Source organism: Vidua macroura, chromosome 7 (assembly GCF_024509145.1).
Source record: "Vidua macroura isolate BioBank_ID:100142 chromosome 7, ASM2450914v1, whole genome shotgun sequence".
NCBI classification, from domain to species: domain Eukaryota; kingdom Metazoa; phylum Chordata; class Aves; order Passeriformes; family Viduidae; genus Vidua; species Vidua macroura.
In genome coordinates this window covers 16,458,433-16,703,680 of record NC_071577.1, presented here as the reverse complement: position 1 = coordinate 16,703,680, position 245,248 = coordinate 16,458,433, and the positions used below count along the sequence as shown (strand labels likewise).

The following is a 245,248-nucleotide window of genomic DNA, read 5'->3' as shown; positions in this document are numbered from 1 at the left end:
AATGATGTTTCTAAAAACTGTACTAAAACTAATGGATATAAAAGCACCTGTTTTTCCAAAATCTGCATAACAGATTTTTGCCATTTTTAAAGGCAAAATCGTACAGCTAATATTTTCTGAGTGACATTTATATATAGGAATGCCTATAAACTGTTTAAAAAATGTTTTAGTGGATCTGCCATATAGTTTAAGTTGAGCTGATATCAAGTTCTATTGACAACTGTTTGTGCCTTAGGAAAAGCCATCATTATTGAACACACGCCTATCCTGGGTGACTTAGCATAATGGTTTTCTGTAATGGACAGTTTTTATTTTGTTTAATGATTCAAACTGCTAGTTTCCTTGCAAATTAGTGTTGTCTTGTTTTTTTTTTTTTTTTTTTTTTTTTTTTTTTTTTTTGCCAGCTTGGAATTTGATATGGATTATATGCAGATTCAGACAGTTTATTAGTGGCTGTTAAATATTGGTCAACCAAATTTGCAGTGAATAAAGGCAGACAGTATTGCCAGAGATATTTTGCATGCTTTTCTGAAGTTTGCTATGACAGTGACCTTTGTCATTGCCTGTTGGCTGTAGGAGTAACGGGAGAACCCACCTGATCGTGTGGCTTAAAGACTTGTACCAGTGGTGGCATTTTGGCTTTTTCAGTCATGGGTTGGTCTATGTGGCACCAGGCTTGTTGGAGACAGATTGGGTTCACTGGCTAAAAGGGGTAAATGATTCTAGCCCATGGGTTGGTAGTGGTGATTTGAGAGGGCTTTAAGCTGGCTTGGAAGGGGGAGGGAGATAAGACCAGTAGAGATGGGCCTAGGGGCAGCATGCCAGTGCTGGGGCAGAATCAATAGCTCAGCTGATGTGCTTCTACACCAATGCACACAGTGTCAGTAACAAACAGGAGGAACTGGAAGCCATTGTGCAGCAGGACAGCCATGACAGTGTCCCCCATAGAAATGTGCTGGGATGACTTGTGTGACTGGAGTGCTGCAATGATGGTTGTAAGCTCTTCGGAAGGGACGAGCGAGGAAGCAGAGGCAGCAGGGTGGCTCTGTACATTAGGGAGTGTTTATTCTGTGCAGAGCCAAGGATAGTGATGATAAGGTTGAGTGCCTGTGGGTGAGAATCGGGGGAGGGAAAGCCAGCAAGGCAAAAAATCTTGGTGGGAGTCTGTTACAGACCACCCAACCAGGACGAGGCAGCAGATGAACTGTTCGATAAGTGCCTGGCTGATGTTTCACGATTGTTGGCCCGTGTTCTTGTGGGAGGCTTTGTCTTGCCAGATATCTCCTGGAAATTCCAGCAGAGGAGAGGGGGCTGTCCTGGGGTGTGCAGAAGAGAACTTCCTGACATAACTGGGAAGTAAGGCTACAAGGGGTGGTGGCTCACTAGATCTGTTTACAAACAAAGGGCTGGTGAGAGATGCTGTGCTCAAGACAGCCTTCAACCAGAGAACCCCAAAATGGTAGTTTCAGATTCTTGGTGAAGTGAGGAGAGGGATCAACAAAACCTCTACCTTGAACTTGTAAATGGCAGACTTTGGCCTGTTCAGGACATTGGTTCAGAGAGTATCAGTGGGAGTCAGTCTTTAATAACTAAGGGGTCAAGCAAGGCTGGATATACTTTAAGAAGGAAATCTTAAAGATGCAGGAGCACGCCATCCCCCTCTTCTGAAAGAAGAGCTGGTGCGGAAGAAGACTGGCCTGGCTGAACAGGGAGCTTTCACTGGAACTCAGGACAAAAGAGAGACTGAAAGAAGGAGCAGTCTCCTCAAGAAGAGCACAAGGATGTCATTAGGTCATGTAGAAAAATATTGTAAGTCAAAAGCCCAGCTAAGACTCAACCTGACCACTGCTGTGAAAGATATTAAAGAGTGTTTTTATAAGTACACTAAAAACAAGAGGCAGAATGAGGAAAAGCTCTATCATTTATTAGACATGGTGGATAAAATTGTCACCAAGGATGAAGAAAAGGCTGAGGTACTTAGTACTTAGACCTTCCCTCAGTCTTTAACAGACAGTTATCCTCTAGGCAATCAGCTCTGGTCTGTGGGGCCAGGTGGGATTCACTTGAAGGTACTGAGGGAGCTGGCGGAAGAGCTTGCCAAGCCACTCTCCATCATTTGTCATCAGTTCTGGTTAACCAGAAAAGTCCCAGCTGGAGACTGCTCAATGTGACACCCACCTACAAGAAGTGTTGGGAGGAGAATCCTGGGAAATAGAGGCCTGTCAGCCTGACCTCAGTGCCAGAGAAGGTTATGGATCAGATTAATTTGAGTTACTCTCGTGACACATAGAGGACAACCAAAGGATCAAGCCCAGCCAGCATGGATTTAGGAGAGGAAGGTCCTGCTTAGGCATTGTGATATTTTCATACCAGGTAGCCCACTTAGCTTTGGCTCCTGGCTTGTCCCTACTCATAGAGAAGCCCCATTCCTGCTACTCCCAACACCTATATAGGAAATAGCAAACAATTGTGCCTCAGCCACCTTGCCCAGGTCACCAAAACCCAGATCCTGTCCTCCAGGCATGCCTCCAGGTGTGTCTCAGTCCCTCCCTTGCAGATGCTGCAGGTGGGACCTTGAGGACTGGTGTGATATCTTTTGGTCTAGCATGTTCTCAGAGGGGGAAAACGAGGAGGCAAGACAGAAGGGACATCTGAAGAGTCTCAAATTCAAAAATGAGAATTTTAAGAACATGTTCTGAAATAGGCATGCTGAGGTTTTGTAGGTAATTGGTGACTTTTCATTTTCTGCCTGGGAAAGTGTGTTGGCATAGGAGTTTTCTAATTCAGACTCTGAAACGGTGGAAGTTAATTAATTGGTTTATCTTCTATGAGTTCTATATTTTAACTTTTGTTTAAAAAATTACAGTAACAACTGAATTTTATATTTCAGTTGGTTAATTCAGTGATATATTCAGTCAATTTTTGCATTAAATATGGAAATAATGTAATATAATTTTATTCTAAAACTTATGTACACTACACAGTTCTGTTTTTTGAAAGATGTATTAGATTTACCCTATTCTTGGTAAGGAGGCAAATTGTAGCCTCTCTTCCTGCTGAAATACCCTTCTAAAACCAGTACTAGGGTTTTGCTTTCTGCAATATTGAACTATAGTCCATATTAGGCAAGAATCTTTTGACTGTCTACTCAGGTCATGTCCCATTAATCCAGCTCATTTCCTATGTTTTGGATGTGTGTATTCTATTGATGGTAGTGGATAGGATCTAGCAGTAAATGTTTGTACATTACTTCAAAGTGTGGAGAGCTGTGAATTTCACAGGATGACTGGAATAGTCAGTGTAAGTTCTTCTGTGCTCAGATAAAGTAACTTTAAACTGATTCTGATTAAAACCATATTGCTGAGGAATTATTATCTTAACTAAAGATCTTGGATAAATAGAAATAGCTGTATCCACATATATAGTTAGAACATTAACAAGTCCGAACTTGGTATTCTATGGATAAAAACTGGCAATGGAAATTTGGGTTAGACTGTTACCAGGGCAACAGCTCTCACTGAATGTCCCACTGACTCTGTGACTGCTCAGAAAGACTTTCTGATCTTCTTCTTGACCTGCTTGTAGCAGCACTTGGTAATCATGAGGCAGATGAGATCTGCTCTGCATTCTACCACCCTGGCAAATTTTAGATTCTTTGCATTTTCTATATATAAATAGCAGACTGTTTCCAGCAGCTCAGTGGGAGTCACCCTGTTTGCAATGCTGTTTTGAAAGGAAAATTTCAGTGTCATTTTGAATATGTAATTTTTTTATTCTTGGAAGGCTTCTATCTGATTTTAGCACCCATTAGTGAGGCACAGTGCAGAGCCCCAGAGGGCCAACCTGTCCATGAACAGCTATGGTGTGCACAGCAAAGGCACAGTGTTCATGCTTTCTCCCTCTCTTTCTGCTCATGGCCAGCACCAAGAGCTGTGAAACTGATGCTCCTGTCTGGACAAAGGCAGGGAAGAAGCTGTTCATCAGTTTTTTAGAAAAAGGCAGAAAGAAGGGGCACATTGAGGCCCTCTGATGTGGCTGGGGCTGGCCAGCAATATGCTGGGGACATGTTGCTGTGGGGAGAGGGGTCAGCTGGAGAGCCCAGGGAAAGCACAGATCAACATATCTTTGTTAAATCACTCACATATCAGTGTCTACAATGGGGATTAAAGTTGTGTCTGAGAGACACATTGGAAGAATTGCCACATCCACGCTGAGCCCTTGCTCTGCAAAGACAGCCTGTTGGACCAGGGTACTGCTAATTAGTGCTTCTCTGCGTCTGCACTGGTGAATTTAGGAGCCAAATCCTTAAGCAGGTTTGTTTTACAAGGAACTCCAGCTCTCCTCTCCAGAGTGATGCTGCAGTAGTCTCTGACCACACCAGAGGAGCTGAGGCAGATCAGAGCCACAACAAAAATTGTGCAAAGGGTGCAGAACTGACACCTTTGAATTGCTCTGCCAGAAGCCTTGTCTTTGGCTGGAAACAAGATATAAACCTTTCCTAAGACACCAGGGAAATATCTCAAGCAGGAGCTATGCCACAAGTGCTTCCACAGCTCATCCCTACAGCAGGATATTTCAAAAGGCAGTGCTTCATACCAGAACATAGTGAATGACATAGGAAGGAAAGATCTTGAACAATTATTATTATTTTGAATTCCATTATAGTTTTAGCTGAATCATGAACACACTTGAAACTGAAATTGTGGGGAGTGCACTAAAAACAGAAGATGAACTACAAGGATGTGTCAGTACTTAAATGTTTCAGCTCTCCCCAGACTGTGATGCAGTCTATAGAAAATGCCAGTGCACTTTGCCTGCAGACTTCTAATGCTGCAGATTGGTGTAAGAGGGAGCCAAGGCAGGCATCCTGAAATGCTATATCTGAGTGCTCTCTCACTATGCCTCTTATACTATTTTAAAAATACTGTTATTGATAAGTGCATGTGAAGATTGTTGGGCTGCCAGCTCCAAACAGGCACAGGGAGAAAAGCTGCAGGAAGCAAATACTTCCACATCACTTTGTTGGGGGCCTCTTTCCCAGTCCTAGCCAGTCCCATTAAGTCCTTGTGTTTTGGTCTGTCCTGTTGTCTGTCTCCCTTCAGAAGCTGCCAAAAAATGGTTTTGTTGGTTTGGGTTTTTTGTAAGGTTGTTGAGCTTTTTTCTTATATACCATTGATAAAAATGCATTTGAGACACAATTCCTTTGGATAGAAATGTCCAGCAATTTAAAGCTGAAACACATTGTTATAATCCTTTGAACACTTAATATTTTAATAAATTTTTACTATCTGAATATGTTTTTTAAATTACTTTATCATTAACATAAGAAATGTTAAACCTTTGCAATGATAATTACAGCTTCTGTAATCAGTAACGTGTATTTGAATTGCAGTTGTACAATTTAATACAGGAACTTTCATAGACATCTAGAATAGATATTTTATGGAAAACAGGTATTTTCTAGAGAAATTTGATATTTAATATATACCATTTATTAATATTTATGGTAGCAACGCATCTGGAAAACATTTTTCTCACAGTATCTGGGACTGCAAAAACATGCATTATTTTCTTCCAAGTATCAAAGTTCAAGAGGAAAGCCACAACTTCAGATCCCTGTTTATGTCCTCCCCTAGGTGGAGGTGGGTGTGTATATATGTCCCTGGTATGTCTGAAGCTGTTGTTGAAGATAATGGCACATCTGTGCATGAAGGACTGGTGAAATTGGATAATTAGACTGTCCTGAAAACAACTCTTGTCCTGTTGAAAGCAGAGTGTGCCTCTCTTACTTTAGTGCCTTAGACTTCATTGTGCCATCACAACTTTTACAATTGTACTCTTGCTCTAATTTTAGGAGTCTATAAAACAAATTATGTTTTGTCTTCATAGGAATAGTGAAGCCTTAAAAATGGTCATATGAAACACTGAATATCAGTGTTGTGTGCATCTCTTTCATTTGTTGTGGTAAATGAAACTAAGCATTTCACTTAAGCACCAAAAACATTCAGGACACAGGCTGAGAAGTCCCAGAATAATCTGGTCTCAGGCAGGGGTGGTGGGACCAAGTATCTCCAGAAGGTCCCGACCAACAGACTCTTCTGTGATTCAGAAGTCTAAATTAATGCCACCTAAACTATTGTAAGAAATCAAACAGGAAAGTTGCCAGCAACTAGCTGTCAGCTGGAAATCACTATGGTTCACAGTAGCTTTGATTTGGATGAGGAGGGGAATTTTGGCCCTCATTGAGAGTTATTTTTGATTGTTGAGCCAACTGGATCCTTTGATTAAAGTGTATCCCCATCTCCCAAGCTTTATCAGGTCCTTCATAAACCAGCTAGCTTGTGTGCTTGCCTCTGTTCAGAAACAGCCTGGTGTTCTGATAATGTGTCATGATTTTAATTTGCAAAAATCAAAGCCAAACAAGTATTTCATGTCTGACTTTCTGGCTTGTTCTGTGTGTATGGCCAGTGCGTTGTTCTCACCCACAGACCTCTCCTTCCCCACCTCCTCCACTGGCACAGGTGGGAAAGTATTCAGTGACTCAATAAGCTTGTGGTGAACTGTGAAAATCCTTTTTTGCTCTCAGTGGCCTGAACAAAGAATATTTTCAAATTTCTCTGAGTTTTGCAAAGAGGTAGGTTAGATCAGTGATTGCTGGATGTTGTTTCACACATTTCTTTTGAATTCACATGAAATGACAAATGAAAATCAATTATATTCAGAAAGGAGTGTGAATAATGATATGATTGACCAAATTATTTTCCTGGTCTTGGAATCAGGCACAGATTTTGTACCCTTGAGTAGGATTTAGCCTCTGAATTTTAGTCATCCAAAAGTGATTTAACTAGTCTGAATCATCTTTCCTTTTTCTAGAGTTAATGGAGAGAAAATGTAATCTTGAGTAAACACTATATCCCACTTTACTTGGATAGAATGAGATGCCCGTTGATGTGCTTAGCACGAGGGAGCCCAGAGAGCTGGCTCAAATGTGAGTGTTCTCAGTATCTGGAGTCATGTGAAATGGAGCCCACCAAAAGAAATCACAGTCTAAATATGAAAGCCAGGCCTAAGGTGCAAACCCACCAGAAAAGTGTCATGAAATTGTGGGCAACTCTGTAGCATCATCACCAAAAATCTTCCTATAAGATTTAGTAGAGTCTAAAACTGTAGGATTAAAAAAATATTTGAAAAAGCAAAGGGAATTGTTTGATATGTGAAAAGAGGAGAGCGGTTCTGGCACACTGTAACAGAGATCGAATTTTTGAATCCACCCCTTCTGCTACCTCCACCCCCAAAATCTGAAAACTTCCTGATTTGTGTTCATCAATAATTAAGAGCCCATCAGCAATACTCAGAGGGAGCTTGCATTGCACTTCTGAGCAGCCAGTTAGTAATATACGGTGGAGAGATCCTCTTTTTCAAATCCCAAGGCTCCAGGCCATGCAATGCTAGTATTGCATTTTCAATTAGCTCCTGAGTGAATGCTTGGCATATGTGGAAGTGAGCTGGTACACAATTAGCTTATTGTTCCTTTCAGCTTTCTGCTGAGAGGATCTGAAGGGCTGCTGAAGAGAGGGGAGAGGGGAAAAAAAAAAAGAAAATAGCCAAGGCAGTGGCATCTCTGTGGATGTGGAATAAGGGAGTCGCTCGGCTGGCGCAGATTCCCGGGCTAAGTCGGGAGTTACAGCTGTTACTGCGGAGCTCTCAGCCTGGCCGTGGGGACGGCGCCGGGGCACAGGCACAGACCCAGTCTCAGGCTCCAGGCTCTTCTCTCATCTATCTCACCTCAGCATCACCATGGAGCCCAACAGCCCCAAAAAAATACAGTTTGCTGTGCCCCTGTTTCAGAGCCAAATAGATCCTGAGGCAGCTGAGCAGGTAAGGAGGATGAGTTTCCTTCACTGTTTCGAGGGAATGGGGCAGGAATGGGGCAAGACGTGGGTGAGCACAAGTGATACTTCTGGCCTAAAGGCTTTTCTAGCTTATATTAGTGAAACTGTAGATTAAATACCCTGGAGGTTATAGTGATGTTTGATGTACTTAAAGAGGGAGAAGGATATGTCCTCTAGCCAGAATAGGGCTTCTTCACATTGGGTAGGTTTATTAATGTATATTTGTTGTGCCTTTTTTGTAACTGCATTTGTATCCTGATACTTAATTTCACATGGATGCACTCAATGAATACATTCTTAACAAATCAATTCAAGTGTATTATATGTACATAAAGCAAAGCATAAAGTTCATAATAGGTACCTAACAGAAATACTGGGAATATATCTTATTTACCTTTCATTTTAACATGAGAAAATACAATTAATGTTTTGCACAATAGTCATAATTTCAGTTACTTCCCATATTTCTTATGATTTTTTACAGTCTAAGTAATTTTTACAGTGTTTTTCATGCCTGAAAAAAAATACATGTGGAAATATGCCATACTTATGTCCTTGTTGGAGTAATGTGTGTGCTATTTTAGGTTTCAACTCACTCTCAAAAGATACACATAATAATATATATATACACTCTATTGAGATATATATATATGTCAGTACAGATGTCTAAGGAGGAAAAGATATCTATTACTGTGTACAGATATGTGTAGATGTGCCTAATAAGAGGTTACAGGCAGTCTTGTGAGAAAACTGTATAAATCTTAATTAGGTGACCCAGTATATTTCTCTCTGTGCAAGTTGTCCTCAACATTTGCTTCTATTTGGGTACGTCTCATTTTAGATGGTACCAGGGGAATATTATAACCTTGAAAGTTCCATACCAGTAGCCATGAAATTATTTGCACCTTTAGGACAAGTATCTGGTTTCCTGAATATCCTGATGTTGTGTCTCCTAAAAGGCAGAGACCTTTTCCAGAAAACGATGAGTTGGGAGTGACCATTAAATGCGAACTATTAGAAGGGTGCAGAAAGGAATTGTTGCGGGTCCTCATTTTGTCTGTAGGCACTTCTGAGCTGCAAGATGTCCATACCTTACAGAACAGTTCTGCAATGAATTCAAGCAGAATGTGTTCTGGTGTTTTTCTGTGAGAACCATAGGATTAGGATTTCCTGGAATTCCCATGGCTTTTGAAATGCTGTAGCCTATTTTCTGCCTGGTATTTATGGGCAGTCCTTTTGTTTTTTGATTTTTTTTTTTTTTTTTTTTTGGTGTTGTGAGTTTTATTGCAAGTGCTATACAGTTTCACTGCGGGTATGTGATGAAATTAAAATAGTAAATTCTACAGTCAGCTACAGTTACACTAATCTAGAATAAACCCATTAACCCTGATGATGTAACTTTCCATTTACACCTCTGAAAGCAAAATTTGAACCTCGCTAAATACAGATGTTGGCTCAGCAAGTAAAAAAGAACAAATGCACTGACATTGAGGTTTTGTGTCAGAATGTTTTCTAGCTTAAATGCTTCTGGTCCCTGTCTTAAATTCAATAGAATATCAGGCCTGGAGGCTTTTGTGAAGCAACACAAAGCTTTCAATGCAAATGTGTGCATTATAAGAGGGTATTCCAATACCATGTAGTTCAGCCACTGTTGATGCAACAAAAGTAGTAACCCAGATAAACTCTGAAGAATTGTATACAATTCAGGATTATGTATTGGTATGTAAAATCTGCTATATTGGAAATACTCTTTTTAAAGTTTTAAATACTGGAGTATTTTTAGTTAAGGAATGCTACTGTAGTAACACCTCTGAGAACATTTTATAAACGTGAGTTCACTGGAAGGCATACCTGCAAAACTCTGAAATGCGCTTGCAAAATGTTATTAATTATTACTTGAGAGAGCTATGGCAGTACTAGGCATTTGCACATACAAGATCAGAAACTATGAAATCATCTTCCTGATGCAAAGCTAAATGTCAATATTTTAAGGTATGACTGATATTTTTCAGCAATAAATATCAAAAAAACTGAAGTCAAGATGATTACAAATCCTAAAGGTATTTTGGACAGCTCTCCCCATGTCTTTGTTCTCCCTGAACAAGCAGCAGCATGACCCTGGTTGCTGTCAGACCAGACAAGCTGTCAGTAAGACAGTGAAGTGCTGCTGTTCTTTAAATAGTTTCCTTTTTAACTTTGCCTGGTCTATACTCTGGAGGACACCAGACAGATTTTTTGCTTTGCTTTGTGTGTGCATTGATGGGCCCTAATGACTCTCCTTGGTTTATATCTGTTACAGATCAGGAAAAGAAGGCCTACGCCAGCATCACTCGTCATCATGAATGAACACATGCCCCCGGGTGAGTGCTAACATACCTTCTAAACCACCGAACTTGTATACACAGGATTGGCTGCAAACTGGTTTGATTAACGACATGATTTTAAAAATCCAGCATTAATTTTTTAGCTCTAAATATCAAACAATGGGTCTTAGGACTGTTTGGAGTAAAACCTGCGAACACAGGTAATTCCTGGCCTTCAGATAATGTCACTGATTTCACAGTTTTATCCTCCATGTCAATCTTGGTTATATGGAAAGAGAATTAATATGACCCAGATCCAGTTCTTCCATCCACAAATATTTTCTTTCCCTGGGTGGACAGCTTGGAGGCCCATGAAGTCTGATCTCTAGAGATACCAGGCTGGATCCAATGTTGATTCAACCCAAGGAGTTGTTTCTACAAAATAGATTCTCTTCTAGTTTCCTGAAAAAACATATAATGTGCTTTTTCATTATTGTTTTTCAACTGTGAATACATTATCTTCATGCAGGAGTCCCCACAGAAGAGTCCCTGCAGGATGGGATGATTTGAGGTTGAGACATACTTTGTCATATAAATACGACTTCAGAAAGATTCCTTAATAAGCTGTTTAGGAGTGTTATAAACAAAAAAATCCACAAAAAAGGGAAAATCCTCAATACTTAATCCCTTGGAACACAGTGCCTCATTTATATCAAACTTTTCCTTTGTTGTGCTCTGCAACATTTTTTTTTCCTGCCGTATCTCTTAGTCACCTTAATATTATTTTAAAATCTTTTTGGGGAGTAGCTTTTGGTTCTAAATTTCAGGTAATTCAGCTCTCAAAAATGGTGCATGATCTGCTTTGAACTGACTTTCTTTACCTATATAGGATAATAATGGGATCTACACTGTCTATGTTGCTAGGACTTAATTTAAAGCAAATTCACCTTGACTGTTAATCTCTTCTGCAATTCACTTTGTACACTTTGTACCGTCATATTTCCTTTTATAAACAGATACTTGGTACAATAACAAATCAAAAGCAAACAAAGAATAAGAACTTTTTAATTTACAGGAAATTTTACTGTAAACAAAGTGGTACATGTCTGTTATCACCTTTCCTGCAATGTTCATAATAAATCTTTAAATAAATCATTTTTATTATGAGTCAGGATTGCTGCAGGTTTCAGCCAACTTCCATATAAGCCCATGAGTTAGTATTTGTCTTCACTTACTTAGATTTGTTTATTTAGATATTATTTGTTCTTTCTAGATACTGGGAACTAATATTAATGAATTTATTATTTGGTTAAATTATCCTGATTTAAAATTTTCCATAAAACTGGATAAAAATCGAACTTTAAAAGCAGCTTCATTTTCCTGCCCTTCACCATGAGCTTCATGCAGATTTCCATAGGGGGTCACTTGCTTAATATGGGCAAGTGTTTTGAACAGGGTGTGTGCAGGTAGCTCTGTAAGCCTGCTGAGTAAAAGGACTGTAAAGCCAGCTTGGAAAGGTAGACAAGAGATTTACAATGGATGTACAAATACTCAATGAAGCCCTTGTAGTCTTCCTCTTGCAAAGTGCTGTACAGCTTCTGAGATGGTTGTGTGCCTTCAACTTTCAGAGTCAGCTGGTCCTAGGGCCTCTTGACACCTTGTTGATTAAACCCCAAAATGCTGATCAGTCACTGGATTTTGAATAGAATTCAGGGGGCTGCTGAATAAAATTTGTCTCCAAAAATAGTAAATTCATCACTGCAAATGGATGCAGTTAATTAAAAAAAAAAAAAAAAAGTAGGGGTGCTAACTTGACAATCCAACAAATTGCTTTAAAAGTGTGATTCCCTACAACAATGGGAAAACTGAGCAGTAAAGAATTCCAGTGATACTGACAGAGCCACCCTTTTTTATTAGAGCTGGGCTAAATGAGAGTCCTGTCCCTTGGATTTTACCCACTGGAGTATTCCACTTCCTTCATTAGGAGCAAGGAGCTAGTGAAGGATATGCTTCCAAGAGTTTGAAATATGTGTCCTAATGCAATCCTAAATGTTTGAATACCCCTGCAAAGTTTACTCAAATAATCTAAACTTCTCTTTTTTTGAAAACCAGAGACAGGCAAACTCTAAGAACCAGACTTTTCTACAGCCTTCTGTTACAGCTGCTTCTGACTGCAGCTGGGAAAAAAAAGTAGCATATTTGTGGTATTCTGGTGTTCTGGATGCACACCCATCTGGAAACCAGAAGGCAATAAAATGTGTTTGGACATTTAAGAACTTCATAATAAATTCAGCTTGAGTTCTTCTGTAAAAGATCTAAAAGTTGTTTTCTATTACGTCTTCTCATCCATCCCTGATGCCTGTTACAGCTTTGGTAGGAATATGTCTTCACCTCTTTAGGTCAGGTGAATTGTGCTAAAAAAAGTGAAGATGGAATATCTACTAAGCCTAAGTCATTTTAAACCAATGACAGCTGCTCAAAAACTATAAGAAGAGTCTGCTTGACTTCCTTGCTTTCAAGGAGGCAGTGTTAGACCACACTGAATGTTTTAAAGTCAGGTGATAAACGTGACTACAGGAGCACATATCCAGCCTGTAGCATCATTGACTCTCACATTTCCTCATGCTCACTCTGGTTGGCATCATATATAAGTGCAATCACAGTCAACAAAAGAGAAATTTGAGGTGCAGCAGCAAGAGTGATTGCAGTGGACAATATGATCTTGTGACAACATAGCAATGAAGAAACCCTTAACTCTACCTGTAAGTTCTGTGTAAAGTGCTCTTAGATGGGTTGTGTCACATTTGAGCAGAGAAACTAGCACTAGCAAACTGAGACTTGGGTTATGAAACCACTTAAATCTATTGTGCTTCAGTTGCCATCAATGGAGCTCTATTTTCTGAGCACCTGATGTTTGATTTTGTAATATCAAATCAGTTTACTTTTATTTGAAATTATAAGACCTTTTTGCTATCTGTGAAGGCAAAGACAAGTATAAAGTGAGAGAGCTTCACAAATGGGCAGCATCTCATCCTGTGAGGGTGGTGCATGGGTTACTGGGGTAACCCACTCACACCCTGCTATAGCCACAGTTGCTCTACACCTGCCTTTTATAAAAGGAACGTAAGCACATGCTTAGTTTTAAAGACATTTTAAACTATTACACTGCACAAGTGTCTAATCCAAAAATTGTTAAAGCTCTCCTGCTTCCTTTTCCCTTGCAATATCTTTGGAGAACTTCAACAGAAACTGAGTATCACCATCACAAGCAGCCTTTTCTGTGTACGCACAACCTCCTGTCTCCATGCCCAGCATAGCAGAAAATATAGGAATCTCAATTCCTATTTGTCTGAAATTATTATGTCTGAAATAAACATCTGAGCATGCTTTAAAACAGCAGAATATCAAAATGCAACAGCTCAAGAAAAAGCTGGTAGCAGAGTAGAGAACTGATGGCTGAGGGAAGAAAGCACGTCAGACCACAACTCAGGTTTAATACCATTAGGGCTTGCTTTGATCAGAAAACAATGCCAGCGTTCCTGTACAGGCTGGCTTTGTCACAGAGCCAACACAACATCAAACAGTCTGGCTGGCAAAGGCTCTTCAACTTATGTCAAAGTGTTCAGTCTTCCTTACGCATTGGAATATGGGTAAACATTAGGATAAACTTCTGTGTATCTAAATTTTCTATGTATTTGCTGTTTCCAACTCCCCTTTCTGCTTTGTTGCCTGTTTTGACTTCCTTGCTTGTAATGTAAATGTTACTCTGTGTTTAAAAATACAGCTGCCTTTTTGGGCTCTGCAAATCTCATTCAGGATATATTATCACTGCAAAACCAATGTAAAACATACCCTCAGCATAGCACAGTACATCTGAGCTTACTGAATGCTGGAAATCATAACTTGAAGAAAAGCAATCTGTACCTGTCTCTGAACAAGGAAGGTGCTCACAGCTTGTGTTTGGGCATTAGAAGTTTCGCTTTCTCATTCCTAGCTGATTTTTGGTTATCCAGAAATAAGCCATGCCTTTCAGCTTACTGTCACTTCCCCAGAGCTCTCCTGAGATGCCTCACGGGCAGTCTCAGTATTTAGTGCAGGAGCAAACAGCACAGCCAGGTGAGTGGTGGGAGGAAAAATCTCTCCTCGCACCTTTGTCAATTCCATGACAACCCAAAGTAGTTGAGGTTTTAATGCTAAATTGGTTTTAGACACCCCCAGACTTTCCCTGCACAATAAATCTCATTACCACAGACAGATGTGCTTTTCTGCTGATGCAAACTGTACCAGCACCACACTCTTGATGGGATTAATGTGAGTCACTTTGCCCAGCATTAAGGTTTGTGACTAATATAAGTTGGATCATGCTTCTAGGTGAATGAGTAAGTTTGGGTTTAGATCTAATGATCACTTTTTTTTTTTTTTTTTCTTCCATGACAAAATAAACTGAGCTCAAGAAAAGACCTACTTAGTAGGAGGCAGGTGTTTCTGAGCACTGCCAAGCAGTTCTGCTATACTTTCTCTGGGAAAAACCTCAGCAGAAGACTCTTGGTCTCAGAGTTCATGGAAACTGATATGTTTTTCAAACTATTGAGATTCTGGTAGGACATACTGCTTACTCTGGTCCAAGAACTAGAGAGTGAGTAAGCCAAATAGCAGCTGTTTTCAATTGCAAATTTAGGCTTTTAATGTGGTAATAGAGTATTCAGAAAAACAGTACATGAATAAAAACTGTCATTAGCTGTACTTTTTTCTGTCAAACTAGTTAGTCTTTCTATATGCTAAATGTATATGCCATTTAAGTATATGCCATTTTGTCTCTTTTTATATTGGTCCAAGAGTCTATGGAGGTATTTCAGTAAGCAATGAAAAACATTTGTGTCCCCTCACACCAGAGGGCTGGTATAGCCCAGTGTACATTTCTGATGGCACCAGGATGTTCAGAGATTAGGCACGTCTTGTCAAGGCAGCGAGGGCCTTCGTGTGCTTTCAGCCTGTGCTGGAAAGGACTATCTGACACAGTCAAACAATGAAATATGTAAAGTAAACATTGTGTAAGACCTGATGGGTGATAGGGGTTCCAGAACAGAGATAAAAATGTCTGTGCTTGAAAATATCCTGCTGTTTGCAGGATGACGTGTGACTGCAAATGTTCAGTGGCAAACAGCATCCCTTTTTCTTACCTATATACGCTATGCTCACACGCTTTTTCATTTGGGTTACTCTGAATTTATTCTGCTGTTTCAACCCACAGAATTCCCTGGGACAAGGCAGAGTAAAAAGTTCCTCACACATATGCAGTGTGAATACAGACTCCATGAAAACTAAAAGGAAAGCTTAAGGACTTAAAAAAAAAAAAAAAAAAAACCAAAAAAAACCAAACCATGAACTTGTGCTTGAGCTGTTCTTTATTTAGGCCATAAGGAACAGCTCACAGGCTCCAGAAAGAAACAATGAATTTTAAAAGGGGATTTTTTCATCATTCATGAAAACATTCCATTTCATGAAGATGCTCAATTTTCATGAGAGGATGAGGATTTTATATGTCACTGTCATCACTTGTCAGAAGAGTTGTCATGCTCTCTGCAGCGCAGTAAGGACAGCAGGCCTGAGTTGGTTGGGATGCAGCGAGCAGTGCTGTGCCCAGACTGAGGGGTAGCACTAAAGCATCCAGCTGTATTTTCACAGTTTTTGCGGTCCTGAACACAGTAATTCACAAATATAAACATTCCCTGTGAATATTTTAGCAATTGTGTAAACCATATAGTGTGAAGCAGTAGGAAACACGTACTGTTCCATATAGAGGCCAAATAGAGTCTGGGCTGTCTCTTTAGTCAGTAACAGTGAAGGGTCTGACAGCTACACAGGGACAGTCAAAACAAAAAGCTGTTGTGCATGTTCTGGTCAAAATTCACTTATTTCACTGAATTTTTCATGTTTATTTTTATCCATGCTTCCTTCATTTTCAGTGCTTATTGATTGACTGTACAGGTATGTTTTGCAAGACCCATATTTACTAGTTTCTCCTAGTTGACTGAAGTGAGTAAATTTAGTCAAAACAAGAATGCTTCCCTCACATTCATCAGATCCTACCCTCTGTGAGATGGGGCAGTCCAGGGTGCAAACACTGCCTGGGAAAGCTCTGGAGGATGGAAATAGGGGGTGGATATTCACAACCAGGACTCAGATTTGTGCCCACATCAGAGAAGTGGTACAGCTGAGAGGACATGAAGCCAAAACCTGAAAAGCTTTACTTGCTCCCAGTATGGATGGAATTGCATTAATCCATTACTCTTGTTCCAGCCTTGAATACCCAAGAAATGAATTGAAATAGTTTTTTATTTACCAGTGCAGCTGAACTCCTAATGTGTACTGTGATCTTACTTGTTCCTCCTGCTCCCTGCCTCCCATTGGTTTTGTGTTGGAAGGGTCAATGTCCGTGGAACTTTCTGAAAGTGAATGTGGTATTTTTAGAGGCTGAACTTTGTACTCTTCATCTGTTTTCCTTGTTCCTTATACAAAAGCACCATAGAAACAGCCTTCTTGCACCCCAGGAGATTATTTGCAAATTATTTTTGATATACATGGCTTCACGTTACAGCTCTCCAGCTGCTTGATCATTCAGCGTCAGGCCTGATAAGCTTTTGGAATGTTTACATTTGTTATCACCTCTGTGTATACAGCACGACAGAGCCGTGCCGTGGGTAGGGAGTAGCAGTGGGCATGGCTGCCTGACCTGCTGAGGAAGTCAGCTGGACAGATCTTAACTTCATTGCATTCATAAGGCTAAATATTTTGCTAGAGGAAAATATTTTACCGATTTGAACTGTTCCAAATACTTATGCGCCTCATATAGTTTGTTTTGCTGAGAATTTGGAATAAATGGTGAGTTTTCTAGTTAAAAAATGAAATGCCTAGGTGTAATTACTTCTTATAGTCAAAATACTTAAGCTATATTTAATACAACTACATGAACATAAAATTTGGGGTGTTGATTCCATTTAAAAAAAAGATTTTGTATCAAAATATGTCTAGTTTAGCCTGTGAAAAAGAGTCTGTTTTTTCTGGGGGGGAGGGGTGCTTAAAGGAAAAAAATACAAAGAATATTTGAAATTGTGTGTATTTAAACATTATAAGATAAAATTTTTAAAATAAGAATGTCAAGATAGGTTTTTTGATATTATGTTTAAATCAAATTTCAATAATGTGCTAATACTGATATTTTCAATGTATTTTTTAGTTTACATCAGGTAATAAACTAAAATGCATTAATAGATGTTTCAGATTTGCTGAGGGGAAAAGAATACAGCACAGGGTTTTTCTGACCTCTGCTATTTAGTACTTAATGCAGCCCTCATTTACCATGGTGACGTGTGCGGAATAAATAGATAATGCAGATAGATGAGAGAGAATCCAGCTTTTAGCACTAACCTCATTATGTTCAGAATATTGGGAAGGGGTTGCACTTAAAGCATCAATCAAGGTAGCCCATTTATTGAGCTTTTAGAGACAGAATTTAACTCTTTATATGTCATAACTGAAGTTGAAACGTCACTTCAAAATACATCGAAAGTGGGAATTCAATGAATCTGGACCTAAAGCTAGCAGAGACTAAACAAATTGAACCTATCAGTCCTGAAACACTTTGCCAGTTGCAGAAGGCTGCAGAAAGTCAGTGAGAGTGCAGGGAGCTGCAGAGCTTTGCTTTCCTGTGAGTCTGAGCTGCCTGTGTCATCAGCTGGTGGAAACAAGATCTGATGGGCCAGTCAAATCTCTTTTTACAGTAACCAAAGCAGTTCTAGGGTAGAATTAAGCTTTATGTCTATTGAAAGGAGCTCTGTTTTCTCCTTCTTCCCTTCAAAACTTCCTATTTCTGTGTCTGTATCTAAAATCTGATTGTATCTAAACTGTATCTGTATCTGTATCTGTATCTGATTGTATCTGTCTGTATCTAAACTTCTGATTTTTTTTCTCAAATGTCTTTACTGGAGGATCACGAGATTATGAGAGTAGCAGAATGAAGCACAGTGACCAGCTCCTTCTTTGTTCATGTTTTCCATGGGATAGCCAGCATGCAGATGTCCCACAGAGAATTGATATCTTGTTATTATTCATCTTGTGGAACCAAACTGCACTAACAGAGTCAGCAGTGTTAAGTAGATGAAGGAGCATTGTAGAGGTTGTGTTTTTTACCTGAGGCCATGTCCTTCGTTCTGATAAGACAAGCAAAGTCACACAGAAAATGAACGTGAGCAAGGCAGGTTGAAAGTTCAATACAGCAGTGAGCTCTGTTGCACCCTCCAGTATGGCTTATCCTGGAACCTGGACACCCCATAACCTACACATTTCTGCACTGAGCCTCCACCACTCAGTGACATGTAGGGATAGCATTCACTTCAAGTCTCTCTGAAGTTTCCTGCCACAGCTGTTCTCAGGTAGTGGTAGAAAGCAAAGATTTGGATCAACCTGTCCTGCTCTTTCCTTGGCCACCTCCACAGGGTAGCTTCTCTGGGATCAGCTGAAACACTTGTTCTGCCTTTTCCCTTTTGTATTAGGATCTGCAGGACAGCTGCAGAATCAGGGAGCCATTTAACATAAAAGCCCAGTTGGTTTGAGAGCAACACCTTTGTATTACTAAGTGCTAGTTTGTACCCTTTTCTCTTCCAAGTGGAATTGTACTGATGAACTAAAAGGAAGGGGTGGGGGGAGGGGGATGGGGGTGGGGGTGGGGGACAGGGGTAGGGGAGAATAAAGAGTTTCTTCTTTAAAGAATTGTGACCTGAACGATTTTTGATCCTGACCAACATTAGGTTTTTACTATCTGTTTTTGAAATACAGTAGACAGCAAGCAGGCTGTTAAGAGGTGTGCTTTCAAGCCCCCTGGTGCTGGTGTGTGACTCAGGCTTTAACGTGTACAGCATACCCCATTGGAGCATGTGGCTCATTCCAAAGGAATCACAGCAAGGTGTTTCTGACTGTGATAGTACAGATGGAGATACATAAAACAAAAGCCTCGGTTCCCTCTGTCTCTGGTATGTAGTAAGGTTAGAAATTCTGAAAAATGCTTTTGGAAACTACAGCTGATTTATTCTGAAGATGATTGCCCTGGGCTGTTCTAGCCCACCTAGTTGTGCTTAAGGCAAGAATGAGATTATGGATTATGGTTTTGCTGACTCTTTGAAAGCTTGGAAAACTCAGCAATGGCTTTACAAAACTGATATTTGCATTTTCTTTTTTGTAAAAAAGGGTCCTAACCCCCAAGAAGAACTATTATTAGTAGCTGACTTGATTCCCATGTAAGATGATACATGTATGTGAGGAACTCTCTGCATGTGCATTCTAACCACAAGCACGCCACAAGCAGTTGGCCAGGACTAGCTTTACAAAGCATTCTTACTGAAATCCTTGAGGTATTATTCCAAAAGGAAGGAAATTGCTAAGACAGCAATAATAATCACTGGCTAAGGAAAAATTTTATTGTTTTGTATATTTTGTTCTCCCATGGCAAATGTCACTTGTCAGAATGTACAAACACATTCACATAGGATACATTTAAAATGGTTTTATGAGCTGTAGCATGCTAAGAAATGTTTGGCTGGGGTTTCTTTGGTTTTGGCTGCTGCTGGTGGTTTTTATTTTAGAGCTTAGAATATTCCTACAGCTCCCAGCCAAGAAAGGAACCACTCACAGTGATGGCATTTGCAGCTGTAACACTGATACAATGACTGTGATCGGTAGGTCAATTCTGAGCCATTTTCCATCACAACTGATTCCTGCACATGAAGTTATTAGAAAATGGTTTCAAAGTTTATCCTGGGATTTGCTAGCACTATATTTCTGGTAATAATGAATTTTACTTCATGATCTTTGTCTCAGTATTGTATTTAGATCGTCAGCCTCTTCAGTCATTTGAACAGAGACTGAAGCTAAAGCAAGCAAGCAGATGGAAAGTAGCACTTTACTAATACTATGCAGTGTTACTGATGGACTCACAGCCCTGGGTAGCTGTCTGCTCAAGGTACTTTTCTTCCTCCTGTATTTGAAAGTACTTAATGACACCATTAAGTCTTTTCACAACTAATAACATTTTTATGACTTCATCAATGTAAAAAATAATTGCAAGCTGCTTGGGAAATTTTTTGAATATGAGCGTTGGGTACATTTGGTTAAACAGTAGCAATCATGAAAAAAAATTAGCAGTCTGGCAGTTTGCTTTACTTGGGGACACTCATTGCAGACTCATGTTTCTGCTCTTTGAACCTGTTTCTCTGAGTATTTGCCAGCAGCTTCTCGACATCTCTGGCCTTCTAACTTCTCAAAACTCTTTTTTATCTTCACTGCTCTCCTATTTCCTTCACATGAGTCTTGTCTCTCACTGCCAGGTTTCAGGCCAGGTGAGAGTATGCTGTGAGTGTGGAAACTGCCTTGGTCCATACAGCAAAGATGCAGTCTATATTGATTCTGTCGTGTCAGAATAGCCTCTATGTCAATGTAACCTCACAATGAGGTGAGTTCTCCTCACAGCTGGACAACTTTGAGACAACATTTTGTGATTTAGGTCTACTTTGCAGTCTTTGTCCTTTGCCTCATTCTGTATGTCTGTGAAAGTCTAATTTTCTAAGGTTTCCTTGTAGCTTAGTTTGTCCTTCTAGCACTGTTTGAGGCACCCAGAAATGATGGCTGTCCAGTTCCCTTCTGGTTCATACCAGAAAATCTGTATCATCCTGGTTTACATTTATTTGCTGCAAGAATAAGAGATTTTTTCTAATGTGGGTTTTAATCTAAATGGGAGAGTTTAATCATTCTAAGTAGCTGTGCATAAAAGGGTCAGATGTAGACCATCACGTATCTTTAAGTCTTACTTTACTCATTTTGAGACCTGAGTTTACCAACAGCTTTCCTGATAGACTGAGGATTTTAAATTTCACATCAGTAATCTCAGCAGTTTTCCTCAGTTTGTTTCATTTATTTTTACTTCTTTGAATGTATTAACCTGGACCTTCAATGGTGTAGTGAATATTGAGATGACTCAATATTCAATATTACTTAGCTTAGAAAATGAGCAAGAGTTTTGACTAGGAGGCAATTTATGCATGGATGAAGTTCTTTCCCAGCTGCACTAACTCTAGAATTATTTAGTAAATGCAAAAGTATTTTGCCTTTTCTCTCTTTTTTTTTTTTTTTTTAATCAGTTCATGCTGTATATATAGGATAAAATCTGACTTTTAAATCGATGGAAAAACTTGCTGCTGCTTATGAGCTAATAAAGTCAGTGATAAAATGATTGTCCTTCACTTCTCTCCAACATTCCCCTTTGCCCAGTTTGCTTTGCTGGCACAGGATTTGCACTGAGCACGTGCTGAACTCCTGTGGGACTCATTTTGCCTGTAACACCACTCAGCTCCTCTTCACACCCAGCGGAACCAGGCACTGATGGACTCCTCTTTGCCAAGGGTCAGACCATAGCGGACACCCCAGATTTCTGATTGAGCTTAACTCTGCCATGCTGAAACAAAAAGAAATACTTTGCTGTTAAATACGTGGTTACTCTTTGGGATGAGTAAATTTTAGGGAGCTTCAAAGCAATGTGGAGGCAAACTCTGATCCAGAGTTTCTGCCCTCAGTGACACCCTGTGCTCCTGCCAGGGGCTCCTCCCAGCTCTGATGCCAGGAGTCCGCACTGGGCAGCTGCTAGTTACATGAAAAGTTTGGCTCAGAGTCATTCCTGGAAATTTAGTCAGAGAATTTTGTTTGGTCCAGAAAATGTCTCATCTGAGACATCAAAAGAAAAAGTAAAGTACTTACCTCCTCCTGGTTAATTTTATTTAGTCAGTCATTGTTTGGAAGCTGTCTCCATTTCCTTCACCAAAGAGGAGTTTGTGCTGCTTAGAAAGCAACTAGAGAAAAACATCTTCAAGCATTGTTTATATTGTGAATTAAAGCCAATCTTTACATTACTTGTCAAAACAGAATGTTTATTTCATGCATGTTTCTCTCTGGGTTGGTTACCTCTCTGGGAAGACCTGCCAGCTCTGGAATTGTCCCCACATCCAGGACTTCACATCAGGAACTCTGTTCCCAGTGCCTTGCTCACCTGACTCTCTCTCATGGAGCTGAACAGGGCCTCTTGTGTTTCAGAAAAAGAAAATTCTGCATGGAACTATTCTTTTCATGACAGGTTTTTCCACAAAGCCCATTTTATGTCCAGTCATTCAAAGCCAGGACAGTCAGAATAAAGCCTTTCAGAACTGGCAGCAACTGGAAGGCCACAAAGTCAGGCAGAAATGCAACACCAAGACAAGAGGCAGAAAAGTAAGTCCTTTTTTAAGAAGGGAGAAAATAATCAAATTTTAACTCTCTTTCAAAATATATTTTGAGGAGCTATATTTGATTTATAGTACTTGTTTAGAATTAGTCTTATATTAATATTTATCATGTATTTTAGGGAAGGAGAATGAAAAATTTGCAACAAAAATGCTTAGGAGAAGAATGACTTTTGTGCTTGTTGTAATAATTTATGATTGCTCTGTGGTAAGGCTACAGACCTGATTCATCACTCTTGTATTCTAGTTTCATGCCAGTGAAATGAGACTGATTTCCATGGGTCTGGCATGAAGCTGGAATAACAAGATGGTGAATTGGCAGTATAATTCCTTTCTGAGAATCATGTGATGTAAACAAATACATTCAGATTCACATTTGAGGTTTGTAATGTCTCCACCTTCTTCCAAAATAGATTATGTTTACCAGAATGCAAGTTTTAAAGAAATTCTGATCTGTGTAGCTTGTGAAAGGTGGTTTTATTTCATATTCTTATGGCTGTGCAGCTTAAAGTGGGTCCTTAGATTCTGTATGATCAGAGATGTTTGGATCAGATGCTGCTCTGTGCATCAGGAGGAAAATGATGATTGTTCTTTTCATTTAGTGGCTGACTTTGAGCACCATGAGGAAGGATTTGGTCTAACAAAGTAGGATTTGCAGCTCCTACTCTCAGTACTACTAATGGCTACTTGAATATTGAAGGTGGGAAATACAGGGTTGTTTAAAAATGTGATTTACCTGGGGGAAAAAAAAAATCAATGTCCAAAGAGCAGATTCATTTGGCCTGCAGTATTACAAGGAAGTGCAAAGGGCTGGTTACAGACTGGAGCTACTTGGGAAAAGCTGTGCTATGACCTCTGAGACAGAGGGACAAGAGGTCCCTTAGTGACAGCGCTGCCAGCACAGTGTGGGACCTTCCCCAAACTACACACCTGAGCTGCAAGCGCCTGACAGGGTAGATAGGCATGCAAATGCCTCTGTGTATAGCAAATTCCTCTCTGCCCTATGTTTTCATTAATGCTTGCTATACAAATCTTGTTATTAGTGCTCCCTCAAGGGCCAGGCAGTAATTTAGATGCTGATTAGCGAGTGGGATGCAGCACAGCACAGCACAGCACACGCTCTCCCCTGTCAGCACTTGAGCGAGGAGCGGGGCAGAGCTCCCAGCTCCGCCTGCCACAGCGGCTGCACTCGGGACTCTAATGAGGTGTTCTGCAATGGGAATAGTTTCAGAAACATATACTCACTCCAGGAGGGCTTACCAGGATATTCCTTTGTAATTAAATGTAATGACATCTAAACCCATAGTCAAGCTCTCATTGATAAACACTGGCAAATAAAAACCAGCAAGTGAAAATCAAGCAATTAACTATGTAAGCATTTTTATGATGGTCTTTTCTGATTTTTTTTTTCCTTTTCATACCTCAGTGGTTTAGTAAAAAGTGATGAGATGCTAGCTGAAGCGGCAATATGTAGTTAGGACTCTGACAAAAAGAAAACATAAAATACTTTTTTATCTTGCTATGTTTTCTAGAAGAAAGGAAAAGTAGTTGTGATAGCAGAAAAAACAAATATTATGTTGGTCAATTTCTAAATTAGAGTTCAATGAGCTTGTTTTACAAATACCAATGGCTAATACAGATGGTGGTGGTCAAACACCAGTGAGGTAAACCAAAAAATATTTATTTTCTTTTACTGATGGAGAAATTTAAATGTGAAATGACCGAAACATAATTTTCAGAAAATTTCATCTTTTTCTTCCACTAAATGGCAGGATAATGAAGCATTATTTTCTGGATTTAGCTTCTAAAATTACCTGAGTCCAAATCTATCAGCCCACTGTGATTTTTATCTGCTCAGCTATATTTTACCAAGGAAAATTCAAAACTCTCTACAAGAAGCTTTCTCCAACAATTATACCAGCCTCTTACTGAGTTTCTTTTGTGTAAAAACTGACCTCTCTGACCTTTTCTGTTTCTCCAGTGCCTGACTGAAACCCCACAGAAAAGGCTTTTATTTGCTCTTGCTGAGGGGAAAGCAAGCAGGGTACTTAGCTGGATGAGATAAGCCTTTGCTGGGTGAGACCACTGCAGAGCCCATGGGTGATATCAGAGGCCAGCTCTTCTAAAACAGGTCACCTCTTGCCCTGCATGGCTGCTCCAAGTGCATTAACATTGTCCAGGGGGAGAAGCAAGGCAGATGAATTTTGATCTCACTCTAAAACAACCACAAAGATTCCCCCAGCACGGACATGATGTTTGCACAGCAGTGGAGATTGTGGAAGAAGTGATCTGCACCACCAAGCAGATTTCATTCCAGCTACAAACAGCCTCCTTCCTCTAGGTTCTTCTCTGGCTTCAAATGAGGACATCTTGGGGGAGCTCAGCTCCTTAGATCAGCTGGGCTGGGGGATGTGCCAGTATTCAAAGAGCTCTGCTAACAGCCCTGTTTGGGAGACAACCCCCCTGGTGCTTCTTCAACCTATTTCAGCAACATAGTGGGGCCGGGTCTTGCAGGTTTCCCTGCAAGTGGGTGAGATTTTGCCCTGGGTAATGGCTAAAGCTTAGAACTCTGATTCTGAAAGGGGTCTGTGCAGGCAGATGGGCTCTCAGAAGTGACTTTACTTAAAAAACTAAGGCTTTGTTTCAGAAAGTCTGTGCACATATCTGGATTGATGGGAATACCCTTTAGAACTCTTCATTGCATATTTATACAATATACAGAAAAAAAGCCTTAAATCCTGTTTATTATTCCAGGTGATGCTCCAGCCTACACGAGTTAAGGCTCACACTAGGCTCAAACATTATTCACCCAGCACAAGGGAAAGTCCTCACTGCTTTTTCCTCAGCATGGGTGTAAAGAAGTCTCTAAAAAAAGCTCCAGTCTTGGTTTTACTTACCTCCACTTGGGTATGTACAAACCCATTCTCAGGTCTTCATATATTTTCTATTTCGCCTCTTTAAAACAAAAAACACAAAAACTGTCAAGAAATTACTTGACTGATTAGAGTCCTGCTAGTAATTAGAGCAGCCTAGCATAAGTTAAAGTGGAAAAAAGCTGTAGGCTGAGATTTGGAATACAATACAGCTATGTTGTGTTCTGTGAACAACGTTATGTTATGTGAGGAAGGAAAATGGAATAGTTTTCTTCCCTTCTGGCCCCAAAAAGAGAGCAAACCTGTAGGGAGAAGTTACCTACTGAGAGCTAGAGTTTGTTTCATATATAAGAGAAACAGCTGATCTCTTCACACTCTCCATGATATAATTGCTAAATTATAAACATGAAAAGGAATTTTTCATTCTGTATAACTATGATCTTTTTGTGAGCCAAGTCCTGCCTGCACAGTAGTCAACAGAGTAGACAAACCAGAGATTTCATTCTGCCCTGTGAATCAAGTGATATCACATTCTGATATTTGTGATTTAGCTTCTAATCATTTCATGACCCTTCTCAAGATGAATTTATGCTCTAAGAGTTCACTAAAGAAATTCAGTTTATAATTGCCAATGGATTTGTGGGTGGGAGATGCATGGCTTGTTTGACTCCCACTGGTGGAAATGTCTGATTTGTAGTTGGTAACTGATGATGTTTTTTCTTACCTTGTACTTTCCATTCTCACAATGAAATCTGTTGTCATAGAGATTTTCTACATGATCTCTTGATACAGGGAGAGCATTAATTCTTACTTTCATTTACTCTCACAAGGATGCTTTCCTAGTAAGACTGCTGTAAAAACATGCTTTCATTAACTTATGCTTTATAAAGTAATTTTATGAAGCATTATAAGTTACACTGGAAAACCCCTCTTTGTCCAAGGAAGAGGATTCACACAATTATTAATGCAATCCTTCAGATAGACCAAGATGCCTCCAAGTATTTGGCCAGGCAGAGAACTCCTGACTGAGCTCCAGCCCACACTGCACTCCAGCTCTCTGTCATCCCTAAATTTCCCCTTTTACTGTTGGTACAATGTCCCTGTCTCTCATTGCTACTTCAGTTACTCACAAGCTCTTCTATCTTCCTTCCATGTTCCCCTTGCCTATTTTCTCCTTTGTCCTCTATACATAGAGGGTTTGTTTGGTTTATCCTCTCTGCCTCAGTCTATGGCATTCTGGGATTTAGGCTTCCCTTGTTCCCATTCCTTGTCACCTCTCCTTAAAAATCTATATTCTTGATTGAGTCTTATCCATCATAATACCTGTCAAAAATTAGCAATGTGATCTTCCTTCTATCTTCGAAAAGAAACTCATATCAAAATGTACCATTGCCCAACCTTCATTTCCAGCCAGCTGTACCTTTCCCTTCATCTCACAACTCACGTGAAACACTTCATGGCTCCTGCCTGGAGTTTGTATCTTTCAGTCCCTTAGGTCACTTTCAGATCTCTGTTTACTGATTTGGAAAATTGCTTGTTTATGTGATTTTACAGGTTGTTCTTAAATGTCCACTTTGTCTGGCACTATTTGCCCTGTGGATATGAATGGTTTCTTTAACTCCATACAGGACCAGTCCTTATTCCCAAAGTTGCCTGTCTTATAAAGGCTGCTGGGTGAAAGGAAAAGCTGCAAATGTTCCAGTTCTGACAATTTTAGTGTCACATCACTCAGAACACTAAATGTGCGGGCCCAAAGGGTTGGAGTTGTGCACATTCTCAGGATCAAGACCTGAAACAAACAAAGCTACTGGTGTCAGCTTTTTTTTCCTTATGCAAGCGTCAGCTTGGGTTTACAAAATATATTTTTAATCTGGGCAAATTTAGATTTTCAGGAAGGAATGGGATGTAACTTACTCTTCATTGTTCTTTGCTGAAAGTCCCTGATTTATTCAAATTTCTGCATTTAAGCTAATTTCAGTATCCTGAATTAAAAAAAAAATCCAATGTTGACACACTGATGCGTTGGTATGCAACCAATAAGGAAGGCTACAAGCACATAAATAATCACCCATTTAGCCAGCCTGACTTCATACCCCAAAGTGTTTTATGGACTGGGATAGACACTTCTATACTGAAATAGACACTGCTATACTTATTTACAGGTAGAGAAGTCCAGGAGGAGATCAGTGACCTTACCAAAGTTCATGCAAATGTCAATGGCAGGAAACTCCTGATTGTCTTGTCTAATTCTGTATCTGTGGGCTCATGCTTTAGTAATCAGCCCTGTTTTCAATTACACTTTTTAACCTTGAGTATGACTGATTTGAGTATCTTTCAGAGAGAGATAATGGGAAATACTTATATTGAAAAATCTGGTAAATTAATTAATGTTTGCGAGATGCACAGAGACAATGGTAAAGAATGCAATAGGAAATCAATCGATCCAGCTGCATGGACTGGCTTGTCCCCTCATACACAGCACACCACAAGAGGCCAATATCTAGAGAATAAGTCAGATGAAATGATATTGCCTAGGCTTAATTCTTTGCTCAGACCTATGGTTACACATCGGTCCCACCTCAGTGAAAATTACACACTGATATCTGCAAGTGCAACAGTGAGAGATTGATGTCTATGTTTTTAATGACATTTTATTTTAGAGCTCCAAACTACTGTGTATCAAATATCCTGCATGATCTTTGTCAAATATTTGTGAAATCATCAGCAGAAGACAGATACTTTCTGGCCATTAACCACATGAAGACAACAGCAGTGAAATAATTTAGCTCATACAAAAACTGGTTATGTGCCATGGTTAGGAAGAACCTTGAGCCTCCTCCGTGTTATAAAATCTTAGTTGTTCAGACAGGTTCTCAGAGGCACTTAATTTTAATAGATGTCTCAAATTTTGCCAATTATACCATACATATAGTCTAAAGCAAATTAAGGCAACAAAAGTAAAAAGTTTCAGGAAAAATTTCAGTCTGGTAATGTCATACATTTTTTAAGGTGAAAGATTGCTCTTTGTTAGGTGTTGTTTTGTAAATTTTACATATTACTGTGAGGCACTTTTCAGTACCAGTATTGGTATATTAATAACTTAACTGAAGTGAGGTTCTTGTTATTATTTGAGTGCACTAGAACGCTTTGTGAGTTTGCTTCACACCATTTGACAACCAGGCCTTTTCTGACCATAGAAGAAAGTTCAGTCCCTGGGCAAAGCAGCCCTGTACCCTGAGAGCCCCAGTTGCAGAGCCCTGCTGCCAGCCAGCACAAAGGACCTGCTGCTGAAGGAACTCCATCCTCACTGTTATTCACAGACAAAAATGGGAGTCAAGTGCTTCAGATGCAGTGCTTATGTCTAAATGCTAATCAGGGCCTCTGGCTTTCTGAGACACACAACTGAGAAAGAAAAGCTGTAAATTAGGAGGTTAATTTCTTATTTACAGCAGTGCTGTAGGTTAATGGCAGAGTTACAAGTGCTAGCACCGAGAAACACTTCAGTATTAACTTTTCTCTTTTCATATGTCTTTCTCTAGAAAAAGATGAGAAGAGAACAAATATCTCACAGGCAGAGGTAAGTGATTTTATTTTTTTTTTAACATATTTAATGTTAAAATAGTTCTACTGTTAAAAACTCTTGGAAACTCACTAATTCATCCTGGTGGATACTTTTATTTACATTGTCAGTAACACAGCCTTTTAAGAACCATCATTTTCAAAGCAGGGCTGTGTAAAGCTGTGTTGTGTGTTCTGCCAGCTCTCCCTTCCCCCTGTAGCAGGGAGCTGGGAGAGGCAAGCTTCCCCTCTGCCTTGCTGCCATGCCCTGTCAGAGCACAGCAAAGCCAAGGTGACCCTGCCAGTTCACCCCAGCCAAGCTGTTGTTGCTGTGGGTCTGCAGGTCACTGCTGGGCACAAGCACATTCAAACACCTCTCCACTCTCTCCATCACGTGTCAAGCCTACAGCAGGCAGTGCAGCCATGTGGTCTGCACAAGAGTTGAAAGCTGGCTCCTCTGATCTCATTTTCTATCTTCCCCTTGCATGATTCCTCCAATTCCCTGATCTCTTTCTCCTTGACCCACTGCTCAGAGCAGCAGGCAGCACCTTAAATAGCAGCAGGAGGTATTGATTGGTTCAAATTTGAACTCCAATACAAACATATAAAGATTTACTGGTGTGAGGTTCACCAAAGTATCCCATAGTGTTTATAAATAGCTTTCTCTTTCCAAAGAAGACAATATTTTATTTATAAATGTTATCATTTTATCTATTGTGATAAGCTAATAGGATCAGCCCTACTTGTATGAAACATGTCTCACATGTTCCATAAAGAAATAGATCTGATTAAAATTCATAGTCTATATATTAGGCATTTTTAGCAAATGTTTGGGTAAAGGCAACATCATTACTACAACTAGAAACTGATAAAATGAGGAGGGGAAAAAAAGCTTGGTTACACACAGTTTTTCCTTAACCTTTTGGTTAGGAGTGTGTTGTGGTGCTTATGTCTTCCAAAGCCAGCTAAGGGTGTACTGTATGAGGCTTTCTTATCCTTTTTAGTTAGACATAATTTATGTTGGTATAGTATTGACACCAATTTAGCTGCTTTCATTTTGCAAAATCTGCTCTGCTTTAGCACTGAATATACACTCCAGTTAGGTTTTGCTAACTAAGCATTGATATAATGTAGTAATACTATTATTACTCTATGTGTATTGGTATAATATAATAATGCTATTATTATTCTACATGTAATTTTACTACCATTATTTTGGAATAATTTGTCTTTTGTGCATAGATGCAACTTTGGGGCCACAAAAATTTTAACTAAATACAACACTCAAATGAGGCTCAGTTAAAGGCTGAGTGATTGGCTGCTGAAATTATTGTCTTAGGTTTAACACGACACATTGAAAAGGGAGGGATTTTCCACTTACTTGTATTAAAATGTATATATTAATATTTCAGTACTAACTTACACATGCATATAATCACTGATTACATTGTAATCGGAATGTTGGCTAATGTAAACCTTGCAACTATTTTAATATGCATAGACATTTATTTGCCTTGTGAGAATCAATTACACAGGCTGTTAAAAGCACAGGCTCTCCTTATTTTATGTTTAACAATATCTGTATAGAGTGAAGGGTAATTTTCAGTAGTATTGGGTCTGTTTTCCTGGGAGTCATAAAGGTTGTCCATTAAACACATATTTTTGTCTTAGCTATCCTGTATACATGACAGCCCAGGAGCTGGCATCAGCTGTACACAATATGTTGTTCTCAGAAGCTCTCTGCTGGGCACTCAGATGGGTGCACACATGGAGCTGCCATGAGCAGAAAGCTCTCTCTGTGCCCGTGTCTCACTGCCCCTCTGTTTTGTCCCCCGCAGTCGCAGAGTGCCTCTCCCAAGCAGAGGAAGCAGAGCGTCTTCACCCCACCTGCCCTCAAAGGTACTGTGAGCTCCTGCCCAGCCCCTGGCGTGGCTCGGTGGCTCCTGTGGTGGGGGGACAGCGGGACCAGAGCAGTGCCACAGGGTCATGCCCAGCCATCACTGCCTTCACACTCTGCTCTCACTGCCTGGCATTGCCCACCTGCCTGATGCTGACCATCTCTCCATCCTCAGCACAGAATCTTGCTGCAGTGGCAAATGTATTTATTTGAGGGAAAAAAAAAAAAAAAAGTTTTTATGCTTTGATTAGTTTGCTATAACAGATAATTCAATGCCAAACTATGAACAGAGCTTCTTGAATATGTAAATTCTATTGGTGCTGGCCCCAATAGACAAAAGTTCTCTGTTTCTTATTTGAAATCACTCCCCCATATTCTGCCTCTCATTTCCAGGCAGCTGTGAGAAGGAGAATAACCTAAACTGTGGTCTGGGTATGTGACAATACAGTGTGTGAAGACCTTCTTGGGGAGATAAGAAAAAATGAGAAGTCTTGATAAAAGTTTTGAGGGATAACATGCTTTTTAGGAATATGCACAAAAGCAGCAGGAATATCACCTGGGATCAGAACAGCTGCATTTAGGCCTCGCTTCTTATGTAGTTCTGAACAGAATTTGACTTGATGGTGATTGCAGTGAAGCAAGATCTGTGGTGATTCACCAGCACTTCTGACTGACACTTGTCAGAGCAGGATTATTTTCAGACTGCAGTCTAAAGGCCATCCTGCCAGGTGTCTCTTGATAGATAATGAATAAGTAAATTTCCATTTGTCTGCTTAACACAGTTTATTACCTGGCAGAAAAGGTGGGATATCTGATTAGTTGTGTGAAATACTGCTGCTGTCATGAGGTAATCTACCATATCAGACAGCTGTATGTATCTCATTCTGTAGCTGCAGTTCTCTAATACTTGTCCTCAAATAAAATATCACTCAGCTGCCACACAAGACTCTGTTTGCCAAAATAGGCTGAAGTTTGTGTGCTGAATATTAGAAATAATCTTATGACATCCAATTTCAATATTTTTTCTGGTAGGAAAATGCTTTGCATGGATAACAATACCTATTGATCTCAGTGCTGTATGATTTTGCTGTACATGCCTAAGCTAAATACTGTGTAAATGCAGTGTAAAACAGGTCCTCATAGCTCCTCTCTAGAACTGCATGCCTTAGCATCCTAAATTACACCATAGTCCCAGATACACAAGTAGGCACTTGGAAGTTGATAACCCTTCCTGTAAACAGGCTGGATTGCTCCAGATTTACCACACTGTTACTGTCATAAATATGATCTTTTTAATTTAAAAATGACCTGGTGGAAAATTCATTATTCTTCCTTTTCACTGGTATGAAAACATGATTTTTTTTTTTTGTTTGGACTGAGAGATTGTGAGGCAAATATATAGTGATGTGAAATACACAGTGCTATGCAATACACAAAGCTTTTTCTACTGAGAAATACAGAGTTTTTGTAATGATTTAAATTAGTCTAGTTTTAAAGCAGTTGAAGATAACACTATTCAACAGTATTTTCAGAATAACAGGCTTCACAGTTGCACAGTCCTCCTCAACTTTGAGCATATATACATACATATTTCCTGTGCACTGCTTTTCCCCCAGTATATTCATAATATGGTATTTGACACACAGTAAAGTAAAAAAATAACATTTTTTACATCTCCTTGTCTGCTCCATACCCTCTGAGGCTGTTAATAATGGAAGCTGGGATAGACTATAATCTGGTACCTTACATTTAAAGCTAGAGATAATAAATGGAGTGGAGAAGAGGACCAAATATTTTCATTTGTTAACTTCTGTGGCATTTTAGTAGTTTGTAGCTGCTGTTAACTCAAAGTTCCCAGAAATAAGCCAAGCTTTCAGGCAGTGGAACTGGGCCTGGAAGCTGAGACAGCAGCTGTGTGCAGAGGGCTGTGGGAAAGACAAGGGGCCATGGCAGGAGCTTTGCTCTTTGCCTGCAGCAGAAAGGGATCTAGAGAAACCATGGGCAGAGTTGTACTTCAACCTGACTCCAAATCTCCAAGTAGCTGAAAATAGTTTTCTAAAAGTTTTTTGTAAGTTTCTTGAAATAGTTACAAAACTGTGTGAGAGAAAGGTTGCTGGTTTCTGTATTGATGGCAAGGCAGGAGAGAAAAAGAGGAAATTAATGTGCACATTGTGGTTATAGGAACCCATCTAAAATGGGAAATTGTTGGCATGGTTGAAAAGAGCAGAGCAACATCAGACAATGGTGATGACTGGTTACCACACCAGAACTATAGTACATGTTACATGAAATATCTGAATACATGAAAATATATGCAAAAAAAGCAGTACTGCTGAGGTTTTACCTATCATGCTAAATATATGGAGATCAGCCTCTTAGTTAAATAGCCGAGATAAGGGGTTCACATTGCCCAGAGAAGCTGTGACTTCCATCCCTGGAAGTGTCCAAGGCCAGGTTGGATGGGCCTCTGAGAAACCTGCTCTAATGGGCAGTGTCCCTGTCCATGGGACGCAGGCTGGAATGAGATGATCTTTAATGTCTTTTCCAACCCAAACCATTCTATGATTCTGTGATTCTGTTCTTTTATATATATGGGGGCATATTTTTTTCCCTCTGCCATTGCACTTATTAAACTAAAATTCAACATCATGAGCTGTCTAAGACCATGGCCAAATATTTCAGTTTCATCATTACGGAAGTTTCCTCTACCTCAAGGCTGGGCTGTGGCTGCTGCAGCAAGCTGTAGCAAACCTGGTGCAACAGGCAGGTTCTTATTACTGCATAACTGTGTGTACTTTGGCTCCTGCTTTATTTTCCTAAACAAAAACACACCAGAGTTCCTACAGACAGAGCAAATAGCTGACTCATCACAGAGCATTGTTCTTTTTACTGGAATACAGTGTGCTGGAAAAATCAATGTGAGAGCTATTGATTTAAGTGTAATCTGGAGAGGGACTCAGCTGGCCAACCAGATAACAGCTGAGCATGGTGTGCTTCTTAGTATTATATTACCAAACCTAATGGATGTCAAAGAGGTTTTCCATTTTGCTTTCATAGATATTTCTTTCATAACCTGCCACACTAGTGTTTAATTCCATGCTGGTACGTAGCATGCAATGTTGGCAAAAGTCAGTATCTGAGTACTGCACCAAATGAATCCATCGTATTTTCTGTTTGTTATGATTCACCTCTTGTCACAGTTTTTTTGTATGTTTAGCAGCAATCTTAACTGAGGATTTCATCCTCAGTTCCCCTCCAGTTCCCCTCCCCCAGCATCGCCTCCAGTTCCTCTCTTTGTGTCACTTTTTCTTCTGTTATTCATGGGCTTTTATGCCTGAACTTCAAATTTTCTCCTTTAAGGTCTTCTTCATATGTGAAGGTTAGCTTGAACCTCCCTATGAAAAATACCATAAAAACAACCACAGGAATGTTTTGTAATTTGAATAGTCACCAGTTTTGCCTTGGGCAATCTTTTCCAGCCAGTTCTCAATGTGTAAGGCCTTTTTTTTCCTATTTACTAATCTGCTTCTTGTTCTTTATGACAAAACCAAGAAGAATCCTTTGATCCTTTTCCAAAGTACATGTCCAGCTGTTTTAGCACAAAGGTCCATCCATCCATCAAACACAAACAGCATCTTCAGAAATATCTTCATTATTCTGCTTGGTGGGCTAGAGGAGCCTCTGGAAGTCTTGCTGGAGTCTCATTTTTTACCCTCACACTTGCCAGAGAAGTCTAAAATGGGATGATAAACCCTCCAGATAAAGAGGGACCAAGTGAAGGCATCTTACACTGCCAAGGCAGAAGTGGATTGCACTTACCCCAGGTAATGGGGTTTCCTTGGTGTTTCATTGCCCCTTGAAAATCAAAAGAGCACATTTGAGTCTCAGAGCTGCAGCTGCAGCTTTCCATGCCAGGGCATACTTCGTGCTGAGGCAAGTTTCCTTTCACCTAGGTAGTCATGTTTTGTTTGGTAGCTCAGCTCATCCTTGGAAGGAAATGCAGACAGCAGTGGCAGGAAGCAAGGTTTACAAAGACTAACAGAAGACAGCCTGAGCTGTTCCCAAACCTGCATTGCTCCCTAGAGGTCCCAAATCCCCACATTATCTACCAGCTATTGCTATTAATACTAGTGGCTATTTAAGCACCATCAAGGTCTCCCCCTGTGAAGGAAGTGCACGTTCCCAAGTGATTTGAGGATTTCATCAGCAGTGAGTCTACTAGCCTGGATGTGCTGGAGGCCAGGGAAATAGGAAAACTTCACTCATCTTAGTTCACTCTGCAAGAGGCTGTTTAGATCAGATTAAGATCCTGCTAATTTCAGCAGGCTTTACAGAAAGTTATTGTGGCTGTCTGTGTTCACTGGACCACCTTTGCAATGAGGAGCCATCAAATCATAACTAGTTATTCCCCACACAAGTAAGAGATACATTTGACTGTTTCTCCTCTCAGCCTTTTGGGAAATAAATGCTTTAAATTCCCCTCCTAATGTATTTTTCTTTGCATAAAAACAAAGGCTTTTTCCTGAGCTAGGCCCCAGCTACAAGATTTGAAATGGGATTAAATCAGAGCTGTTATAAATCTAAGGAACATTCAAAGACATTATTTTGGTTTGAGTCATTAAAACAACCAGAACTCACTGGCTTTTCCCAAAGTGTTCAGACCCAGGGATTTGATACATGCATAATTCTAGTATTTACAATGATGGTTGATATTAAATGAGCTCTTTCTAGCTTCTGCCATGAATTTCAGATGCTCTGCTTGTTTAGTGCCTGCTTGTTCTTCTCTCCAAAGGAAACAACATGCAGAATAAATGATTAAAATCATGATGTCCCTCCTGAAATATGTAATTTATTAGAAGCAATTAGTACAGTATGTGGCCCTCATCCAAATTTGTAACCCCTTAGGCCAGCTTGACGATGTCTGATGCATCTCATTACTTTGTGACTGAAGGTTAACAATGAACAAGGGTAGAGTCTGGAGACATTAAAGATTATTGTTAGCATGAGTTTGGAGCCCATGAGAATCATTGTGGAAAAAAAATCTCAGGCTAAATTTACTTCAAGTGGCACAGGAATGAAATTTCTAAGGCTTTAGCAGTCACTACAAAAACTTGTATCATTTTACAGGCTGTCTTCTTACATGGCAAACTCTGCAGTCTTAACTAAACACATCAGTGTAAGAAAATGAAACATCCCACTATTCTAGAAAGAAAAATACCATGTGTTTTTTTTTGCTTCTGCTTCATACATGGGTTTAAATATAATTTTTAGGAAATTAATGTTAGCCGTAACATCAGACATCTTACACAGTCTTCTAAACGTCAAGGCCAGGCTTGTGAAAATTCACAAATTGAGCTGGTGATCAGTCAAACTTTTCTTATGTGAGTGAGTCACTTTGACTCAGCCTGTTACATTTTTCCAATCTCTCCAATGATGATCCTTTTTCAAAGATGATTGTGCCATGTGGCCACATCAGCCATGTGGCCAAAATAGGAGATGGTTTTCAATTATCTTCTCAGTCCTGAGTGGTATTTTGGACCTCCTTCCTTTTCCAGTAAGGTAAATGGCTGTGATAACTACTGGGCAGGGGGCTAAGACTACTGCACAAAAACAGGTAATGTCCAGTGGTTGGAGCAATTCTTGAGGCTGGGCAGGAATCTTCCTCTTGCCTTAGTAGAGCTGCCATGTCCCTGGAGAAACATCTCTTCTTTAGCCTGGTAGTAGCAGTTCTTCACCACATTCCTTTTAAGTTGAAAATCTGTCTCAGTAAGTTGTTTCTTGGGTAACAGAAGGCTAAGCTCTGCGTCGTTCTTCATGTGCACTGCTCTTGTTTGTTCATGTGTTGTGATGTGACAAAATGCCATCAATGCATTTCATTTCCTGGGTGGAAGGCCCACAGCTGTCTGGACCTTCTGAAGAACTGGGAAAAGAAGATTTATGCTGCAGTTTTGTATCATTGTGTTTTTCCCTTGTCCCTAATTTGGTCACAAGAGGTGCAGCTTTGTTTCCCAAACTACTTGTTCTCATCATTTATATACCATTCTTATCCACATCTTAGTCAGTGCACCTCGATACAACCACGCCACTTGATGCAGAATGGCCTTGAATGGATTTCCTGGCTATCTTTACCAAGATGTTACCTTCTAGTGCCTGGTCTCTTTCCTCCCTCCTCTCTCCTTCCTCAGACTTGAACAGTAGGATGATGACAGTAGATACAATTAAGAAAAAAAGAAAAGCTAAATTAATTAATGAATCACTGAGTTGGAGACAGGGATACATCAGATTGCTGCCATCTCAAGTTCAGTTGGCTGCCACTGTTATGGTACTGCCCAACACATTGGCAGACACTGCTGTAGTCTGTATTTAATTTCTTACTGTTGGCAGCTTTGAATACATTTCATTTCACACAGCTGGCGGCTCCTACTTCAAAATGGCTCTGGCCTTGGCTGCAATAAATATTGCAGTACCTATAAAGAGACCAAGGTGTCCAGTGGAGACTAAGCTTGACATCTGTTCCACAGAAAAACGGGTATGTTTGTGTTATAACTTGTCATCTGCCACTATTACCTGGAGTGAAGAAGAAAGGGCTGTGTTGAGCACTAATGTCAGTCCCTAAATTACCACGTGAGGTCCAACACAGACCAAAGTCTGGGGGAGTATTTCTGCTGGCCTCATTTGGCTCAGCATGAAATCCACATATCTGATAGTTCCTTCTAATCTTGTGCAATGAATGCTAAACAGACCTCCATCTAAAGGTACAACTTAATTTTTATGATAGAAGCTAATCTTAGAAAAATGCTGTGAAACAGCATTCGTGACTTGTAAATAGTGTTATTAAGCATTGTTGTATTAAATGCAGGGCAGTGTAAACATCCTACTGTTTCTAAGCAGTAACAGACAACATTAAAAAGTCAACCTTTTAAGACCTAGCAACATAAAATACTATAGAATAAAAATATGGGAGACATAGTACTTATTTTAAAATGTAGAAATCCCGGGAAGGGCAGCATGTGTTGTTCTGGTTACTTTTTTTACAAGATGTATTTATAGTGAAATTACAAAGACTTTGGCAGCGTTGTGTTTTGAATTGAAGCAGCTTTTGAAGAAAAGATAATATTTTTATAGGAAAAGACATAAGATTCTTATGAAGTCAGCCATTTGACAGGGCATTAAATTTTATTTCCTTGCTGTATGTTCTATGCTGGAGGTTAACAACCAAGCCACATGGCAGACACTGACTCCAGCCAGCCCTACTGTAATAAATAATAATTGCCCCTCTGTTTCATCTAAAGCATTGTAAATCTGGAATTTGATCCCAAGCAAGATGGCAGAATGAAGACCTAGATTAGACATTGCTGCTCCTGTTCAGTGTTTGACATCTCCCAGACAGGCAGGGCAGGATTGTGCATATAGTGAGGGCAAGTGCATCTGCCAGGGCCTCACTCCCCTTGGCTCTGAGCACGCTCCTCCTGCAGCATTGCCAGGGGTCATGGCTGGGGAGCAGTGGGGGAGCTTGCTCAGTCTATATTGGGGTGTTCTGGAGGTAGATGCAGTATATACATACAGAGGTACCTCTCTAAGTAGTGTATTTCTAAAAAGTCTCCATAGTATCTGGGCTGTTGTCTCATTTCATTTACTCTAAAAAGAAAAGCCTTCCCTGCATTTGTACCTAACTGCATATTTCTACAGTCCCTCTTTGTCTATTAATGTCTCCTCTCCATGTAGTCAAATTTCATATATAAAAATCCCCACCCCCAAAAGGCAAAGCTTTCAAAAGACAGAATGACTGCAGGCAAGCTCAAGGTTAATAGTGAATTTGTATAACATGAAAGGCACCACTGTGCACTGAGCAGTGGCATTAGCCTGACACAGCAAAATCATCCCACAGCCTCCCAGCTACAATTCCATCAGCTGTGCTGGCCTTTATGAGCATGTACAAGTAGGTGCAGGCTCACAGCCATCAGCCAAGCTCTCACCACCTGCTCTGACAGCCTCCTGGGATCAGGGCAATGATTTCCATGAGAGTGGCTCCTGGACACAAGCTGCTCTTCCAGGGACAGTAGCTTACCATTAGCTCTTTTACTTCAGGTTTCATCCTGACCTGAGTCAAGGTCCCAGCAGCACATTAGCTTTGTGATATCTCTGTTTCTGAACAACATGGTCCTTATTTCTGTGGTTAAGCTAAGAGAAACATAGAGAAACCATGCTTCTGATTTTCAGGGACCATCTGTGCTGGATTTCTTGTGGTGGGGATACTTCTGGGTTTTTAGTATTTGATTTTTTTTTTCCCTTTTGAAGTGGATGCCTATTTGAATTTATCATAACCCAAAAATTTTCTGCAGAAGGCCATGTGGTTCTTCTCCCCTCCATAATTTCTCCCTTCCTTCACCCCTTGAGATGCAACATTGCCCAGTATAGCAAGAACACAGAGTTCCCAAAACCATCCTCCAGAGCTTTGGCATGGAGACAAGAACACGAGCAGCCTGAAGTTTTCAACCACATCCTTTCAGGCCTGAAGCTAGGACTGAGCACTCACATGAATTATGTGTGTGACTGTGACCAGAAAAACACAGGAAATACTGCAGCTAGCATATGGATCTGAAAAGGGATTCCTTTTCCTGTGAGCTGCACAGGCCAGCAGGATGTTTTTTAAAAGCTCTCATCTGATGTAGCTGCTAGTTTTTCTTGAAACGGAAGGAGGGAGCATACTTCAGCTCTCACACAACCTGAGAACAACCAGTGTTATTCCACGGATCTTTTATAGCCAGGAGAGATGATTAGCAGGCTCTGAGCAATTTACAGAGTAACTATTTCTAACAATGCAATTAAAGGAGTTGTGGGATCTGGTGACTGCTCAGAAGAAAAACACTCTCCTGAAGTGTTTGCTGTGGTTCTCCCAGCTCAGGGTGCACCATTGCTGTGTATGCTGGCACACAGCAAGCAGTAAATGTGCACACACATCTGGTAAACCCTGGGAACGGTGCAGGTTTGTGGGCTACTCCCTGCAATGGCATCTTTCCAGGTGACAGGGACACAGGGCACACCGTGGCTGCACCTGTCCCTGGAGAGCAGCTGGAGAGGTGCAGGACACCCACAGGCACCTCTCCAGCTCAGCTGGGACTGCGAGGCCATGAGCCTCAAGGCGGGAGAGGCCAGTGAAAGGGAGAGCTGGGAAAGCAGAGACACGGCCAGAGAGCAGCAGGGCCAGAGAGCAGCAGGGCCAGAGAGCAGCAGGGCCAGGGGCTGCCTCTCTCAGCAGCCGAGTACCCAGGGGCTGGCCATCTCCTGCAGGGGCAAAGGGATGCAGCATCTCTCTTTTTTTTTTTTTTTTTTTTTTTTCTTTCTTTTCTTTTAAGCAAAGAGAAGAAATTATGTAAATTCAGGTTTCAATTCCCTTGCAATCTGAAAGTAAAGAATTTTTAAAAAAAACAGTGGGATTTTTGGCATGCAGGCTCCCTCTGGTGACTCCTAGTGCAGCTCCACTGTTGAATGGAAAGAACAGTTACAAGGAGTAGAATTATATTAAATCTGACTAATTTCGACTTAAAATCTATGAGGTTATTACTACATTTCACCTGCATTCCAGCAGTATTCCCCACATCCCATGAGTGGTTAGAGCCTGACTTTTATTTCAACTCACTCTTACCAAGAGCTAAAATAAGAAGGGTAAAAACTAATTTTTAAATAATCTGTGACTGTGATGTGAATGTGTCTAAACCTATAAAGGACAGTCTACCTTTTTGTATTTTGTCTGTATTTTCCCAGATTAAATTGAATAAAGTGATTTCTTGCTGTGCTTCCCAGAAAAATTGAGAGCTTTACTTGTTTTCAGGCTCTGACAATTTTGAGTGTCAGGTAGTGAGTTTCTATGGCATAATTGCCTTCTGGTTGTACTGGATGCTGGCTCTGGGGTATTTTGATGCCTTAGGCAAACCAGAAGAGGTAGGTTTATCACAAGTTCAAGTCACTCACACAATAAAGAGCCACCAAAGATTTTGTCCCAATGTTGTGCTGCTCGCGGCAACTGCAAGGTGAGACTGGTTTTATGCTGCAATGCAAATAATTTGTGGTGACTGCATTTTATGTTGAATAATGTATTTCTTAACACTGGGTTTTAATTTTCCAACAATCAAAAATACTTAAATATAATAATTTGGTGGGGTTTCAGTTACCTATAAGCTGAACAAGTTAAAATGAAAACATTTCAAATTTAAAATATTACTAGAGATGTCAAACTAAAGCTTTAACTGTTCTCTTTTCTCCTCTCCCAAAAGATCAGAGACACTGTGCCAGACACCTTCTGAAGTCTAAGCTAGGAATTTGATTTTGCTGAATTTCTGTATCAAAGTGCCCTGGTTGTGCATAAACGTTATGTACTAAATTGGCTTGCATTTGTTTTAAGGATGTGAAAACCTACCTGTATTACTGTGCAAAACACCATAAATCGCTACAATCCAGTTTGTCTCCCTTGATTCAAGGGATTTGTACCCTTACTCTGTTAAAATTGTTCCTTGCAGCAAAGCAATGCTGCTCCCTTTTACGCTCCCAGGTCAGGAGAGTCATCCAAGAGGCCCAGTGGAAACGATCACAGGTGCCTACACCCAGCTGGGAACGTTCTGGGTGAGAGCTGATTGGCACAGACTAAACCTTTCACAACATGGAAATGACAACACAGTGAGAACATCATCCCACAGCTGCCCAAATCCAAGTTTCACCTTTCAGTCCAATGGGTAACATCTTTTGTGGAAGTACATTCCCTGCTCCTCTAAGTGAGACAGCTCTCTAGGGTCAGTTTGGATGGGTGATACTGTGTCCTAGGGAAATGTCTCAGAAGCAAAAATTAGGGCTTGTTAGGGCAATATGAAGAAAATAGTAATGGCCTATTATTTATATGCCACTCATGAAACAACTGCAGTGGGGATAATACGCAAAACACTGGCCTATTAATCACTTGTTTAATCATACAAGGTTTTTCTAATTTTGAAGTTGCTTATAAAATATGTTAAAAGAAGAACTATTTTCAACATTTACAATATTATTGATGTAAGGTTATGCTGATGCCAAAATCCTATCTTCTTTGTAATCATAGGAAAGATCACAAAGAAGATTATAATTATAACTCAGTAGGGAATTAATCAGCAAATTAACAGAGAAGCTTACAGACTTCTGACAAAAGAAAGAGACAGGATTAATTAAAAGTGAAAGCCACGCAGTACATGCAAGTATAGCAGAGAAACACCACCCTGGAATTTTGGATGACCAGCAAAGATTTTGCTCCTGTCTTCATTTTGAAAACTCACTGAAAATATTTTCATCCTAACCCTAAAAATCTCAGGCTGCACAGAGTATTCAGCAAGAAATTTACATCTGACATTAACTAATTTTTTTTTCTATATCTGCCCAAGATCATGGAAAGAAATAATAACTACAAAAAGAATAACAAAACCAGAAAATATGGATCCAAAATATAAACTGAACAGAATGCTGGGGGTGTCTTGCCAGACCTGGGGGTGAAACAGAAGAAGCAAAAGCTGTTCAGTCATTGCACACAGAACTTCATTCACTCCATCACATAACCCAGGCTTCTGCTTCTCAGTATCACAGCCTCCTCTTCTTCTTCAAGGATTCTCTCCCCTAAGGATGTGGCAATAAGTTTTTTCTCAACTGTTTGGGTTTCTTGACCTCAGAAAAATCCCCATGTCAGTCAAAACCAAAAAATGCAGAGCCACAGTGCAGTTGTCCAGGAAAAAGTGAGCAGCTGGATAATGCAGTCCACTAAAAACTGAAGTCAGATAAGAATGCCTTAAGAAAACTAAAATACAACTTCTTGGAAATGGCTTATGAAGTTGGGGAGATTAGAATTAGAATGCTTTTTGTAAAGCATTTTCAGTTAATTTTTGAATGAAAAAACCTTAATTTCCATTGTGTTTTGAATGTGTATAAAAATCAAATTAATTTTCCTCTGGCAAAAAATGTCTACTTTTTTTATGTTTAACAAACTAGGCAAAACTAAATGTTCTGGTATTGCTAATTTTTTGTGGATTTTTTTTTCTTTTTTTTTTTTTTTTTTTTTTTTTTTTTTTTTTTTTTGGTGGATTTTTTTTTTCTTCCTAAAGGGAACTGCAAAGTTTCAGAGGTATTTTCCTAATGAAAATTGTCTGGCTTCAAGGAACTGAAAATATTCAACTATTGAAGTCTGCTTCTATCACTTTTAAAAGTGCTCTGGCATGAATCCATCCTGCTTAAACCAAGTCAGGCATCTACCCTGGGCTTGTTACAGATTGCCCAGTGAAAAATCAAGCCCTGGAAGTCTCTCTGCTGGCTGGACAAGGAATCACAGACAAGTGCATTACTTTTTTTTTTTTTTTAGGAGCAAATCACTGTAAGTAAATCACAGGAAAAAATGCTAGGCTTTGTTCCTACTGCTCAGAAATGTGCAGATAAGCAGCATCTTCCTTTTTCACTTTGCTTGTGCTGGCTGTGCTGCCAGAACAGCAGCGTGCCTTGCTCTGGGCTGGCCATCCCAGCCCTTCCCAGCTGCGAGGCTCGGCCAGCACCGCACACTGCCTTCACTGCAGGTTTTTGAACAGGTTTTTTCATTTCTGCCCACCATAAAAAGAGCTCTGCCAGCCAATATATTTTTTAAACCTTAACGAAAATTGCCATTTGAATGGATGTAATTTAATTTGCAGTTAAAACATATGGCATGAATAAAATGGCATGCTGCTCTTCTGTCACAGCGCAGCCATAACTACCTCGCAGACCAGCTAGGTGCAAGTGTCAGCCCACATAAGGTCCAAAAAGCTCAGACTCCTTCAGCTCAGGCTCTTTAAAACAGCATTTCCCACAAGAATTAATTGCTGAGGGTAAATCCCTTACAAATGCTTAAGCATTTGCTTTGAAGGCTGGTTTGCATAGCACCCGCAGGAGTTGGAACAAGACATAACTGTGCTGTAGTAAGAGAAATGGCCAGGAGAGCCAGTCAGAAATTTTTCATTAAGAACACAAGAAATAAAAAATATATTATAAAAGGGAAAATGTTCTTGGTTGCCACTTTTGGCCAGAACAGATTAGAGGAAATAAAACTATGACACTTGATTCCCTTCCTCACAGAGAAGTTACCATTTAATATTTTACCATACTGGGAGCAGAACTCTCTTGTTTTATCTTCTGTAAAAGGAATAGTAGCTGTGAACATAGCATCTGTTCCTAGAGACAAGTGGAGGACTGCTTTTGTGAATGCTCACTGATTTCACTGGAAAGGACCCTTATTTTTATAATTGAACCTCTGGCATAAAGCACAGCCTTCAACCTAACACTACACTTGATGCATATTTGATGTGGAACAATGGCATATATATTAGAATGCAGAAGTTAAGACTTCTTACAAAAGTTAAGATTTATCTAATTCTCCTTAACTTTTCCCTTATTTATTTACAGCAGGTAGGATGATATAATTGTTTTATTTTGTACATAGCACTTTACATAACTAAAATTTGGCTTGTCCCTACCTCTAAACAGACTTGCCTTCTGTAGCTGAAATACTGAGCACTGTTTCATGCTGTCTTTAGCATCAGCTTTCCCAAGTCTTTGCTGATGTGATTTTCTAGCTGTAAAACTTACTTCCCATTTTTAGCCTCCTGGCTTATTTTAAGATAGTCAGGCTACAGAGTGGCTCCAACTGGATACATAGGCTGGAGAAGCATGTCATGAATCCAAAAAATGACAGAAGTTGCCTGTGAAAGTGTAAGATGGTTTAATTTAAAGAAGCTGTGTTTAGAAAATGCTACTTGCAAACTTTTAAGGCCAGTGAGTTCTAACACACAATTTGTGACAGTAGCGGAGCTTTTGACTTCTATTATTATGGAGCAGCTGATTAGAGGTTTGAAAATGTGGCCCTTTTTTTTTGGGTGGAATTACTGTAATCCTTTGACATAAGGGAACAATTCTGCCAGTCCTATGATTTTGACCTACTCTCAGGCAGACAGCTGCCTGACTGAAAGTGGTGCTGATTTTAAAAGTCAGGGCTTAGCAATTCCAGCAAATAAACACATTGCCCAACAAGATTTGGCCTCCAGACAAGTGCTTTCTCAGAGGAGATTCTGACCATTTAACAAGCTTCCCAGGACCTGTCAAAGCACAGCACCTTTGAAGGTCTGCCTGTATTGGTTGAATTCAAGCACACTTAAGAGCAGTTCTAAGCCTGTCTTTTAGCTATGAAAAATTGGGATGGAAAAGTGTCAGCTGAAAAGCTTAAATCCTCTCCTGATTGCTGGCCCCAGCTGCCTGGTCAGAGCAGCGCAGGAGCCATGAGGAGGAGAGCCTTGCAGTACTGCCTGGATTCATTACTGCCATGGAAGCCACCTCTGCATGTTTTTCTGATCAAGTTTTTGAGGTATTTGTCCAAGAGCCATCCTCCGCAGAATCAGCTAAGAAATATTTTCTGGTTTTCCAAAGGGTAAAGTCACCCACTTGCTGGCTGACTGCAGGAGCTTCTGCTCTTCATTTGAAGACTGGCTGCCTTCTGCAGTGTGAGGGCTAGCAAGGGAAGGAAGGACCAGCAGAACAAGGTGTTTCCATACTAGGAGAAGTTGCCTGGGGCAACAAAAACCTCTCTGTTTACTCTTTAGGCTACTGTACGTGGGAGATGCAGTCCCTTTAGCCGTGGCAAAGCTGACCCTTCTCTCCAGTGCATGTTCTGGCCAGCCTGTGGAGGGACAACAAAAGCCCTTCTGTGCAAGAAGCTCCTCCACGCGACTCTTAAGGAACCAGCGCTGCTTCAATCCATTCTGAGAGGGAAAAATGGACAGCAGAAAGTGATGTCTCAGAGAACAAACTGGAAAGTAGCCAGATATTTGCAACATGATTTTTGCTGGTCTCATACAGTCTTCATTGTGATAGTTTAACAGTGAGCCTTTTGACTGAAAGTAGCCTCAAATGAGCCTCAACATTTGTCATTTACAAGGCTCACCATGACAACTGAGGATTGTATGGCTCAAGCTAAGAGAAGAGTTAGCAGCAACCAGCAGACATTTAGAAAATTAGTCATACTGTGTTGCTGGGTTTCCGAATGATCATTCACAAACCTCTATGGGGCCATGGTGACCTGCTGAATATGCTGATGATCTGATCTGCTCCAGATCAGATATGTGACCTACATAAACTCATCATATTTGCCACTGCTTCAGATCATTTGTTTTGGTTTAGTCATGCATATTAGAGAGAGGAAAAAAAGTAAATGAACTTGCAAGGCTGAATAATGTCTTGGTCTCATAATCACAACACACATGAGAATTTTTTTCTCTCAATTTGAGTTGAGGTGTAAAATAATACAACACATGGAGTTTTTTTTTGTTAATATTTATATATTGCTATAATGTCAGCCTAGTTTAAACTGCCACATTGGTGCTCCAGATTCTTTTCATTCTAAATGTTGGAGGTCCCCCATATCTGCTGGTGTTTGAATGTTGATTTACCATTTACATCAGTGGTTAATTACGGAGTGACAGCCTAACTTTGCTTTTTCTAGGCTAATCTAAACAGAAGTTTGAGACTATCTAGTGCACCTACTTTTTGTATCAGCTTGTTTATCTCGTATCTCAAACTTTAAAGCCACATACAACAGTAATTTACAGTATTTTAGATAAATTCATTGCAAATAAACAGTAGTTAGTGTTTTGTCTTTATAACTGGAACTTAATATCAGTGACGTATGTTGACTCTTCTTTCTTTAACAATAGCAAGAGAAAATCTCATTTATTTCTGGAAGAGTGGGACCAAGATAATAAAGAAAATAATAATAAATGTAATAATAAATGTAATAAAGAAAAGACCTGTTTATGCTCAAACTCATTGGCCACAGGACTAAGGGCCACCCTTGCATGTTGGTTATCAAGCTTCTGTGAAATCTTGCTTAACAGAAACTCCCAGGCATGGGGGCCACTCAGAGTCCCTTGAGACCATTGCACAGTGCATCAGTTTTCAGTCTTTCTCAACAAAGAATAACCCAAATTTTAGAAAACTTTCAAAGGCTGTATCAAGCAGACTGTTCACAGTTACCATCATTTATAAAGCAAAATTTTCCACTTCCCTTTATCATTACTTTGCCTTCCCTCCCTCATGTTTTTTCTGTTCACTCACTCATACACATGGGAATTGCCAAGGCCTGGGACTGTGTGTTTTGTTGTGTTTTATTGCTGTCATGTCATAGATAACTTTTTGATATTCTTTGAACTGCCAGTAGCTTAGAGACCACCCAAGAGAGTGCCTGCCTTGGGACACACAGGCTGGGCTCTTGTTGCCAGTTCTGCTTGGAAGCAGGATTAACCTCCTGCCACAGGTGATCTGGTTTGATTATTGAACATGAGCACCAGCAGATGAAATAATAGCTGCCAGCTTGTCAGACTGAAGGCCATTCTACTAGGTGTGCATGAAGAAGCACAAGGAAAGATGTGTAAAATGTATTTTGCGATTGCATACAAACATCGGCCATTGTCTGGCTCTTTGTTCATACTCAGCAATCATCCACCGATTGCTGTACACAATTCTTGTCATATCGAGTTGAGGTTAACGAAGCATCCAGGAACCCACACCAGGAATTTGGTCCAACCTTGTTCGTACATTTAACAGAAGCTGGTTCTTCCCAGCTGTTGCTGGGAATTCCCAGCTAGGGTGTAGCAATCAAGGCCAGGAACAGATAAAGAATGTTAGGAGGAAAGCAACAGTCTTTGTCTCAGCAGACTGGCAACAAAAATGTTTTCAGGGTGTTTCTGAAGTTCCATAACCGAAGATTTTGAGGATTTGGATATAGCCATGGAGGCAGATAGTTGTATCCCTCCAGAACTTTAGGAGAAGGAATGAAAATGCTAATCTAAAAGCCTAGCAATTTGAGAAGCAAAGCTGTATCATTTCCTGATTTGAGATGGGTATGGATGATGCCCATAATATAGGAAGAAATTTAATTTTCCTTGAAAGCATAAATAGCCACCATTAGTCTGAAATACCTTGGAGAGAATCAATGGAAGGAACTCAAGGGGGAAAGTAGTGGCAGGAGAAAAGGTACATTTATGAAGCTTGGAGAAGGAGATGTGGTAGTAGTGAAGACCCCAGAAAAAGGAGAGTTTCAAAGTCTGGATAAATTGTAAAAAACTATATGGGATGCATTAAGCAAGGAAAAACATGCAAGACTCAGATGACAATTGGGTATGGAGATCTAGAGAAGAGTGGAAATCAGAAATGTGTAAGCCTAAATATCAGGAAAAAGTGACAGTGTTGTTCATGGTAGATGAATGTTTTTGACAGGACTTCAGATCAAGTGTCGATTTTGACCACTTTGAGGTGCTGTCTTAGACTTCCACGAGCTTGCACAGAAGATGCACTCTAGTTTTAATTCGGACAGAAGGGAAAATGACTCAGAGAATGGCAAGGAGAAAGGCATTACAACAACAGAAGAACCAGGGGGAAGGAGAACCAAGGCAAAAATTGTCAGAGGCAAAGATATCAGCAAGATGGAAAGGAGCGAGAGAGGCCACTGGGCACTTGGCCAGAGAGCTGAGACTGCATCCAAGGGCAACTGGATCAAAGGAAATGGATGATGGGGGCAGAGAGGCTGATAAGGTGGAACCAATGAGCATCATTTTTTGTGAGCTGAATGGTAGAGAGAGAAGGGGAGGCAGGTAGGGTTAAGGATAGGGTTAATGGTTTTTAAAACCTCCTAATGAAAGCTTAAGCACTGAACTCTGACTTGTATGCAAGTAGAGCTTATCTAAACCACTCAATTAAGTAAAAATGGATTAAAGGTTTCAGGAACTGATTGTACAGATGAAGGAGAGAGATAACAGGTCATTTATGCAAAGAGGAAACAAGAGAAAGCTCAAAATAGGTTCTTCGGAAACTATAGCATTTTTCTTACTGTTTTCTTACTATTCTTGTGTGGAATATATGCTGTCCTATATTTCAGCTGTTTAAAAAAAAAGAAAAAAAATATATAGTAGGATTTAATTTCTTTCCAGCCAAAGAATCAAATTTTTGATCAAGAAAGTTAAAATGCCTAGGAGATGTGTGTGCAGGGGTAAGTTTTGAGTTTCTCCATGACCAATAATGACAGCTGTATTTCTGATATCTTCTCCAAATGGGGCAGAGAGAAGACAAGACACATATTTCTTGCATTTGAATAAATTGGGCAGTGTAGCTGGCATGTACTGGCAATGTAGCTGACAATGAACATTTCAAGATGATCAGACTGGATTTTTCTAAGCTTCTATGAAGCAGAAAGTGCTGAGAATGGAGGCTAGTGAAGCTGTATTCTGTTGAACTTAAAGTAATCACAGAGAGGAAAAGTTTTTAATAATTATTCAGATTCTGTCAAAGGCGGTTTCTGCCAGACAGCTGCTCCTGCAGGCTCTGATGGTCCTCAGATTTGCTGGAGGTGGCAAGAGCCGGAAGCATTTGATGCTTTTCAGAGCTGAGACTGTGTCCTGTGTCTGTCAGAGCTGGATTGTGGTGCTTATGGCAGGGACAGGCTCTGGACTCTCCCACTGGCACTGACCAGCAGAAGGGAGCACATTCCATCCCAAGGAGCACCAGATGTTTCTGGATACATCTGGCAAAACATCTTGTGAATTGTAGGGAGTCCATGCTATTCCCATTGAGCAGATGCCTAGCTGAGCAATAAAGGCATTTCTTGTGAAACAGGGTGTATAGGCCTTGGTTTTATTAGCCCAGTGTGGCTTTTTAACCTGTTACATCTGCAGGCAGCTGAGCTTATTCTTTTAATTGCAGTGGTAGTCAGCACCCTCAGGCACCACACACTGGTGGTGACTGAGACAATGTGTGCCCCTGAGGCCCCCAAGGGAAGATGAGCCAGGACTCATCTGCAGAGGAGCAGCTCTGTGCCTCCCTCTCAGGAATTACATTTTTCTGTTGCAGTTCCACACACTGAGCCACAACCAGGGTGTGATTTCTATGTGAGATTTTGGGGATCTCATGGGTGTATCTGTCACATGCAAGAGATGCTTCAGGTTCACTGACTTTAATCCCATTATTTTCATCCCATGTGTTTGAGAAATATCACATAAATATATATAAAAATCACATATATATATATATATAAATCACAGTGGACTATATAATTATGAGTTTGTATGCTTTCCAAAATCAGAAATATTGATTTAGTCTGTTTTAAGGAGTGAAGAGAAATCTTATTCCTGAAATAAGTCTGACTGGTGCATTTAGACACTTCATCACTTTTCCAGAGAAAAGAGTCATTTGAAGCTCCCAGGTGGATCAATATGTAGCCCACATAGTTAATGTTAATACATTGTTATAAACTGTAAGATGCATTTACTGAGTTTTAATTTCATAAAATCATATAGTCATTTAGGTTGCAAGGAACCTTGGGAAAGTCCATAGTTCAACCTGACGCATAAAGCAGAAGTAGCACCAAGTTTAACAAGGTTGTTCAGTGCTTTGTCTTGTTCAGTACTGAAAATCTCTTTGAAGAGACACATCACATTTTCACTGGGAAATCACACCAGTGCTTAAATACACTCAGTGGAATAACTTCTTCCTTATATCCAGTCAGAAAATAGTCTCTTCCAATTCACAACCAGACACCTTCATCTGCTGGGTAACTTTCCTTGGTACAGGCAGGTTGCTGTTAGGTGCCCCAGAGTTGCCCCTGGCCTGATGCAGCTGCTTGTTCTCCTGTAACTGTAGGGGCCATCCCTGTACATGGCAGAGGCTGCCCTGGAAGACCTGCCAGCTTCATTTGGCTCTTCACAAGTGCTTTCCATTGCACCCAGCTCAGCCAAAGACCTGTAGTGGATGCTGGATTTAATGACATGAATTTGAGAGGTTTTTTCTGTTTGGTTGTTTTTTGTCGTTTGTTTGGGTTTTATGTTTTCTGTCTATTTGTTTTGTTGGTGTATTTTAAATCAAAAGTTGAATTGGGAAAAAAACATTGTGAGGAACACATATCAGAGAAACATAATTTGAACATATTTAACTGGTAAATGCAAACCAGAATGTACCATTAAAAAGAATAGTCCTTTTTTTCTGTTTAGTGGTAGGAGTCTATGATATTTCTTTTGATATTCTCATTTTTGCTAAGGAAAATAGAAAACAATTAATTTAGCTGAGACATTTTTATTTGGCTGTATCCTCTTTGGCCAGGTCTGTTTGCATGATTATTTCAAAGTGATCTGAGTTCTGAAACACTGAAAATGAGCCTGTTTTATCTGTGCCTTTCACTGCTTTCTGCAAATCTGGAAATGTGTTTTTGATAGAGAGAGGATCAGCTCCAAATCATAAAACTAAATAACCCTTCAGACTTTAGGGAATTCAAGCTGCCAACCAAACTTCAATTCTGAGTTTGGTAAATGTCAACACCCTTCCTTGGGCAGTGAAGCAGAGTGAAGGAAGAAGTGTTAAATAGGATGGGGAGCTGCCTTAATTACTTGAATATTTTAATTTTTTTTCCCAGGAGTTATTTAATTCAGGAACACTTGGTTATTTCAAATCTTGTGACCCTACTAACTTTTTAAGCTGGTGCTTTGGTGTAGATGGAGAGAAGCTAAAAGACAGTAGCTGATGAAGCAGCATGGATATGATGTGACCACAAAAATGACACAAAATTGTCCCATTCTCATCCATAATTTATAAAAATCTAGAATTCTACAAATATTCTTTGAGACAGTGACTTCATCTAAAAAGAACTGACAGTTCAAATTATATTTGTGTATGGCTGCTCAATCTGGTTGGGAATTATGGGTTTATTTATCAACATTAATTGTATTAAATTACCTGCAGTAAGATATAAGCCCTTTGAGAAAAACCAATTTGTGTCCTGCTGGCTTTAGCAGTGTTCAGACAGACTGCTTTAAAGTAGCATAAAGATAAGTGTGAACACATTGTGGGTATGAACCATTTCCAGGGAGTGGTGAGAAGGGGCAGTGTTTGGTCTGGAAGGGGAATTTTGCTGCCAGACATCCCAGGTGAAGAGCAGAGCCCCAGGCAGAGTGTGACACTGTGAAACAGGGGCTGGGTCAGGTGCAGAGGGGATTGGGAACCCGTGGGGACAGGGGGGTGTGTGAGCCCCATCCCCAAGAAAGGGCAGAGCAGGGCAGGGAACCCAGGGAGAGAAACAGAGCAGCATCAGGACAGTGCAGGCACAGCTCTTCAGGAAACTGAGTGCCCACAAATTCACTGCCTGGAAAAGGGGACATTGATGGGACAGGGTGACTCCCTGTTTGCTACTGACACTGTAAAGCTTGTGCAGTTTATGTGGAATGAGTAACTCGATGTTTCTAACTTGGATGTGCTCTTACATACAAACAATTTCTTCTAAAATATCCTGGCTTTGTTTTGCTTTTTTGCTACAAGTAAAATCTTACAGTCTATATTTCATGCTCATCTTTACACCATGTTCAATCAGTGAACAGAAATAATCCCCAAACTACAGCATTTGGTCCTTGGTTACTAGCTGAGAAAGCTGAGGGCATGGTGTTACTGGTACAAAGACTGGAAATATGAGAAGGAAATAATAGCCTTTCTGATAAATTAGCCTTGCCATAGTTGTGGTTGTAAAAATGGCTAAGGTGACCTGAGTAATGAATTTTTACTCAGTCTCTATCTAACAGAACGTAACCTTTCAGCAAACAATTCAGGTATTGCTAGGCAGAGATGCTGCACTGATCCAGCAATACACTCTGTGGGTGTAGCTTCACCTCACTACCTGCTTGTCACATGGTTCATATTGACAAAGGGTAGGGCACAGCCTGAATAACCCCACTGGAGCCACACTGGAGAGCCACTGTCCCAGCCTCTGCTCTTGAGCTGTGGCTGAGTGTGCCAGTGTGCACCTGCCCAGCTCCGATGCCTTCTGACCACCCTTGGTGGCCAGTGCGGGCTGCTGCCATGTTATGTGGCTAGATATGCTTTTAATCCAAGACTATGATTGCTGTAATTTAACTAAGTATTTTTATTACTCCAGGCCATTTCTTGCACTGTAAAAGTCTGCAGCTTTGTGCAGATGTATCTTTTCAGGACATATGTCATACATGTTCATATGTTACTGACAGGAATTTCATTACCTCAATGTCAATTCACACTAATTGATTCCATTGAGTAGGTGAGTATCTTATTTCATAATACCACACCAAGGGTCAATTCACTCTGACAACCTGATGCTGTGAGAACATCTTGAGGCTTATATATAAGTACATGAAGTCTTGTGCACTTATTGGTCAGAGAAGGAAACTTCCAAGGGACACTGTAGCATAAAATGACTGGCAGAGGTGAAGGCAGAACGGAGTTTATGAAAAAATCATTAAATAAGATCAATAGCTACTTACCATGCAAAAATCAATGGGTAATGCTCACTGATGTAATTCCTCTCCAACTCCTACAATTTTCATATTTAATATCGCAATTAAACCACATGGCCAAAATTCTTCACTCCTACAAAAAATACAGTTCCATGGTTTCATCATACCATGTATGACATGCCTTCTTTTCTGTCCATAACTTTCCCTTTCTCATATTTCAAAAGCTCCCTAAAAAAATTATTCACTCTGGCTCCTAGCAATTCCTGTCTGAAGTACTGAACAGCAGCTGTTAGATGAGTACTGTGAATTGTGCAAGAAATTGCTCTGTGAGTGCAGAGGAAACAACGGGAGACCAACCTACCTTAAAACATAATTTGGAAACAAATGTGCATTAACCTGTAGTTAGGTGAAATAATATTTAAAGTGTTTGTCTTACTAAAGGGTATTGCTAAAGAGGAGCTGCTAAGAGCTTGGTAGTAGCTGAGCACCTTCATGTATCTCATTCTTAATTGGAAATGGCTGCATTATTGCAGGGCACACTTACAAGAACTGTGGCTTTGGAGCATTAATGTATTTCCTTGGTTTATGTTGGAACAACAGTTTCCCAGGAGACTGTGTGCTGTCATTTGTGTGGAAGAAAAGAGAGAGAGGAGCCCAGAGCCCAGCAGAGAGTGATGGACTCCTGTTAGAAGTGGAGCTGGTTGTTGTACAGTCATTGTAAGATACTGTTTTCAGCTATTTGTAACTTTGTGCAACTGGAATAACTTATGCTGAGATTTTTTTTCAAATTATGTATTTGGAAAAAATCTATCCTGTGTTTTGGACAGGTGTGGTGTGGACATAAACAGTGAGGTGTAGGGACTTCCAGGTGAAAAGACACTGGAGCCAAAACTCTTGGACTTACATCATCATCAATTCTTCTTATTCACAATTAGCAGTAATCTGCATTTTGCCCCCACCTCTCAAGGGTGAACCCTTTTAGAAAACTGTGCCCCTACAAGTCCTATGACTTGCAGGGTGCACATTGGGGTGCTTGATTATCTAGCAGTGATTATGTAAAGCAGCTGGGGTGTCATGTGTCCTCATCACAGAGAGGAAGTGATATAAAAGGAAAGTGTTCTTCCTGACAGTTAGAAATAGTTACTAGAACTATGTATGATCTTTAATGAAATAAAAAATATTTTTATGCAGTGACAATAATGGCATCAGAAAATAGCCTAATTCAGGCTTATATTTTGTTCAAATCATGCATTTTTGATCAATAGTTATGTTCCCACTTTTTTTGTCATAAATTGGGAGACCCCAAGACTAATCTTCCCCATTGGCTCTTTAGGTTTTTTGAAAATAACAACTCTTCCTCTCTGGTCTCTCTGTCATCTTTTTTATCTTGATGTTGCTTCCTTTTCTAGCTTGAATTCTATCACACCAAGGCAGAGCTGAGAAGATGGGATTAGGCCCTTTCATTGAAATCTGCTTCCTTTTACTGAACGTGAGACAGGGAAATAACTGTAATTTGACTCATTTTCATAAAGTCTACTTCACTTGTTGGCTGAAACCAGCCAGCAGTAGGTACTTCATAACTTTCCTCAAACCTAAAACTTGATATAAGCAAAACCAGGATATTTGAACTTCCAAATATCCTGTGATAGGTATTCACCCTTTTCATCCAGCCCCTCATGGTATTTGGAGGTCAAAAGAACACATTCTCCATGTAAGAAATTATCCAGTGTTGTCACAGCTTTGGTGCCAGCAGTCTCCTCTCTGTCAGGACAGAGCCTCTGTCAGGCTCTCTTTGCCTCAGGACAGCTTTGCAATCATGTTCAACACAAACTTGAGCAAGGCTTACCAAGGAAAAAAGAAGCAAATACTGTTCAGAACCTTTATTCAAGGAAGATAATATCTCTGTTGTAAATATACCACCATATGACTTGAACTAAGAGGTTTGTGAAAAAAGGAGCTAATATGGGCATTAAACTTGCCCTTATTTTGGTTTTCTGTTTCTTCCTCCACAAAAAAAATACCCGAAGCAAGAAAAATGCAACCTTAACCATGACTTCTGTATTTTCAGGGATTAAGCATCTGAAGAGTCAGAGTGACTCAGTGTTTCCAGAAGAAGAAGAGGGACTTGGCGAGCGGGAAGAGGAGTGGGGCCACTAGCCCGCGCAGAGCCGCCCCGAGCCCGTCCCGGAGTCACCGCCCTGCCCCGGCCCCGCCGTGTCCTGCCCCGCCCGCGGCTCCCGGCAGGGCCCGGGGGGCTCTGCAGGCACTGCACACGTGTCCTGTGACCCTTCTTCCCGGAGACAAAACTGTTATTTTAAAGTCATTTTTTTCTTTTATTTTCTATGACTTAGAAATGTAATTCGCAAATGTGTTAGCTCCCTGACGTCAGTACTGCCAGAGCTTAACTACTGCGTGTGAGCTGTATCTAAGGCTTGTTGTAAATAAAAGTGATTTAAAAGGTACAGAATAAATAATACATTAATTTAGGCAAGATTGTCTGTTGTACAGAGGGTTTGTCTTGCTACAGAGAGATGTTCATATAAAATGATCCTTTTGGTTAAGGACAGTTTTTACCCTTGGTGGTAGAGTTACATGCAGTGATGGGGATAGAAAAAAGGTAGCGAAGCAAACAGAGGTGACTCTGTCTAGAGAACGATGCAAAGACACTCTTCCCTGTGTTCCCTCGGTATGTGACACTGAAATACTTGCCTTGCTTTTGGTCTGAGGCTGCCTTGTCACAGCAGCCAAAACGATTTCTCTCTACACAAGATCGCTGTTATCTGGAGGCATTAAAATACGTTTCAGCGTGGGAGTGAGGAGCACAGGCGTGTGCAAGGCCTGGGAGCAGGGTCCCAGCCCCAGCTGAGCCACGGGAAGTGCCACATCCCCCTTTGTCACCTGCAGACAGGACAGGTCAGAGCCTTCCTGCCCTGCGCTTGGCTCAGTCTGAGCCAGTGAGCGACAGCACTGCAAGCTGCACAAATCCACCTTGTGAAGAGTTTTGGCTGAAATCAGCATGGTTCATACCATCCTTTTTATTTTTTAGGCCATGCAAACTCTATGGCATAAAATAGAATAAGGTGGAGAAGGAAAACAATGTTTCTTCAAAGTGACACTTAAGAGATTAGTTCGATTTCTCAATCAATGGCAATTTTTAAATGAATTTACTGTCATTTTGTATTAACTGTTTGATACAAAAGTTTTATCCTCACTTTAACATTCCACTGATGCAAGTCTCTTTTAAAGGGTTGAGCTACCCAAACAAACAAACAACAACAACAACAAATATATATATATATATATATATTAAATATAGGAAAACACAGAGCCTTTTGTCTGTGCCTTGCATGGTGATTTCGCTTTCAATCTGAGGTCTTTCACAACGACCTGCTGAGAACAGGATCTGTTGGCTAGTATTTCTTTATATTTAAGAGCCATTTTTTCCCTCCACCTGTATCCCTGTATCCTGTCCTCTTTGGTTCCATTTTCTGTAGAAACACTGCAGACAGGATCCATGACTCCAGTTCAGCAAGGCTGTGCAAGAAGAACTAAAGAAGGACTCTGCAATTATACAGGAGCCGCTACAGGACTTACAGGACTGACAACCTTTTATGTCCCAAACAACACAAAGAAGGAAATGACCCTTCAGACACAGTTTGAATGGCCCCGGGTCAGGTCTGGAATGGCAGCAAGAAGAGCTGGGCTCTGGTCCCAGCTTTGCCATGGCTTTGCTTTCACACAGCACCAGGCTCTTCACAAAATTGCTCGTTGCCACAGTACTCCTATGCTGTGTATCAGTCATTGGTGTTTAACCTCACACCATCTCTCTGTGTTGCTAGCTAATAAAGCACTTTGGATATTAATGACTTTTTGCTGGTTATTAGTACCCACAGGCTACAGATGAGAACTGTCCAGGACCTGTGAGCAAATGAAAGCATGGACATGATTTACAACACTGGATACCAGGACAAGGTATTGAATATTGTGGAATCTCAGCATTTCAAAGGCAACACACAAAGCACCTGATAGGAGCTTGGAGAATTCACCACTGAACATGCTGTATCAGGTTGACAGTTGGACTTGAGTGTAATTACACTTCATAAATAATCGGGGAAAAAAACCGCACTCAGATTTAGTTTGATCTGTGTTTGACTTGCAATATGTTTATTCTCCAGGTGCAAAATCAGATAATACTTAAGTAGATATTAAGAGTCAAGATTTAAAACTCCTTTCTAAAGCATTCTAAAGTATGCTTTCTGAAGCATACTTTCCACTGAAGTCAGAAGAATTTTACTTGAGAAAAACCATAGGTTTTGGCTGAAACATACTTTCCTTTGGGGAAATATGATGTGGAGTGTACAGGAAAGCTTCTATTATCCTGCTATCAATTTAATTACTGGATTTCTTTCTTATTTTTTTTTTAAGATTACTATAAATTCTGTTGACGTCTTCAAGGATTTATCCACTGTCTTCTCATAGCACCGTTATTTCTCCCCAGTAATGTAAACTGAAAAATCACCATTAGTTCTTGCACTGTTGGTGTTATTTTACCAAAAGTGTAAAATCCAACACTGACTCTGAGGCAGAACTGAAGGACCTCTGAAGGAGAGGTTCTATTGCCTGTGCTTGGGCCTCCCATGGTATCCAGGGTCCAGGCAGTCAGTAAGGAAGGGACTTCCAGTTGATCTGCACTTCCTGTAACATCAAGGGCAGGCTGGTGGTGGTTTTCACTCTTTAAAAAAAAGGCATTTCTTTTACCCCAGAAGGTGAAGCATTGGATGGCTCTCTCCAGAGCTGGCCTGGGTAGGCTGTGGTGGTTGGGGAGGGACCCAAGCAGGGCTCGTGCAGGCTGCAGGTCTGCTTTTGTACAGCTGGCACTGTACAACAAAATGTCCTGCTTGGTGCAGGGCTCCCCTCCTCATTTCTTTCTCTTGAGACAAGTTTTTTTTTTTTTTTCATGAGGGACCTATTCCTGCAGAAAATAAGGCATTGTCTGTCCACTAACCCTGGGGGGACAATGTAAGGGCACATTTAAAACATGCTGTCCCTCAAACTCCCCTTTCTTCCTCTCCTATTGCATCCATGTTAGTACCCAGGCCCACAGATGTTCTTTTTTTCCTTCTTTTTATTATTTTTTCTATAGCAGCTCAGTGCAAGAGTGAGCTCCAGAAAGAGCCTCAGTTGTTCTGTTGATTCCTGACATGTGCAATTACATTTAACCTTTTCATGCACAGCATTATACTTGGCAACTGAGTGGATGCTAAATGCCGTCTGCTTTGCCGTATTCTCTCCTTTATCCTCCAGTGAGGATAGCAGCACTTTGAGCAAATCTCAAGCAAGATATTTGTGCACCCTCTGCTAAACCTCAGGTTGTTTCATCAAAGTGGGCCGATGCAGTTTATACAAGTTCAGTGTCTATATTCTGCTATAGATTTTCTGTGGTTTTTATTAAATAACCTGGGGTAGTTAGGACAGAAAAAATATTTGGTATTTCTGCTAGTCCATACACACGCTTTCAATTTTGTAATAATTCATTTGCCTAGTATATACTGACCCTTAGTGGTAAACTGAGATTTTAATTGCATTTCCAAGTTTCTAAATTTTGCTTTTCTCTTTGGCCCAACTGTTCAGAAAATAGCAGGAATATTTGCTGTGCAGCAGGATAGTCTATCTATGTAAATAGCCCACAATGTCTTCAACAGACATTAACAGGCATGTGAAAATAATGATGACAGGTGTTATTAGCTCTTCTGAAGGGAGGGCTGTGGGAAGCAGGAGTGTCGAAAGGTTATTCCAAAATGCAAAACAAAAACGCTGGCATTGAGAAGCAATACTCTCCACATAATGAGAAACAAATAAGAACTCAGTATCTGGCACTAACGAACACCTCAAGCTAACTGTGGAATGAGTATTAATTAGGTTTCCAAAATAGCATCTTTCTGAAAAGCAGCTGAGGTGTAATATTGCTCCTTATTAATCAAAGCAATGGGACAATGTGAACTCTGCAAAAAATAAATGGTTTGCAGATGGCTGTGTGCATCTTTAATAATCACAGAAGAACACAAGTTACAGCTTTAAATGCCAGGGACCCTTTCTGCATCTTCTCTTTTTCAGAGAGCGATATTTGCAGTTTTCAAGGCAGTGAGGAAAGTGTGTTGGTTTCTTATTACATTTTCCCTGCAGCATAAATTCTGTTGATGTGCTTCCCTAATCATTCTAATTATACTGCCATATGTTGCTCTCATCTTTCTTTTTCTCTCCTAATGGGACATAGATTCTCTCCTTTGAATATGTCATTTGTTTATTACATTTATCAAGGGTTTTAACATTATATGGGACTTTTAATTGCTTTTTTAAACACTCAGCAGATTGAATATTAAAAACAGACATGAAGGTCAACTATAAATAATATTTAAATTGCTCATGACATTTTTATTCTCTAATTTACTGGAAATATCAACTCTGTAGTCATGGTCCTGTATCTCCTATTTACTTGAAACCACACACGTCCTCCAGAGCTACTCTGGCTGCAGCCACAATTCTGCCCTTCCCCAAACCACCTTGTGCCTAGCAGAATAGGAGTCTTCCCCAGATGGGAACACTAAAATAAAGATGCATCATGCATTGTATTAAAATTTTTGACCTAAATATTCTGCCATTAATTCCAGTTGTGAACTACTGCTGTACCCCAAACAATAAAGGTGAATGTTCATTTCTGACAAGTAAGAAAAATACAGTTCTCTCTCAAAGTTGAGCAGTCTCAAAGATAAGGAAGCACAATTTCAATAAAAGAATTCAAGATGGCCTAAAGTTAAGCATGTGCTTTGTACAGAGACATTAGACACTCAGAGTACCCTGCACTGCAGAAAACAAAATCAGTAAGCCAGCTGAATACAGAGAAAGCAAGAGACAACCAATTACTATCCAATTAACAAATTAATTTCTGGTATAATGACACCATCACTCTTGGCTTTCATAGAAATGCATCACAGGTGAATTTGACCCTTTGGCTCATTGAATTTTGATTGAGATAATCATATCAGGTTTGATACAAATAATTAGCCAATACTTTCATGTAACTTGATGTTTATTCATGTATTATGATACAAGTCCCACAGTCTTTCTTGCAGGTTCAGGAGCATTGCTTGTAGGTGCACCAGCATTTGGTCCTCTGTGGTGATGAGACAGCTGTAAAACTACAGCCCAAATAAAAGTGAAGAAACTTCTATTCTGCTTAATTGTTCCATCTTAAAGCCAAGATTGCACCCACCATTTTGATTTTTACCCCCTTATTTGGCTACAACTTTGTTACTTCTGGTTTGTAATAATGTCCTATACAGGATGTTGCAAATGCATAAAATTCAACAGCTTTAAAGTTTATATACTATACAATCTGTCAGAATAGCTGATTTTGTTAAGATATTATCTGCCCAAGTTCAGCTAATGTAAAGTTCCCCAAATTTCCACTCAAAGGCCATAAGCAGAGGACTGGCCTAGGCACAAAGAAAGTATTTTGCAGCAAAGTTCATCCCAAAAGTTTTATAAGAGACTTTTTCCTATATTTTATAAGAGACTTTTTCCATTTATAACTCCATGGTTATGACTTTCTTCTTTGTTCCCAGGGGAAAACTAAGATATTCACAGTTTGATAAAACTTCTGAATGTTTGCCCTGGGACATGGAAAAGGAGTCTCTGGAGAGCCATTAAATACTTAAATGACCAGGAAAGTAAAATTATTCCAGGGAAGTAGCCTAAATGTTTGCATAGTGTTTGACAGAGGACAATTTCTTTTACTCATAGCATTAAATTCAATTCCATTCATTTTTCCATACTGTTTTTCAAGGATGTGATTTTTTAAAAAAATGCTTTAAAGGGACGTACTCCCCTTTCAGACAAACTTTTTTTCTACTAAACCACTGTACACAGAAATCTCTAATCTGCTGCTGGAGAATGTTAGTCATACTTACATTTTTCCTCTTTCTCATACAATAACTGTGAAGTCTGTTAAAAATACACATTTTAGACACTTACCACTAGTGATCTTGATTTGTTAATATGAAAGTATTTTCATCACAGTAGTGGCTTGTTTGACTTCTGGCATCTCTACTTGTGCTTGTAGCTCAGATGGCATCTGGAAAAGAGGAACTGCAAAGAATGTGGTATAAAGTAGTTGTTTTGATTTATTTTCATCATGTACCTAGTTAGGATTTGATACATGTTTGAGCCAATGGGATTCTTTCCATTCATTTTCAACCCAAGTAGAAAGGGGCCCTGGTTAATTCCATATGCACTGAACTTGAATTATAAAACTTACACCATGCCATGGAGGTATCTCTCAGTGTCATACCGTTCCTGAAGAATTGTTGCTAACAAGTACAGTCCCAGTAGCTCCTTCAATTTCAACCACAGTATGATTTTTTTTTGTGTGTGTGTGTAAAAAATATTTTATTGGTTATGTTTTTCTTCATGTGAGGGCTATTTTAGCCATAAAGGCTAAGAAGGCAAGACTCGCTTAAAGAAATTATTTTCAAACATGCTATGAGGATGTAAGTGAGTTTGTGTGGCAAACTGGGACAGTAATGGAAAAATTGTGGAGTCCCAAATGGGTGAAAGGGTTGGAAATGACCATATATACACACTGTCACTTCTCAAAGTCAGTCATACACAAAGGAGCAAAAACGCTCCAGGAAATCAAATTTGTAACTAACACTCAGCAGCTTCACAATCCTTGCCCTCAAATCAGATTTATTTGGGAATATCATTATAGGAAATATGGACAAATACAGCAGAATAAAAACACACAGTTGTAGATTGCCTTCTTGAAAATGAAATAAAAAAAATACTGGCTAGATCATAACCCATAGCAATATTACATAATATATCTGTCATATATCTCAAGATAAAAGTACAAAATAAAACTCTTGAGGGCTCATTTATAGCTCCAGCTCATCAGTGTGCTCAATGCAGGGTACACACCCAGAATGCTGTGGGAGAGATGCAGATACAAACACCATTTCTTAGGGCCCCATGCAGTGTTTTGGTAGCGCAGCCTTACAGGTTTCAGAGATAAAACTACTGTTCAGGGAGAGGTTCTCTCAAGAAGCCTTTCTCCTGTATGAACCCAAATTTCACCCAGCCCAAAGCCTCAACCAGCATGTGTTGGCTCTATTGGTCTTTTCCATCAAAGAAAATTTCTCCTCATCCAAACAACACACCAAGCTTTGGGTCATGTCCAGGCAAAATCTTGCTAAGAATAAAGGAAGGAAGAAAGAAAGAAAATCAGCTGGCATTAACAAAAAACTAAAGACTCTTCTTGTATTTCAGTAACATCTACCACAGTGATAAAATCTGAATACAAATGAGCAAATAGGATTATTTATAGAAAAATCACTCTTCTATCCTAAAGAATGATATCTGCAGGCAATGAGCACCTCGTGTGAGACCAGGAGCTCCTTCTAGCTTCTGCAGTGGGAGATCGTGGTGCTCACTATGACAACAGGACACTGAGAGCCCCACAGGGTGCTTCAAGCTCTCTGCAGAATCTGTTATATTTTCTGCTTGAATTTCCAGGTGAAAATTTTTGCGGAGTAATAAATCTCAATGGGATAGAGACACAGAAAAAAACTTTTAAGTTCAACTATGGTAAAAGTCTGAAAGTGAAAATACAATATAAAGATTAAATTCTGATTGCTTCAGACTTTCAGTCTCAGTGAATCATAAATTACCATGTTGAAAAACAGTCAGTAGCAAGTATCTACCTGGCCCAGGTAGATACTATCTTTTTAAAGATAGTAGTTGTCTTTTGTTCGTTTCAAATTTGGTGGGAACTATAGATGATCTACTTATCTAAAATAAGTTTCTGACTTCTCAGATCTTAATCAAAAGATTTTCCACTGCCACAGCATATGGCAACTTACAATTAAAAAAAGTCTGATATGACCATTAAATTTCTTCTCTTGTCATAAGGACAATAAGAAGCCATAAGATGGTTTACATTTTATTACAAAGGAAAAAAAAAGAGTCCAACATTCCCAAAAAAGGATGCAAAGGTGCACAGAGAGGTCCAGGCTACTAATAATTTGCTCAAACACCAGCAGAGAATATATAAATTCTTAACTCTTAGCAAAAAAATATTGATTGCATTATAACATCTATGATACAATTTCATCTGTTAACATTTCATTCGTTAACGGCACTGTACAGAAATTTGTCCATGCTAAATACAAGCCTTGGACCAGATACACAAAACAATTTAAATGTATTTTTTACATCCTATATGCACAAACATTTCTTAAGTTAAAACTATGCATACTACTTATGCATAGCACATATATGGCTTACATATTCAATGACAGGAATTCCACCTTTTGGCGTGCCCTTGTCCCAGGGCTCAGAGCTTACACTGTTCCCAGCTCAATTTTGACTGCTCTGCTGTCAGAAAAGAGACAGTCAACAGGTATGGACGTGTAAGGGTCAGCAAAGGAGATTGGTTCATGATTCCTTCTTCAATCGGACAAAGCATGCCCTTGTTGAGGTGGAGCCTGATCATGCTGAGCTCTGGTTGGATGCCTGAAGCAGCAGATGAACAGCACACAGGTGTCAATCGCCCTTGGCACAGAGGACAGTGCCACTGCCCCACAAGTCCCCTTCAGAGTGGACCATGGCTGATCAGAAAGACTTTTTGTTCAGTGAGGTAATAACCACAGGGTCCGAAAAGGAGAACAGGGAGTGCAGCATCTGGAGCCACCTGAGTGCCTACAACCTGAACGGGAGCCTAGAAGTTTCCTAGCAGGTTCCAGCAGAGGGAAATGAGGCTGGCTGCAGCTATGTAAGACACCCAGACAAATCAGGAGGGGTCATGTGCAGCTCGAGGGAAGAAGAGATGAAAATGCAGTTTCTTTACGGGCACAGTTTGGGCTGGAGGGCTCATTCTGAGGCTTCTTGCAGAGGTAACTGCCTGTGTGCTGCCGTTTTTGCTGCCCCTCAAAAAGAAACAAACTCTAGCAAAGATGTTGAGCATATTGTCACCTTTGCATTTGAGATAAACCATGACATAAGGCCTCTGTGCCACCTTCCAATTCTGTCTGAGAGGCAACTCAACATTTTGCTGAGTGAAGCAACTTTCATGTATTTCTGTTGCTGTCTCTTCCACCCTACAAAACAATAAGTACCAGCTTCATGGTAGGGCTGACACCAGTGCTGTTGTCTTTCAAAATATTACAGGATTCAGAATGTTTTAATCTTTAACACCAGATGCTATTCAATTAATTTTAAAGAGATATTTCAAATACTTTCAAATTTGTTCAATGCCAGTTCTTTCCATAAGGCAGCCACTGCAGTGGGGAAGAATCTTCATTCGTGCAGGCTGGTCAGCGTAACTTTGCAACTTCCCTGTACAGTCTACAAACATTTATTTCCAGATATTTTAAGGAAGCTAACAAGTAGGACTTTTATGGTGCATGCAGCATGATTGCATGAACAAGTATCTAGAAACACATTTCATTTTGATTTTCCATTTTCATTGGACACCAGCAGCAGTGACACACAACAGCAATCCCAGGCGGATGACAAACATCATGTTTTCACATGTCTCGTGATTAACTGGAAATGTCTGGTACCAGTGATGCAACAAAGCAAGGTCCAACTTTGGCTGAAAAGATTATTTTGGCTAGTTTAAGAAAGCAGAATAGAAGAGGAAATAGCAACACAAAAACAACCGAAAACTTGCAAATTTTTAAGTGCCTTGAGTTACCAGCTCAGGGTTTTACATTTTACATTTTTGAACATTTTGTTCAATCACTCTCCACAGAAATAGGATGATCCAAGAACAAGTTGACAGATAACAGCCTCTGAGATCATGAGGTAGGAGCAGCTAGAGTTCTTTTCTCCTGCAACAGAGGTCAAATGAGAATTCATAAACAAGAGATTCCTGATACTACTACTTCCAATATTCCAAATACTTGAATTGAGGATGAATTATCACATGATCATTTAGTCTGACACTAAGGATTCAGCACTTAAAAGTGCTGGTTTTCCCTTCTTTATATTGAATTTTTTTAAGGTGACATTGAAAGTGGGGTATTCTGTGTCCCCATTTCAACATTTTGTAATATAAGCACAACTGGGATGAAACAAAGAGGTTAAGAATAGCACTAAGCAAGCCTTTATGGTATAAAACACTCCCCATTGAAATAAAGAAATTATCAAATTACCTGTCCTGCCTGAGATGTCAGAAGCTTATAAGAAATAGCAAATCTAGTTCTGTACCAGTGCTTCTGTCTGCTCCGTGGCTTTTACAATATCTTCTGACTTACAGTGTTTAGGCTCACCTGGAAGATAAACAAACGTGATTGGCAACCTGAATGAGGAAGTTAACCAAGTCAAGAGAATCTGCACAGCCATAGACAGACAGAATCTAGTTCCTCAAGATATTTTAAGGATAAAATGAGGTTTCAGTCACTGCTTCCTTTAATTGCTTTCTCACCAGAATAAGCATCAGCTTGAATTAAATAATCATTATGGTTTATCCACAAGGCAAAAGATAGAATGAAAGCAAGAGATCACAGCATGAAACAAAACTATGAAGACTTTTACATGAGTGTGAATAAAATGGGTTTGAGTTTGGTTCATTTTTATTTTTTTGTTCTAGCTTACTGAAAGTCAAAATTCACCCTCTGCAAAGCGCTGTTTAAATACTCTTTACCGTAAGTTTTCAAATCAGTCTAAGTTCCTCCCAGATAATGAAAGATGCCAGTGTCAGGTTCTAAGAACTAAATTCAATCAGATAGGAGAAATGACACAGAGTAACACAAGCAGCTTTCAAACTAAGTGATAAAACATGAATCTCAAACAGACAATCATAGCATTAAACTGTTACTTAAACGATTCCTTCAGTTGCTTTGAATGAGTACAGCTGAGGAATTTATACACTGAGATGGTAGGTGTGGGACAGTGTAGCAAACTCACAGTGTTATTTACTACCTACATATAGTAACTTCCCAGTTTTATTCACTTGATAGAGAGATCCCACCAGTAAGAACACTGAATGGAAAATGTCAGAAAGAAAAAGCATAGAAGTCTCAAAAGTGGAAAAGATGACCTGGGAGAAGCTTAAAAGTTATAAAAAGTGAGGGGAATATTTTTGAAAGTCAGCAAACAAAGTTAGAAGTAACTGAAAGGGTAAGAAGATGATGTGTGATCTGAAAGGAAAATTGAAGGATGATGGCAAGTTGAAGAAGAGGCTGACAGTTCAGAAAAGAGAATAGGAATAGAGGAAAGAAAACTCAAGAGGACAAGCATGAAGAAAGAAGAAAATTAGTGAATCTGCCATGGCTTCATTGTAAACGAGTAAAAATTGCTACTGATTTTACCTTTGTTTCACTACCTTGAATGGTGGCAGTGTGCTGCCCACTCTATAATGCAGACACAAGCAGATGGGCCATATTCCCACAAACAGCATCCTACACCACCCCTTATTTTCAATCAATTTAATGTAGGTGGAATAGAGACAACCAATACTTCAAAGGCTTTTAAAGTCTCAAAATTGGAATAACATTAATTAGAACAAGGATGTCTACAGATCTTTCAGCCTGTGGCTCTTTTTGGAGGGATTTAGCAAAACTATATTAGCATTATTATCCATAAAAACAACAAAAAAAACCAAACAAACAAAAAAAAAAAAAAAAAAAAAAAAAAAAAAACACCAAAAAAACCCCAAAAAAAACCCCCCCAAAAAAAACAAAAAAAAAAAAAGAGGGGTGAGAAGAAGTATGAAAGCAAAAGCTATTTATTTAAATATTTAGATTTTAAACTTGACACTTGAGTTTGTATAAGCCTTAAAACAAAACAATTCACAGAATCACAGAATATGCTGAGTTGAAAAGGACCCCCAAGGATCATCCTGTTCAGCTCCTGGTCTCGCTCAGCACTACTGTCAAGAATCACACCCTGTGCCTGAAAGCCTTATCCAAATGCTTCTTGAACTCTGTCAGGCTTGGGGCTGTGACCACTGCCCTGAGGAGCCTGTTCTGGTGCCCAACCACCCTCTGGGTGAAGAACCTTTTTCTAATATCCAACGTAAACCTCCCCAACATAACTTCAGGCCATTTCCTTGGATCCTGTCACTGTCACCACAGAAGAGATCAGTGCCTGCCCCTTCTCTTCTCCTTATGAGGAAGTTGTAACTGCAATGAGGTCTCCCCACAGTCTCTTCTTCTCCAGGCTGAACAGACCAAGTAACCTCAGCTGCTCCTCATATGGCTTCTACTCCAGACCCTTCCCATCATGCGGCCTCCTCTGGAAGGTCCCTAAAAGCTTAATATCTTTCTTATATTGTGCTATAAATTTCAAAAAACTAAACAGTAATTTCTAAGGCATATATAGTTTTCTGTTTGTGCATCCAGTTTTTTTTATGTGATAAAAAAAATGTGGTTGCTAATGGCTGTTATCTTATAAACCCTATCTTTTTTATAAACACATTATTTGCTTTTTTAATCTAGCCTTCCCTCCATCCTTGTCCCATGCATGAACATGGATGCCTTTCCTTAGTCCCAGGATCCTGGTTTAGCCAAGGATCCCTGAGTAAGCAGGCAGCACAGCCATCTGCTCCCGCTCTGCTCGGACGCAGAGGGTTCCACACTCGCTGAGCTCCACGGGGCCACCGCTGCACCGAGCCGTCACCAAGCATTTGCCTGGCACAGGTGATCCCCAATGCCACCTGCAGCACCATAAATCAAACTGGCATGGTGTGGTGTGGATCTGCCCACTGCTGTTTAACCTGGCTGTTCTCCAGAGCTCTCACTGACTGTCTGCTGGTGGTGTTGAATGTGCTGCACACTCGGTGGGACTGGGCAGTCCTCTCCTGCCATATACAGTGAAGCTACTGGCAATCCATTTTATCACAAATTTATTATCTCCCTTGCATTTTGATATTAAGGATTAATGTGGCTATCATTACGAGTGAGAAGTTAAGTTTGACAATTAGCATTTATAAATCATTGAAATGTGGAGTCGTTTAATTAAACATAATCAGTTTTTAAAATTAATGTTCTAATTAATAAATCACTCAGGAGAAAAGGAAAATCATCACTTAAAAAAATCACCTTATAATAGTTTCATTTAATCTTGTACCATTCAATTAAATTAAAGTGAGATGATGGAAAGGAAAAAAAGGTATTGTGGAGAAAAACAACATTCAGTCTCAACTGCAGTGGTTGTAACAGCGACCCTCCAGTCTTCCCTTTGCACCAACCTGGACCCAGGGCAGAGCTACTCCTGTCACTAAAATGTGATGGTCTACAAGAACTACATCTAGAATGAGATGTGACACAAAAAGCAGAAAACAGCCCCTTTTTAATTTTTTTAAAATGGGGAAGCCCCTCATCATAGCACATCCAAACATTCATTGACAGCTCCCAAGAATGCACATACATCATCTTCCCATGGTCCCCAACTTCTATAATTGAATCACAGAAAACTTAACTGGATTTTTTTTGCTCTAAAAGACAGAACAATGACAGCTAACATATGAAACTTCAACTTGAACAACCATGTTGATTTTTTTTTCCTTTTTATCTCACCCTCCCAGCCATATCCCCCGCAGGTGCTCACTTCTCCACCTCAGGAGTCAGCAAGCACTCTGGACATCCCCTTAGCCTTCTACCCCCCCATCCTCAGTACAGAAACTGCAAAAGTATAGAAGTCTTCTTGGAAGAAACATGGAGAGTGTCCTGACAGATGTATGGTGTTTCTTAGAATACTCAAATAAGTCTAATTTGTGAAACAGGGAAAGGTCATGTGTTTGCTACCTTCTGCTTGCTTGAAGCAGCATTCCATTGAAAATGTCTGGCCTTGGTTGAAAGAGTCCTGTCTGGATCCACTGGATATCAACAGAGGTGCAAAAACACTATTAAAAACATAATGGCTTCTTACTCATTTAATAAATTTTGCAGTTTGAAGTTTTAAAGTACAATGCATGCTCTAAAAATTTTCTTGCCTTAGAAAACAAATGAGATTAGCATTTTATAAGATAAGAAATCTCTGTTCTCATTGGAAATGTGGAAGGTAAAGATTGACATGGCAACAGAGTGAACTAACTGTGTGCTGAGTTGTATCTGATCTCAAACATCATTTTTGTTGGTCAGCCATCTGAAGACCCACAAGTACAGCTACACCACAACTACCTTCTGCCAAGTCTGAAAGATAACAGATGCAGCTTTTCCTACAGCATTCCTCATCCAGGAGATGGGGAACTTCTCTAAGGCACTTAATTTAAGTTGAGCTTTAATACAAACCTGTTGTAAAAAATACATGTCAAAAGATAAAACGTCAGTTATTAGACAACTTCAAATGCTGTGAAAGTAATTTTAGTGTAAATATTTTGATTTAGGGCCCTAAATTAACCATCTGTTATTTCTGATGGAGAAAAACCTGTCAACAATAAAAGCATGGAGCCATGGAATGTGGAAATCTAGAGTAAGTGGGAGTTCTCCATAAAAAGGTTTTTTGAGAAATATGCCAAGTCATATACTCATGCCTAAGCGAAGCATTATAAGCACTTCAGTGTTGCTGCTCAGACAATGCCATACTTCTGGCACAGTATTGCAAGGCTTACTGTCATTAGAGCATTAATGAGTTTCATATTTTAAGTAAAAGTGAGGAAAAGAAGTGTCATTATATCCTTGATTATTCTTACTACTCTAATGCCTCAAAGCTTAGTCTAACTACAAGCAAACTCATAAAATATAATGAAGATGTACAGAGTCTTCCTCTTCCTTTGATTTCATCTATTCCTCATTGCTTGGGCTTGTTGTCCTTGATGCTGTGTTGCAATCTCCAGATACTAGACATGGTCATCTTGTGATAAAATACTTGCACTCTAAAAACATATTCTGACACTTTAGCAATTTTCTGGCTGCTCCACTTGTCTAGCAGCTACAGTCAAGAGACTGATCTTCCTGATTAAGTGAATGACACAGTCCCATGACTACTACAGTTGCCAAATTCTATCTACTTAAACTTAACTCTTAGATTCACACTATGTTTGGTACAAAGGATGTGGTTTACAAAATAGCAATCATATTAGGTGCCTAAACTAAGGGGAACAAATATTAATAGTGTAATTACTTATTCAAAAAGAAAATGTTAGATAGTTCTGTTCTGAAAGTTTACCTTATTCTCCAGTAACAAATGGCTATTTAATTGTAAATATATATCTTTAAATTATTCTAAAACCATTCTTCAAGTTCAACTAAAGTATATTCTCTAAAGAATGTTCTAGTGCATCTCAAATAGCTGATATCAAGAAGTTGATATTTGTTTATATGCTTCTACTTGATGTTTTAGGATACTACCACTTTTACATGGGCCTGAAGAAACTGTCCTATGCTGGTGGTTTGTACAACACCTTATCTCAATATTTTACATTGCTGTTGATGTTTGACAGGGGATACCAGACACTGCTGCAGCTTCACCCTGGACAGCTTGATTAGACTGGCTTGTGCTCTGTGATGAAGCATTACCATTCAGTGGGTCTGTATTCTGGGTCTCTTGCTGAGCATCGCTGAGATCTTTCTGGTTCAGATCAGAGTTAGTGCATTTTTCTGAGCTGGATTCATCACTCAGAGGAGTTTCAAAAGAGACTACTTGTAGGACAATGGATCTGGGAGGACAGGTTGTACCATCACTTCCCTGACTACTCTCATTTTGTGCCCTTGTTTCCTCTTCCTGTAACTGTGCATCTGTGGAATTTCTGCTTTGGTCTTTTTCCTGTTCACCAACATTTTTCACAAGTTCTTCTACAAAGAGGGAACAAAATAGGTGAATTAGATAAGAAGGATATGCCACAATTTTTTGATTTCAGAGTAGTGACATATAGAGCTGCACACAGGAACACTGTGAACATCAGTTTCTGCATGAGGCCATGCCCACTGTGTTTAATATGGGTCAGATCCTGCTCCTGATTGCACGACTGCAGCTGAACTGTAGTGGTCTCTTTCTGGTTTGATGTCTAACATGTACCTTTTTTTGGCCATAATACAGGACAAGGAGCATCATCAGATAACAGTAACCTGAAGGATGGAAGCAGGAGGACCCCTTGCTGCAAGCATGTCCCTCTCTAGTGGTGTTTACTGACACAGGACTAGGAAGAGCAGAGCTCATCAGTTCTTCAAGAGAGAGAGGGCATGGAGGGGAATGCCCTGCTTGGAATGGGGCAGGCATCAGAGCTGAGGGGAAGCCCTGGAGGAAATTGGCCTATCAACCTGGAAAAGTCCAAACCATCAAGTTGGGAACAATCTGGAACAAGCTCTAGGAGGTTATGCATGCGCTGTCCAGTACTGCTGCCATTCTGGCTAAAGGCACATCTAGAATGGGAAGGAACAGATATGGAGGAAATTGCACTTCAGGGGACAGCAGCAACAGGAAAAAATAATGTTTGTGGAAGGCTCTACTCTTTACTTTATTGCAGAGGCCTGGAGAACAGTACAAATTCAATGGCTCAGAGTAAAAGGAGAAAGAACATAACAGCACAGAGGTGACACTAGGAATAACTAGATGAAAAAGAAACAGAGAATGAAAAACTTGTGATCGCAGGTGAAGAGTCCAACAAAAAAATAAATGTACCGTCTTCATGGAGGGCCTATTTTCTTGCTATTATAATCTGCATTTCATAAATTTAGATTTTAGAATCTGTACACTAGTATAGAAGATACCAAATACTGTCAATTTTAAAAGTTAGCATCGCAGTTTGAACAACATGGGCATAAAACAGCTGCATGATATGAACAGCTGCATAAAATTTCTAATTTGGATGTTAGAAATTACTAAGGAAGGAAACCAAGCATTGAGATACTTATTAAGTTCAACTGGCAACTCCCAGAAACTCTGATTTTGAGTGACGAGTCCAAATCCAGGCCACAAGAGATTGCACATGACAACTGAAAGATAATCCAGACTGTAAGCACATTTTTATTGCTGTCAGCATTTGGCACCACCTCACTTTTCTAGATCCAGAGCAAAGTTCCCCCTGAAGTACAATTTGGTCTGTGAAATGGGATGGAAGGGAACATCTTCAAACCTGAACTGATGTACTGAAGCATGGAATTATTAATTTCCTTTTTTGTCATTTTTACTTTGTAGTATACTTTTTAAAAAAATCAAGAACTTTAAAATTTGAGCAATTTCTACATTGTTAAACCATTTTTTCCAAAACTTTAGAGTCCTGTTTGGTATAGATTCCAAATCTTCTGAAACTTGGACAGGTGGTCTTTTTCTACAGACTTCAATGTAGTTTTTACAAAGAAGAGGTTGGGTTAAAGCCATTGAGAAGTATGTATATGGAAGTTAATGCAAGTTATGTTCAATCTAGAGACATTATTTAAAGCACTTGTCACTCATGATATAACCTACCTACATAAAGCTTTTTTCTTAAGAAAGTGATTTATGTGCCATATTTGGACAACTACAGCATTTTTCCTTAGCTTCATAAAAAAAAACCCAAGAAAATTCAAAAATAAAATATTTCACATGCTGTTCAGCTGCATCAGTAAGTTAACAAAAGAAGAGCTGAACAATGAGCACACATAAAACTGATATTAATGTAGCTCATGCTGGTGAGATTTTTTAACCAAACAGCTAGTAAGAAGAAAGTATTTTTCTCACTGAATGTTGTTTTAGGACTATTCCAGACAGAACTCAGGTGTGTCTTGGTGTAACTGGATGGCTGACCATTTTATTCTCATATAAGAAAGCTCAGAATATTCATACATGCAAAATCCACTATTACTTTTTGTTCATAAAGCTGAATATCTAAACTTAAAATTGTTCTTAATCACTCTTTACCAAACTTAAACTGGCAAATGAAGCTTAAGAGTTTAATCATAACAACTCTGATGGCTTGCTCCTGACTTACGTTATGATGGTCTCCAATTTCTATGACTGTCCTTGAGATGATCTCAAATTTGTCTGTTTAAGGATACCTAAGCCAGAGCCAAACTCTAACTCAGGACTAACTGATGGATGGAGCTTTGAAATGAAGTATCTCTGCACCAAGATACACTTGGTGTAAGCTGTTAATACACCAGGTAAAAGTTATGCCTTTTGCATTTAAACTGGTATGAGACTACAGGACCACCACCAGGAGTGGCTGGTGGGAGTGACTGAGGCTGAGAAGCCTCAAGTACAAAATTCTCTATGATGATGTCACAAGTGTCATTAAGAGCCCCCTCTGTTTTCTTAGTATTAAGTCTGTCACCTGCTGGACATCTAACTCTTTGTTCTGACTTGCTTTGCTCCACTCAGCTTTAATCCACTGCTAGAAAGATGAAAAATACTGGGCTCTTGTGGTGTGTCAGCCACTTGTGAATATGCTAAATGTGATGGGAAAATACAGATTTCTGCTTTCTATAACAGCTAATAATTGTACTCTATATAACATGGGACCCTTATATAGCATATAATACTTGGAATTCTCTATAATTTCTGCTGTCCTATATCACTTTGATGAAACATAATTATCTAGCAGTCTAAATGAGGCTGAGACTGGGACAGTGACCAAATTAATAGCATGCAAACAGGGCAATGCTAAATTAATCCTACTAGTGTAAGAGAAATGGAGCTGGCATGATGTCTGGCCGCCACTGCTGTGCAGGAAGAATTGTAATAAAGACTGTGTCAGTCTCTGCCTCCAGCCAGCCACAAAATGCCAGGACCCTCTGAGGGCAGTGGGCCAGGCTGCTGCCCTTCACCCTGCACTGGGCTTCTGGGAAGAGCAAGCTCCACCTTCCTATGGGCACATTACCATGGCCAGCCAGAGATGGAAATGGAGTATGCTAAATGAACCAGGTGATCTGGCATTTGCAATATGCCAGTCTCAATATTCAATATGACTAAATAGATTAATAAGATATAAAACATTAAACAATCATCCATCTTGGCTCTCAGAAAATTTTTTGTGTTTTGGGGTGTGTCTGTTAGGCACTGAAGAGCTCAGGGACTGTCACAGCCATTCAGATAAAGGCAGGCAGGAGAATGTTGTGCAGTGCAGTCAACTCAGGGTATGTGTTGTTCTTGTTGCTTCTGATTTTCCTCTCTCTGCTTTAACTTGGCAGAAGTGCCAGGAGCCAGGCCTGTTTATGTATTTTTCAGCGTTGGGTTTATTTTCTTTACAAGAATCCAAGTATTATTCAGCTAAATTTGTGTGAATTCCTCTATAAAATGAATGGTTTCTACTAATCCTTCTCATGAAAGACTGTGCTTTAAGGCAGGGAAGAGCACAGAAATGCAGAACAGTCCTTTATGAGAAGCAATAATGGTATTTTACACAAACATGATAGAAAAGGTGTCCTTCTTCCATTGTGTTCAGGCTGTTGGCAAAATAACTGTAATATAATATTTATTTTGGAAAACTGGCAGGACTCGTAAGGCAATTGCCAAATTTCAGAATAGGTGAAAAATTCTGGTACTCAGTAATTTTGTGTTTGCAGAAAATGTGTTAACTAGAGAAGGCAACTTCTTTCCTCTCTTAATTATTTTTATTATTATTATACTCTTTTTTTCATGAAGTCACTAGGGGTTTTTGTTTTGTTTTTCACTTAACAGGTGTCAGAAAATTTAATTGATTTAAGTTCTTTTTTTTTTTATTGCTTGCTGGAGTGAATGGGAGCAGTGAATCCCTATCAGTCCAATGAAAGATTACCATGTCCATGAAACACTAAAACTGTCACAAGACTCAATCTCTAGCCCCTGGCTGGAGGAGTCTGTGGTGTCACCAAAGTACCCCAGAGGCCCTGGAGGTTCTGTACTATCAACTACAACGCTGCTTTCCAGCAGCCCTCTTTGTTACTGCCTATGTGTGCAGCCACACTTCCAGGACATGGTCCAAGTGGTGAGGAAGCTTTGCTACATTTTGGAACTTTCTCTTCTGTATATGTCCATCAACTTTCTTTTCCTTACCTTTCTGTAGTACACAAAAGAGGATTCAACTGCTGTGACCTGCACAGCACATGGCTTGTAAATTACCTTCCTCTTTACAGCAACTGCATCACTTGAGCAAGTCTTGATTTAACAGGAATAGAGAGGAAAAACACTAAAGCCACGTGCAAGCAGGACATCTCAAACCAGCTAATGGCAGTGACTGTAAATCCCAGTAAAACAAATATTTGCTCAATCACACTGCTATTTTCATTGGCTGTGTTGAAAATAAGCTACAATTCTTAACCCTTACAGAAAGATATGATGACGTGAAAGTTTTAACAATTAGAAAACTACTGAATTAGAGAGGAAAGCTGTTTATCTTCACTAAGAATTAAATTATTTGAGGACTCTGTAATGGAGAATGCTGCTGGATGTTATGGAATCTCTGTGTATACTATGACATACTTTGATTTCTAGGTTTGTCTGCCTTTTCTACTGTAAAATGAAATTCCAGAAAGCAGTGACAAAACACCAAAACCAGGACAAGATGGGAAAGAAATGTACCTTTCTAGAAGACATGTTCTCACATCAGCCATTTTAAAGAGAAAATTAAAAGACCAGGACATAGCATCAAAATTCTGCAGAGAAGGAGAGGACTGATCCTGTTGTCTCTGGAACTACCAAGTAAGTCTAAAGATGTGTCCAAAAGTTCCCAAACAACCATGATTATCCCCAACCAACCTGCCATTTTCAAACCCAAGAAAATATTGCAGTAATCCACAGAGTTATTTAGATACTGATTCCTTCCACTTTCAACTCATCACAAAAATTTCATCACAGTTATAGGAGCATATAAAACCACTGCCAACCATGTAATCCAGTGGCACTTAATGTTATAGCATTATGTCATATAGAAAAAGTAGCAAAGACTAAATTAGCTAATTAAATCAAAACTTTTCACTAAAGGACTTGGTTAAAAATAACTTGTGGGTTTATGGTTTCCTAGGGTTGCTCCCTCACCTTCTCTTTTGCTGTTAAGCTGTAAGCACAGGGGATTGAATGCTGGAGATTTTGGGACAGGGAATGGAAGGGACATGCTGCTGTGATCCTGCTAGAGGGAAGAGGTGCTTTAAGTGATGTAGACTGTCATGTGCAGGGATGGGCCAGCTCTCTGATGTGTACTCCAGGGAGATATAAAACAGATTCCATTATTAGGTCAGTTACCATTCCTTAGTCTGTGATTTACCAGATATTGCCAACACCAAACATTTCTTCCAAATCTTAGCTCAGCCCACTCCTTGCACTTACTCAGACCATGCTGAAAAGTTCTTCTTTTCCCACTTAACACGTTTCTGAATTAGTTCAGAAACTGCTTATGACCTAAGCATTTTAGCACTGCAATTAAAATCACTGTCACTGATACTAGATGGGACTCCTTTAGCCTCCTGAATTGATTACTTTCCAACAGAATAAAACCGTCCATTAGGGTAGATTTCATGTGCCAAACTGTCAGTCAGTTTCTGTGACTGTCACACACATCCTCCCACGGCCCGCCCTTCCTAGCGGCTGCTAAGTCACATTAACATGCTATCAGATCATCACTCTCAGATTTTCACATTTCAGCAGCTGCTACTCTCTTCTTGTTAGTGAGTCTGCAGAGAAAATCTTTCAGACAAAATGGAACAGAACCCTGTGGTTATTGTGACTGGAAGTATGCAGAACTGAAAGTGCCCGAGGGGAGCCTGCAGGTACCATGCACAGGTCTTTCAGAAGAGACATTTGTTATTCAAAATTGCTGCCCGTGGGAGAAAAAAAGCTAATCTCTACTCCTAGGATGCAATCGTTGTTATTTTGTCACATTTTTAGCATCAAAATTAAGCAGAGGCCAGTGTGAGAGACTCGTTCAGCCTCACATATTTTTCATCCCACCTTGATGAGGTCGGTCATCCCAGGCATACACTTTCAAGCCATGCAGCCCAGTGCACTGACAGAATTATTGAGGAAAGCATTTGTCACTGATGTCTTTCCATACAGATAACTTAAACTTGGGTAAGGTCCTGTAACACTTAATTCTTTAGAAGAGCTACATAAGCATAAGATGAAAACAATAAGTTTGTAATACAACTGTTGTTGTATTATCCTGAAGATGGGCCCATTTGATTGGCAGCTGGACTTTTGGTGTGCTGTTCTGCATACCCTTGTGTTGTCATATGACCTCAGGTGAATGTCCTGAGCTGCCTGTGCCTCTTTCTGTTCATTATAAACAAATTAATGATATTTTTTATCCCTGTAACCTTATTTAAAATGATAACTACTGAAGAGATTAAAGCGTGTAAATCAGCAAGCATGATTATTAGTCAAGCATTATTATTACCCTTACATTCTGTTAAGAGTACTTGAGCTTGCCAAGCACAGACCAGTTTTATTAGTAAATCTTTGGAACATTTTCATAGAACAAATGAAGTATGAGTAAAGGAATAAACATTGTATTTTTAAAATATTAAATAACTGTGTTACAACTGTGTTCTAAGAAGGGCACCATGAATGATCTTACATGTAGTTAAATCTTTCCTGATAAGTTTTATGCTTCTTACAGCTTTCTCAGTAGGTCAATAACTTTCAGACCTTAAAATCCACTCAGAACACATATTCTCTAATGAAAGAACCTCTCAGTTACATCTGAGCACATTTACTGTCCATTTGCTACAATACAATAATTGCAAACAGCAGCAGCCATCAACAATATGTATTGCAAAAAGCAGAGGATGGAATACTATCTTCATCACTGTGTTGAGTTGAACAGAAACAGATTATCTGGTGATTGGGGCTTGGAAAATTAATTAAACACCAAGGCTTTCAGATTAGAATCCCAGATGTTTGATCATTATGATAATTCCCTGTTAACAGCACTCCCTGAAAGGCCTGAGAAACATTCCTCTAATTCTCCAGTGGTGAAAGGTTGAAGACCCTTAGGCTATAGAGCACTGAGCTACTCTGCATCAATTACACAAGATATTTTTAGCAAAAAAAAAAGCCTTTTTAGCAAAGTGGAGCTATCCTATTTACTGAGCCTTCTGTTAAGGAGGCTTTCAAACAGCTGCCTAGGTAGATAAAAACTTCCCTTACTAACACAGGCCTTTCCAAAAAGCACACTATTCCTTGCACAAGCTACTTGCTCTGAATCAAGTCTCAACAGCAACTGTCTTTTCAGGGAGAGGTAGCACCAGCATCTCCAGGACAGCTTCCCTGTCAACAGCACTGTCAGTGAGAATTAGTCTTTTCCTCTGGATTCCTGGCACAGGAGTCAGACCATCCTCTCTGGCTCGTGCTAAGGGAGCCCTTGCTCCAGCTGAACTTCCTCCCACCAGTGCTACGTGCGGCACCTTATCCTGAAAAGCTGGCATAAGTTCAGGTCATCCTCAGGAAATTATATGGAATATTGCTAGTTTCCTTTCTGTACTCCTTGTGCATCTGCAGTACTACATTTTATAGAGACAACTTCTCCTGAGCCCGTGAACTAAACTGGGAACAATATCTGGTGTTTGCAGAGCCCATTGACAAGAATGCAGATGGTTCCTTTAACAGCACAAGCTCTGTTTGTCGTAGTCAGCTCAGGAAGTGTGTTTGAAGATCTACACCGGGAACCAGCCTGTTTACTACCACAACATAGTCCTCATACATGTGACCTCCTCCGTACATTCAGCAATTTGTGACTTGTCATAAATTATCTGGCTAGGAACAATGATAGCACTGCTTTCTCTCAGTACATGCTCCTACTAACATACAAATAAAACACAACTTCATACATACGCCCAAAGCAGCCTACAGATTTTTCATCAAGCATGGAGTCAGAGAAGGTAGCATGAGATATAGACAAAATGGGAATAATCATCTGAAGTTCAAGGGCTCAGGTTATTGACTTACAAGCTTAGTCAAACTTGATTAATCTGAAAAGGATTTCAAGTGGAAGGGGGATGTATTACAATATTTTTATTCTTTACTAGATGTTCATTTTGCACAGCCTGATTAAGGATTTTCAGCCTTTGAAGGGTACATCTGTAGAGCAGATACACTGGACCAGTTGAAGAACTGGTTGAACTCCCTTTTCCATTTAGTGGCAAGGATTACATGCTACCTCAGAAAGTCCTCTACAGAAAGCTATTGTTACTTAACAAAGAACTCTTATACAGCAGTCCTCAGGGCCGACGTATGGACTGTGGATGCAGACATTCCATTCCAAATGAATGGAAAATATTACTTCCACAAAACCTATATAATCCACCTCACAGCTATTAATTAATAAAAACACCTTACTATCTGTTTACTAACAAAATATAAATGTGTACTCAAAAGTATTTGCATTATTCACAAAGTTTCCTCTACAGGCTGGCACCCTGAAGGTCTCTATGTCATGCTGCAAGTAGCCTCTTCGTGGCAGCAGATTTCTATAAATCTTTTCCTCACAGAGTAGTTCAAAAAACAGATTCAGATACAATAACACAGAGACAAAATTGTTCATCAGGCGCTGGCCCCAACACCAGCTATTTTCACTTACCCATCAGCTTCCCTAATGTATGTTTTACTGCAATTCCATAGTTCTGTTCAGGAAGTACTTAGACATGCTTCATTACTCAAGTTGATGGAGGAAAAGGAGGTTAGGACAACCACAATCTCAACAAAATCCATCGAGCCTTGAACATTAACATCTCTGATTGTCAGAGTACAAAGCATGCCCAGAGTTTCCTGGATTTTGCTGGGCCTCACATTGATATTGACTGCAACCTTACCTGAAGTAGTTTTTAAATCTCTTGCTGCAAGTAGCTTTGTGTTTTCAATGCCTGCCAACAGTCCAGTAAAACTGGGCTAAATATATCAGTAATTTATAAAGCACAGCAAAGCACCGGGAATGAAGTGGAAACAGTGCCCTTTGATAGCACTGTACCCCTCCAGAACAATAAACCAAAAACTTGATGCACCAGAATCAAACTGGTTAGTTGTGTGTAACTGGAAATGGCAACGTTCTCCATTATGCCACATTGAAGGACCTTTCATGTCACCAGCTCAGGGCTGCTTGATTTCTGCAGGCTGTAGCTAAGTGGCCTTGGGCACTCTGATAGTCTTCTGTTATTACTGACCACTCCAAATTAGTAGTTTTTCCCTTTTGACCAGCCACTATTGGTTGGGCAACACCAAAGGAAGCAATTGGTTATATAAAGCTTCTCAGGAAGAAGAGACAATATTAATGGAATCCTCTCCTCAGATGCCCCTTCCACCTGACTCTTTCAAACCTTTGTCACAAAAGATGTATGGAAGCTTACTCTTGATATCCTCCTAATGAGAATATTCATTTGCAATTTAGCACTAAATTGGATTTTATCACTGTTCAGCACTCTTTTTCTGTCTTGTCTGACACCTCTTTGAGAAAAAAGATGTTGATTTGGATGATGGGATGAAAAACAAAGCTGGCACTGGGTTCCAGGATATCATTCCCAGCTGTCAGTGTCAGGTCACGTACAGCAAGACCAGTCTCAGCAGTGAAATGCTATGCTGAAACATTTCAGGTACTTACTAGGAAGTAACACAGACTGTGGACAAAATATTCCCAAATGGCATTCACTTAACCTAGAGCGAAGCTATAAACTCTTCTCAACAATTATCACTCAGGTGATTGAAAAACATTTCACTCAGGTAACTGTAATTTCAGGTAATTTTCAGGTATGGCTTATGAACTGAGATACTCGGTGCAGGTTTGGCTTTATTAACTATCTACTGGCAAATGAAGTGTCACTTTTGGTTTGCTTGGGCCTAATGCATGCAGTGATTGCCCAAATCTTTAGATCCACTGGGTCATTTAAATAATTGCCTACAGCATAGTCCCAAGAAGCCTACAATACAGAATTTTGTTCCATACAGTGGGGAACAAATAGCATTTCTAATAGCAAAGTACAACTTTTATGTTTCTGAAGAAATGTGGCAGCATACACCACTTTGAATTGTTGATTTTGGCATTTAAAGCAGATGTCAGCATCAGTTACAATTAAAAGTGAAAGAATGCACATTTCTAAACCAGACCTCTAAAGATAAGCTGTGCAGCACAGAGCCTTATTGCATAGGCTATATGATTTACTCTCAACCCCTTCCCACCTACACCTCTTTAGACCTCCTGGGAGAGCAAAACAGGAGCATCTAAAACAAACATTAAGACATAAAATATATGAATACAAGACAACTATGCCTTTTCACAGGTTGAGAGAAATTAAAAAGTGAATGTAGGTGAGATCTTAGGGAGTAACCTATAAAAACATTCTACCTTAACATATCATACCTTCTGCTGCTAATTCTTTCCATCTTTCTTTGTTTGCTTGAATGATCTTCATCAAGTTGTCCTTGAAGCCCCTTAGGTCTACAGTTGCTAGAGAATTTTCTGTGTGAGTCCCTCCATCACCAGTACTTTTAAACCCAGGTCGTCTTTGTGCTTCAGCATTGCTTACTGCTCCCAAGCTATTTTGGCTGGACAAGGGAAAAAAAAACCCAAATTATAAACACAGGCAGGCAATTCTAATACACAAACAGTTCATGTCAATCAAGTTGCTTAGGAACTGACTTGAAAAAATAGTTTTTACCAGAGTGTGCCTAAAATACAAGATGTCTTGCTGACCATTTTCCAGGGAATTCTTGAAAAAAATGTGACAGCTGAAAATACATTACTTGTAATCCAATTCTTAAAAGAATGTTTACGCAGCCATTTTGGAGCAGCTTCTTAGCTGTGTTTTTGAATGGTGAATGGTATCTTTGGGTCTCACAGGAAAGACATCTGATCATTATTTTTTGACCCATTTAAAAAAAAAGACATGATGCATATGACAGGGAAGTCTTGCTTGAGCTGAAAATTTTCTTCAAGGTACAAAGATTCAAGTGTAGTCAAAGCAAGATTTGAGTGGCTTCAAAATCCACTAAATAAAGATTGCATCTACTTTACATCTACAGGTAAGCAGAAGTGAAATTTTCCATATATGTATCTGGTGGGAAAAAATAATGAATGCTCTTTTTTTCTTAGAATTAAAAAAATAAGACCTATTTCCAACCTTGTGCATGTACTCATGTCTTAATAGGTTTTGTTTACTCAACTTTGCTGCATGGTTTATCTCATTTCTACCACAGACAGATGTTAATATGCATACAAATTTGTTTCCATTAATCAGAAAATAACTGCAGTGAACATACCAACAAGAACTTCACAAGAAGAGTTAACTGTAATTTCCATGTGGTCCAGAGATGTTGAATGGGATAGAATGGAAAGAATAGGCCATAATTCTAATGTTTTCCAGACACCATCTCATGGTGTCCACACAGTAGTGTGTGTGCAATTCTCTGGCTCAGACTTTTCTCTATCATGCTACAGATTCTCCACTCTCCTCAGAAGTGTGGCACTTGATTTCATACAAAGATACATCTCACATGAGGAAGTTTTGCTGGATCATAAGCCTTTTTTTCATTTGCCATTTAGTCATGAACATCAACCAAAAATGAAGCCTGAAGCTGCTAATCATTTGCACCGGCTAATCACTCATTTGTGAAGGAGTAGGTAAACAAATTTGTTATCAGTAATACCTTCGTTTAGCACTGTTGCCCAAACACTAAGAGCACCATCGTAAATATCTACTTCTAGTAAATCCTACTTGCTTCTAGTAAGCAAAATATAGAAAAGCTAAGTTCACCCTTTTGTTACTGAAATCTAACTAATGCCCAGCAAATGAAAAATTGCCTTATAGGTAGAGGAATTTCAATAGCTTATTGGAAAGATTATATTTAAAAATTGTAGAAATAAATTTCATGGTTTGTATATGTTTATTCTGATCATTACTGGGATTTTGCCTTTTTATATGTACAATTGTTCAGTCAATGGGACAAACCAGCACATTGCAAATACAAAGCAGCCCCACAGGGTGGCAATACTGCACAGCTGTTTGTTACCTCCCCAGCTTCAAATAACCGAGATGACTCTGAGAATCACATTATTATGATTATTATGTGAGCTTATGTTAGTTCAATACCAAAGCAGTGCATTCATACCTGGGGGTCCCAAATGCAGGACTTTCAGATTTTGTTGCTTCCTCTATAAGAGGCATAACAATTTTCTCCATTGAATCAGTAAGAAGAGAAAATGTTGGTTCTACTATGAAATCAATGAAACCTAAAGAAAAAGAGAGAAAATCAGGTTTTATATTTCCACAAGTCTCAAATCTAAAAATAAATACTCACTATTGGGCTGGTTTTCTAACTGCAGCCCCAATTCAATATACTAGATACCACTAGTATAATCTCAAAGAAAAAAGCACAATTGAAACAAAAAACACCTGAAGCTGTATAGATATAACTAGATATTAATAATTACAGCTTTTCATTCTTTTTTCTTGTAAATTTTATGCACTGCTGAACACACCTACCATTTGAAATGAGTATTAATTATTGAATAGAAGGGAAGCTACTGTTGAGCCAGAGTGCTACAAGCCATGCTGTCTCTTTTACCATTTGGAGCTTCTTCTCAAGGAGTTAATATTTCAAATTGCTGTTTATTATTCTGTGGAGGTAAAGTGTTATTTCACAGTGTGTAGGAGGGCTCTGTCAAATCAGTGAAGAGAACAAGTAATCTCCTTAGGAGACAGCATTCATCCCACAGTTCTGAGATGTCAGCTCTGAACAATGTCTTTTACATTCTAAAGTGCTCATCACGGTATGGAATGACACAGTGAGAGAATGAAGTATTATTCTCTACTGAGCACTTAACAGAAAAAAATATGTTAAAACATGAGCTAGCAATGGATTTTCAGATGTCTTCATGCTCTAACCATGCAACACAGCGTGAAGGTGAGCAACAGTTTAGAATCCAGCTTCTCTCCTGCAGTAGATATGATGCTTAAGCATATTGTCTTCAAACTCCCAGTGAAATGGAATAAAGGATACGAAAAGTGACTGAGTGCAGTGGTCCTTGTCAACCCAGGGAGGCTTGACCCTCTGTAGTTTGACCCTGAGACACTGACAGGCTTACTTGCAGTCCAGAGGGCTGATTTATTAATTAGCTTTGAGATGCATCTACAAACTGGTACCTTCAGATTATAATAGAGATAGACCTGTGAGTTCTTAAGCAAGAGATAAGCAGTTGAGGACATGATCTGCCAGACTCTAAAGTGTGTACAGTAGAAGCTGGGCTCATGTCCAGTATCTTGGTTAATCCCTCTCCTACCCCTCTCCCTCACATACGATGAAATTATATCATGTTCTTTTGAGACCAGCACCATTCCGCTGCAAAAGCACAGGAGTTTGGTGAATAGACAGGTGCAAAGAAATACCTTCCACATGATGGAATTCTGAACAGTTAAAATTCAAAATGGGTAAATAAAATGTCCTTGTGAATTTACATGCTCCTACACAGACAGAAAAAAAAAAAGAAAAACACAGTTTGTCGTTACCTATTTGAGACTGAGCTACCAAAGTGGACTTGCGGTCACAAAGTGGGGAAAATTGAAGACCTAAAGCAGCTTCCTTGTCTCCCTGTAAACAACAATGTTTAATATTATAAGCATGTATTTGATGGCAGGACAGAATGACAAAGGCATCTGAATATTCTTAGTATTTGTTCAAGATCACTTCTTTAATTTATATTCCTAAATAAAAACAAGTCAGAGACAAATCTTCAAATCTTCATATTTTGATTAAGAGTCTAAATTCTGATTTACTTTTGGCAACTTTTATGTAAAGAAGCTTACTGCAAGTTCTCCTCAAAGGCAAGGCATCTGCTAATGAGATTTAAAATATATGAAGTCCTTGTATTCACAATTTAGTTCTGCTGATCCAGATGTAATGGGACTAGAGATACTTAGACATGTTTGTAATAGTATGCCAAATGCTGAGTGTTTCCTTCTATTACACTGGTTCATCCAGCGTGTAAAAATCCTTCAATGGATTTACTCCTGTCAAGTGTATGAACTGACTCGAACTTATTCTCACTAGCAAGCATGTCTCTCTGCTGCTGAAGCCACAAAAAATACAAATTCAGTTTCATTGCAAGGACGATTTGTCCAACCTAGCTCTGAAATATTTTCAGCGCTTAGCAGATTAGAAGTGTCTTTTTTGTTGCAACAGTCTTAACAGACAGGAGGGTGTATCTCCATTTTCAGCATGGTAGACCAACTGATTTGCAAAACCTCAGAAGAAAAGTCCAGTGGCACAGAAAAAACCCCAAAACCCCTAAAGAGACATCTTTCAAAGGAGGTTATAATTGGTGTTGCTGGACAAACCTGTCTGCCAGAAACACTGACATTATAGATATAGGAAAACCTAGCCTTGCAAGTCAAATAATACATTTGACTATACATTTGTCATGGAGAGTGCTGTTAGATGATCATTCAGTGGGGAGCACTGCATGAACATACCATTCTCCCAAGGAAAACTGGGAAAACATAAAGTGATGGATGAAGGGGGCAATATTAACCTTCCTTAGTCTTTTTATCATGTCTCACTGAAGTATATTTAGGAAAGTCTTAGAACCATAAATGCAGTAAAACCAATCCAGCCACAGGAACAGATGCAATTCACAGATTGTATTTCATGTGAAAGCGGAGAGCTTTATCACTAAGGCCATTAAATTTTATATTGACGTGTTAATAATTTGAACTCAGAGTGTGGAAGAACACATGAACACTCATTACTAGGAGCAGTGGGAATGGTATCTCCACGTAAATACAAGGGCCAGATTGTAATATCATATAAACTGGGGTAGTTCTAACTATTTCAGCCATGATTGAATACAGGATTTCTAAAGTAGCATTAATATTGCAATCTTCTCATCTAAAGGTATTAAAAAAAAGAAAATTCCACACTAATAATGGATGAGTTTGGATTTTTTTCATTTTCAAGTAGCTCTTTACCTCAATTATGAATTACTTTACAATCAACATAATATTAATTAATACTTAAGTGTCATCTAAATCTAAGACTACTGTAAATTGCAATAATGGACACAGCACTGGTATTTAAACCAGTCGTTAGAATTTAACAGGATTTAAAAACAAGATAAACATCAAACAGTAAAAAAATTCTTTGTCCAGGCCCTGGACTCTCTTTTTAACTTTCTTTTAATGTCTCTGGATCTATTCAGACCGAGACTAGAGTGCTATAGGCACTGTGGTACTTTGAGTTACTGGAACTATGTATTTCTTTACTTTTAAGGATTTGAGATGGGTGGCTCTATTTCTATTTTAAACAAGTAACTCAGATTTTCCTTGATATTGCAATATACTTTCTGTAGCTGTTGCTATTAAACTGAAAGTGTTGTTGGGCTTTTTTTTCTGAAGTTAACACTGGCACATATTTTAACCATTAGCTGTAGTTAACAAAGTTTTTGTCAAGGTGAATGTTCATTTTTTTTTTGCTGGTGCTCACTACTTTGAAAGCTTTCTGTGAAACTACTGGATTTGCATCAGCTTCTTTCAGAATCTACTGCTATTCTCATGAGGCACAGAAGTAGCTGAATCTTTAAAGAAACAAAGAGGAGGAATTAAGAGGTTTCATTTGGACTACTTCATCTTGGCTGGCATGGATTTGGAAATCCCGGAGATTTCCATCACACAGGCTCATATGACAGACCAAAGGATGCACAACAAGCCAGTGCATGCAGGAAGTAGGGAGACCTACTGTGTCTGGACTGCTCAGTGCATTTATATATGTGCTGGTACTTCATCACACTTTAAAAGTGCTGGAACTACTCCACACACATTATCCTTAGCAGTACATGGGAAAGAATTCTGTGTCTGATATACTCCCCTGCAGCCTGGAAGACTTTGGTCTTTTATACTGCTGAGTTGCATACACATATCCATTTTTTCTTGTTATTGTTAAATGCCTTCTCGAGTGTTTGAGCAGAAGCAGCTTCTTTGGGATCCAGTTTCTCCTTCTAATGAATGGATAAAGGAATTACTAAAACATTAGCTGGTCCTATGCATTCAGTGACCAGTGTGGTATTGTTTACTGCTAATGCTACCTCCACTTGGCTGGACACATTGCCTCACTGTCCCAAGGGCCCTGTCTAGTCTGTTTATCTGTGTCTAAAATGTTATTACAGCTGGTCATTTTATGACCTTTTTCGTGGGCAAACTGCTCCTCTTTTTGCTCTCAAGTTCAAAACCCTCAAAATTTGCCTTGACAGAAGCAGCCACAAACTCATGACTGCTCATTATTCCCACAAAACTCAATCCATTCATTATTTATATTAAGGCACCAGTTCTCCAGTCTGCCTCCCCACTGCAAAGTCTAGAGTCAAGGATGCCCTGATTCTCCCTTACTGAGAATTCATATGAAGAATCTCCATGACCTGAGTAGGAACCTTATATGGCAGATGGGTCTAACAGCCTCATGGTTTAACATATTTTCTTTTTTATTCTCTGGTCCCTTTTTCCAGTATGACCCTTTTGATTTGAAAATGTCAACATATAGCAAAATTAAGACAATCAAGCTGAGCAAGACATACACTGTTGCCTGATCTGTATTAACGCTTTTTAAAATCTGTGCATAACTCTAGAAACTGTCATACCTAAACTGGACTTTGATTATCAGTTGTACTTCAGTAACTGTTATGCTGACAATGTGCATGGTCGCAAATATTGATTATGGGGAGAGTATTTTCCCTCTGGAGAAATGTTTTTTTCTTTCGTCTGCTGAGGTGAGTCAAAAAATGACAGCAGTGACACAAACATCTGTGGGGTTTTCTGTTGGAATTCAGTACCTCACAGAAATAAAAAGGCTTTCACAATGGTGTGTCTTCATTTTTGGTTTAGGGTATATGGTCACAGCATTAACAGGATGGTACTGTCTAATCTCTGGCTTTGGATCAGGCTGTTATGAAAGCAACACCTTCAGATCTATGTGGCATATGCATGGCAAATTCTAGCAAGGAAAAGAAATAGAAGGGCTCTCTGAAATGTGCAAAGGAGACAACTTTTTGCCTTCTTTGCTGAACATGAATTCTTCCTATTTTCTCTCATCCTACCCTTCTGGTGCTTCTTTATAATTCAAAGCATATATAAATCTCTGTCTACAGAATGAAAACAGCCTGACAAGTTATATTATAATTGAAAGAAAAAAAAAAAAAACACTACAACACTCAGAATACTGATATCAGCTGAAATAGAGAGCTATAACCATTTTGTCTTATTCACACACATAAAAGTCAAATCAATGTCAGTGGTATGTATGAAGAATAAAGAATATATACTACTGACTATGCTTGTCAATCACAACCAACCTTGCTGGTAGACTTAAGAAAATATTCAATCGTGTAACCATTGCTTCTTGAACTAGATTTATTAAAGGATTTTAAAAATGGCACCTGTCGAAAAAATTCTTCCATCAGGGCCATGGTCCACCGGTAGTGCAGTTCCCAGGATTTTGCTGGATGGCTTATGTCTGCTGCATGTAGAATCAAAGACATGGCTTTGGCTTTGTCTACCCTGTCAATTCAAGGACATGCTCCAATTATCTCAAAACAGAAGCAACTATTTAAATTCTTTTCTTGAATATGAGCTCATTGAAAGACTACAGATAATGAACAGAATGGAAAATAACCTACCCCTGTGCCTGCTGTAGAGTGTGTCGCATTGTTTTAATTTGTTGGAAATGACCCGACATGTCTGTAGACAAGACCATCTCAATGACCAAGCTACGCAACTCCCTAAGAATAATTAAAAGCAAAATGACTCATTAAAATTCATTTATTCTATGTATGGTACATTTGTTTAAGCAGTATTTGTTAATCTATAACCTTCAAAACAACATCATGGGTTTTATTATGTTTTAAAAAGCATTTAAATAAATTATTAACAACTTGAACACTGTATCCTGAAGGGATTCTGTAAAGCAATGTACCTCAGAAAATGTACTCTGCAGTCATTATTTCAGAGTCACACTATTTTGTAAATCCTATTTCCTAGTGCATAAGCTAATATTACACGCAGTTCTCTCACCCATTATAAGTCATTCCTTATTTTTTCCAGCAGTAGAGTATTCAAAAAAACAAGTTGCTCTCTGGGCTTACCACCACACAACAGGATACATTTTTACTGCCCTCATATTAGTGAAGAGTATGCATAACACCAAGCCTAGGAGGAAGGCTGTGGTGGCTTGCTCTCTGAAGAGCAAGAGGTATTACATCTGAAATGCTATCAACATTATGCCAATATAAGATCATTATGATAAACTACCTTTCATTCCAAAAGTATTGTAATACCTATTTAATGAATCAGAACAAGTTTGGGATTAATAATTTATCTCTGTCTTGGTATTATGATTAGAGATGTTGGCTTGTCCAGCTTTCTATTAAATCAATATGAAACTAATAAAACATGAATCATGTAAGAAACTTTATTCTGATTGTAAATAGAAAATTTAATTAACTTTGTCAACAATAATTATTGACTTAGAAAATTCTGTCCCCTTGATGTAGAAGGATCATATATAAGCCACGTAGGAGTCCAGTGGGTCTTTCTTTATGTGCTTTTTAAATGGCCTAGGAGGACAAGTGGTGCTTATATGTGGGGGAATTTACCACATTTCATTATGTACCATATATCTTCATGAGCACACCCCCAACCTTAAGGATGTCCAAGTATCAAATACAACAGGAAAATCCTACTTTAGTCATTCTCACTGATCTTTCATATTGTATTCATATGTTTGATTAAATAAATCAAAAACCATGCAGGTCTTTTCAAAGGACTATGCTTTAAAGAGGTAATTTGCAGTTTTCTTTTGGGCTATCAGAATACTTTGTTATAAAGACTATCAAGACTTATTTTGATCCAAATTAATTACATATTTAAGCAGATATTTGTCCCTGATTTTTATGTATATATTCCTGAGTTGCTTTAATGTAACTGGATAAAGACTCAATGCTCTCACTTCTACTCAATAATATGCAGTCATAGCAACTTGTGTTTAGAAAATGCTTTACCTTATCTGACCTCATAATAAGATACTAATTATTTTACATCCCAACTGTTCCTCCTCCACATTGCTTTGAAAGTGTACCCTTCAAAAACAGTCAAAACCATTAAAAAAACAAAAGCAAACCAAAAACAAACAAACAAAAAAAACTCACAAACCAAAAAAAAAAAACAAAAAACAGCTAACACTACAAGAGAAATGAGGGCTCTGCATTGTTAAAACCTGTTGTTTTTAAGACTGAGATAATTATCACTTCTCCTTTCCTTGGGAGATTTTGTTAGGAACATTCAATGTCTGAACTTTTCAGAGTAATCAGAAATAAGTTCACCCCTACTCACAAGATACCTCACCCCTACTAGGCAAGATGCACACAGTGAATGAAAACCACACTTTCAGTTTATTCATATTGTCATGGCAGCGGAAAAAAAACCCTGATTCTTACTTACAACATCTGAATAAGGATCAAACAGTATAGCACTGTCCTGTCACACACTCCTGAAGATTTCAGGCCACTAAAAATCTGCTTAACAGCAAAAGAGAGACTCCTGCAGTTGTTAACTGCCTGTGCCCATATCCACCATAATAAGAGGTTAGGAAACTGAAACCTGATGGGGAAATGGTAGGTAAAGCTCTACTGGAGCTACAAATGCTTCATCTGCTATCATTGCACAGAGGGTTAATCTTGGACTGATCCCATTACCAAATTACCAAAAAAAGACTGTCTCAACTTCCACATCATGGGAGACCTCAGCTGGTCTCATAGGTAACTCCTGGACAGAAATCTCTCCCAGTCCTCATTCGGCAGTCCCCAGCTACAAGCCTCAGGATAATACAGTACCTGCTACCACCCAAAAAGACAAATAAATGTTGCCATACTATGAAGGGAAGTGGTAACAATATTCATGTACAGTACATGGCAATCTTTCAGGCCCAGTAGCAGATGATTACTGGGTTTGAGTCTACCATCTCCACCTTACTTAAGTAAATTGTCATGTTCTGTGCTGGCATCCTTTCTCAACCCTCCCACAGCCACAAGTCCTACAGATAGGATACTGTAAAAAAACATAGATGCAAGACTATGTGATAAAATTACATTAACAATGCTGTAATAAAAAGACAAGGAGTGACACATGACCTTCTTGAAAAAGTAGTTAGCCAATAAATAGAAACTAGCTTTACCTGGAATTGTCCATGACAAAGACACTTAGCTGGAAACTAATCAAAAAGTGCAGGAGCAGACTAAGATGAGCAAAAGCAAGGTGAGAACTGAAGCCTCATCTTCAAGTTATAGGAATCTTTAGACAGAAGAGTCTCAAGGGACTTTGTGAAAGAATGTTGTTCATTCCGCAATAACACATACTGTTTTATTTGTCTCTCTTTTTTTTTTTTTTTTGATAATCAGGCAATATATGACTGTATGCCTTATGACTGGGATGGTTTGAGACATTAATATTGCGCCACCACCTACAATGACATTATGCATGGAACACTGGGAACCTTCTAAATCAAATGAGAAAGGGCAACAAATGAGGATCCCTATTTAAGGGCACGAAGTGAAAGAAACAAAACAATATCAAAGACTGGAACAAATTTTCAGAGTCAAGAAAAGAATGAAAAATTGCTATGAATGTCACATGCATTATCCAGAAAGGACATCATCCTCAGAATGCTGGCAGTGTTCCCCAGCTCAGACCAGAAGTGTAAGTTTTAAAGTTAATTGAAGCTGGCAGTTTATTAGCACATTTTTCTTCTTAAAGTTAACATGTAGAAGAGAAAATTGAATACTATAAAGTAATTTCAGTCATTTTGCTCCATTTTGCTAGAATAATTAGCAGAACCTCAGTTTAAATAGTCAGCAGTGTTAAATTTTTGAAAAATGAAATTGCTGCAACTAAAGAAAATAGATATGACAGAAGTAAAGAAATTAATCAGTGCCAGGAAGTACATTGAAAAGTTGAACACATTATCATTTCAATTTACTGCCAACTTGATTCAGTGCAACCTTCCAAACTGTTAGTTTAACAGCATGAATTTCAGTATAGATCCAAGAAGCTCACTCCAGTAATAATAAGAAAATTTAAGAGTCTCTGTTAAGTGGCTACCAGATCCATCATTTCACCAATGAAATACAGGGTAACAGGAATTTCTGGATATTAGCAATGAATACCAGGAAACTGTCATTTCCATGACTGACCCTCTAAATTGAAGTATCACACGGCAACAGGTTGTGCAGGTTGGCACAGCAGGCACTTTGGAATTTACTGCCTGCTTCAAAGAACAGAGTGTAATTGATGAGCTAAATGACAAAACACGGAACTGAATGTCCTAGTTTAGATTCTTGAGCTTATTAGTCAATTCATAATTTTCTTCTACATTTTACTGAATCTACCCAAAAAGAGATTATAAATTCTACATTTCTCTGGTTGCCAAATCTCACCAGTTTTAAACTGGCTGCATATAGTAGAATCTGCGTATTCTAGAAAAACAAAATTTGCAAAACTAAAGATATTCTAGGATAACATAATCAGGTTACAGTGAGAAGAGATTGAAAAGGAAGTGTAAACAGAGCCAGTGTGTGATTGTGTAAGTTCCAAAAGAATGTGGTAGTTTATCACAGGTTCAAAAACCATGGAGAAATGAAATGCAACAAAAGTTAGATAAAATGGTCCACAACGGAGCTGGACAAAAAGCTGTGGGAAGACCTGGCCAAACAATCAATGCAGAGAAGAGTGTGCTTCAGAAATGTGAAGAGAGTCTATCACATTCCCCCCTTTCTTTTGTTTGCAGTCCAGCAGAGCAGTATATATGAACATCTCAACCTGGAAATCACAGGTCCTTCTTTCCACTCACAAACATTTGGGTTTCATCCTGCTACTCTTTTCCTCAGTGGCATAACCAAAGGGGATGTCAGGGATAAACTGTACTAGCTGGCAGCCAGATTTCTATCAGCTGGAGCCACTGTATGTTGCTACAGGGATTCCCAGACTACACTGATTTATGGTGGTCTCCAGTGATGAAGAAGCCAGGGATGAACATAAGTGTTTTCAAGCAATCCTTGGAACACTCCTGGATTGAAATTCAGCTGAAGAATTTCAGCCTCATCCTACTCGGAAACATCCTCTGGTAGGATCCAATATGAAACAACACCACTTAAAAAAAACATACTCAAGGTAACATGTCTGAAGATTTGAAAATAATTTTTTAAAATCCTCTAAAATTACAGTTGTAAAAGACAGAATATGAGTTTCTGATGGCTGCATACTGGCACAATAATCTTCTCCATACTCAATAGCTAGGACAAGCAAAAATAGGGTCACAGAGACCTAGCAGCCCCAAAACTATCAGGCCCAAAATAGTTTCAAGAGAAGCAAGGCTGGCTCTTGTTGGCATTGAAAATCTAGGTGTGTAGACAGTTATCAATGAAGTTTACAATTTACTTCTTGAGAAATTTCTCCAGAACTAAATGTACAACACAAACCTTCTGGTAACTAAATCTAAATGTGTATCCTCTGAGAAGAATTCTTTTAAGAGAACTAAAAATTGTATGCTTCCTCTCTCACTTTGTATTAAATTAAAAAATTACAGATTTTAAAAATATTTTTTAAAACAGGTACAGAATAATAATTGAAACCCTGAAGGGCCAGCAGATTCACATTCAATAAATGCTTTATGTAGGGGTTTTCTCATCATGTAAATAAGTAAAATCATGTAAATCTACCAGGTAAAACAGTCCATCTGTAAATATGCACCTCAGCAAAATATGATCTGATGTTCATATATTCCTTCATAAATGTATAATTTTGTGAAAATACAAAAAAGAGCAGAGTTTAGCTTTGTTATTCCTGGTAGCATCATTCACAGTGGGAGACTTTCCCCTAGCAGAACATATTTCTCTGAACTTCACTGTTCACCTGTCTTCAAGGGTTTTTTTAGAGCTGCTGAATAATATCTGTGTTTACAGAAACACACAGAAGACTCATATTTTAAATACAATATGTAACCATCAATGATATACAAAGATAACATTTCCATTTTAATAACAGAGAGAGTCTTACTCTAACACTTGAATTTTAGCCTTATGGGTCTTGTTAGTTGTAATAGATCAGTTATGATACTTATTCTTTCAGCTGGCCAAATTTTCTTCAGGAATGACACTAAAATTAAGAAGAAAAAGAAAAGCGCTCTGTAGCACTTCTGGGCCTTTATTATTTTTGGACTGTCCACATAATTCATTTTTTAATGCTTAACCAAGACGTGACTATGCTGAAATCCCAGGAGCAGCAGTGCTCAAGCTGGCAGCAGAGTGTGACTCTGCACTGTGATTTCAACCCACTGGTTCTGCTGGACAAAGGCAACTCAGCTCAGGCAGCATTGTGGTTTTCCAGAGTCTCACCTGAGACTCTGTCCACACACTCCAGCACTGCTCCTCATAAATGCACAGCCTCACTTGGAATATTATACAGTCTCCCAAACACTTCTTAACACCACAGCAGCCTTCCCTAGGCTCTAAACATCCATCACTCTTTCCACTGTCAACTTCCTGTAATTTGAACTCTTAAAATAGACTCCACAGGGAAGGCCTGGTGGCTTTTATTATTTTTAAATACTGGGAGTAGTTTTGAATGTCACAGCAAGTCTTACCTCCAGTCATCTTTGTTTAGATTAGCCAGGATGTTCATCTCTTCTTCCTGCATGAGTCTATAAGCAGCACTTACATGGTGATTTTCAAGAACAGAACGATCGTTGTACAATATAGCAACATCTGACCTAGTGTGGGGAAAAAGAGGCAGATTTTGTAATAGTGTTTTGATGATGGCACTGGGGAAGGTAGGACTATGTGTTCTCTATGAGAAATATTGACTATATGTACATATATAGAGATAGATATATCAAACTATGTTTATTTGTTCCTACTGTATCAAATACTGATAAATTTTCCATCTTAAATGCATTAAAAATTATCATTATACCATTGTATACACTGTTTGTGAGAAAGTCATATTTTAAAATGTGTAATGTTTTATTGATATGACCTAACTGGCAAAACTGTTAGGTCATATCAATAACTGGGAGATCTTTGAGCTTCTTGACTGCAGATAGGCTCACAGAGCTTCAGAAATGCTCTAATTAGGCTACAAGTGTACACTTACACAATAAAACCATTTAAAATGCAATGTGCTCACCAACAGTGGGGCTCCACACATAGCATGGGTATTAAGAAGATACTCTCCCTGCACTGAGAGATGTGCTTTGGCCCATGCTACTCATTATCAGAAGATGCTGTAAATAATAAGGTATTTAAAAGTTTCAATTTCATATATTTTACACAGCCACCATCTTTTCTCAGAAAAACAGAGAAACCTTGACCTCATCACAGTGGAATGGTAGAGATGCTAAGCAGCAATTTGGAAGCCCTCACGTGCTTCCTAAAAACAGACTCATACCATGATGTTAGCACACTGAACAGTATCCCTTCCTCCATAATCAAAGACTAATGTACAATTCCAAAATTACACCGAGACATTCACAAATTTTGATGTGGTGTGGATTTATCATACTTAGCTTCAAACATCATTAATTCTTCGGGATTTTTTTTTCCCTGAGACTTGGTCTGACCTGCTAGACAATCAACCTCAGGAGTCACCTCTCTGCTGCAATTCTGTTCTGATAAAACTATTCCTGAATGTTTCAATTTGGTCCAGCGACAAGTCTGTACTAGAAGAAAGGTGTGTTGATTTAGCAGTGCAGCTTACTCTGACATTAATAAGCTAAATTCAACCTCTTGTTCTGTTGAGCAACAGTATATATTGTCATGTATGGTACCAAGGAATCTAAATAATTAAAATAGGATTGGAAATGCTATTTAGAGGAAACAAACCATTGCCAGCCTAAATAATCAATATGTTTACATCCATAAGCTAACTAAAATCATGGGAAAATCTGTGTTATGCCAATCACATATGTTTATGAAGCACACTTTGATCAACATAGCTACTTATGACTACGTTTAAGCAGTGCTAAGATTTGCTACGATTTTGGCAGCCATTCCATCCATTTTCCTCAGGCAAAAGACACTTGGAATCACAGTCTGGGATGCCACATCAGGGCCAAGTTACACAAGGAGAGAAGAATGAGCTATATCACATAACAAATACCTGTTTGCAAGTATGCCTGAGTAAAATTCAAAGGCTATCAGCTTAATTAGTTTTCCACTCTTGCAGTACTTCATAGCAAAATATTAAGGACAAAAATAGAAAATTAATATAAACTTGGAACTACAAACTGAAGTTTATTTTTAGCCAGACTGTGCTGGAGGAGAAAAGATTTGTGTCCTTATTTCAGCTACAAATCTAGCATTTTTCATTATTGAAAGCCACATCTTGGAGAAAAACTCTGTTATAGATTTCATTTAAACATAATCATTGGACAACTGATCCATATAAGTGAGTGTGAGGATGTTTGTGTCCAAAGTAATAAATTTCTAGCACTGAGCTGTTTTGTTAGAATATGCCAGTGCCATGCTGATTTTTGTAAAGAGCGGCTAAAGCAAAGTCCTCAACTGAGGATACTAAAAACAACGTATAGCTCAGTGTAAGAGAAAAATAAGATGGTTTCTACAAGATAATTATCAGATGTATCATTTTTCACTCAGTAATGGATTGGTCAGGGATTTTCCTTTGATAAGATGAAAAAATTTTAAGGGAGAGAACTACATGCTGTTGTACAGGAGCAGCAGCTAGAATGACATGCTGCACCTGCAGGAGAACACAGCTAGCCTAAATTTCAAACTGGATTCCTTTCTAGATTTCTTTTTTCATATCTACTGCAGTTGTTTTCAAAACATGCTAGGAAATGGCTCATGGTAGGTATTTCTAAAGCTGTACTTGAAAGTTTCTCCCTCTGCACCAGGACCCTCTAAGTTTAATACACAAAGTGAAACAAAATGTAAGCACATTGCTGTAAGTGATGAGGCATTTTTATGGGGATACAGTAGAAGAAGTTTTTTGAGTCAGTAGTATCAGAATTTTAGTGAACAACAGAGGGGTGAGGGGGTTTCAAGCACATGTTGTGTATGTTCTGAACCTTTTCAAACTTCCTCTTGACATATGAGCTCCAAAATGGAATTATTTCAGCCAGTATGGAGCTATCTTATTACTTTTCCACAGTTTTTGACCATGTGACTGATCCCATTAACTGGACAGAATTTGATAAAGCAATTTATAAAACCAGGACTGACCTGGCTGCTTCCTGGCTTTATTAGTAAGAGTTATGAAACAGTTCAGCAATGAACCGAATGAACTGCAAACTCCAGATATGACTCTTAGGAGACCACATCACTTACCTTGTCTGAATATGAAAATTGTTTGTGGTCCCAGTATGTTCATAGTCATGGACGGCAGCTGCAAAGATCATTGCTAAAATTTCCAGTTCTGTGAGCCAGTGCTGGTAAATGAAAAACAAATCATAGTCACACTTTCAATAATAGCCTAACTCAGATTAAACCCTGCAGTACTGAAAATGTTTTGCATTACCTTCAACTTAAATAAACTTTCCTCTTACTCCAGATAACTATATATCCATAACACTTCAGTACTATACGATAAAAGAAGTCCTTGTACTTATGATTTCTCTGAGACCAAGTTAACATACTTATGGTCACTAGCAAAGTAAATATTGGCAGCCAAAAATATAAGAAGTTATCAAAATAATTACACAGTTCACTTTGCAACTCCTTTGAGTATCTACTCTGTTAGTTCACACATGGCCAAATTACCAAATTACTTGCCAAATTACAGTATATTAATCTAAAAAAAAACTTATATGAAGTTTAGGTTATAATTTATCTTTTAGTAAACTATATATACTGTTAATTATAAATTGAAGGTAAAAAATTAGCATTATCTATATTTTACCAGTGTACATGGCACTAAAATTAGGCCCATGGGAGATTTTTCTGTTCTAAATTTTATCATACTTTGTACTGATGAAAAAAAAGAATTAAAATAGTGCAGAAGGCTAGCATACAGTTACACAGAACAAAAGGTAATGTAGGTCATGTATACAAAATAATGCAGACCCTGGAGTCTGAGCCCTTTTATAACTCTTGCTAAATGAGGCTGTTCTGTATTGCACAGTTTGTAAAATAACCTCTTGTTATCGTCTTTCAAGTTCTATTTCTTGAATGACACGAAGTCCTTGAGGAGAAAACTTATTCCATCTAAAGATGGGGGCAGAAAAATCATATGATAATTAATCCCCACAGTCATAGGACTGATTAAGTCAAACACTAGTCAAGCATTTCCACACACATTTCAGATGGTTTTGGTGTACAAGTAAGCTCTGTACTAAAGGATGAAAGAATGATCTCAACTTCACGCACCCGAATATGCACATATGAATGTGCATACATGTGCATGAATGGATATGAAATGCATAAGTTGTCAAATGTAATAAAAGTTGCCTTCTTCTTCTTTCAAAGAAGAAGAAAGGAAAGAGTCAAGATTCATTAGCCATGTGAGAATAATTAAATAGGTCATTCAGTGACACAATAGGGCTGCTGAGGAACAAGTACTGGCTGTTGGTGAAGCAGTATAGTTTTAGAAAGGTCACAGACAGAGGAATGAGAATGTACTGTAAGCAGTTCTAAAAATGGAAACAATGACCTTCATCATATTGTGTGTCACAAGAAACCAGGCCATGACCAGTCCTGGCTCTCACAATGTTTTCAACATACCAAACAGAAGAGAAACACAAAGTGTAACGAAAGCTAAACATAAACTTTTCTTTATTTAAGATGCCTTTTCAAAGGTCAGCTTTTGTAGCAAATAAAGTAGTTGCTAGACAATGCATCCATAAACAGAAGAACATTCCTCACAGAGAATATCTATGGGCTACACAGAGAATTCATACACTAATAGAGAAGAGCAAGTACTCCACATGCACTACTATAGTCAAAATTGAGATCAGTAATCAAATCAGAGAACTACTTTAGCTAAAGGATTTCTAAGGAAGTAAAAAAATACTCTTACAGAGGCAGTTAATAAGTGTGTTATGAAAGAGAGAGGGAAAAACAGGTATCTGGGGGTCTGCAAGGCTGAGAAGAGCTGAAACATGCTTCCCTCTTGAAAGATACTATGTCTTGTGGGTGTCATAGATAATATAAATTATGTCTTCTATGGAAGTATTATATATTGCTTATATGTAAATAGATACATTTCAACTTATGACTTCTGTTTGAAATTTTTTTTTTACAGTGATAAATTAAAAACCGAGTAAGAAATGGAGTCTCACAATGCACTTATTGGCAGTAAAGACATTTTTTCCTTTACTTTGAGCAATACAGGTACGTGGGAAGAGAAAAGGGATGGTGGGAAGATGATCGATGACTCAAAAGTTCTTTACAAGATGTATTCCCTGGGACTTGGATTCTTAAACCTTTATAAAGATGAGAACTTCATAAACGCAAGCTTGAGTTATACATTTTCAGTTGCATCATCTGGGATTTAGTCTCTTGGGAAGGTTAATAGACTGTCTGCCATCTGTGATATTTAACACTCTAACACATTGATCTGAGGTGGCTGGATCTTCTTTCTTAAGACAGACAACAACTTTTGAAAAATATAATGATTATTTTATTTCTTTAATAGCAGCTCTGATATGTCTTCTTCTTCACCAGAATCTCTCTAGGGGCTTGTGGAGAAGCATAAGCTCTGATTAGCCAAATTTTTTTGCAAATGTGGAAATACGACTGTTTTCTAGACTCCTATAAAAGGTACAAAACATATGACCTCAACAACAGGAATCATGCAAAAGATTTCCTAAACCCCAGCTTTTGGAAACCTTTGCTTCAGTATGTGTTTCAGAAATAAACAAGGAAGACAGCAACTCTGCAAGACTTGGAGTTAGTACCAAGTCCTTAAGAGAAAATGAAAGCAGAAAAACCTCAAATTGCAAACCGGTCTGGAAAAAAGAAAAACACAAACAAACAAAAAAACACAGGAATTTGATCTAGAATTGCATCATATTTAGTCTAATCCGGGTATTAGAAACAGAGCAGAGTTTAAAAAAAGGATTACAATGAACATGTCTGAAAACTGTTGGTTTGAGAAGCAAACTCCAAATTGTTATTGAGAAGGCTACTGGAGGGTTAACCAGGCAACAGGGAAAAAAAATCCAGCAAGTTAAATAGAACATTTTCATTATACTGATGCTTTCTCAAATTGCAAGTGACATTTGGGAGAGAAATACTTTGCAAGCTGCAGAATCACTAGGCCCTCTTTCAAACACTGATTTCCATAAATGTTCCTTCTGCCTGGCAAGTACATCTGTTTGAAGGCACTCTTGACTAAGTGGTGTCCTAGTTAGATTTCTTTCCAAGAACTTTCCAGTATCATAGCACCATAGAATCATAGAATGGTTAGTGAATTAAACCTGGACTAATTTTGCAGAAATATTTTGTAGCAGTGTTACAAAATCAATGAGATTTTACAACAGTAAAGTCTAAACATTTTTGAAAATAGTTGTCCAAATCATGTGATTTGGACACATGATTAAGGCAGTTAGAAGGTTAAGATGCTAATACTAAGGCAATTAGAATGCTAATACTAAGTTAGATGCTAATACTAAGGCAGTTAGAAGGTTAAGATGCTGAAACTGTAATAGTTGTGCTGGAAAGGCCTGTCTCACACTCCTGTGCACGCAGTGAAATATCAGATATTCAAATATGAAACAGATTTTTTTAATTTAGTGTTCAGAAATACACAAAGTGTCTTTCAAAGTGGTTTAAGCAATGGCTAAATGTCCCAAAATTACTGGTACAGCTCTGGAAGTTGGAACTATGTCCTGGCATCACAAGGAAAATCGGAATGCTGGTTTTTTTTGAAGGGCAGAGGGGCAGATACAATGAGCCAGAGGGATGTTTATAATAAAACAAAAGGATTTTCCTCCTGCTAAGTTCCTGATCCAGGTGTATACCTGCAACAAAGACATGGCTCATATCACTTAACTCTTGCAGTTAATCTAATATCTTCAAGAATTTTCTTTTACTAAAATATTATTTTGATAGGTGAATATCATATACAACAACTTTGGTTTGGACTCCTCTTGGCAAGAGCTGTCTAGCCTCTGCTTCAGTCTGATATGGAAGTGCTTTCTCAAGAAAACTTCTCAATCTAAAAAGGAATCTTGTCTGGTGAAGACTCCAGGCTTCACTTAAGTAATATTAGAGTTAAAATAAAGCTTTAAACACTTACAAGCAAAATACTTCTTTCAAACAGTAGAATAAAAACATGCAATGCCTGGGGACCTTTCCTTGCCCACCCTGAAGCCAAGGGAATTTCAAGTGAGAAAAGGCTTAACATAAGTGATTGACTGTCATTTATTATGTGTATATAGGAGCAAAAACATCCAGAGTCAGCTCTAAATTTTTCCTTTCCAAAGTCTTCTGGAATTGTTTCACAGCTCTGCAAACATAAATCAGACACTATTTCTTCCCAGCTGTTTAATTTGTTGTTTGTTTTTTTGTTCATTGTTTTTTTTTTTAAACAACTGTATTCACAGGGAAGACAAATTATCAAAAAGCCATTGACAGCAATCTCCATTTTCTTTCAGTCAATATTTACTTTTGCCTAGCAAGTTGACAGTGAGGAGAATTCCACTGCTGGTATTAAATTTAAGATAAGTTTTAAGAAATAAAAATGCTTGCACAGATTCATTTCAGTTCTCAAATAAAAAAAAATTAAAATATTGTGATGTTTCAAGGCAAATGCAAGAGCCTGCCTACTATAGGCAGATAGAGTATGCAAGAGCAGTGCTAAAGAAGGTTAAAAACTGAAAAAAAAGCAGTTTCAGAGTTTAAGGCCAGGCTGGATGGGGCCTTGAGCAGCCTGGTCTAGAGGAAGGTGTCCTTGCCTATGGCAGGGTGGTTGGAACTGAGTTGTCTTTGAGGTCCCTTCCAACCCAAGCCATTCCATGATGATATAATTCTAAGCCTGCACTGATTCAGTACATCTTTCAACAGCCAGGACCTCTGCAGATACTAAAGCTTCCTTGCCTGATCACACCTCCCATGCTGTGATGTGAAAGTAAAAAATTCTCACCTGCCCACTCCTGCAAATCTATCTCATTAAATATGATATAAAATACCTAAATCCAGGCGATGAAAAGCAAAAAGGATTTAAGGATTATTTTTTTTTCTTCCTCTTTCCCTCTGCATTGAGAGAAGTTCAGCCTGGAAGAACTGTTAAAATGAAATAAAGTTCACAGCCTGAACAGTAGTTCTTGAATCTCTCTGCAAAATTTTCAACTGAGCTTTTTCCTTTAGAAAAGAAACATGTACACATTTATTCAAAACAGCAGAGTCTGAGAAAAGAAATTGAATTTCACAATACTTCTTACCATGATGCCAGTGTGAATCATTATGTAATGCACAGTTTGAGTAACATCAGCTGCATGGATCAAATTGTGATAGGGATTTTTGTATTTGCTGTAACCAACTTCAAGAGCTTCAGCAAAAGAAATAAGATTTGGAACAGGGATCTACAGACAAGAAAACAGTAAAATAATTGATTCTTTTCCTGCAACAGCTGCAAAGTCAAGCATGCAATAAATGAATCACAAATAATATACCATGGGATCTAGTGGGCAAACAATAAAAGAAAAATTAAAATGTAAAGGTCTGGTATCATACATGCAGCAGTGAGTCTCACAGAACTTTTGTAGATGTATCTCTCTGCATACACCATGCACAAGACACTGCAGAGCTATCAACCAAATGGTTTTCAAGACATGTCTGTCTGCACCAGGGATGCAGATGTTGCATGTATAACACAGGCATGACAGATAGGAGTCTAACAATAAGGTTATCTCCTTTTCTTCACCACTTTTACCCTGCTTGAGACAAGGTTTGCTTTAATGTCATAGTACTACTTTCCTTCCTCCAGACAATGTGTGAAGTACAGGTACTATCTGGTCCCACTTATTTTTGCATTGCGCTGGTTTTGGCAGGGATAGAGTTAATTTCCTTCATAAGAGTTGGTATGGCTCAATGTTTTGGATTTGAGCTGTAAACAGAGCTGATAACTGCAGGATGTTTTAGTTACTGCTGATCAGCAACTCGCAGAGTCAAGGCCTTTTCTGCTCCCCATCCTACCCACCACCGGGTAGCCTGGGGTGCACAGGAAGGTGGGAAGGGACACAGCTGGGACAGCTGGCCCTGCTGACCCAGGGGATGATGCTCCACACGGCCTCATGGTCAGCAGCCCCAGGCTGGGGGAGCCTGGCTGGGCACTGCTGCCTGGGGACTGCCTGGGCAGCCCCCGGCTGCTGCTGCTGAGCAACTGCTTTCATTGGCAGCCTTTCTTCTTGGGTTTGATTTCTCTCTTAAATATTAATTTTCTATATTATTATCACCATCATTATTAAACTGTACATATCTCAACCCACAAGTTTTCTCACTTTTACGCCTCCAATTCTCTTTCCCCCATCCTTCTGGGGAGAGGAGTGAGCAAGTGAGTGGCAGTGTGGTGCTTATTTGCTGCCTAGGGATAAACCACTTCACCCATTTCATGAAACTCCATATCCCTTAATCATTTCTTCTTCATTTAGAAACCCTGCAACATAAATAATGGGACTGAGAATGGGCTTAAACCCACTCTGCCAGTAGCATTGTGTACTTCATGTCTCTTATAATGGTGGTCCTGGTGTGGTTCTGACTTCAAGCAAATAAAGCCTGTAGCAATAAATTTATAATTTTGAATATTTTTTTTTTATCTCAGCCTTTCAAAGTTGGCTATAAGGACTCCATATTGTATTGAAAAAGCCGTACACCTTGGAAAAGCAATTTTTCTCTTTATCCCCCCAGGTTTAGGAGAGGAAGGTTCAGCTGAAGCCTGTGTACAGTGGTGATCAACATAGCATGATCCAGACCATGAAAAAAGTATTTAGGACTCACTATGGTTTTCTGCCTTTTTAGTAATTTTTGGTCTACAAGGGTGGGACACTGGTTCAGACTTGCTGAGAAAATAGTCTGTATACATAATCTATTTATGTAATACAAATTACATGACAAGGGTCTACATAGCTTTCCATTTTTTGGGTTGCAGAAAAATATGCATGTTCTGGGCGAATTTTCATTTGGTAGAACTATTGGCATTTCACAATATTTCATTTGCCATATTCTTTGAAATTCTATACTGCATTGTACAATAAAAAACATTTCATTGCTGGTTTTCTTGTATTTTAGATTTGACACATGTATTTTTGCATACATATTTTTATTTGTGGTTAGTTCCTGACCTTGAAACGGCTCAAAAGGTCATATCGGGTTAACAGCTCATACATCATAAATTTCAGACTGTGCTCTCCACTCGCTTCATTAAGGGCAAATACGTCAAAAGACCACTTATCAACATCCTGTAGACAAGGGAAAAGGAAAACAACAAAAAACAAAAAATCATTACATTTCCATCAATTTGGCTAGTATCTAGAAGGAAGAGGGAGAGTTTGGTGGTTTTATTATCCAAATCTTTCAAATTCCTAATGTAGATAACACATTAATGGCAATAGTAATGATGAAAACAATTAAACAATTGTGTCAGTTATGAATAAAATACTTGCAAGATGACCAAGGCCACTTTGCATGCTTTGAATCAAAGGTCTTAAACTTCCAAGTTTAACTTTCTCAGTACAAACTGTCTATACAACTTCATGGAGCTACTCTGAATACCACCCTTCAAATAGGCTATTACGCAATGTCATTAACACTGATGTCATTGAACATAAAGCAATCTGAGAATAATATAATTGTTTGACTTTCAGGGGAAAAGTAGAGGTACTTAATTCTCAAGAAATACTAGTTTGTAATTCCATTCGTAGACATAGGAACTCAGCTTGCTATAAAAGATCATGTTTTGGCTGGACTAGAGTAATACTTTAAATATACAGCAAATACTGTACTTGTTCCATAAGCTTCAGTTTCTTTTGTTAGCCCTATCCCAATACTATCTCCTTTTTCTCTCCTAAATAGGAAACAAATGCTGCTTCTGAGACGCTGATTACGATACCACTGGGAGCTGATAAAACTGTCTCACATTTCTATAAGAACTTCTATACAAATTTCATTCTATTACTCTCATAGGATCTAAATGAAACCAGATTTAATCAGAATCATATGTTATTTTTGAATTTTTAGCTATTAGTTTCTCTGTATTTTGTGCTCAGTTCTGTAGAACTAATTATGGCTAGGGTACATTCAGTAGAAAAATATTCATTTGACCCTAAAAGTAAGTGCAAATACATTCAATTTTCACAATAATTAAACTTTTTTCACCTTAAATGTGACTATCACTTCTGCTGGATAAGCCAAACCAACCATGCTTGAAGTTTTTCGGTACATCCTAAAAGAACAAATAAAATATTAAGAAATAGAACTTCTTTAAAAACATACTGGAACAATTTATCCTTTTTTATTTTTGCTTTCAGAGTTTGTGAAATAACATGAATCTATTTAAGGTCTGACCCCAAAGATTTATGTGATCTGTAATGAAGTTATGAGACAAACCTCTTTGCAAGTATATTACCCTTTAATATTAGAACAGTCTTTGGTACGATTTAGTGTAGAAGTTACAAAGACATTGAGTTCATCCCCAGAATTTTCCAAGGCTTGGGAAATTTTACAAATGTAGAGGTTTCATCTGGAATTCTGTATAGAAAAATGGAGTGGCTACAGAAATTGAAGCATAAATTCTGCCTCAAAGATTTGCTTCAGGTTCATCCCACCATTTAAAGGATGGCAGACACTGTGGTTAAATGCAGTGCTTGCTGTAACAAGAAAACAAAGCTCTCACCTTTCTACAAAAATCCCAGCCTGTACAGCATGCACAATGCTTCTGAATTTGGGCTTCTCCTCAGGCCTCCTCTTCACTATTCCCATTTCTCTCGTGAATGTAGAAGCTAACCAGTCCCGCACTTCCAGCGGTACCGAATCCGACTGGATGTCAGAGAGTTCATCTTCAGTGTCCAAAAGTTTCCTACAAAAAAATTAATACAAGGTAACCAACAAGACCTCAGACCTAACAAGAGGAGTACTCACATGTGAACAGCTAAAAAAAACTTGATTTAAGGGGAGCTGAGTTTGACTGCAGGACCAACTCAGCACATCACTAAATGTCTCCTCTGGCAGATGGACTGAGACCAAGGTTCCCCTGTGCACAGCAGATATCCTCTCTCTCTCCCACTGCTCATGTTCCAGAAGGTAAAAGACAATAAAATGCAATTTATTCAACTGAAGACAAGAAAAGATTTTTCTAGTAAGTTGTCAGAGCAGTGGTGGATTGAAGTGTAATCAATGAGCTGTAAAATCCCAAGAAGACCTCTAGAACAGTAACTGACAGAATTGTCAGCAGGGTTGCTGCTATAAGCAAGAGCACCATTGGTCTATTGATCTGGCCCCAAAATAGTACAGGTGTTTTGATACCTATATGCAAAAGTAAATGATGCTACATAGCAATGATGTGGTGCATGCATGTCAGTGAATGCCCTGTACACATGCTTATGCTGCTATTGCAGTACAATAAAAGCATTAAAGAGAATGGATTCCTTTATTGAAGAGAATGGATTCCTTCTATGTAGAGATCTATATTCCTATTGAAGGCAGGATAACAAAGTCATAACAGTAAAGATATTATACAAGATTGGATTGCAAGTCAGCTTTCACAGTTGTTAGTAGTTCAAAAAGCTAGAAAAATTATATATAGCTCTTGCAAAATAGAAGATGTATTAAAAAGAAACTTCAACAAAAGTGAATTAGAGGTCATCAGTTTACTTAGAAGAAACATTTAACTACATACTCTCTTTAAACAGACTCAACACTTCCATTCCACTCTTCTATAAATCTTTTCCTTGCAGTTATTTGCCCTTACCACTCAGAGTGCTGGGGTTTCCAGGAAACAAATCCCTTATTTAGTCTGATATCAATTTTCCCTTCATTCAGTTATGCAAGAAACCCCAGAGTTAGAGTGATGTGAATATATGCAAAGCATGCCACCCTTGCAAAATATTTTCTTGAAAGTGGTACCAATTGAAATGCAGGTATTATTTGATTACATAGGTCTATTTCTCTAGTGCTGCCTTTCTGAAACATGGATGAGTAAGGAAAGCCTGAGTGCGGTATAGTTCAAAAGAATCTCCACATAAATTTAATGGTATCTGAGGGATTATAGTAATAGGAAGCATGTCAGAAGAATCATATAAATTATTGGTGACCAGTGAGCATAGCATATTTGTGCTTAGTTTTAGCAGCCCATCTGGCTGACAGAATATTTTGTAAGATTCTTCAACTGGGGTTTAAAAATATAAATGCACCTCTCATCCTTCCCCAGTTCACTGAAAGAACAGTAGAAAAAAATCCTATTTTTCAGAGGCATAGAATTATCACACTAGGAAGGCTCTTTAACATGGAGTACAAGAAGAGCAGAATGAGCAAGAATTATGAAATTTTCTGACAGTGGGACAACAGCCAAAAATCAGAAACTTAATTTGGAAGAGCAGGACTTGTGTAGAGGAAAGGATTTGAGCAAATTATCTTGCAAAACTGAACCAAGGCTGAGACTAGCCAAAGGTCAAAGGCTACAAATTGATGTTATAGTCCACTTAAATCCATACTAGTCTAACACTGTCATTAAATACTCTTGGAGAAATCAGTACATTTATATTTCTGAGGAATATTTGACATTTGATATGTTTTTAGTATAACAAGGAAAAAAACTTATGATCCCTAAAACATATTTTTGTAACTATTCCAACTGTTATTCAAATGAGATGCAAATATTCCTGCAATTAGAGGACCATGGGCATTAGGCTACCTCAGAGCTTGCAGCCAGGATATTCCACATCACCCGTGCAGCATCAGTGTGCTATGATCAGATGCAGATCTAAATCTGGGATCAAGCCCTGAGCTCTGCAGATATGAGCCACTGGAGTACAAATTAAGACTAGCAAGACACACTGCAGTCTCTCTAATCTTTTTTACCATTCATCTGTAAAGCAGGAGGACTATTCAGGCTGTAAATGACAGTAAGCAGGAGTTACTTCGTGAAGATGGAACAGAGAAAGTAGTATTTGAAATAAGTGTTCATTTATCTGTAATTTTCATGAGGCCACTGCTCTCTGATGAGAGATAGCTGAACAATTTGCCAGGGAGGAGAGAGTTTCAGTGGCTCTGCTTCTAACTTAAATATCTAGAAAAGAAACCGCAACACAGAATTTGTAAGCACAAAATCTTACAGATCCCTCATCACATAATATTAATAACTTCTCAAAAAGGATTAGTTTCTTTCAGGTGCCTAATTGAAACAATATTTAAGGAGAGGAAACAAAGGCTGGTCATTCATCTCGCTCTAACCCATTCTAGCATTCTATGCCTTAAAAAAAAAAAAAAAAAAGTATGAAGATCAAATAAAATCAAATGACAGGTTCAAAACAAAGGCACACATTCAAACCACTGAACTTCCTAGGAAATATTTCAGGGGTTTTTGCAAGATTTTGCAATCTTAAGTTGTAATTATAAATTTCAAAATGTAATTTGTAAACTGTAATATAATTTTGTGACATTTCAAAACATATAAACTGCCACACAGGCTCAAAAATGTCACTGGAAAAATTAATTGACACGTGACTGTAGCTGTCAAACACAAGGCTACAGCCTTTGGCTTAGCAAGTACTTGGAATGGAGCGACTACAAGGCCCAGAGCCTGATCCTCCAAATCAACCAACCTGAAGATCAGAGATTGTAGGCATTTTAAAGCTAGGTAGTTGTTCCACAATCAGTCTTAAGTAAAACTCTGCTGAGATAAATTTCATTCAACTAGGAGGCATGAACTCAAATATCCCAATTGAATTACATAAATATACTAATAGATGCCCAGGCACACAGTGCAATCTTTCTTCCATAAAGCAAAGTAACACCCAAAAATGCTAAAAAACAAAACAATAAAAAGAGCTCTACCAAAAAGTGCCACAGAAAATACATTTTTTTTCAACACATAATCAGAATTTCAGGGTTACATACACTTATTTTGCTCATATATCATCAGCCTGTTAAGTAGATGCAATACGAGGAAGAGATATGCGTGGGAAGGAGAGGGGGAGGCTTGGGTTATTTAATTCTATTCATTCCATGAGTAGAACTTTCATTGACAGTTGTGGGAATAAGTAAGACATGGCCCTTGGCATTTCAGCTTAGCAATCAATTAATGCTGCAGTCATAGTAACTAATAACCTGATCTTCTTGTCGCAGTACTGTGTTTTTTGCCAAGAATAATTTTTCAAAATTCAAGTAGTGATAATTTCTAGCTCTCTTTTCATTTAATCAGAATTTTAAATATAGTAATGCACTAGTCAGAAGTGTATTTCTTTTCCCTTAGGAATATATCAGATGTACTATGGAGGAGAAGAAAGAAAAGAAAATTAAAAAAATTAAAATTAGATAATGGCTATGGGGAAAAAATTTCCATCTTTGTTGATCAGTCATGCTGCCTAACAGAGGTAGTGGAAGATTTCCAGTGAAGAGGCTGAGAAGGTGTTAGTAGCTCTTTGCCAATTAGTGAATTAATCAAGCCTTTAAGAGTGAATAAAAGTCCTCTCCTATGTCTAGAATGCAGAAGAATTTACAGTCTAAATATTCAGCTCACATTTTTACCAATTATTTAGTTCTATTATCTCCCTATCTTCCTGAATAAGCATATCCTGAATCAATATATCCAATCCAATCAATTTCCATCCTCTACAGTCCATTACAACTTCCACTTACATCCACTAAAAGGTTCTCTTGACTCCCAATAAGGATAAACAAACTGCAAAAATGAATGAGGGGCATTTTTGATACTTAAAGGTGTTTCCAAAGGAAATCATGGTTTTACCAAACATGTTGTACTCATAAAATTAGCAGATTCTTTAAAAAATTGTACACATATGAAGAATTACCAATTAATTAAAATAAACAGAAAATAATTTGGAATAAATGCAGGAATTACAACAGAAGAGAAGCAATGTAGGAAGGACCACTGTTACTGAAATTTTCACTTGCTGATACATACTGCCCATTCAGAAATGCAGGGGTATATACCAAAGGCCAACAACTATCTTAAGGTTTGGCTCAGCATGCTCATGATTAAAAAATATAATTTTTCAGAGTACAGATGTGAGCCAGTGTCTCTCTTCTCTTCTCTTCTCTTCTCTTCTCTTCTCTTCTCTTCTCTTCTCTTCTCTTCTCTTCTCTTCTCTTCTCTTCTCTTCTCTTCTCTTCTCTTCTCTTCTCTTCTCTTCTCTTCTCTTCTCTTCTCTTCTCTTCTCTTCTCTTTCTCTCTTCCTTTCCCTTTTGCCTTCCCTTTGATATAGTATTTTGGGAGTTGTATAGGGCAAGGACTAATTCAGGGCATGACTTAAAAATAAATTAACAGCAAAAACTTTGAAACAGAAAAATTCAGTAACTTTGGAAAAGGGATGCTGGCCATTTATTAAATACCCTAACTGACCTGAGATGCTTAGTCAGAATTTAATAGATTTTCAGTGATTTTAAATGTTTTTGTTTTTTTTTTTTTAATACAACTTGAATGCTCTTGTAAGCTTTCCTCTCAGAAAAAAAAACACAAAAAAAACCCAAAAGCAAACCATGTTAGCTTAGTACAAAAGATTTCAAAGGCTTATTTTAAGCTTTTATAGGGGTGGAATGTACTGAATTAATCTCAACACAATAAGCTTTTTCTCAATAGCAGCTTTTGCAAAAGTATCAATTGTAGATTCCCTTAGTGGATAAACTGAATGATTTACTTCAAATGATACATTTCTTTGTTCAGGCAAAGTACATTTAACCATGGGTTGCCTATGGAGGACAGCAATACATGCTCAGCAAACTAGACTGAATATTCAAGATTAAAATTTAACTTCATGCTTAAATAATTGCCTCTTCAAACATCTCCCCAGCTAGGCCAGCTGAGAGAGGAATCATAGACCATATTTTTCATCTGGTAAATAATTACCAAATAGAGCATCCCGTTCCACCTGTTCTATTCTTGGCATTAGGCAGATTATGTTCTTTAATATTCATAGATTTTTCCCAAAAAGGTAATTTTCAGGAGAAATATGTTCTAGATCTTTCAAAATAAATTACATCATTGACTGAATGCTCTACTCTTCTGTGAATGAAACATTCACCTTCATGTATAAATGAACAAATTAATCTGTCTTTTCAGATTGAGAGATTGAGGATAAATGTTTTTAAAAGTTTTATAGATTTGTACATATCTTTGATGTAAGAAAATTTAAATTTCTCAACTTTGCACCATCAAAGACATTTTGCTGGTGTGACCATCTCTGCTGGTGTCCCTGAACAGCTATTGGTGTCTGAATTGGCACAATTCCTTCCATAACCAGAGCCTTACAGCCAGTGACACTCTGTGACTCACAGTCAGCTCCATCTGGTGTGCTACAGGTGAGAACAGAGTGCCAGTGGTCCTGCAATGTCAAGGAACATTTCCTGCTGTGAGATGCTCAGCAGCAACTTATGGAGTGCTAGCTCAGAGCCTTACAACACTGATGTTAAAATACAGCTCGTGAGACTTCTATATTATAAGAAACAAAAAAGGTGGGTTCTTCACTGACTTTGGCTCTCATTTAAAACAGGAAGCTCCTAAACATATATTGACAGCTGGAAGAGTGTGAAAGAAAGCACAGGTTTACCAAGTAAGTATCATCCCAGTTTATAATTTTTTGAGCTATTAATTCCTAGCCTAAGATAGAGCAGTTGCCACGGACCTGAGTTCTGCTGCACCACTGAAAAACTTGAAAATACAAGGGAACAGCCTTCTCCAGCTTGCAAGCTATGTACTGAAAGCTGCCTAAGGACAGGCTATACTGACTATTCTTCACCTCAGAATCTCCAGGAAACAGGAGAGTTTCCTTTAGTTGCTGGGCTGTTGCTAAGCTCCACTCCCTCTTCCACAACACACAGCTCTGGGAGCAGCAGGATCCAGTCGAGCATTTGCTCCTTCCTTGGACCCCGCGTGGCAAAGATACACACGTGCACCTTCCTGGCACAGATATTTCTGCAGTGTGCTTGAAGGGTACCACAGACTTTTGGTGGGACAAAATAACAAAACTCTTTGTCTTGCAATTTAAACTTATTTCCTTTTTGCCCAAAATTTGAGGATGTGTTTGTCCCTGTCTAAGTCCCAAAACCACAGAAATATATGGAGCATTGCTGGAGTAGTACACTGGAAATTCAGTTTAGTCCAAGGTGTTTATTACAACAGCAGTCACAAAGCCCAGGTTAAATTACCTCCTTTTTTGCTAACACTATACACATCACAATGTGTACTTTTTTTTTCCTAAATAAGAGCTTTTTATCAAGAACTGTGTCTGCCATTGTAGTGTCATTGAAACATTATTTCCAGAGCTCTCAAGCAAATATATATTGCTATAATGTCACCCTTAATGATGTTACCTTTTTCTTCATGAACCTGTATTTGTTATTATGCCTTGTTGAATAAAAGATGCTAAAAAATCCTGCCAGCTATATAATATAGAACTATTTCATGCATTACAGAAGTGCAGTCTTTTCTAAGTCAAAAGTTCTCAAGCAGTTAAAGCCTTATTAAAAGGGCATTATACAGTTTGAAACAAATAAAAACCCTGTATGGAACTGCAACTGCACAGATAAATATCCTCCTGAAATCAAGTATATTTTTAACATACTAAAGCATATAAAAATAAAACATAATTGGAATAAACTATCCTGATTTTATGCAGAACAGCCATAAGGATTTATTATTATTTCTATTAATATTATTATTATTTAGCTTTGAAATACATTTTTTTCCTTTCATCTTGTAATTCTTATCTAGATTTTATTTGAGTCATTTTCTTTTCAGTTAGCATGAATGAAGAGCTGCATTTACAAGGAACAGAACAGCTGTCATGACTGAATTATCAGGCTGTATTTATTTCCTGTTTGACTCTAAATATCCTTCTTCCATTGCCTTGAGCCAAGTGGCAGGTACTAATGGAGAAAATTCTGCAAGATTTGTCAGAATTATTTATAATACCTATTAAGTTTGAACTTCTTCCACAGAGCAAATCTGCTGAGGGGCTGGAACTGTGAGTCTCTGGTTATTTTCAGCTGATGATGAACCTCAGCTTCAGCCACCAGAGTGTTTGATCTCTTTCAAGAATTTGGTGCAGCACTGAAAGATGCAGCAGTTGGAAAAGGAGCTTGTTAAACAAGCTAATTGAGTGACTTGGGGCCACAGATAATGGAGCTCATAGGAAAGCAGCACTTACTTAATGCCTGATGTCTGGGCTTTCCAACTTTCCATCAGCTCAGAGCCTTTTATAGAGATATTGACAGTCACTGCCACAAACCAATTTTTCCTCATTTTGGAAGGTTATCCCTAGTGCCTATCCCTGTTTCTAAGAAGACTACTCTCAGAACTTCATAAATAAAATCTGTTGTGTTGTTTCTCTGCTTTTGCCCTAACCCAGCTCCACAGAGTTTTAGAAAGCTCAAGAATGGAAATGAGTATTGGCAAATAGTTACAGAAAATTCTCAGATAAATGGCTATAGTGTAGAGAAACACAGGAGCAGACAAAGGGAAAGTCAGAGGACCTGAAATAAATAGTTCATCCTCTGCTAAATTGTGTGAATTCTATAGCTATTTGCATCTGATTGTTGCACTTTAAATAAAGATTCAATATGCCATCAACATATGTGTTTGAATGTCCTTCCATGTGCGCACACAACTTTAAAATATGATACAGGCTTTTCAAGAAACTTAAATGAAGTAATGGCATATGGGGGGTGGGAAATGGATGTCTTCTACTGGAAGAAATTGGAACTGCTCACTGAAAAAAACCCTCAGGCTTATAAAGAGAAAAGTGGTTTTGCCAGAACAATGCCAGAGATTTATTTTTTAAGTAGTGGTGGTTTCCTGGAGCTGTGGAACAGACAAGGTTCTTCCTTGATCTTTGGCTACATTACTGACCAAGTTCTGTGAGATATGTCATACATGGACCTCCTTAATGACCTTAGTTTTAACTTTTCTTTTTGCTTTTTTTCTTCTCTGTGCCTGTGAAGAATTGCAGAATGTCCAGCAATAGGTGAGGGACCACTATCAAGAGCATTTCATCATCCTGTTTCATAGCATATATATCAGAAGAGAAAGATGAGTTAAGAGGATTCAAATAACAAACTGTTTATTGCTATTCCTAATCTGTAGAGGTTGCTATTCCTGTCTATAGAGAAATTTAAATAACCGTTCCCTCAGCTGATATTGAGGTCTGCTGCCCAGAAAAGTGGGGAAGAAGAGAACACCAAAAACAGGATGCAATTTTAGATTGCTGGTGGAAGCTGAGGTCTTCTTCTGCTTGGATACTTCAGCATCGGGTCAGTAAATTCATTAGGACAAAATCCAGGGATCAATGCTGGTCTTAAAACAGAAAGCCATGGGTACTTTCACATGAGTTGCAGACATTGACTGAACAGCAATTCATATGTAAGAAACTTACTGAAGTTATTTAAACTTTGTGATGTACAAAATTTCATGTTCAGGCTCAGCAGGAACAGGCCCTATTGCTTATGATCTAAACTATTATTTCTAATCTACTAATGAGTGCAATTAACTCAGTTCCAGACTCCTACAGAAGTAGCTCTGTGCAAGACAAAGAACCTGTATTCTTTGGTAGGAACAAGGACAAATGCAACCACACAAGCTAACTCAGCCTCCATATGACTCAGTGATCCACTGATTTGTTCCTTAAGGATTGGCTTCCTAGGAACTCTAGAGACCCTCTTTGTGTGCTTACATTTTTGAGTGTAGACTTAGATTACAGAATAATGGCCATGCTATTTAAAACATAATTATATTTGCAACTTGCCATGGAAAAGAGTCTACTCTGAAAGTACCAGTGGCAACTATGGTGTTTCCCAGCCTCACAATAAATTTACAACTTGCAATTGTCAGTAAATTACACATTTTACAGATTACCATTTACAATTGTTTTTAATGGGGAATTGTCAAAATTTTAACTAGACCCATACATAACATTGTCCAACTAAAATGTGGAAAGTCAGTCTACATTTCTAGGATAAAATTAACACAAAGACCACTAGGTTAAAAAACTCATACTGATTCTGAATTTCATGGGGACTACATTAGTCCAAGGAAGAGAAATTAAAACCAAAATCAAATACTGCAAACCAAAAGGAACAATATAGAGGTACAATAGTGAAGTACAAACCACTAAAATTAAAAGAATAAAAGTAGAAAATTAGGTTTCATTATAGTTTCACTTTTAACTATTATTTATAGCAGAATTTGATTTATATGTTTACATATATACTTCATAAATACAGATATAGGTACAGAAAGATATACATAAAATGTATGCTTAATGCACACCTATATAAGGAATGCTACCAAAATTTGGTAGGTCCACAAACTCTCAAGTTTCTTTGGTGAACACAAGTATTCAATAAATAAGAGCAAAACAAGATACCTGTCTCAAGTATGTCCTAACTTAGTATAGTGAAAAGTCAGAATTTTCTGTAAAATACTGGATGCAATAAATAAATGTAATTAAACATCATTGTGCAGTGAGCTCCAGAAGAGAAAAACTTTATTGATACACTGAAGTAGAATTTTTGAAAATAGTCACCATTATGAGGACATAGTGGTCCTAGAATTAAGAAAATAACTAGAGGACTATGAAAATCTTGCCAATCACTATAAAATTACATGTGTTTGTTTTCTTTTGGGTATTTAATAATCTTGCTGTCAAGTTCCATGAGGGCAATTAGCTAATTTAAAGATTTGCTTGCAGCAAAAGCAATGCACCTGTTGCATTGCTGCCAGAACCTATGTATTTTCAGTGGTAGCTGTTTTCTCTGTGCATGAAATGCCTGCTATTTGGCTTGATATTCCCACACAGAGCCAGAAAGACTGGATTCCTCATTGTGACACTACTACTCATTTCCACAGAAGCTGCCTCAGTTTAGAAACTAAGTAAATCTCAATTTATTTTCCCAGTCCTGGCACTATTGCTTAGAAAGAGCCATGAATACTACACCCATTTAATCCCAGTGTTTGGGAGGTGTATGGAGGAATAATCACTGGTTTGTCTCTGAAGCAGGACTTCAAGCACTGTATCAGATTTGCAAGGGGAGGGCACACACCACAGAGAGATAGGTGGTCCATGAAATAATTCGCAAATGTAGAACTGAGACATACACTGCACGCTCCAGCGCTACCAAGGAAGTTTGGGCAGACATCTTTCCAAGACCATTCAGCTTAGAAAAAACTTTGAAAGGTCAGCATGCAGAAAGAAAACCAGAAAGTTAGCTAGCTAATGTCAATACAGTCCATATCTTAAAACTCTTTCAAGAAACCAAATACTTAGAACTTCTATTTTACTTGGAATTAACCCATGATTGCCAGTAATACTGCCTACAATAAAAAGAAACTAAGCATCAAACATTGTAAAATAAATCACAGCTTTTCATTCCTTTGTGTATTTACTGACCAGCTATTCTGACTCATTTCTGAGAGCGTTTCTTTCCAGACAACAGTTACATCTGACCTTTGGAATCTTACTTGCTTTAACTTTGTCATAAAAGACCCAAGAGCCAAATACGCTTCTTCTGATGTGCACAGACCTTCGGCTCCTGTCAGTGACAATTGCATGCAAAGACTGAATTTCTAAAATACAGTTTGCAACATTCTTTCCATTTTGTTTTCCCCTCAGACTTACCTGGTTTCATCAATATAAACTGCCTCCAGCACAGATGCTGCATATTCAATATTCTTTTTTAAGTCCACCACATTAATGTCACCCTTTTCCAGCTGCTTTACCAAGCATCTTAATCTGTGGAAAAAAAAAAAAAAAATTAAAAACATCAGTGTGATAACTCTAGCAAATTTAGTGACTTCATTTTCTAATTAAAACATTGGAACCAACAAAACAATGTAGAGCCAATGACCATCACTCCATCTCTTGTCTTGGTTTAAAAAAATCTGGCTTTAGAATGCACTTAACACGGACTGGTTTTATGTTTTTATGGCTTGCTAAATTCATAAGGTGTGCTAAAAAATGGCTTATATATTCCAGAAAGTCAGAGAGGACATTTTAAACATCATCAAAGCAATTTCCTATTAATCTGTGACATTACTATTATGCCTCAGTCTCTAATTTAAAAAAATAAATAAAAATTAACTTTGTGTGTTGTCTTACTATAATTTTTTCCCATGCTTAGGTGGTTAATTATATTTTTATAACCATGGTATACTGATTTTGCTTCACTTAAATGTCTTTAATTTTATTTAGGCCTCCAGTATGTTTTTGCTGTAGAATTTGTATTCTTCTTGGTGTGAGATAATATGGAAGCCTGTTGGCTCTGTGCTTATAATAAATTCATCATCATACCAGAGGAAAGGCAGTGCCCATGGCAGTAGAAAAATCCAAATATTCCCAAGTGTGCTTTAAACTTTTAGTTTTGAGGACTTTGTCTTACAGTACAAACATGGATACGCCCAAAGGGGATTTTGTAATGCATCAACTCATGTCTCTGCAGCAATACACTTGCACAGATACACTCCTTGAATACTAGATTTTTCCTAAACTCTGCTGACAAGAACACTTCTGACACTGCTCAATTTAATCATACAGAGTAGATAAAGCACTGGAGTGAAATTAAAACCTTATCAGTAAAAGTGCAGGTGTGACTAAATGGATGCTTAAAGTATAGGTATTTTCCTTCTTCTGTGCTCTATCTCTGAGTAGAAATAGTCTAGGGTTCTGTATCATGTAAGATAAAGATTTCTGTAAGTAAGGATATATCACTATTGTTACATAACTTCCATTAAATAATCTTCTTTATGTGCAGGAAAAATTGTGAAATGAGCATTTAGATAAAAAGTGCAGTGAAACTGATTCAGCATTAAGACAACTACTTTCAGAAAATGATCATATTTATGACATGCACCAGCATACACAAAATATGCAAATGTTACATGAAGAGAAGACTGAGGGGACACCTCACTGCAGTTACAACTTCCTCATGAGAGAAAGGGGAGAGGCAGGCACTGATCTTTTCTGTGATGACAGGGACAGGACCCAAGGGAATGGCCTGAAGTTGTGTCAGGGGAGGTTTAGGTTGAATGTCAGATAAAGAATCTTAAACCAGAGAGTGTTTGGGCACTGGAATGGGCTGCCCAGGGAAATAGTCCCAGCACCAAGCCTGGCAGAGTTCCAGAAGTGTTTGGACAACACTCTCAGGCACATGGCATGACTCTTGGGGATGTCCTGTGCAGGGCCATGAGTTGGACTCAATAGCCCTTGTGTGTCCCTTGCAACTCACCTTACTCTGTGATTCTGTGATAATAATATATTCAATACATATATATACTATATATTATTTTCATTGTGTGCATACAATATTTGATTGGACCTAATTAAAATTTATAAATAACAAAATTACAGTGATATTTGAAAAAAAAATCATAAACTTGGAAAGTACTGTTCTATCATAAAATAATTTTCATGTTTTTCTATATATTTCTTTGGCCTAAATACTCTTATGTTCAAGTGTGTAAAGATAATTTTAGCAAATGGGGTTTTAAGACCAACCTCCTCAGTTCTCTAAAGCCTTAATTCAATTCAAATTAGCCTGGCACATGCAACAAATAAGGCTCTTAGCAACCATATTTACCTGGTATTTTACACAGTGCATTGCATATCAATGGAATGGAAATGTAGCGTTAAAAAATTTTCTCAGAGAAATGAAGTGGGCAGACAAAATACTCTGGGAGCTCATCTCCTACACAGAAATAACCATATGCACGGGACACATTTCCATACATAACTTCTTCCACTTCAGAGGTACCTGTAGGCTGAAGAAGGTTATTCACAGACATCTCCCAGAACCCAGCACATGCATCTCCTGGGGTGTGTGCTCCTCGCTACTGCACACAAACACACACACAGCCCCTCCTAAGCACCAGTGCCAAAATGCCCAGGTGGGTCTGGCAGCATCAGTGCCACTGCTTGCAAATAGCTGTAGGGTGTTTCTGTCACTTCCACTGCTCCCTCCATATTTTACTGAGCACATCTCCGAATCACACTTTCCAAAGTGGGAGCATAAATAAAATTGAAAACTTGTTTTCAAATATACAAAAATAAATTTGTAACACTGCACAGCAGGGGACCAGGCTCTGGTAGAACAACATCAGCTTAAAACAGATTAAAATACTACCATTTCCAGGGGTTCCTCATTATCTGGGGCAATAGATTAGATGACAGGTATTTGGAATAATTTTTATGCTTGTAGGTGGAAATGAGTCCCTGGGGGAGCCTTTAAGCCACAATGATCTTGCAATATCTCACTGCATAGTCAACAGATGTAACAGTCAACAGATGTAACTAGCCCTGTGGGTATAGCTCAAATTCTAGGACGAATGCAGAACACAGTAACAGACCAGATGACTTGGAAACACTGCACAGGCAAATTTAAAGTGATTCAGAAGATATTGCAGATTCACAGAAGGACACAAGTGACCTTATCTCATGCAACACTCTTTGTGAAGATGTCCTCAGGAGTCCTTAGCTGATCCAGTGCAGATCTATCATAGAATCAAGGGATAATTTGGTTGGAAGGTATCTCCACAAGCTCTTGTTCTAGACAGAGCTAACCTCAAAAATAGGTATAACTTCAAAGTTAGATAAAATTACTCACAGGTATTTCTGCTCAAGCCTCGAATACATGGAGATGTCAAAAACTCTTGGAAAAAACAGTTTAAATGGTCAATCAGTCTCATGGTGCACCATGTTTTCACAACATCTAACTGGAATGTCCTTTGTGGCAACCTTCGTGCCCAAACTTTCCTGTGCAATTCCAAGAAAAAACTGTCTCTGCCTATGGTACAACTTCCCACTAGGAAGCTGGACACAGCAGTAAAATCCTTCCATTTTGTCACAGATCAGACACTGTCATGTGACACTAATGAAGTCTACCCCAGATGTTAGAAAAACTGACTTCCAACACAGCAAAATTAAGTGGTTTATAGCAGTATATGAATGGTCTGAACATACTCAATGTCTTCTGCATTAAAGTGAATAGCCACAGGGCTTAGGAGCTGACATTTCAGTAATGAAACTAATAATTTAGCAAATAATAAACATCAATTTATAAGACTAAGCAACAAGTGTTGACACACCCATAGTCCCCCATTCCACAAGACAAAGAAACATGTGAAAAGGACAAGGAAAGTTAATTTTAAAAGAATTATTTCTCCAGCTGTACTGGGAGGATTTTTGTTTGTTTTCTTTTAATTGTCATAAATTGAAAATGAACATTAGAAATACTATTCGAAAACCTGAAGTGTTACTTAAACTGGAAGTAATTGTATTACCCAGCCTATGAACTGTGTTACCAAAAAATAATAGTCACCAAAGAGAAAAAACTGGAGGAGCTATTTTGTGAAAGAGAAAAAAGGACTATTTGAACTGGTTTAAGATGCAAAGAAAATTTTATGCAGAACTAATGTGATAAAAAACATGAAAAAAAGATTATGTATCTCAGGACACCTGAAAACTGCATTATAAAACTAGCAGCCCCAGTCTGTAAGGGAGAAAGAGACATCTGCAATTAATAAAGGGAGTGGGTGGAGAACCATCTTCTGTCATCTTGGGTAAACATCATTAACAGTGCTGTGGGATTAAATGCTCTCGTGGACAATCCAAATGCACTCTGCTCCCATCTCCCTTCAATAGTATGTCTGTGATGTTACTGGGGCCCATGTTTCCCCACTCCTCACCTCTCTGTGCAGCTGATGCCACTGTCAAGCTGTGGGCAAAAATCCTTGAGGCCCACCCAGCAACACAGGAAAATCAGAGGATGCAGGGATTTTACTGGGAGATGAAGAAGCATTTCTTGATTAACAATATCAAAACCACAACTCACTTGTTTCCAACTTCACCACTAAAATTCTCCCATGTTTGAACTAAAGTTTTGTTAAATCTACTGTAGATTTGTGGGGTTATACCAAATTAACTGAGGATAGGTTTTGTGATGTTATGATATTTCAAAAAGCTTCCTATGACAGTTTCAGTAACTACAAAAAGGAAAAAGAAGAAACATTTAAAAAACATAAGGAATCGGTGACCAAATATGACTTTTTGCAATGTCCTCATGAGAAAGTCTTCTCTTCTATGGAAGAGGAAAGTCCAATGGGAGAAGTATGTTTGAATAACTGAATAACTGTCCTAAACTCAGGCTGAAGTGCTAACAAAGAAAGGTGAAAGGATGGCACTACTTAAGAAGGGAGATTTTAAAGTAGAGAGGCAGACAAGCTGGAAAATTTCAATTTCATATTAAATTTTTAAACTGCCACTTTTATTTCCAAGATAAAATAAATTACTAGTAATCACTGAGAACAAATCAGTGTTAAAGGTCCAGCTTAGGAGTCTTGAAGAACCAGAAGAGGAAATTCAGCCTGGAGTTAACTTCTGAACCTGAGAAAAAGACCCTCTTCCTGCTTTCCCTGAACTGCCTTTATTTGCCTCGGAAGTCTCCCCACCACTGAGCATTGCAGAGAAACAGCTTTCTAACTTACACATCTGGATTTCACTTAAAACTGTTTTGGAAACTTTGAACAAAAAAAAAGCTGGCTTTTGCCACAGATCCTATTAAAGGGGAAGTCAAATAAACTGTAAAAAGTAAACTGTAGACTAACCTTACTTCCTTCTAAATTTTGAAATTAGTGGAAGTCACTTGAAAATGGGGAATGAACACATAGGTAATTATTTGAAAATAATAAACACATGCTATTGTCAATTAAAGAGAAATAATTATTAATATTAATATTCAGAGTGCTGTTAAAAATTATCTGTGTTAGTTAGATCAACTCCAAATTGTAAATCATTATCTTCCCATGAACTAATTGAGAAAAGCCTAGCCATGACAATTGTGACAATGTGTGAAAAAGTTTAAGGACAGAAAAAAAGTAATTTTTTCTGTAAACAAGCATATCATGTTCTGTTTGAACTATTTAATATTGAACAATAAAATTAAGTGGATTATTGTAAATGCTATTATAAAAGTGATTTGACCCTCTAAATGAACATCACAAAGTAAAAATGGGTTGATATTTAATGAGAAATTAAAATTAAAGAGGAAGAAGGTAACAATATCCTGACAATATGGATAGTTAGTTTAAACATCACTAGTTTTTGAAAACTCTGGGGAAGGGACACGTTTTCCTCTACAGTTATCTGTAATTAAAACCACAAACCAGTTTTGCTACCTGTAGTGATTCTCATAAGAATCAGTTCAATAATTATCATCTGTAGAAAGCAATGCTCACTCAGGAGTTCCTCAGCTTTCCAAGGCAGAAGTTACATCCTCACTCAAACGTGAATGCTCTTACAAAGGGTCACTATCCAAGAATTCCAAATCATGAACAATGAGAAGTTCAGCTAATCTATTAAAAACAGCCCCATCCCACAGTCCAAGTTGCTTTAGATACCTATTTGAGATTCAAGAAAGTATTTGAATAAAGAGGAATACAAAATAGAAACAGCAAAACCACATCTTGGAAAGTCACAACAAATTCAAAATATCACTATTTCACTTGAATTCTAAAATTCCCTATATGAATGGCCCAATTTCCAATTATTTTTATGTGAATTGGTATAATAGGAATTCTACATGTTTCCATTAAGAACATGCATGTATAAAATAAATCTTTTTATAAATACACCATTCCATCCAACAAATTCAAATAGATGAGATGCTGAAAAAATATACACAGTATGGTAACAAAGATTCAGAAGTGATCCCTTTGGGTTGCCACTCCTGTTTCCCTGCTCCTACCTGCAGTAATGAAATGGCCAATTATCCCAACTTCAAGACAGCTAACCTTTACTTCAAGGTATTTTACTTTATGCCAGGGAAAATCAAGCAAGGCAAGGTCAGCATATCAATGGGGAACAAGGGTTAGAACCAGCAGCTCTTGACACAGACCTTAATGTATGTTTCACTTCCTTGAAATCATAAAAAATGCAGCTCCAAATGCAGTTACCTAATATTTCTTCTGATTAGAGGGGTTCTCAATAAACCCTTACATGGAGAAATAAATGAAAGTGTTTTTAGTGCTGCAAATGTGTCTTATGAACTTACTTTTCAGCCACTGCTGTGTCTGAGCTTATGCACAGGAAGTCGTGTGGTTGCTAAGGGTTTCATGAATCACATATATTTCATGACTATTTTAAGTATTTAAGTGGTACACGCTGATCTGTAATTATGATTCAGTCATTAGAAAATAAATATTGACCATGCTGGTAATTCAGACAACATTTTGATATACCAAAACTTTCTTCCCATATTGAAGAATTGAAATAGAAGTTGTGCAGCTATATAGCAACACCAAATTTTACATTTTCTTAATGATAATACTCTTTTTCATGGTGATATAATTGCCTTGGTTGTTCAGATATTATTTTTATGCAAGATGAAATGGTTTTCCTTCAGACAGGCATTCTCTATTAGGGAGCAATTTTACCTTATCCTTTAAATTTAATATTTACCACTCTAATAGTACATAATTATTGTGTCTCATTTAATAACAGGTTAAACAAGTGTATTTAAAAATTTAGTCAAAATTCCTACATTTGCTTTAGCACCCAGCTGAAATCACAGAACACCATGGAGTTTTACAGGTTTTCCACCTGAAACCAAAAACCAATTTAAGGTCTCAAATGCATTTTTTAACTTTTGCATAATTCTCAACAAACTTAATAAAAAAAAATTCAAGTGCCTGAGAAGCCATGGGGTCTTGACCCCAGTGATACTAAAGGTCTGCTATTTGCAGCACTGTAACTTTTCAGCATCCTCCCCAGAGGAGGTACTGCTGCTCTTCCTTGCTGTCTCTCACACCTCCCCACGTTACTCAGCCTTTCCCAAAAGTCACTTTCACCATTAGATTCATTATATGTTATGATCATGAATTCTCACACATTTGAATTTCTCTGACCATCCTTTGTGCACACCCAAGCTACAGAATGAATTTAGCCAGCTTGAAGTATCTTTCAAACTTTTTTCTCACATTTGCTAAAGAACCATCATTATTACTTATTTGGTTCTGCTATTCAATTTCTTTCTGGGTTGAAGTTTAATCAAAAATCTTCAAATTACTTAGTATGTACAGACATTTGGGCATTTTATGTCTTTTGTTAGATCCAACAAGTAATCAACTAGTCTCCTTACCCTAAACACCATAACTCTTTCTATTATCACAAGGTCTATTTCCATTATTTGACATTCCCATTTCACAATCAATCCATGAAATCAAAGACAATCAAAATATATAGGAGTGATTTGGAAATTGAAAATTATTCTTCTAATGGCTTTTGCTGAATACCTATTTTTGTCTGAAGATTGAATTTAACCCACAAGATTTTCCTGAACTGTCTATACATTATATAGGGTCCTAGCCAAAGATATTTCATCTTGAAGTTGCCAAATAGTACAAGATGTCTCAATGTCTTCATCATGTACTTGCTGAATTCACTATCAACAAGCTGGGAAATCAAATGTAAACTCATCATCTATTAAAAATCATGCTTGAAGATGATGGCTGACCTTCGGTATGTTTAACTTGTTGTACCTAATGTGATAAGCACACAGAAAAGGCACAAAGCCCTTATTTCCAATAGTGCTTTAAAAAGCTGTATTTTTCCTACAGACAGCTGCTTTGAGCACAGTGATCAAAGCTGCTAAAAGGCAGATTATCTCCTTCAGTCCAAGGGACCAGAAAATGTGGGTTGATACATGTTGATACTCATCCTTTGAAAAGGGCATGCAAAGAAGTAAAAAAGTCCTTCTAGAAATATTGATAACAAGCTACCATATAAAAAGCCAACTGAAATTCTTTGATTTAAAACTGCATTAACTAGAACTGGTAAGTTTGTACTGAAAATATTTTGTATGCTAATACTTAGAAAACATATTGCTGTTGTTGCTTTTGAAAGCCTTTTTGGTGCAATTTCTGCAGCCATTAAGGAGACAAGATTGGGAAGTGTTCAGCACTAAAATAATTTCCTTGCCCAATGATTAAAGAATCTTCAACTATGATCAAAGAATCTTCAACTGCACAAGTATCCTTTCCTCTCTACTTGATAAAATCACATATGAGCAAATAATACAGGAATATTAAAATGACTTGTTATTAAAAAAGCTTGTTCTATGATTTCTATGTGGAATCAAACTACAGTAAATACTATTTAATCTGTATATAATTAACATTTTCGTTTTCCTGAAACAGAAATTAGAACCAGGACAGAATATCCTTGCTGCAAATAAGAGGTCAACTTTTATAAATGTGGCTAAATGCTAACAGCTAACACTTCTGGTAATTCTTAAATTTGTTGCTTAATAGTTACAGATTTTTTGAGACATCAAACACCTGCAAATGTAGAATCTTTATCCTGATAAGTAATCTGGGAACTCTGTGCCTATTTATAAATTATTTTATATTAGTTTCTGACCTGCTGACTTCCTTGGACAGAGCATGAATTATTTTGTTGCTCCATTTTGTTGCTCAGTATGCAATGGAATCATAGAATCATTAAGGCCGGAAAAGACCTCCAAGATCATCAAGTCCAACCTTTGGCCAAACACCACACTGTCAACTAAACCACAGCACCAAGTGCCTTGTCCAGTTGTTTCTTGCCAACTTGCATTTCTCTCAACACACACACAGCTGAGAGCTGATAATATATTAAGTGAACAGAGGTTACCTAAAGGCCTGTATAAGAATGCAGTACAGAAGAAGAGTTTTTTGAAATGGCAGTCCCCCATACTCAGTCTAAGAACGTGGCCAGATGTGGTGCCCCAGCTATTGCTGTGTGATCCATTCCATCTCCTGTTTCTGGGAAAAATTGCCCCACTGGCTCCCATATCTGACAGCACAATAGTAAGGGTAACAATATCTCTTCAACACGATGCTGTCAAAACAATCTAGTTCACCTTCAAGGCACTTTACGTCAGTTCTACTGAAGTCTTTTCACACAATCAGATGAGAGTCTTGTGCACGTACAGCTGTGCTATCAGATGAATCAGGGTAGTTGGTTCAGCTGGACTAACAGATCAACACAATCACCAAGATAATCTTACTGTAATCCAAGCTCTCACTTTTCAGTGGATTTGGAAGTTCTCCTTTCCCACTTATAATTAAACTTAAACACTTGAAGTACTAAAGTATAAAAGTTTTACTTTTAATATATAATCACACCTTCCAGATGGGATGACAGAGCCAATTTATCTTGAATTTTATTTTTAATGTGTATCATGGGTTCTGAGGAACCAAGTACAGACCTGTATTTCTGGGATAAAATTGTAAAATGTAAAAATCCCAAATATTTGCACTATGAACTATTACAGCCTACTGCAAAAAAACATTTAAGAGTTATCTTAGTCTGCCTAAACTATTGTAGAAAAAATACCACCACCTTAATTGAGATGTCTTTTCTACTGAATAATTAACAGCTTAAACAAATCTATTTTCACTAAAAGAATTTTTCATTCAAAAGACAGAGCAAGACATAAATGCTTTAGCATAACAGCTGTAGTAATTACAGTACAATTTTGCTGTAAAATCATTACCATCTCAGTGGTTCTGAAGAAAGAATAAAGTACATGTAATGTATATGGCAACGTAAAAATATGAATAGGGTTTTTATTTAAAACTGCAATACTGCAATTAAAATGTAGGGAAAAATAGGAGATGCTAGAATTCAGAACTCTATGTTATGTGTGAAACCAACTTCTGGCATTTGGAATTGTTAAAAATAAATGTTCTGCTGAAGAATTGCCAAATAAAGTACTTCAAAGCAGGTCTTGGTAATGAGAAGTAGAACATCAGATTAGTTTAAACACTTGAGAGCTATATAAATGTTTTAAAGAGGAAAGAATCATGTGGGTGAACCTTTTCCCTACACTCTGTAAGACTGGTCATAAATAGGGATGAAATGTAACATGGCCATTCTTATTTACACATGAGACCTGGATTTAGGATTTGTACATGGGATACTAAATTTGAATTAGGGTGAGATAAGAAACTGAAATTTACTGTCCTTGAATAGCTGCATCTTTGAATACTTCAGGATTAGTTGCCTTAATCAGATAAAAGACCCTGGACCTCATCAGAAAAAAATATTTCAAAACAGTAATTCCTGAAACATATCACACTAAATCCATCATCAAGCAGAGAGTATATATGGTCTATATGCACACTGTTTTTTTGTTCTGGACACAGCTGTGACAGGAAGTGTAGCAAACCAAATAAAATATCATTTGTAGCCAATGCTGGTATACAGCTGCCATTCTCCTCAGCCTGCAGAGTGCCTGGCACTTCAGTATAAAGGTTCAGGTTTGTAGGCCTGGAAGGCAGATTGGATTAGAGGCCATTCCTTAGTTCTTGCAGGGGTTTTTGTGTTGTTGGTTTTTTTTTGTTTTGTTTTGTTTGGGTTTTTTTGTTTGTTTGTTTGTTTTTTTCTGCCTTAAATCACACAAAATATAAGAGTTTCTCCTACATGGCTCTAATCTAGAGGACTCCAAGAAGGTACAGGCAGCTATCCTTACCAGAACTGCCTTCGTTTTCGATATTGTGCTCAGAACTTGGATGAGATTGTGTTCTTATACACTCCACAAAGCACTTTAACTCCTCTACTTCAACAGATTATCTCACCTGATAATCACATTGTCTTTCCTGGTATGAAAACATGCATTTAAACCAACTTGATTAAACCACCTATTGACTAAATAGGGACCATATTTTCATAATTTCCAATTTGTTGATGTTCCAGGTTTGAAGTAGAGCATCCCTCAGAAGGTGTAGTCCCGAATCTATCAGCAAAAGTGTTATTTTTCTCATTTTGTTTAAAATTATAAAATCTAGCAATCATAGACAACTTAAATTTGCCTGTTTATATACACTTTACACATATTATAAGCAGATTAAATTTAAAATTTAGAAACGAGTTCTCAAACTGATCATCACAATATCCATAGATTGTTCATGATCAAAACAGCATGGACCATCTTAGTTGCTAAATGATACACTGCCCCATTAATTTCTATAAGTCCTAAACTGGTCTCAAAATTAACCACAGAACTAATACATCCAGTGATGTTTAATTGCTTGTGAAATGGCTTGAAAATGTTCTGTTTACCAGAAAGAGCTTTCAGCCGGAAAATTACTGGGCTTCTAGCAAGAAGTTGTTTATAAGAAAATTTCAAACCCACCTTCTAATGAACACACCTTCTATCCTTAATGTCTGCCTCTTTTAAGGATGCAGAAATTAAAATGTGACTTCTTCAGTGATGACAGTACAACATCCCTAAATGTTCTTCTCTAGGGGCGTGAAATCTAACCTGAAAGGTTCAAGTCGCTTACAGTCATGACTAACAACATTCCCAAATTTTGCTTCATTTTTCATAGCTCTACTGAATGAATCACTATCCTTCAGTTTTTCTACAAAGCATTGCCATTCCTTTCAAGTTAAAAGCCTGGTTATATTTTAATTTTAAAATAGAAAACTAGTCAGTTTTTGGCTCAATCTTATAATGTTTGTTTACACATTTACTAAGAAAGAAGTCTGTGTGTATAAAAGCAAAATAGGTAATAAAACAGTTTCTTAGAAAGTGCAACTACATACTATGATTTTCCTGTCATATTCTCAAACAATACATTGTTTTGTTTTCCATTACATTTCAGATCCTTTACTGCAGCATACTTTTAATTAGAATTCTCAGTTTTGAAATCAAGTTATTCACTTCAATCTAAAATATCATTACTCAGCAAAGAAAGCCTGCTTCAAGGAGAATAGGCCAGTTTTAATATAGTAGCAAACAGTCCAGACATTGATCACAAGGGAGTGCTTGAAGAAAGACCATAGAGAAATAATACAGAAAATTCCACAGCAGTTAAATTTCCTAAAATTAATGCAGATGAGAAAGTGCCTTGTTCAGTAGTCTCCTACCAGCACGTTGGTTTCACCTGCAGATATCTACATGATGCCATGAATATGCAATGCAGGATGTTCTTGGATGGATGACGGAGAAAGGGGACCCAAGTGCAATGCTAATGAGCAGCTCATTTCTGGGCAGTGTGGGCTCTCATGTATGCCTTAGCCAAGCACACCTCAAAAGTGAGAGCTCAGGGTTAGTGAGAGTGTTTACAGCCTCTGCAATTTCACTCTGGAAAGACAATGTGAAAATGACAATGAATCAGATGGATATCACCTTTCTGGTCAGCCACAACACTTTCCTAGGACAGCAAATGGCGGTGGCTGCTGTGCTTGTTTGGCTTGGACCCGCAGGGCAGGGCCTGGCCATCTCCTGTGCAGTGCTCAGTATATTCCCTGCATTTGACCTTACCAGCAAGTGAGCCTTCTAAGCCATTTTATGTTTGTCTCAGGTCATTATTTCTGTGGGATTTGAGGTTTTCTTAATGGCATATTTCACAATTATTGATAACTAGGGATTCAGTTGTAAGCAACACTCATTTCTGTGGACTCTGTGGATTTTTAATGGATTTAAAGATTCAAAGACATGAAAGATATGTGAGAGATTTCAGTGTCAACAGTAATCAGGGGTTTCCATCTTGTGCAGTGATAGGCACATAGCTGTATAGCTCCCATAGTGAGGAATTTTATTAATACACAGCTTCAGTTTAAGTTTATAAGTACTAGCTGATCAATTTTTTCCCCATATTTATCTACAATATGAAAGAAACACCCTTGCATATTATATAGCAATCAAGTCACTAGGCAGGGCAGCTTGCTACAGATCAGTCTTCTGAGTCCAGCTCTAGCAATGATACAGGTTTTTCTGTTAGGCATCACAGGTCAGAATTTTACCCGGCCTGAATCTCACAGAACACAGAGGAGTTCAGTTAGTTTACATGAGCACACGTGCTTTCTATCACATTTTGGTATAATGGCATGAAAACAACAAAATTAATGTTTTCTAAGTAAAGAGTATCTGCACTTTTTTTTAAAGCAAAAGTTTCATTACAAAGCCATTAACAACTTCAGTTATGAAGACAGGTAAGAGTCATCAGAGAGAAATTCATTAATACCCCATGCATATGATAAAGATGCATGGATTAACAGTTCATGAAGGATATTTTACTGCTGTCACCAGTGATGCACAGTTCGTGCTTCAAACGCACTAAATTAATTTGCAGTGCTCTTCAGAAACATTTCAGTCCTGAAACTACCTAAAGCAGCTGAGCCAAGTGACTGGTGCCAGTAAGGCAGGACTCTGGGACTTGCAAGACACAACAGCTCTCCCACACACACAGGAGAGATTCATTATACAAGTATTTCTCAAACAACATGAGTACCAAGCTGTCTCTTACTATACCCACATCTACATATCCAGACTGTTGGAACTTGTGACTTAGCACTAAACTTCATTGGGAAGAACCTTTCCTTTCCTTGCCCCAGTCTTGTTACATACCAAGAATCAATTTGATCAGGATAGTTGGTTTCTGTTGAAATGCTGGAGAGCCTCTTACAAGCTCCAAGTTCTAAATTTGGTACATACTAGAATGATTTTGAAATTACATGAAATGTCCTTAGAGGAAAACACACAATCTTTAACAAAATGATTATTTGATTTTGTAATCTTTTAATGCATGCACCATTTAACTCCAACAGATATCTACTAGCAGAAGGTTTAAAAAATATGTCTTAAACTATCAGTTTTAGATGTCTCATAAAGCAATAAAATTTTCCTTTTATTGGTGGTGGAAGAAGTGCTACTTTAAGCCTCACCGGGTTTTCCAGTAGCATCCCTTATAACAGTGTAGATTTAATACATGTTAGTCCTAGATCTGCTTTGGAAACTATAATTACTTTTTCTTTAGATTTGCTCCAATGTCTTCTTGTGATAAATAAGGTTGGTTTTGAGTTGCCTTTCTGAATCTTGCCAGCACTTCCCAATCCCACATTTGTACAAGTGTGGCACTTTTCCAAAACATATTGTCTCCTAAATCTTATTTAAACAGAAAAATCTTTAAACAGTATTTTGCAGACCTACACCAGTGAATTAACTTGGAATCTTTTCTTTTATAAATAGGATTATAGGAGCTCCATAAAAGTCAGTTAAGAGAATTTTCAGACCTTTTAGACATTTTGAATTTTAAAAAGATAAGATAAATATATCATGATAATCCTATTCGTTATGCTTACGGACTTTCTATTTATTAGACCTGTCATTACATTTGACTAGCTGCTCATAATCATTAAAAATATAAACACTTCTGTAAGATGGATTAATGGTGTTGTGCTTTCTCTAATAATAACAAAAAGTCTCAGCAATTACTCTACTGTTGGATTATACAATGTAATTATGTGATCTGTAAGAACATTTACAGCAGCCTCCTACAGAACAGGACTACTTTTATTTAGCTACTGGATTTTGCTATCCTCCTAAAATTTAAAATGAGGATGTCTAATTTTGTACTAATGTTACAGTGGTTCTCCTAAAGTTACCTGTTCCATTCCACATTCAGATTTGAGACAATTGTAGTATTTTACATTTATGTTTACATTTAAGACTATAGGCATTCATATAACCTAATACAGAAAACAAAAGCACAAAAGCTTTGCAGACCTTTCAGTATATCCCTGGAAGAAAACAAAAAAGTTATTTCCAAATAATATAGACTTCATTAAGTATACTATGAGCATTTCACAGTATCAGAAAAGCTTTTGGGTTTGAGTAATTGGCATTTCCTTATGAAAAGTAAGCCTGTATATTGCCAAAAAACTCTTATCAGTAGAGCACAGAAAGTGGAAGCCTTTTGCAGTCACTTTACTTTTTTTCTGAATGTTCAGAGTGGTACATGACAGAAGAACCACTTTATGCCTTCAGCAGCTGATTCTCACATGCATCATCAGATAAGAACCATCTGATAAGGACTGTTCTGTTGCTCTACATCACTGAGTACACTAGACCTCTGCTTAGCTGACGTAATACAGATCAGCCAATTCCTGAGTATCTGCTTTATCAGGAGAATTCTCAGCAGCCCAACAGCAGCCCCCAGTCTGCTCCTAGTTCCCTGCCTGACTGATTTGATAATCTGCCCCATGAACACCAGAATGGAATAAGAGTCAGGATGTCCAGCTATGAAAATAAGCATGTTAATTCACAATTCTGTAGTTTCTTCATGCACATAATTAAAGCAATTGACTCATCTTTTCATGGAGGAGTAGGTAGTAAAGCACTGACAGAGAAGGAGGAACAGAAATCATATATATAAAAATTCACAAGGAAAAGAAATGAACATATAAAGTTCCCATTTATGTTCCTTTTAACAAAATTAAATTTCCTCTTACAGCTAAGCAATAAATTATTATCAACATTATTTTAAACCACTGTGAGTGAACATGTTTTCAGCTCCAAAAAAGGATGACAAATTCCATATTTTTTAAGTTCAGACCACCTCAAAAAAAGAGCTATTTGCAAAAGAATATATATTCTTTATAACTATAATACCTCAGCTAGTTCCATTTCTAAAAGAAAATAATAATTATCCCCTTCAAAGTTTGATCTAGTGCTGCATTTGACTCTATGGAGCCAACTATACTGGACACAAAATTGCCATCTCAGGACAGATGTCTTATGCTGGAGACATTTGTCGTGTACAAAAGTGGTAACCTGATCTAATGATCTGCTCAACCCTTCAGATTTCTGCCTTTTATACCTCTTTCACAGAAATATAATAAATATGAATTATTATATTCGACAAATATTTTTCCTATATTACCAATGTATGTTTAAAAGACAAATATTCTAGATGGGATTATTGGATGTGTTAAAAAAGGTAAGGTTCTAGAGAACTGGCCCATAATGTATCTACAATGTGGAAATTGTAAAGGTTCCTGAAGGCAGTATGTGGATTTTTGTTCCTGTTGTGTTCAGTAATTTTTGACAGAATGACAGTAAATTTCAGTTCATTTCTTTCTCTCCAGAGAGGCACACATCAATTGAAAATATCTATAAATATCAGAAAGAAAGAAACACTGTGTTAAATTGCTTGAGGAATCATAACTGGCATGATGCCAAAAGGTCCCTTGAGCATTAACCTGTCTATTGATACAGAGAGCTGGCCATTAGCACCAGCTGCAGAGCTCACAAAGATGGAAATATCTGCAACAAAACCAAAACCAAACCAAACCAAAAGACCAACAAAGAATAAAACCTACTGCCACAGTAAATCAATCATTTTCTTTTCATACCTTTTCTTTGAGATGTGTTTCTACATATTACTGCACAGGATGCACTTCCAAGGAATTGCCTATACCTGGTGTACTGGAGGAATTGGCTTCCTCCCATGACCCAACAAATAGTGCCAGAATTTACTTTGCTGCCTGTGTGCTTTATCAAGTGAGGTCAAAGGAAAGGGGCCAACCTACAGGGCAATCCAGTCTGCCTTCAGGTTTGAGGCTTGGCACACATTTCAGCTCTTGGTATTATGTTAAAACCTTAAATGAGACTTGAAAAAAGTATGAACAAAATAGATAATTAACTGCAGATATGGGGGGGGGGGGGGGGGGGAAGCAGCATTCATAATAAAGCTACTATATACCTAACTGCTAAAATACCCATCTCAAGGCAGGAAATGCTTAAGGAATAACAGAAATGTCCCTCTTATACTGATTTTGCTCTAAATCCTCAGCATCCAAAGCCATGCTACCAGTTCAGTCTGCAACTTTTGTATGTTCAAAAGCCATTTCACTGGGAATGCTCTAGCCTGGTTTTCTGTCTTGTTCTCTGAACTAGAAGGAAAAGCAGTGTAGGCACAGAACTAAGGAAAGGATTGCAAACTGATTAAATGTACACAGAATACAATAAAAGAGACAGATTTTCCATTTCCAGCAGCCAAAAAATCAAATCAACCTCTTTCAAAAGCTGGTTAGGTCATTTGCAAGGCTTTCTATATAGTAAAGAATTGAATTATGGTTTCCTGTTCCATTATTTGTTGTCTTTGGTCACCACCCAGGTGCACGGAAAACTTTTCAAAGTAATGTTTATCCCTGAAAAAAGAAAATTCTTGAGAGCTACAAGCTGGCTAGCTCCTTTAGAAGGAAGACGAGGATTTGCTTAATGTAGTTCTGGCACACAAAACATAAATCTGGTCTCAGAAAGAGGTGCTGTATAATCTAGTCTTTTGCTTCCTTCACAAATTGCACGCTGCCAGAATTGACAGAAGATTTTACAATCCCTGAAGTGCAAAGCCTTCTGTGCAAAAATATACATGCTCATTTTTAGTTATCAGCTTAAAAAGTTGTATGGCTTTGTTTCTGTAATACTGTGAACAAGACAAATTTGGAATGGTCTGTCATTTATTAAAGTTCCTGTCAAGAAGAGCAGCTGCCTAGCCAGAGCACTCAGAGAGGGAGAGCTCAGTTCTGTACATTTTACCCACAGCAGTCAGCAATTACGTGTCCAAGCAGTTCCATTAGCAGCCAGAGGAAGACGATGCAATTACAGACTTGTGCAACTTGACCTCAGAACAAAACAAAAACAAAACCAGGAGCTTAATTAGTCATTTTATATATTAATCATACAGCATGCCCAGAAATAGGAGGCTCAAATCAGCTCTCTAAGACAGGCATCTTGCTGCAGTGGAGATGCCCTGGAGTATCTCACCTGGTCGCCAGCTGCTGCTCCAGAAGAGCGCAGGTGTCCTGCTGGTCCTGGGTCATATCTGCCAGCCCTGGGTGGATGTCTCAGGCACCCTTGGGTGTCTCAAATGGCACTAGATACTGTATCTGAGCACTGATGCAAGCCTAGGCTGCCAGTTCTTTACAGGTAAGCAGACACACGCTCCTTCAGGCAGAAGACACTCAGTTCAGAAATCACTGAAATCTACTTGAAGACAAGCAAGAGAAGGGTTACATTTCTTGGAGACAGAGAGTGTGTGGGATGGTGCTACTGCTGCAGTATGACATAAAAAGCCTGGTCTCATACATCTGTCGTGAGGAGAACAGAAAAAAGAGAGAAAGCCAGAGACAGAGCAAGCACATGTATACTGCAGTTATCTGACACGTCAGGAGCACAGTCACCCCTTTTTTGTATGATCCCTCACCTTTTGTGACTGATTATAACCTGATTTAGCAAAGAACTTCTCGCCATCTCTACTGCACCCAGGTTTTATCCCATTTCTGAGTCAAGTGTGATGCCTAAGTAACATGAATAGGAAAGCAACATACATTCTTAACACCACATACATTTTTACACCACCAGAATGGTACTAAAGCAGCAGAGATTTAGTCCACCTTCCCTGCTGGGCAAATAACATACTGGCTATAACATAAATGGGAACCAAACCAATCAGATAAAATCTATGGCAATGTTTTTGTTTTCTCTTCTCAAATCAGCTCTATCTTGGACTCTATTTTGTAATCCAGTTTATAAGTTAGCAGGTCTGACTACCTGGTTACCCAGGGAACATGTGAGTGCTACAGTGTAACAGCTCCCACCTCCTCTTTCCTGTCTCCCAGTACTAAATCTTCCCAGCCTCTTCCCTCTCCCTTCCAAACCAGGACACACACTGTGGTTCCCTGGGGAGAGACCAACTGAGATTTTTTTCCACAGTCAGCTGTGTGAGACAGTACCTGACCCCCTCCAACATGACTGACATCACTGCTCATCACAAACAAAGCTGGAATTCAGCCTTCCAGCTGTCCTTCTCTTGGTAGCAGTTAATTTTACCTTAAAATGCCTCCAAATAATACCCACCTATTTTCATGTGAAGACAGAAAAGGTACTAAGGGACAAACTTGTTTAAATGTGATGGTTATCTCAAAGCAAATTTTCAGAAATGAGCTAATAATAAAAAGCTACATAAAATGAGAGTGTCTTAAAAGATAGTTTATCAACATACCCTATATTAAAATAATCCAAAAATATAATGGAGGAATGGTTTATCATGAACAACCACAATTTTTAGGTCTATGATTTTATGTGAGGTCCAAAATATTTAATTTGCAAAACAAGAATATTTTTAGAGAGTTCAAATTGTGTAAGTAAGGTGGACACTGGACTTTGAGACATATATTTTTATGTTGAACTAACACTTATAGTTGGAGAAAAAGAATCAGCATCTGATAAAAGAACAACTTAAGTCATTTAAATAGCTAATTACCAAAATTCTGTCTGCACTTAATGACACTGCATCTGAATTCCTATTCTAACTAGGACCACAGGGATTTCAAAAGTCTGACAGGAGGTGCATGTCTTAGCTTTCCTTAGATCCAGTTTCATTTATAAAAAATTACAGACTATAATTTATGTAGGACACTTTATACTACAGGCCAATAAGAGGAACTTACTAAACCAATCACAGAAACTTTCCTAAGATCTTTCCATATGTAGAATTTACAGCCACCTCAACATTCTCCCTGCTATTTGCCATGACCATGGTACAAGTATCATTCTTTAAGGGATGATCAGTAATGCTTATGACTTTCCCATTTCCCAGTGTTCTAAAAATCATTAGAAAGGTATAAATACCATTATGCAGGTATGAACAGACCCAGTACCATTGCATACAACATCCTGATACATGAAGTCTTAGTATCTTTTCCTTTTTTAAAGAAAACTGCATTTGTCAACACAATTTCACTTCATCCACTACAAACTAGAAAACAGATGTGTTCAGACTGTGGAAAACGTCTGTGATATCTATGAAAATATTTAATGTAGCAGCTTTATATGTTCACACAAAGCTGGTTTTGAGATTCTCATCAAAGAAGGTGGCAATTCTGTTCTTTTACCTCTATTCACTCAACACTGTAAAAAGTGAGATACAACCATCTTAGGCTGCTTTAGAGAGAATCTAGCTACTAGAAGTTATTTGACTTGGTTCTGGCCTATGGCATGACTGTTGCCATATAGAAGTTTTCTCCTAAAAGGTCATCATAAAAGTAATATAAATAAACACATCCTTCTATCTTGATACATTCTATTCTACTAAAATTATACTACTCGCTTTATTTTTCAGGAAAACATCAAAACATATAAAGAGCCTATAAAACAGAGCAAAAATTGGCCTGTCAATAACTGAGGCATCTATGTAATCTCTTTTAAAATCCCAATGACCTTCTGAGATTTCTTACCCACCTAAAGACAACAGAAGAGCCCCTGGCCTCACACAGTGGGGCAGCTGCACAGCAGACACCTGAATACGGCTGTCGTAGCACTCAGACAAAATTGTTCAGCCTGTGCTTCTGAGAAGCAGAATATTTGCAGTTTTGCAAAGGAAGGAAGCCCTATTTGTTAAATCAGGAAGCTTCATTTGTGAACAATGGAAAATACTACTAAACCTTTCAAATAATGCCAGTTATTTTGCTGTAGAATTGCACAGCACACCATATCACGTCACTGGAGCCTAAAATAAAACCTTCCCAGAAACCCAAGTGCCTTATAATACTAATTTTAAGAGATTCCAAAGTTATTCCAAGCAAATGTCTTTATCTAAATTTGGCTATTAGCCCCTACAATCAAACTGAACTTAGAAAAGGTTGTATGTTTGGGATAAACATAAGAAACAACATGGAACAACATGCTTTCTCTGTGCATCACATGAGTGTCAGCTGAAAAGGGAGACCTAAATGTTAAGATGATATTCTTTTTTCACTTGTGATTCTGCTTTGTCACCAAACTCCCAATAGCTGTACAAATCCTTCTTACCATTCGGTGACCTCTGAAAAGATTCTCCACAGCAATAGATCTCTGTGTCCTTCTAGAGGTTAAAAAGTCACTTGTTAGTCAGATAAGACCAAAGGGCTCATTCAGGGCTCACCCACCATGGCATATTCGTGTTATTACAGTTGTGCCTATGTACCAGATACTACTGGAATTACTGAAATTTTGTCATAATAACAGGTACCAAAAAAAATAGAAAGAAAAAGAACAGGTGCATCAGCAGAGGAGTATAACAGAGGTAAAAATGTATGCAAATTCCCATGACTTTTCGTATATTCTAAGAAAAATGTGAAAAGATCAGAGTCTCATCCAGCTATTTTCTGACAGGAGTAACGATCACCATTTAATTGTTAGCTGCCCTGCCACTTCTGACACACTTTCTGCTGAAAGATGCATTTACTAATTTACTGTGACTGAGCCTGTTGGGCTGCCCAGAAAACGGTTCAGTTCAACTGGGACAGGGCAGCTGCAAAGGCCTTGAAGTGCTGAAGTCTCATGAGTCCTGACAGGAATTCCCTTAATTAGCAAGGACATTCAGTGCAAGGGAAATTCTTATCCTTTTTGTCTTACATCTTGCAATTTTCATTGATTTGAACAAGGAAAGGTTGTGACATTAAAACTATGAATTTGACCTGATGACTTTCAAATAAAAATACATAAACCTTCTTTATGCTTGGTTTTAATTTATATTAATTTTTATTTATGTTAATTTGAAAAACAGATATAAAAATATAGTGATTTTAGGTTACTTAGCACTTTTAGAAATAGTTGATAATTTTATGGAAAATGCCAAATCTCGTTTTTGAATTTTCCAAAATCAAAAGGAAGTTTTGACTTAAAAGAGGGGATTAAAAAAAATGCAAGCACATTCTCACATAGGAAACATATGCTATGCAAAAGAAACCATTTTGTTGAAAACAATCATAAAAATAGAAATCTATCAAACATCAAATGGCTTGAAAGAAATACATTTAGAAGTAATCTGTAATTTGTCACACTTCATCATTTAGAATTACAAGTTAACAGCTTTACAGAATCAAGCTATTTGACTTTCTTTTATAACCTGTGTACTCTACTCTGTCCTCACCCTAAATATGCCACCTTGGAAAGGGTTGCTTTATTGTCAATGTAATGTGAAAAGCTGACTCCATTAATAACCTATTATAAATTTAATGGATTCCTAACAATTTCTTATCCTTGGGTAAAGAAGGAGGTTCTGTTATCTTCCTGCAATTTCAAGCTTCTATATCTACCTTGCTTCTATACTCAGTCTTGAGCAAAAGACAGCAATGCATATAAATAAATGCAGTAATAAGTGGTTCTTCATATTTTATAATGAATACATGATTAAGACTTTCTATGCTGAATAAATGCAACCAGTAGGTTATCTAGGCTCTCCTAATGTGTTTTCCTTTAATTGCTGAAAATTTAAAAGTAAAAATTAATCCACTAAATGTGTTTCAATCCCAAGGCATGCACTCAAAGCTAGGAGTAAACTTACATACAAACCTGTTTGTCAGAGACACATAAATTTCCATCATTATGACAATGTACTTAATATCTTGTGAATTAACTTCTTCATTTTTGCTAACATGCTTTATTTGCATAAAAATTAGCTGGGCTAAAATGTTAAGACAAAGCAACAGAGCCTGGTAATGTGTAGTTGTATTTAGTAGAATAGATTATATTTTCATAGCACTTTCTATCCAAGGATATTGTGACATTTTATAAACAAGCTGAGACACACCAAATTTTATCTCTGTTCTACAAATAGGGATACTGAGGAACATGAGAAGATAGGTACCAGGGGTCATGGGAAATAGGACACGTCTCTCTTGGCTCACAGACCTATTCCTGCCACTCTGTGCCTGGTGTTTCTCCTGCATGCAGAAAGTCCAGCAGGGAGTCAGTTCCATTGTCCAAAACTCCAGCCTCAAGGCACCACAGTGACTGGAACCAACCTGCCTGGCCAAATCTAGCTTTTAAACCAAGGTCAAGGCTTTTCCTACAGGTTCCAATCCTGATGTTTGCATTCATCATTCTGCTGAACTCTGTTTTATTTATTTATGTTTATCATAAGACTGAATAGCTTAAAAACCATAGATAATGGTTTCAGATGGGTTAATTGCTCCAAATCTATGAGATGGTCAAATGGGAATAAAGAGATCACTTAAAATGCCCTGAGTCATTGCAAAATGCAAGCATTCCATTACTTTGGAAAGTCATATATTTTACCTCTTTTATTTCCTTGCCTCATAGCTCAGGTAAATGACAAAATGAGGTCATATTGTAACTCTTACCATACAATGGATCTGTATTTGCAGGTAACTAACTGATTTGTTAAACAAACCACAATACTAATATCAGTTATGAAAAAAATAATCTATCATAAATCTATGGAGTCAATCTCTCGTTGTAAGGAAAACACCTTCATTATTTTTCCTAAATCTTAAATGAAAGAAAGAGGATTCTAGAGTGCCAAAACCCATAATCAGTCAGATCAAAAAAGTACTGATTTTCAACTGCATTATGTTCAAAATTATCATGAGGTGGTGCTTCAGTTCTTGACAAATTTGTGGAACTGATGATGACTCTCCAATATTGTAAAATTCAAATTACATTAAAGCTGGGTTCATTTGAAGCCCATTTGGAAAACATCCTTGTTTCCAAGTGACCTTTAGCTGTGAAACTCAGTGCTGCTATTTGTTACCAAAGTGACTTCTTTTTGCTTTTAAAATAAGCAAGAATAATGGGGTTTTCTTCATCTACAAATCATTTTATAAGTCTTATGCTCAAAAACACAATAATGCATAACATTTCATTTTGCACAAACCACATGAGAATAATTGTGTAATGTTTCCAAAGTTCTTCCACAGACTGAGATACATACTCCAGTATCATTAAATGACACATATCCTAATTTTGTTTCATATTTTCTAAATTTGTCTCTGTTACACAGTGATTGAATTCCCCATTGCCAGTTCTATTGCTTCTTAGCAAACAGCAACACTGGGGGACTATTACTGCCTATTATTTATTAAGTGCTTAAACCAGTTGCCATATTTTGGGGTAGATATTCAGAGATGTATTGATGCCAAGATTTCATAGCATAAAAAGCAATTTTGTTATGTAGGAACAAAACTGCTTTGTAAGCCACTGGGACAGAGAGCACATTAAACATGACAACATTTCTGAGGCAGAAAGAGCCAATTTACTGGACAAACAATTCTACAGCAAGGAATGGATAGATGCTGTTTCTCATGTGCAATATTTACAATACTTCAAATTATTTACTACTAACCCCAGAAGCATTCTCAAGACATACTTTTAAAAACATTTAATTTCCTTTTAGCATTTACACACCTGTGATAGGAACCCCACTGAAAGGTACTCAGATTATTTAGCTACATTTTTCTTTTGAAAAGACTCCACAATTTGTCTCAAATTTTGTTCCCATCTACAAAGAAACTCCTCAGAACCAAACTGAAATATATACCTTATTTCACTGTGATCTTGAAAAGTTTTTGTATTCCAAAATAAGATATTTTTCAGCTCAGTTAAGACCTCCTGTGACGACTGCTTGTCCAAAATCCTCATCTGCTATACAGATGGGGAAACTCCACCCACAAGCAATGGTGAAGGCATATGAAGCTGCTAGTGGAAGCAGTTTCCTGAAACTATCAGAAGTCTCCCACATGCCTGGGGAGGAGCAGGCACAGTACTTTCAAGCAGATGCCTCTTGCCTTCTTCTCTCTAATCCAGTCTGCCCAGATGCTAAACACATTTTTCCTGCTATTTCAGAGATGCATATTGCTTGACAGAGTTCAAGTGCTTGATTACCAAATGTTCTACTTAAGTCATAGCTTTTTCTGATGTGTAGATCAGGGCAGCTGTCAGCAAGCAAAAGACAGAATTAGTCCTTCCACCCACAGGCTATTCAAGCACGTGTGGCTGTAAGGTCATGCCCAGCCCATTTCAGTCCACAGCTTATTTCCATGTTTAAACCTCACAGACCTGAGTGTCAGAACACATAGCTGAACATACCTACTCTGACAACTTGCACAAGGCTTTGCAGCTGCTCTTGCCCAAAGTTAACAATGATCACCAGCCCCTTCCAGCCTGCTTCCTCCCCTCCAGCATTTTTTCCAAGCAGGGATACACCTTGGATTTTCTTGGTGACTTTCTGCAGAGCCCTGGCAGGCAGAACACAGAGCCCCATCAGCTGCTGACCACAGGCACACATGTACCTGGTGTCACATCAGGAGAACTTCACAGAAAAACATGTCTGTCCGCTTTTCATTTGCATATCAGAAGTGTGCCTCAGTGTCCTCTCACGAGATCCTCACATAAAAGGACTTATAGAACCAAGTAGTGTGACACAAGTGTCTTGATTTTGAGAATTACAAAAACAACCCCGGTGGTGATTGTTGTTTTACACCCCTTTCTGAACTTTAAATATAATGCTGTAGCTACACAATATTAGAATGGATTATTCAGAATATAATAGGGGATCTATATGCAGATTGTGAAATATTTATAATTCTTCAAGCTGTTTTCGGTACTACTTGAACTTCTGGAGGATTTATTTCAAAAACATCAGAAAGTTTTATTTAGACTTCATTGATTTATGCTTTATGGTGCAATAGCTTTTGTCCAGTTGTGGTTTTTATTACTACACAAGAAATAGCCAAGCTTTCTCAACAAAATTTACATTATTCTCCACAAAGAGAAACAGAGTACTTGGCCCAGAAGTTCATGGCCCAGAATTCAGTAGGCATGATGTCTTCTCTTTGATAAGCACGTTTCATGGCAACATCTCAGCTGAAGTACACGTATTAACTGTGAAACAGGTGATAAAGCCAGAGTTCTTTAGATATGGACAGATATTTTAAAAAGAATAACCCTAGATTACATTATCTCCATCCTTGGACTCCAAGAATAGACCCAGCTGAAAAATAGCCTGCAAAAATCTAATCAGAGTGGGGAGGCTCCTTCCAACCTGAATTATTCTACACTCCTATGATCTAGTAAAGGCCATTGCAAAACTCTTTCTTCCTGATTGTCAAATCAGTGACTAAATTTTCCTTTCTCACACTGTAAAGTTACCTTTATTGAAGAAAAATAATTAAAATAAGCTACAATAACTGGAGCAAGTTTGGGATCTTGAAAAAGAAAATATGAAACAGTTATTTATCCACTTAATTCAATGAAATTAAAGATGTGATAACTATTCATAACTTATCAAATGGGTTAATTTTAGTTATTAATCATAGTGGTGCTCCTTTAATAGCCCTGTGGTTCTTACTGGCTTCTTCACACTTAAAAAAGATGTATGAATTTTGCTCACCTGATTATACTGCTGGGTAAATACCTTGAGTCTTTATGAGACATGTTAGATCAAATGTATTTTCCTAATTCAAGCAATATTCTTCCCTTTCCATTTTCCTTTCTTCAGCCTTTCTAATGAAATATTATTCAATTATGAGCTTAGCAGCAAAAATTGATCTCACCCACTTTTACTTTTTTTCCTGGTAACATAAGCAGATCTACACTGGGTCACAATTAAAGTCCATCTCATTCATATACAGTTTTGAAAATGTCAAAAGCAGATGTCCAGGGAAAAGAAAAAGAGCAAAAGTAGTATACAGTGATACTGGATACTCTGCCAGACTCTGGCCATGTAGGGGCAAAGGACTCCCCGATACAGAGGTGGTTTCTGTGTGTCTGGAAATAAACAAGTCTTCTATGAAGTTTCTCAGTCTCTTTCTGCACCCTTGTACATTCCTGGCATCCACAACGTCCTTTGTCAAGGAGTTCCTCAGTATATTGTAATGCTGTGCAGAGAACCATTTAGCATTTATTCATAAAATGTCATGATGATCTCTTTTTTTGTTTCTTGGTAATTTTGTTTCTTGCTCCTAATTATTCTGAACATATTTATTATTCACATTTTGAAACCCTTTTGGCACTATATGCAGCAGCAAAATACTAGTCCACTTTAACCCACAGCCACCTGTGCAAATCACCAGAAGGTTTTGTCTACAGAACACAAAACTGTGCAATACATTTAAGAAGGTTGCTCTTTGGTTTAACATGTAGTTCTCAGAGTATAAAGCTCCCTCTACTATACTTCAAAGTGGATTCTTATCAGAAAATTTTATGTTCCTTTCCATAATAAGTAAGTTAGGATACCCTTAAAAAACAAAGTTCTTATCTTTATCTGTTTTATGTGTGTCAGGAATGCCTCTTCCACAAAGATCTAGTTGCTCTTTTAAGTCTGCCTTTCATTTGTCTACTTCCTTTAGTCCCAAAATAGTTCCCTGATACTTTCTGCAGCTGCCATTTTGAAGAACCTTCTTTGTTATCCATACAGGCACTCTGGTGACTGCTACAGCCAGGGCCCTGCTAAGGAAATCCCCCAGTGTCACCATTTCCATCAGGTTAGAAAGTAGGAATCTGGTCAGAGGGCACCCATCTGCATCCAAGGCAGCATTGACTGAGGAGTGAGGTAAAGGTATCTATGTCAAATCAGAACTGACCTAATACATCAGATAGAGATTTGCAGAAACCCTAAGTCCATTTGTTAAGCTCACTAGGTCCAAAAGCTATGTAGAGAACAAATCCCACAGCACAGCTGCTTGAATTACTCCAGTATTGACATATTTAACTTCTCTGTGTGCTCTGAAGGGAAGATTTACAAAGGTTTTCTAGGTATTGAGGTGGTCCAAATGTAGCTGGCAAAGGCATAGTCTTATATAACTGACTGCTATGAATCTGCCAGGATACAAACAGATATATCCAAATATTCCTGCAAACCCAACCCTACTTTTAAACTATGCTGATAATTGAAGTCACTCTCATATAAGCACTTGCTAAAAGCAAGGGCTTGAGATTTTTCTTGTTAATCACAATAATCATCATGAACAGGTTTACACAGGAAAGTTTCATACATACCAATGAGTCCAAAAAAAAAAAAAAAAAAAAAAAAAAAAAAAGAGAGAGAGAGAAAAAAACCTAGCAACAACAACAAGAAGATGGTAGCAACATTAGTGGCTACCAATAAGTAATTTGAATTTGCATGTCCCTAGTAATTCAGAACATAGAATATGAGAATAACATGCTGATTAGCTGGGAAATTATGGAATTATGAGCAATTTAACTTTCTGCTTTTTATAAGGACTGAACCAAGTAATCTCAAGTGCCTTCTTGATGGAACAGTAAAACAAGTAGATTGATTAAATAGAGTAGAAATTATATCACCAGTTTTCCAGAAAGATTTAGACACTTGAATACCTGGAAATGTAATTCAAATTGGCTCACAAAGGGAGGTATTTTTGAGAATTACAAATTGGCATGAAAATCATAAACACAGTAACATCAGGGTGAGGTTTTGTTTCTTTGGTAATATCCAAGACTAAAACCTTTTTCTTTTACTTATTTTTCAATAATGGAAAAACATTAATGGAATTTTCATGTTTTCAAGTCAGGTGGTAACAAAGACGATTTTAAAGATATTGCAAATGCACAGAAAACAATGTTAAGAAAATAATCTCATAGCACTGAAGGCAAACAAAAGGTGAAAGAATATATTTCAATATGCATTTCAAGGGAAGAGATGAAAATGAATAGATAGACTTCAGGAGACCAATATTCATGCTAGCATGTAATTAAAAAAAATTCTGTTATCTGGATATATTTAACTACATCTTGGAAAAGAAAGAGAGAGAACATTATTTCTCATATTACTTTGGAATAAGAAAATAAATGGAATTAAATTTTCCTATAACAAAGCAAATCTATGGAAAGTAGAAATTGCTCAGAGAGAGCATTAACTGGGAGCTTTAAATACTCAGTTGAGGAAAGTTAAAAATAATTAAATATAGATTGGTTCACATTTGACTAGACTAAGAGCATCTACAAATATTTTGAGATCATAACAAAAAGTAGAACAGTTATTCAGTATAAGACACTCATATTAATAGCCTGAAATTAAACATGGAAAAATTGAGGCTGAGTATCAGGAAAGCTTCCTGGCAGTGAAACAAACTGGGCTCCCAGGGGAAACAAAGGAATCCACATAGCTTTAAACTTTCAAAGCTAGACTAGACAATAACAATCAGTGTACAGGAATATTTTTGTATTGGCAAAAAATATATTACTTGATATTGCTATCTCTGGTTGAAATACATAAACCCCCCCTGCAGATGATCACAGATCAAAACAACCAAAAAACCAAAACAAATAAACAAACAAAAAAAACCCCAACCCAAACCAAAACAAAAAATCCACTGTGTTTTAAAGAAAATATTTTAGTTATTCAAAAGAAATTCACAAAAATCATTCCAAAAATAAGGCAGAGTGTGAGTTCATGTTTGTTGTGCTCTACAGTTTGTTCCCGTATTAAGACAGAAAGAGAAAAAAAGAAATTATTTTAGTTGAAGTGTTAGCCTGTGTTCTGCTGATTTGATGTATTAGCTTGTAAGTAACTATGCTGCCAAGTAATTCTGCTATGTGTTTTGTGAGTTTAAATTGTTGTCATGGTGACTACAGTTGGTCTATAGGTGTCTTTTTCTCTTTTAAAATCTAAAGAGATATTTTTAATAAAGCCAATGGGAAAATGTTTTTAGTTTAAAGTTTAATCCTCTTGTTAAATATTTCCTCTTAATAATATGCCAAAACTTTTCAAACCCTCTTGATACTCATTCTTTCCTGCACCCATTATTTTCTTTTCAAACAGAACATTTTATGTTTAGTGCCAGTTAGTGATCTTGCTTAACTTCCATATAAACCTGGCTGATGTCAACATGAATGCACAGGTGAAACTTCCACAGAGCAGCAACCAGTCAGGCACAGTGAGTTAAGAACTATGTTATGCAATAACATGCCATTAAATATCATGATTGACATGTACAAACCAATTCAGAATGTCTTAACAAGTTGCATAGTTTATCAATATGTCTTTGCAGATACTTTCCTAATTTAATTTTTTAACCACTAAGAAAAGAGCTTACCCTTTATGCAAAAAAAAAAAATGCCTAGAACAAAGTTGTTCTGCCTGTTATTTATGTCACAGAGAAACAAAAGTTAATATTCATTTTCTGGCTAATCTTTGTAACATGGAAACGTTTTGCTTTCCAAAATTAGGTGGTTGATTCAGGGTGAGTTATAAAAATCTCCTGTTTGTTTGAGAAACAAATCTGAACTGGCAAAATATTTAAAGCAGTGTTCAGCAACTATCATGAAACAGGATTACAGGGAAAACAAATCACATAACAGGAAGAAATATTCATTTTTTAAAAAGTTATTAAGTAAGAAAGAGCTTTTCATTCTGAGGATAATTAGGAGGAAGAGCATTGCTGCAATACAGTGATTTTGTACCTTTTAAAACTGTTGAAATTAACTCTGATGTACTAAAATAGTATCACTGGTGGAAAAAGTAATAGTGAGAAAGTGCTAATAAGTCCAAAGAAAACATGATACTTATTTGTGAAGCAGAAGGTTTGATGGCTGTGTAGTTAAGGATGCCTTGTGGCTTTTAGAGCACTGTTTATATTTCCAATACACTATGCAAACTCCCTTCAGCTAAAAAAAAACCTGCAGTAATGGAACCAGAGAGGAACAGGCTATACTGTGAACAATGATTATGACACAGCCATTACAGGGCCATGTCCCCAGAACAGCCAAGAGATGTGAAATCCATTGTTCAGATTTCTTTTCTTGTAAAAGAGACATGCACCTCTCTGTACAAGGCAAAGTAAACTTAGCCTGTTGTTTAGGGGTGAAAGTAGAATTTTAATGGTATTAGGTCTACTACTGATCTTAATTTCTCTGCAGATTGGAATTTCAGAGTTCTCAGCATAATTAAATATACAAGGGAAATTAAATTAGTGACACAGAAGTGATTAAATAGATCTACAGGCACCCATCCTTGAGATAATTTCCTGGCCTTCACTATTAAGAATACAGTGCATCTATGTGAATTATTGATTACAGTGATGAATCTGGTATATCAGGGCCAACTTTTGCCTAATTATTTTACACAGAACTGCTCTCCATCCAATCGGACTGACCTAACCTCATGTTCCACCAAATGAGGTAAAAGTGACTGACAGCCAGTGCAGTGACCACAGTGTATTCTCCCATCATCCACGTGCTGCTTTCAGTTTCTCCAGAAGGGGCTCGCTGCGGTGGCCACAACCTGAGTCACTTCAGCAGCCTGAGGGAAATGAAACCACTCTTCAAAATACGAGTAAACAAAAAACAGGACAGGGCTCTCCCCAGCTCACCTGCCTACACTGACTCACCTCTTGGCTACTGCTGCATCCTGCTGTGGCAGGGAGGGGAAGGAAACATGCAGCCAAGAGCACCTCAGTGTAGAGTAGGTGCAGTCCAAGGCTTTACTCTTAATGACACTGCAGGGTGTTATTCCAGTCTCAGTGGAACATAAAATAGGCTGCTCCTTACCAAAGCTATGCCTATAAGAGCACACAGGCTGTGTTTTTCTGAGCACAGTGTGACATTTAATTACATCACAGGTAAGAAGCTCACTTGGCATCCTTAGTGTGTGTTGACCAATGAAGGTCCCGTGGCTGTTGCAACCAAATAGTTGTTTTCTTCTGGGGAGTTATGTACCTTCTAAATTCATATGACAGTACAAACCAACACACTAAGAAACCGAGAGGTGTTTCTGGCTTACAGGCCACCCAGTTTGATACCTCATCACCTTCACTTTTACACATTTAGAGCAACTCTGTATAAACTCTCAGAACTCTGTTTACTTCCAGCAACAGGTCCAAATTACTATGTTTTTTTGTTCAGGTGGTCTTTACATAAGGACTCAGACAAGAGACACCAGTAAGTTTAGATGAAGCCAGAAACTGTATTTTGAAAGGAAATCAACAGTTTGGAAAGGCCTTTGCACAAGGTCACACCTAACGTCAGAATGAGAAAACACTGCATTAGCGGAGTAATTTTTCTGATCCCAGTAGAGGAAAACCTTGCAGTGAATGTTTTCCATGCTAGTCTTGAAGTATTTCTTTTCTGTACCTATATTTGTAGAAAGATTGTTTAACTAAACATTAGAGCCTTGAGATATGCTCACATGCAGGACTGTCTCTGTGTATGCTGTAGCTTAGATTAGCTAATAAACCAATTCTGCCTGGAAAAAAAAGGTAACACTGAGAAATATAATAGATTGACAAAGTTGTTGCAAAAGAGAATCTAGTAAATAAATAAACTGTAAGGGAAAAAAATCAATATTGGGAGAATCTACATAACTTTAATTAAGCAGAGCAACAAGGGCTTAAAATATTAACAGAAAACTGATTAAAATTAATGAGATCAAAAGGAAGGACACCTTCAGCAAATTTTATATAAATCATGTAAAAAACAGCAGAGGTAGGCTGTAGCACAGATTTTTCCATTAGTCATTTTTAGTACATGGACTCTCCAAACCAAGTGGCATGAGGTGAGTGTATTTTGAAGCACTGGCAAATCTACAAGTGAATCTGCTTCTTTATCCATTTTGTACCTTTCTCCTCTATCTTGGGAAAATTGCAAAACTGCTGACAGGCCCAGCATGGAAAACCATTACTTAGTACAGTTTCCCATGTAACTGTTTTCTTACCTGTGCATGCACTAATGATCACACACAGATCTTGCCCTTATCTCTTTGAAGAGGGTTGCATAACACTAGAGGCAACTTGGTAATGTTATAGAAACTATTTCTAATCTTTCACCCTTCGTGACCAAGTATTAGTTTAAATATAGAAAGAAAAAAGGTAGAAGAATGAAACTCTCCAGAAAACATGAAAACTCTGCAGAAAATTATTTTAAGCTAAAGAATATCTACATTTTACATTGTTTATCATAATTGTTCATAATGTAGTGAATGATAGCCCTTATTTATTTCTAAAAGCATATCTGAAGATACGATCAACACTTGAAGACGTCAGTGTTCACTGAGCATGCACATCCATATTTAATGTAGAAGAAGCAGCAAAGGAGAAAGTTTCAGGCATCTTTTCAGGATAACCAATTTTTAGGTCATAACCTTAGACCAACAAGGTAAGATTTAACAGAGAGCCCACATTCCACAACTGTTCATCTTCCTTTGAGTTTTCCTTGAATGGGACCTAAGCAATCATCAGCTTTAAATAAAATTATACTCCTACTGAAGTGCTACTTTGAACCCACAAAATGAAAGTCATTCTCTCCTTTTTCAAAATACATGAGAATCTTAAGAGACTGTGGACACACTCAAAAATAAACACAATCTAAAGATGGTGAGGAACAAGCCAAGAATTCAGAAGCTTTTTGATTGCTATTTAAGGTATGCAGTTTCACAGAATTGTATACATCAGCCAGTCAAACCCTTTATATAGAATGTGGTTTAAGATTCTTTTATTGGGGGGAAGTAAAATTAAATATTTTTTATATGTCAGAAAAGTAAGATAATCTAAATAAACTGTAGCTGACCACCTGTTCTGTGTCAGACAGAAATTAATTCCCAAATTACAAGGCTAAAATATTTTAAGATCATATCCCTTTTCTATTAGAATTTTTTACAGAAATTCAAGTTGCCCTTTTTCATCAAACAGAAGCCTTACTGAAGTAATTTTATGAAGAATTCTACTCTACTTTCACAGCAACTAAATAAATAAGAGTTGTACTATGGCAGATACATTTTACACAGATGAGAATAGAGGACTAACAGTCAAGAAGAATAACAGAAAAAATGCTACAAAAGGAATTTTCCCATGAGCTTTTTGCTCTCTGCATGCTATAAACCTTCTCATCTGAGAAAACTCAGATGGTCACATCATACCAAAAATTACCAAGTAAGCTGGGGGTAGGACAGTAAGGGACTTTGCCAAGCAATGACTCTGTTTATGCTCTCTTGTTGCCTGGATGACAGTACTGCATTCTCATAGTAAAGCAGATTTTAGAGGTTTTCTTTGCAGTAACTACTGAGAGAGGAGAAAGAACTTAATGAACTAGTACTCAGAGAAGCATAATTAAAACAAATACTGAAAGCAGAATCAAGTATTTCTTGGCGTATTTCTGATTCATGTATTTCCTGAGAATGTATTATATTTTCATTGTTTAGCAGAAATCCATAGTTAAATTTTATGTTCTTTTTCTTCCTCTTTAACAACAAATTTTTAAGTACCTTTTTTGTCATGGCCAGAACAGATTGTGGAAATATTTAATAGCACTGGGTTTTGTTTCACTTTGTTATATATCTACAAAGGTTTTTGGGGAGAGAGGGGGAGGAAAGGGGATGTTTTCTTATGCAGCAAAAGTAATTAGGTAACTACTCTTTTATGAAAGCTGTGCATGGCAGGACTTCAGCTTTAGAGTATCAACAAAGAAAAATCTGGCACAAAAAATGAGCCAGCATTTCAGCTTTCTGGTCTAACTGTATTACATTGTACATGGAGCTGTCAGGAAGAGAGCAACCAGAACATATGCTGATATTGTGTTGGCATCAAAATTAAGATGTTTTTCTTTTTACTTTTTTTTTCTCATGAATGTAAATAAAACCCAGAATCTTTGAGGGCTTTTGATACGCTTTACTGAGGAGATTCTTATACAGCTTTATAGAGCAGTTGTAGTTGTAATTACTTTGGCAACCTTGAATTTTTGCCCTGAGCTTCAGGTCTGCAGGAATTAGGACTCCCATAGCAATATTGCTAACAAAAGCACTCTGGAGTACAATATGACTGGCTTGGAAAGTCCCTTAGCATAGCTGCTTTGGAATTTCAAATCCAACCCAGTTGGCATAGAGGAGCTGTGAAGACAGTCTCTCTCTGAGGTGGACAGAATCCCCTGGGGACTGTGCTCAACAACCCGACCATGCTAAAAACCCAGGCTATTAACATAAAATTTTGTAGAAGGTTTTCACTATCAAATAGAGATAAAACTTCATGAAGTCAATAAAAGATACAAAACAGATGACAAAATGACCTCTTTGTTACGTTTCAAGTACCAAGAAATCTAAAAACCACTTTAAAGTAAAATCACTAGGATTTCAAAGTGGGTTAGGCAAGGTTATAAATGAAGGAAACAGGTCATTCTAACCAAAGTGCAAAGTGTTGGGCAACTTTCACCCAACTGCATTTTGCAATTTCTATTACTTCTACTATATTTATATCTTTATTGGCTTCATTTCCCATTTGAATTGCATTATTGCCCAGAGGTCTGACTGCATGCAAAGTTGTCCCATCTCCTGCAGCAACCTACTGCAGCAGATGTTAACAATACTGCAGCAGCACTGAACACAGCACAGCCAGAGTATTTGGCTCCTATTAGGGCTGCAGATCAGGTATCATTGTTAGCAGATCATGACCTCCTATTTGAGAAATGCCATTCAAAGGATATAAATTTGTTTCAAATTAAGAATTTTCCTTTTCCTTTTAAATACCATTTTCTTATAGGTAGTTGTCCTGTGCTATTTCAATTCATATTCACATTAGCAATTTGTTTCTGCAAATGCTCTCCAGTTTGTTGAATTTTTATTGTGAAATATTTTGAGTAGGAGATCGAGCATCTAATCTTTAAAGCAGAACAGAAACAATAGACTGTACACACTTGAAATGAGACAAAGTTTTTCTCTCTACTTCAATCAGTTTATAACAGTCAGCAATCACTCTACTCTGTACATAATGTTCCATAAATATTGGGAAAGAAACCTCAACCTTTTTATATCTATAATGTACCTAGAACTCATGGATAAAATACTTCCCAGGAAAAGAGAAACTTACAATACTTTACATATAAGAAACTATTTTGTATATATTCACTTACCACATCAAAAGAAATCCACTTTACTCAAGGTCAGATACTATCAAAAATTTCCATATTGTGACTCCAGTTTAAATAACACAAGTATTTTGAGATGCCCTTCTTCAAAAGGGCAATAAAAATGGGATATTATTTATTTGTGTTGAGAGGTATTAAAAAGAAAAAAGTTCCGATAAGATAGACTAAAGGCATCCCTAACTAAGTCTATATGTCCTCCAGAGAGAGATTACATATTTTAATTATGACTTGACACGTTTTAAATTAAAGTACAGTGGAAAAAAATCTATGATTCTCAATAATACATATAGGTATAAAAATTTCAAGTTCTGAACATGCTCTAAATGCCTCTACAGTTTCTTTGCAAGGCTACTTTACTGCTTTTATTTACTGCCAGAGACACCAATTTTTGTAGGAGTAGCTGAGGGGCTTATTCTGGAAGGAAATGTGAAATATATTCAATAGTCAGAACATCCTCACAGAAATCACCTGTCAGCTTCCTCTGGTATTCCTAGAGTTTATGACTCCAGTGTGCTTAGTAGAAACAGTACTAGATGTTTGAAATAAGCCAAATATTCTCAAAGCAGAAAATGGAAAGAACTTCAAAAAAATTAGGAAATGCATTTTACGAAAAGTGAAGCACATATTTGTAAGCCTGATTTATCAATTCCTAACTTAGCTTTTGACATTTAGTCTTGCAAATTTATAACTTTCTTTTATCCAAAAAGGCAACTTTACTTTCCAACATCTATAATTTTGTTGGTTTCTGCTCAAATTAAGGAACACTTTTAACTGCAAGTCTTACATATCAAAAATTCACTGATAAATTTTAAATTACAAAAAAATGGACATTTTTATAAGATTTCAAGGAGGCAAACATCTTGCTCCTGAAGCTGCAAGCCACTAGTCATCTTTAGTGATCACTTTACAGAAAAGAAAGTCTGACACAATGCTCCCCAGCCTTAATTCACATCTCGAACATTGGACAAATTGAAAACAAATAAACAAACAGAACCACAAATCACTTTTTCTACAATTGACAGCATGTTTACCTAGCTAGAGCTAAAAAAAATTAATATTTTTGTGAAGCTGCAATGACCTGCTTCATGCTGTCAGACAGAAGTTTGGGACCAAAGACAGTTTTGCTTACCATAAACCATTGTTTGCATATTTGCAAAAAAACTAAGTAAAACAAAACGTGTTCCTATTTGGACCTGATACGGCACATATGGCATTTCCTGATGCAATTTGGTTCTATCTGGTCAAATTTCAGGTTTGGCAATATGGGAACATTCTGGATTTTCATAAAGTTGTTATGAAACTGATAGAGTGGTAGTCCTTGTAGGAGGCATTTTGTTACTTTGCCACAAGTATTTCATATGGATTTATATCAGATACAAATAAATATCTGGCAAATGACATATTGGAATAAAGTGCACAGGAATTGGTACCCACATTACTGAGCCCAGAAGGTGCTTGGTATTTCCACATCAATGCAGTAAGACTGCTCCTTGAGTGCCCAGTGAAGGGCCATGAGATGATTGTGGATCAAAGTACCTCTCACACAAGGACAGCTGCAGAGCCTGCCTAAGTATTTTTGACATCATGTTCCCTCTCATGATGAATATTTTTCAATATCCTTGCCATCACTTTGGAATCTTTAACGTACATCATAAACGTTTGTATTATTTTCAGTAAAACTGCAATCCTTAAGGAACTATCTCAAATGCTGAAGGATGTCGGATATTTGTTGCAACAGATGTGACAATCTACTGAATCAGTACAAAGGGTCTTCAGTCATGTTCTGTTTGCAAGCTGAGCATTATTTATAAAGGACTTAAAACTCCCTCAGGCCCTCATGAAATTAGTCTGTGAATTCAGTTTTGGAGTTTATAGAACAGTTACATTTGGGCTTTTACATATGGATGGGATTTAAACTACTTTTGTTTAGACTTCCTGCTCATTGCTTCTTCCACCAGATACTCCAGAAGAGGACAAATATAAGAACTGCTCACATGAAGGCCCACACTAATGACAAGCTGCTCTCTTGGAGATTGCTGGGAAGGAATCTGTTGCTTGCCAACCGAGTTTCTCCGCATTCAAGAATTCTTCACCAATGGGTAAAGCTATCCATCGAGGCACAGCTGTGTGCAATACATTCAGCATTGTAAGGATTTTCCTGGACAGCTTCCACATAGATGTCAAGCAACTTTTCTCATGAGATTTTGGAAGGATTTTTAATCATCTGGGATAAAAGAATATGATTAAAGGATGGCTGGCTCAGCTGGTGCTGACAAATATACTGGCATCTGCTGTACCTCCTCCTGAAAATTCTTTTCCAAGGGAACCAGATCAGTAACAGACTGAGCAATAGGGGGAATAAATATGTCTTTCATGGTCTTTGTGGTGAAACCTTATGGAGTTTTGAGATATCCCACTTGAAGGGCTGAGGCCCAGACAGAAGGTTCCCTGTAAGCAGGAAATTAAGAATGTCTGTGGCAGGGAACTTCAGAGAGGCAGGATCCATGTGGTTTGAAGTGTAGAGTCTCTCTGCTGCCTTGCAAATCTGATGAGTATTGCAGTAAACCTAGTTCTTTTGCAAGGCACAAGGTAGACACCAAAGAACTGCAGAAGGGAGTCCAATGTCACTTTGTCTTACAAATCTGTCTTGATTGTCACATAGTGTTAGAAGGCTGGATAATAAATTACATTAAAACTATTTACTGATAAGTACATATTTGCTTTTAACCAATAAATTAATTTTAATCACTATTTTAATTACTAAAATGTGATCAAAAATTCACATCATTAAAATTACAGGAGATTTCATAAATTACTTACAACAATCAACACAGTTTAAACCACGCCTGATCATTAAAGTTTGCAATTGTTCAAATCTTCCCTCTGTCTGATTTATGGAAGGGGTTTCTTATACATTATGGAAGTGCCTAAATTGTCATGGCATAAGATAATCACAAGGTCATCTGTTGCTGACTCCTGAAAGAATCACAAAGCTAAGTTTGAAAATAGTTATTTAGCCCAGTGATTGAGACATTAGCATGGCAGCCATGTTATATCAGGTCAGATCATTTGAACTAAGTAATTTTGTTTAATTGAATAAATTTAATAGACCTACTTTTTTTTAAGCTTTCAATTAAACAGATAAATATACACATGTAGTCTTCCATAAGTATCATGAGGGATGCCATGCAAAAATGAATCATCTGAATATTGTACTTAAAGGGAGTAAAGTACTATTTTGGACATATAACAAGGGAATTTTAAGTAGATGTAGAAGTGATATACCTCTGCATCTGACCCTTGGGGGATGAACACTGGTACACCAAAGTCCAACCAGGTGCTCATAATTCAAGCAAGAATTGAAAACTGGCCACACAACTGGAGAGAAAATCCATTAATATAAGGGACTGAATACCTTAGAGTAAAATTTCTTTCTTTATATATATATATATATATATATATATATATATATATATATATATATATGTATGTATGTATGTATGTATGTATATATACATATATAAAATAGAGAAGTCTGAAGTATCTAGGTAAGGGGCAAAAATTCAAAAGAAGATGTATTTCCATCTAGCAAAGTTATAAAAGTGGATGAATCAAGCTTAAATCAGAGAAAAGAGTACTAGAACTGTTTTTGTAACAAAAATAATTTAGCATTAAAATAATTTACAAAAATTATGGTAGAATCTTTATTGCTAATCATTTTACCTTTTTTTTTTCCCTCCTCGAGGATATTATTTACCTAATAATTGTTACTGGATCTGAAATAGAGATTTATTCTATGTGCACTCTATTAGTATGAAGTCAAGACAGGTAAATAGAGTTATCCCTTTTGTTTGTAAAACCCATCAATGCATAAATTAAACCAAACAAGTATTGGCTTATAAGTAAATAACTATACAATCATTTAACCATTCCTAATTGTCATTTGCCTGCTTTGTTCAGTTGTAAATTTCTACATAAAAAAGGAAGTGAAAGTGCTTCTTTCTCTCGGAACAGTGAAAAAATCTCTAAAGTCATTTGTCATTTTTTAAAATTACTGCACACTGTGAAATTGTAACATTCAGATTCCTTCTGCAGTATATCAACTGATACTGAAGTCCTGCACCACATATATGACAAAGGTAATATTAACAATAGTGCATTATTTCTCAATTGGTCTTCACACAGAGCAGCACCAGTCTCGAGAATTATGTAGCATCTGTCCCAGAAGCTGGGCTAAAGCTTCTGCAGAGCTACATGGTAGAGATTTAAAATTAAACTATTCACATTAAAGAAATGTTATTTTGCAAACTGATTCAACAACTGTTGCATATACCATACTTACTCAAACTTCTGATTACATGCCCTTAAAGAGAATAGTTTATGAATATGTCCAGGTTGCTAACTTGCTTCTAACTTCTTAAATATGGCATTAATTAGTGCATTGGCCGAGAAACCTCAAATTGTAGAACCAAAACCACTGCACTTTTTTATATTTAAATGCAATTTGATTATCATTCCATGTACTGCAGACATCTTAATGTTGGGTTTTTTTGGTTTTGGTTTTTTTTTTTCATTGGTAGGAGAATCAAAGTAAAAATAACTCTGTGTTCAATCCAAATCAGTGTTGGACAAAATGTTTATTTACCTTGCATTAACTGATACCATGAAACCCTGTGTCAAGAGTTTTCGACCCTAAGAGACAGTGTTTTCTTATGCATAGTTTCCTCAATTTCATTAGACTTATAATGACTTCTAATGGGCACAGTATTTACAGAATCACAATTTTATTTGAGTAAAGAAACATCTTGAAGGAAAAAAATATGATTATAGAGAAATCAAACCCCTTTACCAAACCAGTTTGCAAGTTTCTATAAGAGCTTATTTGGCAATCTCTGGAGGCCACTTCACATAGAAGTTTCAGACATGCAGCCTACAAAATACATTAATGGATATGTTCATGACCTACACAACATCCTGGTACAGTGATGATAGCAATCCAGTTAATCCAGTCACTCTATATTCTGTGAATATTCACTATACAAAATAAGGAGAGTTTCATGTATGAACACCTCCCCTCCTCTTCTTTTAAACTAGTCCCTGTAGAACAGCAGGTGTGCTTTTAAACATCTAAACAAGAAGAATTTGCAATGTAGTTTGTATTTCACTTAATTTCATAAGACATTTCTCCAGACTGTGTACAGCATGGTCAATTAATTTTGCTTTCACTTCTAAATTTAATCACAGCTTATTTACCAGCAGAATAGATGCAAATTTGCAATTAGTGCGTTAGCCCGCACTAAGTTTAGCTGGAGTCACATTCCATCTTTAAATGAGAGGTGGTAACTCCTGGCTTCATTGCCCATGTGAGCAGTTCTTCCAGTGCCAAGTCAAACATTAATTTCAACCTCCTTTGGCAAGTATTTAAACTAATTTATTTGACTACACTATAATGAAGGAGAACTTCCTGCTGCTACTGGGTTCCCTCTGGGAGATAATTCCTAACAGCAAAGACACAGTAACCACCATATTGTCTTCCCAGTCTTTTGACTGGAGAATTGGTTCTACCTTTTAGCTTATGCCCAGTCCTGCAGCCCTGATTTATTTTCTCCATCTGGTTGGTGAGATTTAGTACATACATAATACATACATTTAGTACATACATTTAGTACATACATAATGTGTATGTATGTACTTATGTGATATAAGGTGTGCTTAGACATTACTGTGGTCTTCAGGTCACAGTAATCTGGCATGCAGTAGGAATCGAATGAATCCGAGAGACAAACTGAAATGGCCTGCTGAATTCACCTATTGATAATAGTCACAGGGGCAGGTCTTTCCATTGCTATTTCAGATGCTACAGAGGAAACAAATCACAGTGGGTGGAAAGCACAATGATGCCAACACCACTATCCCTTCAGTTTGCATCTGCTAAGTCAGCCCATAAAACCATCTTGACGCTGTGGACATCCACCCTGATGCTAACCACCAGACTCTGTGTACCTGCCAAAGAACGCTGGCCAGAACTATCCCTCAGTCTAGGAAATGTCTGCCAAGGAAGTCCCTCCACAGTTCAGGAGAGCAGCAGGAGGACATGTTTCAGTGTGACATTTCCCAGAACAATGGACTTCATCAAGATGAATATAAAGCATGGATTGAGGAAATTAGCTAACTAGTGAAGACTGCAGTTGTATCAGCATCCACATAAGACCGCCTACTCATGTCAGTGTTCTGCCTCCACCGCAAGTCAGAACACCCAAGATCCCAAATCTTCTAGTAAGAAAAGTGATTTCTGCTGGTGAGAAAATTCACACCTCACTCTTCTGCTAGGAGGAGTCATTGCAAAATAGTGGTCAAAATGTTCTTCTGCCTGAGGCATGGTCCATTCTCACTTGATGCTGTTCACCCTTGGTCCCTGCTGCTGGCGCTCCTAGACACAATCCTCAAAGCCATGAAGCAATCAGCAGCACAGCAAGCATTTTGTCTCCTATAAAGGCCCACAAGGGATAGATAAATATGCGGACAAATGGTGTCAGGCAAAGAGAATGGAAATATATAGAGCCACTACCACTGAGACCAAATAATGAAGCAAATTTACAAAGCATTGCCAAGATGAGGAAGTACAGAAAATGCCAAAAGCACAGATAGATAATGAGATCAGAGCTCTGAGGGTTTTTTTCAGTAAAATAACATGGCAGAGCACATTGTTGGACACAACTAGTTGCTTCAAGAAGTAGGGATACTTACAGAGGGAGAGAAATGATGGGCCATTATTTCAGTTTTATGCACAATAATAAAAATATGTTAGGAAAGTACAAACAAATTCTGCTTAAAATGATGAAATCTTGGAGCCTAAAGTTATAGAAAAAGGAAGGAGAAAGGAAGGAGCAGAAGAAACAGAGTGAGAATGGGAATTAAATCAGAAAAGATGAGGCATAAAATGAATGAAACTAACATGGACTCGTACAGACAAAACCTGATGAAATTCACTATGACATAATTGAGGAATTAGCTGAATGTTGTCCGTCATTAGTTAGAGCTTCACAAACTAATAGGGAGAGTGTATTAGAGGGCTGAGGAAAGGCACATATCTTTGGGGAGGTACTGGGGAGGTACATGGGAAACATATCTGTCTCTTTACCTGTGATTAACTGAAAGAAAAAAAATCTCATAGCTAATAAATCCATTTATAAGACATACATGTTTAAAACATAATAAAATACAGCCAAAATGAATTTGCCCAAAGCGAATCATGTCAAAATGCTTCTGTTTTCTTCTTTGCTAGACTAACTGGTCTAATGTGTAAGGAGGAAGTGCTCATGTAATATATTGATTTCAATAAAGTCTTTCCTGCTGTCCTAATGAGACATTCTCATAAAGAAAGAAAGGAAATACAGCTTGATGAAGTTACCTAAGATAAGGATATGTCTCTGGCTGAGTAAATAATTAGCAATGGTTCACTGCCTAAGAAGAAGGTATCATAAGACCCAGCTCAGATCCATTACATATTCTCTTAAATAAAGAAATAAAGCTAAGTGGTAAGAGATCATGGAAGCTACGAGAATGGATATAGTTGCAAGTATATAGGAGGTTAGGTAAATATTTCATTTGGAGTAACATTCTTCATCACACAACATACCATTTAATATAGACAATTAAAAAATGTTTTAGAAAGAAGATGGAAGCAATGGATGAGACAGCAACAATGCAGAAAACAATGTGGAAAGCATATTAAGAATGATAACGAGTAAGAAATTATGATAACACAAAAATGAAAGTCTTAGCAAGGTGATTTAAGAAAGAGGTGTGTATACAATAGCACATACTATTTTTCCAGTATTTTTGCCCTAAATAATTTGTTTGTCCAACCACTCTCTGGGTGAAGACCCTTCTTCTAATATCCATCCTAAACCTTCCAATGTCCAACACAACTTCAGGCCATTCTCTCAGGTCCTGTCACTGTCACTACAGAGCAGATATCAGTGTCTGCCCCTCTTCTTCCCCTCACAAGGAAGTTGTAGCTGCAGTGAAGTCACCCCTCAGACTCCCCTTCTCCAGGCTGAACACACCAAGTGACCTCAGTGACTGCTCATACAGCTCCTGCTCTGGACCCTTCCCTGTCCTCATGGCCCTCCTTTTGACACTGTCTAACAACTTTGTACCTATTTTATATTGTGGGTCCCAAAATTGCCCCCAGCACTAAAGGTGAGGCTGCCCTCCTGCCGAGCAGAGCAGAGCAATCCCCTCCCTTGCCTGGCTGGAGATGCTGTGCCTGATGCCCCCAGGACACACTTGGCCCTTCTGGCTTCCAGAGCACTGCTGGCTCATGCTCACCATTGATCAGGACCCCCAGGTCCCTTTCCATGGTGCTGCTCTCCAGTCTCTCACTTCCCTGTCTGTCCCTACAGCCAGGGCTGCCCTGGCCCTGGTGAAGAGTCCTGAAGAACTGGATTTTTTTTCTCAAGCAAAGAGATGACTGAAATCAGAGAGGTACACATGGAAAAAGTTCTTATTACGAAGTTGATGAGAAAGCACTCCTTCATACACTGAGGAAACAAGCTTTTCAAACTGGGCATGTTTTTCAGCCTATGTCACTGTAGTAGTGCACAGATAGCGAGAGAATATGCAGAGAAGCTGAGGCAGGAGGTAGAAGCAGTCAGTAGCAGAATAGAGTTCAGCCTGTGCCAAGACATATACTTCAGGATTCCTAAGGAAACCTTTATGTAGTCTGGTTTTACATCAGGTAATAGAATCATTAAAGCTGTGTTTCACATTCCAGGAGGATGGAATGTAAAAAGGGAGGAGACCCAGCAACAAAACAGTATATTTTAATTTAGGCCCTGAAGGGACAATCATTCTGGCTGGATCAGTCTTGTTGAAAATAGTTTAAAATCTATATACATTTTTATGGGAACTCAGTAATTTGTTTCTGCTCAAAACAACACCGAAATACTGTTAATTATTTGGAAACAATAACTCAGTTATTGAGGTATAATTTTAATTTAATTTTAATTTTAATGAAGCATGTTATAGCACTGAAATCCTTTCTCCAACATTAAGGAAGCCATTAATTTGGTTCACAACAACATTTTAAAAATTCCTTGTAATTGTCCATTATCAATAGAGAAGGTTACTGTAATACCTTAGTTTTACACCAATCCATTTTACCTGTTTTGCATAAAACAAAAGTTCCAGTCTGTGTCTATGCAAAGCCACAAGAAAACACTTCTAGTTTACAAATGAGATGTTAACAGGACCTGTTCTAGTGGTGAAAGGTACATTTTCTAAAGTTAGGGGATTCATAATTTAATAAAGATGAGCTCAGCACAAAATGTTTCTCAGTTGATGCCACCAGGAAATGAAACTAATTTTCTCCAAAAGTACATTTACACATAAATCCCATAACAATCACCATGACATATCAAGAGGAACATTCTTTAAGGTGTGAACATTGGCTGAAAGCTTTTGAGCTCCAGCAAGCAGAATGGCAGGACTCAAGAACAGAATCATAGAATAAAATAATCACTTAGGTTAGAAAAGACTTTTGAGATGATTGAGTCTAATTGTAAACAGAACACTGCCAAGTCCCACTACACCATGTCCCAAGTGCCACATTTTCAGATTCAGGCTTAATTTCTGTGTTGGGAAATGTTTCAAACACTAGATGAAGATCTGGATGAAAGCCATCTATCACCATTTCTGGTGATCAGGAAATTGCTTTACCTAATTTTTGCAAGCTGAAAAAAAACCACAACCCCACCAGAATCCACTCAGTGAATGGATTTTTCAGATACCTTAAAGTACCTTGAAAATCAGACATTTTTGACAACAAGAAATATTACAAAGCTCACTCATGCCAATTGAAAATGACTCAGCAACTGATCTTGTAATGCCTCTTGAATTCATCATTAACTCTAGAAAAGTTTGCTTAGGAATATTACAAAACAGCACACCAGCAGTGCCCCAAACAGACCAACATTAAATATGCATTATATTTCACCAGTGTCACTCTCTGTAGTCTACCTACAGATAACATGGAAGAATTATCACAATTTATGTTTTAGTGTATTATGGGATGAGTAAGAATGTAAAACTGAAAATGACCACATTCTCATTAATTTCTTTGTCAGCTCACCACCTGCTTTTCTTTACATTTCCACATTACTCATTATATCCTGTTACTCATTCTCTTCTTATTTTAATTTTCCTTTAATTTTATTTTTCTCTTTTCCTTTTTTCTCACCTCTTTTTTTTTTTTTTGGCTTCACATTATTTCTATAAAGTTTCTCATCATTCTCTCTTTCTCAATTCCAAAAACTCCTACCCAACTTCTCAGTGTTACTCTGCCACTAAAGCCACTGATTCATATTTACATAATCACCACAGTCATCATCAAGTTCAATTCTGATGCTGACATCCTATATTTAAAATTCTGACTTTCATCTGCAGGTCTGGGAGTGTCTGCAAGATCCATCTAAAGTGAAAGGGCCAGATAGCAGCAGTTGTTAAAACAGAAGCATGAGTGTTTCCCATGCTTGAGTGTTCCTCACAGCATGTGAGGATGGGATACACTAATCTCTGTGAAAGGGGGTTTTCACAAACTCCCTACATTGAAAAGAAAAATACAATGTCAGCCACACTAAACATTATGAATTATAAAGAGTTTTCTGACTTGGAAAAACTATATAGATGAAGTAAAGAAATTTGAAGCAGCAGGAAGAGACCTTGGAGTGGAAACAGCAGCACTCAGAACCTGGTTTGACACCTGCAGAAATTACCCTGCAGTCACCACACACCCTGCATTGGTGCAAGCTTGTGGGGCACCCCAGTGGCTCCCAAGGCAGCAGTGGGCATGCCAGCACTGACAAAACCATGTCTCCATTGAAAGATTTGTGGAGGTAAGGAAATGAGATTCTTCAGACTTGACTTGCTGATGCCATGCCCCATCTTCTGACTTGTCCCCTTTCCTATGTCCATTCCCATGCCCTTTCCCACTTACAGTCACCAGCTATTTCTTCAGCCTTTCCCAAGACCCACGTCTCTCCCTCTCCCACTTCCAATATGCAGTGATCATGTCTCTTTAAAGCCAGCATGGCTTGACTGCTCTTTCATTTGTAACTGTGAAATGATCTTCACCTTCAGCACCAGCTACGTGCCACCACCTACTGCAGAAACTGATGCTTTGGGAAAGCAGAACTGGGTACTCTTACCAGGTGATTTAAACCTATGACTTTCCAGAAAAGAATAATGCAAGCAAGGAGTGAAAATAAATCTCTCCCACCAAACTGAAGGCTACAAGGTCTGTGAAATAGGAGTGTCTCTAACCTTTTGCTACAGCTCCTTTTCCTATCAGCTTGAAACTACTAATCACTACAACTGCAGTGGGCCAGTACTTTTCATCATGACCATTTACAGTGTATCTTCTTCACTCATGGGCCTTGTCCCAAGGAAGTGAAGAACACAGCATAACAGACTTATAGCTTTTAGGTCTGACTAAACAGATTTCTGAAAGAAAATTACAAAAAAATTTCCTCACCAAGGAATAAATTTTATTCAGCCTCAGATCTCAATTACTTTTTTACACCAACTTCCTTCTCCCTGGAATTTATAAGTCAGCTTTTCTAAGGTACTGCCATTAAAAAAAATATTGACAGTTTAAATCAACACAACTATGTAATATTTTGGGGCATTTACCCATCAGTGTAGCAATTAAAGCTACACAGGAAGAAACAGAAAGGAGCACATGAGCAGAAAATACACCATCACTAGCAGGGTGGCCGCTGCTTTGAACTATGTGCATGTTTGCAAAGCTGCAGCAAAGTTTGTCATTAGGGCAAGGGACAATCAAGAAATAAACTATGATTCCAGGGTCTTCTTGTGTTTTTATATTCCAGCCTTTCCTTAGAGCATGAAGTAAAGGACAGCTGCATCTTCTCTTCCCTGCCCACCTTCCTCCTACACGACAGGAATAAACTGTCATTCATTAAACTAATATGCTACATTAATTTACAATTAAGCTATCACCTGGAATAATTATGTATAAGGTATATGCACCATAATTGCAGTGCACAATTTGATATAAACCTCTCAAAGTTCCCTATACATGTTTATTCCCTACACACAGTATAAAGATAATAATTTGGAGCACTTGAAGGCTGCTAAAAATAAAGGGAGAAAATATACCTTTCTAAATAAACTTCTAAGCAGCTAAAGTGTACAACTTTCTATGCTGCCCACAGGTACTTTTTTACTAAGTTGCTTCTTCTTCATCTGTTATTTTGATTTGGAACCTTTCAACAGACACAAATTGAAAAAGTGCCAACAGCAGCTATACCCATGGAAAACATAAATATGCCTGTTCAGTACATACTATATTGACACCAGAGCATAGAGAGAGTAAAATAAAACTCACAAATAGAAAAAAAAATCTGTTACCACAGTACAAAGATATATGTCTTGTACTTGGTAAAACTCTTGAATATTTCAAGTACTCAGGAGAGGAAAAGAATTTTTAAAAAGGAAAGAAGGAGAAGCCAAGTAAGGGTATTACTCTGATGGTTGTTTTTTGCTAGAAATGACATGTTAGTATATTTTTTCAAGAAGAAGAGACTCTCAGGCAAAAACTTTAAATGCCCAGATGTTGCAGAATACCTTATTATTTACTCTATTTATAATTAAAACTCAAAAGTAATTGATATGGATTGTTCTTACTCCACAAATTACAGCAGCATAAACATTTTCTGGAAATCAGGTGTCTGTAAACTATATTCTGTACAGTATATAATTACCCATTTGCTCTATAGTGGGGTAGAAATGGTGCTGGAATAGCTTCTGCCAGTTGATTACAGTAGACAACAGCATTAGCATTTAGAACCAATCTTAGTGTAAAATAAAATAATGAATCAGCTACATATATTTTGCATGACTAGAGACCAAAGGACTGGACTGGGGCATTTCTTAGTGAAGGAGAATTCAAAGTTCCAGAGACATCCAGCCTAGTTAATTGCAGTTAATACAACATTTGTAAACGCAAATGAGTGAAGGTACTGGAACAGCAGCAGTAGTACGAGGAGCTCTTCTCACATGCAGACGCCAGAGAGAAGGTGACACCAGAGAGAAGGTGACACCAGAGAGAAGGTGACACCAGAGCTCCCTGAGGAGCAGGAAAACCGATGGGTTTCACCTTATTCTCTCTCTGCCTTTCAGCACCATCAGCCCTTATTTGCCTGTTCCTCTTGCTCAAAGGGAAAACCCTTGATCCAATATTGCATGAAACCACAGAAAATGTGCAGAACAAAAGAGAAAATGTGTGGAACAAAATTTTGAAGCCAACGCATTAATACTTCTTAAAAACACTAAGAGCCTTAAATCAAAGACATTACATAGCAAGGACAAATACTTTGTTATTATCCAGCTGTCACTGATTTTGAAATCTCAAAGCCCATGGGTTTCTTGAACCATTTCCAGGTTTTTGTGGACCCTACCAAGGCAAAGACACCCAAAGAACAACTTATATGTGACATTTTGATCCTTTTGCTTCCATTTACAGGCAAGACCAGGAAGGCCAAAGTCATACAACCCAACCCATTCCCTAAAGACTGAACCAGAGTGCAGAAAAATGTTCACTTCAGTATAAGTTTTGCTTAATGACCATGTAGATTCATATTTTAACAGAATTCATAGAAATTTGAGCACTGGAACATCTATTATGTCATCTAATCTATGCAGTTGACAGAGAAGGATTTGTTCCCTAAAGTGTATTTCATACGGCTTTATTCAGTCCAATTTTAAATGTAGGAGCCATGAGGCTCCCACTGCTTTCTTTGAGAAAGCTGATTTGTTTACTGTTTGAATTAATTTCACCATATCCAGTCACAGCAAATATGCTCAAGATGCTGTTCTTAATAAAAATATGGAATGTCCTCAGTAATTTCTGTTAGCATTAAAATAGCCAGTGAATATCCAAGCTACACGATCTGTTGAAATATATCTTTGCATGTAGCAGATTCTTCCTTTGATATTAATGAATGCAGGAATCTGTAAGTATTTGGCAGTCTTTTCTGATGCAATTAAAAAATTTTATCCTAATTGATGTGCTTTAGTACTTTAGTAATCAGTTCAATGGGATTCATAAGTTTGGCTTTTTTTTTTACACAGTTCTATTTCTGAATTAATTTAGTTATTTCCAAGCACTGCTGGGGAGCAAGTACCAAACATTACACTTAGTTCCCACTATTTTTATATTTTTATTTCTTCATGAATTCAGAACTTGCAAAAGATTTGTAAAAGAGTCAGAAATTTTTGTCTTTTTGTCATTGAGTTTCCCATCTTGACACATAACACCCATCCCACTCTTATGTAGAGTATTGCTAACATTGGATTGTTTTGAATAAATACTTTAATTTTTACATTACTGGAAAAGCAACAAGTGAAAGTACAGATCCACTGTAAATGCAACTTTGCTAAGTAGGAAGATACTTACAGGTACTTACTGAGTTCTATCTCAATTCCCAAGAAAGATGTATTTTTAAAGAGTAACTATAATTAGTGTTGGCTGTCATCAAAACATTGCTAAATATAAATATATACCAAACTTTGTATTTTTTTCTCTTATTTTCAAGGAAAAAAAAAATTGATAGACTGCTGATTCAGTTATCTTAATGTAAGATTTGTACCCAGTAAAACCATTTTGCTTATATGGACAAAAAAAATCACAGGATTCAAAGGACTAAGATTAAATCTTCACAATTCTTGCATGAGAACACTTTTTTCACTAGGGAAATATTTTCCAAAGTTATAAGGAAAAAGAACACACATTAAAAAACCAGCTCTTTAGTATAGGATAGCATCTGTATTTACTGTACATGATACAATCTTTATGACATACGGAGATTGTTTTTCTGTTCGAGCCACCTAAAATATTATGCTGGTCTCGACCTTGGAAACATTTCTTAAGCATTTACTGTAGTATTACAGAGATCTTTTGCCAGAAAAGTCACTGCAGAGCCACGGACTCTTTGGGGGCTTTCCATATTAGGGGTTTTCTCACTCTGGATTAAGCATGCCAACAGTATTTAGTTGCCGTTCTGTATTTAGAACTGATTTGATGGAATGGATTTTGGTAAGAAATGTTGAAACTTCTTGTATTTCATTGACTTAGGTTCACTCCCACAAGATAATTTAGGGAAACATCCATTAAGAAAGCTGTTGCAAACTACCCAGTACTACACCAGCTACAGCAGATTTCTATAGCATATTACCAAACATCAGGAAATATACATTTATTCACCCACAATTCTAATGGCCCCAAAAGACTGTGAAGAATGTGCATGTTGAATTTTTTTTTAAATTACAGCTTATAGGATAATTATCACAAATCCTCGGAAATAGTTACTGATATTCAAACAATTATATTCCATTCAACTATTAACTTAAATAAAAATATATCAATTGAGGAAAATATCAAACGTCTCTTAATTGTCAATCAAAAGCTTTCTGTGAAAGAGCTTTTTTGCTCCTCTTTATTGAAGTGTGAAATGCTTAATTTAATTTATGATATAAATTGCATAGCAGATACACACAGGAGATTCAAATTTAACGTTAACAGTTTTGTCATTTCACTTCCATAGTAACTTTTTAGTGTCCAGATTCTCCTTCTGCCCTGCAACTGTAATAGTACTGAAACATTTTTCCACATCTAAGGTTAATGGGACATAATCCTAGCATGACTACCTGTCTGAACTTACTCTGGAGCTGCAATGCCAACTGTTACTGCACTCCCATCATATATGACATCAGTAGTGGTGATCCAATAAATAAAAATCTTGTATTTACTCTGGGACCATGTAGAATTTTATATGTATTTGTCATATCAACATTGTGGTTACAATATCCTACTGATGTCACCCAGTAAGAGTTGGGTTTTGTTGAAGTTGTCACCAGCCTTAAACAGAAGTGTGAACTATTGAAGATTTATTTAATCTGCCAGCCACTGCATCCTTATTCCTAGCAGTTTGAGAAATGTTATTTCCCACTCAAGGTCATTTGGCCTGAAGCTAGGAGCTGAGAAAAGAAAGGAATCCCCTGTGGTAGAAAGCACAAGTAAACTAGATCTAATCCGGATCTGTAAAGGAACTCTACAATTTACTTTAAAATATAAAATAATCAGAAAGATTTTTCAAAGATCAAACTAATATATAGAGGATGCTTTGAAGAATCACCTCACTAAAATTCCAATTTCTTACTCTTTAAACTTGAATCCTTACTATCAGAAGTGTCTTACAGATCATTTAGACTTTAAGCACTTGTCTGCACATCCCAGCAAGCAGGCTACTTTACTCTGAAAGGTGTATCATTTCAAGTATTAAAACTCTGCCATCCAGACAAAACCAGCTAAACCAGCCAAGAACCATGTTCCACTTTTAAAGTTTTATAATTCCAGAATACACTGAGGGGCTTTGGAACTGTAGGAAAACAGAACACACAAAAAAGTTTTCAAAAGCTACTCTGCCTCTCTTTCATAATAAAGACAATCCCACACAAAACTTTAGAGAATGCAGAGGACAGAGAGGAGAAGAAAAATAACTTTTATAAAGTCTCAGTATAAGTGGAAAAAAATTAAATTCTGAGAACCAAAATCACCTAATATGTTACTAGGCTATGCAATATTAAACCCTTTATCTTCAACAACTTTTTGTGCGCTTGCATACAAACTTTAAGTTAACAAATGGGACTAGAGAGTAAAGTTGATAACATTTTTAGTTAAGTAATAATAGCATCACTTACCTAAAGATTGGTCTTTGGAGATGCTTTTTCTTTATTGTAACACAATCATCCATTTAAAGTGGGGAAAAAGACTTCTTCCAGCAAATAACTCCAAAAAATTCCAGGGAGTAATCGGGAAATTTGTTCTTAGCTACTGTGCTGCAGAGAGCACACAGAATGGTATTTTGGTGCTGGGGGAAGCCTCCCTCCCTCTTTCTGACAGTGGAGCAGAAAAGGGCCATAGAGGCCACATAAGCCAGGCACAGCCGTGCGCTACCAAACCGGGCGGGCTGAGCACAACTGGAGTCAAGTTGGTCGAAGCGAAGAACTGCACTGGATTCCTTTCAACTGTGCAAGAAAAGAGGGGAGCTCTGCCAAGTGCTACCCAGGTAAAAATTTGTTAGATTATCCCAGCCATGAGAGCACTTCTTACACATACTGGTCAAAGTCTTAAATGCAGAGTCACTCTCTCTCTCTCTCTCTCTCTCTCTCTCTAAAACACACTGTTCCGAGGCTCAACTTTTTTTCTTCAAAATAAAAGTTGTGCAGCTGTTTCAGCATTCCCATGCGAGTACCTTCAGAAAATTTGCTCTGGTAAAAAAAACTGTATACAAATTAATGAAGACGGATGGATCTAGTCTGTAAGGCTGGCTCTACTTCAAGAGATTGTAATTATTTTACAATCTGGCTTTTATTCACTCTGGATGATGTGTGGCTATAACTATGCAAATTAAAGCACTGCTCATAATTTTTTGCATACATAACCTAATGACCTAGAATTGGCTGAAGCAGAATATGGTGTTTGCAGCTGGGAGGACCACAACTACATGAAACAAACCAAAGCCACATCAGTGGGGAAAACAAAATGACCAAGTTCAGATAGAGTCAGTAGCAAACTGTTACTGTTTGCAAGATAAGATTTCAACATAGATCCAAACTGAAAATCTTGCTCTGACATCACGCTGACATAAATCAGGAAGAATTCAACCGCAGCGAGCACAGGCTGTAAACAAAGCCATAAAGCAGAAGCGGCTGACCGTGGTTCTCAGTGAACTGAAGTCATGAGGGCTTCAGGTGAGACACAATTACCCACGCACGTCAGAGGGCTCATAACAAACCTGTGCTGGCACAGGTCTTGCTGGGAAACATGGAACCCAGCCAGAGGAGCAGCAAACCAGCAGCCAGGCAGCACCACGTGTGCAGCTGCACACCCTGGAACCGTGTGCCCCCTTCCTGCCGAGGGAGGGAAGGTCCTGCCACAGGTTCTGCCCTGCATCCAGCACTGGAGCTCCCTTGCGGCTCCATTCCTGCAAAGCCCTCGGTGTGTGCGAGGTGGAGCTCCTGACATGGGCCAAGGAGGATCAGGATGGTTGGGATTCTTCTGCAATTGCATTTGTGGTTGAGGAGAGAGGAGAAGAGGGGCAGATTTACCCAGTTAAGTGCATAACACTGACAATATCAAAGTTTGAGGCTAGATAAGGAACTAAGATGTGCCTTAGGCTGTATATGACCATGAAAGGTCCCATTATTTTATGCTGAAATTATTCAATTAACAATATTTTCATGAAATAACTCTATATAGCAGAGAGATAACACATATTCTATTAATATGTATTTTCACAAAGGAAAACCCAAGAGTTAGGTGGGTTTTATTGAAAAAAGTATAGTTGCTTCCTAGAGGTAAAATATATTGCTTTCACAACAGAGTCATGGTGTCAAGTTTTGTTAGCCTGAAAGGACACAGTAAGTGATGCCCACACTGTATAAAACCATATTTTCTTGACACAGCCATGGAGCAACTATCTAAACAAAAAATTATCAGACTGTCATCAGCAGTTATTTTGTGTAGTTCATTTCACCTCCCCCACTATTTCTATTTTTCTGAAAAGTAGAGAGAAATACATCTTCACCAGGAAAACAATCACCTGTGTCAGACTGCAAGACCTTGAAGGATCTGAAGATCTTTATTCAATGATATGCAGCGTTCAGAGTGTTGTCATATTTTTAAAGACCTTCATCTAATCATCATCTCATTCATTCTTGTCTGCCAAGATTTACTATTTCCTTCATACAGTTTTCCTGCTCTGGGTTTCAGCATTTCAAAATAATTTGCTACTTTTTGAAGTGTGCTCATTCACAAAGCTAAAGATCACAAAGAAATCTCACTTTTCTTTCTGTTTCACATTATGTGCATATATTGCTATACTTCTGTTATTTAGAGGGATTTTCTGTAGCTCAGAATAAAAATCCAAAAAGTTACAAGAAAGGAAAAAAAATTCTCCAAATTCTCAATGAAAGTTGTACCAAATATGCTTCCACTGAACTCCCAAACCTTTTATCTAGCAGTTTTATTGGTCCTAAAAGTAGCAAACATCTTAAAAGTAAATTTTTCTGGGCCAACTTCTATGTACATTATTGTTCATGGGACTTTCATTCAAGAATGGTTTGAAAAAAAAGTACTATTAATAGGAAATGGGAATGTAACTTCACTTTAATTGCACTGGTTTTCATCTTGCAAAGAGCCATTTTTGACCATTTTTTTTCATTCAACACAGCAACTACCCACTGACTTGTTTATAATATTCAGAAATCATTTCTACATGTTAAATAAGTATGCACACAAGCGCTTTGACAGAGGGCATTTCAGAAACATGTGGTAGAGTAACTAGACTCAGGCCTGAAGCCTGATTCCCCCTGGAAAAATAACATGTATAAATGTCACCACTCTTTGCAGATAGCAGAATTGGAGCATATTGGAGTAATATTACTCCAATCTGTAGGCTATATGTACTCCAAATTGTAGGCTATGCTGGACCTGCTATATGGAATGCACTGAAGAGGTGCACTTTAATCATAATGAGGAAGTGTAATTATAATGAGCTTTTCCTTGAAAGCATTATTCTAATTTTAAAATGTCCTCTTTAGAGAAGCTCCATCTTATTTCTTACTTCAAGCTAATCTTTTTAGGATTAATTAGAATGGTAAAAATCTATTTAAATTATGCTCTAGAGGTATCTTATTTAATTTTCCAACACTGGAAAACATCAAAATTAAACATCAAGTAGAAAACATCTAAATTATTTTTTCTCAATTTATTTTCCAATTATTGTTGTTATTGTTTGCCCATCACAACCAATGACCACTGCTCTACGTGATACAAGTTATTGTATTTCATGTCCCATGCTTATGTCAATGTGAACAAAGACTTTTTGGACCAAAATCTTGTAATTCTTTATCACTCACAGACCCTGAGCTTTCCGAACTTCAATATCTACAGTGATAGTTAAGTAATTTGATATTTAATACTATGTCTCAGGGCCTGTTATAATGCCACATATTTCTTATTGATCTGTAGCTGTTTGCCAGAAGTCTAGAAATGCAATTATTTCTCCTGCTTTGATTTCAAAGCTGTGAGCAATTAAAATGGTAAAATTAAGAATCAGCAATCTGTATGTGTCAGGCACTTGATGCTTTCTATTTTCTAGCTAAAATGCCTTCTAGCTATGAAGATATGTGTAAACATTGCTGGTTGGGGCTAAGGCCTCTTCTTTTGTAGAAAGACACATAGGTGGGAGAATCAACAGAAAGGGGAGACAAAGAAATTATGAAGGCATGATCAACCACATAGATGAAAAAGAAATTACCTTCATAAAATTGCTGGAATATCAGGGAGAAAAATAACTGGCAAACTGTTCTGTAAAGTCAAAGTAGAAAGATAATCTATCTAAGCAGCTTGCTGTCTCAAGGCCAGCACTATTCAATATTTTCTTCAATGGTTTGGATGGAGATAGGAGATATTCCAAAATTATATTAAGCCAGTAATATTTTCTGAATGTCCTTGGCAAACTGCAGAAATGTACAGAGGAAAAAAAAAAAAAAAGAGGATATAAAAAATACCAAGCTCTACATACACACATTAGTAATCTGCAGGACAAGGGGCCATTGGCTCAGCAGCATTTCTTCAGAAAATGCCTTGGAAGCAGCACAGAATGATACACTGAACAATCACAGTCTTAGGCAAAAACAAGCATGATTCTGGGAGTACTGTCCAGAAGAGCAACCTGCCACTCTCTGTGTTCCCAAGGCTCACCTGAAGCATTATTTCTTGCTTTGAGGCAACACAGTTCAGCAGACACATACAGGACTAAACCTTGACAAAAGAGAAATTTAGAAAACATCTCACGAGTAAAGACAGAAGGTCACACAACATAGCCTAAGGAAAGGAAAAGAAAACCTAATTAAAAATATTTCAGAACATAAATATAGCTGTGTAATTTATGAAAACAGACTATTTTCCCTACCCCTGTGGTCAAGAAATAACAAAATATCTCATGGGGTTGTAAGTTGTAGTAATAAAGATTCAGTGGTGAAAAACATACTTTTTAAAGGAAAGTAATAAGGACATTAATTGCTAAGGGAATCTGTTCTTGGAAAGATGAGTAGCTTTCTAAGCATGGATTTTTAAAAGGCTATATAAGCATGTGTCAGAAATTATTAGCCTTGACTTGGATGACAATATAGATCAAATAATCTCTAAATACATCATCCAACCTCATAGTTCTAAAATTCTTTGGTAACCAACTGCTATTATCAGCTTCTAACTGAACCTGCTAATTATTTTGGGATTTTAGTGTGCATTAAACCATTTATCAGTTAGCTGTAGCACTTGGACTTTTCAATCTTTCACCTGTTTGCCACTTAATCCAAATTTTGAACTTTGGTCCTTAATTCTGGCAACAAAGAGCGACACTTAAAGCCTTAATCCATTAAACACCATTTCTGTTTTGCTTCCTTAAGTATGGGGTCAGATGTTTCCCATATTGTTCACAAGCAACAAGAGAACAAGTGGAGAGCTAAGTTTTATACATCCATTTTCTGCACTAATGAAGTGGTTCAAAAAAAAAAAAAAAGACAGCATATTTCTACATGTTTCTCTTCTTACAGGTTTGAAACATAAAAATCTAGAGCAGAACTTATGAAAAGAGTGCTATCTTACTTTTCATACAGTACCTTGCACCAGATTACTGGTTGGGAAACTTGTAATGTAATTAAATGACTAAGTAAAGCCTGAAGAGAAAACGTTTTATAGTAAAAAGGCAACATATCTTGTTCAACCAATCTCTAACAGGATTTTTATTCATATATTTCTAAGTTTGTTGGAATAAATTCACTCAGTAAAGGCTGTGTACAGACTAAAGAGTCAAACTTGGTGCATAAGAAACCAGAGGGGATTATGTGAAATCTATCTCTACCATCAGTGTCAGGTCAGCAAGGTCTACAAGACAGAATAGCTTCCAGAACCTTCCCTTCCCTTCTAATAAGTGGGATAAGCCTCTCAGCATGCCTTTTACCAGCTTCCAATCTCCATGGACGGTCTCCAAATCTGTGCATAGCAAGCTAATAAAATTGCCCAGGTGTCTGATGTCCCCAGAAACAGGTTAATTGCTTAAGGAGATGCTGTGATTGCCTGCCATGCAAAAGATAGTTTTATCACAAGCATGTCATGCTTGATAAATAATACTACCTACTAGAATTGTGTTTGTGTAATGATTTAGGAGCTTAATTATAGTTACCCCCATTCTTCATATTCCTTGGCACAATTCATCCTGTTAGAGATCAGACTGAGTGGTTTTTCACCCAACTGTTCTACTAGGTTTGCATTAATCTCACTGCACTCTGAGCAGTGTAGGACAGTCTCAATTGGTTTCCTCATGTCGACGTCAGCAAAACCCACTCTAAAACTTCACCTAATGACTTCTCCAAGCTTGAGAAACCAGACAGAACTAAAGAGAATTGTGACTCATTCAGAATGCAGATAGAAGAATTTGCAAATGTCACTGGATCTATTGTAGTATGCATGCTAAAGCTCTGTGAAAAAGAGTTGTGTAGGCCTTTAAGTTCTGCTTTCCCTTTTTACCTTTCCTAAATAAAATGAATTGTAAATGAAATTCTAAAATAAAATAGTCTTATTCTCTCTTACTTTCCCTGTTTATATGCACACACAAACTGAGCAGAGACTTACGTCAATGCCGTCATGCAGGAGATTCATTTCCCTGCTAAGACTTTCCTGCTCAGACTGGAACACAGGAACTTGGCTTAAGAAGCTTCCCAGTGCTTTACTTGTGCTTTTATATTTTACTGCGTCGTAAAAGTCCTAGTATAACTCAAGCAAATAAATAGATATAACAAAAAAAAAAAACCTTATGGGAACATTAATTTTTCTGATTAATAAAACTCTTCTGAAGAATCTGACCAGTATCACAGCAGTATTTAACTGGATTCTACCTATTAGGACTTTATACTCTGCATCTCCAGTTAAAGGAAAGCGGGGGATGAGAAGGACAGCAAGGGAAGGGAAATGAGAAGAAAGAAATTCCTTTGGGATATATGATGCTAAACTAGCACTGAGATACACAAGTCAAAACATGGCATTCTTTGGTTTTGAGCCAGTGCAATATTATTATTGGCCACAGTTGATGGAATTTCAGTCTATATCAGAAAACATTGTAATTGATGTGCTATATGTTTTCTAAATGTATACATATAATAGCAACTATACACCAACAATTGAGCAACCACTGACTAAGCATACTGTTGCTCTTTAGGGTGAAAAAGGGTAATTAAATCCTCATAACTTAGTACAGATGGGCTGCACAAAATCAAGCAAAAAGATAATTGCTAAACACTTTAAAGGTAATTATTAAAATATATGTCAGGATAACTGTTTACTACAATACTTAAAGATTGAAAAAAAAAAGTTTAGAAATCCAAGATTGTCCAGAAAGGAAAACATGACTAACTGTATCATATGTTAAGCATGGCTATTGGATAATGTCAAAATCATGACCAAAAGAATTTCTGCTAAATTGTGGTTCCTCATGGAAAATATATGGGCACTTAATAGGAAGAGGCTATTCTAAAAGGAATTAGAAGATATATGATAGACTGCATCAATTTTCTCTATATACAACAGTTCTCATCTGAATGTCTGGAACAAAGAGGCAAGAATCTATCATTAGCTACCTCTTCACTACACAGTTTTTTCTTTGTAAGTCACATTCAAATCTGTGTAGGTGGCAGAGTTTGAAAACCTAATTTTTTTTTTAATTTTAGGTTTTGAAAATATTTTGCTCTATCTTTCATCATGGTCTCAAAGATTACATATTTCAAAGTTTTCTGAAACTTACTTCAGCTAAATTGGTTAAAACACCCTGGTCTATGTACATTTATTGAGATTTTTTGGTTTTCATTATCAGATTACTGGCATCCAGTTTGACTGACACAGAAACTATCTGCAAGTATAAACCCTTGCACTTTCCTAGGGGATTAGCAGTATCTGGGACTTGTTGCAGTATCTCTTCTATCAGCTAATTGTTCTTTGCTCCCATCACCATTGGGTAGGTACAAAAAAGATGACACAGCAAAAACACTACAGGTGATTACAAATCATCTTATAAAACTATTTCTCTTTGCATTTGGATTGTGAAAAATTGCTTTTAAATAGCAGTTTCCCCATAGATGTCTTGAAATCTGACATTCATAATTTTTAAGTCTTACAAATAGTGATAAATGAAATTCTGAGTTCAGCTCTATCCTCAGATATCTAACATGGCCATAGACAAAAAACATCTCATACATGACTCAGAAATCTATTATTCTAAGACAATAACATCTTGATCATTCTTATCTTTCTATTACAAAGATATTCACAAAATTTAATGCATACAGTAATGATCTATTTTTTTTTTCTTTCTATCTAGATTCTATTATGGCCTTTGCAAGACACAGTACTGTCTTCCTAAGAGAGAAAGACACACACAATTTTTTATTCTCCTTTTACTTTATCACCTATATTATTTTCCTCCCCAGCTCACCATCCCCCCAGCACCCCACACACTTCTTCCCAAGTCTATTCACTGTGATGATATTCTTCCAAACATGCCAAGTAGATGTGTACTCATGAGAGAAGATTAGCAGGAAGTTTATCTTTTCTAGCAAAACTTTTTGGAGACTAAGAAGAAAACTCAGTCTGTTATTTGGCAACAGCATTTCCAGAGAACAAAAGCAACAAGCAAAGGAGAAATGTAGAATTGTATATATCAAATAGTTTTCTCTCTCCCTACCCCATAAATTTAATTCTTAGGATGACCAAATTATGTAAAACAAGGCTCTGCTGCTAACTGTAGTGTAGGCATGAGAAAACTCTGAAACTATTTCATATGAACTGGTAATGATCTGCAAGAAGGGTTCCCTAGTGTGTTTATGTTCAGGACTCCTTAGGAGAAATTTTGACAGTCAGATAATCTACAGTGAATTTGTCAGTATATCACTTATTTAGTCAACAAATTTTAAAAATAAAAATGGTGCTTAAAAGTAGTTCAATGCTCACAGTTTTCATCAAGGGTCAAAAGTTAGTCAAAAATATAAAACAAAAAGAACCTGAGAGAATGTGAAACACACCAAACATTACAGTTTATAAACAAGAAATGAGTCATAATTTCCTACAGTCTACCTAGACTTTTTTCACTTTCCCCTCTTCATAGAAATATATATTTTTTATTCATACATTTAAAATCCCATTCCAGAAAAATTAATCTCAAAACTTTACTAGAGCTACAAGCCTAATCAGAACTTGAATATGCATTCATTTTATACCCTACTCTGTCTGAACTCAAGGCTGAGGCAGACTAATTTTGCTACTTAAATTCTCCGAGATGTTTGAATGTGGGTACAATGTAGCTGACTTCATTACCAAAGCAATTATTTTCCATATTAATTTGGTGTACATGTAATGGGCTATGCTCCCAGCCCCAGAGAATGAGCTGTTGTGATTATCTACTAAAAAGACAAGGTACTCACCAGGGCATTGTTAAACTCCTTATGTATCATCAGTGTCTACCTAGACCAAATAATGAGTTACAATTTTTCATACTAAATCTTAAAATTGAACTAAAAGCAACAAAGAACAGATTTTTTAATATAATCTGTGCAATGATATCTTTTGTAGAACAATTAAACTTCTTGTGAGTTACTCCTGAATGGCAAGCTGAACCACAATATTCAGTAAGAAAAAGGTTTTCCAGTGTCTAATCACATCTTGGTAACAGCTGAAAAATAAGTTTTAATAAGATGTAGATTAAAAATGACTGCTATATAATGTTTTATGTTATCTGAAGACAGATAACAGGGTGTATTTTTTGTCCTTCCAAAAGGTGTCAATTTTGTAACTCTTTCTAGAATTTTATCATTCAGTTCCTCTCATTCCCTAATGGAAAGAGAAACTGTTTTGCTTCACACTCCATCTCAATTTTTTTCTCTGAAACCTATCAAAAAACATGCTAAGTTGTTTTATTTGTTCTGATTCTGGGCTATGTTATGTGGGTACCTTCTGACTACAATCATATACCATCAAGCAGGAATTTCAACTAAACCAGTGAACCACAATTCAGATTAATATCATTAATGCTAAGGTGCAAGATTCTTTTGTTGTGTCCCAGGAGCTTCAAGGTTCCCCTGTAAGCACACTGAAATATTGTGCACTTCCATTATTTACTTTTAACAAATTCTCATGACAAAATAAAAAGTTGCCATTGCACTGTGTAATACAGTGGTCATTTTGGTATTAATTTCTTCTTTTGCAAGTACATTTCACATCAGTATTTGTTTACTTTCTTCTACCTATCAAATTTTTACCATAGTAATTAACTTTTGTAAGTAATAAAATCAGCTCTCCCCTAATATTTAATATTTTCCTGTTAATATAAAATACATATTCTCAACAGCTTTTGAATACCACTGCCATAAGCATAGTAAGTCTCCTTTGTTATGCAGATTATTGTCAAGCAGTAAAGTATAATGAGACTAATTTTAAATTAATTATATAAATTGCCAAGCAGCAGATTTTTAATTATCGTGTTGCAGAATTTTTAAATAAGCAGGGAGATCCATACATTGATTAAAGTTTTCTGCCTCTATCCTGACAAGACACGGTAGAACTGGGATCATTTTGTCCAAGATAACAACATTCTCTCCAGTCAAACAGTGTGCAACAGATACTACCATGTGTATCACAAATTGATGTTTTCTCTGAAGCCCAGTAGGGTGCCTTAGGGAATGTCAAGCTTTAGCAGCTCTGCTATTATCAGACTCTTTATTTTTTCCACTGCTCTGTGATCTGGAATATTCAGAGCAGATCACTTGGTAAAAGAAGCAAACGTACGCATATAGAAAAAACAATATAAGACATACTGGTAATGTAAACAGCCCCAGCCAGTCATGATGGCTGCAGCTGAGCACAAGTAACACCATCAATTCATGGAATCATCATAGAACAGTTTAGGTGGGAAAAGACCTTTAAGGTCATTGACTCCACCTGTAAACTTAACACTGCCAAGTCCAGCATTAAACAATGCCAATAAACACTGCATCTTCATGTCCTCTAGGGATGGTGATTCCACCACTTCCCTGGACAGCCTATTCCAAAGCTTAATAACCCTTTCACTGAAGAAACTTTTTAATATTCAATCTAAACCACCTCTGACACAGCTTGAGGCCATTTCATCAAGTACTAGGCTTGTTACTTGGGAGAAGAGACCAAAACCCACCTCACCACCCCACCACATTTCAAGCAATTGTAGAGAGTGATAGAGTCTCACCTGACCCTCCTTTTGCCCTGGCTAAACAGCCCCACCTCCCTCAGCTGTTCTTCACCAGACAGTTTCCAGACCCTTCACCAGCTCTGTTGCCCTTCTCTGGACTGGCTCCCACACCTCAATGTCTTCCTTGTAGCAAGGGGCCCAAAACTGAACTCAGGACTCAAGATGTGGCACCACCAGTGCTGGTTACAGGGGGACAATCACTGCCCTGGTCCTACTGCCCACAGTATTCCTGATGCATGCCAGGATGGCACTCACCTGGGCAGCCACTGGGCACACACTGGCTCATGTTCATCTGCTGTCAACCAGCATCCCCAGGTCCTTTTCTGCTGGGCAGATTTCCAGCCACTCTACTCCCAGCCTGTAGCATGGCCTGGAGTTGTAATTGTAATTCATTAAGGATAATCAACACAGTTAAACAAATTTAATTACTTCAATATTTCCCACCATGAATTGCAAAAGTCTCATCTTGAACATTTTGAAAAACAGATCATCTTTCATTCACTATGGAGAGAAGCTGTTGTTAACACTGGTCCCACTGATGTCAGTAGCATTCACTATGACTAACTCACTGTCAGTGTGATCCTCAAGGAGCAGATGGAGCAATATTTATTAAATTTGTTTTACGGGTAAATCACACTCCCAACAAACAGACCTATGAAGTTTTGATAGGTCTTAACGAATCAGGACAACTGCAGTAGAAAATAAAATGTTCACTTTGAGATAGACTTAGGAAGAAACTATTTCTATTTCTTTAAAGAAACAGGTTTTGGGGCTCTTGAAGTTATGGGAAAACATACTTTCCACTGAATTTTAAAACTTTGCATGCCCAAGAGTCCTGAATTTGGGTATTACCTGTCAATATTTTTCCAGATATATTATCAAAGTGTACTTCAATTTTCCAAGTGGGGAATTACACCCTTTTAAGTAACAGCAATATCAGCCATGATACACCATAGAGCCTGATGGCAGCACTAGCACAGCTCAGAAACCCAAATGTTAGAGAAGAGCCCTGAGCAGGGCCCTTACACAGGATCTTCTGCAAGCCTTAGACTGAGATAACCAGGCACAGGTCAAAGCAACCCTGTAGTGGCCAATGCTCCCCTGCCAGCACCCTGTGCCTCACTGCAAACAGTGCAGACTGTTTTGACTTTTCCCTGATACTGCTTTTCAATTTCTTGGTGCTCATTGCTTGAACGTCTTGTGTGCCATTAATTCCTGTGTTCGGATTGATACAAATGCTCTCGTTCCTCAGTTTTATTTGAAGTAACCCACAATATTTTTTGCAAGGCTACTATAGTACGTTAAAGACTTTAAATTAAATTATATAGAATGATTCTGGTTTGGTTCAGTGAAGCAACTTTACCCTAAAGATACATATAAACAAGAAAGTATTTAACAATGGTGAGCACTTAAATAGCATGTAAAATGAAATGAGCTTGTTATAAATAATGACTGTATGACAGGTGCTAAAATATAATTGTCCATTTAGCAGCCTTTCTTAAAGCATGAGGCACTTATGAGTTTGGCTTTTATTCTGATTCTACACAGCTGAGCATCTGTGTGCACAGGATATTTGTCAGTAAAATTTCAAGTACATCTACAATTTTTTTTCACTTGGATCAATGCAATTTAATTATCTCTTTATCCAGATTAGTTCTATGAATTCTTCCATTACACTTTTCAACCTTTAGGAAATAATTCTTTTAGTGTTATTATACAGACCAGCTCATAAACCACGGTTAAGAAAAATATTTCACAAAATCATGTAGCCTAAGGAAAATGTCATGGGCTACTCAGGTCAATTCTGCTAAGGCTGTTTGGTGTGACCATGTTTAGAAAAGAAAACACAGGGAAGACCAAGGAAATGCCAGTAGCATCTCTATATAAAACCATGTTGCTTTCTATTTCTGATGATATCTGTCTGTTGTATCCCCTGTGGAAATCATAGTTTTTGTGATTTGGATTTTTCTGGTTTGGGGAACCATATCTTCAGGGAGAGATTCACAGGACATTCAGTGACTGTGCCATGCAGAAGCTCATGTTACATAGCCATGGAGGAATAGTGATCAGGATAATGATGAATTGGCTTCCAAGTGACTCAGGGTATCAAATGCAAGAAACGTGACTGCAAGAAGGGAGCCACTGAAAACTCACAGAGACCTGCAGCTTTTTGGAAACACCAGGAATAATTGCAGATTTAAAAAATGCTTTGTTAGTCTCTTCCAGCAATGGCTGCCAGCCATGAGGAAATAAGTCAGAAAGTAAATTTAGTTCTTAGAATACCTGGCTCTGATACACTTCACATCTCAGCATGTTCCTGTTAGATCAAATAATGACACTATGAAACTGTATTTGCAGATGCTGAAGAAAATTGCACTCCATCTAAAACTGGAAATTTTAAAAATGCAAACACCTATTCTTGAAAAGAATAAAAAAGGGGAAGACCCAATCACTCATTAACACAAACAAATGCAGTCTGGTTCCCTGAAAACAAAACAAAACAAAACAAAACAAAAACAAACAAACAAACAAACAAACAAAAAAACCCCCAAAAACTAAACAAAATACTGTGATGATCTGGGACAAATATCTCAGAATGATATGGCTGAAATACTGCATTTGCTCTTCAGAAGTTTGCTTTGCAAATAAAGAACACTTTGCATTTCAGGTTGATATTGTAAAGACAAAAAAGAGTACAAAGCCTCTCAAGAACAGCACTTTGTTGGACATGTGGAGCTCAAAATGGGATACATAAATAGTGTTTTGCAACCAAGAGAAATAATACAAGCCAAGACAATGATCACTGTTTGGAAAGAGATGCATGAACAGCAGAAGTGAGATGACTGTGTCAGTTTTCACAAGCACTAGCAGAGATTTTATCTCCCAGCATGATATTTTACTTGTTTTCATAACAGCAGGACACTTTACTATTGTTCAAGTTTGTGATTGCCTCCCAGATCCTTTTCCATGGTATTGCAGTGCAGCTAGTTTAACCCCATCATATATTTGTACAGCTGATTACTGCCACATAAACATGGCAAAGGGATGATAATTTCATTGCATTTCAGGATAATTTGAATTCTAATTTGTCTCTCACTGTATTTACAGGTCTTGCTATAAGTTAATATTATTGCAAATTAAAGAACAAAAATGCACCCATGTCAGAGGTCTTCAGAGCCATGGAAACACCTTTCTATTCTGACCTTCGATAATTCTTTGCCAAATGTACTTTACAGCCAGTGTATGATTCTTAGAAATTGCTCTGAGCCCTAAAACCAATTATATGGATATGTTTCTCAAGGAATCAGAGAACAAAAGGTGATGAAGTCACTGTATTCATTCACAGTGACCACAGCTGTGGAAAAACTATGTCTGAAAGGCAAAGCCACCACACAGCAAACAGATCATCTTTGCACTCTAATTTCAACCAACTAGTATCAAAATCACATCTTGAAATTTGCAGGAAAATATCCTTCTATTGGAAACTATTTTAAGGAATGATCCTTCCTTAGACTCTATCTAAAGTGATGTTGACAACTAAAATTTAAATATAAACTGGGTATTTCCCAACTACAAAGCCACCTTGGTAACTTACATGCATCATGAGTGGTAAATAAATTATCTTCACAATTTTTCTCACATTAATCTAAAGTGTGACATTGAACAGACATCTGAATGCATACTAGGCAGTTTCAATTCTAACTTAGAGAAATTTAGCTTGTTATTGCTAATACTATATAAAGCCTCGCACACTTATGCCGTATCGATGGTGGAAGCAATGGTGAAGTGATCAACTTCACAGAACGTCCTTTGTTAAGTGATATAAGTGGCATTTAAAGTAGATTAATGGCAAAAATAACCTGGTTATTTTTCCTTTTTATACAAATGTAAACAGCATGGACTGACAGATAAGAGTCTGGGCTGGAATCTAAAAGCCCTGAGCTTTTCATGAGTCCATGGACATGATCTTGGACAGGTCACTTTCAACTCAGACAGTCTAAGTTCTAGTACTGAGAGCTGGTGAAATTTCTTCCCTTCAAAAGCTGTTTTACTTTATGGACTTAAAGTGCTTGCAAACACTAGGTATTCTTTCTCAGTAGCAACAGCTTCTTCTAAAATCCCTTTCCTATGCAGTCAAATCTAGTAGTATCTTTTTTTGTCCCTGTTATATAGCAGGTGCTCTAGTTTCAGACAGATCTTGTTAATTTGTGGCTATGTAACTCACTATTTTTTACTAGCACTTGCCACACAGTCAAGCATGTCCTTTCATACAAGCTTGAAGGAACTACTTTAAAGTGACAAAAAGTAAATATCTACTTGCTCTCAAGACTTCTGCCTTGTTACAAAACCATACTTACTATTTGGAATACTGCAGTGATTTCCTGCTGCTACTTTGATCCGAGAATATCATGAGCTGTGCAGGTGGTTTCTGTCACACTGTCATTCATACTTTTGACAGATTTTGAGTCTGCATAATATTCCCTGATAAACTTCTTAATGTTATCTGTGCCAAGAAAGGAAAACTAACATTCTGCCAACTTGCTGACAAACCCTATTGACGATATCAGACACTTGCTCAGTCAGTCAGGAATGCAAATAAACCTTCAAAACACAGCGAGAAACACTAAAGAACCTTGGAAAAGGCCACTATACTTGACCAGTCTGACTGACTAAGCCATAGGGATACATGTAATTTGTTGCATACACATTATCTTCATTTTAACGAAGAAGCATCTTCAGTCCAATCTGGAGTTCAGCAAACCTACTTACCCTTTCTCATCAGCACAATGCAATCTTTCAAGTTAAGCAACATTACAATGCAAGAATGTTTCTGTGAATAACTGCCCTTAAGTTGCAAACACATAACTAAAGCAGGGTATCCTGATTCAGCTTCTTAAAGGACTCTTCACGGGCATCTTTGACTGAGGGAAGAGTAAGGAGAAAGAGTACTGGAATTTCCCAAGTCAGCTTCATACAGGTTTCCTGAAACAGTCAAAGATAACTAATCTGGACTCTAAAGAATATGTTGATGCATAGAAGGTGTTTGGCACCCTTCCCAGCTACCTAATTACTCTAATGTAAATCGAGAAATGAAATCTACTTCCATCTCCAGCGCTTTCTGATACCATGAAAAGGTAAATCCAAGATTCTAAATAGAACATTCAAATACACAAAATATCCATTTATACTCCTGGTGTAAAAGTGTTGAAAAGTATATACTCTTTGACACAGTCCTCCTGGACAGCCAATAAATTCAGTTATTCTAAAGCTGAAACTGAATTTGAAATTCTGTTTTGTCCTAACATAACTAACCAACAGCTGGGCAAAGTGATGGGAGGAATTTAGATGGTGTGAGTTGTGGCCATTCCACAGCTATCACTTCTGGAGATTTTTAGGTCTTTTCCCTCCCTTACTACTTCCACTGAAGTAATTTCCTCCTCCCTTTCTGCTGCTCTCAATATTTCTTTTGTTACACACCACTGGATTCCTCCATTTTTAGTAGCATTTCAGGATGGGAAGGCTTTGATTCTAACATACAACAACACAAGGTCACAAGAGAGACCCTCAGCTAGAGCTGAATGCCACAGGATCTGGAGAATAAAGGCAGCTCTGCACCAATCCCCTGGTTATGTGCAGAGGTTAAGTGACATGCAAAAAATAAATGCTGAAGAACTAAATAACAGCATTAATTTGTAAGGCAAAAACTTTTCACTGACACAGAAATAATTCATAACAACTTGGAAAAAAATTTCATGTACTGCAAAACTTTTAAACAATGTATTTTAAACATTTGTTTGCTGTGATACTACCCAAATTTGCCAGTGGTAGATAAAGACCATCTGTGTAGTTGCTATACAAACAGAACAAAAAAGCTCATTGCTACCCCAGAGATCTCACAACATATGTTATGTGAGAAATGAGTACGCTGATATGTTACCAAGTCTGATTTTTGTTTTAGATTTTAGGCAGTGACTGGTGAGAATGCATCCCACATCCCAATTTACTTATAGGCAGAATCAATTATGCTTTGAGTCATTTTTATGAGGTTCAAAATACAGAGAAATTACAACTATACCTTGTCAAAATAAGATTCTTTGGTTATAGGTAATGGCCAGGGAGCATCTACAGGAGTGAAGCTACACGTGATTTGCTTAAACTGTGTAAAAAAAAAAAAAAAAGTACATGAGCTGAATACTAAACATAATTACTATATCTCTAATGTCCCAGTCTAGGCAATGAATAAATGCCCAGATAAGATGTGGAACTGGTTTCAAATTTGAGCAGTCAGGTTCCAACAATGACAAACAATAGCTAAACCAGTTGAAATACTTTCCTTGGTATAGCCACTACTGTAAACTCAACATATTCCATCTTTACACTGCTGTGAAATGTGACACATTTCTTGCAGGCCAATCTAAAGGAAGGCAGCTCTGAGAATCCCAGAGATCAGCATCATTTCCTGTTTACAGCACATACCTGTGATGCTCTCTTTTTTTTTTTTTTTTTTTTTTTTTTTTTTTTTTTTTTTTTTTTTGTTGATTCAGTTGAAACAATAACTTTTGGAACTTACAGTAACATTTAGCACCTCTTTCAAGGATGCAAGTAGATAGAGATTGGTGACTGCAGTGATAATTACACTTGCCAGGAAGTGATGAATCATTTCATACACTTTTGCTGGTCTTATTTTAAAACTAAGAACTTGGCACTCTTCCTTTTTTATTTTGGCACATGCCCAAAAAGCTGCAGCATTTTTTTTTCCAGACCAAGGGTTAAAACAGACACACAGTTCTGTTAAAACAGAAAAATGAGACTCTGCTTAAACTGCCAGACTGTTAAACTTTCCACACTGGTATGGGGAGAAAACTTGAAATAAAACACTAGGAAAAAACTGCTGAACAAGAACTCTGAGGAGTTTTAAGCTATGAGTTATGATGAAAGATCTGCAGAAACACAGACACATGTAAATGGACCTAAGAAGAGGAGAATGGGTAAGAAGACAACAGCAGATTGCATTTGTTTCTTGTGACAAATGGATACTTCAGTAAAATAATTAGTGTTGTGTCCATTATCCAAGCAGAATCATGTAATGGTGGAATTTATTAGCACCACATATTGAGGCAAGAGTATCAAAAGCCTTATTAAAAGCCTCATTAAAGTCCATCCAAAGCTCAGGTTTAGGCACTTAAACATCTTGATTACTTCCTAGAAGTTCAACCTTTGTTTCTCTATTTTGTCTGAGATTTCATCAACAACCATCAGTCACTCCCAAGCATAGTTTCTTATGCCCTGCACACAACTATGCTCTTCACTGAGGTAGAACAAAAGAATGTTTAGAAACTTTGATTTAGAACAGTTAAATGGAAGCAAAGGAGCATTTTCTATTTAATTCAATTGCATTAATAGACAAAATCAGTGCTACCTTTTACAAAGTATTAAGATATAAGAAATACTTTTGTTTCCATGATTTTCTGAAAGCCTTTAAGCACTGGGGATCACATGGACACTGAGAGATGCCTAGGGAACATTTGGTTTAAACATTTTCACATTCATATTCTGCAACTGCCACTGAAAAGAAGCTCTCTGAAAGGATTAAAAGTAGCAGGCAGCATTGCTTGGTTTTTTTCATGCACTGGTCTAACAAGAGATTAGAAATTTCAAGCTCCTGACCCTGACACAAAAACCCCACACAAAATTACAATAAAGAACTTATTTTAAAGTGTCTGCTTGGAGTAGCAGTAAATGCTATATAAAATGAGTACTGGCAGCCTGTATATTCACATATAAATTCCTCAAACATCTTGCATTTAAGCTCTGGGTTTTGGTTTTCTTTTCTAATTATCAGTATTCTGCATTTCATCACATATGTCAGACTTGAACTCACAGGGAGAAGCACCACTAACAGAGCAGCCCATCAGCTACAGCAGCAGCCTGGAACCTAAACAGCCCAGAGGACAGAGCCCAAGAAACTCTAAATCTTTTCACATGCTGTACAGTAATTAATAATAACATGTGCTTTTACAGGAGCTTACTGATCATGCTGGTTTTCATTTGGGTTTTGGGGTTTTTTTTTGCTACAAAATATATTTCTGTGCTATTCTATATTAACAATACTGGTCTTAACTGTGGAGATTGCATTCCTCTACTTTTGAAGGGCATCTCCAGTTTTGTCTAAAGTATCAATTTCATGCCATAATTTTATATAATTTTCCCGCTATTTATTATAGTTCCGACGCTATTCCAATTTGGAACACTCACAGAAAAAGAAAATACCAAAACAAATATAAATACTAGGTTTTAAATTTATTATAGCTTTCCAAAAGCGTGGATGAGTCCAGACCCTCAGATACATTTTTATCAGGGGCATGCAGTCATGCTACCTCTAAAGATTATTCTTACTTTTCTTAAAGTAAATGGAATTATTCAATTAATTTCTTTCTCCATGGTTTCTGAGGGCAAATTGGTGTTGATGACTTGAATTGATATTGGTGTATATAACCCTTGAGTACCAAAATTCTTGAAAGCATTCAAGTTCATCTAAGTAAGAATATGGGAAAAAGTATCAGTCAGATTTGGAAGGAAAAAATACCACTAATCAGTAAGAGGAATTTTGACAGATTTTGTATATATATATTTAACATAGCTGACTATGAAAAATAAAAACTATTTATTCTACTTTATCAGCCAGAAGTACAGTTACATAAGAATCAGCAAAACGGAGGTAATAACTTTCTGTGATCCATGAAGGCAGCATGCTTATCATGACATTTACGCCTACTCAGATGTTCATCTGGGAAAGTCATATTGACAGCTTAGTGCTTGAAGCCATCATTGTTCACAGACACATGCAATTAATAGCTAGACATTAATGAGATGGAAGTCTACGGGAGTATGCAGAGGGTGGAAGGTTGTGGTGCACCCACATATAACCACTACAAAAACTCCCTACTGCAAAGACTGTCTTTGTAAGCAGATCAGGAAATATCAGACTAAAATACTATTTTTGTGAACCCTATAGACTTACTTTCCAAGTCTGGCCACTATCCAGAATCTGTTGTTTGGAGGCTGGAGCAAAGAGCGCGAGGGGAGGTTTCAGAACTTGCTCCCCCTGCATATCGTCATCTTTAACAAGACAGCACTCCCACTCAGGGTGGACTTGGGCAGGTCCCATTAGAATAAATCACCTGAACTAATCAATAATCATTTGCCTTACTGACTTCCCAGATGAACTGATTGCATAACACATAAGTAAAAGATTAATGGACTTTCCAACGTCGAAACCATTTACAATCCAGTAAGAGGTATACAGAATTTAACATTTTTTATGGGATGGAGATTTTAGCATTTAATCAGTTCTACAGGTGACTCTGGATTTCAGAGACCTCAGAAGTTAGTTCATATAAATGAACTGTCATGCAGGCACATATCAGGGGAAACACTGAATAATCGAAAAGTGCAGATGAGCAGGACTAGAGATGAAGAAAATTCATGTTTCCAAAACACATTTCCCTTACTCTATTTTTTTTAACTATTCCTTTGAAATACTTTTTTAATACTTGTACTCTTGCAAAGAAATAGCTATGAGCCATCCACCCCAAAAGTGCACATTTCACAAAGCCCCATTAACATATGCTTATCTGAAATGTATGAAGTTTATCAGATTCTGGTGTTTAAGAAGCCCATCAGTACCAAAAGTCATTTATGTTACTTCAGCCTCTTTCTCTGAGATGAAGTGTTAAAAGAAACCCTTGTTAGCAAAACAAGTTGTGGTCAGTGATATGACCAAAATGGAATTAATTGAAACTAAGAACTAAGCCTTTATTCTAGGCCAGGTACTAGTTCACTCTTCCTTTCAAAATAATAAGTGTTTTATTAATAGTCCCCAATACATTAAATTATTTGTGATAGTAGAGCTCAAAAAACCAATGTGAAATGTTTGAGAAGTTGTTTGATTGCAGTATATGTAGGCAGTATAAGCAGTACTGTCAAAATCACCTGGGTGGAGGAGGGGAGAGCAGTGGACCTTGACTTCAGCAAGGCTGTCAGCACTGTCTCTCACCACATCCTCACAGGCCAACTCAGGAAGTGTGGACTGGGTGAGAGGACAGTGAGGTGTATTGAGAACTGGCTGAACAGTGGCACAGGGTCTCGTTGGATGCCTTGGAGTCCCCCAAGGTTCAATACTGGGCCCATTATTCATCAGTGCCTTGCATGAAGGGGCAGATGCCTCCTGAGCAGGTTCGCTGCAAGGAGCGGCTGATCCCCCCGAGTTCTGTGCAGCCCTTCAAAGGACCCTGACAGGGTGGAGAGATGGGCAGGGAGGAGCCTTCTGAAATTCCCCAAAGGTGAGCACAGGGTGCCACATCTGGGGAGGAACAGCCCCACACACCAGCACAGGCTGGGACTGGGCTGCTGGAGCAGCTCTGTGGGAAAGGACCTGGGGGTCCTGGTGAACAATAAGCTGTTCCTGAGCCATCAGTGAGCCCCTGTGGCCAAGAAGGCCAATGGGATCCTGGGGTGCATTGGGAAGAGCATTGCCAGCAGGTGGAGGGAGGAAATCGTGCCCCACTGCTCAGCCCTGGTGAGGCACATCTGGAGTGCTGTGTCCAGTTCTGGGCTCCTAAGAGAGAGGGGCTCAAAAGAGAGACACAGAGCTCACAAGAGAGACACAGAGCTCCTGGAGAGAGTCCAGAGGATGACAACAAAGTTGATTAAGGAGCTGGAGTATCTCTATTATGAGGAAAGGTTGAGAGCTGGGCCTGTTCAGCCTTGAGAAGAGGTGACTAAAAGGAGACCTCATCAGTGTCTGCCCATATCTGAAGGGAGAATGCCCAGAGGATGGAGCCTGGCTCTTCTCAGTGATGCTGAGCAATAGGATAAGAGGCAATGGGCAGAAACTAATGCACTGAACATGAGGAAGAATTTCTTTACTGTGTAGTTGACCAAGCACTGGAACAGATCATCCATGGGTTGTGGAGTCTCTCTCACTGGAGATATTCAAGAATCATCTGGATACAATCTGGTGCCATGTTCCCTGCTTGAGAAGGGCCCTAGAGGTTGGACCAGATGTCTGGTCCCTTCCAATCTCACCTATTCCATGATTCTGTGATAATGAATTTCAGCAGACAGGAGACATGTCAGTAACAAGAATGTGAAGTAATGTCCTAATTTTACCAAGTAACTGCAACTTAATGTAACTTCATGAATTTGCAACCTGTAACAAGCAGGACAAAAAATCCCTCTCAGAGTTTCTAAGTATATTTTTAAGAAGCTGACTAAAAACATGAAGTGAAAATCTAGCTTTTGGGTCTGGCTTGAGTGAGAAGCACCTTAACTACCAAGAGAAGCCTTGCGCATCACAATCCTTCTTTCTGCTAATGAATGAATGATGAGAGAAAATTTATTGGTATAATTTGGTCTGTTTTGCTAGAACAAACTAATTTTGGCAAGGAGCTGCAAGAACTTGCATTCATGTCAGGATTTCACATTGCAGTGAAGTGACCAAACACAGAATGTAGCATCCATCTTTCAGCAAAAATGTCCATCAACACTGACATCATCTTTAAGACTAATTTTTCAAACATCAATAGGAAAATAATCAAAGTAACACATTTAAAAACAAAAACAAGTGCATAACCTTGCAGGGAAGTGAGTGGTTTCATAAAAGGAAAAAAAACCACTGTCTTTCTCTGCTGCTTTCTCTTTGTGAGTCATACCCTGGGAGTGGTACCAGAATGGCTTGTTGTCCTATTTCTATGGAAAAAATCCTTGAGCAAGTTCATTCTTGATTAAGTTAGCATGGTGCCAAGCAAATATAAAGCACTGCATCTTTGATTCTGTGTTTTCTATTGTTCCACTTGTGCTGGGGGAGGGAAGCAATCTCATGGTTTTTTAAACAGTGCTTCAGCACTGGATTTGCCGTGAACAGTACTGGCATAACATTTCCTTGTGGTTTTCAGCTTCACTGAGGGAAAATCTTTTTGATACAATTTAGGGATTTCATTTCTCAGTACATCAGTTATGACTGTGAATTAATACTTACACCCCAGCTCTGAGAGCTTATTCCTATTCCATGCCACATCCATTATCCATCAAACTGTGCCAGTAAGGCAGATCCTTGAAATTATGTGGATTCCTACAAACAATCTGGATTAAAGGTAACTCTTCTTTCCAAAAAAGATTGTGGAAGTAAGTGAGAAGAAAATAGCTTGACTATTGAAGCAAGCAGATGTCACTGAATTCAAAGCTGTGAACTGAAGCTGCCACAGTTAAGTAAGATAATTTCTGGTGTTAATTTTTCCCAGTATAAATGTGACCTTTTTAAGATTACTTAATCTTTTAGAAAAGTGTTAATGTGAACAGAATAAAAGCTACTTTCCAATGAAGAACAAAGGCCTGAATAGAATTGTTACAATTGTATAATCACTTCACTATAATTGAAAATATATTGTTTCCCAGATAACACTTTTCCTCATTTTCAGTTTCATAACCCATTTACAAAGATAAAACAGTCTGGGTAGTTGCAATTACCTATGTAGGTCTTGATGCCTTGTGGATAATGAAATTTAAATTAAAAATAGAAGCCTACATTTGCTTATTAGTAGTCTACTTTTGGTAATGTGATAGTTTACTGAGTAAAACATCTCTTTTACATATGTAACTGCTGAGTTTAAATCTTTGCACATGAAGAAATGGCAGCTTCTAGCCTCACAATGTTAGGCTTTCAGTGTTAATTATGAAGGGAAGAATGGGGAAACTGAAATATTTGTGATGGGAATAGACATTTTGTAACAGGATAATAATGCAAAATAAAAGAGTTCTTTCAATAGGGAAGGCTGTATTTAATCATGAAGTGAAGCAACAAAGGCTTTTGTGCTTCTGACATTTTCCTCTGAGGCAACTCAACAAAGAAAAAACAAAATTTCTAACTTTCATTAAACACTTTTAGAAGTGATGAGTGTATACTGAGAATCCAGCTACCCATAAAAATGCAAGCACAACATTTAAGACTTCATCACTTAATGTGGTAGATACTTCTACTACTATGCCAAATACTGTCCAGTCTTGTGCCTGTCATGCTCATAGAAAGGAATGCAATGTAATTATTTGGTTTGAGTGGGGATGTTATTAGATAAAATTGTCCCCTCCCTTCTCCGCTGTTCCCATTCCCCAAATCACTACAGAAAAAGTGCCAAGATAAAATTTTAGATGCTGTGCAACTGTTTTTTCTTTCAAGGTCTAACTCCCCTCGTCTGCACTGTCAAAGCTTCACAATTGCATTAAACGTGGTGAGATCTATTTGTGATAATTGTAATACAAATTACAATCTGCTGATTTTATTGTTAAAAATAAATTTAATGACAAACTGGGATACAATTGAATGCATGTGAGCTGAGGAGCCCATCCTTAATTTGTCAATCTGCAAAAACATAGCTCATTAGTGAGTGTGGCAAAAATCCAAAATCAGAGCAATAAATAGCAAATTCAGTGCAATCTGTTTCTGTGTTACTACTATAGCAGCAGCCAAGTGATAGACAAAGGGAGGTAAACATATTTCTTTCCCCTGGCAGAAGGGGAAAAAAAAGGGAATAAAAAGGTAGCTCAGGGAATCCTTCTATCATGTGATTCGTTCACTTACAAATTAAGAAAATAAGAATCATATCCAATAAGAATTAACTCTGAAAACTATAACATGCTTGACATAGCCCAGTGTTCATAAAAAGGAATTACCAATAACCTTAGCCAAATTCCACTGCATCCATGAAATACTGTGCTCTTTTGTCACAATAAAGTAAATCTGTTTTGAGGTCTCATTTATTGTGTTGTAATTCAATAGGTCCAATTATGCTGGTTTAAGTGAGACCAGAAGCAGGATAATTTTATTTGATTATTGACTGGATTGAGAAATCACAGGCTGAAGTTCTACGGTCTACAGACACAACTTCAAGATTGTTATCTTAATTCCTCAAAAACTACTACACATCTTTTCTATTACTCATTCAAAAACCCCAAATCCTTTTCATACTGTTTGTTTCAGAAAAATCTGTAGTAAAACATACATTGTACCTGAAGGAAAAATTGATTGTTGGATCTTGAAATTTTCTTACATCTCTGAACTGCAGTCATGTAAATCTAAAGAATTTTCAGACTGAACCACAAAACCCCAATACAGCCAGGAACTGGAGTGCATTTAAATATTATAGATCATAATAGACTGAATAAAAGCAGATGACTGAACAAATAGAGCCATAGCTGGGCCATGAAGTACTTCTTGCTGAGATTCAGAATTACATTATGCAGCAGCCCTTTTGTGAAAATCATCAACTAATTTTCAGAAGTGAAGCATCATACGTAGATTTTTGTAATCACACCCATATAGAAAGCTAGAATTTATCCCATACATGTGGTACTCTGCCACCTTCAGTAAAGCATAGTTGCCAGCTAAAGACATTTGATATAGCTTGTACAATGTAGAAAAATTTCAGTTCCATGCCAGGAGTATCATCATAATGAGAATCATTGTCAAATGATAAGAATGCATTTTAGTGTGAGAAATCACATCTGTTGTCACTTTACATTGCCATTATAGAGCTTTACACAGGATTTTTTTAGTCTATTTCAATTCAGCCACCATATGTAAAGCTGCAATACTGTTTTTCATTACTGGGAATGAAAAGAATACAATTAATCTCTAAAACCAATATGAATTTTACCTTTTCCTGAGATTCTTCCCCTTCCTCTATCAAAGCTGATGTAGAAATTGAAGCATAAAGTTTCATGCTATTCCTTTGATCATTCAACCTAAAAATGCTTTTGAGATTGCATTTGATATATAAATATTGAAAAGCATTTAAAAATCAAATTTTGCTAATAACTGTGTTTCCCCAAATAGTAACACAATTCAAGAATTCTGCAACTTCTGAGTCCTTCTCTCTTAAACCAAGATGATTTTAGTATTGAACTGATGATGAGAATATTCTGAACTTTTAAACTAAAAAGTCTTAGCTAAAACTCATAGGAAATTATATACTTTCATTAACTCATTCTCCACTCTACATTTTGCTTTGAACTTCTGCAGGAGCATAAGGATACTTTTATATTATAAACACAGCATTTTGGATGCAGGTCTTTGTCTTACAGAGGAGATGAGCACAGTACTGGAAGGCTAAATATGACCTCATTCTAAGAGAAAGTTAACTGTCTCCTGTATCCAGAATTTATCTGGTCAAAGCTGATTGTAAGTCAAGACAGAAAAATAGATTACAGAGCTGGCTCCATATGGCTTAAGTCCACCAGAGCCAACTATTTTTTTCAGGAATTGATAATATTAAAATCTCCAGGGCACATTTGTTCTTGTTAAAGCACTAAATCAAAGCAAGCTTTTCTTTAAGAATTCTAGTACCATTCTTATTTTTTCTTTTGATATCAGTAGACATAATGACCAAGTTTATTACATCTATTACAATTTAGTCTTCTAAAAGGCTCCACTGTGTTAACACAAGCTTTGGTTTGGGCTCTCACAGTGATAGAACTAACTCAAAATTTGGATTGAGCTATAAACTCTCACAAATCCCACAATCATTTGGGATGCTCAGAATCCTGTGTTTACCTTGTATCTAGCTCTAGAAACAGATTTGCAGTTTTTGTACAATCATATTCAAAACGTTTGTCTCTACCTGCCATAAAGACAAACCATTTTTCTTCTAGACAATGTTCATTTCATACAGCATATGAACCCCATTCATCACCTTCATCAGTGCTGAAGGAAAAGGGAAAGGTTGAGTATATTAAACTAGAATTAAGGATCATAAGGTCTAGGCCCCAAGTGTTCATGAGTTGTCCATTTGGCATTCTTGGAAATGTAGTTTCTCTTTCACGGAAACACATTGCCAATTTTTTATTTCTTACCAAGAAGTCACTAGGTATGCATCAAGCTTTTTTTTAACTACAAAGCCAGGAATACAATTACTCATATAGGTTTATAAGTGTATGGAAACAAAACGTTTTAACACTTTCATGTCTAGTTACTTCTAAACATTACATATTTAAATGTTTCTGGAACAGTAGGGATTTTCTATCAATCAAGTGGAGAGGGAATCCCATTTTGTTGTGTAGCTCACACAAAGTAGAAAATGGCTAACTAAACTACCCAAGAAAATAACTAAAACTATAATTAAATATTTCTCTCTTGAAGGCAAAGCTTTCTCACAATTATCACTAAACTATTTATATGTGTATGTTATTACCATTCTTCATTTTGACATGTCTTTGACAAATATTTTTAAATATTTTAGAGAAACAAGCAGTATTAAATCAATCTGCTTAGAAAGGAACTTCAAAATCCAAAGGTCAAAATAAGCCAAATTTTCTATTTATCACATTTTAAGTTAAGAACAAAATTTACAACAATCAGATGCAGTAGAAATAGACTTATTTTGAATATTTTTTTTTTCCACTCCTTTTACACACACCACTCTAATACTGTCTATCGTGCAGTTTTCCTTCCAGAGGCAAGTGTACTGTTTCACTCAATAAATCAAGATGGTTTGGCAGTTCTGAGGAGTCTTCAGGACAGAAACAAGGACTCAACACTTTCCAGCATGGTATAATAACGTGCCAGATATATATAATATGTGTTAAAGGCACAAAAGACATCCATTGCATTAAGAGATGGAGACAAATTTCAAATACTCACAGGTAAATTAATTCGAAGTCTCAACTTTGTTCCAATTATTTAGAATGAAGACCCATAATGTCTGTTCAAGGAGGATACTATACTAAAATAGGGATTTCTTTTCACAGCAGAATATGCCATGGAAAAGGTGATCTCTGTCTTACTATTACAGATAAACGTGGTCTGTAAATTTTAACTGAATTATGGCTGGTGAGCATGTCTTGGTAGCTATTGAAACATAGAACCTTCTCTGAGACTTCAGTAGTTTTCTGTGAAAGAGAAACATCCAATTTTCAATTGCCTATAAAATCCAAGGTCTTTCTAGTTAAGCTGAAAATAAGTAAATCAGAGTTGGTCAGTAATTCTATAATTTAACTTCTCCAAAGGAAAATTTCAGATTTCATGCACAACTTATAAAATTATATCTATTTCAGAGATTTCCTGACTGTAAGTAACTATTCCTCTGGATTGCTCAGAGCTCAGGTCATCTTTGCAGCACAGGGACTAGGACAGGCGGCTTTCAAGTAATCAGGTTGCTGCCACTCCAGTTTAAGGGTTTGGAAGTTGAAAAGTCAGAAAGATACTCATTCGAAGTTTTTTAGACATTTCAGAATAATCATTCTTCTGAGCTTTTAATCTTGGTGGCCTTTTCCAAGGATTTTTTATGTATTCTTCAGAGCAGGAATTCTGCATTCCAGCCCATCCTAATGGAAATTAATGCCAATGCTGTAAGGCTTTTTGCAGTGCAGTTGCCTGTGCATCAGAAAATCACACACTGAAGATATAAAGGAGCTGTCAAAAGGGACAACAATTTGCAGCTCCAGCTGAGCCTGGTATATTTGGCATTTCTGACAAACAGGTATCTGAGTTATCTTAAGTGAATGTATTTGAGATTAGGAAAGAAAGTAATATAAATAAAAAATCTTCAGTTTAGAAGAAAAATACTCAAACCTTCATCAAGTCTTTAGTAAAATGGCAAAAGAAAGCTAGAGAATTACACTAAGAGGTGTTCAAGGTATCGCAAAATAAAAACAAAACAAAAAAATGAACTATTCAAAGCCAAAAATAAACAAACTATTCAAAACACAGTAAGTAAAAATACAAAATATATAACAGCAGGTAACCATGATGTTAGATGTTAATTCTTCAATAAATTCTGCAGACAACACAGAAGAAAAAAAAAAAACTTCTTTAATTTCAAATTTCCCAGGCAGAACAGTTCTGTATTGTAGAACAACTGAAAAAAGAAGTAAATTCTACCCAGCAGTTTGTTCTTTACTCTAGCATAAATTACACTAACAGTGAACCATTCAAATGTAGCTGCCTTCAAACATTATTTATCAGAGAAATTCACAACAATTGAATGTCTCCATAATATTTATGGAGGCTACTTGTTTTCCTGGGGCGCCAAAAGTCTGGAGAATAGTTGGGTCAAACAAACTGCAGCCAATGTCAAACAATAGATAAAGGAGCACAAGCACTTGCACTTGCACAGACAAACATCTTCCTTGAGGTCGCTCCCAGTTAAATAACACTGCTTCAAATAATATCTGCATTGTGCTTGGAGGGTTGAACGGCTGGAAGTCAACCGTCTCTTATTCTGAAAGTCTTATTAAATACATAGCAACAAAATCATGCAAAAATGCTAAATGATAATGACTACAAACATGAGATCAGTGAAGAAGACAAGAAAAAGCCCTTTTTATTTTTTAACATTGGAGCAATATTTATAGAACTGCTAATCCTGAAACAAGCAAAGCTTTAACATCCATGTTATTTTAATGTTTTCCAGCACATGATACCTCAAGGTATACTGGCTTTTCTGGAACGTCTAAAATCAGACATATTTGCATAAATTGTCAAAGAGACAAGCAACTTAGGAATGTTTTTTGTCATTTCACGTCACTGACTCAGATGAACATACTTCTCTTACTCATTCAAAATAAACCATACTAAATCTCATTACAGTCCAGCTTCGTGTACAGATCATAAACAGCACAATTGCAGCTAATGAGTACTCATTCTCAGATCATTCACTTCAAGAATAAAAATTCTAATAAACCACTTTTCAGCTTTTCTTTTGATTTGCAGATCCACGAGATATTGCCAGCAGTGGCAAAGGCCTTTATAGATCCAAGGCAAACAATAGGCTCAGGGGGGTTTAGAATACAGTTCTGTAACTGCTGGTTATAGATTACCTAGCAGTATTTCACTGATTCAGCTGAGGTGCAAATAAATGATTACAATTGTCCTGAATTAGCCCAAGCACACAACATAGATGTTTATACTGGCCTTCTTTCAGGCCAGCTATTTGTAGGCTACAAAAGCACAGATGTTATCTGTGCATCATAACTCTGGAGTGACGTGGGCCCTACTTGATCTTCATAAAACCTGCTAGTTCAAAGTTAGCCTTTCAAAAACAAAATTGAACCCTCAGAAGAAGTTCATATTGGATCACCATTTTCTGTCATGTTTTGATACAAGACTAGGTACCCTAGCAAGGGATTTACAATACCATAGAACCAAGGACTTAGATGCAAGACCATGATTGTTTTCTTAGAGAACTGCTCAAGTGAGACCATCTCCTTTAACTTCAGGTAGTCCTAGCCTCAGACAACTCTCTCTATTGTAAGGATGTAACTAGGTGTGAAAACACAGAGGGAATTCAGCCTAGGAACTGATAAAAATTAAGTTTATAGTAAGGAAAAAAAATAAAAAGTTATAGCTGTTTTTACCACAGAAGAAATCCCTGGGTGGTATCAAAACCAGTCACACTAGAACAGCTAAAAGAGAGCATGGAGTAAGCAATGAGAGTTGGGAATCAAGAATGGATTGTGGGAGACCCCTTCATCCACGGTACCTGCAGAAAATGGTCACCTTTTAGGGATGATATATCTGACAAATTCACTCCACTCACAGAAAACCAACCACTTTGGAAATCATGTTTCTAGCAGAATCCACAGGAATAAATGCAACATCATGTTAACAGCATTTCACTTCACAAATGAAATTACATATGCTGGCCAACAGTCAGAATCACACAAGCTTTTAGGAGCAAGTCAGATACTCCTTTAAAATCACTGTTCCTTGCATATATGTATTCAGGAAATGTGACCAGCTGCAGCCTCTAACAGAAACTGAATGTAGTAGTTCTTTACAAGTCTAAACATTTTTGTAGAAGATAAGAGAGGTCAGGGAGAAGGCTGGCTTCTTCAGTCTGCAGCGCTGCCTGACTAATTGCAAAGCTTTATGGACTGTGAAAACTGAGTCATTTCATTGTCAGCTGTAACTTTATAAGTGATGTACTCAATTTCTGTTTAGCTTCCCTTAACCACAGCAGAGTGCAATTTTCTCTCCTTTTAGTCACAACTGCTCAGTTTTCCCCATCTCCCTAGTAAAATGAAAGGATTTACTTTGTATTAAGTTCTGACTGGCTCTATAGATCCCCTTTATGAAGCCTTGTTTTAAAAGTTCCACAAATTGCATTGGTGACCTCATGTCATGAAATTGTATGGGAAGGCAGTAAAGGAAAAGCAAAAATTCAAATACCTGCTGTTGCCTGAGAAGCTGCAAAGAACTCTCTCACTGTGCAGTCTGTGGATCAAGCTTAGCCCATTTGGTCCTCAGCTGGTTGGTTAGTTGGTTATTTTCCTTCCTTTTGGAAGGCTTTGAATGTCTGGAGGGGGGTTTTGACAAAAATAAACCTTTCATGTTAGATACAATGCAGTAGCACGAGAGAACTCACTACCATAGTAGATCTTACACCTTTTTTGCAATCTTATTTGTCAAATAGTCTCCAGTAAATGGCAGCGGAAATAATTGCAACTGTTTTGTTCTAGCCCTCCTCCAGAGATTATACCAGGAGTAAGCCAGATCAGAAAGAAAACACAAACAAAATGGAACAGTACTATATGGGTTCACCCCTAAACAATTATTTTGACATCTTCCAGGAAAAATTCTGTCAGGCACAATTTTCATAAACCTGAGGTTATGTTTCTCTTTCAGATGTATGAAGTGAATGCCTATTTTTATTATAACTTCCACTGGTAACTATGTAATTTCAGTATTTAGGCATTTGCATTTTTCTAACTCTATATAATTAGCAAGACAAAAGGCCTTTTTTTCCTCCTATCCAGATATTTTGACTTCACTCTGTTGTGGAGGTGGAGCAGAACCTGGGAGTTACATGTAGGAGAGCCATAGGAACTCTGAGGTTTTGACCCATAGCTCTGAGAAACTGTGGCAGGCTTCAGTATGCAACAGCTAAATTACAGAATGAAGTTTTTAAAGAAATGTTTATAAAAACTGGTCAGCAATCAAGGACCCCTGCACAAGGAGTTGGCAGGAGTTCAAAATAAGAGGAAAGTCATTATTTGTGTAGTCAGTGATATACAATCTCTTTCTAAGCAGAGATCTGAATAGAACACTTATAAGGTGAATAGCCACAGAAAGTATCTTTTAGGAAATTTTAGAAGTCTCAGGTGTAGCATAAGTAGAGTCAGATGTCTAAGCTAAAAAAATACAGAATATATAGATTTAATTGCAGTTTAGTAGTCAGCTTCATAAAATGTTATCCTTAATCTCCTTTCCATTGTCCTTAGATATAATACTTAATTTTAATTGGACACATATGTGAGGGATGTATGAACATGTTCATTTAAAGCTCTAATGGGGAATCTCAGTATTTTATTGTATTATTTTGAGACACCTGTAAAAACACTGCTGCTGTTCTTACTGGTATCATAGGCAAATTGTGGTTTGTGCACCACTCCTTCAGTTTGCAATCAAGTACAGCTTCCTATAAGCACAGCAATTCACCGACTCACAGTAAACTGGAAGATCAGCATTTATTCTAAACCATCCACAGCATTGGTACATGCCAGAAATTGAAAGAAAAGAATAGGATGAACCTGAAAATTAATTCTATGCTTATTATCTATATGATAATAATGAAAATACCTTTCTAACAGTAAAATAATATGACGGTATATAAAAGCTCTTTAAATTCCTAATGTTAAGTAGCTAAAAATCTAGACTTATTGAAAATTTGAAATTTGTCATATTACATTCAATTAGATACATATTTATAAGCTACAAAGTTATCATTATAAATTGTTTACCTGACTACTCAGGTGCAGAAACAGACTTTGCTTTCAAATGCAAAAGAAGCTGTTCACATTTTATAATGAAACTATTCTTACTGTAATTATAGCACTCATGAGATACATATCAACCAACAGGTACATCACCATATACCTTCCATTTTTTGTTCAGAGCATTTCTGAAATCAAGTTCAATTTTACTTAAAGTCCCCTTAAAAATACCTGTCATTTTTCTTACTTTTAAGAGCTTATGACTTTATAGGAAAGTTTTCACATTACAAGAAAGTAAAAATAGGTAACATTACAAGTAAAAACTCCTTGAACTATATACCCATTTGTTCCTGATGTAGTTAGCAGTAAGTGAAAAATCTATCTTGCTACTTTTTACCATAGGTATGCACCTGTAATTCTATCTCTTCTCTTTTTGTTTGTTCAGTACTCACAAATTTATAAATCTTTATATCATAATATGTTCTATTTTGATAATCTCTTCAGTTAAGCTTTACTGAACTACCACAGTTGAGGCAAATAGACCATAGAAACAAGGGCAATAAGCAAACATGACACACAGTACAAAATAAAATCTAAATAAGCAACCTGGAAAAAGAAAGACCTCTGTCATATCTGGAAACTGTTCTACTGCTCTTCCACCAGTATCCATGGACCTAGTGAAGGAATGACTGTTCTCAAAATAAAATTACCCATTCTAGTCTGTTTTAGACCTAACTAGGCTGCTAATCTGGATTCTATTCAATGCCTTTAAAAGAATCCTATCTTCTGATAATTTAGCAGGTGCACAGGAAGCTATTCTTCTACTTTCTTTGACATCAAGCCAAATTTCCCCAAATCAGTGGCTAAGGCCTCTTTTTGTCTTTACAAACTGTGTGTGCATGCAATTTGTCTCTGCAGCATTGTAGGATCAGCAAACTGGCTGCGCACGTCAGTCCCTTTTAGTACCTAAAACATTTTAGACTCTCCTTCCTGCAAAAATCAGGGTCTCTTATGTTGAATGTTGAGGAAAAGAAAGGGAAAGAGGTAAGGAAAGAAGCTTATGACTGTTTTCCAAATCCCTTTTGCCATACAAGTTAGCACAAATTAGTTTTAACCAGTGATGGCAACAACACATTCTTATTTTAAAGCAGTAAAAATTTCATAAAATAGTCCATAGTAACCACATGTGAATTTCAAGTCCCCAAATTCCTGGAACCTTGGACTTTAACTTTTCCCATTCAGACATTTTTCTGGCCAAATAGAGACAGCTATAGCAAATACAGATATTTATAAAAATCAAGTTATTTACTCACTAATGAACTCAAAGCTCAGAAAGGGAGCCTACCCCTAATACTATGTCCAGCAGTGATGAAGATAGTAGAAGCAATTTGCAAAGGTATCTAAGATGTCTACTGTCTACTTGCAAAATAAAAAAAAAGGTGGTGGGGGAGATGTCTGGCTGTTCTGCATTGACATTGAGTGAAGTGGCAAAAAGCCAGACCTTAAACAGACAGCACACGGTTTCACACACTGAGGAACAATACAAAGTCAAGTCTATGTGCAGATTAAGGAGAATACCAAACACTGCAAGGCCAGTAAGCATAAAGACCTCTGCTTTAAACCTGACTCTCTGCATTCCAAATCAAAATGATTTTAAAAAGCAGTTTTTCTTTCTGAGCTCCCTAGTATGGTCTATCAGCAGTGGAAGACAAACTCTCCTAGGCAGCAAATAATCTGGATCTATTGACACCACAATACATTTAAGCTGGAGACTTATTTACTGTCTAAAGATTCCATCCAATAGAGAATGAAAGTTTGTGGGAGAAAAGGTGCAATTGGTGTCACTTAAACAGGCTGAGAAGGAGCTCCTTGGCTGGGCTGTGACAAGGTGTTTTTTGAAGTGGAAGGTATACAACATTCCCCTTCAGTCAGGCAGCTGGAGCTCCTGCAGTGCCTTGAATGGCTTTTGTTTTTATTCTTCTGCATAACAGAGAATTATAAAAGCCACACTATTATATGAGTTATTTAGCTGTTTTCCTTGTTATTTGTTTTTGCTTTCTCCATGAACTACAAAGCATTAGAAACTTGCAGTCTGCATACTAAAAATATCTTAATTAAAAAAACAGAAGCTACAGTCAAGACAGAAATTTACATGACTCTTTCACACATCTTGTTCCACTGAGCTTGTGTTTTATACATTCAGGCATCAATAAAATCAGCACCAATGCTAAGGATCAAGTTATGAAATTCAAATTAATATCTTCTCTAACAGATAATGTCATTGGTTGCAGCACTGCTGCAATTCCAGTGTAAGGAAAACAGAGTGGAATTTTTACTTGCCATACAAAAGTAAGAGCTTGGCTGTAAAGCACCATAAACCAAAGAAGTTATATATAATTTTAATTTTATTCCACACATCCCAGCCTTTATTGCAACACTTAGGTTAGCAAGATCTATGAAAGCCTATAGAATAGAAAACCTATAAAAAGGCCCTTTCATTCAAGCTTCCACAGTAGACAGCTTGTCTTATTGGGCATTCAAATAAGGATTTTCACTTAGGTGAGCTGAATGCACTTAAAGCTATCTTCTAGAATAGTCTCTATTTCATAAAAATAATTGAAAAAAACCAACAAGCCAAGAACAAAAATACTCCAAGACATACGAGGTTAAATGGACTTCTGCTGCCAAATTTTTAATTAGAAGTCTTTTGTGAAAAAATATGTAACACTAACAAAATTAAAGCTGATTTTAAGTAAGGGTCTATTATACAACTTTTGAACACTATTCAGATAGTTACCTAAGTTAAATCCAGTGTTCTTTCAGAAATAGTGACCTGCTTGCAAGAAGATAATCAGCACTCTTGATTGGCAAAATACCGTAAAACGGTGTTGACATCACATGAAAATTATGTAGGTCTGTGGACTCTATCAGCAAGAACAGATTCAGCTTCATAATTCAAACCATGAAGTCCTGACTTCAGTGTAAATATACTACTGCACTCTACTTTAAAAGCTCAATAATTTGGCATCATATGTAGTTACATTAACAGTTCCCATCTCTAAGATGAAACAATTCTCCTGACTGTTTATAAAAGAATTATTCCCAAATCAGATTATCTGGCAGTTCCACTTATCTGTCCCTCTCCCCTACCATATATAAACATGCTTCTATATGTAGATATACATATAGATATATGTATATATCTACATATAGAGATATGTATATATCTACAAAGAACCTGTATATATCTTCAGATATCCTTTGATATCTGCTCACCAACAAAATGAATCCTTTTCCTTAATGATTGATGCTTATACTATACAGTGAGCCCAGATATCTGCTCCGAAAATTTCAATTCTTTGAAATTTCCCCGCACAATGTTCATAATATTGACTAATCAGTGATTTCCAATTGACTAGTGAATAATTAAAATGAAACCATTGGTAAGTCTGAAAAACAGTCAGCTGAGCACATATCTAATAATATAACCTGTTGTTGTTTTTTTTTTAATACAAGTATTTTAGCATCATCTTGTCACAACAATAATGAGGTTGGCACCAACCTGTGAAAGGTGCATAATTTCCAAACAGGTAAGCTCAATTTTATATCGATACATCACAAATTCGAAATATCATTTTAACTACTCCTAAAGAAGCATAAACCTTATTTCCTGGAGCTCTTGTACTGAGTGTCACCAATGTTTAGTTATTTGCATTAGTTTGTTTAATGATACCATTCCAGAGGTAGCTGAAAGGAAACGTTTCAACCCAAGAGTCTAGTGGTGACAGAGAACTTATAGAACAGAAACAGCAGCTAAGACCCTACACAAATAGAAATCTGCACAGATTGATGGAGGACTTTGATAGCAGAAACTCAGAGGCAAAATGTGTGACATCATCAAATAATCAAAATATTTGCTCTGCTGTGTACACTTTGGAGGTTTTATAGGGACATTTTTCCCAAAGTGTCTTAAACAGAGTGATGATAGGATTCAGAGCAAATATTCAAAAGCGTATCACAGAGAAGTTGTGATAAATCCCTGGCCACACCTGAAAAGTGACTTTCCAATCAAGCAAACCAATTCCTCTTTAAAGAAAGCAGATGGTGGAAATCCCCTTCCCCACAGCCAGTTTGAGTCTCTACCCAATGCACAGGGGAAACAGGCAGTGCCATAGCTGACACATCTAATCCTCCACACTTAAATAACCTGTTTACCTTCAACAGCTGAGGCACTGTTTAGCATCCATGGAATACCTTTAGAAACACAGGATTACAAATCTTCCCAGCAAAAATAATAGTGCCATTTCTTTGCTTCAATAAGTATAACATGTATTTATTTGTAAATCCTGACATCAGCTTTCAGATCAAAAACCTGGCAAATACTGAAAAGGAGATGTTGACATTTGAGGGGTTTAGGATGCACTAGTTTGATAGACTTTCCCTCTGACAGGTTGCAGATGGTTATTTACCGATCATTTGCACTGAAATGAAAATTGCATTTGAGAGCAGTGAATTAGACACAGCAGATACACAGTGGTCCCCTCAAATACTCCTTCAAATAGTTTCTAGCATTATTGAACACCAAAATAATTGACAAAAACCAGGCACAGCAGCTTCCTAATAGCTAAGCACCTTTTAAAATAGAATTCTTTACCTTCAGTCTTAAAGGCAAAGTATTACTTCTTCCTATATAATTGTAATAATATACTTACCCATACATACTGACAACAATGATGAAACAGCTCCAGAAATGCTGATTCTGAAGATAACATTTACAAAATCATATCAGAGATATTGAAGTGCTAACTTGGAAGGACTTACCTGCATTTCAATTTGGATAATAACTCTCACTTATTATACACCTTTTAAATGAGATGACTGAACCTGATAGAGAGTCTGACATTAATCTAAGTACCGTCGTAAACCAGAACGATGTACTGTATTGTGGGAGCAAATACTGTTCACAGCTTAAAGATAAGTCTCCCGTTTGCTAATTACACATTTTAACAAACAGAAGAAAATTATCTTTCCCAAGGAACAGAACAAAAGCCAAGGAGACAAGCTACTCACATTCCTTTGAGTCGTTGCCACATTTTCTCTGCATGTCCTCCTATTTGGTACTGTACAGAGGCGCTTTCCAGTTCCCGAGTTGTTTCTGTCGCTCGAGCCCCCATCGTTATCGTCCTACAGCGATACAGTTACAGTCAGGCTCAGCAGCAAGTAAAAGCAGTCCTTAGTCCACTACAAATTTCAGAAGATCCACGCATGTTAGACAGTAGCTGCTGTCATAGCAAAACACATCAGAATTACAACAGCTGAGGGACGATCCTGCCTGAATCGCTATTCACTTTGACAGACAAATCCACTCTTCCCCCCCAAGCACAGAGCAAGTACACACAGCTCCTCTGACCTCACAAGTCTAATCCATATGGGAGAGCCAGCTACTTATACTACTGACTGCTCAAGCTCCTTTCTCATGCACTTTTTCTGCTGTAGGAATACACACAGAAGCACAAAAGAGTCCTTAAAATGGACTATAATTCATTGCCATGCAGAATAAATGTGAATGGCTTTAACAATCCAGAAGGAAAGAAAGGCTGGTTTCTGCTTTGCAGGTTGGAGAAACAGGCTGCAATAGGAAAGCAGATGGTAGATGCCAGTATCAGCCACATCACCCTACAAAAAGAGTGTATGTTCAAATGCCAGAGCTTTCCTCTCTTTAGCTGATCCTGAGTTGTTTCCTATTGAATAAATATCTACCAGCCTGTCAATAAAAATATGACTGCACAAATGCTATGTCAGTAGCAAAGACACGTCTAAATCCCTGCAGAAGAGAAATCAGTGAGCGCTACAGGTTGTTATTGAAGGAATATGCTGTAATGATGACTGTTCACCTTCTCCTAGCAACTCCACACAGTAGGTAACTGTCAATTTTACTAGTGGAAAACGCAGCAGCTGCAAGACAGCCCGCGCTGTGAATCCTCTGGGACAGCAGCATGTGTGTGTCAAAATCTGATGCTGAACTCTGTGTGTCTGCCAGCAAAAAAACAATTAAGTGCATACAAACAGCAAAAGGGTTGAGCACTAATCAGTACATGAGCCATGCAGCAGATTGCCTGCTCTGCCCTCCAAGTGAAAACCTGAGAACCTACAGTCAAAGTCAGGGCTTGGAGAGGGCAGAGGAGGGGATTTCCTTGCTGCTTGCTCAGTCACAGACTTGGGTTTGCAGAGCGCTTCTCCACTCTGAAAACAGCACCTGTCTTGTTTGGTGAGTAAAAACCTTCATTTCTGAAGCAGCAGCCAAATAATCAAATCTACCCCAGTCTCAGTGATCATGTTTGTTTCAATCAGACTAAGAGCCGTGCAAGAAGCCAGGCAAGAGGAGTGTGCCAAGAGGGAGTAAATGTGTCAGCTTTGTCAGCTACTGGTGTCACTGCCAGTTGGGAAAAGGAGCTTTGGGTGCACATTGGAAAAGTGAGGATGATCATCCTCAGATGGTGGCTGGAAGGAGCCTAAGGGTGAGGGAGGAATATTTCAGCATGGTTTTAACTAAACAGCTTTATCTGTGTTAAATTTTGCAGTGAAGTGAGATAATGAGTGTTCCTGTGTGATGCAATTGGCAGAAATGGATATTACTACTAAGCACTCAGGTTCTCACAGGAAAATAAAAAGAGGGCTCACAGCTTTGAAATAATCTTAACATTTAGGAATTTCCTAATCAATTTTGTTTCTCTATGACAACTTTCATGCACATTATAGAGATAAATTACACCCTATGAGAGTTATAAACCAGTTTGAGTTGCATCTTTTACATGCTGATTTCAGGTGGATAATTAAACAGTACACTTCATTTGCTTCCATGGATTTAAGACACACACAATATTAAACTGCTATTAGTTTCCAGACTTTTGCCAAATTCTTCCAGATTCAGACATTTAAGAATCAGTACCATAAAATTCACTAATAATTTCTGAAAAATAGTCACTGAATGAGTGAAATCACTTACAATTTTCAAATATTAAGACAAAAATGAAGAAATGCAAACATGTATTTTCAAAAACTGTAAGGCATTTATTTGGTCAAATGCAGCAGTAGTACCTTTGAACAACTTAAAACCTTCCAAAGTTTCCACTCCTGTTTTGCATGGAGCCCAACCAAAGTTTGTAAGAAAGAGCATAAATATCCTTCCATGGAATAATTAATAAGAACATCTCACACTAATCTGGGCTCTTCCCTGCCTTTTAACTGCCAAATATCTGAAGCAAAGCAAAGAAATTAAGTATTTATAGAAACCACATAAACCTCCAGGGATGGTGTGGAATTTTAAGGGCCTCGAAAAATATTTCTAGCTCTTGTTGTCCAATTCTACAATGAAAAAAAAGTAGTGTTTGCAAGCTATTCTTTCTCCCTCAGAAAGAAGTCAGTACTTGAAGATATATTGCTTTGATTTACTGGAGAAAACTATAATGAGAAGGCAATATCCTTCAGGAAGGAAGGTGCAAACTGCCCAACTAGTATCCCAGTAAATGGGGATGCACTTGCTAATGTCACCAGAACTCCACAAAGGAAAATTGTAAAACCTCTGCTCCCTGAAGGACTCTGCCACTACAACAATAGAAATTCCAACAGCAAAAGCACCCAGCATGGCTTAAGGAAAAGACAAACGCAGCAGCCTTTGCTCCAAAGGTTTATCCTGAGAATTGATAGAGAAGACACCAAAGAATGAAATTGTATCTCTGAAAATTAAAGACAGTGCAGGAAACAAAAAAAAGAGATAGATAAGGCATTTGAAAACAAAGAAATTTTCCAGACCATATCCTGTAGTTCCCTAGGGAAACAGAAATAAACCATCTAAAACAAAAGAACAACTTTTAAGTTATCTGGAAAACATGAGCAAAAAGCCCTCTTGGAAGCACTGGGAAAGGAGAGACCTTTCCTCCCTTTAGCTGTTGTGAATAAGGCTCAGAGAATGAAGTAGCTGAGCCTACATCCTTTCTCTGGCTCAGAGCAGGGCAGGCACGGGGCTGAGAATGAGAGGGCCAAGGCAGTGCCTCTGCAGCTCTTGCTGCACGAGGTGATGCAGGGCCCCAGGGACAGGAGCGTGCTGCTGGCACAGGGCAGGCACAGCATGCAGCTGAACGGGGCAATGGGGCCAGCAGAGGAGTTACAGCCAGCCCGACCTGCTCAGACACACTGACCTCTGTCCCTGCAGTACAAGCAGGTCAAAAGAAAATACAGATTACTAAACTGTGAGCAGTTGCTTTAGAAAGCAAGGCCAATCAAGAGGGCTAGTATCTGAAATGAAAAATTATTCTTCACAGTTTTCGTCTTTCCACCTCCTGTTCTTGAACCAGTTTTCTATTCTTGCCCTAATTCATCATTTGTGCTACAGTCCCAGCAAGTTATTGTTACAGTCCATCTTCTTCCTAAAAAGAAAAATCTTTTTTGCACTTTGTCCACAGTTTTTTCTGTTATTTTTAGATTTCAGCTTAAAATTTCCATACTAAAGTCAACACACACTTCTATTAGCCAATATGGAGATACATTAAAACAGGAATAATTAACTTCTTTACCCTTAATTATGGTGATAAGAAAACTCTCCTAGTGACACATAATCCTCCGATAAGATACTACACTTAATGAAAATTTAAACTAAGATCATTTTCTTTCATCTTGATGTAATTCACTCCAGTAGTAATATCAATGCAAAGAAATAATTTTAAAATATATGCACCAGTAAAGAAATCAGATTGTCTTTTCAATATTGACTACTGACAGACCTTTACAGTTATGCTAAAATCACACAATTGCAATGAAAACAACTTACCTTGAAACTGGGAAAATCCTGCAGCTCCACCAGTTAATTAGCTATAAGAAAGGAAAGGGATCACACAGGTTTTGATGAGGAGAATAAGAGCTTTATTTTAAAGACATTCTCTGCTCCTGAAGGGAAATTAAATACGCTGTTTTGTTTGAAATTAATCTTCAAAACAACCAAGTCATGACACATGGAAAATAACAAAGTATCAAGAGACCTGCAGGGTGACTTGTCAAACTAATACCCCTGCTTCCAAACGTGACAACACAAACTTGGTGGAATCACAGGAGAGCCATGAACCAATTAAGAAACCTGAAAACATAAGGGAAAACAAAACAAAACAAAACAAAACAAAAAGATAAGATAGATTTCTTGTAATTAGTGGCAGCAGGTATTAGATTCGCATGCTGTATGTCCTAGCCCTGCTCTGCCAAGTACTAATACACATTTAATTTTAAGCAGTTAAAGCATTGCATTTATTTGCTGGGTAAGACAGGGTTCAACAGCATTGTAAATAACACAGTTAAACCACTGAAGAACTGCCTGCCAGTGGACTCAAGTGCTACATGGTGAACAGAACCTAAGATAGCAGAGAGATCACATCACTCAAATTCCACCCTGGCAGAAAATGAATTGTTTGCTAGTCAGTGTTCTCTGTGCCTCCTTTTGTCCTCTCCATTGTCTATTATATTTTCATTTGTGATATGCAATCCCCTTTTGCACAGGCAGAGTTTCCAACTTGCTTGCAATGTCCAAATATCTGAATTATTAATCAATAAGAAGCACAGCAGAGGAAGAAGAAATATTTGGTCTTATTAAAGTTCATGGACTTTATTTAAATAGAAAGGTCTCCAGCAATCTGTCAATGGCAAAATATTGATGTTACAGTAATCTTGGATTTTCAGATTCTCCACAGACTATATTAATAAAATTAGTACAGTTACATAATTGAGGAACAGCAACTCTATATTGTGCATATGGTCTACAGTGTATTGGCATTGACTCAATTAAGTAGGCAAAAGAGCTGGGTTTGATACATTAACAGTGCTTACTTAGATGACCTATATAAGGAGACCAAACAGGGAACATTTTCCCCTTTCTTTTTACTTTAGTATTTTTTGCTACATCTGATTTACTGTATTTCAGGCTTGTTTATATAATTACTGAAATGTGCATATTCATTTATGTGTCCTTCAAGCACCAACTTTAAGTTTAGCAAGGAGAAAAAGAACCTTTTGTTTGCTATGTGCACATCCTGTCATATTAGTAATGAAAATGGTGTCAGATTTATCAAAGCTTTTAGGCAATTAAAAATGAAAACAAAAACCCACGAAGGCTTGGAAGCAAATTAGCTAAAAGCTCAGGGCATAAATAGATATATATCTGCAAGCCTACCTATGACACATTAAGACCTTATCACATTTGATTGTTCAATACTGCCCCATACTAGAAGCAACCAGCACCAGAGCCTGTCATAACTGTGTGAGTGTTCACAGACCAGTTCAGTGGCAGGTAAAGCCAGGTTTATTAAGGGAGATGTCTGAAATCTGCATCCATGCCTGACCTCGCTGCAGCCCACAGAATTTGGATGTCCAGGCACCCTGTTAAGCACATCTATCTTTAAGTTTACTTTGAATATGATCTTACACTCAATTTAGAATCAGAAAATCATTCACTTAATTCAGTGAGCCAAGCAATCTGATAAATTCTAGAAGATGGAGATAGCAAAAAATGAATAATTGCCAAGATATGTAATACATGAGAGATGTGTTATGGATAATCTGAAAAAAAAAAGAACTGCAGATGAAAACTTGCCACTGCATCATAAGTAGAAAAAACAGAATGAGATAAACAGAGTGTGTCTTGAGCAGCTGGACCTGGAAAGAGGCTTTAGAATCAAAGTTTAAAAGCAGACAGCAGTCAATCAAGAAGAAACTAAATGTTCAACAGAAACTGTATTGCATGTCAGTGAATGAAATGACACAAAAGTGGTTCAAGGCAGGGTGATTAGACATCTTGACCTGCTTTGTAAGACAGATGCTCAGATGGCATCTACATCTTTCCCCAGGAATGTTTAAACTGGTCAGCAGACATTCCCTGGTAATTTGAGCTAAAAAGATAATTCTTTCACACACAGGGGGAAAAAACAGATGTAGAACAAGCAAAGAATGGTAGGTACAAAACAGTTTCGGGATTTTCTTCAGTCTTACTTCCCTTTGAAAGTGACTCTTTTATAACTTTTTAGTATTTAATTGCAGTACTTCAGGAAAGAAAAGATTACTATAGAGACCCATGACAACTGGACTACATTTTCTGGAAACAGCAATTGCACATAGATCAAACAGTATCAGAGGGCAATCAGCACAACTAAAGAAAATAGAGATTACAGATTTTTTTAATGCTTAGTAACTTTTAACTTCTTTATTTGGAATGAATTGGCTGGTATTGAAAAGCATCAATTGAAATTGAGGAGTAAAATTTTCATGAAACAAACAATAGCTTTTAAGAACTCCTTAAGAAACAATTTAGCTACAAAACTAATAGGCTAATTTTTGCAAAGACAGGAGACTGATCTAGAACTGCCATCAGCATTGAAATAAGAGGGACTGAAATTGCCACAATCACAAGAATGATGATGTACTTCATAATAACAAGAGATTGATACCTAACAATGTCAAAAGGGCAAGACTGCCCCCACAGTGAAGAACAGTTGTAGAATAAATACAGATGTTTCAGACTAGTTGGGCTCCTTTTATCAGAGCCCATTGCCTATTTCATCACAATTCAGATGTATTCAATTTATCTTTTAGGAGGTGCTATACTTTTGATCATGTACAGAAGAGGTAGTGGAAAGGTAAAGAAGTCATTTGAACACAAAAGCTGTGGATAACTGTGAAAAACTCTAACTTCCAAGTTATTGGTATTTGCATGTAACTAGAGAAAGAAAGAATATGGAATACCAAACAATAGGAAATGGTAAATCTAGATATGACAAAGCATTTGCCAGTTTATCCCACTGAACTACGCCAGCTATAAAGAAAATAATTAATCCATGCTGGAAAGATGTGTAGATATAGAACAACATGGAGTCATTTCAGCTAATCATTTTCTAAAAGAGGATTTTCTAGCAATCATTTTGAGCTACTCCACAAAGAAAACAAGAAAATAATTTCCTCTTGCTAAACACTACTGACGCAAGGACCACAGCAACAAGAAAATGTTTCTTAATATTTATAAAATATTGTAAATGTAGATGCCAGCAGAGAAAAAAAGCCTCTTCATCTCAAACTAAAGACAAAAACTTGGGAATCTACCTTGACTATAGCTATTTTTATTGGACAAAAACTTTCCACTAGTAGCCATCCCAATGAGGTGGAATCAAATCATCCTACCCCGCACAGGATTGCTTCAAAACCTTAATTGCAGATCTGAGCTTTCAGAGAAGAATGGCAAAATTTTTTTTTTTTCATTTTTCATACCAAAAACCTTCCCACTACCCAAATTACATATTACATACTGGTCCTCAAATTTGGAAAACATTGACTGGTTCCTATGGCCTCTGAAACTGAAATCTGCTTATCATTGCCATATTAGAAGATAGGTCTATTCTTAAACACTGATCAGCCATTATAGAGTTTAAAATCTGTCTGAATCATTGCTGCATTATTCACAGAATTTTAGAAATTATGCTTTCCTATAGTTATACAACAAAGTTTTCAGTGAAAGACTGCATTTCATATAGAAAATAATTTTGCAAAAACATTAGATATATTCAAGAAGTTTGAATTGCATTATGTGAAGATAGAAGTATACTAGTGAATGTAACTGAAGGTAAACAATGCAGCTTCATGAAAAAAAACTACTGGCTATGGGGATTTTTAGGAGGAAGCCTAAACCTCTCAAATTACAAAGTGATCCTTTTCTGTCAACAGTATGGGCATTTTAAAATTACACAGTTCAGAAGACTGTCACTTGAACAGCTGCAAGCAGTTCTCATGACATTTCAAAAGGCAGGTATCTGACATGGCTCTGTTGGGTGACACAGGACCCTGAGCAGCAATGCTTTCCAGCACCTCCCAGTTTGGTAAAGTGTTATTCCTTCTCCCATTCAGCTGACCAGTACAGGAGTTCTCCACAAACCCTGCTTTCCACTCACAGAAGAGCACGCAGTCAGAAGTAAAAAGGTTACAGTGCCAAATCACTCTCAGGGAAAGTGAGACCACTTCTGGGGTCAAAATATAAGCTGCAGCAGAGAACAAAATAAAGCAGGGAAAGAAACATCCCCTCTACAGATGTCCAGTGCTAAAATCTTGCTCAAGTGCTGTGCAAATGATGTGGTCAGAGTAAAATTTCCTCACCATGAACTTTGCTGTGCCATGGCATCTTTCCAAACCAGTTAAAACTTGACCAAGTTGTATGACTAATGAGTTCTGAAGAAAAAAGAGCTTTTGGGGCTAGAGAGGCTGATTGCTCAAGAGAATTGCTAAAATTAGCAGAGGTTTACAATTTTTATGTACACAGGAACATTTTTTTTAATATGACTTTCCCTGTCTCTTGGAAGTCTTGATAAAGAAGACCAGAGAAATTGAGCAGTAGGAGATGATTTCTAAAACAGTTTTAATATGTACTCACCTTGTATAAGGTGAGTATATAAAAGCAGCTAGAAGTTACCTGAGAACTTTGTACCTGATGTTCTGAATTTCATAACTACCTTGTGTTAGTGTGGGAAGTTATATTAAACCATGTGGCAAACAAGAAAAATAGATAAACAAGAAGAAATATAGGTTATCCAAGTGCTATGACAAGTACACAAGACAAAAAAGTAGCAGCACAAGAATAAGAACAGAACAAGACAAAGATTTCATCTTCTACTTGTCTTCAGATGTCAGACCAACATTGTTTCTGCTTTTCTAAGAGAGTGAAACAGTATTCACATACCACTTCTGAGATCAAAGATTAATTACAGTAAGAAACCTAACAAACATTTTTCTGGCATCAGCAACATACTGCTTGATATTTTTCACACCAGAAAACACCATTAAGTCTAATATTTTTACAAAATAAGAGCTCAGATCACATAAAGACCTTTTCATAATGGCAAGTCTGGAGAGAGAAGGATGCAACAGTAGGATAAAGGCTGCCTTTGTACTTCTTTATTTCAGCATTATACACCAGCGAGTCCTCACCTGTCAATATCCCGCAGAAAAAAAAAAAAAAAGACTAGAAGTATATAGGTGCAACCTAGCCAACCAGGGTTTCTGCAAGAATGGCAACCTATTCCCTTTGCCTTGCTGACTGGTCTCAGTCAAGAAATTCTCACAGTATTGGGATGGTTACTAGGGCTGGTGAAACAAAAGTGCACACACAGGTGAAGATATGATCTGAAAAAGTGGAAAAGAAGGGATGGTAAAGATTCCCAAGTATCTTCTGTGGAAGGCATTTTAAAATAATAGAAAAGAGCACTTTAATTTCCCATGTAATGGCTCCTCCTGAGGGTTTCCAAGCCCCTAAGCCTCCTAGCACAAACTGTGGCAATGAAGTAGTACTTGCTGTAGAGAGATGAAGGAAAGGAATCCCTTAACTAATTTGGACATAAGCAAATCCATGAGATTGGAGGCATCCAAAGGTGCTGAAGGAGCCAGACAATGTCCTTGTGAGGCTGCTCTCTATCATCTATGAAATACTGAGGGAACTGGAGAGCCCATAGTAGAGGAGGCTCAGGGGAGCCCTTATTGCTCCCCAGCTACAGGCACCAGTCAGAGGCTAGAGAGGAGATGGAGGCACATAATCCTCAAAGGTGCACATTTATAAGAGGAAATAGGCAAGTAGAAACATGAGAAATTCCAGCACTGGGGGAAAAATTCACCACTGGAAAATCCAATATTGTGAAAAGAATTTTCATTATGAGCAATTTAGTACTGGGGCTGTGGAATTGCCATTCTAGGAGTGTTCAAGGCTCAGCTGGACACATCCCCAAGTACCTTTATCATGTCTGACTGCAAGACCTCCAGAGCTCCCTTGCAGTTAAGGCTGGGGCTCTAGGATTCGAACATACAGCAAAGTATTGCCACTGTGGAGAAAGCTTACTCCAGTAAATTAGGACTTTTCATTTCCAATTACTTGAAATTTGAACACTTCATATTGTTTCCAGCAGCAGGATATAGACAATACAATTTACCTGCAGAATTCATTGCTGCAGGATGCAATTGATTTAATTATGTTATTAAGATTTTTAGCAGATTAAGTATAAAAATAATTACAATCATTATTAATGTGAAATAGTATACAAATAAAAAGGCTAGCAAGTCTCAGGCTGTAGTCAGACCATAAGCATATCACCAGATAGAACAAAAGCAAAATTATCTTGTTACAATAATACAAAATAATACACAATAATATCAGAGACAGGAAATTGAATTATTTAGCTATTTTCCTATAGGTTATATCATGGTTTTTAATATTAAAAGATTTCAAGAACTATTTTGTGTATTTTATTTTTCAGGATAAGTAACAGACAATACTGCACATCAGTAATTATTTCTTTGCCTTTCCCTTTACTCATTCCTCCATAACATAAAACAATAACTATGACAGTATGGAAAAGACTGATAAAATATTGAATATTTTACTACTTACAAATTATTCTTGAAACGTGTCTACTAAATCGATGATTGTGTATGCAGAGGCACTGCAAAACAGATTTAAAACTTAATATTCAATAACCCAAAATATTCAGCCCAAACAAACGCTGAAAACATTAAAAGGCAAAAGCCTGGAAGAATTATCTGCTTTGTTTTAAAAACACAATTAAAATGAAGAGACGTTAGCAAATTTAATCTGCTATAGCTGACATCATTCCTGGGCATTGATTCAAACTCCAAATTTAATTTCGATGAAGCTTTAGTAAAAGTAATGCCTTCTGCAGATTCTGACCCATCTGACTGAACTTATCTACTGACGACAATAAAAACTTAACCAAATATGGTTTCTGTAAACAGCTTTAAAGTAGGACAAAATATATCTTAAATTGGCTTGGGACAACATTCTATTGGATGTTGCTTACTATGAGCATGGTTTGTGCCCTTCCGAGTAGTATCAGCAGAGAATACAAAGTTCTTTTTTTTTTTTTTTTTTGGTTTTTTTTTAGATAGATACCTGCTTTGTGTGAAAATTTGATGACTTCTGATATATTGCTGAGGTGAAAGTGTACTTACTACTGAAGAGAGATGTATGACATGATAAGCAAGGCAGGTAAGTAGAGAAAGAAAATCCAAGCTGAGGAAATTCTCTGCCAAGGCCTACTGCCATGACATTTAGCAACATTTTAAATTTGTGACAACTGTAAGAAATTTAATCACATCAATACAGTAACTTTTTACCCAAAAAATCTGCCTCCAAAATATTATTATATAAAAAGTATTCTACTACTTTTTATGATAGATATCAAAGTGGACTTCATTTATCCCTGTTACTGACTTCACAAAATTGGCACCAAATTGCATGAGTTGAAGTTTTCTTGGGAAATCTTAGGTTCCAAATTCACTCAGAAAAATTATCTGAAAGTACGCTTGGCAGAGGTTTCTATAATCTCACAAAAGACCACAGTGGAATTTGCTGGAGATTGTCACAGTTCCAATCATTTATATTTGCATATGCAAAAACCATTACTTGCATGAAAAAAAAAACTGCATTTCTTCCTACAAACTGATATTTAGCCAAATCAATTAAATACTAACTTAGATAACAGCTCATTAATCCTCATTAGTATGCATTTGTACAGTTCCTATGATATCTACTTGTAAGTATCTGGAAGGGTAAAGACTTTTCACTTGTAATGAAACATACACATGCTCTATTATTTTCTTTTTTTTTTTTTAATTACAGCATTTAGAAACATGCCATAAAAGTGCCAAGCACATAATAATAAAATCCTTCTCCTTCTCCATTTCCTTCTCAGGTCCTCAACTTCTTCCTTCATAGGAATAATTGCTAAACAAATAAGTACACCCCAAAATAAAACTTTAAAGATAAAATCCATTTCCAGGAACTTTTGGAAATTCTTTCCTACTCCTTAGAGACAAGAAGCTTGGAGATCATGCAAAAAAAACCCCAAACTTTGCTAATTCACTCAGAGCATCAGGTTCTTCAACACACCCACGGCCTTCAAGCTGATCAGTGAAAAAAGGAAGAGCACATCAGTGAAAAACCTGCTTACATGTGTTTCCTTAGTTTTACATCGTTAATCAATAAATACCTTCAAATTAAATTTCTGTGTGTAAGAACACCACAGTTGACTGTATGCTACAATATGGTATTTTAGAAGGAAACATCTGAAAGATACAAAAACAGATCTATTCAATCCCTTTGTGGACTATGAATAGGCCCTGTGTTACCGAAGTCATTGAACACAGTTAAACTGAGTACAGAGAAAGCAAACACCTTTTTCTTGTCCTAACAGAGTCAACGTCATCTCCCAACATTGCCCTATACAATTACTATCAGATAAAAGCAATTCTTCCCACATTACAACAAATTCCTAAATCTGGATCTTCAATCTTGATATATTTTTTTATTACATATTACCTCACCAAAAGCTGAAACAATGTGAGTGGCAGTTTGTTTTCCTGGTTTTCTGTGGTTTTGTTGGTTACATTTTGGTTGAGGTGTTGTCTTTGATTGTTTGGATTTTTTGGGGGAGGGGAGGAGGACATTTCTTAAAAGAAGGAGAATAAAAAAGAAGACAAAACACACACAGTTTTAGATTTCCTGAGGAAATTGTGAAATTTAGGAAGATGATAACTGAGACTAAGTTTAAAAAACAAGCCTGATCTGCTTGGTCAGAACTGTTTTATAAAGCGGGTTGTAGTCTTCACTGAATGCAAATGAACACCAGAAAGCCATCTCCCAGATTACTTTTTCAGACATCAAAGCCCAGCCATGTCAGACATGAAGCAATCGATCTCCTTTAAAAGTTGTGGGTTTGGAGTTGTAAGGATTTGGAATGATGACAGCACCCACCCTTTAAGGGTTTGCCAGTGGGGGTTTCTTGGCAGCTGGAGGCTCGTGGGGCAGTGTTTGCTGACAGGAGGAAAGGCAGGGGCAACACACAGGGGACCAGTGCTAGCCCATAAAGAGAGAAGTCAAGAAAGGCCATTAGGGATAACCTCAGCATGGTTTTAATTCACTACTTCTTTGTGCATCTGGTGAGACACAGATCAGGACAGGGAATTAGCATAAGTACATCCTTTTAAAACCTTTTCTAACACATGTTTGTATCGCCCATTGTAGTTGAAAGTTTTTTATTCAACCTGAATCTTTATGGATATGAAATACTTGGTATCACATAGTCTATATCAAGCTCAGGAAAAAGCAATAGATTACAGCATGTGGTAAAAGGGCTGTGTTTCTGGCACAAAATTATGCAGAAATTAAGACCAACTTTCACTCTGTGTCCTATAAAATAACCTAGCACCAGGCCAAGGCACCAAGGGCTATACCAACAAAATTATGCTTGGCACTGCTCTAAGTTTCAAACAAACATAGTGTTTATAAAAAACAAGTATTTTGTTCTGTGGAATCCATTTAGTCCAGAATTTCTGATTCTCCCTATTCTCTACATGCTTTTAATAGCAAGTATCTGGTGGATTAAACTGAACATTTTTTAGCAAAAAATGTTCAAGTATGTAGTATCTCAAGTTTCTCGTAATCTCTACGTATTTTCCAAAGCAGCTTTTTGTTTCATTTTGTGTAAAGATTTCTGCCACTTGGATGAAGACAACAGCTTAAAAAGATTTTTTGTAATGCACTAAAACTGAAAGGGAAAAAAAAGCCCTGTAAGGTTTATGTTCAAAATTCTTGCTGCAAATTCAGCATAAGTAAAAGTAGACATAATCCAAAAATCACTGTAAGCCAATGGCATCCCAAAGGATGCTGCAAAAAATTTACAGAGAAGCTGGGAAGCTCCAATTGAAAAGAAACAAAGCAAAAATAAACTGACAATGACAAAGAAAACAAACAACAGGAGACAAAACCATAACATTCATCACTCTGATCACACTAACACAGATATTATTTTATCCAAAAAACTGTCTTCGAAAAGGAAAAAAAAAACCTGTTTTCAAAATAAAAAAAAAAACATGGAGTTTAAGTCTAAAAATAACTTTCCAATGAAGAACTTCTACTCTCTAAATAATGAGTATGTAATCAAACTGGACATTTTCTAAAAGCAACATCATCAAGAATAATAATGAACTTACAAACTGAAATATCAAAGAAATTAGATTTTTGCATTTTATCCTCCTACTCATTTGATTTTTGTCCTTCTTACATAAGTGCATTTAGGATTTAATTATATAAAAACCAGTTATTTGGTCCCTAGCCAAGAATCCATTTTCTGAACAAAAAGTGTAAACAGGAGAATAAATTTGAGAAAATATATTTCAGATTTTTCATCAGCTGATAAATGTGTTGGAAACACACATGAATTACCAAATAATGAAAAGCATAGCCAGTTCAAGGTAAGGCAGAGTGAACCTGAAGCTAACTTGGATATTTCTTCAGTTGGCATCGAAAAAAAACCATTTCTTAAAATTCTGTTATATGGAAAATGCAGCATATACATTCTGCTTCTTAAAATTCCTATATAAAAACCAAACATTTTATGTTAGTACAAATCACAGCAATCTGGCACCTGAGCTAAACCTTTGATTGTGGGAATTACTAATAAAATCTCACCAATTTTAGGTATCACTGAAGACGCTTTATGCTTCTGAGAGCCATTAAAATTAGACCCTGTACTTCTGCTTTTTTGTTTTTCTATATATAAATAAATAGATCATCTTTTTGTCACATAGAATTTAAAAGTGGGAAGGAACATAGAGGAGTAGAATCCTTGGAACAAAATTACAGTAAAGCATGGAATATATTCAATGTACGTTCAATCCTAAAGACAATCTTTGGGATTTAAAGCAATTATATGAAATGCACTCTGGCATAGCAATGGGACGCTGATATTCAAGTTTATTTTACTCCAGAGTTGTCAGCCTTTCCTTAGCTGCAGTCTCATTTACATGATTCAATGCAGTCTCTATGTTTTCCAAATACTAATGGTGCAATACAGAAGTTCCATAAACTCAGCCTTTTCAACAGCAAAGGCATCAAATCCAAATTGTTCTTAGATGTAAGTTGACCCTTATTTGGTCTTCAGTGAAGACCACAGATGGGAATAACATTTGCTCACTCTTTATTGCAGAGCAGACTATTTAATAATCAATGTGTTGGCACACTGTTCATTTTATCTTAAAATAAAAGTGTCTTCTTACTTTAAAAGAACTAAGTTCCAGTGGATAAAATTCCAAGAGGCTTCTTTTTCTTTCAAAGACAACGTGGAAGTTCAATGAATGTGCAGACCAAAATCATAGAAGACTTTACAGCAGTTCCAGGCAAGGATGTACAGGAACTCACCAGTACTAGCACATTGAAGTTGTAATGTCCTTCTGACTAGTTAACACAACACTATTAAGGTTTAATGAAAGGAGACATTTAATACTCATTTGACAATTTAAAAGGGAACAAACTAATGATGCTAAGTGACCATTCAGTGATGTGTTCTGTAAGAAATGACAGTCAGGGACAAGAAATCACCCATGTGCTATTTTCTTGGTACATAGTACATGGAAATGTGACTTGAACTAACACCCTGTCCCTGCCATAAAAATATAACTGCAAAGCAAAGCTAAGATGAACTTCTTGTCCTAACAAACCATTAGATACTTTGTTGACCAGAAAACGTAATTTGGCAGCATTTTAATACTGACCAAGAAAGGCAATCTGACAAAGGAAATAAAGAGTTTTTGAAATAATTTGTTGAATATATGTGATATCCTAAGACTATGTTCTGACTACCTTTTTATAAAATTTCCTTTATACTCCCTGATATAGAGACCAGAACTTGGAATTGCTGTGATTAATTTTTCTGAAAGGATTATATTGATATTACAATGTTATATTATATTATGCTCAGTAAGTTGGTCATATCAGCTAGATTTAAAAGAAAAAAGTACCATTTTATTTGCAGTTGGTTTTATTTATATACTGAGGATGTAACTTTTCCTAGAACCTAAGTAATACTCTGGTCTCTGAACACAAATTGTTGCAGAAATACAATTAATTTACCATGAGTTTTTTTAAGAGTCTTCCGAAATACTTAATCTTTTAATTTTTATATGTTACCAGTGATACTGTTTTGTTAGAGAAATGTATTTAGTAATGGGCACAGTAGAATTGTCACCCTTAGCACACCAACCTGAGAATCTGGAGAAGGATTTTTTTTTTTTTGTCATACACTGCCTGTATGGCCTTGCCTAACTCAGTCTCCCCATACTTTCAGTAAACAAAGATGAAGCATGTGTCCCAGCATAGGTTTGCTGGTGTAATATTTAACATTTTTATCCCTTCCTTGGCAAGTTTCTTAAAGAGGGAGAGGGAAATCACAATGACAAAACAACCAGAAAAGGCATTTTTGCAGTTATCTGGTATACATAACATCTGGAGTGGGTTTTGTTGCTGTTTTTCAGTTTCTTGGGTGGGGAGGAATTTTTGGGGGGATGCAGAGGGGATTGTATGTTTCTTAGTTTCTCTGGGGATTTTTTAATCTACAGTGCTAGAAATGTAAAGACTCTGTGCTCAGATTGTCCCAAGTTTTTCCAAGTTCCTGTCTCACTCATTGTAATTCAATCTGGGCCCGTCCAAGAGAATCCCACAGCAAACCCAATCCAACATTGTCTGGAACATCCAGACACATTTGCAGACATTGGCCTTTCCAAGCTGCACGCACGGTATAGCTCACATGGAGGCTCTGGAAACACTCCTGCAAAGTCTCATCATAGCTGGATGTGAATGGAAACAAACCAAAACAAATCTTTCTCAAGAAAAACTCTGCTGTACCATCTGCTAAGGAGCACTTTGCTCCTTATGGCTAGTTAAAGCACTGTGTAGTCCTTTACAAAGACTTTTGCAGATGATGTTCTATCACTTTATACTGCCTCTGCAATAATGTTTTCCAAACTCAGCTGCCCATAAGTTCTAAAATAATACTTAACTGACCAAATATTTTAATCTGTGTAAACAGTTATTTTGACATGAGTGAAAAGGTGTACATCCAGCTAGAACTATTGCGATACACTTGGAATCCTAACTAAGCTCAGTTTCTTTTCAGGTAAATAAACATTCATAGTCCATCACTACAATAACAGTTTTAAAATATCCAAAGTTTTATGCCTTACATGGGCCTCTAAAAATATCAAAACACTCAAAGGTTCAGGCATTTATACTTTGATAATGTTGCAATTATATTGCATTATATCTTTATATATTATGCATCTCAAATATATGAGACATGCCTTAAATGTTTATATTTGTATGCCTGTTTTAGTTTTCTGTGTTACATCACATTTTCTTTTTCTTCCTGCTTTTCATCCACTTTTTGTTCCCCACTAACTGATCCACTGCTGTTACAAGTGAGTCTAGGCCAGGTCAAATTAAGGACCACAAAACTCTATATAAACATTCAGATTCTGTTTACAAGATGGATCCAAGCAAAAGCACCCAAGGTTAACTCTCACAAGAGGTATTTTACTTCAAGACGTTTCTTTTCCCCTGAAGAAGAGCAAGTTTGAGTTTTAAATGAAAACCAAGTTGTTTGAGTCTAAAAGGGACACAGTTGCAGCAAAGCTCCTGTAGCCTCTCCTGCCATCAGCAAAGGCAGATTTCACCAGGGGCACGAGGGCTTCTGTATTGCACTGCTCTTGCACCTCGTTACAGCTTGCATCATACTCAAATGCTTTTACTGGCCTCTGAAGAACAGTATTTTACTGGAAAAAAATCTTTCCCCCTTTTAATATTTCATGTCACCCAAGACCACCAGATATGGCTGGGCCATGAAGTGCACATTCTAAAAAGTTCCATTCTATTGCCTTTATCCAAAACCTTTGGCAACTGTGATGGATTTGAATATTCTGACATTTTCATAATTCACAGTAACTTGTTAAAGAATGTTCTCAATATCTACTTGCTGCCTCAGCTCCTTTCTTTTTTTCCAGGAAAAGTGCCCTGTTCAGAGTTATTCTCCTGGGAAACATGGATTTTTACTCCAGTCAACTCCCAGCTCAGTTAATTACTCAATGGATTGCAGTAGGGGTAAGTCTACAGAGCTGAGTGCAGTATGTCTCCTCTCCATGTGTGTCAGAGGGATTTACTCCAGAGGAGCACTGACCTCATCCCTTGGATCAACCACTATTTAGTGGCTGGAAAGCAGTGTGTGTTCCTGGGGCAAATCTTATTTTACCTTCACCCAAATGGGATCAAGTTCATGTTCTCCAAGACATATTCGTAATGCGAATGGAAGCCTGATAGCCAAGGAAGATAATGACTTCTGTGTCCATCTGCAGGATCAAAGGTGAGTAAACTCAGTCACCCATTTTTATTTGCCATTAAAAGAGCGCAGAAGTTTCGTGTGTTTGCTGCGACAAAGGCACAAGACCTACCAATACTTTGAACACATCAAATAACTTCTAGGAGTTAAGAAGCTGAGAGAAAAAGATGTTCTTCAAAACTAGAATTTTTAATGCCAGGAGAACTCCTAAAATTGTCATTTGTTGGCTAACACCTTTTGATGGAAAAATTAAATGGGAAAGAAAGAGAGAATATGTTCATGGTTCCTTAACTCTACAATAAGAAGCCAGGCAAGAAGACAATTCCATGTAAAGGCTCTCCAAAAGAGCAAAAGCATTGGCAAATTTGGTGCAAATACTGTTTATTATCTTCATGTTGAAATTTTAATTTCTTTCAGTGTTAATCTAGAGGCAATCAATTAATAATTAACATTATTTAAATCATCTCTTGGGACATCTCAATCAAGACATGGCAATTCACAAAAGCATCAAGAAAAAACAAAACAAATGCAATGATTTGCATAAATATAATTTGCTAAAATAATATTTGATTGGAATGCAGTTAAAATCTTAGGATCCTATGTGTCACATATTGCTACATTCCTTTCTACACCAGCAATGCCCTGAGTTTTGCTCTGAAGACAGCTGCTATCATTTTTAAGGCCACCTAATCATTTTCCTTGAACATTCCTCAGATGTAAAAGCTATTTTCCACACTTTGTTTCCATAGATACAGTGGATTTTTTTTATTAATCAGAATGATAGCCTGCAAACTGCTAAGCAAACACATCATCAGAAAGCAGTTAACATTCCAAGCTGTGTCTGTTGAAACAGGGTCCCACTCTGATCGCATTTAATTTTCGACAATTAAGGCAGAGTGGAAATGGACAAAGTGATATTTTCTAAATGGAGATTTTAATACTGTGGTTCAAGACAGAAACGTGGGTCAGTTCGCACTTAATGCTAACAGTTACAGAGTATACTGAGAAAAACAATCACTTGCTGCTTCAGGGAAGAAAAATCCCTGTCAGGGAGACCAAATTAAACCATCATTTCATCCAAGTATTTGACTAAATTGAATTTTAATCCAGGAAAGCTAAACAGATAAACCAAATACCAGAGGGGAAACAGAATTCTCAATCTATGGAGTTAAACCAGTCAAATCTGGAAACATGCATCCAAAGTAAGGCTCCAGCACCTTTTGCAGAAACAGTGATTTGGGTTTTTTTCTGCCTGTCTCAATAGGCCAGCGAAGCAAAAGAGATGGGCTAATAATTATTGCTGGGTTAAAGCTGTTACATTAGCTTTCCTGGTCTGAAAAATCTCCGCCTTGCAACTCAGCATGTAAAGTACCTGAAAGACTCTGAAGAAGTAAAGGACTCACAAGTATTCAGAACTCAGAGACATTTTAAAACTAAAAAAGATATTTTTTAATCATATCCACAAGCATTCTCTTTCCTTTATCATCTCCAAATATCTGAACTGCTTAAGAATGAGAATGAGTTGATATCAAGAATATTTGCAGCAAGTGGAAGAAATGAAATAAAGCATGGTTTTGTAACAAAAAGAGGCAAAAGGAAAGGTGTTGCAGAAACACAGTATTAAAACTGGTCCTCCCTGAGGAGTGCTCATGAGCCAAGTAATGGATCCTCATGTTGCGTCAAATAGTGAACTATTCTGGCCCCTCTCATGTACTTATGTGGTTACATTTAGTGAATAAAGCAGCAGAATGTTGGACTTCCCAAAAGAGACACATACCTGTGATCTGAAGCACAATGAAGCTTCATTTACATTTGTGACAGAAATAATTTCCAGTTTCTTGGTGTAGCTGTGGCTAATGTATCTGTCATTATGTTAGTCTGACAGAAGTTTTTATTGCAACTTCTGAAGCAAGTCCACCACCAGTGGGCAGATATTGCTATGGCAACTCAGCACAAGTGCAGAAACTTCTGAAGGTGTTAGGCAACACAGTGCCATCAGCTGCTGATGTTGCTCAAGTTTAGTGCAGTTCATTTTGTCCACAGTCATCTAATCAAGTACACCAAAAATAGAGCTTTCAGCAAAGTGATGTGGAAACAAGCTGTCTGTGATAGAAAATTAATAAATTATAATAGAGTGGGGAAAACAAAAAATTAAACAGAAAAGTGGCTCACTTTTCTCTTTTGCAAAATCCAGTATAAAACAGTGAATTGATTTAGTAGTTTTTTAAATGCAGGGCATGTAATTCTTACTAACACTTATATAATTAGTTGGAAAATGTAATACAGATTTTTTTTTAATTTCATAAAATGAAAATTTTGAGACGTATTTTTACTTTAGAACACTCAGTTCCTATCCCTGCAATAATTTTAATTTGGCTTGCAGTGGTCTATATAAAACAAATCTTAGTAACTTTCCTGATGAAGAAAATTCTTCACATAGTTTGAGGAGGGAAAATCATCAGAACTGCCCTTCATTTTGGCTATTCCAAAAGTTAAGAAGGCTACAGAGAAGTGCTTTTCTCACACAGGGGATGGCTCCTGCAGAAGAGTGAAATACCCTTCCAGAGGAGTGTGGACAAGCTCACGATGCTGCTGCTGCCATGGGCTTGCTAAATGAAGGGAAAAAACCTTCAGCCTTTCTTTTTGGTGCAATACATTCAAACACAACTTTTAAAGCAAGGAATAAACAATGAACTACAAATTATTATCCAAATATTCTGTTCCAGCTGTCTTCTGTATAGTGATCTGAGTATATGCTTATAGGTCTGGAAGGAGGACAGAGGCAGTGCTAATACCTTGGAGAAGTGTTCCTCTACATCCAAAAGGAAATCCTAACAAAAACATCCAGTTTACTGCTAATTGTCAAAGGAAATGGATAACAAGTAATACCACAAAGATGACTGGGAAAAAGAATTAAATATGCAAGTGTAAAAGACTGAATGAGACAAAATGAAGAGAGGGGTTACATTTACAGCTTACAGGCACACAAATGATTTTAGCATGCTGTAAGGCACATTACATAAAAGTGTCACAGTGAAACAAGTTTTGACACTTCATTAAATGTGGACAGGTTTCTGTGGACCTAATGCAGCTAAAAATACTGAGTGGTTTACTCCCTGAAGGATCCAGCATTACCCTCCCTGCAGGGGTGAGCACAGAAAAATGAAAACAACTGTAGATGCACCTGCTTAACTCTTCAAGTAAAGTAAAAATAAGATCAGTTACAACAGTTTTCATAATTATCTCCAAGACTACATGGAACTCTCACATATTAGAGGCCTTCTATCCTGAGCACCTTGACGAGCTCTCCAATGTTCTTAATTACTTATAGTATTCCTGCAACATTACTTGCCTGAACTTTACCCAAAATATCCATGGAAAGCTCAGACGTCCCTACCTGAAGAGTTGGAGCATCTCACCTGATTAAGAGATTTCCTTTAGGAAGGTGACAACTTATTGGAGATTTTCTGTTGTAACATTTGAAACTCAGCAGCCAACACAGAAAAAGTAATCATGAATGCAATAAGTGTTATCTACGGTAAAAATTATTTCAGGTTATAGATCCTGGATAGCATTCATCAAACTCTAGCTCAGCCTGACATTACCTCTTCATTTCACAATGGCTCTCCATTGGAGAAATATCTCCTGGCATTGAGTTCATATGGAAGGAGAACAATTTCAGCTGCCCTTCCCTTCAATCAACACAAAACAAAACCCCACTTTTAAAATGTCTCAAAAATTCTTTTGAGCTAGAAAATTATCTAAAGTATAAATATCAATTGATTAGTGAAGTCAGACTTCAAAAAACCATGAGGAACCATGTGGAAATTTCCTTAATCCACCAAAAAAGCTGAAGGTCAGTATAACTGCGACATAGTTATTAAATCAATGATAAGAGAGAAGATTTGTTTTAAAGCAAGGGGGACTAACAGACTGCAAAGGTGTCCAATATGTTAATATTTCAGTAATTACTTTTTATTTAATATTTCATTAATTTTACTAGCTACAACGTGAGTCATGTATCTATATGTGCTTCATTGATAACAAAATAATCTGCTGAAATGTATAAACGATGAGTTTTGGCCCTATTTTTTTATTACATCATTTATTTCAGCAAAACAAAAAACATCCATATAATAAATGTTTTCAAACGAAACCAACACTGAGTCTAAACATCTATTAATTTTGTTTAGAGTTAAAAAATGAATCTATTGGCATAGTCTGTTGCTGGACACTCTCCAAACATTTATTTTGCATATGTATTTTTGTTTGGCAGCTTGTGCAATTGAAAATATAAGCTAAGAATATAGAATAATATGTAGTGTGTGATATTAAATGTTTTCTCTTACCTTTTCTTCTAATTTAAGTAAAATCACTACAACCATAGTTCAGAGATCTTTTTCTCTGATCACATCACAAGGGAAGTAGCTATTCTTGACCAGTTCTGCAGACCAGATTTTCCAAAGGCATCTGCAAAATGCTAGACACCAATATGGATATTTTTGGGTCCCTTCCCAATTCCATTGAAGTCAGTAATGAAACGTAGATCTGCTTAGTGGTAGGAAAATCAAAGTACTTATTTGAAAACAAGTTTTAGAGAATGTTTTAGTATTCAAGCTATAAAATCTGCAATGAGGGATGCTAAAAACCACCTGTGCACTCACTGAGTGCACAGAGGTACTGAGTGACATCCATGGAAGCCTGTAATCCATATACAAAGCTTAGCACGTGAAATTGAAAACTCATCCTTTGCATACTTTTTTTCCTCTGGCAGGCAAGGCTTCAGTGTGCTGGAGATTAAAGATCAAGGACTTCCTTGTTTGACAGCACAGAACCCATTTCTGGGTCCCCACCTTTGCTGCAGTGACCTCAGACCATAGGCTCCTGGCAACACATTTGCTTTTTTCAGGATTTTACTTCTTGTGCCATGTAGTCAACAGTCTTGATCTTCACCACCCAAATGATGATCCTCCAGTTTCTAATAGAATGCTGACCCATAAAAGCACAATCTTACCTTTCCCAATATTAAATTTCCTATTGCTATTAGTTTCACAAGGTCACAAAATCACTTCTATGCAATATGTTTATGAACAGCTTCACTATTTTTTATCTCCTGACTTTGTACCATGAATAAACTGAAATCAGTACATTCCTACTTTTGCCCTATGGCTGTTAATAAGAGCAAAGTCCAGGCGGTAGGCTGATGTTTGGGAGTAGTATCTAATAATCTTACTACACCCTTACATATTTTACTTTGCCTTGGCCCATTTGTGTCTCTGTTTTCCAAAGCTGTTTGTCCCCAAGTGATATTGCGTAATTATTCTGTTCTTTAAAAATGTGTTTAAGAGGATTTTGTGCTATTATTTTGATAACATTGGCATCTGCAGTCTGCTTCACTCCCTTCCTTCAAGTTCAGTTATATTAAACATCAAATTACATTAAAAAACCATTCACCTTCCATGGCTATCAGGTATCTGGAGAGGAAATAATTTTTTTCCTTTTGGGTGATCCTATTAAAATGTTTTGGTTTTCCTTTCAGAAATGAGGATTTCACATGTAGAAATCCTCATTTCATGTAGCTGTTTCTGCTAACCACCCTTTTTTTGTGTCTACATACTTCCTAAAAACTGAAGCCAAGTATTCATTTACATTTGGGGGCAATATTCACATTATCTTTAAACTCCAATTAGAAAATATCTGCTAACAGAGAATAAAGTCGAACATAAAATTACATTTTTATGAGGTATTTCATTTCAGGTAAAGATTGTGAAGCAAGTGCTTCTTTCTCATGAACCCTGTAACCATCACAGAGCCATAAGGAATGGATGCCATTGAGATGTGATTTTAGTAATTAGTGAGGACATGTAAGAAATTGCTTTAGGGACAAAAGAATGAGCTGAAGAGAAACAGCTATTTAGTTCTAATTAAATAGAAAGATAAGTAAAAGGAGTTATAGTATGAAGATTAATTTCTAAGTGTACAAACTTTACTTATTAATGGAATGATTTGGAAATTAAAAATTCAAATATGGAAAACACTAGACATTTCTTTCAATAAATGATTCTCAGCCTCCCTTTCCAGTGAACTGTCACACAGTACTGAAGTGCAGAACAGGGTCTCTCTTACATAAGGGGCACATCAATAGGACTGGCCATATGGTTGGGAAAACTGTAAGACATGAGTTGCTATTTACATCTCATGGATGTAATATTTGCATTTTTCTCGATGGGAAGTGTACATTTACTTACATTTTTAGCTGTGATATGTCAACAATGTGCAAATATACATAAGAAGGTAAGTCCAAGAAAAAATTCTCTGCCACCCCTTAGCTTCTTCTGATCACCTATGGACATCACTAGCAACTCTTCTGAGTTACTGAAGCTCTCTGCACACATGTAGATTGCTGCTGCTACATGAGTTAGAGTAGCCATTGATGACAAGGATTTATATTCCACTTGCACTTCAAACACAGAGGCAACAGACAAAGATCAGCCTAGAATTAAAACAGATGTAGTACAAAGCCTGGGTCGGCTCTATTGTGCACAAGAGAAGGAATAACAAACCTGTGACTCTGGTTTTCCCTACTGCATGTCCTCCAGCTGAAGGCAAGCCTGCACCCACACTGCTGAGGCTCTAGGTTAGAGTCTGCTCATCCATGGGCATTGATGGGCACAGCCACCACGAGGGCAGGTCCTGCCCCTGTACCACCCTGTCCTGCAGGTGCATTGTGTGCACCACAAACACCTCCAGGGGCTCCAGACCTGGGCTTTACCTGCACTAATTCATACTAGCCACCTCACTAAGTGACAGTACTACAGACAAAGCTAAAAGTCATACTTAAATCAGAAATGACTCACTAAAGCAGCAACTGCACCAATCCTGAGTTCCAGGTGAGAGGATTTGGCTCTGGAAGTTAAACCACAGTCCGCACTACAGGAGAAATGAGAAGACAAGAGCTGAAGAAGTAAAGTGCTCTCCAACAGCAAGAGCCCCTGCAAGCATTCTATGTGAGTCATTAGGAATTATTCTTAAGACGAGTGGAGAAAGTTGAGTCATAAATGACTCATCCACTTAGCAGATGGGAGGCAAGCATATATGAAATTTGGGACTGCCACTTAGTGAACATCATGAGCTACTAATTCCCAGTCTGCCTCACTTCCTGCCACAAAACAGGGAGCACATAGAGTGATGGAAGCAGAAGCAATATACCTTCGCCTTCTGCTATAAAGTGTATCACAAATGAAAGATGTTTAGAATACAAATTCCATCTCCATTTAGCTACCAAGCAAGCAGGAATGTTGACTGGCCTTATCCAAATAAGGCTCACATCTTAACTTTGACACACCTGTAAGAGGTAGAGAGTAAAAATTCAGGAAATGAAAAAGATTTTGTCATGTCTGCCATGTTGCAGGTAACTTCTTAGCCATTAAATATAAATAGGTGATGTGCTACCAAAACAAAAAAACTCATTAAAGACTGGTGAGCAAAGACAGACATCTGTAACCTTACAGAAATCTGTAACTGTTCCAATAAAACTGGAAAATCAAGGCAGAGAGAAGGAAACAGCTACTCATCTTCTCTGTTGCTTGCCAAATTTCGGGATTATGCACTTCATGTTTCAGAACCAGAAATCTCAGAAAGCAGAAATAGCAACATGAGAATGTAGATTTATAGGGAATTTCAAATCCCTTAATTTGACCTCCTATTCTCCCTACTGAAAGCCTCTCTGTGCTGCCTGTGTACATTCTGGAAAGTCCATAACACCCAGTCCAGTCCCTGAAGCCCTAAGCAGTTTGCTTTGACTGCAAAGCAAATCAGCTTCAAGCTGACATCTAAAAATAAAAAGCTCATCATTTCTCAGGGTCTGACAATTCAAGGTTAGTCAAGAGCCCATCAGCCCTGTTTTACTTATTTACTAATAGCATAAGTCAGACAGAGCTGTAAGGTTTTTGTCTTCACTCTCATGGTCCAAACATTCCAGATTTCCACCTGAGTGACTGCAGCAGCCTCCTTGGCAGAGAGTTATTCTGTAGCTTTAATGAAACAGTAATCACTTGACACAGCCTTGCACTGACAGTTAATGATGTAGCTTCTTTGGCAATGAAAAGCATTTGGAAATCAGGGTTTGCTAGGTGCCACTCTAGACCTGAATTTAAACATCAGCTGTGGTCACTCTATAGATGGGTATGTCCTTCCAGACACAGTACAGACACCCTACTATAAGCACGTTACAAGTTTCCATAAGTCCAGTCAAAATCCCCACATTATTACTTGTCATAGGCATAGAAAACAGTTTGACAATTATTCCAGTATGACCTAATATACCATAAAGTTCACAATTTTAGCTGGAACACCATATGTAATACCTGATAAAAACATCATCATTAAGAAAGTTCAGCTACAGAAGGAGTTTTCTCAATAACTTAAAAAAAAAAAAACCCTCAGAGTTTTTGCTGGTCTGTGACACTAAATAGCATTGCATATATTCTGACTAATCCAAACATTTAATTTTTGCCTTAAAAGATTTGGGAATTCATCTGCCATATGTGAAGAATTAAAACAATTTATTCAACCTTGGCCTCAAGCGAGAAGTTCTCCTGAATTGGAGTTTGCTTAGCAGACTACTGCTAAATTATCCAGAAGATGGTGTTTTATTAAAGCACAGTCCTGGAAGTCAAAAGACCTGGAAGATACTGCTTTTTCCCTCTCCCACTGAGCCCCACCTTAAAATAAGATGTAATGTTTGTACTTTGGCTTTTTTATCTGTGAAAGATGGAAGTGTAAAGCAATTCAAAACTGTATTCAAGAATTTTAAGTCCATATGTAACTACTGGAAATGGAATATAAGAACAAATAGTTAACACCATTTTATGAACTGAATGCTTTAAAAATATTAGAAATAAAGATTTACAGAAACTGTCAGAATACCAATTTCTCTTTGACTAGTCAAAGTGTTCACCTAGTTAAAATCTTTAAAGATTCATTGAAATCCTCAGAAAAGTGACCTCTCTGGCAGAACAGGGGACATCAGAAACTCTGGAAAGAACTGAGGTCTGGCTTCCTGAGTTAGCCTCTTCCTCTCCTGTCCCAAGGACAATCCAGTAATTACTCAATTTTCCTTTAAGGTACCAGAAACTGAGTGACTCTAAAATAAACTGGAGTTTCTTTAAGCCTGGAGTATGTTTTACTAGAGAGCAGATACTACAAAAGCAGCCAGTGGGAGCCAGGTTGCCTCCTAAAGCTATCTGGAATGAACATGTGCTGCTCAGATTAAATGCAGCCCTTGATATGGCCACAGAAGATACGTAAAGCTACCCAGGATCTAAGGTCTCCTGCTGTTGTTAATGACTCATATCCTGTATTTTTCACATAGGACTGCAAGTTCCAGCTATTTATGGAGCAGCCCATTAAAAATGTCTTTTCATGAAGAAAAAGTGCTGTCAGTCGCCATTCAGGAGTTGATGTAGGAGGCCAGCTAGCATGTTAGAGAAATTACCAGAGAAAAACACTACAATCACAGTCAAATGTTCTCTCTTGAGCCCTTTGAGACAGCAGATGCATAGTCATAAGCAGGATCTTTTGTCTCTGAAGATTTTGTTCATACACAGATCACCAAAGAAAAAATAAAGAAGGAAAAATATGGTATGAGCTATTACAGTCCACTCAGTTCTGTGCTGTGTATCTCATGGACAGATCCACTCTTCCCTCCATTCTGCCCCAAAATGCAGCATGTGAGCATACTGACACTCCTGTGGAACTGGGTGGGGAAAGAGCAGAGTGTCTATGTACCTGCTGCTGACTCAAATTGTACTCAACATCTTCCAGGAAAAACAGGGAGGGAATGCTGCTTAAGTACAAAGCTATAATTTACATTCATTTCATTAAAGCCTTAACTGTCTAATCAAAGAATTATTTGTCCAGTTAAAATGAATTATCAACATTATAGTTCAAATTTTACTGAGTCAAAACTGAGATATACAAGCTTTCTACTAGCTACCCATTTCTCTCTGATGTTACATTCAGCTTTATACTGCCCCTTTGGGTCCTAAGGTCAGGAACTTTATAGTGAGTACTCTGTGTCCCAAATCTTCACTGCTGAGAGAATGTTGATGGGGAAGAGGAGGTGGAGAGTCCTTCCTTTTCCAAATAAGGTGATATTACATTGATTATTCCTTCCTCCTCACCCTATGGACCACTTCAGACTGTTTTTATACATTTTGTAACATGTTTTTACACCTTGTTTTTTTCATAACATGTTTCTATCTGGTAGTTATCTCCTATAAATACTTTATACAGTGGGAGAAGAACATTATTACACTATAGGGAGTTAAAATAATACCCACAGTTATTGATATCAAATTTCAGTTGTGAACTGACTCAACAGTGTATTACAAAAATTAAAAGACATTTCTAGGTAAGAGTGCTGCCCTTTCTCCATACAAGTGGAATCAATTTTAATAGATGTCTTGTTTTTTTCAGTTATAATTTTTAACTAATTTATTGTATCTAAACACTTCATATTTCATTATAGATACAACAAGAGTTCCCAGTTGCACAATGCAATTAGTTTCAAAGTAGTCCCTGACTGCTCAGGGATGGTTTGTAAAATCAAAATAGCCCTTTAAAAACATCACCAGGTAGTACAGTTTACAAGTGCAGAGCATCAGTCATTTAGGAAATTAGGGGTTAGGAGACTTCTGAGTCTCCTGAGTATGATATTGATTGATCTCTCCAGGGCAATATTCTGTCACCACTCCCCTTGGAATCAGGAGGAATTCTGAATCTTCATCAATAACAGGATATTATGCCATTATTAAATGCCTTAGGGATGATGTATACAGAGAAAAAAACCATTGAGATCATCCATGACAGGATTACTGACAGTATAAACACAATCCAATACAGGAACTATGGTTCTCTTGTTAGAAGGAAATTTTCACAGAATCACAGAATGATCAAGGGTGGCTGGATGGGACTCATCAATATCAACCAGCTCAAGCAAGGTCACCTACAGCAGATTGAGCAAGATTGTATCCAGTCAGGATTTGACTATCTGTGGGGATTATTTCTATAACCTCTCTGGGTAACTTGTGCCAGTGTGTGACCACAAACCTCCTGACAGGAGTGCCCATCCTTATTAAGAATTGATCCAAGTAAGATAAACTATATATGTTTGTGCTGCCAGATCTTTGCCCGTGCAGTGTTGAAGGGGAAATTTTGATTCTTTTTCACTGTGAAGTAGTGAAGGTCAGTTCTGACATGCTGGCCTTTGGAGACATAAACTAAGCATCTGCAATGTGTATGTACAGCCTCTGACTGAAATATTTACACCTAGAAGAGATGAGGATGGGAGATAAATGATGAGTTGTCACTATCTACTTATGGAGCCTAAGGACTATTTTATGAGCATAAAATACATGCATTGCTTTTATCTAAAAAAATTACACAGATTCAAACTGCAAAACAGGATAGTGTAGAAAAGGCCAGCATATAACTCCGACTACTATTCTAAACTAAGATTATTCACAAGAAATTCTAAACTAAGATCATTCACTAAGATTATTCACAAAAGCCACAAGGAAGGACCAATGGAAAAGACAACTGCACTACTCAGTAAAACAAATACTTCCATTGTCAAAGACAGTAGAAATCAGTTCTCAAGCCCACTCCATGTACATGACCATTCCAGTTTCTGCTATTCTGCAATATTCTTGACTGTGGAATGACCCAAAAGGAAAGAATTTCCTAAACCTAAATTCCTGAAGTCCCATTCTTGGGGAAAACAGATCAAAAATAAAGCCAGGGAAGAAAAAGGTGGGAAAAGGAAAAAAAAAAAAAAAAAAAAGGAGGGGTGGCTTCAGGAAGTCTCTAGTCTCAGTTCCTGCTCTAATCAGGGTCAGCTATGAGGTTAGGTTGCTCAGAGCTTTATCCAGGTTAATTTTTTCCAAATTAAATTTGTAAATGACTCCTCTGAGGTATATATATCTGCAGAGAAACTGGCAAACTATCAGAGTATAGCTGATTTACAGTCTACAGCTGAACTGGAAAAAAAAAAACATGGAAAATGATAGCACGAAGGTCAACAGACAACTCAGGATTCAGACACTTCTGGACTACTATGAAACTTCCTGGATCATTGGAATAGCAAATAAACATGGAAAAATGAATCCCAATTAATTTGTGCACAATGCTGGACTCCATGGGACATATTTGAAATACTGTGCTTTAGAAAACTTTATCCTCTGTCATACTAAGAAACTTTATTGCAGCAATAAAGCAATTTATATGGCTTAGACTTTAAGGCTCAGACCTTAAGATTTCTACTTCCAAACAGATATGCAGTCTGGCCCACAGGGACTCTTAACCTGATGCTCTTCCACCACAACAGTATTAATCAGAATAATGTCTTTAGTAAAGTAAACTTTTCTGAATCATGTGTTTGGCCAAACCCTTTTCAGTGCCAGAGGAACACAAGGCAAAAAGCAAGAATGGGACAGGGATGTTCTGCCCAAGGCCAAAGTGCTTCTGCTTTTGGCCAGATTATTCTGGAGATGTAAAACAAAATCATTGCATAACATCTGGGAATCATAACATATACCCATATTCTACCAGAGACTAATTACAACAGTTTCACATTTAGAAAATATTGTGTAAGCAGAAACACTAAAATGTCAAAGCATTTGGGGAAAAAACTTCCTGAATTTCCCAAAGCTTACATTAGCTCCAGTATGAAAAAAAAATCAGGTAGCATTTGAAAGTTTGCAAAATCTCTAGGCAGGAAAAGAAAAGTCAAAACAGTTTAAACAAACAAACAAATCCAGAAGTCACAACACACTGGTGGTTGTCATGTTTCCAGATCCTAGTTCTTGTAATCAGGTTTACCTGAAAAATTTACAGTTTTAATGTTAAAAATTAGAAAATAGCAATGACTGGATAACCCAATTAATTTTATTTATTTTAATTGGTCTTCAGTACATGTACTTCATAGAAACCATTAGCAACAGCTTAGGTATTATCATGCAAAATCTCCACTGAAAAGCCTGTGCTTATGTGCTTGCAATGAAATATGCAAATATAACTCCTGGGAGCATGCAGCTGATGGAAACAGCGCAGTGTGAAAAATTGTATACATCCTACACCAAGTGCTTTTGTTAATCCTCTGCCTATTCAATTACTTTCTCAAATATCTCAGAGTCTAATTCTATTAATAGTTCTAACATTTACTAATCACATAAATAATGATCAAACAAATCGCCAAAGAAAGTAGAATAATCTATTAGTGCACTTCATTTGACCTTAAATTACCATCCATCAAAAGATTCCATGTATTTAAATTTTTTAATATCATCACCCACACAGTCTCTAAAACATAAAAGAATTAAAACTAAAATTAGAAAGAAATCACTAAATAGTTCTTCATAAATGTGTCTAAATTAACCTCTTCAGAAAGTATGAACAAGCAGGAAGGACTCATTTTTAGCAGCACGTTGAAATCCACGTTCCAGAGAGTGGTTTGTGACTCTGAACGGATGCCATGAAAATGACCCTTTCTTTGATCCAATTAATTAAGATATAAAGGACCCATAAACTGATTCAGCATTGGCAGTGATTGTCTCTCAAGTACCTGGAGTTAATCATCAAGATGTCTCTCATATTCTCTTTTGTTGTACTCTCATTTCATTGGTTTTTGTTCCTATTAGAGAAATTCTGCAATTCTAATGACAAAATTCAGAATTTAACATTCTAAGTATCTGTCCTCCTTCCCCAGCTCCTTAAAAACATCCAAAGCTCGCATTAATCTCAAGACTGGAAAAGCTGATGGTATCTTAAGGTTGGAGAGAGTATAAAAGGGAAAAATAGGAGAGAAGCATCCTGAGGGAAAACATTCTAAGATTTGCTGTCAAGCAAGTTCAGAATATTTACATTTAATCATGCATCTTTTCAATTTTGGTTATGTCTAGCCCTTCATATCTTTGAAAAATGACAATAAGAGAAACACCATCTCTTATATAGCTGCATTGAAGAGTACAATATATTTAACACAGACCAGTGATAAACTACATACTTTGTAAAAATGTTGTTGAATATATGGGATTAAAGGTTTCTTACTTGAAAGAATTATCAAAAGTTACAAGGAATACTGCATTAAAAATGCTACCTGAGTGCAAGCGTATTTAGGCTGCTTTATGTTGCTCTTATGGTTAAACTGAGGTCCTATTATTCCACTTGCCAAAACAATCATGAGTCTTTCTCACCCTCAAAAAAAAGAAAGTAATTATTTTATCCCTGGATAAGCTCATGTTTAAGAATAAATATATAAATCAAACTACTTAGAGATTCAGAAAATATTACGTAAGTTGTAGAGGATTTGCAAACAGTAAATTGCTGGTTGAAAAAGAGTCAGTCACATATTTGTACCACAGAAATGTCTTGACTGAACAAAGATGGTAAATTCGTCCCTTTATGTAGGGTTTCCTTCTTTTCTACCTGCTCTTAACTTGGAATTCAGTTTTGCCTACATTTAGTCATGCAGGGATAAAGACTTGCAAAAAACATTAACTTTTGCACATTAAAAAAAAAAGTAATTTAGCTCTAAAAACCTCCCAAACGCTAACTCAGAGACTTCTTATTTGGACATACACTAAGAACAGAAACAGGCATTGACTTTAATGACTGGAACAAACCTTTCTGTTTCTTTTGCTTCTCCCTGGAAATCAGCAGCAAGCAAGGAATAAGCAACTCTGCCTGGCATTGCACCTGCAACAGGTAAGCATTTGCAAGTATGTACTTCCACAGACCAGCAGGAACACTGTAACATCCCATTTCCACAGAAAGCAGCAGTTCTTCACTCCAGACCAGCTCCATAGCGTCCCACATCTGGCCACAAGTCAGTCAGATTGCACTTCCCCATAAAGACGTGTTCAGGCGGTTGGAGGCTATCAGTTTGAGTGCTAGGACTGGTTAAGAAAAAAGTCTGTTTTAAAAAATAAAGAGGCTCCAGCTCTGTTGGATCTTGCTTGGATATGTCTTTGTCACTCCTAAAAGCTACTGCTGTATCAGTACAAAACTAAAATCCCACTAAGAAAAATCACAGGTTGGGATAAACTCCTTTCTGAACAAAGGAGGAGCAGCAGCAGCAACAATCCTTAATGGCAGATGAACTGAGAGGCCAGACTCAAATGTGCATCTTGGGCTGTGGAAGTTAATTTGCATGCCTAGAATACAGGCATTAAATTGTTTCCTTTAAGAGCTGGATACTTTTAGCATAAAAGTTTTCTGATGATGGCAAGGAGCAATAATCAACAGGCAAGAAAAATGTCTAATACAAGAAATATGGGTATTAGCAACCAATAATTGAACTACTGAAATAAATGGAAAATAGTATCTGCAATACCATTAATAGCAGAGCTTATCTCTCCTGGAGGCCAGCTTGCTTTCTTTCTCTCATTTAAAGCTCCTCAGCATCACTGTGAGTGGCTATTTGTTGCTGCAGGAATGAGGTAAAATGCCTGTGCACACAAGATGCCTCTTCCCCTCACACAGCAACAACAGATCTTTACTTTCAGGAAAGGAAATTTTCAACTGCCTTGTTTCACTCTTCACAGCCATAGAGCCCTGGTATAATGGACCTCCCAGGGAAAGCAGAGCAGTGACACTAGAAAAGGTAAGAGACACTTCCAACCCTTTGAAGGAGCCCAGACAGACATAAGTGATAACAGTCACAAGTGCAACCACTTCAATTCTTTAATGCCAGAAAACAAAGCATGTGCTTCAATGGAGCACACAGCTACCTAAAGGAGCAAGCTCCTTCCCCATCCCCTAAGCAGTGTCAGACTGCTGCTTCCCTTGTTTTAGTGCCAGCATTTGTGAAGCTGCATGGTGAGTTTGTCAGCAAACTCATTTGGATGGAAATAAAAAGCAAACCATAAAATCAGCATAGTTCCTTGCTCCAGCATACTGTGTGCTCCCTTGGCAACAGCTCCAAGGACAGGACAAAATGCATGGCAGAGGATGAAAGGGAAAGCAGGATCTCTCTTTTTAATAAAAGCCTGGGTAAAAACTACTGATTTTAGAGACATGGTGTAAGTCAAACACTCTGAAGGGAAACTGTAGCTGTGGACTGCACATCTATCCTCAACTAAGATGTGCTGTAAAATAGATCCCAATTTCTCAAGTAATTAAAATCTGAACTACTTGGTTCAGTAAAACATCTTCAAATATAGAGGAATGCTTGTGATCTGCTTTAAACACATCAGTTTACTGAAGTGAAAAGTAACACTGTTCCTGTCTTTCTAGAGGTGAAACTTGTATAAATGGTGCACACTTCACAAAACAGAAAGCCTGCTCTGGAGACCAAAATAGTAGCTCTGCAGTCAGTGTTCCAAAACACGAAAGCAATGGCTGGGTATGCTATTAAATGAATCATAGTTGGGGAGTGAATTAATCAGCGTAAAAACCTTGATGCATAAAGTAGAGAAAGTAACAATTCAAACTGCAGATCCTTTCATTTCATTGCCTTTTCAATATATTTCCACGGTACAGACACTCTTTTCACATCATCTCTCTGAGGCATCATCATTGTTCAGGGTTCCTCAGGGAAACTAACCACATTTGAACCACATCAGTTCCACATCATTTGGATATATCTGCAAGCAAAGCTTTTCAATTTCATTATTGACCAAAGAGCACAATCTAATTTCTTGAATTCTATTTCTTATGTAGTCGTATTTTTATCTGTATTCAAGACCAATATGATAACTTAGCATGCAGAAGTGGTTATGCAAAACTGTCTATTTCTACCATAAGAGGGTGCGGGTAAGAACTTGTGCCATTCAACAAGAAACTTTAATGCAGAAAAACACAGCTTATGTTAAAATGTCATTCCTATGACATTTTTGCCTTTTTTGGAGATGCGTGGCTTGTTTAAAAGATACAAGCACTTTGGAGCCCACAGCTCCCCAAGGAAATGGAAATGTGAGTCTGATTCCTTGCAGTTGCAGAAAAGCACAAAAACCTCAAACCTCAAATCTTAACTTTTTGTTTGATTATTGCTGAATGACAACTTTAGGATCTTTTACTCCTTGAACAACTTCTTTTCCTAAACAATTTCCCCTCCTAAAACATCCTATCAACTTGACTTCTCATGAAATAAAACTCATCTTGTTCTACTGAACTTGGAGAGCTTCAATGAAGAAGTATTCTCAAACCTTGTAGCTGATTTAGACTGCTAAAAAAATCCTTTATAAAATGTTACAAAACCTGCGATTACACCAACTCCATTTGCAGATGCTTGATTGCAACTGAAATGAAATTCAACTATGCATAAGGACTTAATTAAATCCTTCAAATACTTGACATTATAGATATTCATAACACTGAATTTGGATCCCAGAATTTCTTATATTTCAGCTCTCTGTGTCTTGAATGGAATGCAGTTACATATTCAGTATTAGACATGAAAGAAAACAGGAAGAATTACTAGTATAAGTGTCTGGCTTTAGGGCAAGCTGCCTTTGAAAGGATGCAAAAGGCATTTACAGACAGTATTGGGCTGTCTAGAGCAGGATTGCTGCAGTGCCTCTACTTGGACAATGAAAGGCAACACCTTCAAGGAAACGCCTTGGATAGCTATATCCTTATTTCCTCCCATTCTCTAACTGACAATGGCATTTACTTCCAACTGGAAGTTTCTCCTTTTATAAAGTGACATCTCCAACATTATAGCATCCACCTGGCACTCAGTAGGAAAAAGAATTAGCAGCTAAAAGCACTAAATCTACATATCCTTTCCAGGTTATAAAACTCTTGGTATTTTGTTCTTCAGTGGAAAAAGAGCATGGCTTTCTGTCTTCTTCCACCAGTCTACACACAAGTTTTCTCTCCATCTTTGCCCCACTCACTCTCATTCAAAGATTAATAATAAAAGTGGCCCTGGTTTCTCCCAGAATTTTAATCTCACCAGTCCAGTACAAAGGTATTTTAAACTGAAGACAGGTCCCATTAAAAAAAAAAAAAAAAAAAAAAAAAAAAAAAAAAAAAAAAAAAGCAGATTTCTACTAATCTCACTACAACACACAATACAGAACATTACAGCCATTCAACTCAGACTCTGGGGCAAAAAGGCACACCCCTAAAAGTGCTTTTCAAAACTATATATAACCTATGTATTAATCAAAAAGGGCAAATTTTGTGGAATGGTTTTGTGATACCCATTTTTTTCTCCTGAGTTACAGAACTGTATCTGGCGTACAGATTTGAACTACTATAGTGGAACAGACTGATTCTATCCTATTAAGAATGAAACAGTAAATGTCAATGTCCATAACTCATGATAGAAATACAGCTGCATTTCACAGGTATTTTTTTTTTTTTAAATTCTAAAATAACAAAATAGACTTTATCATTGCAGCACTTAACAAAAAGGAACAAATTAAACACATATATTGATTCCTGTCACCTGGAACATCTAATGCAGGACTCCTGTCTCCTAATTTAAGCACTCTTCTTCTGTTCCTGCAGCACCACTCTGTTAACATTAACGTGCCTGTGATTCCTGTATCTACAGAAACACACACCTGTTACTGTTGTTACTCTTGTTAAACAAACCTGCACCCATCGCATCACAGCTCTGCACGGGGTGTTGCAAAGCCTATTAGCATTGAGTAACACTTAGAAACAACTATCTACCCAGAATTATATGGCAAGTGACACTATAGCTAAAAAATAGGATCTTCTTTGGATAAAAGTATCAATGATTCCACAAAAAGCAGAGGAGACCAAGTATGCAGTTGTCAATCATATGTACAGTTATATGTGTGTAAATACACATGTACACATAGATATGTATACATATGTATTGCTAAAAATTCTACTTTTTATATCCACTCTGATTCTCTAACATATTACACCGATGAATAAAAGGATAAAGATTGCTTGCATTCAGCATTTTAAATAGATTAATTCTATTTTTAGAATGGCAACACAGAGATCAAGTCAAGGCTAAATTATCCATAGTTTAAGGCTGAACTTACATACATCCCATTTATTCATACTTGCTAGACAGTGCTGTAGTCTCTAAAGAAAGCACTTTCTCCATTTCTGCATGTGCATTCATCTCACTTGCAATGTATTTGAAAGATCAGGCTTTCTCTCTCATGATTGCTTTTTGAAAAACAGAACAATGATCTGACTAGCAATTTGCTCATGCTGCAAGTGACACAGTCTATCTGTCCTTTCTAAACAAGCACAGAACATATATAATCAAGTAACCTTAGACCATGCTGTTAATCAGCACTGGAACATAATTCATCAGTACCCTCTACCAGTTTAATTTGCAAAAATTATTAATTAGGTTATGGAATTACAATTATATAAAGGAGAAATGATGACATTATTTGACAAGAGAAATGCTAGACATAGCTCTTACTCATCTTTGGATATGCAAGATTCTGAAAGAATTTTGAAAATCAGACTTACATGTAACATGAACTTTTCTGAAGTGAACAATTAATGTTTAAACTAGGCAAAGAGATATTTTTTAATACAATCTGTCAGTTTTTGCAGTGTTCCTTGAGTATTTATAAGAAAATAAGTGACCATATAAAATGCACATGGCTAACAAATACTTGGAAAAAAATATAAATTTTGATTGCATAAGTGGCAATAGGATATTTGCTACACATGGCAGTGGAGAATTCACCTGCCAGCATTAGCACTTGGGATATCAGGTGGAGGGTATAAAATATAACACATTACTTAAGGTTTAGAATATATTAAAATGTTTTGGCCAAATCCTGTAAATAGGATACTTGTTCTAGCAGAATCAAGATTCCACATGAGATAATAAAAATCAACTATCTTTTTCAGTCATACTAGTGTTGCCAGTGATTCAGAGCATTTGCTAACAACATTGCCTAAACTTACTGTTATGCATAGAGAAGAGCTCATGCTTACAGAAATCTGAAATTACCTTTAAAGAGCATTCACTCAAGTATTCCTCACAACTTGAGACATGAAAGTCTCATGTCCCAATGACAATGAAAGCTGTTCACCATTCAGCAGGAGTGGGTCTTTGTTTCTTAAACA

The 245,248-nt window shown here is 37.6% G+C and overlaps 2 protein-coding genes across 3 annotated transcripts; one reads left to right on the top strand and one right to left on the bottom strand.

Moving 5' to 3' along the window:
- The first annotated feature begins 7,517 nt into the window (after positions 1–7,517).
- PPP1R1C (protein phosphatase 1 regulatory inhibitor subunit 1C) lies at positions 7,518–55,659 on the top strand. Its single transcript, XM_053982280.1, is given in 6 exon segments — positions 7,518–7,754; positions 7,757–7,878; positions 10,192–10,252; positions 28,928–28,965; positions 30,785–30,845; positions 55,237–55,659. Coding segments are annotated over 6 exon segments (498 nt in total). The 5' UTR covers positions 7,518–7,627; the 3' UTR covers positions 55,326–55,659.
- A 7,490-nt stretch (positions 55,660–63,149) lies between these two features.
- PDE1A (phosphodiesterase 1A) lies at positions 63,150–207,159 on the bottom strand. Of its 2 annotated transcripts, none has more exons than XM_053982276.1 (15): positions 206,985–207,159; positions 116,877–116,990; positions 105,923–106,105; positions 105,406–105,472; positions 104,373–104,489; positions 102,474–102,614; positions 97,420–97,520; positions 94,719–94,844; positions 88,705–88,806; positions 88,465–88,585; positions 84,551–84,632; positions 83,154–83,274; positions 81,406–81,590; positions 65,381–65,497; positions 63,150–65,056 (listed from the first exon to the last, which is right to left on the bottom strand). In XM_053982276.1, the coding sequence occupies exons 1-14, from the start codon at positions 207,086–207,088 to the stop codon at positions 65,424–65,426; spliced, it is 1,638 nt and encodes a 545-aa protein (XP_053838251.1). In that variant the 5' UTR covers positions 207,089–207,159; the 3' UTR covers positions 63,150–65,056; positions 65,381–65,423. The 2 variants fall into 2 exon arrangements, with proteins under 2 accessions (XP_053838251.1, XP_053838252.1); XM_053982277.1 differs by lacking the exon at positions 206,985–207,159 and adding an exon at positions 169,513–169,840.
- Between the last annotated feature and the right edge of the window lie 38,089 nt (positions 207,160–245,248).

What these genes read in the sequence shown, in the direction of transcription:
- PDE1A (XM_053982276.1), bottom strand. Translation starts at nt 207,088, where the DNA reads ATGGGGGCTCGAGCGACAGAAACAACTCGGGAACTGGAAAGCGCCTCT. An exon ending in TGGCAACGACTCAAAGGAAT is followed by an intron (nt 116,991 to 206,984) that starts GTGAGTAGCTTG and finishes TTTTTTCCACAG; the next exon opens with ATTAAGATGCTTGGTAAAGC. An exon ending in ACTCTACAGCAGGCACAGGG is followed by an intron (nt 88,586 to 88,704) that starts GTAGGTTATTTT and finishes TTGAATTGACAG; the next exon opens with GGTAGACAAAGCCAAAGCCA.